Genomic DNA, 288,358 nt, shown 5'->3' with positions numbered 1-288,358 from the left:
TGACTATGCATCACATTATAGGACGGTTGAAAGAACACATGTATTACCGTGCTTTTTAATAACAATTTGGAGCTGCTTCAAGCTCTTAAACTTTAAACTTTCAAGATACACGCAGACTTGGCTTGAGCTGACCAGCGATCACCCCACACTATCGTACACACTAGGGACAATTTATAATTTTACCGATACCAATTAACTTACAAACCTGTACGTCTTTGGAATGTGGGAGGAAACTGGAGCATCCAGAGAAAACCCACGCAGTCACAGGGAGAACGTACAAACTCCGTACAGACAGCACCCGTAGTCAGATTGGAACCCGGGTGTCTGGTACTGTGAGGCAGCAACTCTACCGCTGTGCCACCGTGACGCCCCTTGGTTTGTTCAATGAGTATAATCATTTTCTTAGCCGCTGTCTAAGTTAAACTGCAAATTCTACAAGTGCATTGCCTTTTGGTTAAATCAGCGATCTAGTTTGTCTTGCTCCATTGAAGGGAGAGGGGAGTTATGGTGCACTGTTAACCGGTGCTGATTTTGACTAATGTGATTCTTTTATTATTTCACAATATTATTTTGTGAAAACCATTCTACAGAATAGTTTTTAAAAATCTTTTCTCGTGTTCACTATCTCCAGTCTTCTGAGTGGGTATCAAGCAATTAAGGCAAGACTCCCACACATTCAAACCTGGGTTTGTTACCTGGGCTTGAGTTACAGGAAGAGGTTGGATAGGCTTTTGTCTTAGGAGTGTAGGAGGCTGAGGGGCGACCTTATTGAGGTGTACAAGATCACGAGGGGCACGGAAAAAGTGAACGCTCACTGTCTTTATCCCAGGGTAGAGGATTCTAAAACTAGAGGGCACAGGGTTAAGGTGAGAGGGGCGAGATTTAAGAGGGACCTCAGAGGCAACTTCTTCACTCAGGGGGTAGTCCGTATCTGGAACAAGCTGCCAGAGGAAGCTGGAGAAGGTGATGCAATTACAACTTTTAAAAAAACATTTGGACAGATATATTGTTTAAGAAGGAACTGCAGATGCTGAAAAATCAAAGGGAGACAAAAAAGCTGGAGAAACTCAGCGGGTGAGGCAGCATCTATGGAGCGAATGAATAGGCGATGTTTTGGGTGGAGACTGAAGAAGGGTCGAGACCCGAAACGTCGCCTACTCCTTCGCTCCATAGATGCTGCCTCACCCACTGAGTTTCTCCAGCTTTTTTGTCTACGTTGGAGTAGCGAGGGCTTAGGGGTTGCCAACCTTTTTCGTCTTGTTTACCCCCGGCAACTTTAATAGCATATAACAATGTTATTTCACTTGTTTATGACCAACAAATGATGAACAGATACCGGTATATCAGAACCAAACACAGTCAGTCAACGAGAAAAATATGTACACATCCAGAATCAACATATTTACCCCCTGGGTAGGCGTAATTTACCCACTAGGGGTAAATTTACCCCAGGTTGGGAACCCTTGGTTTAGAGGGATATGGGCCAAATGCTGCAAATGGGACGCCAAATACACTAACCTGGTTAGCATGGACCAGTGGGGCCGAAGGGCTGTGCAGCTGTAAAGCTCTGACTCTAGACTGGTCTCTACATTTTATCATCTGAATGCACATGCTGCTCGGCTGAACATTGGTGCAGTAGACAATAGACAATAGGTGCAGGCCATTTGGCCCTTCGAGCCAGCACCGCCATTCAACGTGATCATGGCTGATCATCCCCAATCAGTACCCCGTCATTGCCTTCTCCCCATATCCCCTGACTCCGCTATCTTTAATAGCCCTATCTAGCTCTCTCTTGAAAGCATCCAGAGAACCTGCCTCCACCGCCCTCTGAGGCAGAGAATTCCACGGACTCACCACTCTCTGTGAGAAAAAGTGTTTCCTCGTCTCTGTTCTAAATGGCTTTCCCCTTTTTCTTAAACTGTGGCCCCTGGTTCTGGACTCCCCCCAACATCGGGAACATGTTTGTAAGATATGTGCAATTAATGTAAGATATACAAAAAAATAATGATGATAAAGGAAACAGGCCATTGTTAACTGTTTGTTGGGTGAAAACGAGAAGCTGGTGTGACGAGTGGGGGGGGGGGGGGGGGGGAGATAAGGTGAGAGGGAATGCCTGGGTTACTTGACGTTAGAGAAATCAATATTCATACCATTGCCCAAGTGAATTGTTTTGAACAGCCCTGAATTGATCCATTCTTGACTTGAATTTTGGTTAGAGCTAAAAATAAATTATTTTTGTTAATAATTTAGAGCTGAAATTTGGGAATGACAGCTGATGAAAGGGAACGACTTGTGTGATGATTTGCTGCAGCCTGGTGTACACACGTCATACTGGTGTACATGTCATGCTGGTGTACATGTCATGCTGGTGTACATGTCATGCTGGTGTACATGTCATGCTGGTGTACATGTCATGATGATCTTGTCAACAAAGTATCAGTCAATCGTCCTGCTCCCATCATTGCAGGATCTCTCGGCTGGGAGATTGCTCTTTGAAACAGAAACTCAACCAACATTTAAACTAAACTAAGCAAAAAAAAACGAAATATGTCACTAGAGACACCCTCAATATTGCGGTGGCTCAGCATTAGTGTCACGGCCTCACAGCGCCAGAGACCCAGGTTCAATCCTGACTACGGGTGCTGTCTGTTCGGAGTTTGTACGTTCTCCCCGTGACGTGCTCCGGTTTCCTTCCACAGACCAAAGACGTGCAGGTTTGTAGATTAATTGGCTTGGTAAAATTGTAAATTGTCCCTAATGTGGATATTATTAGTGTACGGGAATGGCTGGTCGGTGGGGACTCGGTGGGCTGAAGGACATGTTTCCATGTTGTATCTCTAAACTAAACTAAACTAAATTAATCACACTTTGATAAACTATCTGCAACCCATTACAGACTGTCACAGTTCCCGTACCTGACACAGCCTACCTTGACCGACTACGTCCTGAAGTGACTAGGCTAATCTCGAGGTTCCTGGCAAGATGAACGTTGATAGGTCTGCTTCTTGAGTTCTATCAGTCAGCTTCTCCTCCACCAAGCTGTGTTGAAGGTGATGTCATTTTACTGTGGCCGTTCCTGAGATACTCAGCGCTGCACCTGGAGACCAACAAAAACACAGCTCAGAAACTTGTGTGTTCAAGAAAGAACTGCAGATGCTGGAAAAATCAAAGATAGACAAAAATGCTGGAGGAACTCAGCGGGCGAGGCAGCGTCTATGGAGAGAAGGAATATGCGACGTTTCGGGTCTCGACCCGCTGAGTTCCTCCAGCATTTTTGTCCACCTCAGAAACTTGTTTGGAACCTTTTGCTGAATGACGTCTGGAGAAGCATTCACATGAGAAGGTCCACTCCTGGTCCAACCTTCTCTCACTGGTCACTCAACACATGAATCCAGACCCCTCGTGGTGGCCACCCTCGGGGCCAGAACACTGCTTCTGTCTGAAGCTGATCTCAAACTGGTAACAAGTAAAATATGAAAAGTCTGTTTAGCTGGTTGGCCAAAATATTATAGAAACATAGAAAATAGGTGCAGGAGTAGGCCATTCGGCCCTTCGAGCCGCAACGCCATTCGATATGATCATGGCTGATCATCCAACTCAGTATCCCATCCCTGCCTTCTCTCCATACCCCCTGATTCCTTTAGCCACAAGGGCCACATCTAACGCCCTCTTAAATATAGCCAATGAACTGGCCTCAACTACCTTCTGTGGCAGATAATTCCACAGATTCACCGTGTAAAAAATGATTTTCTCATCTCGGTCCTAAAAGACTTCCCTCTTATCCTTAAACTGTGACCCCTAGTTCTGGACTTCCCCAACATCGGGAATAATCTTCTTGCATCTAGCCTGTCCAACCCCTTAAGAATTTGTAAGTTTCTATAAGATCCCCCCTCAATCTTCTGAATTCCAGCGTGTACAAGCCGAGTCTATCCAGTCTTTCTTCATATGAAAGTCCTGCCATCCCAAAGTGCTGGAGTAATTCAGCGGGTCAGGCAGCATCTCTGGAGAACAGGGATAGGTGACGTTTCAGTGTGCTGGAGTAACTCAGCGGGTCAGGCAGCATCTGTGGATAACATGGATAGGTGATGTTTCATTTTGGGTTTGAAGAAGTATCACAACCCAAAACATCACCCACCCATGTCCTCCAGACCTCCAGAGATGCTGCCTGAGTTACTCTAGCACTCTGCTTTCTGTTCAAAGGAACATGGACAGGTACATGGATATAACATGTTTAGAGGGATATGGGCGAACCTAGGCAAATAGCTTAGATAGAAACATAGAAACATAGAAACTAGGTGCAGGAGTAGGCCATTTGGCTCTTCGAGCCTGCACTGCCATTCAATATGATCATGGCTGATCATCCAACTCAGTATCCCGTACCTGCCTTCTCTCCATACCCTCTGATCCCCTTAGCCACAAGGGCCACATCTAACTCCCTCTTAAATATAGCCAATGAACTGGCCTCGACTACCCTCTGCGGCAGAGAGTTCCAGAGATTCACCACTCTCTGTGTGAAAAAAGTTCTTCTCATCTCGGTTTTAAAGGATTTCCCCCTTATCCTTAAGCTGTGACCCCTTGTCCTGAACTTCCCCAACATCGGGAGCAATCTTCCTGCATCTAGCTTGTCCAACCCCTTAAGAATTTTGTAAGTTTCTATAAGATCCCCTCTCAATCTCCTAAATTCTAGAGAGTATAAACGAAGTCTATCCAGTCTTTCTTCATAAGACAGTCCTGACATCCCAGGAATCAGTCTGGTGAACCTTCTCTGCACTCCCTCTATGGCAATAATGTCCTTCCTCAGATTTGGAAACCAAAACTGTACGCAATACTCCAGGTGTGGTCTCACCAAGACCCTGTACAACTGCAGTAGAACCTCCCTGCTCCTATACTCAAATCATTTTGCTATGAAAGCTAACATACCATTCGCTTTCTTCACTGCCTGCTGCACCTGCATGCCTACTTTCAATGACTGGTGTACCATGACACCCAGGTCTCGATGCATCTCCCCTTTTCCTAGTCGGCCACCATTTAGATAATAGTCTGCTTTCCTGTTTTTGCCACCAAAATGGATAACCTCACATTTATCCACACTATACTGCATCTGCCAAACATTTGCCCACTCACCCAGCCTATCCAAGTCACCTTGCAGTCTCCTAGCATCCTCCTCACAGCTAACACTGCCCCCCAGCTTAGTGTCATCCGCAAACTTGGAGATATTGCCTTCAATTCCCTCATCCAGATCATTAATATATATTGTAAATAGCTGGGGTCCCACTGAGCCTTGCGGTACCCCACTAGTCACTGCCTGCCATTGTGAAAAGGACCCGTTTACTCCTACTCTTTGCTTCCTGTTTGCCAGCCAGTTCTCTATCCACATCAATACTGAACCCCCAATGCCGTGTGCTTTAAGTTTGTATACTAATCTCTTATGTGGGACCTTGTCGAAAGCCTTCTGGAAGTCCAGATACACCACATCCACTGGTTCTCCCCTATCCACGCTACGTTACATCCTCGAAATATTCTGTAAGATTCGTCAGACATGATTTACCTTTCGTAAATCCATGCTGACTTTGTCCAATGATTTCACCACTTTCCAAATGTGCTGCTATCCCATCTTTAATAACTGACTCTAGCAGTTTCCCCACTACCGATGTTAGACTAACTGGTCTGTAATTCCCCGTTTTCACTCTCTCTCCCTTCTTAAAAAGTGGGGTTACGTTTGCTACCCGCCAATCCTCAGGAACTACTCCAGAATCTAAAGAGTTTTGAAAGATTATTACTAATGCATCCACTATTTCTGGAGCTACTTCCTTAAGTACTCTGGGATGCAGCCTATCTGGCCCTGGGGATTTATCGGCCTTTAATCCATTCAATTTACCCAACACCACTTCCCGGCTAACCTGGATTTCACTCAATTCCTCCAACTCCTTTGACCCGCGGTCCCCTGCTATTTCCGGCAAATTATTTATGTCTTCCTTAGTGAAGACGGAACCAAAGTAGTTATTCAATTGGTCCGCCATATCCTTGTTCTCCATGATCAACTCACCTGTTTCTGACTGCAAGGGACCTACATTTGTTTTAACTAATCTCTTTCTTTTCACATATCTATAAAACCTTTTGCAGTCAGTTTTTATGTTCCCTGCCAGTTTTCTTTCATAATCTATTTTTCCTTTCCTAATTAAGCCCTTTGTCCTCCTCTGCTGGTCTCTGAATTTCTCCCAGTCCTCCGGTATGCTGCTTTTTCTGGCTAATTTGTATGCATCATCCTTCGCTTTGATACTATCCCTGATTTCCCTTGTTATCCACGGATGTACTAATTTCCCTGATTTATTCTTTTGCCAAACTGGGATGAACAATTTTTGTAGTTCATCCATGCAGTCTTTAAATGTCTTCCATTGCATATCCACCGCCAACCCTTTTAGAATTAATTGCCAGTCAATCTTGGCCAATTCACATCTCATACCCTCAAAGTTACCTTTCTTTAAGTTCAGAACCATTGTTTCTGAATTAACAATGTCACTCTCCATCCTAATGAAGAACTCAACCATATTATGGTCACTCTTGCCCAAGGGGGCACGTACAACAAGACTGCTAACTAACCCTTCCTCATTACTCAGTACCCAGTCTAAAATAGCCTGCTCTCTCGTTGGTTCCTCTACATGTTGATTTAGATAACTATCCCGCATACATTCCAAGAAATCCTCTTCCTCAGCACCCCTGCCAATTTGATTCACCCAATCTATATGTAGATTGAAGTCACCCATTATAACTGTTTTGCCTTTGTCGCACGCATTTCTAATTTCCTGTTTGATACCATCTCCAACTTCACTACTACTGTTAGGTGGCCTGAACACAACTCCCACCAGCGTTTTCTGCCCCTTAGTGTTTCGCAGCTCTACCCATACCGATTCCACATCCTCCAAACTAATGTCCTTCCTTTCCATTGCGTTAATCTCCTCTCTAATCAGCAACGCTACCCCACCTCCTTTTCCTTTCTCTCTATCCCTCCTGAATATTGAATATCCCTGGATGTTCAGCTCCCAGCCTTGGTCACCCTGGAGCCATGCCTCCGTGATCCCAACTATATCATAGTCATTAATAGCTATCTGCACGTTCAACTCATCCACCTTATTACGAATGTTCCTTGCATTGAGACACAAAGCCTTCAGGCTTGTTTTTACAACACTCTTACCCCTTATACAATTATGTTGAAAAGTGGCCCTTTTTGATTTTTGCCCTGGTTTTGTCTGCCTGCCACTTTTACTTTTCACCTTGCTACCTATTGCTTCTACCCTCATTTTACACCCCTCTGTCTCTACGCTCACACATTTAAGATACCCTTTCCCTTTAACTCCATCCTCCACTATCCCATTCGACACATGGGGCATCTTGGTGTGTATGGACAAGTAGGGCCGAAGACAGACACAAAAATCTGGAGTTAGTCAGAGCGTCAGGCAGCGTCTCTGGAGAAAGGAGTGTTGTTTTGGGTCAAGACCCTTCTTCAGAAGAGCCTGTCTCTGTGCTCAAGGACTCAAAAGGTGCATGGAATTTGCATCGCTTGAAATCAATTTGCATCATCTGTGTCACATCAGTTCTGATCATCAGTTTGTCTTTGTCCATAACATGCATCCATTCTTCTTGGCTGCTTGTAAATTTGAGCCACCTGTGATTATATAGAATGTACTGTCATGGGCAGCCTCTGCAGGTTCATGCATCTCTGAGTGTGCTAATGTGTTTAGACGATGGCAAATTGATTGTTTTCTCATTTATAGAACATTAATTCTGCATAGTAAATATGGGGAGTTCAGATGTGCAGAAAAGTCCCAGGAGACCACTTAACAACACTGCTATAATCACGGCCAATTTGCCATCAGCTGCTATTTGGCTACAAACCATTCTGTCTCTGCAATATAACCAGTTGCAATGAATTAAGAGCGTACAAATTTAGATTAAACTTATTTTAATTAATCAACACTGTAGATTCCACACTTAGTCAGGCCAAGTTTCAGAATCTTGTCTCTGCATCTGTTTAATTATATAGACATTTATATTTTACTGCTGAAGACTTCTTTTCTCTATCTTTATATATTCTTAGAGCACAAAGATATGTGTCATGGAGTTATAGAGCTATCTAGCACAGAATCAGGCCCTTCGTCCCACCTCGCCCATGCTGGTTGGTACTCTGGTCTCGTCCAGCATTTGGCCTTTGGCCCTCTAAAGTCTTCCTATCTATACATTTGTCCATACATTTGCCTTCTATTCCTCCCCATTCACCACTTCACACATACTTAAAGTAAGACTCCAGTCTGAAAAAGACTGGACCCTTTCCCACCCACCCCTCTCCAATCACCACTTCACACCCAATTACCCACACCTTCCATGCTGCACAACATCACTACTCCATCATCAACAATAAAAATAGAGGAGGTGGACAGAAGACAGAAAAGCCGGAAATCTCCAGGACCGGACAATATCCCCCTCTACTCTCAGGCTCTATGCCGAACAACTGGCACCAGTCTTCATAGACATTTTTAACTGGACCCTGTAAACCTCTACTGTCCCTGCCTGCTTCAAAGTCTCCACTATTGTCCCTGTACCCAAAAAGGCAAGGATTACTGGTCTTAATGACTACAGGCCTGTCGCACTGACCTCTGTAGTCATGAAGACCCTTGAAAAGCTCATGCTGGCCAAGCTGAAAAACATCACGAACCCCCTGCTGGAGCCTCTGCAGTTTGCATATCGGGCCAATAGATCTGTGGATGATGCAGTCAACCTAGGCCTGCATTTCATCCTCTAGCACAAAGACCGCCAGGGGACCTATGTGAGGATTTTGTTTGTTGATTTTAGCTCTGCATTCAACACCATTGTGCCAGAGCTACTACACTCTTTCTGAGTTGACTGTGCCTGAACCCCTCTGTCGGTGGATCACCAGCTTCCTGACAGACAGGAAACATAGAAACATAGAAATTAGGTGCAGGAGTAGGCCATTCGGCCCTTCGAGCCTGCACCGCCATTCAATATGATCATGGCTGATCATCCAACTCAGTATCCCGTACCTGCCTTCTCTCCATACCCCCTGATCCCCTTAGCCACAAGGGCCACATCTAACTCCCTCTTAAATATAGCCAATGAACTGGCCTCAACTACCCTCTGTGGCAGAGAGTTCCAGAGATTCACCACTCTCTGTGTGAGGAAGCAGCATGTGAGACTGGAAAAGCACATCTCGGACCCGCAAACGCTCAGCATAGGAGCACCGCAAGGCTGCGAACTCTCCCCTCTCCTCTACTCTCTCTACACCAACGATTGCACCTCCACAGACTCCTCTGTCAAGCTTCTCAAGTTTGTAGACAACACAACCCTGATTGGACTGATCCAGGATGGGGAGGAATCTGCCTACAGACAGGAAGTGTCTCAGCTGGCATCCTGGTGCCATCGCAACAACCTGGAGCTCAATGCTCTTAAGAGAGTGGAATTGATTGTGGACTTTTGGAGAGTTCCACCTCCCCTCACCCCACTCACCATCAGCAACACCACAGTCACATCTGTATTTTAAGTTCCTGAGAACCATCATCTCCAAGGACCTTAAATGGGGGGCTACCATCGACTCCACAGTCAAAAAGGCACGACAGAGGATGTACTTCCTGCGGCAGCTGAGGAAGCACAATCTGCTACAGGCAATGATGGTCCAATTCTATACGGCCATCGTAGAGTCTGTCCTCACCTTCTCCATCATGGTCTGGTTTGGCTCAGCCACCAAGCACGGCACCTGGAGGCTGCAGCGAATCGTCCATCAGCAGAGAAGATTATTGGCTGCAACCTTCCCTCCATTGATGAACTGTACACTGCAAGGGCCAGGAAATGAGCAGGCAAGATCATCTCTGACCCCTCTCACCCTGACCATAAACTCTTTGAATCACTTCCCTCTGGAAGGCTACTCTGGACTGTCAAAGCTGCCACAGCTAGACATAAAAACTGCTTTTTTCCACGAGTAGTAGCTCTACTCAATAACCAAAAATCTATAGCCTCCTTTTGCTCGGGAAATGTTTTATTATTAATGTATAATGTTTTATGTATGATTCTTTTTTTTTGCTTTTTTTTTCAGAAGGGAGATTCAGAAGGGAGGGAGGTTCAAATGGATTATCCCCTTATGTATCATTCTTAAATGTCACTGTGTGTCATGTTATCACTTGCGGATGGAGCACCAAGGCAAAATCCTTGTATGTGAATACTTGGCAAATAAACTTATTCATTCAATCATTCATATCTTTTCAGTCATAATTGCATCCGCTTCTACAGCTGGCAGCTGATTCCAGATACGGACTACCCTCTGAGTGAAAAGATTGCTCCTGAAGTCCCTCTCAAATCTCGCCCCTCTCACCTTAACCCTGTGCCCTCTAGTTTTAGAATCCTCTACCCTGGGATAAAGACAGTGAGCGTTCACTTTATCCATGCCCCTCATGATCTTGTACACCTCAACAAGGTCACCCCTCAGTCTCCTACACTCCAAAGTCCCAGCCGATCCTCCCTCTCCCTGTAACTCACGCCCACAAGCCCAGGTAACATCCCGGTGAATCTCTTCCAACTTCATGACCTTTCGTCTAGCTGGGCGACCAGGCCTCTGAACAACCTCTGGTTTTCATTGACAATATGATCATACACCTAAAGGTTTGGGATAATTACATTTTATCATACTGTTTATTTTAACAAGATGAAACAAAGGTATTAATGGTGAATGTTATTAATCTCTTAAATTATCGCACCATAGTGATTCACCAGGATTCTGTGCAGTTGCAGTCAGAGTTCTCCCAAGACCTCAGTTCAGGATAATGAAGGAGAGAAGGAGTAAAACAATGTCCTTGGACAGTCGACGAACTGGCAGTCCTTGTTTAAGGTCACTGCCAGGGGCAAAGGGAATTTCTGGCTGAATCATCTTCTGGTGGGCTGTCTGACAGAAATGCCAACTGAAGTCCCAACAGTGCAATCAAATGTCAGATTTTCCTGGGCTCGGACAATTTCAATGCTGATAGATGTTATCTACTGGTAGTTATGAGAACAGGAAAAGGGGAACCCAGTACGTTTACTGTCGTGGCTGCAGTGGGCAAAGGGCAGCAAGGAATGGGACGAGGCCATGCAAACTGTGCATGGTGCGCTGGAGTAACTCATGCATACATGGTGCGCTGGAGTAACTCATGCAAACTGTGCATCATGCAAACTGTGCATGGTGCGCTGGAGTAACTCATGCATACATGGTGCGCTGGAGAGACTCATGCATACTGTGCATGGTGCACTGGAGTAACTCAGCGGGACAGGCAACATCTCTGGAGAGTAAGAACCTGAAATGTCACCCATTCCTTCTCTCCAGAAATGCTGCTTGTCCCACTGCGCTACTCCAGCATTTTGTGTCTATCTTTGGTTTAAACATATTTAAATATGTTCCTTCCTACACATATTTGTTTTCTAGCTTGGACTTGGGATTTTGTTGAACCAAGTCATTGCTCTTTGGGAGGGAGGGAGGGAGGGAGCGAGGGAGAGGGAGAGAGGGAGGGAGAGGGAGAGAGAGAGAGAGAGAGGAGGAGAGAGAGGGGAGGGAGGGAGGGGGGAGGGAGAGAGGGAGGAGGGAGGGAGAGAGAGAGGGAGGTCAACAAAAGCATGGATACAGATCTAGATATGGTCTTGCCCATCACTCACTCACCAGCCTCAGCGCCACCATGCAGAGTGAGAGAACTTTACCTTGTACAATGCAGTATTAAACACCTGGAAATCCTGCCAGCAACATCTAGGGAGATCTACAGGCTCCTTCATTAGGTTGGATCAGTTAGCCTGACCACTTGAAAGGTTGAAGTTAATGGGCTGCTGAGAGCAAGGGAAAGAGTTTGATCATTGGCCCTTAATGAACCACTTGAACTGCTCTCTGAAGATGAACTCAGCAAATGGCAGATTGCCAAGGCGTGCTTAGCCATGAATCAATGTGGTGACTGCTAGCTGGGTAATGTTGTCTTTCCTTGAGGATGCTGGTGAAGATGTTGGTGAGGATGCTGGTGAGGATGTTGGTGAGGATGCTGGTGAGGGAGTTTCATGCAGAATTGCTGAGTGCCGGGGCAGCTTGAGTGAGAAGACATGTAAGTTGATGAACTCTTCCCTTTCTCTTGGTATTTTGTTCATCTATCAACCTCCTCCACTTTCAAAGGAACAGCGACCTACTCTCCCAGAAGCAATTTATTCCTCATTATGAGTTGGAGATGATTTTTTCACTGGAATGTGGGCAGTATTTTACTTCAGGCACAATTGCATCGTGCAAGTTTAACATTATTACCTCTTGCTTTTGTGGAGGTGTTCCGTTTAACAGAGGCAGTTGTGGGTGGATTACAGAAATGAGCTGAAGCAGCAGAACTAAAGCTGCTTGCTTTAATACGTGACAGTTAAAAGGGAAAATAACTGTGGGGGACATGAACAGTAAGGAGTAGAACAGAGAAGCAGGAGCAAGCTGTTTACCCTTCAAGCGCGTCCGTTCATTCACCTGCATGGAGGCTGAACTGTCATCCATCTCCCTGTATCTTTTCTGCCATATACCTTCAACATCAAAACTCTACCTCATTTGTTGAACTATCGACTGATCCAGCAACCACTGACGTCCACAGGAGTTCTGTATTCCTGTCGCCATCTGCAGGTAGATGTTATTGAAAGGGATCTACAGAGAGTGGTGGACACTGGCCGCTCCATCACGGGTACTCACCTCCCCACCACCACAGGGATCTACAGGAGGCGCTGCCTCAAAAAGGCAGCCAGCATCATCAGAGACCCACACCACTACCCTGGCCATGCTCTCATCTCGCTGCTACCGTCAGGAAGAAGGTTCAGGAGCCTGAAAACCATGACCTCCAGGTTCAAGAACAGCTTCTTCCCAACAACCATCAGGCTCTTGAACACCGCACAACACTAACCTCAGCAACTGTGATCTTCTACGTACTGTGTCCTTGGTTGCAATGCCAACTGGGGTTTTACACTATTATGATTAGCTATTATTATTATTAATTACATATTATCTGTGTGTTATGGCGTAGGGTTGCCAACTCTCACGCATTGAGCGTGAGACTCACGCATTTGACGAAATTCTCACGCTGATGACAGAAGTTCTCACGCTCAATTTAAAAAAAATATATATATATATATTAATACATAAATAAAGTCCCACTCCTCCACACTCACCAATGAGAATAGTTTTCTGTCGGCGGGTTTCCCGTAAAGAACGAGCAATTTAATTGGCTTAAGCCCATCGCACACTATTTAAAATGGCAATTTTAGACAAAAATGCTGGAGAAACTCAGCGGATGAGGCAGCATCTATGTCTGAGTTTGTCCCTTCTTCACACTCAAGCATTTCTCCAGCATTTTTGTCTACCGCTCTATAGATGCTGCCTCACCCGCATTCACATTCCCGTGCAGATTGTGTGATAGGTGAGACACGGCGGTGGTCACAGCACCGACCCCCTCCTGAGGCACCGCTTACACCTCCCACCCTCACCTCCAGTAGTTCTGTGTCCAGCAGCCGTTCTGTCCACACCCCATGGAGTTTTAACCCCGGCCCGGTGCCAGGAGCGGACCGGGTGAGTGGGGGCGTCGGTGCCGCCTCCAGAGCCGCAGGGATGAATCTCGGGCTAAGGCTCCGCTCAGATGCCCGACCCCCGGGTCACTGACCCTCACCTCCCCCGGACCCCAGCTCACTAACCCTCACCTCCCCCGGACCCCAGCTGGACCCAGCGTACCTGGGCCGGCCCGCATTCCCGGGGAGGGGGGAGAGAAGGAAATGCTCCCCGGGCTTCGCCAAGTCTCCGCTCACTCCGGATGTTGTCGCCACTTCACTGACACACACTCTCACACACACACTGGCACACACAAGGTTTAAAGGGACATGGGTCAAATGCAGATAAATGGGACTAGTTTAGATGCAGCATCGTGATCTGCATGGATCTTGGGATGAAGGGCCTGTTTCCATGCTGTAAGTATGACACATTGTAGAAAGGGTGCAATTGCTCTGGAGAAGATCCAAGGGCGATTTATGAAGATGTTGGCAAGGGCTGGAATTTTTTTTTTCACTTTGAAGAAGGATTTGATAACTGGGATCATATTCTCTGCAGCAGCAGAGGTGAAGAAAAGACTTAGTTGAGGTGAATAATATTATGAGAATGGGACCTGTTTCGCTGAACAAACAGTGTAGGAAGGAACTGCAGATGGCGGTTTAAACTGAAGATAGACACAAAAAGGTGGAATAACTCAGCAGGCAGCATCTCCGGAGAGAAAGAATAGGTGATGTTTCCGGTCAAGACCTTGAGACTGAAGAGGAAAACCAGCCATAAAACACAATGACTGGAGACGTGTGTTATCCAACTAAGGGCAGAAATCACAATCATTTGTTCATCTTTATTGACCTGACACCATAATCAATATATAACAGAAAAAATAATATAATGGGGTGGCATGGTGGCGCAGCGGTAGAGTTGCTGCCTTACAGCACCACAGACCCAGATTTGATCCTGACTACGTGTCTGTACAGTATTTGTACATTCTCCTTATAACCACATGGTTTTCTCTGGATATTCCGGTTTCTCCCACATCCGAAAGAAGTGCAGGTTTGTAGGTTAATTGGCTTCTGTAAATTGTCCCTGGTGTGTAGGCTATAACTGGTGTATGGAGGAATGTTGGTCAGTGTGGACTTGGTGGGCTGAAGGGCCTGTTTCCATATATATGTGTTACATATATATCTTAATTTAATTCAACCATATACGGTTGAATATGTGGCATTACTTTCGTCTTGTTTCTATAGTCAAAGGGTAAGGTTGATTGATGTATTTGTGCAGAACAGTGATGGAAGTCTGATTCCTCTTGCCTTGTTTCTATGTTTTTGTTTCTCTATATATATGCATAACAACATGAATTATAATCTGATTTCCATACATAAATATACTAAGGCCATTCATGTTGATCAGAGCCTGGCTCTACTGTGGAATGTAATTAGGAATGTAATTTAGCCTAACCTTATTCATACCTAATCCAATTTGAAGCATAAATGATGCATTCAAGTGTAAGTTAAAAGACTTGCTACAGAATGCACAAGATGGCACAATTTCAAGCTGAAAAATGCAAAAGCCCCCTACCTGGGGAGGGGGGACACCCGCCTCCCACACCCTCCCCCCCCTCAGTCGCTACGCTCCCTTGCAATTTCTCACTCTCAACTCTCACCCAATGTTGGCAGCCCTGGTCATGGTGTTTACGGGCCAGTAAAGTATGAACGCCACTGTTTCATTGTCGGTACATCAGACAATTAAACACTATTGACAATTTTTGAAAGATCTGGTTCTAATTTTTACACCACATTTTATCCAATGGAAATTGTTTATCAAGACAAGTCAAGAGAGTTTATTGTCATGTGTCCCAGATAAGACAATGAAATTCTTGCTTGCTGCAGCACAACACCGTATTGTAAGCATAAATACAGAACAGTTCAGTGTGTCTATACTGTATACCACAGACCATATATATACATGAAAATAAACAGATAAAGTGCAATAGGCTGTTATAGTTCAGAGTTTGTTTGAAGTTGTGTTTAATAGTCTGATGGCTTTGGGGAAGAAGCTGTTCCTGAACCTGGGTGTACCAGATTTCAGGCTGTTTTCTGAATTTCTGGATGTTGCAGATATCCACTCCTTCTGATTTTCTGAAACTTTTAACCCTTGGTCTGATAGATTCTGAGAATACAATGGTATTCACCTACCGGTAAACCCACCACCTCACTCACTCCTGGGCTGAGCTATCCATTCTAAGGTGCAGTGCTCACTCTTCTCTATGTACATCTATATATCTATATTACTAAAAGTCTGATCTTGACCACTTCCTGTTGTTCTGTATATTGATTTAAGAAAAAATGCTGCTACTTACGGCTGTGATTTTTGGCCATCTTACTCAGAGTCCCCTTCCGCGCAGGACAAGAGGATTTTCCCCATCGATGAAAAAAAAAGATTGTTTGAAAAATGTTGAGATTCTCTCTCCTGTCAATCACGACATGAAGGCCACGACCCTTCTGGTGGGAGGGGGAGGAACTATAAAACCCAGAAATGTGGGCGTGGCTCAGTCTCTGCAAGATGGAGAAGGGAGAGGTCACGACTTGCTGTTTTTAGTGGCCTTGCACCCTGCTTGAAATGGTATGAAACTACACTTGAATTTGGTGGCCTTGCACCTTGCTTGAAGTGGTAAGAAACTGCACTTGAATTTGGTGGCCTTGCATCCTGCTTGAAATGGAATTTCAAGGAATAGCCGTGAGTCAACTGCCAGCCCACCAGCCGTGAGTGAGTGAGCTGTCAGCACAACAGGATTGAGTGACTGAGCCGCCAGCCCAAGAATCCATTTGGCCCACAATGACCATACTAGTCCTCTGGAAACCAGTCCCTTCAGCCCACGACACCCATACTCGCGCTCCAGAAACCCCCACCCCCCCCCCCCCTCCCCCCCCGACTGGCCACCAATATTGGAATTGGTGAGAGGTGGAATATTGCGTTGGGGGACCAGCCCTCCTATGTGATGCTGGAACCCAACGGGTCCCACTCAGTTTAGTATACCATTAAAAGTCTCGTCTTGTATGTCTGTGAGATCAAGGAACTACGCCCAAAACGGTCCACAAAAGCGCAAAACCTTTAGCAGAATCTTACTCAACATTTTTCCGTGGTCGTTAGTATCAAGTTTCTTCATATTTGATGTTATATTTTACAAGAAATTTTACATTTTTAAACTTAAAAACAAGATTTGGGAATAAAGGGTGGGCCTATGCCAAACCGGTACATGGTAGCGCATACATTTTTGCATCACCTTACGCACTTTTGTCCCGTGGTCGTTCCTGTCAAGTTTCCTTCAGATTTGATGTTATATTTCACAAGTTATTGATATTTAAACATTCCAAAAAGAGATACAGAGACATAGAGAGAGAGAGAGAGAGAGAGAGAGAGAAAGAATATTGCCTTGGGGAATGGGTTGCGTTGGGGGACCAGGCCACTCATGTGACAGGGACCCAACGGTTCCCACTTGGTGTAATAACTTCTAAACCAATGTATCCTGCCCTGTAAATATAAAGACCAGAGTCTGAAGAAGGGTTCCGTCCCGAAACATCACCTATTCCTTTCTACAGAGATGCTGTGGAATCTGCTGAGCTACTCCAGCACTTTGTGTCTGTCTTCAATATAAAGAGCATTATCTGATTACCCTCGGCAGCCACACTTGGCAGCTAACCTTTGGCACCACACTTGCATGCTAACCCTTGGCACCACACTTGCGTGTTTTTCACAACCTCCACTGTTGCTATTGGAGACAACCTCCACTCGTCACCATTTAGGAAGCATTCTATTTCAGGTCAACATTGGATGCCCCAGTTTTTGCCAACATTGGAGTTATTTCGGTCACAGTTTTACCCATTTGATCCATCATGTAATATTCATCAAAGTTCTTGGAAATAGGATATGTACTTGAATGTTATTCTCGTGTCAGTGACTGACACGTCTATCCTTTATCTCGTGTCGTTTATTAAAGTCCCATCACCGTCCACATTGTTCATTCATCACCACGACAACTTTGAAGACTTGCAGATGATCTCGACACTCTGGCATCTGCTGCCTAACATGGCTTGCCAGGTCTAGGACTGGGCAACAGCTGGAGACCAGCGGAACTAATTGTCAATGTTCTTTTACATTGTCGTCTGTGGCCCCTGGTTCTGGACTCCCCTAACATTAGGAACATGTTTCCTGCCTCTAGTGTGTCCAATCCCTTAATCTATATATTACTAAAAGTCTGTTCTTGACCGGTTTTGGCCATCTGTGCTGCGATTTCCAAGAGAACGCCGCCACCTACGGCCATCATTTTTTGGCCACCTTGCTCAGAACCCCCCTCCCCCGCATGTATGCCGAGGATTTTTCCCGTTGATTAAAAATGACAGCGATATTAATGTTTTTACAAAATTCCCCATTCTCTCTGCTGCCCCCGCTGGCGGCAGGGGGGAGGGACTATAAAACCAGGAAGTGGTGTGCCACACAGTCTCTTCAAGATGGAGGAGGCAGAGGGTCACGTTTCTCTGAGCTGTGAATAACACTGAACACAGGTCTACTCAAATGTAAGTGCCCTTAGTGGTTCTAAAATGCTTGCAGAATGTGTCTATTGGTTCTAAAGCTTGCAAAAAGTGTCTATTGGTTCTAAAGCTTGCAAAAAATGTCTATTGGTTCTAAAGCTAGCAAAAAGTGTCTCTATTGGTTCTAAAGCTAGCAAAAAATGTGTCTTGGTTCTAAAGCTTGCAAAAAAAATGTCTATTGGTTCTAAAGCTTGCAAAAAAAATGTCTATTGGTTCTAAAGCTTGCAAAAAAGTGTCTATTGGTTCTAAAGCTTGCAAAACAAAGCTTGCAAAACAATGTCCAGGTGATGGATGGGAGGTGGGAGAGTGTTCCAGAGACGTGGGGAAGTGCACCTGAAGGCTCTGGCACCCATGGTGCTGAGTCTAAATGTGGGGATAGTTAAAATTGCAGATGAGGAGGAACGAAGTGACCGGGAAAGAGTGTATGGTAGCAGCAGGTCAGAGAGGTATTGGGGAGCAAGGTGGTGTAGGGCTTTGAAGGTCAGCAGTAAAATCTTGTAGTTAATCCAGTGGTGCACAGGGAGCCAGTGGAGCTGAGTGAGGATGGGTGTGATGTGGTCCGATGATCTGGTGCGGGTGATGATCCGGGCTGCAGAGTTTTGAATGCATTGGAGGCGATGAAGAAGTTTATTGGAGGTGCAAGTGAGGAGGGCGTTGCAGTAATCGATGCGGGATGTGATCAGAGTGTGGATGAGGACTTTTGTATTGTCTTTGGAGAGGGAGGGGCGGAGTCTGGAGATGTTGCGGAGATGAAAGTATGCAAAGCGTGTGATATTGCTGATGTGGGGGCCAAAGGAAAGTGTACTGTCCAGAATGACGCCGAGACTTTTGACATGGGGGGAGGTGGGTATGGGTGAGCTATCAACTGAAATGGTGAAGGTGTGGGTTTTGGAGAGTATGGACTTTGAGCCAATTAGCATGATTTCTGTTTTATTTCCATTGAGTTTTAGAAGGTTGAGTGACATCCAGTTGCTGATAGCTTGAAGACAGGTGGTGAGGGCAGTTGGGGGAAGGGAGGTGTTTGGTTTTGTGGAGAGGTAAAGTTGTGTATCATTGGCGTAGCAGTGAAAATTGATTCCAAAATGACGGAGAATATTGCCAAGAGGTTGAATATAGATGATAAAAAGCAGTAGCCCCAGCACTGATCCATGAGGAACACCATGGGTGACTGTGGCAGTTGTGGATGTAACTTTATTTCCCTGGATGAACTGTTTTCTGTCGTGTAGATAGGACCTGAACCAAAGTAGTGCATTGTTGTTGGCAGATAGACGTTCCAGAAGAATTGGGTGGGAGATGGTGTCAAAGGCTGCTGTGAGGTCGAGGAGGATCAGAATGGATAAGTGTCAGCTGCGAGAAGGAGATCATTTGTAATTTTTACCAAGGCTGTTTCAGTGCTGTGATTGTGGTGAAAACCGGAATGAAATGGTTCATAGAGGTTATTGTTTTGAAGGTGGACCTGAAGTTGTGTCGCTACTGTCCTTTCCAGAAGTTTAGTGATGAATGGGAGGTTGGAGATGGGGCGGTAGTTATTTGGATTGTTTGGATCAGAACCTGTTTTTTTTAGAATCGGGGTGACAGAAGCTGTTTTGAGAGATGTTGGTTCTAAAGCTTCCATAAAAATGTCTATTGGTTCTAAAGCTTGCAAATAAATGTCTATTGGTTCTAAAGCTTACAAAGAAATGTCTCTATTGGTTCTAAAGCTTGCAAAAAAATGTCTCTATTGGTTCTAAAGCTTGCAAAAAAATAACTATTGGTTCTAAAGCTTGCAAAAAAAATGTCTATTAGTTCTAAAGCTAGCAAAAAGTGTCTCTATTGGTTTGTCTTGAAGTTGAAAGGCACCATTACTGCAAATGGTGGCTTGGTTGCTTTGGCTTTAAGTTGAAAGTCACTATTACTGCAATGGTGGCTTGGTTGCTTTGGCTTGAAGTTGAAAGGCACTACTTACTGCAAATGGTGAATTGGATGTGGCTTGAAGTTGAAAGACACCGCTTACTGCAAATGGTGGCATGAAGTTGAAAGGCACTACTTACTGCGAATGGTGGATTGGTTGCTTTGGCTTGAAGTTGAAAGGCACTACTTACTGCAAATGGTGGCTTGGGAGCTTTGACTTGAAGTTGAAAGGCACTACTTACTGCAAATGATGGCTTGGGTGTGGCTTGATGTTGAAAGGCACTACATACAGCAAATGGTGGCTTGGGTGTGGCTTGAAGTTGAAAGGCACTACTTACTGCAGATGGTGGCTTGGGTGCAATGGCTTGAAGTTAAAATGCATTACTTACTGCAAATGGGGGCGTGGGTGCATTGGCTTGAAGTTGAAAGGCACTACTTACTACAAATGGTGGCGGGTGCTTTGGCTTTAAGTTGAAAGGCACTAACTGCAAATTGTAGCTTGGGTGCTTTGGCTTTAAGTTGAAAGGCACTGCAAATGGTGGCATGGAGTTGAACGGCACTACTTACTGCAAGTGGTGGCTTGGGAGCTTTGGTTTGAAGTTGAAAGCCACTACTTACTGCAAATGGTGGCTTGGGAGCTTTGGTTTGAAGTTGAAAGCCACTACTTACTGCAAATGGTGGTTTGGGAGCATTGGCTTGAAGTTGAAAGGCACTACTTACTGCAAATGGTGGCTTGGGAGCTTTGGCTTGGTTGAAAGGCACTACTTACTGCAAATGGTGGCATGAGGTTGACAGGCACTACTTACTGCAAATGGTGGCTTGGGTGCATTGGCTTGAAGTTGAAAGGCACTACATACTGCAAATGGTAGCTTGGGTGCATTGGCTTGAAGTTGAAAGGCACTATTTATTGCTAATGGTGGCTTGGTTGCTTTGACTTGAAGTTGAAAGGCATCTCTTACTGCTAATGGTGGCTTGGGTGTGGTTTGAAGTTGAAAGCCACTACTTACTGCAAATGGTGGCGTGGGTGCATTGGCTTGAACTTGAAAGGCACAACTTACTGCAAATGGTAGCATGAAGTTGAAAGGCACCACTTACTGCAAATGGTGGCTTGGGTGCTTTGGCTTGATGTTAAAAGGCACCATTGTAAATGCACTTACTTCCTGTTTGCACTGTATATTGATTTTAGATAAAACGCTACCACTTACGGCTGTGATTTTTGGCCATCTTACTCAGCCCCCCTCCGCTGAGCAGATGCAGAGAATTCTTCCCATCAATGAAAAATAAAAGTGTTATTAGTTTTTTTTTTAATGTTGAGAATCTCTCTCCTGTCAATCACTCCATGGAAGCCACACCTTTTCCAGTGGGGGGGGGGGGGGGAGGGGTTATAAAACCAGGAAATGTGGGTGTGGCTCAGTCTCTGCAAGATGGAGGAGGGAGAGGTCACGACTCGCTGTCTTTAGTGGCTTTGCACCCTACTTCAAATGGTATGAAACTGCACTTGAATTTGGTGGCCTTGCACCCTGCTAGAAGTGGTAAGAAACTACACTTGAATTTGGTGGCCTTATACCCTGCTTGAAATAGAATTTCAAGGATTAGCCGTGAGTCAACTACCAGCCCACCAGCCGTGAGTGAGTGAGTTGCCAGCACAACAGGCTTAATTGACTGAGACGCCAGCCCAATAATCCATTTGGCGCACAATTTGCATACTAGCCCTCTGCAAACCAATCCCTTCAGCACACAACACCCATACTAGCGCTCCAGAAAGCCCCCCCCCCCCAACTGGCCACCAATATTAGAATTGGTGGAGAGGTGGAATATTGCGTTGGATGACCAGCCCTCCTGTGTGATGCTGGGATCCAACGGGTCCCACTTAGTCTAGTAATCTTATATGTTTCACTAAGATCCTCCCTCATCCTTCTAAATTCTAGTGTATACAAGCCCAGTCGCTCCATTCTTTCAACATATGACAGTCCTGCCATCCCGGGAATTAACCTGGTGAACCAACACTGCACCCTCTCAATAGCAATAATGTCCTTCCTCAGAGTTGGAGACCAAAACTGCACACAATATTCTAGATGTGGTCTCACCAGGGCCCTGTACAACTGCAGAAGGACCTCTTTGCTCCTATACTCAACTCCTCTTGTTATGAAGGCCAACTTGCCATTAGCATTCCTCTGCTTGCTCCAACTTCCTCTCAAACACTTGAAGGTTTGTAGGTTAATTGGCCTCTAAACTGTGTAGGGAGTGGATGAGAAAATGGGATAGCATTGAACTGGTGTGAACGGATGATTGATGATCAACATGCTCAGTGGGCCAAAGGACCTGTTTTCATGCTGTATCTCTAACCTAACTAAAAGGTCTCAGATTGCCATTGGCAAATGAAAAATAAATGTGTTTACAACAGATGTCCAAGAATATAAAATGATGTAAAAAGACAAGCCAGAAATGGTGATGCTTTAAATTCCAATAAAGACTTTACTGTGGAAAAATTTTAAGAAAATATACATAATTTGACATAACTGTTATGTGTTTATATTGCAGAAAATCTTTATAAGAAACACTAAATTAAACCAGATCAAATCTGAAAATTCATTTCCGAAATACTGCGTACAGGCCAATAATGAGTTTGTTCAACAGCATCAGTCTGAAGAAGGGTCCCGACCCGAAACATCACCTGCCTATTCCCTAACCCGCTGAGTCAGTCTACACTGAAACTAATCATATTTGTCCCATGCAGGGGACAATTTAGACTAAAATCATGATAGTGAATTGAATTCACTTTTACTTCCCGCCAATTTTTAAATTACATTTCCCTGCATTCCTTAAGAGTACACATAACCAGTCGTCTCTCGATACATACGCAAGAAAATGTGCAGTGTATACGTACAGAGAATAATGTTGTTCTGTTTAACATGCAGCAGTAGACATAATTCTTACTGTTCATAAACAATGTTTTTTTGTAGAAATGAGGCCCCCATTTACAACCCAGCGTATGTACAAAATGTTTGATGGTATGGGGAGTCTAGTGTTGGTAACTGCAACAAAGTGGTCCAGGTATCTCACACATCACTAATTGTTGAGGAGCAACTTATCACCACAGCAGGAGAGCTGTCTACAGGGCCTGTCCCACTTGGCCGTCATTCGCCCACCATTTACGCGACCTGCTAGCGTGTGGGTAGCGCGTGGGTAACGCGGGACGGTGGCATGGGGTGGTGTGGAGGAGTGTGGACTTTGTCCTGCATGAAATCTTCGCGCGCCACCGGCCTGTCGCGTAACTGACGGCCAAAGTGGGACAGGCCCAAGACCCTGGTGCGACGCAACGTCTCACCTTCAACAGCAGCAGAAGCAGGCAAACGATCGCTGAACTCAGCCTGGGGCTCACAGCCGTTGAAGATCCGGATCCGCCCCCACTTCTACTCCCAGAGCGGGGCCAAGACGATTCGAGATAGACACAAAATGCTGGAGTAACTCAGCGAGACCGGCAGCATCTCTGGTGAGAAGCAATGGGTGACGTTTCTTCAGTCTGAAGAAGTGTCTTGACCCGAAACATCATCCATTCCAGTGTAGGCTATATGGGTGGAGCTGAGGAACAAGAAAGGGATGATCACCTTGTTTGGGGGGGTGCTACAGACCCCCGACTAGTCAACGGGAATTAGAAGAACAAACGTGCCGGGAGATTGCAGACAGCTACAGGTCAAATAAGGTTGTTGTAGTTCTCTCTGTGACCACGCAGATTTTCTCCCAGCACTCCGGTTTCCTCCAAAGACACTCCAAAGATGTACAAGTTTGTAGATTAATTGGCTTGGTAAAAATTGTATATTGTTTCTAGTGTGTTGGATAGAACTAGTGTACGGGGGCATCGCTGGTTGGCGCACTCGATGGGCCGAATGGCCTGTTTCCGCGCTGCATTTCTAAAGTCTAAAGTGAAGTCTAAAGTCTGACCATCAAGGAAACCTGTCCCTCATGGGCACTTGGGCCATGGCCCTGTGTACATTGTGATTCACGGGACCATCCTGATACATTAAACATTGCTGCAGTCTCTGCCTCCCACACTCCAGCCTTTGTTGCTGCTCTGGTCCTCTCCAAACCTTTTACCTCATGCTCTAAGCCCAGGACCTCCAATGTTAGATAGCTCTGCCTTTGGGTGTAGTTTCCCACTAGTTACCCTGCTTGTGCCTTTCATAATTTGGAAGAAGAGTTTCAGGTTCTCCCTCACCCTCTTTTGCTCCAAGACAAACAAGCCAGCCTCTCCGCACTCTCCTCGTGCCCCACACCGTCCCCAGACAGCCGTCTGGTCACTGCCCTCTGTAGAGCAAATACATCTATATCCCTGAGCCTATGGCATGTGTCTGCTTTACAATCAGAGCTCAGACACTGACAACAAATATTCCAAAATCAAGTGACGTGTTCAGTGATCATTGTGCTCGCGTTTCATCATTCAAACGTGCTGCTTGCCCCAAAAAGCCCAAAGCCCAGGATCACAGCTTTTCTTTAAATGTGCGCTTTAGTCTTGGTGTGAACAAAGCAGATGGAATTCGAACGACCACAGACATCAAATCTGTGGATTGTGTTGAATTTTTAAACGCACATTTTCACGAGATACCAACCAGAACAAGTCGTAGCTAGAGAATGCCTTGTGCAGATAGATGCCTGGCTAGTTGTAGCAGCACTGCTCACACTCTAGTGGAGTAGACACTAGGAACTGCTAATGCTGGAATCTTGCACACAACACAAAGTGCAGCAGCCTCCACAGAGGGAATAAGCATGCAAGGTTTCTGCTCGGGTCCCTCTGATGGTCGGGATCCTCTGATGGTCCGGACCCTCTGACTAGTCGGGGCCCTCTGACTAGTAGGGGCCCTCTGATGTCGGGACTCTCTGATGGTCAGGACCCTCTTTCTGGTGGTCAGGACTTTCTCTCTGATGGTCAGGACTTTCTCTCTGATGGTCAGGACCCTCTCTCTGATGGTCAGGACCCTCTCTCTGATGGTCAGGACTTTCTCTCTGATGGTCAGGACCCTCTGATGGTCAGGACCCTATGATGGTTGGGACCCTCTCTCTGATGGTCGGGACCCTCTGATCATCAGGACCCTCTCTCTGATGGTCAGGACCCTCTGATGGTCGGGACCCTCTCTCTGATGGTCAGGACTCTCTCTGTGATGGTCGAGACTCTCTGGCACTTTGTTCATTTTTGGATTAAATTACAGCATTGCTACTTTCAGTTTACAAATAAAACCTGAAAGCGGAAGTTCACAATAGTGAATTCAATTTTGTGTTGAACGCAGCAACAATAAAGCACATAACTCCAAGCTGATTCATCAGCGCGTTTCAGTCACAAGTCACCAAACCTGTTTGATGAACAGGCGATGGTTTCACTGGATAATTCTCAGATTATCAACGTGAGGATTATCAGTGCTGGATATTTCAACTCTTCCAGCAACCCAGAGCAATTACAAGCAGAGTAGACACAAAAAGCTGGAGTAACTCAACGGGGACAGGCAGCATCTCTGGAGAGAAGGAATGGGTGACGTTTTGGGTCGAGACCCTTCTTCAGACTGAGAGCAGAGGTTCTAACAGCAGGGTTTCAGAGCTGAACCTGCTGCTAATAAATATTCTCAACCCGAGTCAGTCGGCCATATACTCATCCAAATCTAATTTGTGTGAATTTGCCAATAAAGGTGTTGTCGGTCAGGTCTTATTGACCTCCACCTGCAGAGCGCTGACTTTACGTAAGCTCTTTGTGCAGTCGCTACTTTACAGTTTGACACTGTTGATCGACAGATGGTGCGTTAACTAGTTGTAAGTGCCTGGGAAAGAGCAGTTCTTTGTCTCCACTATAGAATGACACCATCAGCCCGAGGTGTGGATACTTCTGCCCACAGATCCTATAGCTATGGGATCTTTGCTTCTGCCAACTTCACTTCCTTTTCCAAATCGTGGTTCTGTGTCAAGAGTCAGGATTCAAGTTAAGAGTGTAGGAAGAAACTGCAGATGCTGGTTTACACCAAAGATAGACAAAATGCTGGAGTAACTCAGCGGGACAGGCAGAGACAGTCTCTGGAGAGAAGGAACGGGTGGCAGAAGAACCAGTGACCCATTCCGTCTCTCCAGCGACGCTGCCCGTCCCGCTGAGCTACTCCAGCATTTTGTGCCTGTCAAGTTAAGAGTTTAATTGTCGCACGTACTGGTAAAGGAGCTTCAGCTATACAGGCTGTCACTCACTGATAAACACTCTGTTTCTATGTCAATATGCAAGAGTCAAGAGCGTATTATTGTCAGATGTCCTGAAAGAAAACAATGAAATTCTTACGTGCAGCAGCACAAGTTTGTAAACATGCAGTGAAACAAGTCCTGTAGCATTTTATCCTCTAGTACAAAATCAACTGGAATCCTGCAGATATTTGTGCAACCACCCATCGTAGAATATACACAATAGATCAATATTTTGGTTAGATGTTTATGTGTTTTTTGGGAGCAGTGTCAAATGTGGCATCTTAGATTTGTGTTTTTAATTTTTGAGCTGAAGATCTAAATCTAAATTAAGAACATCATTTGATGGAGTGATATCATTAAGTGCAATTTCATGGTATAATCAGTCGTGTAATTCTGTGTCAGTGTCTTGTGTTTTACCAATGAGCAGTTAATTAAATCATGTGCAATTGTTTTATACGTCAATGGCAGCTCAGTTTAATCTAGTTTATTGTCACATGTACCGAGGTGCAGTGAAAAGCTTTTGTTACGTGCTATCCAGTCAGCGGAAAGGCAATACATGATTACCATCGAGCCATCCACAGTGTACAGATACATGATACTTGAATATATAAATGATCATTAACGTCTCTACAGAAACAATGATCACACTGCCACTAACTACACCCGGTCCTGGTGCTAGTCAAGGCAAACGATAGCACTGGTCTCCTGGAGGCTGCGTTGCTTTTCAAACCGACCGTGCCAGGATTTTGGACCTGGCAGCGGAGAGGCGGGGAGGATAGGCAGTGTTGTGATTGCTAGTCTGCTGCTGAAACATTTAACATGAGCACCTTGGTCAAACATAGACTAAACCGACTCATCACCCCACTGATGTCCGTGGTCTCAATGTACTGTCACTGTCACACATCAGGTTATTGATCTTCACCACAGGGTCTGAGGGTCTTCCACTGACTGCATGGCTGTTCCCCCTCCACCACCATGCTCCTTCACGGAGCTCAACACATTCCCTTCCTCAGAGTGGCCCGTCTGCAATGGGGGATACCATGGATGGAGACTGTGTGTGAGGGCCTGGGTGTGGGTGTGGGTGAGGGTGATGGGGGTGGGGGGGTGAGGGGATGGATGGGGGGTATGGGGTGAGTGGGGGGGGGGGGGGGGGGGGGGGGGGGTGAAGGAGGGAGAAAGCAAGGACTACCTGAATTGGAGAAGTCAATATTCATACCGCTGGGGTGTAACAGTAACAGTAACTAAGATCTGTGTCTACATCCAGGATTAGGATTAGAGGTCTATAAATATTATGAGGGTGGGGGGGGGGGGTTGGGGGAGGGGGGGGGTGAGGGGGGGGTGAAGGTGAGGGAGGTTGGGGGGGGGTGAGGAGAGAATGAGGGGGGGTAGAGCGAGGGGGGGTGAGGGTGGGATAAGGTGAGGTGTGATGATGGGAGGGGATGCTGAGGGTGATGGAAGGTGGGGGTGAGGGGAGGGTGAGGGGGGGTATGAGCGAGGGGGGTGGAGGGGTGGGTGGGCATTAAGCTCAGCCATGGCCGATGCAGTAGCTCCGGAGCACACGTGTATATGATGGGAGGCAGACGTCAGACTAGATGCTGGACAAGGTGGACATGACACGTCAGCTAATGCCCTGAGGCTTCCAAAGCAACAGGGAAAATCTCCAACAATTTGTTTCTCTCCGGCAGAGACAGTGTGACAGGTGTAGGATTGTCAGCTGATCCGTGGTTTTGGACACGTTGTCTCCTCAGGTGGGCAGGAATCAGGGAACGGACAAGTGCATGTGTTACAACTCAGTCTCTCACTGCAAGAACCCTCCACCCCAGCAGTGGTGTTTGATGTTTCAGTCTCATGAGGAAAGATAAGAGCTCACATGAACGAGGGTCATCCCTGAACAACAACAGGTAACAGCTGGACAAGGAGCAGCCTTTTAAACAGCCCCATGGAAGATGCAGACTCACATTCAGTCAAATATTCATACACAACAAGCCAGGAGACATGCAGCTTCTGTAACACAGAAATACATGACATGGGGAGGGATTGGTGTAGAATTACTTTAAAAAAAAATCAGAATTTCCTCCAATAGATTGATGGTGTCATGTACAATAAAATATTCACAATCTGACATGAGAACCTTTGGAAAGGATGTGTTAAACTGGAAAGAGTGCAAACAAGATTTCTGAGGATGTTTTGGAAGGCACTGCAGATGCTGGTTCACACCAAAAAAAGTAACTCAGCGGGTCAGGCATCATCTGTGGAGAACATGGATAGATGACATTTCTGTTCAGGTCTGACATGAAACATCACCTATCCATGTTCTCCAGAGATGCTGCCTGACCCGCTGAGTTACTCCAGCATTTTGTGTCTATGTCCAGTTCCTTGTGTCATCATTGATTTAAACACTGTTTGGGATAATCTTTGTTGCATTTGGAACACCTCTGTATTGTTCATCTGGGCATAGAATAAAACTCCCCACAACTAATGGAGAAGTAGCCCAGTGAAGGACATCCAATGTCCAGGCCTCTGTGCGGACAGCTCCAGAGACTCCTTGCTCAGTGTGTGAATGGACCACGTGTCAATGACCCACTGTGTGAGGTGACAGAGGTGGGGAGCAGGTGGTTGGCTGGTGTGAACCTCTGGAAGTTGTCTTTGATACAACACCCTGCCGCCTGCTCTCCGGGTGGCAATTCCAACGTGACGAAGACCCTGCAGTTACATGGGACATACATGGCACACTCATGGAACATGTGGTACACACATGGTGCATGCACGACACACATGGAGCATATATGGCACATAAATGGGGTATACATGGCGCACACACATGGTACGCGCATGACACACATGGTACATACATGGCACACGCATGGGGGCATACACGGCACACACATGGGACTAAACGAGGCCCTTGCCCGCATCACCTCATTATTCTAACCACGTGCCAATTCACAATCCTCAGCAAACGTCTCCTCCTTACTGAAGATTCATGTTTAAAGATAGAATCTCTTTCTTCAGCTTTTAGTTTCTGGCATTGAAAACAAATGTTAAGCAGAGTAAGAAGAAGAATATTATTAGATATGTTAAGGTTCAAAAAGGCAATAACTGACCTTATTTTGTCATCCCATGCCACTGGAAAGCACAAGAACAGAATGACAATTATCTTCACATTGAGCAACTCACTATTCACATTCCCCACCCACACTCCCACCCCACCGGGGACATACCTGCCCAGCTAACAATCCAAAGATACACACAACATGCTGGAGTAACTCAGCGGGACAGGCAGCATCTCTGGAGAGAAGGAACGGGTGACGTTTCAGGTGGAGACTCTTCATCAAGTTCTGTCAAAATCATTGTATCTTCATTGTGTCTGACACTTCACTCTAACAGAGGGAGTTAGATGTGGCCCTTGTGGCTAAGGGGATCAAGGGGTATGGAGAGAAGGCAGGTACGGGATACTGAGTTGGATGATCAGCCATGATCATATTGAATGGCGGTGCAGGCTCGAAGGGCCGAATGGCCTACTCCTGCACCTAATTTCTATGTTTCTATGTTGTGGCATTTTTATTAGGTGATTATTTTTATTAGGTGATTTCTTTCTGCATTTTACCCAAGGCCCTTCAGTCTCTAGGTCTGGCAATCTGACACTGTTAAAAATGAAAGCAAAATCACAAGGTGGAAACGAATGGAGTTAACTCTGCCGACCCCCCCCCCCCCCCTTACTGGACTGAAAGTTTGCCAGAGTGGAAAGGTGCTGTCGTCACATGTCTTGCAACTTACACAAGCAGACTTCAGTCAGAGAGGGGAGTTTATCGTAAATGTGATTTGAGAGCAGCCAAACTCTCAGTGTCATCTTATTATAGTTACATCACCCTGGATTTTCTCAGCCACTGAAAGACTCTATACATGGACACACAGATCTTGGATGCTCTTCTCCCAACAGACAACCCACCTGCTTGTTTCCACTGCCTCCTCTCTCTCTCTCTACATCCAGAATCAACTCCTTATGGCTACACAGATCCATCTGGTTGCTTATTTGGATGTATTCCCTTAAGTTTAGTTTGGTTAATAGACAATAGATAATAGACAATAGGTGCAAGAGTTGGCCATTCGGCCCTTCAAGCCAGCACAGCCATTCAATGTGATCATGGCTGATCATCCACAATCAGTACCCCGTTCCAGCCTTCTCCCCATATCCCTTGACCCCGCTATTTTTAAGAGCCCTATCTAGCTCTCTCTTGAAAGCATCCAGTTTAGTTTAGTTTGGTTTTGTTTAGTTTAGAGATACAGCGCAGAAGCAGGCCCTTCAGCCCAACGAGTCTGCGCCGACCAGCGATCCCCGCACATTAACACTATCCTACACACACTAGGGACATTTTTTTAAATTTACACCAAGTCAATTAACCTACAAACTTTCACGTCTTTGGAGTGTGGGAGGAAACCGAAGATCTCGGAAAAAGCCAACGCAATCACGGGGACAAACTCCGTACCTACAGCACCTGTAGTCGGGATGGAACCCGGGTCTCTGGTGTTGTGAGGCAGCAGCTCTACCCGCTGCACCACTGTTACAGTTTGAACTATTACCAGCAAACAAAAACTGAGTGTAAAGTGATTCCCATCAAACAGAAAATTACTTTAAATTATTTTCCGACAATGATGTAAACTCCAGAATATTCCTGATTTATTTCCCCTGGTAACACAGTGAGGGCCCAGGAAGATGGTGGGAACATCCTTGGTCTCCTACCCTGATCAAATGAAGGTTAAAACAAGTGTAGGAATGAACTGCAGATGCTGGTTTAAATCAAAGGTAGACATAAAAATACTGGAGTAACTCAGCGGGACAGGCAGCATCTCTGGAGAGAAGGAAGGTGGCGTTTCGCGTCGAGTCCCTTCCTCAGACTGATGTCAGGGGAGTGGGCAGGACAGAGATAGAATGTAGTCGGAGACAGTAAGACTGGTGGGAGAACTGGGAAGGGGGAGGGGATGGAGATTGAGGGAAAGCAAGGGCTATTTGAAGTTAGAGAAGTCAATGTTCATACCGCTGGGGTGTAAACTACCCAAGCGAAATATGAGGTGCTGTTCCTCCAACTTATGCTGGGGCCTCACTCTGACAATGTAGGAGGCCCAGGACAGAAAGGTCAGTGTGGGAATGGGAGGGGAAGTTAAAGTGCTGAGCAACCGGGAGATCAGGTAGGTTTAGGCGGACTGAGCGAAGGTGTTCAGCGATCGCTGAGCCTGCGCTTTGCCTCACCGATATATAGGACTCCACACCAGGAACAGTGGATACAGTAGACAATAGGTGAAGGAGTAGGCCATTCGGCCCTTCGAGCCAGCACCGCCATTCAATGTGATCATGGCTGATCATCCCCAATCAGTACTCCGTTCCTGCCTTCTGGCTATATCCCATGACTCCACTATCTTTAAGAATATCTAACTCTCTCTTGAAAGCATCCAGAGAATTGGCCTCCACTGTCTTCTGAGGCAGAGAATTCCACAAATTCACAAAGTTTTTCCTCATCTCCATTATAAATGGCTTACCCCTTATTCTTAAACAGTGGCCCCTGGTTCTGGACTCCCCCAACATCGGGAACGTGTTTCCTGCCTCTAGCGTGTCCAAATCCTTAACAATCTTATATGTTTCAATTAGATCCACTCTCATCCTTCTAAACTCCAGAGTGTACAAGCCCAGCTGCTCAATTCTCTCAGCATATGATAGTCCCGCCATCCCGGGAATTAACCTTGTAAACCTACGCTGCATTCCCTCAATAGCAAGAATTTAAAAGACATTTGGACAGGTACATGGATAGGAAAGGTTTAGGGTGATATGGGCCAATTGCGGGCAAATGGGATTGGCTAGCATTGATGAGTTGGGTTTCCGTGCTGTATGACTCGCCTGCAGAGCTGGCAAGAGATTAATGGGCCAAGCGGCCTCATTCTGTGCTGTGACATGCTCTGATTTTATATGTTGTGGCAGTGCATCAGAGTCCCTCCCCCGCAGCGAGCAGCATTTGACAAGGAGATCACTCCATCCAAGCCCATAGATTACCATCTGTATTTTTCCCACTATGTGCTCCACATGAAGCACACAATAATAATCCTGCCAGTGTTGGAGAGTGTACTTGTACTCCACTCAACACTGCACAAGCATCCTTCACTCTGCACTGTGTCGTCTGCCACTCCTGAACTTCATGTCAAGAGAGTTACACTTTGTGAAAACTTTTATCATCTACATTACTTTACAAATAAAACACAGGAGTTTAACACAGTTCTGAACTCCACGATAGTGCAATTCTGAAAAATACTCAAAAGAGTACTCAAAATATATTTCAACACTTGTTCATTTCGGAAAGCTACTAGTGAAAAGGAATAATGCTCTCTAAAAATACACAAGCTTGGCTGTACTATATTGTTCAGTGGAGGGTAGGATGTGTGTGGGTAGGGATAGCATGCCACTGAGAGTGGTCTGTGCAAGCTCCTGTAGCTCAGTGACAGGTAGCAGTGACACAGAGAGGCACCTCTCTTTACAGACAGTGGAAATCTCCGCTCCACCCCTCCACATCCATTCGGTTCAGTCTAGTTTATTGTCACATGTACCGAGGTACAGTGAAAAGCTTTTGTTGCGGGCTAACCAGTCAGCAGAAAGACAATACATGATTACAACCGAGCCATTTACAGTGTACAGATACATGATAAGGGAATAACGTTCAGTGCAAGGTAAAGCCAGCAAAGTCAGATCAAGGATAGTCCAAGGGTCACCAATGAGGCAGATAGTTTAGCACTGCGCTCTGGTTATGGTAGGATGATTCAGTTGCCTGATAACAGCTGGGAAGAAACTGTCCCTGAATCTGGAGGTGTGCATTTTCACACTTCTGTTTCTGCCCGATGGGAGGGGAGAGAAGAGGGAGTGGCCAGGGTGTGACTGGTCCTTGATTGTGCTGCTGGCCTTGCCGAGGCAGCGTGAGGTGTAGATGGAGTCAATGTAAGGGAGGTTGGTTTGTGTGATTGTCTAGGCGGCGTCCACAATTCCCCGCAATTTCTTTCGGTCCTGGATGGAGCTGTTCCCAAACCAAGGTGTGATGCATCCTGATAAAATGCTTTCCATGGTTGAAGCGCTGAATCTCAACATTCAACAGAATAGATAACTAAGATCAACGGAATTAGTGCAAATACCCTGAGCAGTATTGGAAAGTGTGTTATTCCACTTTGCTTCAAACATACTTTCATCTCTTGTATTTTAATAAGCCAAAACAGAGGTATAATTCCAGCTCCTTTGGCATCAATTGAAGGTAAGAGACGTGACAGGCTGGGGATTCTTTCCCACAGAATTCTGTAAAGGAAAAACCTTATCTTTGGTGAGATGAGGCTCTGTAGCAGGAGCATCAATTAAACCGTTCCTTCTCCCCATCAGTCGATGTAGGTCAAATATAAAATTATCACATCTAGGCTTCCTGGGAACAAGAAGAGACACAACATGCTGGAGTAACTCAACGGGACAGGCAGCAAGTGAAGAAATGCATTCTCTCCTTCTCTCCAGAGATGCTGCCTGTTCCGCTGAGTTACTCCAGCAATTTGTGGCTGTCTTTGGTTTAAACCAGCATCTGCAGTTCCTTCCTACACATCCTTGGAACAAGTGTGATTATTCACACTAATCATCTTCAATCAGGAATCCATCTTTCCATTAAGGATAGACAAAAATTGCTGGAGAAACTCAGCGGGACAGGCAGCATCTGTGGAGTGAAGGAATAGGTGAAGTTTTGGGTCAAGACTTGAGGATAAATATTCTCCACTCAAACTCTCCCTCTCTTCCTGGACAACAGGATCTCCAGTTTAAGTAGATGAAGATGATTTTGCTGAGTCCCTATCACAAAGAAGATCTAGAAATAAAATATGAGTAACACACATGAAAGAAAAATGTGTCAAGAAATGGAGAGGTGTTTCCATTAAGTCAGAAGTGTTTGGTGATCTTCACTATGATGCCAAGGATGAACGTGAATGCAACCTCTCAATATTAGCTGCAATATTCCCCAGTGGTTTCAACATACTGTTGCATCTGTGTGTTTGTCAGGAAGCTGAGCCTGACATTAAGTCCAGGTTCGTGGGTGTCCACGTACACCAGCTAAAGCAGGCAGAAAAACAGATGCAAGCATCTTGTGCTGGAAATCTAAAGTCAAAACAGAAACTGCGGAAAATGCTCAGCAGCATCTGTGGGAAGAGAATGGAGTTATTGTTCCAGGTTGAAGATTCATTCTCAGATCTGGGAAGGAGAAAAAGGAAAATAGAGAGAAATTCTGCTGATGCTGGAACCTTGAGCAAAAGGCAAAGCGCTGGAGAAAGTCAGCGGGCCAGGTAGCATCTGGGGAGAGAATGGACAGGCAACATTTGGCTGGGGACCTTCTTCAGACTGATGGATTGGGGTTGGGGGGGGGGGCTGACAATAGACAATGGGTGCAGGAGCAGGCCATTTGGCCCTTCGAGCCAGCACTGCCATTCAATGTGATCATGGCTGATCATCCACAATCAGTACCCCGTTCCTGCCTTCTCCCCATATCCACTGACTACGCTATTTTTAAGAGCCCTATCTAGCTCCCTCTTGAAACCATCCAGAGAACCCGCCTCCACCACCCTCTGAGGCAGAGAATCGCACAGACTCACCACTCTCTGTGAGAAAAAGTGTTTTCTTGTCTCTGTTCTAAATGGCTTACTCCTTATTCTGAAACTGTGGCCCCTGGTTCTGGACTCCCCCAACATCGCGAATAAGTTTCCTGCCTCTAGTGTGTCCAAGCCCTTAACGATCTTATATGTTTCAATGAGATCTCCTCTCATCCTTCTAAACTCCACAGTATACGAGCCCAGCTGCTCCATTCTCTCAATATTTAACAGAGAGGTGGAAGTGGGGCAAAGCCTGGCAAGTGATAGGTGGATACAGGTGAGGAGGGTGATAGGCAGATGGGTGGAGTAAGTGACAAAGGCTGGAGGTGAAAAGGAGACAAAAGTCAGGGAAGGAGGGGACAGAGGGGAGGGGAAGGCCAATGTGTGAGTTTGCAGATTGCTTCACAAACCAAGCAGGCAACACGGAGTTAATTTTGCAATCAAACGAGTGAAGTAATATCCCGAGACCAGGGGAATATTTTAAAAATTGAGATACAAGAAAATTGGGGATATTTTTAAACAAAAATGTAATCGTTATCAGAATGTGTCCAGAGCACGGTAACCATAGAAACCAGCTAAGAGATTGTCATTAGCGAGCCAATCTGTTATAACTTTGCATATTATAGTGAGATCTCACCGTTATGTAAAGTGTGACAGGAAATCAAACATTGTAAGGAAAATAAATCTATTTTCTTTTGAACTAAAAAACATCTCCACCTGAAACGTCATCTATCCATGATGTCCAGCGATGCTGCCTGACCCGCTGAGTTACTCCAGCACTCTGTGAAACAACACCTATCCACGTTCTCCACAGATGCTGCCTGATTCGCTGAGTTACTCCAGCACTCTGTCTTCTTTTGTAAACTAGCAACTGCAGTTCCTTGTTTCTATTATTATATTTCCATTGGGTCTGTTCGCAGACTCGCCTGCAAATGGTTCCCAGATGAGGAAAGGTTGACAGGTGTGGGACAATTGGGAGATGCAGGGAAGAGGTGAGGAGAGAGGCAGGCAGGGGCAGGGAGCAGGAGCAGGGGCATGGAGCAGTAGGGGCATGCAGCGAGGGCAGGGAAGGGAGGTGAGTGAAGGGAAGGGCAGGAGGAGATGGAGGCGTGAAGAGGTCAAGAAACAGCCTCGATGAAGGACCACATTCCCAGTGGGGAGAAGTGGGCAAGTAGGGGGTAGATGAAAGAAACTCCCTAAATCTGGAAGGACAGCATTACTGAGTGAGATGGGTGTGGAAGCGATTCACCAGGATGTTACCTGGGCTTATGGGATATCTTGAACGAGCTGCCAGAGGAAGCTGTACAAGCGGATACAGTTACAACTTGGAACAGATATCTGGTTAGGAAAGATTTAGAGGGCTTTGGGCCAAATGCAGGCAAATGGTACTTGCCCAGTATGCCAACTTGGTTAGCATGGACAAGGTGGGCTGAAGGGCATGTTCCTGTGCTATACAGCTCCATGATGCAATAACTTCAGAGGGGCAAATCTATTTTATTTACCTGATCTATGGTGTGGCAATGTGGCCCTCTGATGGTAGCCAGGCTGGGCGGCAGTGTGAACTGTGAGGAAGATGCTATGAGGATGCAACGAGACCTGGGTGCCATGGTACACCAGTCATTAAAAGTAGGCATGCAGGTCCAGCAGGCAGTGAAGAAGGCAAATGGTATGTTAGCATTCATGGCAAAAGGATTTGAGTATAGGTGCAGGGAGGTTCTACTGCAGTTATACAGGGTCTTGGTGAGACCACACCTGGAGTATTGCGTACAGTTTTGGTCTCCTAATCTGAGGAAAGACATTCTTGCCATAGAGGGAGTACAGAGAAGGTTCACCAGACTGATTCCTGGGATGTCAGGACTTTCATATGAAGAAAGACTGGATAGACTCGGTTTGTACTCGCTAGAATTTAGAAGGTTGAGGGGGGATCTTATAGAAACTTACAAAATTCTTAAGGGGTTGGACAGGCTAGATGCAGGAAGATTGTTCCCGATGTTGGGGAAGTCCAGAACAAGGGGTCACAGTTTAAGGATAAAGGGGAAATCTTTTAGGACCGAGATGAGGAAAACTTTTTTCACACAGAGAGTGGTGAATCTCTGGAATTCTCTGCCGCAGAAGGTAGTTGAGGCCAGTTCATTGGCTATATTTAAGAGGGAGTTAGATATGGCCCTTGTGGCTAAAGGGATCAGGGGGTATGGAGAGAAGGCAGGAACAGGATACCGAGTTGGATGATCAGCCATGATCATATTGAATGGCGGTGCAGGCTCGAAGGGCCGAATGACCTACTCCTGCACCTATTTTCTATGTTTCTATGTTTCTAGGATGCAGGGTGACTTGGACAGGTTGGGTGAGTGGGCAGATGCATAGCAGATGCAGTTTTATGTGGATAAATGTGAGGTTATCCACTTTGGTGACAAGAACAGGAAGGCAGGTTATATTCTGAATGGTGTCAAGTTAGGAAAAGGGGAAGTACAATGGGATCTGGGGCTCCTTGTTCATCAGTCACTTAAAGTAAGCTTGCAGGTACAGCAGGCAGTGAAGGAAGCTAATAGCATGTTGTCCTTTATAACAAGAGGAGTTGAGTATAGGAGCAGAGAGCTCTTTCTGCAGTTGTACAGGGTCCTGGTGAGACCACACCTGGATGTGTGCAGAGGAAGGACATTCTTGCTATTGAGGGAGTGCAGCGTGGGTTCACAAGGTTAATTCCCGGGATAGTGGGACTGTCATATGCTGAGAGAATGGAGCGACAGGGCTTGTATTCACTGGAATTTAGAAGGATGAGAGGATATCTTATTGAAACGTATAAGATTATTAAGGGATTGGACACGCTAGGGGCAGGAAACATGTTCCTGATGTTGGGGGAGTCCAGAACCAGGTGTCACAGTTTAAGAATAAGGGGTATGTTTAAGAAAGAGCTGCAGATGCTGGAAAAATCGAAGGTAGACAAAAAAGCTGGAGCAACTCAGCGAGTGAGTTTCTCAAGAACAAGGGGTAGGTCATTTAGAACGGAGAAAAACTTTTTCACCCAGAGAGTTGTGAATCTGTGGAATTCTCTGCCTCGGAAGGCAGTGGAGGCCAATTCGCTGGATGCTTTCAAGAGAGAGTTAGATAGATCTCTTAATGATAGCGGAGTCAAGGGATATGGGTAGAAGGCAGGAACAGGGGTACTGATTGTGGATAATCAGCCATGATCACAGTGAATGGCAGTACTGACTCGAAGGGCCGAATGGTCTACTCCTGCACCTATTGTCTATTGACTGAGAATGAGTGAGCCTGGTGGGCAGGCTGACTGAGAATGGGGAACGACTGCCCGCCTGCCAGGGACCCTCACGCTCACTGCATGAAGTAAATGAGTTACACATGGATATCTGTGTATGAAGCAGTGTCTAAATGAAATTGAGCAAGTCAGTGGCTGTTCGGGGAATCTCCAGCCAGTACACGTGGCCCCAGTACCACTGTTGAGATGTTTTCAAGAGAGAGTTAGATTTAGCTCTTAGGGCTAACGGAATCAAGGAATATGGAGACAAAGCAGGAACGGGGTACTGATTTTAGATGATCAGCCATGATTATATTGAATGGCGGTGCTGGCTCGAAGGGCTGAATGGCCTACTCCCGCACCTATTTTCTATGTTTCTATGAGAGAGAGGCTGCTTGTTTGATTACCGATGAATGGTTATCTGATGGGAATTCACGGCCCTTGGCATGAATTGTGAAGTTGCATCGTTGCCTGATATTGGTAGAAGGAATCAAACTTTACACACAATCACGATCTTTGCCAAAGACTGTTCAACATTCAACAGTTTATATTTTTATATAATCTGTACAGCAATGTTGGGAGGATAAATTCTCCTCTTGATGGTGTTAAACAATAAAGATAACTAGTTATAATTACACTGGAACCAAGATTTTACAGTAAGATGTGTAGTCCTGCCTTAATGAAGCAGAGATATAGCTGGCATGTCGCCAGGCCTGATGCAGCTACAAAATGATTCATAGCCATTTCCACTCGAGCTTGAGAACCACAGTTTACGACGGGGAAGGCCATTTGGCCCAACATGTTTGTGCTACAGCAACCCAAAGCAAAACCCACAATAACGAGCCGCCTGTACTCCTAGCACCAGAGTTGCCTGTACTCGTACACCAGAGATGCTGTATTGTGGCACCAGAGTTGCCTGTACTCCTGCACCAGAGTTGCCTGTACTGTGGCACCAGGGTTGCCTGTACTCCTGCACCAGAGTTGCCTGTACTCCTGCACCAGGGTTGCCTGTACTCGTGCACCAGGGTTGCCTGTACTGTGGCACCAGAGTTGCCTGTACTCGTGCACCAGAGTTGCTGTACTGTGGCACCAGAGTTGCCTGTACTCGTGCACCAGAGTTGCCTGTACTCGTGCGCCAGAGTTGCCTGTATTGTGGCACCAGGGTTGCCTGTACTCCTGCACCAGGGTTGCCTGTACTCCTGCACCAGGGTTGCATGTACTGCACCAGGGTTGCCTGTACTCCTGCACCAGGGTTGCCTGTACTCCTGCACCAGGGTTGCCTGTACTCCTGCACCAGGGTTGCCTTACTGTGGCACCAGGGTTGCCTGTACTCCTGCACCAGGGTTGCCTGTACTCCTGCACCAGGGTTGCCTGTACTCCTGCACCAGGGTTGCCTGTACTCGTGCACCAGAGTGGACAACAGTGCCAACGTTCCTGTTGCCTGCATTATTGCTCCTCATGTAGTGAAGCAATCAGATCTTTGTTGCTCACATCTCCGTGGGAACCACTGCCGCTGCCATGGCCCTTTGGCACTGAGTCGCTAACTACCTGACTCTGCAGCCTGTCACCCCACTTTAGCAACGACTCCTGTTGCTGCTGCTGTTTCCGTGATATTGCCCTCTTCTCAATCCACCTGGTCACTGCTTATATTGTTTGTTTCCCCTCTAGAATAGAATGCTATTTATTGTCATTTAAACCTAGGTTTGAACAAAATATGATTTCTACAGTTTTTTTTACATTACAAAACAATCCAAGACCCACACTTAACACAGTTTACATAAACATCCATCACAGTGAGTCTCCAACACCCCCTCACTGTGATGGAAGGCAAAGTCTTTATCTCTTCCCTTTGTTCCTTCTCCCGCGGTTCAGCAGTCCAACTGCAGTGTCGAGGCGAACTGGGGCTCCGATGTTAAAGCCCCCGGCGGGCGATGGTAAGTCCTGAGGCCGTTTAAGCCACGCCGGGCGATGTTAGGCCCCGGCTCCATGTCCTTTAAACCCGCGGTTCCAGCGGGAGAAGTCGCCGTTGCGGAGCTCGGAAAAGCAGTCTCCCACCAGGGACCTGCGAGCTCCCGATGTTCCTGTCCACCGGGTCTGCGGCCGGTGCCTCCGAACTCCAAAGTCGGGTCGCAGCCGCGCGCCACCACAGCTCTTCCCGCTCCGAAGTTGGCCAGCTCCGCGATCTCAGTTCCGCAGGCTCTGCAACTGGAGCCCCCAGGTTAGTCCCGGCCCGAGGTCGCCGCCGGCTCCATGATGTTAGGCCCAACGACATCTGAGACCCGACAGGGAATAGTCGGGTCCCCGCACAGGGAAGAGATTTAAAACGGTTTCCCCACAGCACCCCCACCAACCCCCACATATACACAGCTAAAAAATAATAATAAAAACTAACTCAAGACATACATTTAACAAGACAAAAATAAAAAAAGACAGACGACTGTAGTCGAGCCGCTGCCATTAGGCGCCGCCACTCCCACTCTACCCCCCAAGCACGTATATTTCCAATGAATAAAGAACATATTATGCCAAATGAGCTTCAAATATAATTCATAAACTAGTGCAGCACAAGAACAACCCACCATATCTGTGCCCGACACGATGCCTAGACCAACTATCCTCTGCCTGCACGTGATCCATATCCCTCCATTCCCTGCATATCCATGTGCCTATCCAAAAGCCTCTTAAACACCACTATGATATCTGCCTGCACCACCACCCCTGGCAGCATGTTCCAGGCACCACTGCCCCGCACATCTTCTTTAACCTTTGCCCCTCTCGTTTTAAAGTTATGCCCTCTCGTATTTGATCTTCCCATCCTGGGAAACAGCTTCTGACATTTGTAGTTCGATGTAAAACTTGCAGTTCACTCAAAATGTAAAGTGATTGTCTACAAACTGGCCTCTGATATTTAATCCCCAATCACTGCATCTTCACAAATGTGACTTTCCTCTGAAGTTGCTCAAACACAGTCACACCATGCATTGTCTTCATATCTTCACATCCAACCCAAAATACCTTAACTCAAATCTTAAACTGTAGTCCCGAAAAATTATTCATCACATTTTTGAAAATGTTAAAGAATCTTTGAAATAGGAATTGCAGTCAAGTCTAATTTAACCTCATATGATGACAGTCACTCTACAGTCCTGTTTTATATAAAAGTTGGAGCTCTTTACACAAAATGGTAGTGAGACTTTAATAATTAGAACGTAGACGAGGAAACACTTTTTCTCACAGAGTTGTGAGTCTGTGGAATTCTCTGCCTCAGAGGGCAGTGGAGGCAGGATCTCTGGATGCTTTCAAGAGAGAGCTAGATAGGGCTCTTAAAAATAGCGTAGTCAGGGGATATGGGGAGAAGGCAGGAACGGGGTACTGATTGTGGATGATCAGCCATGATCACAGTGAATGGCGGTGCTGGCTTGAAGGGCCAAATGGCCTACTCCTGCATCTATTGTCTATTGTTATAATTACATTCAGGATTTCAAACATTCCTGCTCTTCATTTTAAATAATAAATGTAAATCTCTACCATCCCCACATTTGTTAAATTTAGTGGATCTATTTCAAGAATGAAACTAACAATTCAAATCATGAATAAAGTGTAAAAGTTGAGAAGCATTAAAGTTATTAATGATTGAAAATTAACATAATTGTAAACTGAGAGTTGAGCTGTGCGTGCAGTGGATATCCAGCAAACAGAATCGATCATTCACACAGCAAACTATGACAAAAACAAGTCAGCTTGTTCCTCTGAGTCCACGCCCCGTGAATGAATGCACACATCATTCCAATAGTTGTAGAAGAGAGGAGCTTTCAACAAGGATGTTTAACCCCCAGGATAGACACAAAAAGCTGGAACAACTCAGCGAGACAGGCAGCATCATTGGAGAGAAGGAATGGGTGACATTTCGGGTCGAGACCCTTTACCAAGGAACTCAATACTGGAGGACACAGAGTGCTGGAGTAACTCAGCGGGTCAGGCAACATCTGTGGAGAACATGGATAGATGACGTTTCAGGTCGAGGAAAGGTCCTACACATGTTCTCCAGAGATGCTGCCGGACCTGTTGAGTTACTCGAGCACTGTGTGTCCTTTTGTAATATTAACTAGGCATCTGCAGTTCCTTGTTTTTACAAATTCAATACTGGTGGTGTTTGTAATATGTCATCACACATTCTCTGATCACACAACTTATTTACATAACTAGTCCGCAGTGACTAAATGTTGCTGCTCCAGAAGAATATGTGATGGAAACTCTCTGGGAATGTGAAGGGAGATTTTAAGAAATGCCACAGCCAGACATAAAAACAGCTTTTATCCACGAGCAGTAGCTCTACTCAACAGCCAAATGTCTGTCGCCTCCTTTTGCTCTGGTATTTTATTTCCTTCCTCACATGTTTAAATTATAATGTTTTATTTTTAATTGTCCACTGTATATCGTGTTGTTACTTGCGAGTAAAGCATCAAGGCAAATTCCTTGTATGCGTACATACTTGGCTCTTAACATTTATTCAATTCCATTCAATCTAATTCAATCTGCTTGGGCCAAGATGGGGCTTTTCAGAGACTGCAAGTTGGAACGTGGTGACTCTCTGCGTGCTGTTCCAGAAGAGGAGACAGGTATATTGTAGTCATGTACAGTGGGATTGGACTGGCCAGCACGCAGAACAAGCTCTCATTGTATCTGTACACGTGACAATAAACGGAACCAAGCTTCCGCCTGCTGTAACCGACTAACTGAACATGTTATGTTGGCATCTTGGTGAATATCACTTCATTGCTTTGAGGATTAATTCTGAAATGCAATATTTTAAAACTATTATCTCTGCAAAAGAGTTGTATATAATATTTTTCTCTCAATTTAAACGTGTAAAAGAGTCACCAACTATAATCGATGGGCAAGGGTATTGTCTCAGAGTACTGTGGGTGGTAATAATCATCTCTGAAGGAAACTCACCTCTTTTATCTTACGGAGTTTACAGGTGAAATGATGAGAAAACAGGAGACAAAGGCACAGTACAAACAGCTGCGGATTGTGGGCTGAATGGCCTGCTGTTGTACTTAATTGCGTGACGAAGATTGGAGCTTGCTTCAGTACATTGCTTTGAGCTGGGAACCTGTGCCAATGAGCAAGTCCTTTTTTCTGAACAATGCTTATGATGGCAGTTTCTGAATTTGTTTTTCTGATTTTAATCAGAGTTTATTTAACTTTGTTTTGTATATTTATTTTGCTCCTAACTGGCGCTTTTGTGAAAACAACATTCTAGTTCAGGCACTTCACCACTTACAGCCACTGCACACACACGTTTTGATCAGATGCTATTTGAGAAAACTGCCAACTATGTATTATTTTAACCTTTACAATAACTTTTAGATCTGCTCCAATACTTATTGTTTTGCAGTAACAGCAAAGGACAGGAAGAATTTCCTCCTTTTATTATCATGTCCTAAAATAAGCCCATCATAAAAAATTAAAAAAAAACCCCCATCATATTTTGTGTATGAAAGATTGTTCTAAACCAAGGGTTCCCAACCTGGGGTAAATGCCGCCTACCCAGGGGGTACATTTGTTGATTCTGGATTTGTACATATTTGTTCTCATTGACTGACTGTGTTTCATTCTGGTATACTGGTATCTGTTCATCATTAGTTGTTCATAATTGTGATGCGCTACTAACGTTGCCTGGGGATGAGAAAGGTTGGGAACCCCAGTTCTACACAATAAAGTATGGTCAGCAACTTGTCTCAAAATGGTTATTTGCCTCACTAACAGCATCCTCCGTGACAAAGCTGCCTCTCTGATCATAAAGTCATAAGGAATAGGAGTAAAATTAGGCCATTCGGCCCATCATGTCTACTCCACCATTCAATCGTGGCTGATCTATCTCTCCCTCCTATCCCCATTCTCCTGCCCTCTCCCCATAACCCCTGATGCCTGATATTAAATTAAAGTGAATCTCCAGAGAGGCAAGTTTACCATCAGGATACAGATTACTTCAAAAGATTCATCAACGTATAGTGAATGTAGAATATCCATGCCAGAATCTGCTCTCTCTTTTAATAAGTGTATTTGAACAGTTGACAAGATGTGGCATCTCCAATATTATACTAACTGCTGGATATCTTCACCCTTTAATCACAATGCATCTTCACAAAGATATCAATCCTCATTCATACAATGCCCACAAAACATCCTCAAAACTTTGTCACAATGGTCCTTAATTCCAACGTAATACGTGCACTTTTCTGCAGATGGTGGATGAAATCTTTCAAGAGATGACACAACAAACTGTTGACACCACTTGCCCCAAATTCTCTTTCATGATGACTTTACATGAGAAGAATCCTGAATAAACTGCTACCAGCTACTGAAAACATCCTTGCTTCACTCGATACATGTAAACTGTATCACCACCTATCAATCAGTGTCAACATTATTATTCTCCAGTCAAACTGTGCCCATTCAATACTTTCATTCAGCACTCTTTGAAGGTTGTTGACATTTCACAAACGTGCCGATAGAGAATACAGAAATCAATAGGCCTGATCTTACACCGATTAACCCACCCCCTGCGTTACTCAGAGGGCCTGATCTTACACCGATTAACCTACTCCCTGCGTTACTCCTGTGGCTGTGCTCACTTTCTGAAGCCCCACATGTTCACACCTTGATGTCACAGAGCAGGACTGGTTCTTTCTTTTAAAATCTTTTTATTGTTTTTTTTCTCTCCAAAAAAAAACAAAAATAAAACGTAAAAAACAGAGCAAAAAGAACAATGATAAACATAACAATGGTATTGATACATATGGATCAGGATTACATTAATAACACAGGTATACCCTAATAAGAGACCAGTGTCAAAATACATAATGAATATAGACCTCCCGGTCTCTATGTAAATATAGTTAAATTTTTAAAAGGAAACTTATAAATGTAAAAAAAAACTGTTTCTATTAGTGTGGGAAGGAACTGCAGATGCTGGTTTACACCGTAGACACAAAATGCTGGAGTAACAATCAGCATCTGTGGAGAGAAGGAATGGGTGGCGTTTTCGGGTCGAGACCCTTCTCCAATCTGAAGAAGGGTACCGACCTGAAACGTCACCTATCCATGTTCTCCACAGATGCTGCCTGACCCGCTGAGTTATTCCAGCACACAGTTCTTCAGCCTGAAGAAGGGTCTCGACCCGAAAAGTCACCCATTGCTTCTCTCCAGTGGTGCTGCTGGTCCCGCTGAGTTACTCCAGCATTTTGTGTCTTATCTCCAATCGTCTTGGCCCCGCTCTGGGAGTCGGAGTGGGGGCGGATCCGGATCCGCAATGGCAGTGAGCCCCAGGCGGAGCTCGGCGACCGTTTGCCTGCTTCTGCTGCTGTTGGAGGTGAGACGTTGCGCCGCGCCACGGTCTTGGGCCTGTCCCACTTTGGCCGTCATTTACGCGACAGGACAAGATTTAGTGCAGGACCAAATCTTGGCGCGCTGTGCGCAACTCCGCATTCCTCCGCGCCACTCAATGCGCCCGCCCCGCACAACCCACACGCTATCCATACGCTAGCAGGTCGCGTAAATGGCGTGTGAATGACGGCCAAGTGGGACAGGCCCTTTAGGTACATGTCACAAAAGGGACGATGCATCACTTCACACTGTATAATAAGAGCAACCATTAGAGTTAAACACAAGGTGCTGGAGGAACTCGGCAGGTCAGGCACCGTCCGTGGAGGGAATGGACAGGTGATGTTTCGGGTTGGGACAGTTGCCTGGTGATTGCAGCAATGTGAATAACACATACCTAATTAAGAAACAAATCTAGATGTTAACACGCCACTGATTTGCTTGGCTTAGCCTCAAGCAATCTTTCAACTGCTATAAATGTTAGGTTCCACCGCTGATTAAAATCACTTTATACGACATCAACAGACAGGGTCCAAAAATCAGCTCCATATTAAGTCACATATTAAACTTTTGGAGACAATATTCTGTCGTGATTTCCAAATCGCATGTAGCTGCCAGACAAGAGTCTCCTGTGCACACATTGCCGGGAGATTAGCTACGACAGGTCGGTAGGAAGGAAGGAAGGCAATGCTTGCCCGCACTGGGGAACTGCGGCACTACCTTTAGAACAAAGTTAACAAAGTGCGGTAAAAACTTGCTGTGATAGAATGTTTAAACTGTGCATGTATGTGGTCACAATGTGTGGTAAAGACTTACTGTGATGGAACATAGACTAGTAGAGAGAATGCCAAACTAAACGAGTGTGGCAGATGAATGTGGTGGAGCTGTGCACAGCACTGATCAGAGGGCAGCTGGAAGTCTATCCCCATTTATAAAACCAGGGACAAGTGGCCCAGTCCTGAAGAGAGTGTACCTGACAGCTGAGTTATGGACAAATCTCAGATAGGCACAAAATGCTGGAGTAACCCAGCGGGACAGGCAGCATCTCTGGAGAGAAGGAATGGGTGACGTTTCAGTCTGAAGAAGGGTCTTGACCCAAAACGTCACCCATTCCTTCTCTCCGGAGATGCTGCCTGCCTGTCCCGCTGAGTTACTCCAGCATTTTGTGTTTAAACCAGCATCTGCAGGTCCTTCCTACATAGATCAATGATGTACAATGGTGGATCAAGTATAATATATCCAATCTCGCAAAAAGATACAAATTAAAAGAGGAGGCTGGAAAGACTTGGTGGCATCTGTGGGAAGATAAAGTGAGCAGTAGTTTCAGGTGGAGAGCCCATCAGAAGTGGGAGAGAGGGGAAACATTTGCTTAAGTTGCAGAGATAAGGATAGAGAGATGAAAGGAAAGGCCAGGTTATTGTGGTGATAAACTGTCAATAAAGATGTCTGCTGATATATTCATGAGAGAATGCCCTCTCTGCTGCTGAAGAAGGGTTTCGGCCCGAAACGTTGCCTATCTCCTTCGCTCCATAGATGCTGCTGCACCCGCTGAGTTTCTCCAGCATTTTTGTGTACCTTCATGAGAATTTAGTTTAGTTTAGAAATACAGCGTGGAAACAGCCCCTTTGGCCAAACGAGTCTGTGCCGACCAGCGATCCCCGAACACTTACACTATCCTACACACACTAGGGACAATTTTACAATTATACCAAGCCAATTAACCTACAAACCTGTGCGTTTTTGGAGTGTGTGTGGGGGGGGGGGGACTGGAGCACCCGGAGAATACCCACGCAGTCACAGAGTGAATGTAACTCCGTACAGACAACACCCATACAGTCAGGATCAATCTCGGGACTCTGCTGCTGCGATGCCAAAGATTGTTTGGGGCAAAGATCATAGATCTTTGGTTTGGGGAGGCTGAGGTGATGAGGCAGGGAAGCGGAGGCACTAGAGGTGGTTCAGCAGCTGCAGCCACATGGCGAGATACGGAAGGAATGGCTGCTTGGTCTCAGGAAGCAGGGTGACAGAACAGGCATGAGGGGAAGGGATCTGAAGGTCAAGGTGATGCGGGCTGCCTTTGCTAGCCTAGCACTGATTCAGGCATTATTCACTTTGATCCAAGTCTTCCCACTTGAGTTTATTTGTGGTGGGCAGGGTGATGGGGGAATATGGTTGCAAGATCACATGGTCAGATGTAACCACAAACCACCAGCTTCAGGCTTCAATCAGTCGGTGATGCAATGGCACCCAGCAGTATGTGTGCTGCGGTATGTGTATCCCAAAATGGCATTCCAATTTAAAATCAGATTATCTGCATCTAATGTTGCCATTTTTCTCCAGATTTGTCTTCACGTAATGTGAGCAAGCATTGTGCTGCCCACACACAGTTGACCTATTATTCTACAAACTAAACCTCTCAGCATGTAGCTATGATGTAAAGGATGGTCGGACCTTAGCATCTGGCAATGCACTGTGGAAGAGATAGATAGATTCCAGATCAGTCCGGGTGTCAGAGGTTATGGAGAGAGAGAAGGCAGGAGAATGGGGTTAGGAGGGATATATTGATCCAGCCATAATTGAATCTACTTAAGAGTAGACTTAATGGGCCGAATGGCTTAATTCTATCCTATCACTTATAAAATGAAATGACATGGAAGGCATTCAGCTTTCACCGTGAGACATTGCCGTTCACAGCCGTTTCAGGATCTGGTGCAGAAGGCCTTTGGCACGCTTGCCTTTATTGGGAAGGGTATTTAGTACAAAACTCAGGACATCTTGATGCAGGGGTACAAGTGAGATCACTTGTGACACTTGGGGCACTGAAGATAGACCCAAAATGCTGCAGTAACTCAGCGAGACAGGCAACATCTCTGGATAGAAGGAATTTGTGACGTTTCGGGTTGAGGCCCTTCTTCAGACTGAGTAAGGGGAGAGAGAGACACAGTGATACGGAAGTGTAAGGTGCAAAAAGGAGATATCAAAGGTGACGAAGAACGAAGATGTTTAGCTAAGAGAGGGTGGCAACAAAGCAGACAGAGATAAAATGTAATCGGGGGATAGTCAGACTGGTGGGAGAACCAGGAAGGGGGAGGAATGGGGAGAGAGGGAAAGCAAGGGCTACTTGGAGTTAGAGAAGTCAATATTCATACCGCTGTAAGTTACCCAGGTGAAATATGAGGTGCTGTTCCTCCAATCTGCGCTGGGCCTTAACATTGTGGGCAGCTCTAATCGCCCAGCTATAAGATGATGTCATCAAGTTGGTAAGGGTACGGAAGTGGTTGACCAGGATACTACCTGGGCTTGCCTTACAGGGAGAGGTTGGATAGGTTGGGGTTTACTGAGCGTAGGAGGCTGAGGGGTGAACTTATTGAAGACATGTAAGATATTTCTAGTCACACAATTCCCAACTCCAAGCACATCAAGGCCATTTACCAAGCTCGGGTCTAGTTTCATTCTGAATTACAACCTCCCCCTTCTATCTCTGGACAAAAGGAATGTAAGGACTCTTTTATGACTTCCCACTAATAGCATTCCACACAGCAAATGGAAGATTACTATATGCAGACCCCAATCGTTTGGCTTGGATCAAAACAGAGTTACTTTCTCAGTTTTCGATAAACATAAGAAATCACCCTTATACAAAGGTCACACAACCATCACCTGTGCCTTATCTCTTATCTCAACATAAATACATTTAAACAGCGCAAACCAATCACAGACTATTATCTAGCCTTACTCTCTAAGACCCAATATAAACACCCATAAACCCTCTTTGTGACACACTTGAGCTGTGTCACAAAGAAAGAACAAATAGTGCCCATATCCTGGGAAGAGACCCCCATTAACAACCTATACTCTAAAACACCAAACTAAACCAAATACAACTTCTGAAAGTGTTATAGCTGCTTCAAAGCAAACAAAGCTATGCCTATTCAGATCAACATTTCCATGTTATGATAAGCCATCTGTTCTCCTGTGTGTGTTCTTTGTACTTTATTTCTTTGTGGGGACATGTATTTCTGAAAACCCCAAACCCTTCTCTTGCAACTCAACATAGGTTCCTCACAAGAAAGTTATTATCTGAGCAATTCTATTATATAATATTTCCTCATGGAGGGGGGGGGGGGGGGGGACGGACGTCTAAACCCCCAGACTTGCTGATCTCACACACAATGACCAATGCAAAGCCCCAGAATCAGACGCCTGGTCTGACAATCTCCCAGTCTTCACCATAACATATTTCACCCTCCTAATTTGAGGAAGGACATTCTTGCTATTGAGGGAGTACAGCGTAGGTTTACAAGGTTAATTCCCGGGATGGCGGGACTGTCATATGCTGAGAGAATGGAGCGGCTGGGCTTGTACACTCTGGAATTTAGAAGGATGAGAGGATATCTTGTTGAAACATATAAGATTATTAAGGGGTTGGACACGCTAGGGGCAGGAAACATGTTCCTCATGTTGGGGGAGTCCAGAACCAGTGGCCACAGTTTAAGAATTTAGAACAGAGACAAGGAAACACTTTTTCACACACAGAGTTGTGAATCGGTGGAATTCTCTGCCTCAGAAGACAGTGCAGGCCAATTCTCTGGATGCTTTCAAGCGGGAGTTATATAGGGCTCTAAAGATAGTGGAGACGGGAGTTATGGTGAGAAGGCAGGAACGTGGTACTGAATGGCGATGATCAGCCATGATCACATTGAATGGCGGTGCTGGCTCGAAGCGCCGAATGGCCTACTCCTGCACCTATTGTCTATAACTCATGAGATTGGATGCTGTAACAGCAATGAGTTCTGACAGGTGATGCCCTGTGCTGGCTGACCAGACTGGTGGACAGGTGTAGAGTAAATAGTCCAACAAAACACTCAGACCTGCTGAGAGCTAGTCTACAGATGCAAACATACCTTTTACAGTTTCATTTGAAATGAACAAGAAGACAGGAATGCCAGTTGTACAGCAGTAGTCAGTTGAACCTGTGTAACGAGCTTGCTGCACTCATCCGGGAGACTAACATGTCATTCGTGTGAACGATGCATCTCAGAAGGAAGGACAACATATGTCCATTTATCAGCTGGGATGAAGGGAGAGATAATGGAGATGAAAAGCTGGAGTAACTCAGAGGGACAGGCAGCATCTCTGGAGAGAAGGAATGGGTGGCGTTTAGGGTTGAGACCTTTCTTCAGACTGTGTCTCTGAACAAGGGTCTCGACCCGAAATGTCACCCATTCCTTCTCTCCAGGGATGATGCCTGACCCGCTGAGTTACTCCAGCATTTTGTGTCTATCTTCAGTGTAAACCAGCATCTGCAGTTATAGATAATAGACAATAGGTGCAGTAGTAGGCCATTCGGCCCTACAAGCCAGCACCGCCATTCAATGTGATCATGGCTGATCATCCCCAATCAGTACCCCGTTCCTGCCTTCTCCCCATATCCCCTGACTCCGCTATCTTTAAGAGCCCTGTCTAGCTCTCTCTTGAAAGTATCCAGAAAAATGACCTCCAACGCCCTCTGAGGCAGAGAATTCCACAGACTCACAACTGTGTGAAAAAGTGTCTCCTCGTCTCCGTTCTAAATGGCTTACCCCTTATTCTTAAACTTGTTCTGGACTCCCCCAACATCGGGAACATGTTTCCTGCCTCTAGCATGTCCAAAGCTTTAATAACCTTATATATTTCAATAAGAATCCCTCTCATCCTTCTAAATTCCAGAGTATACAAGCCCAGCCGCTCCATTCTCTCAGCATATGACAGTCCCGCCATCCCAGGAATTAACCTCGTTAACCACCCTTGTCCCCCATCCCCACACTCGACCCGTGTTGGTCCAAGTACCTCATCAATGTTCTCTCATATCTGAGTTGGATGATCAGCCATGATCATATTGAATGGCGGTGCAGGCTCGAAGGGCCGAATGGCCTACTCCTACACCTATTACCAAAGTGGACAACCTCACATTTATCCACATTATATTGCATCTGCCGTGCATCTGCCCACTCACCCAACCTGTCCAAGTCACCCTGCATTCTCATAGCATCCTCCTCACAGTTCACACTGCCACCCAGCTTAGTTCCTTCCTCCACAGAGATACAGGAGATGTCGGGCTACACATGGGTAAAGCTGATATGGAAGGCTACCATGGGTAAAGGTTGAGGTTCTGTGAGATCCAGCCCAAGGTGACATTTCTGAGAGCAGAAATGCAAAAGGAAATTGTTTTGCTGAAAATGTACAGGATTTCTCCTATAATTCTTCGTGCAAAAGAAATAATAAGCAGGGAGAAACCAGATTGAGCAGCAGTACCACAGCAGAGACGTACACACACTGTAATTTACAATCTTACTTGAGTGCCCAAACAGATATAAATAGCCTGAGCACAGAAGTGCAGCAGAGAAGCAGGTCGTGCGGCTGAGTGTGTCTGCATCCAGCACGCCGCCATCTGTTTGTTTTGGTGTCAATCCCTCATCCCCAGACTCGACCCGTGTTGGTCCAAGTGCCTCATCAATGTTCTCTCATACCTGCTGCCAACACGACCCCAAGCAGCTCACTGCCACTCGTCACTCTCTAGTGTTGTATACAATGCCCACTCACCAGCCACCAAAACTACAATTAGCACAAGGCTCTTTAAACCTACAGTCTTCCCCAGGTTATGGACACCCTGTACGTATGACCAAGCAGAGAGGGGGAGACAGAGGAGGGGGAGACAGAGAAGGGGTGGCAGAGAGGGGGAGACAGAGAGGTGGTAGCTTTCAGAAGGAAGGATAACACACAGAAGAATCTGTATGTTGTCCTTTATGTTTGAATAACAGCCTTCAAAACAATGGAGACAACTTCTGTCAGCAGGACAACAGCGCTAGTACAGGCATTCATTGAAGAGCAGCGGTGGGATTTATGTAAGCACCTGTTGGAAGTTTTCACCATTCATCAGAGTTAAACTCTTCTTGCATGTCAACAGATATTTGAGGTGCATCAGTTCAGTAACCTGCAACAGATTTCAGAGCCACTGAACGACAAAAAAGCTGCAGAGAGGTGATGAAAGGAGCAGAGAATTGAAACAGGGTTATGGTAGTAACCTCAATGTGAAGATGACAAAGAAATTGGATGCATCCCAACAACGCTGCTTGAGGAGGATCCTGAAGACTAGCTACAGAGACCACATCGCAAACGAGGACATCTACCGGGAAACTGCAACAAAGACTCTCAGCCAGAACATAGAGGGACGCAGGATGAAATCTGCAGGACATGTACTCAGAATGTCACCAGAACATGCCCCTCCGATAGCAATGACATGGCAACCTGACGGAAGAAGGAAAAGAGGCCGACCACAACTCACATGGAGGCGAACATTCCAGAAGGATTTGGAAGCCCGGGACGTTAACCTATCGAGGGTGGAAGACGTCGCACATGATCTAACAGAATGGCCAAAGCTTGCTGCCCAATTAACTCAACAGTGTGGGAGGAACTAAGTCGAAGTCTGTGATAGTAACACCGTTTATAATTGTCACCTGTACCGAGGTTTTGTTTGCATGCTACCAAAGGAAAGTCTATAGAAGAATAAAAGCACGCCGTCCACAGTGCGCAGATCAAGGATAAACCCTGCAACATTTAGAGCATGATATAACAATGAAGCCTGGTAAAAATAGAACAACGGTCTCAGTAAAAGAAGCTGGAAACAAGGAGCTGCTGATGCTGGTTTACAGAAAAAGACACAAAGTGCTGGAGTGACTCAGCGGGTGGGTCAGGCAGCATCTCTGGTCAAGAAGCTATGTGAATCAGTAGAGGATAGTGGAAAGTTCAGAGCAGTTTGCATCCTGTGCTTACAGCGGTCTGAATCAATGTAGTGGAACGTAATCTGTTCCAATGCTTGATCAAGGTTAGTTCACAGCAAGACTTCATTACTGCACATCAGTAAACCTATGTGCTGCCTGGTGCCCAACTTTTCAATGATCAAACAATCCAAGCGGCAAATTCTTGCTCCACTCAACTGTACTTCTTCAAGAGTCTTTGGAAGCCGCCGACTCCGGTAGGAGGGGGCCGACTCTGTGTCCACGCCGCTGAGGACGTCCCGCAGCCCCGACGTCGGACTTACAACACCCCGGCGAGCGGGCCTGAACACCGGGCCGCCCATAGCGGCAACTGCGGAGGGCTTGGGGAGGCCCTGACCACGGGGAACAGTGGAGGAAAAGACTGACTTTGGTGCCTTCCCACACAGTGGGAAACTTTGATTCTGCTGTGTGGGGATGTTTTATGTTAAATTCTATAGTGTGTTGTGTCCTTTGTTTTTATTGTATGGCTGTATGGGAATTTCATTTCACTGTGCCATCTGGCACATGTGACGAATAAATGTATCTTGTATGAGAATTTATTTGTCAAATGCATGGGAGATGAACTGGAGCGACGATATTCTTATGGGCTGCGGCTTTACAGGAAAAGTGCATGCAATAGCAGCAAGATACAGACAGTAAATAGCCATGGTCTTTTCCTCAGAGTGGGGGGGGGGGGGGGGTGTAAAGCTACAGCTTTAAATTGAGGGGGGAAGGTTTAAAAGGGACAGAGGGGCACTTTTTTACACAACATTACCCATCCAAGTCCTTCAGAGATGCTGATGATAAATTCAAACTGCTGGAGTAACTCAGCGGGACAGGTAGCATCTCTGGAGAGAAGGAATGGGTGACGTTTCCGGTCGAGACCCTTCTTTAGACTATGAAGAATGGTCTTGACGCGAAACATCACCCATTCCTTCTCTCCAGAGATGCTGCCTGTCCCGCTGAGTTACTCCAGCATTTTGTGTCTATCTTTGGTTTAAACCAGCATCTGGAGTTCCTTCTTACGCATAATCCCAGGTTTATCTGTTTTACATCAGATGTTGCATTAAAATGAATGTGATCTAGCCATGCACTATCACCACCGTGACATCACCCATTATCTGCCTCAGAGGGCGGTGGAGGCCGGTTCTCTGGATACTTTCAAGAGAGAGCTAGATAGGGCTCTTAAAGAAAGCGGAGTCAGGGGATATGGGGATGTCAGGAACGGGGTACTGATTGGGGATGATCAACCATGATCGCATTGAATGGCAGTGCTGGTTCGTAGGGCCGAATGGCCTACTCCTGCACCTATTGTGTATTGTCTATTGACCGCCCTGCTACTACAAACAGACTTTGAATCCATTGCCCCTCCACATACAAGTCCGGTCTCGGTTATCGCCGCAAGCCTCCCGCTCTATAATCTGTTCTGGTCTACAGGCTGGAGATAGCAAAAGCACGTGATTCCAATATTGTCTGACAATCAAACTGCTGCAAATCAATGCTTTATCTAATCGATCAGTAACAATCTTGCAAATAGCAGTTATTTACACAGACCAATAACAGACCATTTACACAGTCAAGGTGAGAGACTGCTAACACTGTGATCTCTGCACATTTAACACCTGGCAGCAGCTGGACTCTCATATAACTTGATAACAGACATTAGCACCAACGATGCATTAGCACCAACCCAACAAACCTCCTCACTTTGTAAAGGCAGCGTGAAGAAGGGTCTTGAGGGAGTCAGATTTAGCTCTTAGGGCTAATTAAATCAAGGGAAATGGGGAAAAACCGGAATGGGGTACTGATATTGAATGGCGTTGTTGGTTTGAAGGGCCGAATGGCCTACTCTTGCACCTATTTTCTATCTTCGGTTTAAACCAGCATCTGTAGTTCCTTCCTACACAGAGTAAAACCATAATGATATAATATTTTTAAAATCCTAAAAACACAACCAAATCTAAATAATTGTGGGCACAAGCGAGCACAGGCTTTAGGTGAGAGGGGCGAGATTTATGACAGACCTCAGGGGCAACTTCTTCACTCTGAGGGTAGTCCGTGTCTGGAACGAGTTGCCAGAGGAAGCTGTAAAATCAATCAATCAATCAATCAATCAACCTTTATTGTCATCTTGCAAGCAACAGTTGTTACAGTGCAAAATGAAAAGACGTTTCCCAGTGAATAGCGGAGCATCGCACATGAAATTTAAACACTTCACACATAATAACACTAAAAACAATCCAGTCCCTGATGGAACAGTATAAATAGTTAAAAGCAGGTAAAAAAAACACAATGTTAAAATTCAAATAAACCAATCATAAAAAAATGTCCGGGGCCGCTGATTCGAGTGGCCAGTGCCAGTATTAAAGTGTCCGTGCCAGCCGCAGAGTCAAGTCAAGTGACTGTGGGTGCAGAGTGACTGTTTAGCAGCCTCACAGCCTGTGGTAGGAAGCTGTTTAGCAGCCTCGTAGTCCGGGCTTTGATGCTACGATATCTCTTGCCTGATGGCAGGAGATCCAGGTGTGCGTGGAGGGGGTGCAGTTTGTCCTTGGCAATTCTCTGTGCTTTCTTCAGACAGCGGCTCTGGAACAGTTCTTGTACCGAGGGTAGGGAGACGCCAATGATCCTCTCTGCTCCCCTCACTACCCTCTGCAGAGCCTTCCTGTCCGAACAGTTGCAGGTGGAGTACCACGTATTTATGCAGTACGTGAGTACAGACTCCACCGTGCCCCTGTAGAAAGTCCTGAGGATGTTGGTGGGGAGTGAGGCCTGTTTTAGTTTCCTCAGGAAGTGCAGTCGCTGATGGGCCCGTTTGACGGTCCCAGTGGTGTTCCTGGACCAGGTGAGGCTGTCCGTTATTTGCACACCGAGGAACTTTATGCTCTCCACTCTCTCCACTGCAGTGCTACTAATGTTGAGCGGTGTATGCTTTGGCTGCGCCCTCCTGAAGTCGACAACCATCTCCTTAGTTTTGTCGACATTCAATTCTAGGTTGTTTTTGCCGCACCAGTCCACCAGTTGTTCTACTTCCTCCCTGTACATTGTTTCGTCATCTCCACTGATGAGTCCCACCACTGTAGTGTCGTCCGCGAATTTTATGATTTTATTTTCCCTGAATCTGGCAGCACAGTCATGTGTGAGCAGAGTGAACAACAGCGGGCTGAGCACACAGCCTTGAGGGGAGCCGGTGCTCAGCGTGATCGAGCCTGAAGTGTTCTTGCCCACACGGACTGACTGCGGTCTCTCTGTCAGAAAGTCCAAGATCCAGTGACACAGGGTGGTGTTGAGGCCCAGCAGGGTTAGGTAAAAGGGGATACAATTATGAATGTTATAAGACATTTAGACAGACATGTGGATAGAAAGTGTTGAGGGATATGGGCCAAATGGAGGCAAATGGGACTGGTCTAGAATGTCAACTTGGTCGGCATGGAGAAGGTGGGCCAAAGGGCCTGTTTCCGGGTTGTACACTTATAGAAAGGTCAACATGGCTCTCTCCCAGCAGCCAAAACCTCTTGTTCATTGTTACAGAGCTAGCCGTGCTTGTGTCACTCACAGTGTCTGGCATCTTGGTTCCAATGGGAACTCACTGGGGGAGCAGGGAAGGGCTGCTGCCAGCTTGGGCCCAGGCCAGAACTGGAACACAGGGCTTGCAGCAATAGTGCTGACATTGGAATGGACGAAGGCAAATCTGCACAGACTCAGGTGGTGCAGGAATCAAGAGTGTTTAATTGTCATATGTAATGGCAACGGATCAATAACATTCTTATAGCTTCACAGGCCCATTCACACAACACACTAATAAATACATAGAGAGGAAAGTACAAGTCTACACTCTCTGTGGCTTCCTTCGTTCCTGGGCGTCCTGTCGAATACCATGCTATGACAGAAGTGCCATTATTTATATAAAATATAAACCGTAACATCTGGCCTTCACAAGCTCCCATGAAACTCCTCAAAGAGACCATTCTGCCCATCATCCCTCTACCACACCTATTGCAACAGGTTGCCCACTCCTATATCTATTCGCCGTTGTGTCGGTAGAAGTGTGCCCAAAGTGACTGAAGTATTTGAACTATTGCGGTAAATACTCTTTAGAGGCACGTCTGTGGGATTATCAGCATCTCCTGAATTGGATTTAGTTCTCATTTATTTTCACAATCTCTTTTATCCTGCATTCTTGGCATCCTTTGATGTACTGATGTAGCTCACCCTATCTAAACTATGTGTTATCTTGTTTCACTTGCTTCCCTTTAAGCTGAAAGACTTATTTTCTTTGAGTTTCTGTGTTCTTGCTCTGAATTCAGTTTTTTATTCTTGTAATATGACGATGGGGTGGGATATTGCAACCTTCAGGTGGTCCGCCCTGTTTCAACCTGGCGTGCACAATCAAGTAAGATCAAATAGAACAAGTTGTCCCACAACTTTAGGCTGTGCACGCCATATGCAAGAAGAAGAAGTAATATGATGACCAAAATCAAAGAAAGATTTTTAGTGTGGCTGTCCAGTAAAGGTTCAGCTTCATTTCCGTGGACCAATGTCAAATATCTGCTAGAACTGAGGAATTTACAATTATTGTTAATCTTTAACGTGTTGGAAATACATTCATCGCCAAGGTGAGAAGGTGTGTCAGTAGAGCGGGGCTGTTGTCGCTCAGGCTGGAGTTTGAACAGCCCAGCTGGGTGAAGAGTGTCTACACAACTGTGGCTCTCGGAGCTGCGGAGAAAGCGGAGAGTGGAGGGGGAATGGTCGAAGTGAGAACCAGCCACTGAATACTGGAGTCTGAAGAAGGGTCTCGACCCGAAAGGTCACCCATTCCTTCAGATTCAGATTCAATTTTAATTGTCATTGTCAGTGTATAGTACAGAGACAACGAAATGCATTTAGCATCTCCTTGGAAGAGCGACATAGCAAATGATTTGAATAAATAATAATAAGTGTCCGGGGGGGGGGGGGGGGGGGGGGGGGGGGGGGTGGTGATTGAGTGACAGCCGCCGGGAAGAAGCTGTTCCTCGACCTGCTGGTTCGGCAACGGAGAGACCTGTAGCGCCTCCCGGATGGTAGGAGGGTAAACAGTCCATGGCTGGTGTGAGAGCAGTCCTTGGCGATGCTGAGCGCCCTCCGCAGACAGCGCTTGCTTTGGACAGACTCAATGGTGGGGAGCGAGGAATCGGTGATGCGTTGGGCAATTTTCACCACCCTCTGCAATGCCTTCCGGTCGGAGACAGAGCAGTTGCCATACCATACTGTGATGCAGTTGGTAAGGATGCTCTCGATGGTGCAGCGGTAGAAGTTCACCAGGATCTGAGGAGACAGATGGACCTTCTTCAGTATCCTCAGGAAGAAGAGACGCTGATGAGCCTTCTTGATCAGAGTAGAGGTATTGTGGGTCCAAGAGAGGTCATCGGAGATGTTGACTCCCAGGAACCTGAAGCTAGAAACACGTTCCACCTCCGTCCTGTTAATGTGGATGGGGGTGTGCGTGCCACCTCTGGACTTCCTGAAGTCTACAATGAGCTCCTTGGTCTTCTCGGAGTTAAGGGCCAGGTTGTTGTCGGCGCACCATGCTGCTAAGTGCTGGACCTCCTCCCTGTAGGCCAGCTCATCGTTGTTGCATCTCTCCAGAGATGCTGCCTGACCCACTAAGTTACTCCAGCACTTTGTGTCTATCTTTGGGGTAAACCAGCATCTGCAGTTCCTTCCTACACATTGCATACTGGAGCTGGTACTCTCACAGCTCACTCCCTCTCATCTGCCACTGGGACAACTCCACTGTTAGCCCAGTTGTTCTTTCATCAAGAGAAAAGCACTCATTGTTTCCATTGTCACTAAATATATAAATGTATAAATACATAGGCCACAAGGGAAGCCTAGCTCTGCTGGAACAAATCATCTTGTACGTGTGAGATTATCGTCAGGATGGGAACGAATCATCCTTGATCTCAATTATTTGGCTGTTAACCACCGAATCATTCAAAGCAAACCTCTTCTGTAAAAGTGTGATTATGTTGGAAAGGGTGCAGGAGAAATCCTCCAGGATGCTACCTGTGGGCTCGAGTTGTAAGGAGAGGCTGCACCTATTGGTGATCTTATTGAGGTGTACAAGATCATGAGGGGCACGGATAAAGTGAATGCTCACTCACTTTATCCCAGGGTAGTGGATTCTCCCATTCAAGTCCAGGGCAACTTTCACTCAGAGGGTAGTCCGTGTCTGGAATGATAAACACGTAGAAGCAGAGACAATTATAACTTTAAAAAAACATTTGGACAGATATATGGATAGGAAAGGTGAAGAGGGCTATGGGCCAAAGAGACCAGCCCAGAATGGCAGCTTAGTCAGCATGGACAAGGTGGGCCGAAGGGCCTGTTGCCATGCTGCACTGCTCTATGACTGTCTGGTTTGTGACTTGTGCATCGGCGATACGTGCAAGAATGTGAGTCATTAGTGGGGATTTGACTGAACTCAACAATTGACATCATTAACACTCACGGCTGGTGAAGCCACACTTCCTGCTTGTTCCTGTCCATTGTTATCTGCATCTTCCTCTCATTGGGCAACTTTGTCAAAGAACCATAGCTTGACAGGAAGTCACGGTACTTTACCAAGCCAAAAACTAAAAGTCGGTGTAATCATCTTAACAAGTGCAAAACTGTCAATAGATGTTTGTGTACTTCATTTCAGTAATGGAATTGGAATTTGCTTGTCTCTGGTTAGCTTGGTAAATGCAATACCACTCCACCTGCTGTTTCATGTTTGCCTGGAGCCATTGTTCACATTCTTTACCAGAGAAAAACAAGCTTTTAAACAGTCATCAGCCTGATTGATCGCAATGTTTTTTTGCCGTTATGGGTACTGAATTCCTTCTAGCTTCCATAATTACAGGCTTAAGGTGAGAGGAGAGAGATTTAAGAGGGACCTCAGGGGCAACCTTTTCACCCAGAACGTAGTTTGTATCTGGAATGAGCTGAAGAAGGGTCTCAAGCCGAAAAACATCGCCCATTCCTTTGCTCCAGAGATGCTGCCTGGCCTGCTGAGTTACTCCAGTACTTTGTGTTTATCTTCTGGAACGAGCTGCCAGAGGAAGCTATAGAAACAGAGACAATTCTGACTTTTAAATGACATTCAGATATATGGGTAGGAAGAGTTTCCAGCGATCTGGGCCAATGGAACTTTCAAAATGTGAAGTGGACACAGAATGCTGGAGTAACTCAGCGGGACAGGCAGCATCTCTGGAGAGGAATACGTGACGTTTCGGGTCGAGACCCTTCTTCAGACTGAGGTCAGGGGAGTGGGCGATACAGAGAAAAAATGTAGTCGGAGACAGTAAGACTGGTGGGAGAACTGGGAAGGGGGAGGGGTTTGAGAGAGAGGGGCTATTTGACGAGAAGTCAATGTTCATACAGCTGGGGTGTAAACTACCCAAGCGAAATATGAGGTGCTGGTGCTCCAATTTACGCTGGGCCTCACTCTGACAATGGAGGAGGCCCAGGACAGAAAGATCAGATTGGGAATGGGAGGGGGAGTTAAAGTGCTGAGCCACCGGGAGATCAGGTTGGTTAAGGCGGACTGAGCGAGGGTGTTCAGCGAAATGATCGCCTAGCCTGCACTTGGTCTCGCCGATATACAGGAGTTGACATCTGGAACTGCGGATACAGTCGATGAGGTTGGAGGAGGTGCAAGTGAACCTCTACCTCACCTGGAAAGACAGTCGGGGTCCTTGGACGGATTCAAGGGTGGAGGTAATTGACCAGGGAGTTTCGGAGGGAACTTTCTCTGTGGAAAGCAGAAAAAGATGGAGATGGGAAGATGTGGCCAGTGGTGGAATCCCGTTGGAGGTGCCGAAAATGTCGGAGGATTGTATGCTGTATGTGATGGCTGATGGGGTGGTAGGTGAGGACTAGGGGGACTCTGTCCTTGTTATGAATGGGGGGGAGGGGGAAGCAAGAGCGGAGCTGTGGGATATCGAGGAGACCTTATCTAGAGCCTATATCGTAAGATATATATCTTATCTATAATGGAAGAGGGGAACCGCCGTTTCCTAAAGAATGAGGACATCTCCAATAACCTGGTATGGTAAACCTCATCCTGGGCACAGATGCGGCGTAGACGGAGGAATTGGTAGTAGGGGATAGCGTCTTTACAGGAAGCAGGGTGGGAAGAAGTGTAATCATGATAGCTATGGGCGTCAATGGGTTTGTAATAGATGTCAGTCGATAATCTGTCTCCTGTGATGGAGACGGTGAGATCTAGAAACGGTAGGGAGATGTCGGAGATGGTCCAAGTGAATTTGAGTACAGGATGGAAATTAGTTATGAAGTTGATGAAGTCAGTGAGTTCTGCATGGGTGCAGGAGGTAGCACTGATACAGCCATCAATGTAGCGGAGGTAGAGTTTGGGGATAGGGCCATTGTATGCCTGGAACAGTGATTGTTCGATGTACCCTACAAAGAGGCAGGCATAGTTTGGGCCCATGTGCGTGCCCATAGCTACGCCTTGGATCTGGAGGAAGTTGGAGGAGTCGAAAGCGAAGTTGTTAATGGTAAGGACCAGCTCTGCTAGGCGGAGGAGAGTGTTAATAGACGGAAATTGATTGGTTCTGCGGTCGAGGAAGAAACTAACTTAATCTGAGATTATCCTCTGATTCTCTCTCCGACCCTTTCAAAATGTGAACTGTTTCTGTAGCCATGAACAGGTTACATCACACAGTAACGTACTGCCTTTGTCCAAGTGTTGTAGTCACCCTGACCTGGTCACAGTGCAAGAGGTAATGGTGCTCAATGCCGGCACCATCTTCCATTCACACTGCGTATGTCTTGAGACAACGCACATGGATGGAAGAAGGGTCTCGACCCAAAACACAAGGAAACCCTCAGAAGGAAGGACAACATATGTCCATTATCAGCTGGGAGGAGAGGAGAAACAATGCAGACAAAATGCTGGAGTAACTCAGTGGGACAGGCAGCGTCAGACTGGGTCTCTGAAGAAGGGTCTCGACCCAAAACGTCACTCATTCCTTCTCTCCATAGATGCTGCCTGTCCCGCTGAGTTATTCCAGCATTTTGTGTCTATCTTAAATGGACATAGAGGGGCATGTGTGAAAATGTGGTATATTGTTTGTTCCATTCACAGCTTACAGGAACATGTGGTGAATTGTCTCACTTCTTAACACATTCCTACATACCTTCAAACACACCATTTATAGGTGGAAGCCAAGTTGAAGAAATATCATCGCAGCCCGCTCTCTGATTAGCGACAGTGAAGATAGAAAAGTACAGCACAGGAACGGGGCCTTTGGCCCTCGAACATGATGCCAAGTTAAATGCATCTCCTCTGCCTGCACATTATCTCCATCTCACCATATCCTGCATATTCATGAGCTTGTCTAAAAGCCTCTTCAATGCCATTGGCATAATGGTTATTTCACCAACTAGTACATTTTGGCTCCAAGACAGAAATGTATTGATTAAATCAAACTAAATACAAATCCTCACTTCACGTAGAAGCACGAGACACTTCTTCGACCTGAAACATCACCCATTCCTTCTTTCCATTGATGCTGCCTGTCCCGCTGAGTTACTACGGCTTTTTGTGTCTATCTTCGGATTAAACCAGCATCTGCAGTTCCTTCCTACACGGTAAATATATAATGATCATTTGACTGTGATTAAAGAGTAAAACAGGAATTAAAATCAAACACGTTATCTGGGCTCCAAAAGCAAAATGTGGATGATATTGATAATGTGAAATAAAGCATATTTGTGATGACCTTCTGATTAAAGATCCTGCACTTAAAATATTTTGCCAGGTACAAGAAGAGCATCTTCCTGAAAACCTTAAGACTCTTGAACACTACAAACGCTAACTAATATATGAACTACTAACTTTCTCGGTTGCACTAAGGACTGTGGGCTTTTTGCACCTGTACATTGGCAGCTAGCCATCATTCTGAAGGAGGGTCCCAACCTGCGAGTTAAACAGTTGTTTTTAAATTATTGAATGATTTGATTACATTGTTATCCATGAGTACGATGTTTACAGGTCTGTTAAGCTGCTGCATGTAAGGTTTTTATTCTTCTGTTACCAGTACACATGCCAGTTCAACACATGGACACTCTTGAAGTGACAATGGAAGCAAAGAGCCCGAGTTATTTATTACCTACCATCATTTGTCAGTGTCACCATATACATTTGTATAAGCTGTCAGCTGTGCCTGTGATAGCTTAGTAGGTATGCAAATGCTTACACTTCAGCATAAGAATTATTTGGTTCAATGAAATTGCACAACAAATCAAATATACAAAGCAGAACAAGGAAGTGTAGATGCTGGTTTACAAAAGTCAGAGTGCTGGAGTAACTCACGGGGTCAGGCAGCATCTGTGGAGAACATGGATAGGTGATGTTTCACAGAGTGCTGGAGTAACTCAGCGGGTCAGGCAGCATCCGTGGAGAACATGGATAGGTGACGTTTCACAGAGTGCTGGAGTAACTCAGCGGGTCAGGCAGCATCTGTGGAGAACATGGATAGGAGACGTTTCACAGAGTGCTGGAGTAACTCAGCGGGTCAGGCAGCATCTGTGGAGAACATGGATAGGTAACGTTTCAGGTTGGGACCCTTCTTCAGTGATGACAAGCTGCTAATGTACAGATGTAAAGCAACTAGCCTGGTGAAAATGAGACGAGATGGTTTGTTGCTGTTGTGCTCAAGAGGGCAGCGATCTTCACTACTGCTTGTATTCATTATTGGACACACTCCCACAAATCTGCTATAAAATCAGTGGCACCAATGCCGAAGACCCTCTCCATCACCAACTTTGACAACAGGTTGTTGCAACCACTTCCACTGGATGGTATTTGGCTCCATGCCGTTTACGTTGTAGTTTATTGCCTGGTTCTATGGAACTATATCAATGCAAACCATTACTGCTTCTTCTCACAATCTGTTCACATGGAGCAGGGGTTTTCCACTCTATTAAGAGTGCTGCCTTCGAGGAAAGTCTCACAGCAGTGGCTTTCTTGGTAGTGGTGCTAATAACAATCAAGCATAGAGCTGTACGGCATGGAAACAGGTCCTTTGGCCCACATAGTCCATGCCAACCAAGTTGCAGGCCTAGATATAATTAGACAGTCTGAAGAAGGGTCTCGACCCAAAACGTCACCCTTTCCTTCTCTCCATAAATGCTGCCTGTCCCGCTGAGTTACTCCAGCATTTTGTGTCTATCTTCTAGATATAATTGCCTGCTTTTGGCCCATATCCTTTTAAATCCTTCCTGTCTTCATCAACGAGACAGTAGTGGAGAGTCACAAACTTCACATTTCTTGATCAACACATAACAACATATAATCCTCCGAAATTTCCGCCACCTCCAACAGGATCCCACCACTAGCCACATTTTCCCATCCCCACCCCTTTCCTCAGAGACCGTTCCCTCCGCAACTCCCTGGTCAACTCATCCCTTCCCACCCAAACCACCACCTCCCCAGGTACCTTTCCCCGCAATAGCAGAAGATGTCGCTATCGCTATACCTCCTCCCTCGACTCTGTCCAGGCACCCCGGCAGTCCTTTCAGGTTAGGCAGAGATTCACCTGCACCTCCTCCAACCTCATCTACTGTATCCGTTGTTCAAGATATGGACTCTTGTACATCGGTGAGACCAAACGCAGACTGGGCGATCATTTCGCGGAACACCTTTGCTCAGCCCGTGTGGACCTACCTGATCTCCCGGTTGATGGACACTTTAATTCTCCTTCCCATTCCCACACTGACCTTTCTGTCCTCGGTCTCCTCCATTATCAGAGTGAGGCTAAATGCAAATTGTAGGAACAGCGTCTAATATTTCGCTTGGGCAGCTCCTAGCCCAGTGGTATGAATATTGATTTCTCTCACTTCAGGTAGCCCCGGCATTCCCTCTCTCTCCATCCCTCCCCCAACCAATGGAATGTGGAAGAAGGAACTGTAGATGTTGGTTTAAAAAAGAGAGATTCCCAGAATGGAACCGAACGAACAGGATAACAAGCAAAGCTTAAAAGGCTAACATACATGAAACATAGACAAGTACTCAGGCAGGTTACTTGAGGAATGTACCAGTGTTTGTATTGTTGATACAGGGATTCAGAATCAGAATCAGAAACTGGAGTCAGCTTCACAGTCTGAAGAAGGGTCTCGACCTGAAGCGTCTCCTATTCCTTCGCTCCATAGATGCTGCCTCACCCGCTGAGATTCTCCAGCATTTTTGTCTACCTTCACATCATGTACTGTTCGTTAAAATAGCAGACTGCACTTCACACACACCACACCAAAACCATTCTCTGCTGCAGGTACAAAGGGTGAAGAATGTCAGGAATGCTGCCACACCTGTGCATATTAACACGATTCCAAGCAAGTCTTGGCTCCATTATCTTGATATTAAGTTCGTGGCATTTTTGGAATTGAATACTTGACAATAGCCATAAAGACTTCATTATGATTGATAATTCTTCATAAGCACAATACAAAAGCGTGATCTGCATATTAGCTGCAAAATGGAACTATTTAAAATATACTGGCCATGTCTTCTGGCCCAATACACCGCTTGTGGGATGTGGAAGGGAACTTGAGCTCGCTCCTAACACCAACGTCATAGCACAGCACAGAAACAGGCAGTTTGGCCCAACTCGTTGGGTTATAGAGACAGATAGTACACAGGCATGAGACAGGAAACAACTGGAGGAAGAGAGATGGCGGTCCAGGGGGCTTTGCCCAAATTCAAAACCCACAGAGAAATCTCATGGCTGCCTACCTCCTCTCACCCTCCCTTTCTCACCCTCCCTCTCTCCCCTACCTCACTCTCTCCATCGCTACCCTCCCTCTCTCCCCTACCTCACTCTCCCCCTCCATCGCTATCCTACCTCCACTCACCCTCCCTCTCGCCCCTACCTCACTCTCATCCCCTCCATCGCTATCCTACCTCCACTCACCCTCCCTCTTCTATCTTTGCACATGCAAAGACGGTCGGCTCACACCCACGTACATGATTTCCGCTAAAAGCCATTTACAACGGAGATTTATACAGATTTTAATAGAAGTATTCATTGATGATCCCACAACATAACACTGATGCAATTATAAAGAAGGCACATCAGCGCCTCTACTTCCTGAGAAGATTACGGAGATTTGGTATGTCAAAGAGGACTCTCTTGAACTTCTACAGGTGCACAGTTAGCATGCTGACTGGTTGCATCATTGTCTGGTTCAGCAACTTGAACGTTTAGGAGCGGAAAAGACTGCAAAAATTTGTGACCACTGCCCAGTCCACCACCGGCTCTGACCTCCCCACCATCGAAGGGATCTATCCTCAAAAAGGCATCCAAAATCATCAAAGACCCACACCATCCTGGTCACACTATCATTTCACCACTGCCATTGGGAATAAGGTACAGGAGCCTGAAAATTGTAACGTCCAGGTTCAGGAACAGCTTCTTCCCTACAGCCATCAGGCTATTAAACACGACAATAATAAGCTCTGAACTACAACAGACTATTATTATTGCCTTATATTTGTTTATTTATTGAGTATGTGTGCATGTGTATATATTAGCAATGTTACAACATTTTGCGATTAAAAAAATCAAGTCTGCAATTTATCCCATCAGATAAAGCATAAAAAGAAGTTTAATTTGACACCTGATTCACTTTCATATATTCAGTATTAAAAAAAGTTATGGCCATTTTCATACTCGGATATTAACATCTTGTAATTGCTTTTCCATTGACTGAACACAAAAGCTGTGATCGAGGACAGTCAAAAGCCCATAACTTTCTTAAAAATCAAGAGAACTGAATGAAAATTTCAGTTATTATAGATTGAAGCATTCTGGAACAACTATAAAACATCTTTCTTGGATGACCTGAAATTAAAGCATATCATTAGTTAATTACCTAATTGTAGTTAATTACAAAATTGACCATTGTGACGGAAATAGTAATAAACACACAGACTGCCTTGAAAATTAAAAAATTCTCAAGATCAGAACTTTAATATTATTGTATTACATGCTGAAAATCTGTAATAGATAAGTAAATAAATTACAATTTCTAGCAATAGACCAAGTCTTTATGGAGAAGATCATTGGCAAGAAGCATTTCACTACACCTATAGTGTATGTGACTAATAAAATAACCTTTAACCTTTAAGTTGCTAGCTGGTACATTGGCATATCATAATCAGTAGCATCATCATACTCCTCAGATTGTAACCAATAAGCAACTCTGTACACCTTGTTTTTCCTCAACTTTTCAACTTTGGCATTGTAAACTACAAGTTTTTGCTCTTCAAACCACGCATGACATGCCTTTCTGCCCACTACTTTCCCATTAACAATGTCCTGTAGATTCAATTTCTTAAGAAAAGGATTTTTTTTTAAATAGCCTGTATCCAAATAACAAACTAATCCCATTCACACAAGAATTCACAATATAACATAATTTTTAAATCTCACTGTCATGAATTTATATCCCAGATGGAAGGAATTTAATGTTTAATTCCCATAAATTAATCTAGAAACATCCACCCAAAATATAATCAAATTATTGTTTTTTGCACAATACATGTGACTCAAACTGTTGTGAATATTTAGTTTAAAAATAATGATCATGGAGAGAGAGAATAAGACAAAATATAGACAATTTAGACGGCTTATCTCCAAAAGAAATGGGCATTTTAATCATCTTGCTTCTGGAATGCGATCGATTGGAACGTTGCATTTGCGGTGAATTTGAACCCCATATCGGCAGGAAAAACACTGCCAGTTCGTATGGGGCCCAAATCACATTTTCGCTTATAGAGGATTGACTAAAGTCATCCCAAGAAGCAAGTTTATATGTAAAATAGACGACTTACACCGTGTTTTGTCCCATACTTGAGATCCGTCACATTGTAGGCGTTGATGGCATTAGAAGTCGCTTTTTATTTTAATACAATTATGAAATTGTCTCGCGATTAAAAAAAAAAAATCGGGAATGGAAGTCAGAACGATTTTTCTGCATCAGCTAGCAGCCCGAGGAAATCCGCCTCGGACAGGCGGTAGAAGGCTGGATTTTAATCCCTCCCCCTCCCCTCAAAAGCTCCAAAGTCGCACACATGGCCAGTGGCAGAACTGCTGCGGCGCTGAAGGTAATTTTTGTAACATCGCTAGGTATATACACATTGAACATTTTTTCTTCTCCCGTAATGTATCATGTTCACATATTCTGTTGTGCTGCAGCAAGTAAGAATTGCATTGTTCTATCTGGGACACATGACAATAAAACACTCATGACGCTTGAATTTGCAACTTCAGAGTTAATGACGCAGTCGGAACCTGCAGGTACAAGACCTAGACCATTCGACTAGAGTTTCTTGTCACGTGCACAAGTACAGTCAGGTACAGGTACAATGAAAACCTCGCTCGCAGCAGCAGCGTCAGAGGCAACGACTCAGACACTAAAACATCAATTAGATATTCATTTTATAAGACAGCGAAAAGAAAAAGACCATACAAATGGACACCAATTCCAGGGTCGTACAAGAGGCTGTCCATCGTGTTCTGTTGTTCGGATAAGCCCTCGGTCATTTCACAGCAGGAGTACGCAATTCTAAAAGTAAAACCTCTTCATTTGTTAAACAATGAACAAGCAATAATAATTTCAGTAATTAACATGGTCCAGTCTAGAATGCACAATGCCACCTGATCAACATTAGATAAATGCCAGAATAAAACTTCATGTCCATTCACCCACACTGTAATAATTGTGGAAAAGCAGGAAAAAAATACACGTCAGTTGTACAAGTTGTCCAAGCTTGAAATCGGAATAGTTGTGAAACGGGTTACCTGGCTCGATATTTGTTGCATTTCTGCCCAGGAACGATGGCTGAGGATTTGCGTGTGGTGCTTCCATTGGGCAGGGAGGCTTGATGTCATCTTCGATGCAGCAGGAAGGTAGTTCTCTATGGTTTAGCATTCAATACCCAGCCTGATCACGGATTGTTTTTCCGCTGACGGGTTAGCACACAACAAAAGCTTTTCACTGTACCACGGAACACGGGACAATAAACTAAACTGAATTGAAAATGAATTGAAAATGCATGCCACACGGAATCAACTTGTTATCAGAACCGTAACTTCCTATCAAATCCATACCTTCCTATCAAGGTCCATTTTGTTTGGAGACATTATTTTAGTTATGTTTTTTTAACCAAAAGCATGTACTCTCAGGGATGTGCCATTGGTGGGTTGAAATGTGTTGGCCACTAATTATGCACAAGACCCAATCTTGGCCCTGTTGACTCACGACAGATATACTAGTGTTTGCCTCTGTGGACGTCGGTATCATCAATGCTGAAGGAAGTCACCACACACTCACAGGGTGAGAACAATCACAATCTTTATTAACAGGCAATCTCTGAACTGCAAATACTGTTCCATTCCCCAAATCCTTCCACTGGGATATGTCAGCTTTCAAAACCATTCAAATTAGACCAAATCTATAAAATGTTAAATGGAAATGAAAGATAAATGACGGAAAAAGTTTATCAGTGGGGATTAATGTAGTGATCTCTCTGTTCTGAAGGAAGACACAATAATGTACACACAGATACCTCGATATTTCTGTCTTCATCTTCACAGGCTCGTTCAGGTGAATTAAGGTGTGTTCGGGCAAAATGATCATTTCAAATATGCTTCATACAAACATGTGAAAAAGGAGAAGTACACTACCCCTTTATACCTGAACCCCCTCCAGCCCATCATTTGACCCCCTCTACCCCATTATTTGACCCCCTCCATCCCATTATTTAACGTGATCATGTTACTGTAACATCAATTCTGTTCCGGTTTTCCTGCAGTAATCTTTCACCCGCCTGCTCTCCAAATATCTGTTTACCGCTGCCTTACTTACGTACATTGTCACCTCTGTGTTTGTTATCTTTGAGGAAGATGCTCTACCTTTGGGAGATGAAGATTTGCCTCCACTGCATCTTAAATGAGTGAAGACTCATTTGTAAATGGTGATACTTGGTCTTAGTTTAGCAAGAGCAAACATGTTTTCCACTTGCACCCTGTCAAGACATTTCAGGTTCTTATGTGTAAATCTTCCGGATCTTTCTTCTGAATTCATCTAACACAGTGTTAAAACCAGCAAACAGCAAGAACAAACAGTTCTCTACACAGGATATCCAATGATTTAACAAACAAACAAACAAACATATCTGATAAAAATTAATGTGAGACAGATGTTTCAAATACACAATATGAACAAGACAATGGAATGATGTGTGGGGCAAAGTTGTGAGATTGCCAAGGCCTTTCCCTGGAGCAAGGGCTCACCACAGTTTCTCAAAGAGAAGGGGGAAGGAAGAAAGCAACAGCAGACAACAACGTAAGTATCACAGTTAAAATGGAAAATGATGCTTGGGAATACTCAGCAGCATCCGCACAACCAGAGATAATGTTTTAGGTCGACAATCTTTCACTCATGAACCGTGCTTCTCTCTCCGTAGATGCTGCCTGACCTGCTGAATATCTCAACAAATGTTCACTTCCTATTTCAGTTTTCACTGTTGTCGTTTTTTTGCATAGATTGTCTGTACATGATTATACATTGATTTGTATATTGTTTTTTTGTGTACAAGTTGTGTACTCCAGGAAAGCAGTGATGAGTTTAATGAGAGATGACATTTTCCAGGATGTACTCCACTTTGACAATGCAGTTTTCCACACAATAAATGTATTATTTGTATCCGTCACTCACAGAATGACAGACCCAGAGACATAACAAAGAGGAGATAAAAATAGAAGTTTCAAAATGGAAACAAAACACTTCTTATAAAAGTAGTAAAGTTTTGCGGCACAGGGAATGTTGTGAAGGATCGGTACACGTGTCCCAACGTTGTGTGTTTACTCATCAGGGATTGGAGTATTACAGTTTCCATGGTAGATTTTCACTTTGCCATCACACTTGAAGTAGAGGTGAAAGATGTCGGAGTAGCCATGGTCCCGCCACCAGGTACACAGCTGTCTGTTATAGGAACAGTGCAGAACGTGAAAGAGCTCCATGTGCTCCATTCCAATCAACGTGAAGAAGTCCTGGTCGCCAAGGTGACCCTTGAAGTGATACTTGTCTGCAAGTTTCCTTACCTTCTCGGCATCCAGGAGCTGATTGTAAAGAGCAGACTGCCGCATGGCTTGGAGATTGAGCAGCAGCACTCCGCTGTTGAAACCCGGGAGGCCGTCTGGTGGGGGATCGCCAACTTTAGTGTGAGGGTTCTCTTGGCGGTACTGCCAAAAGGTGTGCCTGGATAAAAAAGCAAAACACATCCATTCAACCAACAGGATCTCTCATGTAAGTAACAGCTTGGAGAATAATCTTTGAGAGAAACATCCGTCCAGATTGTCCTGCAAGAGTACAGGCCTGTGATGTTTCATATAAACAGTGAGATCTGACTAGTGCTCATCATCATGGATGAACTCCATCATCAAGTTCGCTGACGACATCACTGTTGTGGGACGTATCACTGATGGGGATGAGTCAGAGTATAGAACAGAGATCCAGCAACTGTCCATATGGTGCCAGCACAATAACCTGGCCCTCAACACCAGCAAAACCAAGGAACTGATTGTGGACTTTGGAAGGAGTAGAATGGGGACCCACAGTCCCGTTTATATCAACAGATCGATGGTTGAAAGGGTCAAGAGCTTCAAATTCCTGGGCGTGCACATCTCTGAAGATCATTCCTGGTCCGAGAACAATGATGCAACTATTATGAAAGCACATCAGAGCCTCTACTTCCTGAGAAGATTACGGATTTGGTTTGTCAAGGAGGACTCTCTCTAACATCTACAGGTGCACAGTAGAGAGCATGCTGACCGGTTGCATCGTGGCTTGGTTCGGAAACTTGAGCGCCCAGGAGAGGAAAAGACTACAAAAAGTAGTAAACACTGCCCAGTCCATCATCGGCTCTGACCTCCCTTCCATCAAGGGGATCTATCGCAGTCGCTGCCCCAAAAAGGCTGGCAGCATCATCAAGGACCCACACCATCCTGGCCACACACTCATCTCCCTGCTACCTTCAGGTAGAAATACAGGAGCCTGAAGACTGCAACGACCAGGTTCAGGAATAGCTACTTCCCCGCAGCCATCAGGCTATTAAACTTGGTTCGGACAAAACTTTGAACATTAATAGCCCATAATCTGTTATTTGCACATTATCACTTTATTTATTCATGTGTGTATATATTTATATAATGGTATATGGACACACTGATCTGTTTTGCAGTCAATGCCTATTATGTTCTGTTGTGCTGAAGCAAAGCAAGAATTTCATTGTCCTATCAGGGACACATGACAATAAACTCACTTGCTTTTAGATCATTCATTTCATATTTTTCCCGCAAAGAACAGTCAGCACAGGAACAAGCCCTTTTGCCCACACTGTCTGTGCAGAACAGGGTGCCAGCATCAACTAATCTCCTCTGCAATAGATGATCCCTTTCCCTGTCCGAAAGCTCATTAGCACCACTGTTGTATCTGCCTCTGCCACCACTCCTGCAGTGCGTTCCAGGCAGCCACCATGCTCTGTGTAAATCACGTACCCCTCACATCACCTTTAAACTTTTCCCTTTCATCCCCCCCCCCCCCCCCCCACCCCTCTCCAATATCAAGGGATGTGGTTAGTGTGTGTGTGTGTGTTGGGGGGGTTAGTGTGTGTGTGTGTGTGGGGGGGGGGGGGGGGGTGTTAGTGTGTGTGTATATGTGTGTGGGGGGGGGGGGGTGTGTGTGTGGGGGGGGGGGTATTGTGTGTGTGTGGGGGGTGGGTAGTGTGTGTGTGTGTATATGGGTGTGGTTAGTGTGTGTGTGTGTGTGTGTGTGTGGGGGTGGGGGGGTTGGTTAGTGTGTGTGGGGGGAGGCGGTTAGTGTGTGTCTGTGGGGGGGGGGTAGTGTGCATGAGTGGGGGGGGGGGGTTAGGGTGTGGGGGGTGGGTAATGTGTGTGTATGGGGGATGGTTAGTGTGTGTGTGTCGCCGCAGGCCTCCCCCCCCCCACCGCAACCGTGCGTTGGGGGGACGGGACCCAACGGGTCTAAACTTTTCACTTTCATCATTTATGTTTTTCTATCAGGTCTCCACTCAATCTCTGATGTTCTAGAGAAGTTTGTCCAGCCCCATGTGGCTAACGCTCTGTAATACAGGCAGCACTCTATGAACTCTAAACTCGTCCTATCCAGACATATGTCCAAATGCCTTTAACAAGTCATTATTGTATCAGGTGTTCAACTTTCGATGTACCAGGCAGCATTTCACACTGCATCAAACAGGAGTTGAACACACAGAAAGAAGGCAATTCATTCTAAAAGAGGTCCATGTTATTGTATATTTTACTCAAAGGGGGCATGAGAAATAATGAATTAAGAAACAGCACCTGAATGTGACGCTCATCTGAAGGAACAAAATGCATTAACCTGTATCCAAATTAGGACCCACAAATAATTACAGTCTTAAGCTTCCTGCCATCCAACAGCAGGCTTTGCAGTGAAATCCTAAATAAACCTCTGACAATGCTTTCTAATTGGGGTCGGTAGGCAGTAGGAGGTTGATACTAAGCTGTGAAGAAATGAAGCTGCTTGAAATAACTGAATATAATTATGCAGTAGAGCCCTTGGTGTTTTCATGCACAGATTCATATGTTATATTGTTGACTGCAGGTATTCTACAATAGAACTCTTTTAGAACGCACATTCAAATTCTTTAGACTAGGATAAACACACATGACGCAATGTTCCTTGTTGGAATGTAAACCAACTGAACATTCCTGGAAGCTGCTGCTGCCACTGACATTTACTCAACAATGCATTATTATTCTTTAAATGAAACAACCTGTTTGTGACAAGACCTTTCTGGTAAACGCGTCTCCATCCCTGCACCATCCTGGGAGTTTACACACGCCTTTTATCACCTTCTCATTATCACAGTGTAACAAACCCTTTGAGGGTAGACAAAAATGCAGGAGAAACGCAGCAGGTCAGGCAGCATCTATGGAGCGAAGAAATAGGCGACGTTTCAGGTCGAGACCCTGCTTCAGACTGATGTCGGAGGGGGTGGGAAAAAGAAAGGAAGAGACGGAGACAGTAGGCTTTGTGGAAGAACTGGGAAGGGGAGGGGAAGGAGGGAGAAAGCATTTGGAGGTCAATGTTCATACCGCTGGGGTGTAAACTACCCAGCCTTTGAGGGTATCATTTTGATATTTTTTATAATGCATGGATTTAGTTATGATCGAGTTTACTGAACCATTTGTAAATTTTGTGGCAATACATGCTCAATGCCGGCAGCCTATCTGTCAGACGAACTACGCCCAGGAGATGGAGTTGGGAACTGAACACCAGTTCTAGGTGATTAATCTTATTGTCTGACCAAATAACTTTAGTAGTTTGCACGGGAAGATTGTCTCTTGGTTCCAAATGGAAGACTTCACGGGAACGTCAGAGGACAACCTGCTGCGCTTACAGTATGTGGGTTTACCACCATTGAGAAAGAGAAAGATAAAATACTGGGAGCAGGAGTAGGCCAGGAGAGAGCCCTCTTCACTCAATATGATCACAGCCGATCGCTGAATCCCCGTTTTCTGCCCAGGTCCCTTCCCCTCTCTCGCCATGATCTAACTTCTCGTTGATGACGATCTTGACTGCCTTCTGCAGTGTTGAATGCCACAGGTCACCACTCTGCATCAAGAAATTCTTCCTCAACTCAGTCCAAGCTCTCGCTGGGATGGTTAGGCTGCGACCTGCAGACGTCACCAAACTCAATGGTACAGTCCATGATGGTTCCTTACAGAACAGTACCAGTCATTTCCCTCCAATCTCAACCAGGTGAATCATTTATTTTCCAATCCACAAGCTTACATTATCTGAGGTGGACCAGACCAAATCTATTGCAGAATTGGACATAAACCTGGCCTGCAGATATTGCTCTGCACACAACCCTAATTACTCCAGTTACATTCCTCAACGACCTCCTGTCCTTCACAAACCCACCTGGTTCTCTTCAATCGCCTCAAAATTCCCTCTTCAAACCTCAACAATTTCCACACAATGTATGTGGAACTAACAGTAATATTATTTCCTTCTTTAATCCTTCAACCGTCTGAAGTAATGGGATTACACATTTTCAGTGTGCAGGGATGCAGGGATTCCTCTCAGTCAGCGTTGGAAAGTGAGGTCTCCACATCACTGACTTCTTCCCCCGCTTGTCTGAACCCACGCGGAAACACTTGTTTCTTGGACATTCCCCAACTATTGCCCCGTGACTGTGCCTTTGCGCAGTTTAGCTGGAAAGTTTTAGTCCTAGTTTGTTGTTTTCCCTGGAATGTCGGCTTGTGATCCTCTTCCTCTGCTGTGACGACTAACAAATAACATTTGGACGAGAGTGTCATTTCCTTTTTATTTAAGAATAATGCACGTGGAAGTAAACATGCCTTGAACTACCCCTCCTTTTACATAATTGTAACAACTGCATATCAGTGTCAGGTAGTTTTAGTATCAGCTTTAACACCATCATTTTATAAAAACTTTTTTCACTTTTTGTGGCTGTCCGTCACCTGGGTTTATACATTTCCTTCAGCTTTGTCACCTCTCACTTCATATTGATTTCTATCATGTCAAGTAACCATTACATTCCTTCTCTTCCCCACCCTAGCATTCTTTCTGGTTTTACTGTTTGTATCCACTTGTAATCACCTTCTCCACAGCAGACAATGGACCATTGTGGGCTCCATCTTTCCTTGATCGTCATTGCCGGCTTTGATTTATTATTTTTATATCTTTTATTCATTTGTTCTTTGTAGCATTTCATATCTCTAATTTCCCTATCCCCTGACTCGCAGTCTACAGAAGGGTCTTGACCTGAAATGTCACCCATTCCTTTTCTCCAGAGATGCGGCCTGACCTGCTGAGTTACTCCGGCATTTTGTGTCTCACTTCTTCCGTCATCAAACTACAATAAACAAGCAAGCGTCATCCGATTCAAATCCTTGTGTCAGTATAATTTGACAGGGCGTGCAGAGGAATTTAATTTGCCAACTCTTGGAGCTGCTTGAGCGCATGGTGTAACATCTTGAAGCAAAGACATACTTTTACATGTTTTTGATCAACTATGTTTTGGGGATGATTATTTTGAGTTTGTTTACCATCTTGTGCACTTGATGTTCTCTGAATCAAACTCACCAACTCACTCTCACATCAAGAGAGATCAGTATAGCAGCAGCACAGGCATTCCCATTGAGTGCAGAGTTTTCACTGTTTTAATGTTTCTGGCTATAGTCTACTCCAGGCACAGATGCTAATAAGGTCATAAGTGATAGGAGCAGAATTAGGCCATTTGGCCCATCATGTTTATGCTGCCATTCAATCATGGCTGATCTGTCTCTCCCTCCTAACCCCATTCGCCTGCCTTCTCCCTATAACCCTTGACACCCTTAATCAAGAATCTATCTTCTACTTATTTTTCTTTTTGCGTATGGCGTGCACAGCCTAAAGTTGTGGGACAACTTGTTCTATTTTGTTTTGACAGTTCTTTAGTAACTTGTCAGTTTCTTTGTTGAACTAAATTAAGGCGCATCTTATTTGATTGTGCATGCCAGGTTGATTGCATTCGTCGAAACAGGGTGGGCCACGTGAAGGTTGCAAACTCCCACCCCAAGATCTATCTATCTCTGCCTTGAAAATATAATGCAAGGCAATACATAATGGGGCCAAGTACATTCATACATGAGGAAGATCTGAATGTAAATCCCCAGGCTTGGAATGTAATGGTCCAAATGGGTAGGCTAATATCCAGCCACATCTGGAGTTCTCACATTAACAGTATGTGTACAGAAATAGTGGTGTCACAGGAAATAACAGCAGCGGCAAGTGTGACAATGTGACCAAAGGAATTCGCGACAATTATACAGATTTATTGTAACATTTTGTCATCCTAAAACCAACAGATTTGTTATACGCTTCAGTGTGGAGTCAGGGTGATCTGTGCTAGGAACAACAAGCTGACTGGCTCAAAGTGGAAAGCACACAGAAACGAGCATAAACAAGGTAGATACAAGGAACAGTACACGTGAAGTTCTTCAAAATATGACAGTACAGTGGAATCATTAGTAGAGAACAGCATCAGTCTTCCATACTGCCCAGCACAATGACCAGTAGTGTAAATCCACACCATACTGCCGTGCACAATGATCAGTAGAGCAAATCCACACTCATAGTATCCAGCACAATGATCAGTAGTGTAAATCCACACTCATACTGCCCATCACAATGACCAGTAGTGTAAATCCACACCATACTGCCGTGCACAATGACCAGTAGTGTAAATCCACACTCATACTGCCCTGCACAATGACCAGTAGTGTAAATCCACACTCATACTGCCCTGCACAATGACCAGTAGTGTAAATCCACACTCATACTGCCCTGCACAATGACCAGTAGTGTAAATCCACACTCATACTGCCCTGCACAATGATCAATAGTGTAAATCCACACTCATACTGCCCTGCACAATGACCAGTAGTGTAAATCCACACTCATACTGCCCTGCACAATGATCAGTAGTGTAAATCCACACTCATACTGCCCTGCACAATGATCAGTAGTGTAAATCCACACTCATATTGCCCTGCACAATGATTAGAAGCGATCAGAGCCACACTATTCGATAATCCTCTGCACAAAAACCAGTAGAGAGCAGAACTCCACTCTTCCATGCTGCTCAGCACGATACCTGTACATAATGGCCTGCACTCTCAGCAACACTAGAGACATTGGGCGTTCTGTTGAATAAGACTTTGGTTCCATGGCTACTCATAACAGGTGCTGCACAAATGACCATCGTATAACAAGAACAGACAGCCTGGTGACCAGTCTCGCAGAAGTCAGGAGTAGGAACTGAGAATACATCAGCCAAGCACACTCTTACAGGTAGCTGGCTCAATGTTAGACATGATCGGCAGTTTCACACAGCAACATTGCTGTCTCTTTACGCAGCATAGTATCAGGATCCAGGCCAGCATGACATGGCATTTTATGCCAAAGGGAATGGCAATATCATTGGAATTTTGGGGAAATTTGGCTAAATCCAGGGGTTAGAATTGAATCGATTATTAAAGATGTTATAGCAGCACATTTAGAAAATTTGGATTTATGAAGGGGAAATCATGCTTGACTAATCTTCTGGAATTTTTTGAGGATGTAACAAGTAGAATGGATAAGGGAGAGCCAGTGAATGTGGTGTATCTGGACTTTCAAAAAGCCTTTAACAAGGTCCTGCAAAATAAGAGCACATGGTATTAGGGTAGGGTACTGTCATGGATAGAGAACTGATTCGCAGTCAGGAAGCAAAGAGTAGGAATTAACGGGCCATTTTCAGAAAGGTAGGCAGTGACTAATGGGGTGCCCGGTGCTGGGACCCCAGTTATTTACAATATGTATTCACAATTTAGACGGGGGAATTAAATGTAACATCTCCAAGTTTGCGGATGACACAAAGCTGGGTGGAAGTGTGAGCTGCGAGGAGGATGTTATGAGGCTGCAGGGTGACTTGGATAGGTTGGGTGAGTGGGCAGATGCATGGCTGATGCAGTATAATGTTGATAAATGTGAGGTTATCCACTTTGGTGGCAAGAACAGGAAGGCAGATTATTATCTGAATGGTGTCAGATTAGGAGAAGGGGAGGTGCAACGAGACCTGGGTGTGCTTGTACATCAGTCACTGAAAGTAAGCATTGCAGGTACAGGAGGCAGTGAAGAAAGACCGCACCTGGAGTATAGTGTGTAGTTTTGGTCTCCTAATTTGAGGAAGGATATTCTTGCTATTGAGGGAGTGCAGGGTAGGTTCACCAGGTTAATTCCCGGCATGGCGGGACTGACATATGATGAAAGAATGGGTCAACTAGTCTTGTATTCACTGGAATTTAGGATGAGAGGGTTTCTTATAGAAACATAAAATTACTAAAGGATTGGCAGGCTAGATGCAGGAAAATTGTATCCGATATTGGGGGAGTCTGGAACCAGGGGTCACAGGGAATAAGGGGTAGGCCATTTAGGACTGAGATGAGGAAAAACGTCTTCACCCGGAGAGTTGTGAATCTGTGGAGTTCTTTGCCACAGAAGGAAGTAGAGGCCAATTCACTGGATGTTTTCAAGAGAGCTCTTAGAGCTAAAGCAATCATGGGATATTGGGGAAAAAGCAGGAACGGGGTACTGATTTTAGATGATCAGCCATGTCATATTGAATGGCTGTGCTGGCTGGAAGGAACGAATGGCCTACTCCTGCACCTATTTTTCTATGTTTGCCGTTAGTCTGAAGAGGGGTCCCGACCCAAAATGACATTTATCTATTTTCTTCCACAGATACTGAGTTCTTCCAGCACTTTTTGTTTTAATCTTGTTTTACGCTGACTGTAGCTAGCACGCTCTGGCAATGCAGCTCTGGTAGTGGATGATCCACATCTTTGAGTTTAATAACTTCACAACTGTCAGAGTGTGAAGAACATAAGGGGAATGGATAGAGTGAAGGCAAAATGTTTCTTCCCCCCGCGTAAGGAAGTCATGAGTTAAATCTTGAGTACTGTGTCGTTCCGTAGACCAACACTGTTTGACAATGTTAACAAGATGGAAGATGTGTGAGAACACATGTTTGAGAGAGTATCCCAGAGAGGGATGAAAATCCTGATGAATGGGTCAAAAGACCCTGAGAAAGTATTGATGCACAAACCAGACACAGACTGAGGCACTATGGATTCATTCATCAGTCTTCAGCTCCACAATAAAATGATGCGATTATTAGAAATAATAACTTTAACAGTACAACAATAACAGAGTAAATGGTGATGGTTTAACATAAATCAATGTTGGTTGGGCTGTGCTGAACAGTAAGATCGCTATGAATACTGGCTTTCCCAGTGTTAATTCTGCTGTCAACTGTAAACCTGGTGCATCTCTCCTCCCAAAATACTGCCTTCGATTTGAAAGGAAAAGCCACGTAAGGCAGAACCAAAGAGCAACAAAACATGCTGCAATAACATGCAGGTGAAACGTTACATTGAAAGAAAATGGTGTTGACCAAAAGGAACAAGCCCTACTCACTCCATTTAATTCCAAAACCATGCATGACGGTAGATTTCAAGAAAGCCAAACGATGCACCAAAATAAAACACAAATTAAATTGAGCAGCGCTGAATCAATGCCAGCCTGATCAATCGCCAGTGTGGTTTCAAAATAAATGTCAGCATGTGTTTGGCCTGCAGAATTGTTACCCTTATTATAGCCAGTGTTTGTTTACTGGAATATCTGCATCCCTATACTGGATATTTACTGCAGCCTTGGTTAAACATCCATTTTAATGAAACCAAGGTGAGTTTTAAAGTCAGAGGAACACAAACACTCGGGGCCTGAATCCCTTCTGGAGTGTTCAAATGTTCACTTCTTACCAGAGGCTATGGTAGTTAAACCAGCAACAATTCCAGCAGCTACACACTACACTTTGGACAGCACCAACACAATATTTGGAGCCATAAAGATGGCCCATTTGGAGCCCATTTAATCATGGATTCAGAAAGTCTTGCATCATGGAAACAAACCTGGCTGTCATGCAAATGATAATGTAGATGACAAACAACAGTGTGTACCCAGCACAGATCCCCGAGGCACTGCACTCGATTGTTACTCAAGCTTGTACATAATGACCCCAAACTCCCAGCAGAGACAAGAGTGTTGGAGCAGCAGCTGTGGTTTGTTTTTCACTGACCATTTGTCCCCAGAGTGAGTGGGACAGGATGGTTCAACATATGAGACTCTGGCAACTTCAATCCAGCCACTTGACAGACGTGCACATGTGGGTCTCTCTCTGGGTGATGTTCAGTCCATCAGTCAGCATTCAGATGCCCTGGCAGTTGACGTGATGCCATGGTCCCTAACCTCTCTCTGCCTCAACTACAACAGTGATGATTTCAGTAGTCATCGCACCCACCATGGGAATGAAAATGTGGACTCTGTGACACCCAACTTCAGGAGAACCCACCAGGAACAATGTTTATCCTTACAACATAGCAAACAACGGGAAAAAAAGCAAATGGAATATGCTCAAATGTAATTTCCATTTCATTTTCTGTTGTATTCACATCTGGTTCAGTTCTCAATGATTAATTTAAATGCAAGCTTAAAACCAGATAATTGGCTTGGGCACTGAATCACTTCAAAAACACATCCTTCCCACATAACCGCAGCAATTACACTCCACAAGATCATCACAAGTGTTTTATAATCATTTTGGAACATAATATAGTGCCTACATTAAAACAAGTTCCTTCTTCTACACTATCACACATTTCAACCCTTTAATTTTTTATTATTACATGCAGGTCCCTCAGCTTTTATTAAATTTCCTTCTTCATGTGCTAGAATCTTGAGCAAAACACAGAGTGCTAGAGGAACTCAGCGGGTCAGGCAGCAATTGTGGAGGGAATGGGAAGGTGACGTTTCAGGTCTGGACGTTTCTTCAGAGTTGTGCAATATTCTGTATACGTACTTATTGCATCCAAGCTGCAGAAGGACATTTAGGACAATCAACAACTTAACGTACCCCAAGATTCTTCAAGTCCTTTACAAATGCAGAAAGAACATTTGTGGGCTCAAAAAAACAAAACTGAAGAGAGATTAATGGCAGTAAATCTTCAATCTGGTCATTTTAAAGAAGCCAGCAGTAACAATATACCATGAGAACTATTTATATTCAGCAGGGTCTACATATAAACCCTACAAGTAAACGGTGACTGTGAATAATAGAGATTAGGTGTTGGAGGATTGGACGTGCTGACAACACTGAGTCACCAATGGTTGAACGCAGTAATTAATGCTTCAAAGTAGAGTGTTTAAGCCACTGTTTTCACTGTTCAGCACTGGTAAAGGGCAGTGAAGGTTCCACAGCTCACAGGTCCAGGCCAGCAGCCCTCACGCCTGACAGCATTATTAGCTGAAACTCCACGCAAAACAACTCAACATATGTGTGTCCCACCTCTCCCCACCCCCTGGGACAGCGTATCCCACTTCCCCTGGGACAGCGTGTCCCACTTCCCCCCACCCCCTGGGACAGTGAGTCCCATCTCTCCCCACTATCTGGGTCCCTCTCTGAAACCCTCTAAATCTCTTACCCCTTCCATCAATCGACATCCTCTAGTTTAATTCAACTCTGATCAGAGGAAATGTTTGCTGCACCAATCCTATCTTTCATTGGCCTCACTTAACCTGCTCCAGCCGGTGAAATCATACCCAGCCTCTCCTCCAACCCAGACACTGCGTCGCAGGCAACCCCCAGGTGAATCTACTCAGCACGTCTCTGGCCGGCATCACAGCGCTCCAATAAATAAACACAAAGGTTTGTTACTGTCATGCTGCGCAGAAATGGAGATCTGGACGTGTACAAGGAAGGGCCAGTGGAAAAATGATCATCACACTGACCACATCGTTCATTGTCTGACACACGCATGATGCAGCCTGGACTGGCTGTTGAAGCCGAGTGGAACGGAGCCTTCAATGTCCAGGCTGAAAAGTACAAGGGCACCGGGAGCAGCGGATAGGGTGAGAGGACAAAGGACATTTATTGTCACTTACACCAATTGGTGCAGTGAAATTTGAGTTACCATGCAGCACACAAATAAGATAAACACAACACTATAGAATTTAACTTAAAACATAAAACATCCCACACAGCGGAATCAACGTTTCCCACTGTGAGGGAAGGCAACAAAGTTCAGTCCTCTTCCTCTTGTTCACCCGTGGACGGGGCCTATTGAGGCTTCCGCAGTCGCCGCAACGGCGGCCCGATGTTTAAGGCCCTCTCGCCGGGATGGTGAAACTACGACGTCGGAATGGAAGAACACTCTCAGCGGCTTGGAGTTTCCGAATCGGCCGCTTGCTACCGGAGACCGAGGCTCCCGAAGTCTGCAGGCCGAGCTGGGCGGAGATTCAGCGCTGGCGACCCAGGCAAGGATCCCAGTCTCTGCGATGTTAAAGTCAGCGCCGCCCGCGGTTGGAAGCTCCGCAGACCACAGCTCCACGGTGTTAAAGTCGGCAGGTCCTCCGGAGCTCCACAGGGCGATCCCGGTAATGCATCGCCTGCTCCGCGATGGAGTTCAGTGCTGCGCCGCCGCTGAAGCCCTGGCCGGTCTCCGGCAGGAAAGGCTGCGCCAATCCAGATGGTAGGCCGCGAGGAGGGGGCGAAGATGCGGCTCGGAGAAAAGACGCATCCTCGACCAGGTAATGACTGAGAAAAACAGTTTCCCCCCTCCCCACATAAAAAAACTAAAGACATCCAAAAACAAACTTTTAGACAGACTAAAAATAACAAAAAGGATGAAAGGACAGACAGCTGCTGGCGAGGCTGCCACACTCGATGGCACCACCACTCGGAGGGGGGGGGGGCAAAGTGGGGGGATTGGGTCAGAGTGGGGGAGCCCAGAGTGGGGGGGCCCTTCACAAACCAGGCCCTAAGGGTACAATCCAGCCTGACCTGGAGAGATCTCTGACCACACAGTGTGTGAGACTGATACACATCTCTTATCCTGACATGGACAGTTTCCAAAGTGAGAACAATGTTCATGACTCACTGACAAATAGTTAGATGACGGATTTGGTGCAAATGTAGAAAACCTACATAACTGAGATACAGAAAATGAGTGCGTCATATTTTAAATCATTTTGTAACCACTCTTTGAATAACCTAACCGATATGAAGAAACACACAGATCTCTTCCATGGCCCAAAGCACAGCAAAGGAAACGTTTCTCTTGGTCAGTCTGAAGAAGGGCCTTGACCCAAAACGTCATTATGCCTTTTCTCCACAGATGCTGCCTGACACGCTAAATTACTCCATCACTCTGTGAAACGTCACCTATCCATGTTCTCCACAGATGCTGCCTGACCCGCTGAGTTACTCCAGCACTCTGTGTCTATCTCCTGGTAATACCTTTAGGACAGCTACCTTGTCCTCGGGTGCCCCTCATTTTAACCTTGTATTCTACACACACATTAATCATCAGCTATGCTCCGTTCAGTGTTGAAAACTCATGACCTACAATTGCATAATTCAACGTAACATCCCATGGAGCAGGTGTTGGGTCTCTAAGTCTGCTGCACTGGGTCTCGGGCACGTGTTGGGTCGCTAGTCTGCACTGGGTCGGAGCAGGTGTTGGGTCGCTGAGTCTGCACTGGTTCTGCAGCAGGTGTTGGGTCTCTAAGTCTGCACTGGGTCTCGGGCACGTGTTGGGTAGCTGCACTGGGTCTCACCTGTGTCCGGGAGGCCACATAGGGGACATTGACTCAATATGTTTGTTCATCCAGTTGCTGCCAGCCTCCTGTGGCAACCTCCACCAACGCCACATCACCAAAAAATCTTCAACTGTGTGTTTAAAGCCCGTGAAACTTGAAACCACCTCACTGACTCGTGGCAATCCCTGGCAATGTCCGCATGTTACACCCAGACCTCATCTGCCACTTCAGAACCCACAGAGCGGGCAAGGAGGCACGTTACTCTGGTTCCCACGAGACCGCTGATGAAGAAAAGGTCTCTTAACAAGATGCACAATTAGCAGATTACTTCTATAATCTTTTCAGGTATTTTCACTTATCCTTTGTTAACCAGCAATGGAAATATCACCATTAACCAAGCACCAAGATGAAGGGCACAGCGCCAGAAGAAACAGAAGAGAAAATAAAGAATAAACATATCTCAAAGTAATTAAAATAAATTTAACACCGTATTTTGAGCCATAAATTCAATTATTGATAAATGTTTGGAAGTGAGACGCCTGGTCATGAATGTCAAGCTTCCAAGGTTACCGTTTGCTATTACACTGTTTATCTGTTGCATCTTGTCTGCTCAACAGTCCCATTACCTGAAGAAGGGCCTTGACCCAAAACGTCACCCATTCCTTCTCTCGATAGATGCTGCCTGTTCCGCTGAGTTACTCCAGCATTTTGTGTCTACCTTCAGTTTTACCCAGCATCTGCAGTTGTTTCTCACACACTCCCGTTATAATGACTGATGGCATGTTTAATTTAACAGCTGCTCACATTAAATTCAGCACAGTAATCAAGTGGTACAAAGAGATTCCATTCTCAAAAAAACATCAATATATCACTAATTCAAATGGAACACTTTGTATTTACAAGGACTCAACAGACAGCCTTGTGGCAGGTAAGAATGTGTAAGAATTCCTCTGCTTACATTCCACGACTAATCACACTCCCCTTAATCAATCAAACATGGCGAATACTTGAATATAAGTGTATGGTGGTGAGCTTACTGACTGATTGAGTAAAGGCCATAACTTGAACGCACAAGAATGAAGAACAGAGTGGTAGACACTGCCCAGTCGGCCCATCACAGGTACCCACCTCCGCACCACCAGCCCGGTCGGCCCATTACAGTACCCACCTCCGCACCACCAGCCCGGTCGATCCATCACAGGTACTGACCTCCCCACCACCAGCCCGGTCGGCCCATTACAGTACCCACCTCCCTACCACCTGCCCGGTCGATCCATCATGGGTACCCACCTCCCCACCATCGAAAGGATGTACAGGAGGCGTTGCCTCAAAAAGGCAGCCAGCATCATCAGAGACCCTCGCCACCCTGGCCACGCACTCATCTCGAAGTTGAAGTGATGAATGGAAATGGGATTGGGGATGTGCAAAGATTGGGTGGGGGGCAGTCCGTCTCAGTCTAAGTCTACCCCACGACAGAAGGGGAAGGAGTTGTAGTTTGATAGCCACAGGGAAGAAGGATCTCCTGTGGCGTGCTGTGTTGCATCTTGGTGGAACCAGTCTGTTGCTGAAGGTGTTCCTCAGGTTGACCAGTGTGTCATGGAGGGGGTGAACTGTATTGTCCAGGATGCTCCAGTCTGAGGAGCATCCTCCCCTCTAAGACCAACCTCCCGTGAATCCAACTCTGTCCCCAGGTCGGAGCCAGCCGTCCTGATGAGTTTGTTTGATCGCAACACTAACCTCAGCAACTGTGATCTTCTGTGGACTGTGTCTTTAGTTGCAATATGGACTTTGGATTCTACTGTTACAGTCACTGAGTTTTACAATTGTAAATTAATTTTATTGTCGATTATTATATATTCTTACTGTGTTAAAGCATCAAGGTGCCTGTTGGTTAGGCTGCAGCAAGACAGAATGTCACTGTTCTGTTGCCAGCACATATGACAATTAAACACGTTTGAATTCCCTGTAATTCCTTTGATTACATTCCACGATTAATCGCACTCCACTGAAACTCAGCTCCGATCCATCACATATGGCATCGACATGAGACACATTCCCAGACACACACAATTCACAAAGTACTGCTTGTAGTTGAACAGACAATGTTGCCAGACAATGGCTAAGCCAGTTGTCATTAATTACACTTCAACACCACGTCCTGGCAATTACGCAAACCCAGTGTGAAGCCACACGTACACTTGTAGCCATGAAGTTGGACATGGTCTGCACAAGAGCCCAGTGCAGCAGTGTTCACTCCGTGGGTACAGAGTGGGTACATTGTGGGGAGTGTGGGTACAGTGTGAGCACAATGTGGGTAGTGTGGGAACCATGTGGGGAGTCTAGGTACAGTGTGGGCAGTGAGTGGGCAGTGTGGGGAGTGTGGGGAGTGTGTGGACAGTGTGGGGAGTGTGGGTACAGTGTGGGGAGTGTGGGTACAGTGTGGGTACAGTGGGGAGTGTGTGGACAGTGTGGGCAGAGTGTGGGAGGTGTGGGTACAGTGTGTGGAGTGTGGGTACAGTGGGGAGTGTGGGTACAGTGTGGGGAGTGTGGGGAGTGTGGGTACAGTGTGGGGAGTGTGGGTACAGTGTGGGTACAGTGGGGAGTGTGTGGACAGTGTGGGCAGAGTGTGGGAGGTGTGGGTACAGTGTGTGGAGTGTGGGTACAGTGTGGGCAGTGTGGGTACAGTATGGGGAGTGTGGGTAAAGTGTGGGGATTGTGTGGGAGGTGTGGGTACAGTGTGGGCAGTGTGGGTACAATGTGGGTACAGTGTGGACAGTGTGGGGAGTGTGGGCACAGTGTGTGGAGTGTGGGTACAGTGTGGGCAGTATGGGGAGTGTGGGTACAGTGTGGGGAGTGTGGGTACAGTGTGGGCAGTGAGAATATCAGGGTCCAGGCTAAACCAGGACCCAGGAACATGCAACCGGCAATTGTGTTGTCGGCAGCTGAGGTATTTTAATCCTGCAAAACCTGCCTGCATTTTCCATGCCTTGCTGAACAAACTAATTACAGGCCCAGCACCCGCTTTTATTTAGTGACTGATTCTCAGGCTGTGGGTGGCAATGGCAGGGTGCCACGTACTTCCCATCCTCCCCCCACCCGCACCCCCACCCCCACCCACCCTCCCCCACGCACACCCTGCCACCATCCCCACCAACCCCCCACCCACTCCTCATCCACCCCCACCCACCCCCACTCTCTCTCCGCCCACCCACACCCTCCCCACCCACCCACCCCCGCATTCTCCCCACACACCCCCCATCCTCCCCTTCTATGTCTACTATTTTCGGGCCAGTCAGTATCGTGCTAGTCAGTGGTATTGGGCTAGTCAGTATCGGGCCAGTCAGTGGTATCGGGCTAGTCAGTATTGGGCTAGTCAGTATATGGCTAGTCAGTATATGGCTAGTCAGTATCGGGCCAGTCAGTGTAGAGTCTTTGCCACTGTGTACAAGTACAGTTTGACACTTCTAAAGCACACATGCACCTCTCGAGCCTCGCAGACCACTCATTCAGATGATGATGAGAGACCGTCGTCACAATTCGTTCTCCCAGTCTACCGATGGTAGGTTTTCATTGCCATCTCAAATATAGCATAGTTGGCAGTGGCAGGAGATGCTGTCAAATAGTAATGAATGGGAACAACCCATGAGGAGGAGTTACTAGTACACACGTTGTACTCCAGTTTGGTTCAATATTCTCCAACATCTATCCATTCCTTGTTTGAAAATGCAGGTGAGTGATAAATGTGACATTACTGATAAACAGGCCCAGAGAACTAGGAAACATCTGTTTGCTTCCACTTCCATGCATTCAAAGTGGATAAAAATAAATGTTGCAAGTTTTTTTTTTAATCCTGGAGGATCTGTTCGATGTGCCACGGACATGATTGTACATCTGTGCAGCAAGAGCTGACGTCATTCCCAGCAGCATCGGAACACACTTGCTGAAACCACCGCTGGGACCTGCACAATGTTTGTGAACATTTTCCATTGTTGCCGATTGCTGATGGCAGCCTGCAGACAGGAAGCGTTATCTTATCATTAATGGCTGGGTCCGGAGGGGGTGACACTCAGTGCCTGTTGACACCATTTACTCATGGCATTGCCTCGTCAGTAACAAAAATCAGTGCCAATTAAAATAAACGGCTCATTGATTGACAAAAATAATTGGAAACTACGGCAGGAGCTCAAGAAAAGCGGTGACCTTGCACTTAACTGTCCAGTAAAGTCTCGTCAGTTATGAATGAGAAAGCTCCAAGCTAACACCATGAATCTGTGGAAGACTGCATGGAACATTTCCGAACAATAACAGCTAGAATGTAAAACATACTCACTTTCAACAATTACAGTAGCAGCTGAACTTTGCTTCGAAGAGTTTAAGAAGGAACTGCAGATGCTGGAAAATCGAGGATGACTAGGCATTAGTCTATCTGTTCCCTCCACAGATGCTGCCTGATCCACTCAGTTCCTCCAGTCTTTTTTCAAGGCTCCAGCATCTGCAATCTCTTGTACCTCCACAAACTCTAGGTGTTGGACAGCTTGTACTGATGTTGTATATTAAATTGCACAACAGTCCAGTCCTCATCTCAGTGCAGGCTGATGTCAAGCAACACTAACTTACTGACCCCATAATTCAACTCTGTCTATCAAGCCCATCCTGTACTGCGGTAGCCCTGTGGGATGAATGGAGAATTGTTTAACTTGCATCACTACAGGTGGTTGAGCAGCTGATGGTCACGGACTCGCATGGTTGGAGGCTAAGCTCCAAGTCATCATGGCCGCGTTCACTGAAGCACACAGAGAATGGGCCAGAGCTGTGTTGTCTGTCCACCTGCTCTACTTACATCAGACTCTGAGAACGATTCATGGAAAACTTGCACACTCCCCACATCACAGGAGCCTCTCAAAGATTTAAGGATGTTCTCAAAGCCTCCTTGTAAAAGTGGAAGGGATCCCCTGATCCCAGGCCAGACAGGGGGGAGGGGCTTCAGACCATCCTGGCACCTCAAGCCCATACACTGAAAGCACCCCGAGAGGAGCAGCACAGACTCCCCACCCCCCTGTGCAACCAGCAGTAGAGTTGCTGCCTCACAGCGCCAGAGACCCGGTTCGATCCTAAGGCTGCTTATCCATACAGAGCTTTTATTCTCTCCCCGTGACCTGCATGGATTTTCTCTGGATGCTCCGGTTTCCTCCCACACTCCCAAGATGTACAGGATTGTAGGTTAATTGGCTTGGTATAATTGTAAATTGTCCCAAGTGTGTGTAGGATAGTGTTAATGTGTGGGGATCGCTGGTTGGCGTGGACTTGGTGGGCCGAAGGGCCTTTTTCTGCGCTGTATCTCTAACATGAATTAAACTAAACCACCGTCTGACCCACCAACCACAGATAGACCTAACTGGGCAGACTGCACTCCCAACACCAGCCAGCCTCAACAAACTCCAATCATTGTTTTATTTAAAAAAAACCATGTGCTGTGGATAAAAGGCAGCCTGGATTGACTATATGCAAGCTTTTAATACGCTGTTGGTTTCCACCGCACAGATCTTGTAAGTGGCCTGATCACAATGTTGCCGTGGGTTAACAAACAAGCTGGCAGCTGTTAATGTAAAAAAACCTGTCTGGATGAAGAAATGAAAAGCATTATGAAATTGGAAAGAAGTTTGAATGATTTTGAATGGGATGTTTCAATAACTCTCTCTGCAGAGTGCTGTCATTCCACTCGGATGATCAGAGCACGTTTTGCACAACTAAAGATTTTAAATTTAAATACAGGGTAGGTCAGTGGCTCACTCCCTGTGCCTGCCTGGAAGATGTCGTGGGAAGGAGAAGGATCTTGGTCTTGCACCACTACTTCCTTTGACATCAACCTCCTGTTGTTATTTAATCTCTCCTGCCATCCACCCTCCCACACATCTTCCCTTTGTCCACCCAACCCCATCCACACCTTACTCTTTCAATGCCACTCAATTTAATTAAAAACACAGCCCTGATGAAAGGTTACCGATGGGAAACATTACCCATCTCCAGGTGCTGTCTGACCCGATACGCATGCCCGGTTTTTCCCCTTGGTTTCAGATGTCACACATGCATATTTCTTTGCTCTTATATTTCACATCTAACCCTGGCCCCAAGAAGTTCCAGGGTCTTGGCTGCCCTCATTACATGGGTCTGTCTGTTGGTCGTAGATGTGTTACTGGATGTGCCAGCAGCTAGCATTGGGTGAAGGGGAGGTGAGCAATAGACTTTGGAGCTTGGGACATCTGAAGATGGGTCTCAACTCAAAACATTACCTATTCCTTCTCCCCAGAGATGCTGTCTGATCCGCTGAGTTACTCCAGCTTTTTGTGGCTCTCTAGTGTTTGGGAGTCTCAACGCTGTCACTGGTAGGCCAAACAATAGACAATAGGTGCAGGAGTAGGCCATTCGGCCCTTCGGCCATTCGGCCAGCACCGCCATTCAATGTAATCATGGCTGATCATCCACAATCAGTGCCCCATTCCTGCCTTCTCCCCACATCCCCTGACTCCGCTATATTTAAGAGCCCTATCTAGCTCTCTCTTGAAAGCATCCAGAGAACCTGCCTCCACCGCCCTCTGAGGCAGAGAATTCCAAACTCACCACTCTCTGTGAGGATGGGATGTCCGTGCAGAAGTTGGCAGATGTAAAAATATTCAGTCATTCTCCAGAGACACCATTTTTTAAATGAAGTCAATCTAGGACAACAAAGTAAGAACAACGAGGAAGAAAATGGAGACGAGAGATTGCAGATGCTGGAATTCTGAGCATAAAACAAACAGCAGTATGAAAGAGGTCCTGGCCCAAAACATTGTCAGTCCATTTCCCACACTGATGCTGCCTGACCCATTGAGTTCCTCCAGCACTGTTTTTTGCTCAGTGGGCAAGAAAAAACAAGTGAACAATCCAAAGTTAAATGAGAGATGCGTGAGTTGACGAACACCTCTGTACTTGTATTTCTGGAAGCTGGGACTTGCCAACAGTGGCGTCAGTGAGCCAGCACGTCTCTGCAAACTACACACTCTGCAAGACAACAGCAGAGGTTGACCCAAATGCTACCTGCAATACAGGGCATTGGCTATAAAGAGTGATTAGACAATATTTTTCACTGGATCATCGGAGGTTGAGGGAGACCTGATGGGAGTTTATAAAATGATAAGAAGCAAAGATCTTAGCATCCGTCCATCGATGAGGAATGATGGTGCAGGTTTGATGTTTAGTTTATTGTCATGTGTACCGGGGTATTGCACTTTCAACAGGATGTTGGCCTGTTCGGACAGAGAATGTTTCACCTGAGATAGACACAATCTGTTTCAAGGGTGGAAACGTCAAAGCTTCTTAAACACCACTGTCACATCTGCCTCCACGACTAAGGATGAACAAAGGAGGTGGGCTGACTGAACCTTGGTGCCTTCCACCACACTGAAGAATGCTGTGGTGGATTTTTGTGTTAAATTTTATTGTGTATTGTGTGTTCTTTTTAAGTGTCGCTGCTGGCAAATTCATTTCACTGCACCCTCGGGTGCATGTGATGAATAAAATTGACTTTGACTCCTGGCAGCACATTCCACGCACTCACCACTGTTTAAATAACCTGCCGCGCACATCTCCTTTACGCTTTGCTCCTCTCACCTTACAGCTCTGCTGTCTTGGACATTTCCACCCAGGGAAAATGGTTCTGATTTTACTGTAAATTGGTTCAAAAGCAGCTGCTAAAATTTTAATATACAACACATATGTTGAACTATTTTGAAGAAAGAAGGAACTGCAGATGCTGGGTTTCACAAAGGACACAAAGTGCTGGACACAAAACGTGTCACAGTGGCGCAGCAGTAGAGTTGCTGCCTTACAGCGCCGGAGACCAGGGCTCGATCCCAACTACGGGTGCTGTCTGTATGGAGTTTGTACGTTCTCCCCGTGACCTGCGTGGGTTTTCTCCAAAATCTTTGGTTTCCTCCCACACTCCAAAGACGTACAGGTACGCAGGTTAATTGGCTTTGTAAATGTAAAAGTTGTCCCGTGTGGGTGTAGGATAGTGTTAATGTGCGGGAATCACTGGTCGGCGTGGACTGGGTGGGCTGAAAGGGCCTGTTTCTGTGCTGTATCTCTGTATCTCAAAACTCAGGGGGTGGATAGGTGATGTTTTGGGTCAGAACCCTTCTTCAGACTGCTGGTGGGGAGTGGGAGGGGGGGGGAAGAAACCTTGGGGAGATGAGAGGCTGAACAAAACAGGCCAGGTAATTGGTGGACACAAGCAAGGGGTTGATAGGCAGATGGTGGGAACAAAGGCCAGAGATTCCCACCCTGCCTATCAAAACCTCTCCAGAACCCTTCTGTCCACTCTGCTGGTGGGCTCTGGGAGGGGGGGGGAAGAAACCCCCCCCCACCCCCCCACCCCCCCAAAAACAGGCCCCCCCCCCACGCAACACAAGCAAGGGGTTGATAGGTCCTGATCTGAACAAAGGCCACATGTTCCCACCCTGCCTATCAAAACCTCTCCTCACCTGTGTCCACTCTGTCTGGCCTTGGCACTCTTCCAGCCCCCCCACCCCCCCCACCCCACCCCGTCTGTTCTCAAGAGTCAAGTGTCAATTTACCTCTTTGGACCAGTGAGGTTTAAACAAAATGCTGTTTCTGCAGCCATACATTACAAACAAATAGACCCCAATATCCTCACTATCTACGCTGCATTTGTCAATGCCCCTCACACGTGAGAATACTCAGGCAGGAATCCCACTCGTGCTGGCGAGCTTGGAGCCCTGCTCTGCTCTTTGATTCAGACGTATGCAGTTTTTACTGAACAAACACAGAGTTCTTCACCCAGTGAAAGGTAGTTAGCGATCGCAGAACCCTGGCAGCTGAACTTTTGAACTGCTTCTGTGTCTCTCGTTAAGAGTGATGGATGGACTTGTGCAAACTCCCAGACCTTGTACAACAGCTCTCATCATGCAGATTGTGACACTCGCCAACAAGTAGTTCTTGGACCAGTAAAGAAACCACAAGTTTGGGCCAGGGGTTAGAGAATTGGCAGCAACACAAAACCGCATGTCAGAGTCAGCATCTTCACTAACAGTGAAACATAATCCTTGTTTAAGCAACATCCTGCAGAAAGTGTGACGGTTTGTAAAAGCCCAACCAGTCACGTTTACATTGCTGCCACAGAACAATGGTTTTACATGTTTCAATTGTCTCCTCCACAGTACAAGTGCTGAGGCTCCACTTGCCAGGAAACAGCTGTGGGAGGCACAGCAAACAGTGGCGGAGGAGGCAGCTCAGTCTCTCAGCCCACTATCAACAATGGAGGCTGAATCAGCCATGAACAGTCCCGGCCAGACACGTGCTCTCCACAGATGCTGCCCAACCTGCTGAGTTACTCCAGCACCGCGTCTTTCTTTGGAAACCACCATCTGTAGATTTTTGTTTACCCACTGAAGGACAAGGCAGTTTTGGTGCAGTCAGAAAGAAATGAAAAAGAGCAGAATCTATGATATCAACAACAGTCTGGCAACAAAAGTAGTTATATATCTGTACGCAGCAACAGAAACAGTGACCAAAATAAAAGTATTAATATTCAATAAATATGCTGACATTTTGAAAATATAGTACTCCTATCATTGCACAATTCCACTGGAATTAAAATGTAATGCTATACCGAGCAATAATCCGAATGTGGTTGAAATGTGTGAATGGTGATGTAGCTGCTCCCTCTGTTGGACGTCTTGTGCACAACAGCTTGTGAACGTGCCCGGGTTTGTTCCACACCACTGCGCTGAACTACACAGGAAGCTCCATGGAACGTGCAGCGATGCATGAACAGACAGCAGTGAGGATGTGCGCTGTACTGGAAGAGAAGTGCAGGGCGGCAGAGACTTCCCCACTGAAGGGGAAACTTGTGGGACAAAGTCCGCTGATTGCTGACTCTTGACCAACATGGAAAAAGATGAACGGACCCGCTGAGTTACTCCAGCTTTATGTCTCCATCTAAACTAGTTGCTTCTGACACAGCATATCAATAGAAGACACCTCTCCTCATGCAGGTGACCAGAGTGCGGGTACATCGTGAATCCGAGTGTGAGATTCAGAGAAAACAAACTGTATTCAGGTGGGAGAGTTGGATATGTTTTTATGCCGCCTTGCTGCAAAAGCTGAATATTCAGAATGTCACCAAATACTATTGAATATCTACAGATGTATGGCAGACAGCACACTGCCTCTAAATGTTTCTATAGCTACGTAAAAAGGAAAAGATTAAAGAGCACTCTGTGAAGCGTCACCTATCCATGTTCCCCACAGATGCTGCCTGACCCGCTGAGTTACTCAGTGAAACGTCACCTATCCATGCTCTCCACAGATGCTGCCTGACCCGCTGAGTTACTCCAGCATGTTGTGTCAGCTCTTTATTTACACCAGGTCTTCCACAATTCATTAAATTCACAGTAGCCAACATCATGTGGAACACACTCCACTTTTCTCATTTTAAATACATGTGGATAGGATGAAACTGCTGCAAGCAAGCCTCCTGGACCTTTCTCTGCTCCCAAAAGGTTGACAAGTAGGAGTTTGTGTGATTTAATTGAGTTTCCAGAGGTGTGGTGGATGGACACATTGCCTGGTGACACTGGCCCCAGGAACTGCACGGTGCTAGTAGTACACTTGGATCTCATCACCCAAAGTGTGGCCTCACAACAGACGCAAGTGGTGAGCGGGAACTGCCATAGTGTCTCTGAATAAAAGCTTTTTCTATTGAAGTACAACCACGCAATATCATTCATGAGAGAGAAGAACAGGGGTTTGCTAACAACCTCCTTGAGATCCTTAAGCCAGTTTGTAACCACATCCGAGAGGTAACATTTGACAATCTATCAAAACAAATAACATTTACAGAATATGGTTTTACAAACACAGGAAGTTCTCAATGCACTACAGCAAGCCTTTACAGGAACAACATAGTGAGGGGGAAATGTTCTCTGTATAAATTACAGTATTATGCAGTGATGCTGAATGCTGAGAGATCTCAATGTTCCGCAAGTAATTAACAGGACTTGATTAGCATACATGGATGAAAATAAGTCTCAACTTTGTGTGTTTAACCAAAGTTAGGAGAAGCCATGCAGAGAAAGAGGATGCCATAAAATTATTGACTATTAAGGTGCCACTCGTGAAGTTAATTTAACACATCCTGCATTTAAATTGTTCTTCTCACTGACATCTCAAAGCAATTCACAGCCAAAGAAATATTTGTGGTCACTGTTGCATGTAGGACAGTCACTTCTGGCAGTATATACCTTTGGAAAGGAGACGAGGAGGAATTTCTTTAGTCAGAGGGTAGAGAATCTGTGGAATTCAATGCCACAGGAGGCTGTCGAAGCCAAGTCTATGGACATTTTTAAGGCAAAGATTGACAGATTATTGATTAGTACAGGTGTCAGGGGTTACGGGGAGAAGGCAGGGGAATGGGATTGAGAGGGAAGGATAGATCAGCCTCGATTGAATAGCGGAGTAGACTTGATGGGCCAAATGGCCTAATTCTGCACCTAGAACCTATGAACTATTTTTGCTGAGGTTTTTGTTTAAATAATTAATATTTAGAACCTATGGCTGTTTCACAATAATTGTTTAACTGATCCAATGGCATGAGAATGGTGGTAGATGATCTGATGCAACTGTTCTGGCAGTGATCATGGTAAAAGTGAAGAGATATTTGATATCAGTCTTGGTGACTCAGCAGGTTCTCTCTCATTTAATGACTCATTGCAGCAGCTATCAGTCTATCCCACACAACCCCCACTCTCCCCGCTGCTCCAGTGATACAAACTGTCTGTTTGTAGGAAAGAGCTGCAGATGCTGGTTTAAATCGGAGATAAGACACAAAATGCTGGAGCAACTCAGTGGGACAGGCAGCATCTCTGGAGAGAAGGAATGGGTGGCGTTTCAGGTCGAGGCGTCTGAAGCAGGGTCTCAAAACGAAACGGCACCCATTCCTTCTCTCCAGAGTTGCTGCCTGTCCCGCTGAGTTACTCCAGCATTTTGTGTCTACCCCCAATCCTAAATGTTATCTGCCCATTCCCTCCACAGATGCTGCCTGACCAGCTGAGTTCTTCCATCACTCTGTTTTTCTCAACATTCCAGATTCTTTGGCTGGTGTCCTGGTGCTGTCGCAACAACCTAGAGCTCAATGCTCTTAAGACAGTGGAATTGATTGTAGACTTTAGGAGAGCTCCCCCTCCCCTCACCCCACTCACCATCAACAACACCACAGTCACATCTGTGGAGTCTTTTAAGTTCCTGGGAACCAACATTTTCAAGGACCTTAAGTGGGGGGCTACCATCGACTCCACAGTCAAAAAGGCACAACAGAGGATGTACTTCCTACGGCAACTGAGGAAGCACAATCTGCCACAGGCAATGATGGTCCAATTCTACACGGCCATCGTAGAGTCTATTCTCATCTTCTCCATCATGGTCTGGTTTGGCTCAGCCACCAAGCACGACACCTGGAGGCTGCAGCGAATCATCCGATCAGCAGAGAAGGTTATTGGCTGCGACCTTCCCTCCATTGATGAACTGTACACTGCAAGGGCCAGGAAGCGAGCGGGCAAGATCATCTCTGACCCCTCTCACCCTGGCCACAAACTCTTTGAATCACTTCCCTCTGGAAGGCGACTCCGGATTGTCAGAGCTGCCACAGCCAGACATAAAAACAGTTTTTATCCACAAATAGTTGCTCTACTCAACAGCCAAAAATCTGTAGCCTCCTTTTGATCTGGTATTTTGTTGGTTAACATGCTTGATCAATGGCGTTTTATCATTAATGTTTTATTATTATTAATGTTTAGTATTTTCTGAGTCATTCGCAACTGTCACTGTATGTCATGTTGTTACTTGTGGGCGGAGCACCAAGGCAAATTCCTTGTATGTGAATACTTGGCCAATAAACTTACTTACTTACTTAGCGTCTACAAATTACACTGTAGATTTTGTCATTATTTTACCAGCTCAACATTGTAAAACCATCTTTTTCCAGGAGAGATGGCACTCTGCTTTTGGGAATTTGTCCCTGAAAGTGCAACTTTTTGTTGCTCTGGATTTATGACACCTTGGTTGTGTTAGCCATGTACTACTGGACATTTCTGACTCTTTATTTAAAGAATCAGTTAAAAAAAGAGTTTTCTTGTTAGAATCCTTTTCAACATAACTGCCATTCCCTTTCTAAAAGATGCTGCCCTTTGCTCTGCTTTTCTCCCTTTCTTTCTCCGTGCTCCATATTATGAAGTGAGAACGTGACAAGAATGCCCTCAGTGCACAGGGAGCCACAATTTGGACACATTGTCTGAAAGGGCCATAGAAACACATTCAACAATAATCAGTGGTCTGGAGTATTGAGAGGAGGAGAAAGCCTCCTACGCTACAAACACCATGGGTTAAGTTTCAGGAGTGACGGGGGCAATGTGAATGGGTCGGGTGCTGAGCATGGTCATGGGCACAACTAGGTGAAGGGGAGTGGATACTGTCAGCATTGTGTGTGGATAATCCAATCCACTTTACTTCTCAACACCATCCACGCAAACCTTCTGCTGCCCAGAGTGAAAAGGTCCACATCTCAGTCTATGATATACGACAATGTAAGAGATTAAATAATCTCTGGCAAGTTCTCAAATTATATTCTACCCTAAAACCCCATGCCATTGACATGATTTTTGTAACTAACTTCATGCAGTAGACAGAAACTTTCAATTTAATTTCATGAGCAAACTTTCAAGGGCAAATATCGTTCACCAATAATATTCACGGTTTTGCTGTACAAATGTGAAGCAAACAGCATTCACTGAAGACTTCACATGTTGGTGATGTTGATTGAATCACATTGGCCAATGCAGTAGAAACAGTCAATGTTAAGGCACTGCTGATAAGATTGCTGAATGCAAAGACATTCTTTGTATCTCAATTTCTCTCATCAGATGCACTGTATCACGGAGAACACACAAGTATTCAGCTTTAGTCCAACCATCTGTCAATTAATACCCTTCTCTCCTGTAACGTCCTCAAGGTCCATCCATCACTTACAGGGTTTGTCCCACCACCCCCTCTATAAGTGAGGTCGGCATTCCGAAAAGCACGAGGAATCATGGGATTTGTCAAAGGACACTCGCTAGAAAGAAAAAGCGAACGAAGCGCTGACTGTATAAACTGTGTACAAATTCTTATCTTTATTCATGATTTATGTTTGAACATAAATTTAATATGAGGAACAGGGGTGCCAGGTAGCGGGGTATAACAGCGAGAGACGGGGAAGATGCGAGTGGGAGACAGGGGAGAGCGAGCACACAGACCTGACCCTCATCCGCAGCCAGGATCGAACCTGGGTCCCCGGCGTCACAAGCGCTGCCGAACCGCCACTGGACCATCCCCGTCCCCCCGTCTCCCACTGGCATCTGTCCCCTCTCTCTCGCTGTTGCACCCCGCTCTCCCGCTACCTGGCTCCAGCTTAGCTCTGCCTGACCCGCCGGGCAGTGGCGGCCCTGGGCTTCCAGCCGGCCAAGAGACGGGACACCCGGGATGGGACGGGGATGGTCCAGCAGCAACTCAACAGCGCCCGCAGTGCCGGAGATCCGGGCCGGACCCCGACCACGGACAAAATGCAGGCGTGCACACAACGCAGCACCACAGCTGCCGAGAATGTTTATAGCGAGTGACCTATGACCCGGGCATGCGCAGTCGGAATACTGAACTCGCTTATTCCCACACGTCACCTGTCCGTGTCCTCCAGAGATGCTGCCTGAGCCGCTGAGTTACTCCAGCACATTGTGATCCATCACAGAGGTCATCCTTCCCCAGAGTCGCTTCTAAACTCCATTTGGAAAAGGTTATTTTATGAGAGAAATCAAATAAAGATGATGATTTTCAAATCTATCTGACATGGTTGAATTGTTTTGCTGCTTTCATTGAAACAAATTTTGAAGTCATGTTCTCCCATTTCTCTGGATCATATTCTCTGGGTAGCACGCAACAAAAGCTTTTCACTGTACCTCGGTACACATGACAATAAACTAAACTAAAACACAGTGACAGTTAGCGATCGCCTTCATGACATGGAAACCTGTAAATTAGTCTCACAACAGCTGGACCAGTTCAGTGAAATGGTAACAATCTGCAAAAGAAGGTTGACAACTTGAAAGGCACATTGAATTTTCCAGATGAAGCAGCAAGGGTGGAAAACATCCATTGTGTCTCTGGGAACTGGTCCAATAAACCCAAACCTATCTGCTGCCAGAACAACATGCCTAGAAGCTGCAGAGCAAATGCCATGCATGGAGCCCGTGGCCCTGTAACTCTCCAACTCCCATCTGGACACCGATACTCAAACATGAAACCACACTCAGCCTCATTATCAGGCCTGGGTTATAAATACCTCCTGTTCAGGAGACTTTCTATTATACATGAAGGTGCACTTATTGCAACTCGTCAGATTAACACGATGGCATTCAGGAAATGCTTCATTTCACCTTCCATTAGTCTATAACTTATAAACGCAGTGCAGACCCCTCAATCACCTCTTGTTTTGTTTGAAGTAAAGCTCTTCAAAAACCACTGCAGCAGATCAACTACACTGCTAACACTCATCACTCCAGCGCTGGGTTGCTGTGGTAACAGATCTGTTCTGAGCGTTTTGCCAGAATCACAGCACCTCCCTCATCTGCCCTGTGGGACAAGTTGTGAAATCCTTCAGCACAGATTATTTCATCGTTTTGTTTAAAAATTGTGAATTCAATTTGTTTCTATAGATTTTCTCCTTAAAAAGTCATCAAGCAGTGGCGATAGAAGAACCTTTAAAAAGGTGTCATTGATAAATGATATTTTTACACTTTTCATCGATTTTTATTTCATTGTAATTTTTCAGAATTTGTTTATTTCTATGCAGTTATGTAATGCAGAGGTACAGAGCAGATATGTTCATCAAATATTAGGGCAGTAAAAATATTACCAAAATAGCTACGGGGTGGAATATAAAACAGGCGCCATCTTTCCCTCTCGCAATAGAACATTTCTCAATTTAAGTTCAATTTATTCAACTCCAAGTCTACAGGGATTGAACAGAAAATGGAAATCGCACCAGATAGTCATATAGCAGGGCAACACGCCCTTTGGCCCAACTCGGCCATGCTGACCAAAACACTCCATCTAAGCTTGTCCCATTTGCCCGCATTTGGCCCATATCCCTCTAAATTTGTCATATTCCTGTACCTATACAAGTGTCTTTTAAATGTTATTTCATTTGCCTGAACTAACACTTCTGGCAGCTCGTTCCACACTGTATCACGGTACAGGCTCGAAGGGCCGAATGGCCTACTCCTGAACCTATTTTCTATGTTTCTGTTTCTATACCCAACAACCTGCATGAAAAGCTGCCAACGCAGGTTCCTATTAAAGCTTTCCCTTCTCAGCTTAAACCGAGAATATCTGGTTCTTGATTTTCCTACCCTGGGTACAAGACTGTGCACTAACCCTCATGTGCAATGCCCTGATGATTTGAGTCACGTCTGCCAGATCAGCCCTCCTGTGCTCCATCACCTTCACTTCAGCACTGGCCAGGCTTTAGCAGAGCCAGTGGTCATCTCCGTACCTGTAAACAGGCTGCATTTCCCTGGCGATACCCAGAACAGCTCCAGGCTGGAACTTGTCAAACTCTTCAAACAGCTCCCTGATGTTAGACATGTACTTCACATCCAGGTCCAACTGCACAATATGCGTCAACTCTACAAAACAAAAGGAGGAAAAAACGTCAGCTCAGGTCGAGGTCAGTGGGAATTGACAGGATGCATGATATCCTATGCTCGTTCAAAAGCTCTAAAACATCTCTGACACATAATTTAAATGTTGTTTTGTACATGGTCAGAGAAAGCGAACAAACATGGAAGAAAAATGGAGACTTCTGTGAGAATTACAGTAAGCTTCATTCTATCATGAAGGACCGAATGGCCTACTCCTGCACCTATTGTCTATCATGTTATGAAAGGTGTTGCTCATTTCCTTTTCATTTGTTTCTTGTGGCAATGAACCAGTAAATGTTTAGAGATGTTGAGTCTAAGAGGTACAGCTCAGAAACAGGCTGGCCATTCGGCCTTTCATGTTCTATCTTATGTTAGTCCCATTAACCCACATCAGGACTGCAGCCTTCCAATTCCTTGGACATTCAAGTAGTTGTCTGGGTGCATGATAATGCCTTGAGTATTTGTCTCCAGGGAGGACATTCCAGCCTGCAACCCACGGATCCTCCCCAAACCTCCATCCTCCCAGTTCCATGTCCTACACACTGGGGCAATTTACAGAAGCCAATTAACATAGAAACTTGCATATCTTTGGAATGAGGGGGGGGGGGGGGGGGGGGGGGAACCAGAGCACGTGGAGAAAAACCCGCCTATTCTTTGTAGGTGCAGACCTGCACTAGTCTCTCGCCCCCCCCCCCCCCCCCCCCCCCCCCCCCCCCCCCCCCCCCCCCCCCCCCCCCCCCCCACCCCCCCTAGTCCCCCCCCCCCCCCCCCCCCCCCCCCATTTCATAGAATCCCCCAACCACAATATGTTTCCTTCATGCTGGTGAAAAATATTCATTTAGGATATCACCCCATCCCTTCCATCTCTTTACAGGTTGTCTGTAATGGGCACTCACTCTTCCAGGGTATTCTTTTGCCATGAATATACTTATAGACCTCCACCAGATATACCATAATGCCACCTGTCAATGGTTTTGTATTATATCTCTTAGCTTTACTAAGTTCGTTATACTTTTTATTCTCTTGATGGATCGTCTCCATCAGTAGTTACCATTACAAGCATCCATTTTTCTCTTTATCCAAGCCTCAACATCCAGGGTTCCCCATTCCTATTACCTGTCACCATCCTTTTCCTCCAGAGATGCTGCCTGACCCACTGGGTTACTCCAGCAATTTGTGCCTATCATCTATATTGCTCCAGGTGATTGTATCTGTATATCTAAACAACTGCTCTGAGCCCTGTTGCTGCCAACTCAGCTATAAATCGCTTAATGTTTGAGTAAAAACAGTGCTAAACTGTTCATTTCCCGACGGGCCACATAATCCTGATTAACCAAAAACACTTTGGTTAATGCAACTCCATTATAATTAGATCCATTGTTCTCATTCACCTAACCGTAAAGTGATGACTAACTCTGACAGAGCCCGAACCACAATGACAGCAGAATGATTCAGGAGCCAGGCACACTCTGCCTTCTTCACCCCAACAACACACAAAGCCCCATTTTTGCCTCGAACTTCTTAATCTATTCACCCCTTTCAGAAATGGAGAGATTTTTCTCTATCTCTAAAGGGCCAGAGAGATGGACTACCTCTTCCATCTTTTTTTCCCTTTAAGGCAGCCCTTTAATATTTCACTGTAGCTCGGTACACATGACAATAAACTCAACTGATTTCTCTGGACTCTTGGTCAACTGGAATGCCTTGCCCCAACTGTGAAGCAGCTTCAAATACTTTTCCTTCATTAAGCTGCCATTTCAATGAAAGACAATATTTGTTCTATGGATTAGGCATTCCCTTGGTATAAAGTTCAATAAAAATCAGTACAATGTTTGCGTAACCGAGCTTTCAACTGCTCATTTCCCACAGAGAATACAAGTTCTCATTGAAACAGAATTCTTGGCAAATCCATTCTAACAATTGGGATTTAGTGCATTTTCCCCGCAGTACAAAATGATCGATCTCATTTTCAGATCAAAAACTATTTCATTATTGAAAATGAGTATTTTAGTTTTGTAAAGATAAACACAATCATTTGTATTAAATGATTAAATAGTTGCCAAGTACATTTCTGAACAGTTATAAGCTGTACAAACAGTGTTAGAGGTTAACTGTTCACTCATGGCTCTCATTGGCCATGTCCAGCTGCCCTTGGGAAGTTAGTCGGACAAAGTCAGCATGGATTTACGAAAGGTAAATCATGTCTGACGAATCTTATAGAATTTTTCGAGGATGTAACTAGTAGCGTGGATAGGGGAGAACCAGTGGATGTGGTGTATCTGACTTCCAGAAGGCTTTCGACAAGGTCCCACATAAGAGATTAGTATACAAACTTAAAGCACAAGGCATTGGGGGTTCAGTATTGATGTGGATAGAGAACTGGCTGGCAAACAGGAATTGGAGTGGCAAATGGAGTGAGGGGGTATTGAAGGCAAGCTATTTCCAATATTTGATCTGGATGAGGATTGACACTAAGAGCTGGGGGGCAGTGTTAGCTGTGAGGAGGATGCTAGGAGACTGCAAGGTGACTTGGATAGGCTGGGTGAGTGGGCAAATGTTTGGCAGATGCAGTATAATGTGGATAAATGTGAGGTTATCCATTTTGGTGGCAAAAACGGGAAAGCAGACTATTATCTAAATGGTGGTCGATTGGGAAAGGGGGAGATGCAGCGAGACCTGGGTGTCATGGTACACCATTCATTGAAGGTAGGCATGCAGGTGCAGCAGGCAGTAAAGAAAGCTTTAATTGCAAAAGGATTTGAGTATAGGAGCAGGGAGGTTCTACTGCAGTTGTACAGGGTCTTGGTGAGACCACACCTGGAGTATTGTGTACAGTTTTGGTCTCCAAATCTGAGGAAGGACATTATTGCCATAGAGGGAGTGCAGAGACGGTTCACCAGACTGATTCCTGGGATGTCAGGACTGTCTTATGAAGAAAGACTGGATAGACTTGGTTTATACTCTCTAGAATTTAGGAGATTGAGAGGGGATCTTATAGAAACTTACAAAATTCTTAAGGGGTTGGACAGGCTAGATGCAGGAAGATTGTTCCCGGTGTTAGGGAAGTCCAGGACAAGGGGTCACAGCTTAAGGATAAGGGGGAAATCCTTTAAAACCGAGATGAGAAGAACTTTTTTTTCACACAGAGAGTGGTGAATCTCTGGAACTCTCTGCCACAGAGGGTAGTTGAGGCCAGTTCATTGGCTATATTTAAGAGGGAGTTAGATGTGGCCCTTGTGGCTAAGGGGATCAGGGGGTATGGAGAGAAGGCAGGTACGGGATACTGAGTTGGATGATCAGCCATGATCATATTGAATGGCAGTGCAGGCTCGAAGGGCCAAATGGCCTACTCCTGCACCTAATTTCTATGTTTCTATGTTTCTAGTGTCACCTTCTCAAATCACTGTAGTTCTTCTGCTAAAGGACCTGCCACATTACTAATAGGTGGACAATTTTACAATGTAGACCCAGGAACAATGAAGGAATGACGATGTATTTCCAAGTCAGGAATGTGTACGACTGGGAGAGGAGTGTGGAGAGATGGAGCTGCCCCATCTTGTGTACAGTTAGAATAGCTGAGACAAGTATCTGCTGGGACCTGTGTATCAGACACACTGGTTGTGGAGCAAACCAACATGAAAATGGTGGACAGGCAGCTAATGGAAGGCTGCTTTCCCACATTCTCTCCTGAAAATGCTGTATGTGAAGGGGAGGGAACGCCTGAATGGGAAGACTTTGCTACACAGATTCACAAATGTTTGTTTTCTAATTCTTCTCAGTTGGTTTATTGTTGTCATGTGTACCAAGAGCTTTATTTTGTGTGCTATCCAGTCGGATCAGGTTATAGGGTGATTTCACGAAAGGTCACTGGATCATAGATCCTCACCCACGTGACCGCAAAATTTAACTGGGGTACAAACGTCACTTCCAGTACATGTTATTGATGCTAGAAACGCGTACTTTCACACCCGTTAAAAACCGCGAAAACGGTTAGTTTTTGAGCTGTAAATAACTGTGCCAGTCGGGGTGACCGTGAGGCACAGCTATCCTACTTTAGAGTTCAGAAGATAAAGAAAAATGAAGGTAAAGACTAGGGAAAATAACAGCAGAAGTTGTTGGCCGTGCAGATATAAAGATCGAAAATATCGGGAAATATCGCGTTTGCTCACTGCATTTCATCAGAACTAATGCATTATTGATGTTTTGATGAAATGCAGTGAGCAAACGCGATAATTCCCGATATTTTCGATCTTTATATCTGCACGGCCAACAACTTCCGCTGTTATTTTCCCTTCAGCGCTCTCTTGTCTTTACCTTCATTTTTCTTTATCTTCTGAACTCTAAAGTAGGATAGCTGTGCCTCATGGTCACCTCGACTGGCAGTTAAATTTTGCGGTCATGTGGGTGAGGATCTATGATCCAGTGACCTTTCGTGAAATCACCCTATACCATAGGCAAGTACAATCAAGCCATAGACTGGTATAATAAGTAGTGTACAGAGAAAAATACCCAGAGTGCAGAATATTATGTTACAGCATTATAGTTACAATTACAGAGAAAAAGTCCAAGGTGTCCAATGAAGTAGGTTGGAAGATCGGGCTTACATCCAGGCTTATAGGAGGACTGGTCAGTAGGAAGGAGATGTTACTGAACTGGGGGGCACATGCTTTCAAGCTTCTGTATCTTCAGGCTATTGGGAGTAGGGGGTAGAGGGAATGACCAGGGTTTGAGTGGTCCTTGGCTATGTTGGCTGCTTTCCCGAGGCAACATGAAGGTAGGTCAGTAATCTGAATATAAACTCTTTCTGTAAAACAAGTGAAGTGCAGCGAGGCCGTTCTCCCAGGGGAAGCCGTGACGGTGGATGTGTTTATCTCCACAGCTGTCATGTTATCATGTTTTAAACTGAACCGGTGAATGAAAGGAGAGCTGATGGCATTGAGAAAATTCAATGGTGCTGTATCATTAGACTGAAATACTAGCTTTAGATTAAATGGGATGGTATTTACAATTACAAGTATATTAAATAACTTGTACTCACTTTAAATCTTGTTTAGATATATTCTGGTTTGCAACAGGTTGGCTACATTCCCACATGGGGGAGGGGAGGGAGATTAGGAGCAGACCTGCACGGATGGACAAAAGATGAGGAGTCAAATATCACCTCCTCCACCTGCCAGTTTATTAAGAAATGAGAACCAGGCTGAAGACAGAACACTCGGATGGAAAGTTAAAAAAAGAGACAGAGGAAGGAAAATACCCAGACTGGCAGCAAATATGAAAATAATCCAGAAGTCTGTGGAACGTCAAGAGTTCACGTTCACGTTCTAGCAGCAGAATTAGGCCATGATTCAGCTCATCGAGTCCACTCCGCCATTCAATCATGGCTGCCTCCTAATCCCATTTTCCTGCTTTCTCTCCATAACCCTTGACACCCGTTCTAATCAAGAATTTGTCTACCTCTGCCTTAAAAATATCCACTGATTTGGCCTCCACAGCCCTCTGTGGCAATGAGTTCCACAGATTCACCACCCTCTGACTAAAGAAGTTCCTCCTCACATCCTTTCTAAAAGAACGCCCTTTAATTCTGAGGCAGTGACCTGGTCTTAGACTCTCCCTACAGTGGAAACATTCTTTCCACATCCACTCTCTCCAGGCCTTCCATTATTCTCTAAGTTTCAATGAGGTCCCCCCTCAACCAGTGCTGTCAAACACTCATCACATGTTAACCAACTCACTTCTGGGATCATCCTTGTAAACCTCCTCAAGACCCTCTCCAGAGCCAGCACGTCCTTCCTCAGATATGTTACTATGTTTTCTATCTTCTTCCTGTGGTTGTAGAAGGTGGGACAAGCAGAAGGCAATCTACTGAGAAAAGCATCGAAGAGCTGCCACACTAAATGGGCTCTAACACCAAGGAAAAGATGCAGCTCAAGTTAGCTGCAGCTGAGTCTAGAACACATACTGTAAACATTCAAGCAGTCACAGATAATCTGCGGGTTGAACACCCTTATTCAGGACTGGGAAGACAGAAAAGTAAAGAGTCTAAATTGCAGAAAGTTTGGGAGAGGAGTGGACCTCTCAAAGAGCCTAGCTCAGATTGGACAAGGCCATGGTTGCCACAGTGATATCCAGCCATCAGAGGTTCTGCTGGGTGTGTTAAATGAGGAGAATTGGAGAGAGATTCAATGGATATTTTTAATGCAGAGATAGATAGAATTCTAGATTTTAGTAAAATTCTGCAGGTGTTGAATTCTGAAACAAAACAAAGAATCCTTGGAGATAATCATCAGGTCACCTGTGCCGGCAGAGAAGGTGTTGATATTTCAGTCACACATCATTCTTCAGTCTAGCTTGTACATGGAGGACTGGTGATAGATGTATTACATAAAGCAGCACGATGCTCCATGCTTTGTGGGAAATAATTCATAGCTTTGGAATGTAATCTTAATAGAATTGCTAGAATTGTCGCCAGTCTACATCCAATGTGAGACTCCAGTCTGGTATAACAAACAGCTCTAATTAACATGGACATGGAAAAGACAAAAAAATAAACTTTGGCTTGGCACAAAATGAGAAAAGTACATTTTAAACATTGGCAAATAGTAGCTTCCTTTGGCAATAGTAGGCAAGGTAGCTATTAAGAGATCCAATGCAGACCTGTGACTTTCACACAGCGAGAACAAGCCAGGAAATCCTCCTCAGAATTATAGAGATACAGCATGGAAACAGGCCGTTCGGCCCAAGGTACCCACTCCGACCAACATGCCACATCTACATTAGTAGAGCCAGGATTTTGCCATAAAAGCCATGTGCCTTTTCATGCCTTTTTTGATTTCACCAGGATAATGCCTTTTTCATGATCAAGTGCCTAAATCAGCCTTTTTTTGCCATTTTGCCAAAAGGTCATGCTATTTTCTCTAAATGTACCGTGATTACAATGACATTTTCTATGTTAACATGTTAATATTAATGTTATTATTAACGTGTTAACATAGTATAACTTACAAGAAAACCTCCACCACCACTGGGCAAAACCAGGGGCGCCACCATCGGGCGTTCATTCGTTCGTGCCACTGCCCACTGGTTCAGTCTTCTCCAAGATCTATTTAAGAAAGAACTGCAGATGCTGGAAAAAATCGAAGGTAGACAAAAAATGCTGGAGAAACTCTGCGGGTGAGGCAGCATCTATGGAGAGAAGGAATAGGTGACGTTTCGGGCCAAGACCCTTCTTCAGACTGATGTGGGGGGGGGGGGGGGGGAAAAGAAAGGAAGATGCGGAGACAGTAGGACTAGAAGGAGAGCTGGGAGGGGGAGGAGGAAGAAGACAAGGGCTAAAATTAGAGGTCAATGTTGATACTGCTGGGGTGTAGACTACCCAAGCAAAATACACAAGCTTGGCTCCTCACTACATTTACTGCTGGCTCCAGTTGCAAATCTGAGTTTTCGAGTGATCTGTGCAAGCCATTCATTGATGCTGGAATTCCACTGTGGAAATTGGAAAACAAATCTCTCAGGGTTTTTTTTTGACAAATACACAGAGGAACCTATACCAAGCAAGTCATCATTACGGAAAAATTATGTTGACAGCAACTTTAACATTGTTATGCAGAAAATTAGAGATGAAGTTGCATGCAACAAAATATGTATCTCAATAAGGCGAGACAGCAATGCTGTGGGGAGTTATGTTGCCAATGTGGTCATCGGTACATTGGAGGCAGGTCAACCATCAAAGGAGTTGACATCTGAAGTATTGGAGAAGTCAAACAGCTCAACTATTGCTCAGCTGTTTACATCTTCACTTGCTGTACTTTGGCCAGAAGTTAGAAACCGTTGCTGGTACATGAACATGTAGCTTGTTTCGGGTATGCACCAGTGACCTCTGCTGAGGTAGAAAGACGTTTTTCACAACTGAAGCATATTCTGTCTGACAGACGGTATAGTTTAACACCAGATAATTTGGGAAAAAATGCAAGTAATTATGTGCAACCAGACACCTTTGGTCATTTAATGTAGTATACCTTTTTTGTAATTTTATTATGCCTTTTTGCCTGCCTATTTCAGAGTTTTTTCGTGCCTAAACTTCCTGGCTCTTTACATCAGTCTCACTTGTCTGCTTTTGGCTCATATTCCTCTAAACCTGTCCTATCCATGTACCTGTCCAAATGCGTCTTAAACATTGCGATAGTCCTCGGGAAGGTGTTGCTTGTACAACAAACAGCAGCTGAGAATCAAATTGGGTTTTTTAAAATTAGTTTTAGAGATACAACACGGAAACAGGCCCTTCGGCCCACCGAGTCCGCACCGATCCCCGCACATTAGCACTATCCCACACACACTCAGGACAATTTACATTTATACCAAGCCAATTAACCTACAAACCTGTACGTCTTTGGACTGTGGTAGGAAACCGAAGATCTCGGTGAAAACCCACGCAGTCACGGGAAGAACGTACAAACTACGTACAGACAGCACCCATAGTCAACGGTTCAAAGGTTCAAATTTATTTGTCACATGCATCATAAGGTGCAGTGAAATTAATTTATCATGCAGCCTTACAATTAAAAAAAGGACATAATACACAACATAATTCAACATAGACATCCACCACAGCATTGTTCACTGTGGTGGAAGGCAACACAGTTCAGTCAGGACAAAACCAGAGTCTCTGGCATTGCAAGCGCTGTAAGGCAGCAACTCTATCAATGCGCCACCATGCCAGTGGAGGCATGACTGCTCCGATTGGTCAGGTAGCGTTAACACGGCCTCTCACACTGCACGTTCTCACCATGCAAGCATTTTCCACCCCATCACTGTCAGCATCCACTGACACACAGCACATTACTGAGAGTTCTATCCACTCTGCCTGCACCACCAGCCCACATGCTCCAAGTGCCACTGGTCTCTGTAAGATTCTGCACAACTTCCTGGGAGCGGCAACATTTCATCAACGCCAATGCAGGAGGGTTGGCCCTTGCTTCAGTGGCATCTTACAGAAACACAGGGACACACAATGCACAGACTACTTGGTCTGGTTTGCAGAACCCTTCCATGAAACTTTAGATTATTTTCTCCATTGTAACACTCTTCAACTTCAAAGCTCATGTTACTGGTCTTGATTTACTCAGTTTGAGATAAGATTAGAATTATTCCTTACATACTGAAACATCACTCATCATCCAGAGAAACATTAAAAAAAACTTGTTGCTTTCAACTGGACAGATTTTTTGAATTAGCGGGGTTTTCTTCTATTTCCAACTCAGGAAACCGCACTGGTTCAAGAGTCGATATTTTACCGAATGCTCCAATCTCCTACAGATGCTCTGTACACATCGTGACTGGTTGCATCAAGACTTGAGTGTTCAATCGTCACATGTACCGGCAACGGGACAATGAAACTCTTACTTCAATAGCACAGATAAATATATCATAAACAATAACATAATAAATTACTAATCTGGAATACCCAGTAACCAGACCATAAAGAGTGCAAAAGCCAAGTCCGTACAGCAACAAAAAAGTCCAGAGGAGATCATAGTCAGAACATAGGTGCAGGAGTAGGCTATTCGGCCCTTCGAGCCAGCACCGCCATTCAATATGATCACAGCTGATCATCTAACATCAGTACCCCGTTCCTGCTTTTTCCCCATATCCCTCTCATCCTTCTAAAGTCCAGTGAATACAAGCCCAGTCAACCCATTCTTTCAGCATATGACAGTCCCGCCATCCCGGGAGTTGCAGAGATTGTGGTTACTGTTATTAGCCAAGACAGCATATATCGTCAAGGATCCCACCTCCCAACATGCCCTCTACCCACTCTTACCATTAGGCAGGAAGTACAGAAGTCCATCATGTCCATGAACCGACCTACACAACCCAAAGCCACAACACTACACTACACACCACTACACACACTTGCATGTTTTTGCAGGGTTTTTTTCATCTACTAATCTTTTTACACTAAATCTCCAAATTTACACTTGGGTTTTTTTTCAGTCTTTGACCTTTTAGTTGTGTGTAATTTATGGACAATGTATAATTTGTTTGTGTCTGTGCGCGTGTGTGTCTGTGCGCGCGTGTGTGTGTGCGCGTGTTTTGTGAGAGTGTGTGTGTGCGCATGTGTTTTGTGTGTGAGCGTGTTTTGTGTGTGTGTGAGCGTGTGTGTTTTGTGTGTGTGTGTGGTGTGCGTGTTTTGTGTGTGTGTGAGTGTGCGTTTTGTGTGTGTGTGTGTGGGCGCGTGTTTTGTGTGCGCGTTTTGCGTGTGTGTGTGTTTTGTGTGTGTGTGTGTGTGTGTTTTGTGTGTGTGTTTTGTGTGTGCACATGTGTGCGCGCGTGTTTTGTGTGTGTGAGTGTATGTGCGTGTTTTGAGTGCACGTGTTTTGTGTGTGTGTGAGTGTGTGTGTGTGTGCGCGTGTGTGTGTGTGTTCTGTGTGTGTGTGTGCGTGTGTTTTGTGTGCGCGTTGTGTGTGTGTATGTGTGGGCGTGTGTGCGATTGTGCATGTGTGCGCGCGTCTTTTGTGCTTAGTATATTGAAATAACTTAACTCTTGCGGGAAGAATTTGATTTGACTTGAATTTTAATACTGCTATCTTATTGTGTTTGTCACACAGGATTAGTGGGACATAGCTACCAGCCTTGGTGGGCATCTACCACACACGGTGCCTCAGGACGGCCGTCAGCATCCATAAAGACTCCTCACACCCTTGTAATGGACTGTTCGAACTACTTCCCTCCGGCAGACGTTACAAGGCCTTCTACGCCCGAACCTCCAGACTCAGAAACAGCTTCATTCCCAGAGCTATAGCGGTTCTGAACCGGCCCTGCTGAGTGCTCCCCATCCCCCCTGGACTGTCTCCCTCAGATGGTCACGTTGCACAGTTTATTTATTTTTTTATTTGACATCGGTTGGAAGCTGCATATCAAATCTCGTTGCACTGATGTGCAATGACAATTTAAAAAAAAGATATTATTAATAGAGGAATCGGTAGCATTTTCTAAATCTTCTAATTCCAATTGTTCCAAACTGTTTTTTTTATTTTAATAAGCTTGATATGAGATAATAGAACCTCTGATAAAGGCCTTAAAAGATTCCCATAATAAAGAGGCCAAAATACCAGGTGTGTCATTTGTCTCATAAAATAGTTCCATCTGTTGCTCCAAATATTCACAGCGACCTGGGTTGGTTAATATTTGAGGATTAAATCTCCAGAACGTTTTTTATAGCCCTTGCTATAGAACCCTTAGCTGAAAGTAGAGTACATCTGAGCATTCATGGCTATAATACTAAATATACTAATAATAAGATTTTGTTATATGCAGACGATGTACTTTTTTTTATATGTTACCAATTCCCAAGTCAGTATCCCAAATATACTAAACCTCATAGAACAATTCGGCTCCTTCAATTCAATTAAATTCAACTTTAATGTCATTGCACACATACAAGTATGGGTACAACAAAATGCAGTTTAGCGTCAGTCCATAGTATAGTGCAATATAGAAATAAAAATAAAAATACAGAATAATCAAACAATGTGGACAGAGAGACTGGAGAAGTCTATCGGCGGGACTCCGAGTTCAGCAATGTGATGGTATTATTATAGAAGCTGTTCCTCATCCTACTGGTACGAGACCTGAGGCTCCTGTACTGCCTCCCTGATGGGAGGAGGGCAAACAGTCCATGGTTGGGGTGGGAGGGGTCTTTAATGATCTTCCCGGCCCGTCTCAGACACCGTTTTCGGTGGAGGGCATCCATGGCAGGGAGCGGGGCACCGATGATGTACTGCGCGGTTTTCACCACCCGTTGTAGTGCATTCCTGTCCGCTACGGTGCAACTGCTGTACCATACCGTGAAGCAGGTGGTCAGGATGCTTTCGATGGTACAGCAGTAAAAGTTGGTCAGGATCTGGGGGGGGACAGGTGAGCTTTCTTGAGCCTCCTCAGGAAGTAAAGGCGCTGCTGCGCCTTTTTGATCAGCTTGGAGGTGTTGAGGGACCAGGACAGATCCTCCGAGATGTGTACCCCGAGGAATTTGTAGTTGGAGACGCGCTCCACCTCAGTCCCGTTTATATGGATGGGGGTATGTCTGCCCCCTCTGACCTTCCTGAAGTCAACAATAATTTCCTTCGTCTTCTTGGAGTTGAGGACGAGGTTATTGTTGGCACACCAGGTTGTCAGGTGCTGGACCTCATCCCTGTAGGCCGACTCGTCGTTGTCACTGATCAGTTCTACCACCGTGGTGTCGTCGGCAAACTTAATGATGGCGTATAGAATAAACTGGAACAAGGGTGTAGAATAAATACCCTTCTCAGGGTATAGAATAAACTGGAACAAATGTGAAATTATGCCGATAAAACCTCAAGACCCTTCATATCTCCTAAAATTTCCCTTTATAATTGCTACGGGAAAATTTTTAATAACTTGGAGTCTACGTGACTAGAAAATATCCCTCTTTATTTCAAGCAAATTTTCTACCATTAATCACTAAATTAAATGCCCTTATTCAATTTTGGAAAACACTTCCGATTTCCCTTTTAGGTAGAATGCCATAAAGATGATTTTCCTTCCACAACTCCTGTACAAAGTACCTGCCCCTCACCATACTTGTACATATAACACTAAACTCAACTTGACTTGCACGTTTACCTGGGAATGGGCACATCTATAAGTTTAAGTCTGTTGAAAGGCTGCTTCCGAAAAGATATTAACAAAGTAATTGGTTATGTTAGACCAAGGGACAGATCAAACATTTATTTCTATTTGAAATGGTAAAAGCTATTATATTTTACAGTTCCACAACGATGATGCCATAGAATCAGAGTGACCAAGTGAATGAAAGGTGTCCCCATGGCGCTGCCAGGCTGAGGTCAGACAACTATGCTCACAGTGAGGAGCAGTTCAGTGAGTGGAAGTAACGAGGCATGGAGTTACTGCAGGGCGGTGTGGGATATGTTACCTCTCCTTCAGTCTGAAGAAGGGTTTCGGCCCGAAACGTTACCTATTTCCTTCCCTCCATAGATGCTGCTGCACCCGCTGAGTTTCTCCAGCATTTTTGTGTACCTGCGGTGTGGGATAGGTGCCCATTGTACCAACATCACGATAACTGCGCACAACTCTGTGGAGTTCTGTGACAAATGCAAGTTTTAATTTTAAGACTATTAAGGACTATTTATTTGACCTGGCAGCTCTCAAAGTTTAGAGCTTTGAATGCAAACATGACACTTGAAGTTTATTCCACTTCAATTTCCTGCCACAAATTCTCATGGGCAAAAACTAGTTAAGCTGGGCTGTGCAGAAAGGAACTGCAGATGCTGGTTTAAACCGAAGATAGCCACAAAAAGCAGGACTAACTCAGCGGGACAGGCAGCATCTCAGGAGAAAAGGAATAGGTGACGTTTTGGGACTGAAGAAGGGTCTCAACCAGAAACATCACCTATTCTTTTTCTCCAGAGGCTGTCTGACCCGCTGAGTTACTCCAACTTGTTGTGTCCATCTTAAGTTAAGCTGTGCCACAACGCTGCTGAAAGAAATCCACTTGTGCCAATCACTTGTGTCGCTGATATTTCAATGTATCACCACAATGCACACTTCAACTGGTCGCTCACTTTCAACTTGTTAAATATCAATATTATGAACTTGTTAAATATCAAACAGCTGCATTTCTTTCCAATCAACTGGCTGTGATGGAAAACCATTTCAAATAATACTCAATGTTCAACCATTAATAATCAATATTCTGGTTCAATTATTGTAAATTATTGCCCATCAAGACGAAAGAATGCACCATAGGAAAAAACTGCAGATGTTGGTATAAATCAACAGCAGACACAAAATGCTGGAGTAACTCAGCGGGACAGGCGGCATCTCTGGAGAGAAGAAATGGGTGACGTTTCGGGTCGAGGCCCTTCTTCAGACTGATGTCAGGGGCATGGGCGGGACAGAGATCGAATGTACTCGGAGACAGTAAGACTGGTGGGAGAACTGGGAAGGGGGAGGGGATGGAGAGAGAGGGAAAGCAAGGGCTATTTGAAGTTAGAGAAGTCAATGTTCAAGCTTTTGTTGCGTGCTAACCAGTCAGCGGAAAGACAATACATGATTACAATCGAGCCATTTATAGTGCATGGATACATGATAAGGGAATAACGTTTAGTGCAAAGTAAAGTCAGTAAAGTCTGAGGGTCACCAATGATCAAGATAGTAGTTCAAGACCGCTCTCTGGTTATGGTACGACAATTCAGTTGCCTGATAACGGCTGGGAAGAAACTGTCCCTGAATTTGGAAGTGTGCGTTTTCACACTTCAGTACCTTTTGCCCGATGGGAGAGGGGAGAAGAGGGAGTGACTGGGTTGAGACTGGTCCTTGATTATGCTGCTGGCCCTGCCGAGGCAGCGCAAGGTATAAATGGAGTCAATGGAAGGGAGGTTGGTTTGTGTGATGGTTTGGGCTGCGTCCACTGTAATTTCATGCGGTCTTGGATTGGGCTGTCCTGAACAACAATTATTATTATTTAAACTTTTCTACTGTCTATAAACTTTTGTTCTCTCCTGGTAATTGGTTATGTGAATCTATCAAAGTGCTCTCGACCCTTTGAACTTCTACGGGTTGCCTTCCTGATCCAAGAGCTTCAAGCCTCCCACAGCCATTCCAGTTACATCGCAATGCAACTACATGTGGTCTATCTTGGCAACAAACCTCAAAAGACCTCAACACACCCTCCTGACTATGAAACTTATGGCCACCATTCCATCTCCTCAAAGCCTACACGCGTGCGATGGGTGTACTCACCAGAGGTCAGGAGCAGTTGAGGGCAGTGACTCAGCAACTCTCTGGAATAATTCAGCTGAAGCAACAACGACCAAACATTGCAGTGAAATCCCAGTGAATAAAAGTAACCCCTCTCAGACTTTCAGCTCATTTCCAAACGACATGCAAAGAAAGTTAAATTGACGGGTGGCGCTGTCAGCGATGGCAGCCTCGCCAACGGTCTGTCTGTCTGTTCGTCTTTATTATTATTTTTAATGTGATTTTAAAAGTTTGTGTTAATGTTCTCTGGTTTGTTTAATGTGTGTGGGGTGGGGGGCTTGTCGGGGGAAACTTTTGTTTCAATCTCTTACCTTGCCGGAGATGCGAGTGTTTTCCAGGTCGTATCTCCGGTTGCTCTGCGACATAACATCATGGAGCTGGCGGCCTTGCTCGAGGCTGACTTTAAGCCCCACCACAGGGCCATGGACTTACCATTGGAGCCTGCGATCCCTTGCCTGGGATCGACGCTCCAACCGCAGCCTGCGGATTCAACATCGAGGAGCTTGCAGTCTCGGTTAGAGACCGATGTCGGGAAGCTCCAAAGTCGCAAGAGGTTCGACCAGCCCCGACCCAGAATCCGATCGCCCGGCGTGGGGGAGCTGAGATCCCCCCTAAGGGAGCTTGAACGCCCCGACGTGGAGGGCCCGACCACCAGCTACTGGAGCCAAGATTGTCCCGTCAACGGAAGGCTCGAGTCCGCCGACCACGGGAGGACAAGGAAGGGAAGAGATTGAATTTTTTTCCCGCCTTCCATCACAGTGAGGAATATGGAGGAGTCACTGTGGTGGATGTTCATGTTAAAATGTATTTTGTGTGTCTTGTTGCTTTTTATTGGTAGGACTGTATGGCAAATCAAATCCCTCGTATGTTGCAAAACATACTTGGTTAATAAAGTATGATTATGATATGTTAATACCTGCCAAAGCCAAATTCACTTAGAAGATATTATGTGAATGATTTTACAGAACAAACATTCAGTGATTGCAGGATATTTCTAGCGCCACTGCTGAGACAACACACACAGGATTACCTGCTGGCATGATTCTGTGCATGGCCACGGACAGGAAGAAAATGGAGTCACTGTAGTAGGAGCCAGCGCCAGCACTGAAGAGCTGCTGCATCGGTTCAACCACAGGGAATAACTCGTGGGTCATGGTGTCCACGTCATGGAAGGTGAGCTGTCACACAGAGTGCACAGGGTTAGTTGTGTTTCTAGTTTAGTTTATTGTCACATGTTGTACAGTGAAAACGTTTTTGTTGTGTGCTAACCAGTCAGCGTAAACATATAACGTGCACAGGCAGAGAAACGTAACGAGACAAAAATCTTCGTGTCCCTGAGGATCTGGATCTATAAATTCCATTCCCCTCTTGCATCTTGACAACAATTGTGCAACATCAGCATGGAGCTGCCGCTCATTATGGGGACACGGCTCTGCTGTGATAGGGGAATGTACTGATATCTGCAATCTCGTTCAATGCAAGCAGGTTTTTATTTATAGACATTATAAATGTAATTCTGCTTTTATGCCGAGACAAATCACTACAAAGAGGTTAGGAGTGACCAAGGGCCAATCCTGTCCCCTGCACACACACACACACACACACACATGACCCTGTGAATGTTCCAGTTTCCACCCTGCTCCCCAAGATATACTGGACGTTGGCTTAGGTTAACTGGTTCCGACCTCAGTGTGGTCAGATGGTGGGAGAATCAGGCTTGTGAAGATGTGAGAGCAGAGGGGTAACAGGGAAACGTGGAGGAGCAGTTTTAACCACATTGAGAGCCCCCTCAACAGGACAGACTGCATGACCTCCAAACATGGACCTGGATCACGTGCAGGCAGAGAAGAGTAGGTTACCTTGGCAACATGGGTGGCATGGATATAGTGGGCCGAAGGGCCTGCTACTGTGCTGTTACAAAATACAAGATGTAAATAAATTGACCAACTTGATAAAGCCTCAAGTTTTAAAACCTGAACTAACAAAAACAGGACAAGTATCTCAAACTCTCAGCTGAAGCACCACAGACAATGTGGACAAAGATTTGTGGTGCATTCATTCATAGGTTTGAAGATCAAAAGCCAAGTGGTGTTAAAACATTCCAGAGAACTTTAGAGAGGGGAGATTTAGGAAGATATTTATTTAAAGGAAAAAGGAAGAGGTTAGGATAGGACACCGGAGCTGGGATCTGGAGCATCTGAAGGTTTGGCCATCAGGGAAGTGTTTACTTTCCAACCATATGGGAATACCAGAGCTCAGACATCGAGTATTTGAAGGTTTGACCATCAGAGAAGTGTTTACAATCCAACCACATTGGAATACCGGAGCTCGGACATCGAGCATCTGAAGGTTTGGCCATCAGGGAAGTGTATCGAATGCAGGGATGGTCCCATTTTCCTACATTTGGCTCAAATCCCTCAAAATCCTGTATCTGTCCAAATGCCTTTTAAGTCAGAACTGTATCCACTTCTATAGTTTCCTATGGCAGCTCATTGCAGATACGGACTACCTTCAGTGAAAAAGTTGCCCCTAAGGTCCCTTTTAAATCTCTCCCCTCTCACCTTAAGTCTGTGCTCTCTAGCGTTAAAATCCCTCTACCCTGGGAAAAAGACTGTGAGCATTCACTTTATCTCTGCCCCTCATGATCTTGTACACCTCAATAAGGTCCCCCATCAGCCTTCTACGCTCCAAAGATAAAGTCCCAACCTATCCACCCTCTCCCTGTAACTCACGCCCGCAAGCCCAGGTAACATCCCGGTGAATCTCTGCTGCTGCCGTTCACTTTAATCACATCCTTCCTGTAGCTGGGCGACCTGAGCATCTTTCTTATCGGCGAGATTAGAAGAAGTGGATTTTATTTTACTCCGAATTCTACACTGTGAGCCCTTCAATTAGTGAGGATGAAGACACAGTGGAGCTTTGTGTTAGCTCGGCAGCTGGAGAATAGTCCGTGCAGGCTCTGGGAATGGATCAGGGAATGACCCGTTCTATATTCTGATCCCATGTTTCATGCTCGGTTACAGCAACAAACTTCAGACAAAAGGCATGAGAAAGACTTTCCACTGCTGAAGATAAGGGCAGGGATTCACTGTAAAATAATCCTGTCTCCAAAACTGAGCCATTACAAATCAGCATCTTGCAATGCCAACTGTATTCAATAGATCAAAAACGTACTCCAGTCAATGACTCTATTCAGGAAATCTATTCACTGTCATTTCCAGTAGCATGTGGATACCCAAAATAAATGCAAAACTGAAATGAAGTCAACAGTTAATTCAAGTAGGGCAATCCCCTGCCAAATGTTGAGGTGTGCGGCAGGGGAGAGAAGGAGGACAACGCTTAAACTCATTTCAAACCTCCAGTTCCACTTCATCAATTCTCATCAAACTGGTCATAGGTTACTAAAGTTATGCAGCACAGCCACAGGCCCTTCAGCCCAACCTGTCCATGCTAACCAAGATGCCAATTTAAACTAGTCCAATTTGCCTGGATTTGAGCCATATCCTAAAACTTTTCTATTCATGTACTTATTTAAATATCTTTTAAACATTGTAATTGTACCTGCCTCTATAGCCTTTTCCCCTATTGCTCGTTCCATAAACCCATCACTTTATGTGGAAAACTTGCTTCTCACATCACTATTACACCTTTCCCCATCCACCTTAAATCCCAAGTCCTCTAATATGAGACTCCCCTACTCTGGATAAAAGGCTGTGACCATCCATCTAATCTACACCCCTCTTTAAAGACACCCCTCGGCCTCCTACACTCCAGGGAAAACAGTCCCAGCCTATCCAATCTCTCATGTAGGAAAGAACAGCAGATGCTGGTTTAAATCGAAGATAGACACAAAATGCTGGAGTAATTCAGGCAGCATCTCTGGAGAGAAGGAATGGGTGGTGTTTCAGGTCGAGACCAATATTCAGATTGAAGTCTGAAGAAGGGTGTCAACCCATTCCTTCTCTCCAGCCTCTCCCTATAATGCAAGCACTTCCGTTTAGCTAACATCCTGGTGAATCTTTCCAATGTGATGACATCATTATATTGTCAGAGGTTATGGGGAGAAGGCTGGAGAATGGGGTTAGGAGGGAGAGATAGATCAGCCCCAAATGAATGGTGGAGTAGACTTGATCGGCCGAATGGCCTAATTCTGCTCCTATCACTTATGATCATTCCTATTGCTGGGTGACCAGAAGCACACACGGTAATCCAAGTGCTGCCTTAGCAATAATTTGTGTATGACAGTTGGAGTAAATGTCCTAATACAGTGGCTGAACAACTGCCAAGGAGATGACACCACTCGCCGTTCAGCACCTCCTTCTCCATGCTCCCCCCTCCAAGCACCCCTGTAGCCCAGCTTGCTGCCGGCAGATCACGAGGCCCAGTGGCAGGCGAAACTCCGTCACTCTGACCACCTGTGGCAACCGCCACTGTCCAAAGCAAGTCTCACTCTTTATATTTCTTGTACTCAAGCATTTAAAACCAGGTCAATTGGATTTAAGTAAATCAAATCTATTAAAACAATTAGTTTAATTAAACTACACTAAACCACTATGAATTAAGAAGGGTCCTGACCTGAAACGTCACCTATCCATGTTCTCCACAGATGCTGCCTGACCCGCTGAGTTACTCCAGCACTCTGTGAAACATCACCTATCCATGTTCTCCACAGATGCTGCCTGACCCGCTGTTACTCCAGCACTTTGTGTGTTTCTTTTGTACAGCACCACCTGTGTGTATGGAGTTTGTACGTTCTCTCTGTGCCTGCAGGAGTTTTCTCTGGATGTTACGGCTTCCTCCCACATCCCAATGACATACAGGTTTGAAGGTTACTTGGCTTTTGTAAAATTGCCCCTAGTGTGCAGGATAGAACTTGTGTAAGATGACTGGGCGGTGCGGATTGGTGGGCTGAAGGGCCTGTGTCCAAGCTGTATCTCTAAAGTACACACCTGCAGGTCCTTGTGACCACAAATTAATTGTTTCACTTTTGTTCTGCTTTTGTCCCCAGCTCAATCAAAGCTGGGTGTGTCTCTGATTTGCACATTGCATGGTGTGGTGGGAGGGGAACCAGGGTCCCACAGAAGTCTGCAGGCATCAGAGTCGACGCTGCTCTGATGTATCTCCCTCTGTCCAACAGCGCCATCCAGTGTTCAAGCATAGCATCCAACGCGGTGAGAACGGGTGGAAGCCAGCAGTCAAAGGAATCAGATTAAAGTCCGACAAACACAAATTAAAGGGCCTGTCCCACTTGGGCAACATTTGCATGTCATTTCGCAACAGCCTAAAATTAGGTTGGCGCGTCGTGACGCATGGTGAGGCATGCAGTGACACGCTGTGCTTCCCTGCAGCCCCAGGTGTCTCATCATGTCGTGCGCCATGTCACACGCTGACGTATACTGTCCTGTGGGTGATGCCCGGTTAGGGTTAGGGTTGAGGTTAGGGACCACAGGTGGGGTGTAAAATATTCTTCCTTCAATGCATGGATTTTAAACATTAATATATTAAAATTAATACAATAAAATCAATTGTGCAAATGAAAAGATGTCCGAGTCGTTCAGTTTTATTTATAGATGTATTGGTCCGCTTCCAGATCCGTTCACCGTCTCTTTTCACAGGGATGGATTCAGTGAGTGTCGACAACTCCCCTCTCCCGTCCCCATTCCTCCTTCTCCACTCCACCCTACCCTTCTCCCCTCCTGTCTCCCCCCTGCTTCCCTTCCCCCCTCTTCCTCCCTTCTCCCCGCTCCACTCTACTCCCCCTTACCCACTACACCCCCCTCCCCACATCCCCTTCTCCCCCTCCCTCCCTTCTCCCATTCTCCACCTCACCCCCCCCTTTCCCTGACGCCCCCCAATTTGTGGACCCAGCCTGTGACCAGTGATCCCAGCCTGCGACCAGTGATCCCCTGCACACTATCCCACACACGCTACGGAAGATAAGACACAAAATACTGGAGTAACTTAGCGAGTCAGGCAACATCTCTGGAGAAAATAGGTTACGTTTCAGGTTGAGAGTTCCACCAGCATTTTGTGTCTGTCTTCGGTGTAAACCAGCATCTGCAGTTCCTTCCTCCTCTCACAGCACAGAAACAGGCCCCACAGCCTCGCTCCCACTTGCCAACCAAGATGTCCCGTTTAAGCTTGTCCCATTTCCCGCAATTGGTCCATATCCTTTCTTATCCCTGTACCTGTCCAAGCTACCTCCTCAGGCAGCTCATTCTATATATACCCACAACCTCCTAGTGAAAAAATTGCACCTCGTGTTTCTACTAAATCTTTCTCCCCTCGCCTCTCTCTGAAACCTCTCTCCCTCTCCCTCTCTGAAACCTCCCTCTCTCTCTGAAACCTCCCTCTCTCTCTGAAACCTCTCTCCCTCTGAAACCCACAAAGATCTGACTGGCGCTGACAATGGCTGCCACAGTGGACTGCTCCTTGTTGTTTTGTATGGTTGTTTGTTTGTATATTTTGTGAAAACCCCACACAGATCACTTTCATGAGAGATGTACTTATTAACATGACATCTGGTACCTCCAAACATCGTTCCAGATTTCTCTCACTCGCTGGATTGTTTGGACATACTCGTCGGCAGGGTTGTGGCTGCATTCAAGGTCTTGGTTACGTTGGACCTGTGTTCAAGGTCTTGTTTACATACCGCCAATAGATCAGTGGATGACGCAGTCAACCTATGCCTGCATTTCATCCGCCAGCAGCTAGACCACCAGGGGACCTATGCAAGGATTTTGTTTGTTGATTTTAGCTCTGCATTCAACACCATTGTGCCAGAGCTACTACACTCCAAACTCTCTCAGTTGACTATGCCTGAACCCCTCTGTCAGTGGATCACCAACTTCCTGACGGACAGGACGCAGCATGTGAGGCTGGGAAAGCACCTCAGACCCACTGACACTCAGCATTGGAGCACCGCAAGGCTGCGTACTCTCCCCTCTCCTCTACTCTACTCTCTCTACACCAACGACTGCACCTCCGCAGACTCCTCTGTCAAGCTTCTCAAGTTTGCGGACGACACAACACTGATTGACTAATCCAGGATGGGGAGGAATCAGCCGACAGGCAGGAAGTGATACAGCTGGTGTCCGGGTGCCATCACAACAACATGGAGCTTAATGCTCTTAAGACGGTGGAATTGATTGTAAACTTTAGGGGAGCTTTCCCTCCGCTCCCCTCACTCACCATCAACAACACCAGAGTCACAGACCAAAACTGAACACAATACTCCAGAAACAGAATAGAAGCAAATCATGTGTGGGAAGGAACTGTAGATAATGCAGTTTCAAGTTTCAAATAAAACATCCATAATCTTAGAACATTGTTATCACTGATATGAATTTTACTTTTTATTTAAGATTCAAGTAGTTTTTAAATTTTCAATTCTCCATCATTAGAGCGGGTTGAGGGGACATTATATGGGTATGATTTAGAGGTCATAGATTTGAGGTAAGAAGGGGTAAGTTTTATGATGTGCAAGGCAGGTTTTTTTTACTCAAAGGGTGGTGGGTGCCTGGAACACACTGGCTGTGGTGGTATTTGAGGCTGAGACGATAGTGGTGTTTAACAGGCTTTTACTTGGATACACGGGGAATACCGCCGTGAGGTGCAGTGGGGTGGAACAATGGGGACTTGGCGGGGGGGGGGGGGGAAGGGGTAAGGGGCAACTGGCGGGGGATTTGTAACTTTGTAAGTGCCCTTCATGGGTGACTATTGCATATTGTGGCAAGATTTGCAAGCAAAGTATTTCACTGTGACTTGTCACACATTTTCATTCATTCATAGATGGACATGAATTATGCGCTGGTGGAGGTTAGTGCAGGCATCATCTCTGGAGAACATGGATTGGTGCAGAAGGGTCTCAACCTGAAACAACACTCATCCATGCTCTCCACAGATGCTGCCTGACCCATGTACCTTCTGAAGAGTCCACCAGGGACTATACCGGAAAGATGGACAATTTTTATACGGGACAATTTTTACATTTATCAAGCCAAATAACCTACAAACCTGTAGGTCTTTGGAATGTGGGAGGAAACCGAAGGTCTCAGAGAAAACCCACGCATGTCACGGAGAGAAGGTAAAAACTCCGCACAGACAGTACCTGTAATCGGGTTCGATCCCAGGTCTCTAGTGCTGCATTTTGCCGTAAGGCAGCAACTCTACCGCGACCCGCTGTTACTCCAGCACTGTGTCCTTTTTGTGTAAACCAGCATCTGCAGTTCCTTGTGTCAAACATTAGTTTCCCTCCAACCTGGCATCAGGTTGAGCAGGGACCCTGTGGGCCGAAGGGCCTATTGCTGTGTCGGGTACCTGGCAGTGGAAGGCGGCGGCTCGCAGCTGCTCCCGGACCAGCGGCTCCCCCAGCCGCCTGCTGGCGGGGTCGGTGACCAAGTGAAGGTGGAGCTGCTCCCCGTCCCGCAGCTCTGCCCGCTCCACCATCGAGCGCACGGCCACGGCCAGCCTGGCCCGGAGAGCGGGGTTCGTGTCCGCCTTGGTCAGCATCATCAGGACGTGTAGCTGCTGGGCCCCGGGCCCCAGGCTGACCCCGACCCCGGGCTGCAGGGACCCGACCCCCGGCCTCAGACTGACCCCGACCCCCGGCTCCTGGGCCCCGGCTCCCTGCCGGACTGGGCCCCTGTCAGTGGGTCTGCCCCCGCCCGCCCGGCCCAGCTTGATGCGGCGGCTGTTGCTGGAGAAGCTGTGGCGCTCCGAGCCCAGGTAGTAGAAGGCGCAGACGGCCAGCGCGGCAGCGCACAGGAGCGCGGCCTGGGCCGAGCGCGGTGGCCACAGCGGCCTCGGCACACACGGCGCCATCGCCCGCCTGGGCAAAGGGGACGGGGCCTCGGGGACCAAAGATTATAGAGCTTTGTCGGGGACCGCGCCAACAGTCCCCGCCCCTCCCGACCCGCTTAGGGGCAGTGACCAAAGTGACCCCGCCCGGTCAATCACCGCCCGCGGCCCCGCCCACACACACACAGCGCCCCCTCCCGCCCACACACACACAGCGCCCCCTCCCGCCACACACACACACCGCAGCCCTCCCCCCACACACACACACACACACACAGCGCCCCCTCCCGCCCACACACATACACACAGCGCCCCCTCCCGCCCGGTCAATCACCGCCCGCGGCCCCGCCCACACACACCACAGCGCCCCCCTCCCGCCCGGTCACCGCAGCGCCCCCTCCCGCCCACACACACACACACACGCTCTGGCCCCGCCCACACACACACACAGCGCCCCCTCCCGCCCACACACACACACACAGCGCCCCCTCCCGCCCGGTCACCGCAGCGCCCCCTCCCGCCCACACACACACACACACACAGCGCCCCCTCCCGCCCCACACACACACACAGCGCCCCCTCCCGCCCACACACACACACAGCGCCCCCTCCCGCCCACACACACACACAGCGCCCCCCCCCCGCCTACACACACACGCCCCTCCCGCCTACTACACACACAGCGCCCCCTCCCGCCTACACACCGCAGCGCCCCCTCCCGCCTACACACACACAGCGCGCCCCCTCCCGCCCGGTCACCGTAGCGCCCCCTCCCGCCCACACACACACACAGCGCCCCTCCCCCGCCTACACACACACACACACAGCGCCCCCTCCCGCCCAGTCACCACCAAAGATCTTATAGCGAAGCTCTAAGATCTTTGGTCACCACAGCGCCCCTCCCGTCCGCCCACACACAGCGCCCCCTCCCGCCCACACACACACACAGTCCCGCCCACACACACACACAGCGCCCCCTCCCGCCCAGTCACCACAGCGCCCCCTCCCGCCCACACACACACACACAGCGCCCCCTCCCGCCCACACACAGCGCCCCCTCCCGCCCAGTCTTCCTCCCATCAGTCCCAGCAGGCCAGGCAGCATCTATGGAGATAGACACACAATGCTGGAGTAACAGCGGGCCGGGCAACATCAATGTAGAGATCCCTTCTTTCCAGAAACGTCACCCATCCCTTCTCTCCAGAGATGCCGCAGAGTTACTCCAGCATTTTGTATCTCTCTCCACCTATAACTTAAGATAAACACAAAAAGCTGGAGTAAGTCAGCGGGAGAGACACATCTCTGGAGAGAATGGGTGACGTTTCGGGTCAAGACCCTTCTTCAGACTCCTATACCTATAACTTCCACCAATAACTTGCCTGGCTTTGTCCTACTCCACCTCTTTCAGCTTTCTCCCCACAATTAGCCTGAAGAAGGGTCCCAACCCGAAACAATAGACAATAGGTGCAGGAGTAGGCCATTCGGCCCTTTGAGCCAGCACCGTCATTCAATGTGATCATGGCTGATCATCTCCAAGCAGTACCCCTTTCCTGCCTTCTCATATCCGCCGACTCCGCTATCTTTAAGAGCCCTATCTAGCACTCTTTTGAAAGTATCCAGAGAACCAGCCTCCACCGCCCTCTGCCTCAGAATTCCAGACTCTCAACTCTCTGTGTGAAAAAGCGTTTCCTCACCTCTGTTCTAAATGGAAACATCACCTATGCATCTTCTCCAGAGATGCTGCCTGATCCACTGAACACTTTTTGTCTTTTACTGTAGACAGAAAGCTTTGTAAAACCAGTCTTAAAAATCAGATTTATACTTCACAGCACATGTTTAATTTCTCTACCACTTCATTTGCCTCAATTCCCCTTTCAAATTATTACTGTTCCGCAACCAAAAAAAACAAAGTGATACCGCGCTAGACCAATTTCAAAACATGTGTTTAAGAAGGAACTGCTTCTAGATGCTGGAAAATCGAAGGAAGACAAAAATGCTGTAGAAACTCAGTGGGTGAGGCAGCATCTATGGAGCGAAGGAAATAGGCAATGTTTTGGGTCGAGACCCTTCCTCAGACTGATGTGAGGTTAGGGGGGGGGGGGGGGGGGGGGGGGAAGAAGAAAGGAAGAGGCGGAGACAGTGGGCTGAGAGAGAGCTGAGAAGGGAAGGAATAAGTAGGGACTACCTGATATTGGAGAAGTCAATGTTCATACTGCTGGGGTATAAACTACCCAAGCAAAATATGAGGTTCTGCTCCTCCAATTTACTGTGGTCCTCACTCTGGCCATGGAGGGGGCCCAAAACATGTGTAATCAGCATCAGTAATACAGTAGACTTCTGGCAGTTTTGAAAACCTAATGCATATTTAATTTTTGTTCATGGAATGTAAACTCATACAAGTTTCCAGGGAACTTTTATACAACAGTTCTATAATGTGAATAAAATATTCCATACAGAAAGGTTTATACAATATATGCAATTACATAAGGATGATAAATAGATCGAATACATTTTCAAACTTCTGGGGGTATATTTGTTTGTGGAGGCAAATGGATCCATCAAGTACGTACAGTACTGATTACTGGTCTAAAATTGCCGATGCTTCAGCCTCTCAAAGGACAAATCACATTTGAAACTGAAATATAAGACTATAACTGCTCAACTGCTTTGGAGCTTATGGTATACTTCATAAGTTGTCATTACATTCTCATTAACCTTTTACTGATATATTTAAACTCTTTTGTACAAATGTACTAACTCAAAACCCACAGCTAAAGCAAAACAGAAAAAGTATTTTATCAATCCCTGGGCACAGACATATATTGGTATATATTTACACAAGTTCAAGAGCAAAATACATTGGACATATAAGGTTTAAAAATGTAATGCAGCATAAATGCTGTTGACATTTGAAAAATCTGTAACTTTGATTTGTTTTTTGTTGCTTAAGGATATGGAATTAACCTGGTTGATCTTTGATGCAATGTTGATTTTTAAAGTTGCCACCATCTAATTTAAGTGTTGGTAAATAAAATCTGTTAAGAATATAGATTTATTTGAATTTGAATGCCCATGTACTGAAGATGTTCTGAACACTGGCAAAGAAGTCAGTAACACTTGCTTCATCTTGTGAGTGGTGGTACAGATCGTGTTTCAACTTAGACAACTGACTTGCTTGCCATTTGTATTTGAATAACACAAAATGTAAAATAGGATAGTGTGGTGATGATGATGATATAATGCTAAATGTATAAATTAATTCTAATCTCCTCATTTAATTTCCTACTTTAATTTATCTCACCAACTGGATTTCATGTTGGGATGTAAAATAATGTTGCAGGGTATGTAGAGGGTTGACCTGAAAGTCTCGATATATTGCACCAAGTGTGGGTTATAGGTAATGCAGTTCAAAGATATAAAAACCCAACATTTCGTAGGTGGAAAGAATATACAAAGTATAACAAGTATGATAAAATATTTGTTGAAATTGTAGATTAAAAGCATTTTCTATTTTGTAAGAGGAAACAAATGTAATATGTTCCCTGGGCACTGGTTCATTGTCTCACTGCACCACAGCTCCAGCGCTGCAGCACCACCACTGCAGCATCGCAACTCCATCACTGCAGCATCGCAGCTCCACCACTGCAGCACCCACGGCTCCACCGCTGCAACACCCACCACTGCAGCATCACAGCTCCACCATTGCAGCACCCACAGTGCTTTTAAAAGACATAGGGATGGAAGTGCTCTTGCTGCGGTCATGATTTTCTCACCACTCCGCTTCATGGATGGAGAATGATGGACGTATACTTTTGGAAATATTTTTGTCCGAACATTTTTTTCACATACAAGACTTCAATTCACTTGAACTTCCATTCCATTTGCACGTTTCCCAGTGGTGGAACATCACAAAAGATTATTAACTTTAACTCAAGTTTGACAAAATCAACAGCACATAGGTGGCATGTTTGCATAGACAGCAACATCCGAATAAAACTAGCTGTGTGGAAATATATAGGCCAAGGTTCCTTCATTTACAGCTCTTTAAAACGTTAACATTCATTTTTGGTGTGTATATATATATATATTGTATTGATAAATATGCTTCCATACGATTGCATCAAAAGAATGACTGCAGTTCTCTCAAGAAATGCAGTAAAAGGTTAATCAGCCTCTGATCTCCGCTGGAAACGGTTTAATCTTTCGGGGTTATGAGAGGCCATATGGGAAAAGTCTCTGAAAATATCCTGGTAGGTTGCATCACCTGCAATAGTAAAAGTTGAGTGTTATTGCAGAAATATAATGAGGCAATAGAGTTACCCATGTACTAACGAATGGTTACATATGTTACTATTATGTTTAATGCTGGAGGAGGCTGCTGAGCTCAGGATACCCGTGCTGGAGCTGTGTCATCATTCCTGCTCTCTGACCACAGACCCCGAGATTCTTGCTCGTCGCTTCTGCACCACATCCCCGTCCTTCCAGCTCCTTGCTCCTAGATTATAAACCTGCAGCGTGAAAGTCTCACCTCCTCTTAAAGCTGTTCCTCTGGTTAATAATCCCACCATCCACTGGAAACATCGTTCCCGTTTTACTGGTCACTCTGCTTATAATTTTGCCCCGTGAATTGACGTTTTTGTTTGATTCTGTGGTCAGAGAGCTGTACAGCACGGTGAGAGGATAGTCCAACACAAGCAAGAACTCATCTACACACGCTTTCCAAGACAGACTCCTTTAGCATGCAATATCCTCTGTGACGCACTGTAATATGTTAACTAAGCCCCCCCCCCCCTTGATATGATCAGATATTCTATGTCATAACATCTCACCTTGATGGCACTGATTTTAATTGAACTGAATTGAACGATGCAACACAGGCACAGGACCTCCGGCCCACCCAGGCCACACCAACCATTGTTCACATATTTCCATATTATCCCACTTTCTCATCCACTCCGTACCCACTGGGGCCAAGTAACCTACAAACTTGTATGTCTTTGGGATGTGGGAGGAAATTGGAGCACCCAGAGGAAACCCATAGGGTCACAGGGAGAACATGCAAACACCACACAGACAGCACCCGAGGTCAGGATCAAACCTGGGACTCTTGGGCTGTGAGGCAGCAGCTCTACCCGCTGCACCAACGTGACTTCATTTGGATTTGATCCTACTCTGCAAGACTTTGCCAGTGGCTTTCCAACAGTAGTTTCTCCCACATGGACATTTTCTTTCAGTCTCCCCTCACTCTCTCTCTCTCTCTCTATCTCTTTCTCACCACCAACTACCAGTGAGGCATGAAAAACATTGCTCCTTGCTTCAGCTGTTGACACATTTCCAAAGCTCCATGGCCGAGCCTCTTCTCAAATCAACGGTCTACCCACAACTCGTTGATTGGTTTTTACTGCCATAAATTATCCTGCTCTCTCCTTTATATGCCGTTTCCATCTTCCTTTTGTTTACAATATAGAACAGAACAGTACACACACACCCTTCTGCATCCAATGTCAGTGCAGAACATGATGCCATGAAAAACTAATCACCTCTGTCTGCATGTGATCCATACCCCTCCATTCCGTGTGCCCGTCTAAAAGCCTCTTCAATGTAGCACCATCCCTGGGCAGTAATTTCCCATTCTCCCTACTGCTCATTGCCCTCTCTGCTCTGAAACATGTTTAGTTAATTTGGTTTAAACGCTGCTGTAGACATTTCCTCTGTTAAACATTTTGGTCAGTTGTAGCAGCTACAATGGAGTCAGAGGTGGAAGAGGGGCGACGTTTTCAAATAGTACCCATATCTGCCCACCCCCCCCCCCACACAGCCACAGTTAGAATAAACAACTGCACACCATCCAGCTAACGTGCTCACAGAAGCTGCTGGGAACTCCCAGCAGGTCAGGCTGCTGTGCCAATAAAACAGAATTAATGTTTCAGTTCAGAGACCCTTCCTCAGAACTGAAGATGAAAGCAGCTCACACAGTCTATTCCCCATGGTCACCTCGGTTTTACCCCACAGACCCCCCCCCCCCCACAGCCCCCCTGCAGGTTTATGAGCCGCTTCTGCCTCCTTTACCGTTCTGATGAAGAATTAACTCCAACCTGAAGCACGGGCCACCTCCCTTCCCACAGATGCCGCCAGACCTGCTGAGCACTTCCAGTATTGTTCATGTCCATGAAGATGCTCACATGACACGCAATGGAAAAATTAAATACTAGTCAAGTACTAGCTGCCAAATCTCTGTTGATGCAGTGCATTTAATCAAATAGCAAACATTGACTTGCATTACAAAGTTCATCAGTATAGGTTTGGAATGGGTGCTGTGACCCAGCAGTTAGTAAGGCAGGCAACAACCAATGATTCGTCATTCTCTTAAAAACAAACATTACCAAGGGAAAATAGAGTCATGCATCTTGTGGTAACAAGAGTGGTGAAAGAAAAATGGGATGTCTTGATGCATTCCATCAACAATGATGTTTGAACAAAATTTGTCACCACTCACGTGAAAAGGGAACTTATAAACTGCAAAGTGTCAACAAATTTAGGTCAATATGAACATGAAAAGAAAGACAAACAAGAATTTATGGAAATGGCAAATGACTGAGTGAGAATATTGGGAGAACAAGGAATGTGCGTGCACACATGCCACCTTGAGAAAGTGCTACTGTACCTGCATGAATCTCACAGCAGCAACATCAAAGGAAGAGTGCAAGAATCAGGAGACATTATAATAGGACACCTTCACCTGCAACATTTCCAGATTATTATCTCAATATCTTCATTTTCATTTTGAGAAGATTATTTTCCCTCTTGCTTTACCTCTAAATACAGACCCATTCACGTGTCTGTGCAGAAAGCAGCAACCTAGCCTGAACAGTGCCCACTGGCAGGACCAATGTAGTGGCAGAGCATCAAAGCTTCACCTCACCACTTCATGTGTTCATGTTGGTACATTTCCCCAAATCTACAACCGTTAAATCTACAATGCAACAGTACTTAACACTTAATAATCCAGGGCAGACAATCCATTTCATCCATTTTCTCTTTCCTCCTTTCCTTTTGTGCACCAACATTTACTAATTTTTCCACATTTAAATATGTATTCAATGTTACATTAAAATACAGATTGCAGAGAACTGAGGGCCAACGTTTCTCATGGCATTCCACCTGCAACATGCTTAACATACTTAATCAGCAGTGTGCCTCGAACTAACTCTGGGGTGGAAGATTGCAACCTTCTCGTGGTCCACCCTGTTTCAACGAATGCAATCAACCTGGCGTGCACAATCAAATAAGGTAAAATAGAAACAAGTTGTCCTACAACTTTGGGCTGTGCACACCATATGCAAGAAGAAGAAGTAGAAACTAACACTATGGGCAAGAAGCAAATAGTATGGAACACTAACACGCTATGGGCAAGAAGCAAATAGAGAACAGTTCAGTAAAACTAAAATCCAATAAACTCCTCAGGATGTGAATGTATACTGCACCCAGGATCATCTTTTCAAGATCTTCAAGAGATCTGTCAACACTTCTTTGCTTGACCCCTCAATCATACAGTGTCCTTATGTTAGGAAACAGTCAAGGATGAAAAGAAGAACTGGCCAAAGTGTTTAAATAGGATCCCACAAATGAATGTTTCAGACAAACCCCAAGCTGATATTTCAGCCCTCATGCATATTGTATGAGATACAGCTCATTACATTGTCAACCAAGATTCATTTACCATTTTCAAACTGGTATCACATGTTCAACAAATCTCATGTTCCTAATGTACTAAACTAATTATAATGCTATGCCACAGATTTCAAAAACAATTCCTTTGGAATTTCAACACTGCACACGTGCAAATTGAACTAGGTTCAGAAAGATCAATCCTATGCGTAAAGGACTGAGGAGCAACTGCAGTGTACAGAAATGCAGGAGTGAAGGGTTTAAGTTAGGCCAATCGCTTCAGTGTTTGTTAATTCTCCCATACAAACATCTATCTATATATCTATCTAATTAAAAGTCTCATCTTGACCACTTCCTGTCTGCGCTGTATATTGATTTTAGAAAGATCGCTGCCATACATCACTATGATTTTTGGCCATCTTACTCACAGTCATCCTCCACTGAGCAGGCCCCCGAGAATTTTTCCCATCAATGAAAAATAAAAAAGTTATGAGTGTTTAAAAAACCTAGAGATCCTCTCGCCTGTCAATCACCACGATGAAGGTAACGCCCCTTCCAGGGGGGCAGGACTATAAAACCCCGGATGCCTGGACGTGACTCAGTCATTCTGCAAGAACACGAGGGAGAGGCCACGACTCTCATTCTAAGCTGTGAATCAGCTGAACTGTGAGTCTGCAAAGTACTGGCAATAAATGATTTGTTAGCCCTTAATGACAATGCCATGAGTTGTTTGGCCTGCTGCCATGCCTGTGCTTGAAACTGCAATGCTTTATTAGGTCCGACTGTGTTTGGAAGGAATAAATGCTTTATTAGGTACGACTGTGTTTGGTTCAAAAGCTCATTTTGTGACTTCCGCTTAGTGGACAGGTTGCGCTGATTGCGTAATTTCCAGTAAGTGCAGAGGTCACGCTGATTTCAGAAGTCCCAAAGTGGAGAGGCCACACTCAGCCGTATGAGTAGTCAAGAAAGTTTCCTGCCATATATATGGTGTGTGTGTGTGTGTGTTTGAGTGTGTGAGAGTGTGAGAGTGTGAGAGTGTGAGAGTGTGAGAGTGTGAGAGTGTGAGAGTGTGTGTGTGTGTGTGTGTGTGTGTGTGTGTGTGTGTGTGTGTGTGTGTGTGTGTGTGTGTGTGTGTGTGTGTGTGTTAGTGAGAGTGGTCTCAGTGACTGAGCTGCCAGCCCAAGAATCCATTCAGCCCACGATGTCCATATTAGCCCTCTGGAAACCAGTCCATTCGGCTCACAACACCATGCTAGCACTCCAGAAAGCCCCCCCCGCCTCCCCCACTGGCCAGCAATATTGGAATTGGTGGAGAGGTGGAATATTGCGTTGGGGGAACAGCCCTCCCATGTGAAGCTGGGACCCAATGGGTCCCACTTAGTCTAGTATATTACTAAAACTCTCATCTTGTTTGTTTGTGAGTCTGTCTGTCCGTGTGTCTCTCTGTGTGTTTACGTGCATTGTTATGATCTGAATTACGTCAAAACGGTACACGATAGCACTACAATTTTAGGCCCACCTTACTCACCATTGTCTGTGTGTGGTGTATCAAGCTTTGTTCAGATTGATGTTACATTTTACAAGTTATTCACGTTTTAACTACAAAATCCCACTTTGCATTATTTCTTCCATCTGCACTGGCAGTTAGCAGCTATGACGTTACTATGGATCTCATTTACATAAACCCCCACGCAGTGCAATGAGAGATTTATTACATTGTTGTAAAGATAGGGAGATAGGGGGAGAGGACCAGGGTTGGGAGGCGAGAGGGGTTATGGAGGGAGGGAGTGACTGAGGGTAGGGGAAAGAAGGGAAAGGCGAGGGAGGGAGTGGAGGAGGAGAGGGGATAGAACAAGGGGAGGGGGAAGGCGTGTTGGGCGATGAGGGTAAATGAGCCGCGCCTGTGCAGTTGGGGGCTATGGGTGAGTGGTGGAATATTGTGTTGGGGGAACGGGTGAGTGGTGGAATATTGCGTTGGGGGAACGGGGCCCAACGGGTCCCACTTAGTCTAGTAAACATTAAAATTGTAGTGTTATTGGCTTAATTTAATTTTTTTCCTACAAGTAACTTTCCCAATTGATGGAGATTAATTTATCTTAAATATTATATGTTAAAAAATTCAACAAATATGGGTGCCAACATGGATGAGTAAATTGGGTCCTGCTTTTAACCAGAGTTATGTCACCAGGTAGACACAAAATGCTGGAGTAACAGCAGGTAAGGCAACATCTCTGGAGAGGAGGAATGGGTGACGTTTCAGTCTGAAGAAGGGTCTCGACTCGAAACGTCACCCATTCCTTCTCTCCAGAGATGCTGCCTGTCCCCGTTGAGTTACTCCACATTTCGTGTTTACCTTCGATTTAAACCAGCTTCTGCAGTTCTTTCCACACGTTATGTCACCAGCACCCACTAAGTTGAGATAATTTTGGAGTTCTGCTTTTGCATGAATATACAGCTCTGCAAATCATTTATATACATTTAGATCAATATTTAACTCAAGCAGAAGCAAAGTCACAATTGTTAGCACATTATAAATCAAGAATTTAGATGTAATCCAATATTACCTACAAGTTTGAACATAAGCACACTTTCCTTCATTTGAACCTATGGCTTAAAGATGCAATTGACAAGAAGCAGATTTGATCATATGTCAAGATTTGTAAGAATAAAATTGTGCAGCTATCATGTGGCTACTTTATATTACACTTTGAAGATCACAGCTCCATATTAAGAAGTTAAAAGGTAGACACTGAAAGAAAATACTGATCATGTTATGCAGTTGAACAAGTCCACAAAGATAACAGGCTAAGTTAGAATAATCATTCAAGAAGTAAACAAGGCCAAAGTTTATATTTTGAGAATCAGTTTGAAAATCAAAACTGGATGGATAAGAGCAGTCTAGGTAGATTACGTGAACACACAAACTAAAGATTCCAGTAATTATTGGGTCTTCTGCAACAGGTTGAATGGATTCTCCACAGTCAGCTGGTGCCCGATTGAAATTAACAATAGCATTGTGCAGAATGTCTGAGATATGCCATTATTAAAAATGAAATTGCGCCGCATTTGGATAGCAGTAACAGGATGGGTCCGAGTCAGTATGGATTTACGAAGGGAAAATCATGCTTGACTAATCTTCTGGGATTTTTTGAGGATGTAACAAGTAAAATGAACAAGGGAGAGCCAGTGGATGTAGTGTACCTGGACTTTCAGAAAGCCTTTGATACAGGAGATTAGTGGGCAAAATTAGAGCACATGGTATTGGGGATAGAGTGCTGACATGGATGGAAAATTGTTTGGCAGACAGGAAACAAAGAGTAGGGATTAACAGGTCCCTTTCAGAATGGCAGGCAGTGAATAGTGGAGTACCGCAAGGCTTGGTGCTGGGACCGCAGCTATTTACAATATACATGAATGATTTAGATGAAGGTGTTAAAAGTAACATTAGCAAATTTGCAGATGACACAAAGCTGGGTGGCTGTATGAACTGTGAAGAGGATGCTATGAGGATGCAGGGTGCCTTGGACAGGTTGGGTGAGAGGGCAGATGCATGGCAGATGCAGTTTAATGTGGATAAATGTGAGGTTATCCACTTTGGTGGCAAGAACAGGAAGGCAGATTATTATATGAATGGTGTCAAGTTAGGAAAGGGGGAAGTACGATGAGACCTGGGTGTCCTTGTACATCAGTCACTGAAAGTAAGCATGCAGCTACAGCAGGCAGTGAAGAAAGCTAATGGCATGTCGGCCATCATAACGAGAGGAATTAAGTATAGGACTTCTGCAGTTGTGCAGGGCCCTGGTGAGACCACACCTGGAGTATTGTGTGCAGGTTTGGTCTCCCAATTTGAGGGAGGACATTATTGCTATTGAAGCAGAGCAGCGTAGGTTCATGAGGTTAATTCCTGGGATGGCAGGACTGTCATATGATGAAAGAATGGACGACTGGGCTTGCAGTCACTGGAATTTAGAAGGATGACAAGAACCAGCGTCCACAGTTTAAGAATAAGGGGTAGGCCATTTAGAACTGAGATGATGAAAAACCTTTTCACACAGAGTTGTGAATTTGTGGAATTCTCTGCCTCAGAAGGCAGTGGAGGCTAATTCACCAAATACATTCAAGAGAGAGTTAGATTTAGCTCTTAAGGCTAATGGAATCAAGGGATATGGAAAGGCAGGAACGGGGCACTGATTGTGGATGATCAGCCATGATCACATTGAATGGCGGTGCTGGCTGGAAGGGCCAAATGGACTCCTCCTGCACCTATTGTCTATGTATCGATGGAGCCCAATGCCATTCAGATCAGCACCGTTTTCAGACTTTAAATCTGGACTAAAACTATCCTATGGGAACTTTGAGCAAGAGGATTCAGGCTACAATTTATTTCCCCAAATATTGTTGGAAACACAAGGGTTTAAATTATGAACTCAGGAGATACATCAGGTATTTTAACTGCTAAACTTGCTTCAACATTGGAATGTTCATTCAAGTCGACCTTGACATTAGCAACTGCATTTCTTTTATCGCAATGCTACATTTAAAGTGCACGACAGTTCATACAAGGTATATACAAAAATATCTCATTGCAATCCCAGATTGAGAACACAAAAAGGCACACATATACATTCAAAAGTATACTTGCAAATATAGACCAATAATAAAGTAATGAAATGAAACGGATACATTTGCTAGCACCAATTTGGCTCTTATGATGTACAATTCAAACCGAACTACAAGGTTGGTGCAGGATGTGGTCTATATGGCTTTGGCTTTTAACATCATCATTTATCCTGCGGTTTCTTTTACTTTTGGTCTTTATAAATCACTGAGCAAGTATCATAATCAAGTTATGATTATCAGCCATACATTGAATATATGAAATCATAACTGCCAATGCAATGTTTTCTAACATTTCATCACATTTTTATATTTATGCAATAATCATAGAGTAATGAAGAGATCCAGCACAAGGGCAGGCCCTTCATCCCACATCACCCACCCAGCAACACGAACACTACACCACACATTATTATATTCCCTGCTCTTGAAGTATTAAAAACTTAAAATGTCACTCTTGTGCCTTATTCATTTCTAATTAAAAGTGTAAATATTAAAGAGACCACACCTGGAGTATTGTGTGCAGTTTTGGTCCCCTAATATGAGGAAGGACACTCTTGCTATTGAGGGAGTGCAGCATTGGTTTACAAGGTTAATTCCCAGGATGGTGTGACTATCCTATGCTGAGAGAATGGAGCAGCTGGGCTTGTACGCTCTGGAGTTTATAAGGATGAGAGGGTATCTCATTGAAACATATAAGATTGTTAAGGGTTTGGACATGCTAGAGGCAGGAAACATGTTCCCGATGTTGGGGGAGTCCAGAACCAGGGGCCACAGTTTAAGAATAAGGAGTAAGCCATTTAGAACGGAGACGAGGAAGCACTTTTTCTCACAGAGTGGTGAGTCTGTGGAATTCTCTGCCTCAGAGGGCAGTGGAGGCAGGTTCTCTGGATGCTTTCAAGGGAGAGCTAGATGGGGCTCTTAAAAATAGCGGAGTCAGGGGATATGGGGAGAAGGCAGGAACTGATTGGGGATGATCAGCCATGATCACATTGAATGGCGGTGCTGGCTCGAAGGGCCGAATGGCCTACTCCTGCACCTATTGTCTATTGACCAACAGAAATCCAAATTAAACTACCTGCACAAAGTGAAATGTGTTTATAAAAGCTTGACATTTGGAGAAAGAATATTTTCACACTGAATTAACAAAAAACTCCACACACTAAAACCATCAAGATACAACAGCAAGAATATTTGTATCTTATTGTCTTTCTCAGCAATATTAAAAGTAACAGGAAAAATTACCATATATTCCACTTGCATTGCATTTGAAAGAAATGTTAAAATTAAACATTTCTTATGTTAATTTTTTCTCTGTGCACTGGAATAATTTAGCTGTCTAAACTTTGCGGCCCAGTGCAGTTGTATGTTTGAGTGTGCGTGTTGTGGCAGTGTGACTGACCATGAACAGCCAACAGTGAGTTGTGACTTCTGCCCAACAGTGGAAGGGACTGTTGACCAGGATGAGGCGGGTCTTTGAAACTTAACGAATAGTGAAAGGCCTGCATAGAGTGGATGTGGAGAGGATGTTTCCACTAGTGGGAGAGTCTAGGACCAGAGGGCACAGCCTCAGAATTAGAGGGCCTTCCTTTAGGAAGGAGATGAGGAGGAATTTCTTTGGAGAGTAGTGAATCTGCGGAATTCTTTGCCACTGACGGCTGTGGAGGCAAAGTCATTGGGTATTTTTTTAAGGCAGAGATAGATAGATTCTTGATCAGTGCGGGTGTCAGGGATTATGGGGAGAAGGCAGGAGAATGGGGTTGAGAGGGAGAGATAGATCAGCCATGATTGAATGGCGGAGTAGACTCAATGGGCCGAATGGCCTAATTCTGCTCTGTTGACATGATGACCATTGCTGACTGAAGGCTGTGGAGCTGGTGAGCACGTGCTGCAGCACAGTCTCCCAGCAACAGGATCAACGCAGTCTTTTATACTGATGCAAATAAACATTGATAACCTTTTCCAATCAAGGAAGCAAGTTGTGCTAAAGTACAAAAAGTAAAAAATAAAATCACGAGGAACTGATGCAGCTAAGAATGGCCAAATGGACTAATGAGGACAAAAGGTTAATTTTAGGGGGTGTACTGTATTCTAGTCTATGGACTAAAAAAGAAAAGTCAGTCATAATTCCAGCCCCTGGTTTGTTCTCCAGTGATTTACTTTTGCAAAGTGCAAGGGGATGGATATCAATCAACAACAGGACCAGAACTGGCGACTAGACAACCCCGTTGTAGTATCATAGTCATATAGCATGGAAACAGGCCCTTCGGCCCAACGGTCATGCTAACCAAGATGTCCCACCTATGATGGTCCCATTTGCCCGCATGTGGTTCATTTCCCTCTAAACCTTTCCTATCCATGTATCTATCCAAGTGCCTTTAGAGTGTTGTGATTGGAGTTGATTGCCTTTGCATTGGTTTACGTCAGAAGGGGGGTGTGGGCAGGGTGAGGGGGCTGCCAGGCCTATTCCTCGGCAGCAGAGGTTTGTATCACTGAGTGGGGCTGTGAGAGCGAGACTAGTCAGATGTACCCCGGGAACCAGGCACACAACCCCTCTCCTGCAACCTCCTACTTTCACCGTTTCAAAACAAACTCATGACTCAAGGCAATTATAGGCTCTCATATTTTCAAAACTATTATTAAAAATTTAATGAGCAATGAAAATATCATCAGGAACTATTCCGGAAAATATCACTTTGCAAATACTGGTTGAAACTTGTGAGGTGCATGATTTAGATTAGCCAAATCATGTTGGCGTGCACATTCTTCCTGATTAAAAGATTCTCCATTTGAGATTGAGCTGGTCAAAGCATTGGTCCTTTGATCGCCAAATCACCTGTCAAATCACATGGCCACCAACCTTCCCCCCCCCGTCCAGACAACTGACGTCTATATAACCATTTAAAATCCACATCATACGAATCCACATCATACGATTCAAGAATCCTCCAGCTGCAAGCTAATAAATTCCTGTATGCACTTTTTATATTGCATCTCGGTGTGACTGTTACTGGAATAATGACCTGACTGCCCGATGCCCTCAGATTCTCGCATCTCATCATTCATCTTGGCCAGGCGCAACCTGTGAAAACAATACATCAACTTGCTCAGTAAACTAACAAAGTCATCAAAGATCAAAAACACCGACTATATGTTTTGTAACTACGTATCCTTCTGGGTATTATGACATAAAAGTGAAAAGCAGAGAAACAAGCCCTTCAGCCACCTTGTCCACGCCGACCAGGTTGGCATAGAAAATAGAGACATAGAAAATAGGTGCAGGAGTAGGCCATTTGGCCCTTCCAGCCAGCACAGCTATTCAATATGATCATGGCTGATCATCCAAAATCAGTACCCCGTTCCTGCTTTTTCCCCATATCCCTTGATTCCCTTAGCCCGAAGAGCTAAATCTAACTCTCTCTTGAAAACATCCAGTGCCTTCTGTGGCAGAGAATTCCACAGATTCACAACTCTCTGGGTGAAAATGTTTTTCCTCATCTCAGTCCTAAATGGCCTACCCTTTATTCTTATACTGTGACCCCTGGTTCTGGACTACCCCAACATCAGGAACATTTTTCCTGCATCTACCCTCTCCAATCCTCTAAGAATTTAATATGTTTCTATAAGATTCCCTCTCATCCTTCTAAATTCCTGCGAATACAAGCCCAGTCGACCCATTCTTTCATCATATGACAGTCCCGCCATCCCGGGAATTAACCTGGTGAACCTATGCTGCATCCCCTCAATAGCAATAATGTCCTTCCTCAAATTAGAAGACCAAAATTGCACACAATACTCCAGGTGCGGTATTACCAGGGCCCTGTACAACTGCAGTAGTACTTGCTCCTAAACTCAAATCTTCTCGCAATGAAGGCCAACATGCCATTAGCTTTCTTCACTGCCTGCTGTACCCGCATACTTACTTTCAGTGACTGATTTACTAGCACACCCAGATCTCATTGCACCTCCCCTTTTTCTAATCTGACACCATTCAGATAATAATCTGCCTTCCTGTTCTTGCCACCACCTCAGATTTATCCACATTATACTATGTCTGCCATGCTTCTGCCCACTCACCCAAGCTATCCAAGTCACCCTGCAGCCTCATAGCATCCTCCTCGCAGCTCACACTGCCACCAAGTTTGTGTCATCCGTAAACTTGGAGATGTTACATTTAATTCCCACGTCTAAATCATTAATATATATTATAAACAACTGGGGTCCCAGCACTGAGCCTTGCAGCACCCCACTAGTCACTACCTGCCATTCTGAAAAGGACCCGTTAATTCCTACTCTTTGCTTCCTGTCTGCCAACTGGTTCTCTATCCATGTCAATACCCTACCCTCAATACCATGTGCTCTAATTTTGCACACTGATCTTTTGTGTGGGACCTTGTTAAAGGCTTTTTGAAAGTTCAGATACACTACATCCACTGGCTCCCCCTTATCCATTCTACTTGTTACATCCTCAAAAAATTCCAGAAGATCAGTCAAGCATGATTTCCCCTTCATAAATCCATGCTGACTTTGACCGATCCCATCACTGCTTTCCAAATGCGCTGCTATAACATCTTTAATAATCGACTCCAGCATCTTCCCCACTACCGATGTAAGGCTAACTGGTCTATAATTCCCCGTTTTCTCTCTCCCTTCATTCTTAAAAAGTGGAGTTACCACATTGGCTACCCTCCAGTCCACAGGAACTGATCCGGAGGCAAGAGAATATTAGAAAATGATCACCAATGAATCCACGATTTCTAAGGCCACTTCCTTGAGTCCTCTGGGATGCAGACCATCAGGCCCTGGGGATTTATCTGCCTTCAGTCCCAACAGTTTACCTAACACCATTTCCTGACTAATGTGGATTCCCTTTAGTTCCTCCCTCCCACTAGATCTTCGGTCCCCTATTATTTCCGGGAGATTGTTTGTGTCTTCCTTAGTGAAGACAAAACCAAAGTACTCGATTAACTGTTCTGCCATTTCCTTGTTTCCCATTAAAAATTCACCCGTCTCTGACTGTAAGGAACCTATATTTGTCTTCACTAATCTTTTCCTATTTACATACCTATAGAAACTTTTTATATTCCCCGCAAGCTTTCTTTCATGCTCTTTCCACCCCTCTCTTAATTAACCCCTTTGTCCTCCTCTGTTGTTCTAAATGGTGAGTCCCATTTGCCTACATTTGTCCCATATCTCTCTAAATGTTTCCTGTCCATATTACTTTTAAAAATTATCATTATGTCTCCCATCATGAGGGCAGTTGATCATTACTGGCATAAGCTGACTGCTCAGCCACCCACTGGAGTTTGTGTGTGATATTTTGGCTGTTCACCATCGAAGGCTGTGAGGACGGGTGGGTGGGGGGGGGCGAGGCTGTGAGGACGGGGGGGGGGGGGGGGGGAATGGGCGAGGCTGTGAGGACGGGGGGAGGAAGTGGGTTTTGAGGACGGGGAGAGGGAGGGGGAGTGGGCGAGGCTGTGAGGGGTGGGCGAGGGTCACCACAGACTGTAGATTATCACTACTTTACATTGGAGATGAATTGATATTTGCTAACAAGATCGCAATGAATGGCAGAAAACACCAAAAATGCTTACTAACCAACTTCTAATCCTTTATACCAAACAAAAATGTGGCTAATAAAAGCAGGCGTGGGCATTGAAACGTACAGTGTGACGATGTCTGCATTGGCAGCTTCCACAGCGATGCTGAGTGGGTCTTTCTGGTCTCCGTCCCGTGCATCTTGATCAGCTCCTCGTTTCAGAAATAAACACACTTGTCTGAAGTAAGATAGAGAAAGGTCATGAATATTGCTGCAAAATCATCAAATAGAATTGCTGCACACTGGAGTCTTATACTCAATGTAACATAAGGGTGTCGTACATCATCACGTGACGCTACAATGCTAATCTCCCCCCCTTCAGCATGGGCGTTTGCAGGATTGAGTGTAGGACAGGTGATTTATCCAGGAGTGGGGCTCATCTACAGCCTCTAAATGATCAAGTCCACCCTTCACTGAACATGCCCTCTCTGTACCCTCCACTCCCTCACTCAACTACCACCAGTTCTAAAGTATACTTACATTCATTCTTTACTTGTCACCACTGTTAAGCTACTGCCATGGTCCCACAAGCTAAATTACCACGGTGGTCTTTCAAATGATTACCTTGCCACCATTTGTTAAAATTGCTTTTGGAATAAGTATGATGAAATGTACATTCTTGTTAATAAAAGGGGGACATGCTGGCAGCCGTAAGTGATAACATTCAGAACTTGGGCTGGGTTGGTCTGCAGTATCCAGGTATTAACAACATTCTCAGATTCACATTCAACTGAACAGAAGGTTGTTGAAGCTAAAAATCAGTCGGAATAAATTAACACTTTTTGGCAACAAAGAAGGGCCTGGCCAGTTCTGCTCTTCATCATTCACCAACCACGACTGTCCTGGGATGGTGCAGAGGATAGCAGTGGTGGGCGAGGCTGTGAGGGGTGGGCGAGGCTGTGAGGGGTGAGCGAGGCTGTGGGCGAGGCTAAGGAGAGGTGGGCGAGGCTCACCACAGACTGTGATTCCCCACAGACCAGGCCAGTCTATAACTGGCCCACAGGTTGCAGTGAAGATGGAAGAGTTTGTGGTGAGCTGTCACCATCTGACAAATAAATATTCTCTGACATGTAAACAACTTGTCAGCCGTGTGATGTGATGTGATATTCAGTGCAATCTCAGTGTGTGAACTACGGCAAGTTTCCAAGCCTGGTCCCATCCTGACGTTTAGTTTGTTGATCATTGATTCAACACCCATCTCCCCCTCAGCTGTCACCAGATTAACAGTTACACAATCTCAGGCACACGAGGCCAGACAAGAGAAACTCAAACACAAGGAGCCCACGTTGCTGAGAGTCATCTTTACAGCGAGGAATATGTCAATCCTATAACACACCATAGAAATCAGATTTCCTCCCCTGCCACTTTGTACACAACTGAAAAGATTAAACTATGTCAGTGATATGAAGTTGGTAAATTTGGAACTCTTCCTGCTCTTTTCAACAAGGTAATTGACAACAAAAAATGATTCTCATCTATCAGCACTTCACACCTGAACTCCCTCCAATGTTCTGCCCTGTACACCATTTTAGACTGTTGACAACTCTCCCAAACATATTGAAGCATACAACCATCCCGACATGTTTTGGAAAACCAATGCCAAGGTGCTTATTGGAAGCATATCCTGCCTGCTGCGGTACATCATACACGGAGCAACATTAAGCCGATCGTTCACACGCCACTGAAAGCAAGTACGTTTGTTACCCGGTGTGGCCCAAGATGGTCGCATGATGCAGTGGGCCTCTGCCGTGGCTGTCCCTGCGGTTTACATCCGCTCCATTCTGCAGCAGAAACTCACAGGCAACCAAAGAACCCTATGATGAAACAGAGTTTCAGAATTCACACATAGTAGAGGAAAACAAAGTAAAATGTTATTCATTGGGGGTGTCAGGGGTTATGGGGAGAAGGCAGGAGAATAGGGTTAGGAGGGAGAGATAGATCAACCATGATTGTGTGGTGTAGGCTTGATGGGCATAATTCTACTCTTATCACTTATGAATTAATAACAGTCCAGGAAGAAGCGGCTAAAAGGAACTAACCTAGATGTACACAAAGTACGGGAGGAACTCATCTGTTCAGGCTGGACAAGGGCCCCGAACTGATACGTCGTGTGTCCATTCCTGACACACTGGTTTGCTCCAGGACTTTGTGTTTCATTATATCCTGGTGGGTACACAAATGCCATTTCCCTTCACAATGGCACACAGATGATTGACTGTGATGTGTGCTGTACTGACATGAGCTTGAGTCATGTTTCCTGTCCATGTGTTTAACTACAGGGATCAGAGTACACTCATAACCAAGCACATTGTTCCTAAGCTGTGAGATAAACCAGCTGATGGTACACGCACAGTAATCCCATGGAACAAATCAGCAAAACATTTTAGTCACTCAGCTTTCCCATTTGCTTGCCTGTGCCAATCACACACATGCAGCAATGCTTCAACTATTGGAGGATTACTCTTAATTGGATTGAAATAAATATTAACATGACCTCACTGAAGCAAACATTTGTAAGTGAACTGCTTGAGTAAGCAGCTAAATGAAAGACAAGATGAGAGTGGTGGCCACACTTGCTGACCTGTGATCACACTCATCTCTAGCACGTGGACGCTCTGGTCAGCTGAGATTCCCACCCTGTGTACTAGTCCCTCAGTGGAGACCACATTGCTGACGGCACCTACCCCCAGCACAGCCTGAATGAGAGGAGTGGCCTTGTTGTCGTCAGGATGAGCCCAGTTCACATCAGCACCACAGGCCAATGCCTCTGCCATGTCAGGCAGGCTTCGACGGTGAGCAGCGGTGTATAGCTGTAATCCTATAGGCATCGCTTTCACTTCATGCGAAGCGCACAAATCCTTTCCCACTCCTTCTCCCAGAAACTGTTCCGAAGCTTTGAAGGGAACAACATAATTTTAGCATATTTTTCACTGACCGTAATCAAAGTTTCATAATTAAAGATTCTGAACCATGCAATTGATGAAATAGCGTTAAACGTACATATATCTGATCATATTAATAAAAAGGATTGGATACCAGGCAATCAACGCTCAGGTTCAAATCCCTCTCACCCTGGGCACAAACTCTTTTAATCACTTCCTTCTGGAAGGCGACTCCAGACTGTCAAAGCTGCCATAAAAACAACTTTTTTTCACGAGTAGGAGCTCTACTCAATAACCAAAAATCTGTAGCCTCCTTTTGCTCTGTTTTTTGTTTTTAATTTCACATGTTTAATCAATAATGTTTTATTATTAATGTTTAATGTTTTATGTGTCATTCTTCACTGTCACTGTGTGTCATGTTGTCACTTGCGAGCGGAGCACCAAGGCGTATTCCTTGTATGTGAATACTTGGCCAATAAACTTATCCATTCATTCATATTCATTCATTCATGAGTACAAATCACACACACCTAACACAAACGGGTAAAAAGACAGGAAGGTTTCATCTACAGGAGAGGCTATTAAATAACTGTTGCTTTTTGCAGTTGACCAATCTTACTAACCTTTCGCTGGTACATTGTTATTGGAGGTCACAGGCATCACCACATCTTTGTTCCCATCAGAGTTATTCAGAACTCCATTGTCTGAATTTTTTACCCCTTAAAAAAACAGACAAGTTAAGCAAGATGGATTTGTTGGATTTGAGTTGATGCACAAACACTTCTATGAACAGAATGAACACAAAACTGTGCACAATGACACAGAAATATTTTGCTTCTACCAGAGTCATATTTACGCTTACAACACATTTGTTATTGCAAAAGTTTGTTTATTCAGCCTATAAAAATTATTTTAAACAAATTGTTACTCATTTGCCAGAAAGTCCAAATGTACCAAAAGAGAATAGACCAGAAACTAATGTTCGTGCACGTTACTACATTCTGAATGCTTCCAAATTAACCAAGTTAACGTAACAATCTGATTTTTGCAAAGATATGCCTTGGGAATCTATAAATTATTTGACTTTTGTTGTTGCAATACATGAATTGTGTGGAACTCAAATGCACATAAAGTGCCCTGTCTATTGAGGGTTGATGAAAAGCAAATCATACACAAGAGCACCATGAATGACATCCAAATATTCTAAATGTTTAAGAAGGAACTGCAGATGCTGGAAAAAAAGGTAGACAAAAATGCTAGAGAAACTCAGTGGGTGAGGCAGCATCTATGGAGCGAAGGAATAGGTGACGTTTCAGGTCAGAAGGGTCTCGACCCGAAACGTCACCTCATAGATGCTGCCTCACCCGCTGAGTTTCTCCAGCATTTTTGCCTCCCTTCCAAATATTCTAACATTTCACTGTCATAACTAAATTAATATGTTCACACTGCGATTATTTCTGCAATATCCAAAGTGATTAAACAGTGACTATAAGCTGAAGAGAAAGAATGAAATCAATATGGGAAATGCTAATTGAACAAACAATGTTTAAAATTCATGCATCAACTCAATCAACCATGGTGGAATAAGCGGGTGATTATTTTGTAGGCCAGGCACTAAGAAGCTACATAGTGCGGTACAGTACTTACTACTGTTAGATTTTGAAGTGGTGTCAAAGTAGGAGAATAGCGAGTCTAGCTCATCTGGGCAGAAGAGAGACTCCCGTCGTGGCTCAGTGTTACTAACAGCGGCTGGTTACATGCATGTTAGCAAAGCAAAGCAGCCAGGGAAACAGAGGGAAACAGAGGAAATAGCTTTTGAGAAATTCAAAGAAAAATACAACATTGAAAGAGAGATTGTTAGTAATAGTCTGAAGAGCATTACTGAGTTTGGTAGACTTAATATAGTTATGCGTTCCTTACTGCAGTTGTACACGTCTGTTGTGGTCCAGTGGTATGAATGAATAACAAAGAGTAGAATGCTGGCCTGAGGCTGGTGGCTGGAACAGCCGCAAAACCTTCAACCTGTGTCATTGGGGCAGCTCAAACCATGGGTAGACTCACAGTAAGGCCCAGCAGTACCCGTGCCTCTGGTTGGCGGGCAGTAAGTGGCGGCACTACCCATGTCTCCGGATGGCGGGCAGTAAGAGCCAGCAGTACCAGTGTCCCTGGTTGGCGGGCAGTAGGTGCCCCTGGTTGGTGGGCAGTAGGTGCTGGCAGTACCCGTGCCTCTGGTTGACGGGTGGCCGGATCGGTTACCAAGATGGCCACTGTCCAACTCATTGTTGGAGCCAGTATTGAGTCAGCTGCTACAAGGTGCAGTGTCATGCTGATTATAGCAGCAGACAGACCTGAGCTGGGAAGTAACCTGCAGCTGGGAGGAACCTCTATCAGAGCCTGGCTCCTTCACGATTCCATGACTGGCGGTTGGCAGTGCGAAGGGGGGAGAAGGGAAGACTGGCACAGATTCCAGCATCTGGCATTTATGGTGGCACAGTGGCAGGGCAGTAAAGCCGACGCCCTACAGCCCCTGAGACACAGGTTCAATACCGACGGGTATTGACCCAAAGATCTGCAGGTTTGTCGGGTAAATGCCCCCAGTGTGTAGGATAAAAAGGTGGAGTTCACATGCTGGGTGGCAGAGATTCCTTTGAAGAGCAACCAGGGTCAGAGAGGAGGAAGTTTTATATGGATTGGACAGGTTTGGAGGGATATCGACCAAATGCGGGCAGGTGGGACTAGTGTAGCTGGGACATGTTGGCCGGTGTGGGCAAGTTGGGCTGAAGGGCCTGTTTCCGTGCTGTATCACTCTATGGCTCTAAGTCCTGCATTGCACATGTTGTCAGATCTGGAGAATCTAGTCATGTTGGGGTCCTGCCACTGACCACAAACTCCAGGCCAAACATTTGCACTTTCCTTTTATATAAAATAATTCATATTTTTTCAGGTCACTGGTACTCCACACATTACACGACAGATAAGCTACCTGAAGTGTTCCCTGGAACAGAAAGAAGGTTGGAGGATTTTTCACAGGTATCCTCCTGTTGACTGGTCCGCACTGACACATTCTGTCTTCTTTTTGATGAAGTTAAAGTATGAGCTTTCTGAATAAACTTCTTTTCAACATACTTAGCTTTGATCCAACTTTCCTTCTCAGGCCTAGTGATAATTGTGCAGAAATAAATTAAAATCACAAAGTGTGAATTATTTGAACAGAAACTTGTGTCACGTGCCTTGTGAAACACCCAACGCACGACAGGCATATGTTGCTTATTTGCTCCCATCTGTTTGAGTTTTGACAGGTTTTGCATTTGAGAATTAGCACATATTTTACATTAAAGAAATATAATCTACATCTAAACCTGCCTGTAATCGATTTAACATTTTTAACCTGAGTGGCAATTATGGTAAATATTTTACATTAATACATATGTACATATATCCTTGAACTCTACCTCCTCTACATTGACGACTGCAACATTGTTACTTCCTGCACCCATGCAGAACTCACTGACTTCATCAACTTCATAACTAATTTCCATCCTGCATTCAAATTCACTTGGACCATCTCCGACATCTCCCAACCTTTTCTAGATCTCACAGGAGACAGATTATTGACTGACATCTATTACAAACCCACTGACTCCCATAGTTATCTAGACTACTAACTTCAAAAAGCCCTTGCTTTCCCTGTCTCTCAATCCCCTCCCCCTTCCCGGTTCTCCCACCAGTCTTACTGTCTCCGACTACATTCTATCTCTGTCCCGCCCACTCCCTTGACATCAGTCTAACATCGACCCGAAACGTCAACCCGAAACGTCACCCATTCATTCTCTCCAGAGATGCTGCCTGTCCCGCAGAGTTACTCCAGCTTTTTGAGTCTACTTATACATTAGAAAGCATACATTTACCTTTAGCATTTATTTACTGCCTTTCAAGATCTCAGACTGTTTTGCATTCAAAGAAATAAATCTTATACAATTAATAACACTACTTACAACTAGGTAAAATAGAATGATTAACCTCTTGAACCACTTTAGAGGACCAAGACAATGGAACAATATGCCAACCTTTGCAAATTGTTATCAGACCTTTAATATCTACTATCAGAACAAGCAGAGAGAATTATTGTTTAAAGCGTGTTGAGCCAAAATGATATGTGAATGCTTGTGACATCTTGTGTAACAGTGACCAGTTTTACCACATTTATTCATTACCTCGGGTCTCCTGGATTTGGTTTCTTGAAGTATATCTCATCCACCTGTGCCTCATAGATTCTGTTGATAACGTTATTTCCTAATGCACACATAAGCTGGAGAACAAAACGAGAACATTTCAGCTTGACGTTCACTCTCAGCAAATACAGAATAATACCAGTGACATGCCAAAAGTACAATTGTGAAGATGAAATCTTTTACTGCAGATTCAAATCTTCCAAGGTACCAATGGAAGGTATATCTCCCAAGATACATTTCTATACTGCAACGTCCATGACTGAAAGTACTGGCATTTTACCATTATCATCAGATTTCATCACACCAACTCCAGCTACCTTAAGGTTTGTGGGTGACAGAAAATATTTTGTATTTTGCAAGGGTTAAAAACACCAGGGAATCTGATGAAGCTGTGTTGTTGTATGTCCTCCTTGGCTGACACAGGTTCCAGCAAATGTATTTTTGCTCTTTGAGAACTGCCACAACGACCGTTCCAGTCTTGTACTTGGCTGTGAGTGTGTTTATGTACAGGAAGATTTTACTGAATTGTACACAAGGAACTGCACTGTATCAAGGTATATATGACAATAAAGTCCCATTGGACCAATGTATCTTTATGATGTTTCATATTAAATCTGTATATTTTATGCACAAGCTGATCACATATTTGAGTTGTAATAAAATATCATATAACAATCTCTCTTGTTACCAACAGCTGGATACTCACTTTTAAGAGCTCAGGTTCCCACGAATCCAGAGTCAGGGAACGCACCTTGGAAAAATGGACACCCAGACTTCTAGATGTAGAGAACAAATGAAGTTAGGCAACAAAAACAACGCCTGCCGTACTGGACAGATAGCGCAACACACATTCTAGTTGTGGCCAAGCTAATTCTCCCATCTTGTGGAGCTTTCCCATTGCAACAGGCTTTTCATCACTGGACATCTGGACATGGCACACTTCACTGGACACCTGGACATGGCACTTTTCGCTGGCAGTGAAGAAAGCAAATGGCATGTTGCCTTTATAACAAGAGGAATTGAATATAGGAGCAAAGAGGTCCTTCTGCAGTTATACAGAGCCCTAGTGAGACCACACCTGGAGTATTGTGTGCAGTTTTGGTCCCCTAATTTGAGGAAGGACATTCTTGCTATTGAGGGAGTACAGTGTAGGTTTACAAGGTTAATTCCCGGGATGACGGGACTGTCATATGCTGAGAGAATTGAGCAGCCGGGCTTGTACACTCTGGAGTTTAGAAGGATAAGAGGGGATCTCATTGAAACATATAAGATTGTTAAGGGTTTGGACACGCTAGAGGCAGGAAACATGTTCTCGATGTTGGGAGAGTCCAGAACCAAGGGCTACAATTTAAGAATGAGTAAGCCATTTAGAACGGAGACGAGGAAACACTTTTTCACACCGAGAGTAATGAGTCTGTGGAATTATCTGCCTCAGAAGGCGGTGGAGGCGGGTTCTCTGGCTGCTTTCAAGAGAGAACTAGATAGGGCTCTTAAAAATAGCGGAGTCAGGGGATATGGGGAGAAGGCAGGAACGGGGTACTGATTGGGGATGATCAGCCATGATCACATTGAATGGCGGTGCTGGCTCGCGCACCTGGACCACGCACATTTCACTGGACATCTGGAACACGCAGAATGCTTTAATGTCCAGGAATATGAATCGGCAATGGGGAAGCTAGGGTGGGTCCCTTGGGCCTGCTTTGCTACCCAATGTGAGCGTGTTTCTTCCACGTGATCTATATCAATTTCTATTCCTTTAACTGTCCAAAGACCTATCTTTTGCTGCCCAACATTCTGACAGTGAAGAGAAAATAGAGCAGGATCATGTCCAGGGGTTGGGATTCATCCTTCCATTAAACCGATATCTGGCCAAATTAGACATGTCATGTATGGAGGAGTTAATATTTGTAGCAAGAATGTTAAACTTCCACATGACACACACAAAGGTATTCTCTTAAAACATTAACTGAGTACCCCTCTGCTCCTCCCTCCCACCTGACCATGCTCCTGAGCTGTAAATACATGTCTAACTAGAGTGAAAGGAGCAACCGAATAGAATGATGTTCCCGCAGATCATTTCCAATCAAGCATCCCTCAACCCTGATATGATAATACCTGTGAATGCCTGAACATTCGATGCACAGGGTGATTCCCAGATTGATGCTAGCCCAGCGAGGGTCCGACTGGCCACAGTCGCAGCAATTGCTGTTGCCAGCAATACACTCGACGCGCTGAAGTGCACTTTCGCCTTTCACTGGGCGCTCCTTCAATTCACTCCCCGAGTCCAGACTGCTGGTTGATGGGGACGACCTTCTGTCCAACTTCTGAAGCAGCAAATAAAGTTATTGCTTTTCCTTTATTAATTAAACTCTACTTCATCCCATTACAAACTTTAAGCTACACATTGTTCTTTATAGAGTTACAGTTATACAGCACGGAAACAGGCCCTTCGGCTCATCTCATTCCAACTCGGCCCCACCTTATTCCCGGTGAATATGGTAAAAACAACAAGCACAAAATATTTGCACTTTGAGCCACAGATATTGCTTGGTTCTTGCGTGGAATATCCACCTCACAGCTTGCACAGCGCTGCTGTTCTTCCACCATCTCCCTGTCGACTCTCTCTAGAGACTGGTCATTAGAGCACTCACCTCCTTTCAATGTCACATCACCACAACCTTATAATGAGACAGAACCATTTGGAATGCAATGGAATACTTCATTGTCACGTGTGACTAGGCACAGTGACATTCTTTGCTGCATACACAATGTATACAAATAGCGGCCACCTACGGCAATAACAAAGTTACAAAGCTCCTCTTGACCCCCCCCCCCCCCCCCCCCCCCCCCCCCCCACCCCACGGCGGTCCCCCTACGCTGGGTCCTCCATTGTTCTTGTGAGTGTAAGCACAGTCCGCCACAGGCAATACAAGTCTGGGATCCTTCCTGCCACAGGCGATGTCCACTGGGTCAATGAAACTTGAGACCGGAGTCAATAGGTGATTATCAGATATCAAGGGGAAAGGATGAAGGGGTGAATGCTACCCAGGAACAGGCCACAGGTTGACAAAACGACCACACGAAGAGTGAAAGTAGGACTCAACACACCATTCACTCTATGTCGTTGTCACTTGCGGTCGGATCACCAAGGCAAATTCCTTGTATGTGAATACTTGGCCAATAAACCTATTCATTCATTCTAACCACACAGCACTGATTGAAAGGGGATTAATGGATTTGAAGAGGAATAAAGAACAAGATGATGAAAATGGCTGAAACGGCCTCATTGGTTTCCTCATTATTGTCACAATCTGGGAATATAATAAACAAAACTCGTGTCCAGGCAGGCCTGATTCCCCCACAGTTACGTTGAGATTGTTATATTATACATGCTTACATTGGTCCCTCCAAGCTATAGCCCTCCTATCAGACTGAAACATTAGTAGGGTCATTATTATATTTCTTTCATTGCTCTAGGAACATTAGACAATGCTTCAAGGCTGTATTTTATATTTGCCCATTCCCAGAAGCTGTGAGCATTGAAAAGCTTTATCCTTGAAGTGTGCATCTCACAAGATGTAATTGTTACAGTAACTTGCGTACATCCGCATGGCTTTCCTCTCCCTTCTCCTTGTATGCTGTCGCTATACTGGCTTGAACAGCTTTGATCCAAACTTGCCGGATTTTTTCAGAATCTGCTTGCAACATACAGCTCCTACAGGTGTAAGCATTCAGACATAAAGTCAATGAAACTAGAGAGAAGATGGAGTTATAATCCATGTAGCAAAAAAGACTGAAAACACAGTCCAAGTATAGGGTGATTTCACCAAATGTCAAATGAGCGTAGATCCCCCCTCACGTGACCGAAAATTTTGACTGGAGGACATATGCCACTTCGGTACATGTTAGTGAATGGGGAAACACGCACTTTCACACCCGTTAAAAACATGGAAAACGGCCGATTTTTTAGCTGAAATTTTCTGTGCTAGTCGGGGTGACCGTGAAGCACAGCGACCTAAATTTTCAGGCAAAAAAAAAATAGAAAGTAAGGTAATTACAAGAGGGAACTGAAGGTGGAAAAACAGCGGAAGTGAACAGCAGACATTTGCCGTGGAGATTTAAAGATCCAAAATATCGGGAATTATCGCGTTTGCTCGCTGATTTCATCAAAAGTAAGTTAATAATGCCTTACTTTTGATGAAATTCAGCGAGCAAACGCGATAATTCCCGATATTTTGGATCTTTAAATCTCCACGGCAAATGTCTGCTGTTCACTTCCGCTGTTTTTCCACCTTCAGTTCCCTCTTGTAATTACCTTACTTTCTATCTTTTTTTTTGCCTGAAAATTTAGGTCGCTGTGCTTCACGGTCACCCCGACTAGCACAGAAAATTTCAGCTAAAAAATCGGCCGTTTTCCATGTTTTTAACGGGTGTGAAAGTGCGTGTTTCCCCATTCACTAACATGTACCGAAGTGACATATGTCCTCCAGTTAAAATTTTCGGTCACGTGAGGGGGGATCTACGCTCATTTGACATTTGGTGAAATCACCCTATAAATGTTACAGGAAACAGATCACAAAGTCAGTCAATCTGAACATCTTTTATGCTGAGTTTAGAAACAACTGAAGGTTGTATGAATCACAAAATTAAAATTATACTTCATCAATTTTACAAGTACATAAAGAAAATGCCAGTAACTTTATAACCATTCTGCCTCACCGCGAGTCTGCATCTTTGAATCCATCACCACCAGGAATGTCACACAGGTGACGACAACTAAAAGTGGGATTAGAATCATAGAGTGGTAAAGAAGGCATACTGCGTGCTTGCCGTCATAGGTCAGGCCATAGGGTTTAAGCGACAGGAAGTTATGAAGCAGCTTGATTAGACTCTTGTACGGCCACACCCAGTATTGTGTTGGAAGGAACTGCAGATGCAGGTTTACACCAAAGATAAAACGCAAAATGCTGGAGTAACTCAGCGGTACAGGCAGCATCTCTGGAGAGAAGGAATGGGTGACGTTTCGGGTCGAGAGTCAGAGGAGAGACTCACCCCCAAGAAAGGTCTCGACCCGAAACGTCACCCATTCCTTCTATTCCTTCTCTCCAGAGATGCTGCCTGACCCGCTGAGTTACTCCAGCACTCTGTGAAACGTCACCTATCCATGTTCTCCACAGATGCTGCCTGACCCGCTGAGTTTACTCCAGAATTTTGTGTCTATTCTAGGAGTTTTTGGTGTAGTTCAGGTCACCTCATTACCAGAAAGATGTTGAGGCTTTGGGTAGCGTGCAGAGGAGGTTTATCAGAACGATGCCTGGATTAGGGGGGATTAGCTACAAGGAGAGGTTGGACAGACTTGGATGGTTTTCTCTGGAATGCTAGAGGTTGCGGGGAGACCTGATCGACGTATATACAATTATAAGATGCATCGATAGGGTAGAGACAGAACCTTCCCCCCCCCCCCCCCCCCCCCCCCCCCAAGGTGAAATAATCTAATACTGGAGGGCCGAGGTTTAACGTGAGAGAAGATGTGCGGGGCAACTTTTTCTTTTCCACTCAGAGTGGTGAGTACCTGGAACGTGCTGCTGTGATCGGTGGTGGAGGCTGATACAGTAGTGATGTTTGAGAGGCACATGGATATGCAGAGAATGGAGGAATACAGGTTATGTGCAGGTAGATAACGGATGGTCTGCGCATCATGTTGGGCACAGACACCGTGGCAAGAATGGCCTGTTCTTGTGCTGGACTGTTCCATGTTCTTGTCACAATTGGTCCTGGCTATAAATAAAAGTGATGGTAATGCTGCAAGGCCATCTGCAACCTGCAAACACCAACCATCTCGACGCTACTCTATGATCCTACCAAAGAATGCTTTACTGACACCAACAATTAACTAGCAAGTTATATCTGCATGCTAAAGTCCATCCAAAATCACTAAAGAAAAAGCAATATGTTTGGCCACTTACTTTGTAGGTGAGACGACTTCAAAGCAGAAACGTCTCTCAATATCCTCACATGGCTTGACTGTACAAAGTCGTAAATCATCAACTACTACAGTCAGGTTATCCTTAAAGGAATGTGTGGGGAAAGAAACACTGGTTAGACTAAAGTACACAATGATTATGGTTATCACAAAGCTGCTGGTGAGCACGACAGGGACAAATCCAGCACGGTGCTCGGATGTGGGAAGAACAGTAAAACACAGGAGGTGTTTAAGATCCAATGAGTTGTGTTAGACAAAGACTCTGTGGCCAAATACTGGCGGAGTTGTCGTTGACAATGTAATTGGATCTTTATTAACATTTTGAGTGGGTACGCAACATGTCAACAGTTTATCATGTTTCTGAACATTGATATTTTTTACTCAGCAATTAACAGCCAAAATCAATTCATACTTAAAACACGGTCTAATTCTGCTTACCTTGAACTTCTTTTGGTAAACAAGCTGGTTGTTCTGAATTGAAAACCAGCGCCTGTAATGAGAAAAACATCATTTGCAAATAGGAAGTAAATGGGCATCAACAATATTTCCATTGAACAGCAACAACATTTTGACAGATAATCAACTCTCTTCCACTCCTTCTCTTAGCTGCAGTTTCTTCAGCTCTTATTAGCTCACTTCTGAAGGTCTTGACTTCACCTCACCAGTGGTGTGTGACGTATGCACTACTGATGGAAGGTCCTCGTATAGACTGTGGTCTCAGCTCATGGCCCTGCAGATTGCTGGGTGATGTTCAGAAGCAAAGACCTGGCCAACCTTCTTACCCATATTCCCACCCACATGTGTCTCATCACAAAGGCTTGTGGGAACAATGTCAGACCCACATAGCTCAGTGATGACCAGGTTTCAAAGCCACATTTCTACTAAAACCCTCCCTCCTTCTCTCCTCCTCTTGTTCACCTTCTCCCACTCCATCCCACACACAGATCTCCAGTCCAGCCAACATGCTGATGACAGCACATAACAATATCCCAACCTGAAACGTCACCTATCCATGTTCTTCACAGATGCTGCCTGACCCGCTGAGTTACTCCAGCACTTTGTCTTTTTTATATGCATCACCTCCTTAGAATGATTGAGTTCTACACTTCCAGCAAGAAGCTTCAGACTAGATGTGAAATCCCAGAAATCAACAATCATTATGTGATTATGACCAATATTATTGCTCATCTCCAATTGCCTACTGCTTAATAACTCCATAAATGCATCTGCAATATCATCATGTGGCCTATTGCACCACTTGACCGAGAAATCTCCCAAACTGTGAGAATGAGTTGACAAGACTGCTGTTGCGAGTTGAGTATTGACTGCACTGTAATCATTCATTGTTCCACACAGCCAGCCTATACATTGTTAAACACCCCATTCCCACTCTGCAATAGAACATATGCAACAGATAGTTGTTCTTTGTACTCTCAAGAACATCAAAAGTTTACACTTGGAAAATAGATTTGACAATGATGCTTGGTTTTCACAACAGATATTAAGGACATAATTTAAACAAACGAGTATTTTTTTTCTAAATAAACCAAACTCATTAGTTGTACACTTTTTTGAATTTTAAATATAAACATTTTCTTTAATATTAAAGTCGATTTACCACACATAACGTGAGGTGCAGCAGGGTGGTTAGATGGATGGTTAGTTTTGTTAATATTGTGAAAGGCAGAACAAGCAGAGAATGCTGCCTCTGGTTTGCAGCTAACACTGTGTCCATGCTGTGGAAAGGACAGCAACATGACCAGTTTAGAAGCCATGGATTAAACCAGGTTTACCCGAAGTTCTTTGGACACTTGCAGACAGGTGAGAGCTAATATTCAGACACAGGGTTGGGGAGCAGATAAGATGTCCGGCTGACAGGTTGCTACCTGATGTGGGGGGTCTTTTTCCTGTCACATGACAAAATGGGGTGGGATCAAGACATAGAAAGAAAACAGAAAAAAAAATGAAATAGTAAAATGAAATGCAATGATCTAAAAACACAGGAAGATTAAATGTGTACTAAAGGTAAAGCAGTAAAAGCTAGTACAGCATTTTTGCACAAAGCCGCAACAGAACAGAAATATACTCATTTACTGTTTGATACTTTGGTTAAAAATGTTGCTGCAAAATTACAGATATATTCTTTTGATTTCAGTATTGAATGTTATTGAACATTAATCACTAGCCCTGGAAAAATGACAGAAATCCATTCAGTTAAAAATATAATGAGACTTAAAATCTATCCATTTCAAAACGACCATGCATCCTCTGAAAACGTACTAGAGGTCAGTAGCGCGACCAGATAACTGTCCACTGAACACCTGGACCCTCAGAATCCTTCAATGTACCCGAATATGAATCAACAATGGGGAAGGTGGGTCCCTTTGCTACCCAATGAGAGCGTGTGTCTTCCACATGATCTCTTATATTCTATTCCCTTATTTGTCAAAAGGCCTTTCTTTTGCTGCCCAAAATGATGATAGAGAAGAGAAGATCTAACAATATCTTGTTGCTCAACTGTGATGCTAACGAGGCCAAATCATTGGAAAGAGGTTACTTGCCATACGGAGTTAAAACTTCCATCAATATAAGAACGTTTAGAATATATTTGGAGAGGTACATGGATAGGACTGATTTAGAGGAATGCGAGACAAACATGGGCAGTGTAGATAGGACATCTTGGTCGGCATGGACAGGTTTGGCCAAAGGGCCTGACTCCATGACTTCCTTGCTTCATCCCAGGCTCTCCACAATGACCACGGTAGTTTGGACTCAACTTCACCATTCTGAACAACTGGGATATTTCCCCAGTTGAAGTTAGGAAAGTTGAATTCCTGGAAAGAGTTTAGCCATATTAATTGATGGGCAGTTTTTGACTTATGTGCTCCAATTGTCCTAGCCTGCAAGCATCAACACCATCTGTACACATTGCAGTCCAGTTCTCTCAAGGATCTCATGGCTTATGGACTGCTGGCACAAAGTTACAGCAAGCACAAGTTGTTCAATTTCCACCTCTGCTCTCCCAGTATTCCCATACAGGTTATGGGGGATGTAACCCTACAGATGATGCACTCAGGATTAGTTGTCTGTTTATCCACACACAAGGTTCTCCCCCAACTGATCCGCAATTCCGTGTCCCTCACCATCTTCCAGTCCCGCGTCAAGACCCATCTCTTCACCTCTGCCTATCCTTAGCCCCACATCCCCCTCCCTTTTCATCTGTGCACTAATTGCCCAGCCAGTCGGGCGCACCGCTCTCAGCCCCTCCGATTGTGGAGGGGGGTCCGCCATCTCCGCCATTAGGGGCGCAGACGGAGGCAGAGAAGGGGGATACGACATGAATTTCCCCCGTATTCTGTCTTTACTTTGTGTACTAGTCATGTCTCTACTATTTATTTCATTCCCCTTACATGTTTTTCCTCTACCTGCTAAATTTTTGTACGGTGTCCTTGAGACTCTTGAAAGGCGCCCATAAATAAAATGTATTATTATTTTTAATAATTAAGGTTCACTTTCCCAGGCATAACGGAGGCTTTAAGTAAGATGTCTGCACTTCATCCTAGGGCCATAAAGACTGGCCCCTTGATGGGTTAATAACTGGACTAAAATACCTTTTTTAACAAGGAAAGGTTTAACAAAGAAAGGTCGCAGATCACCCGATTAAAATATAAATTCTGAGGTGTCTTAATGGGGGCGATGTAGAGAGGATGTTACCTCTTAAGGGTTAAACATTAAGCGTTCTCATTTAAGATGAATGAAATTGATTTTTTTTCAGGCAGGGGATTGAGTGTTTGGAATCTTCACAATATAAGGCCAGCAGTCAATGAATATTTAAAAAATGGACATAAGAAAGGATAAGAGGGGTGAAGAGTTACTACAGATAGGAGATGCAGAGCTGGGGTTACAATCAGATCAGCCATACTCTTGTTAGAAGCTCCAGCACCACAAAGTAGCTTACTCCAGCCCCTAATTCAGTGTGTTTGCAATCAATCAATCAATTTTTATTCGTCACTTGCACATAAAGTGCAAGTGAAATGAATTTTCCAGCAGCGGTACAATAAAAAACCCCCACAAAATACACAATAAAAATTTACACAAATGTCCACCACAGCATACGTCATTGTGGTGATGGCACAAAATGTGGCCAGTCCTCCTCCATTTTTCCCCGTGGTTGGGACCTCAACCCTCCGCAGTCGCCGCTGCGGGCGTCCAGATGTACAGTCAAGGTAATTCCAAGTAAGTCCTGAATCGGTGCCTCCCCACCGGAGACAGTGGCTTCAAGATGGTGTAAGCCGCAGGCCGGCGGTCGAAGATTTAAAGTCGCCGCCGCACCTCAGCCAGAAGCACCGCAGACTGCAGGGCCGGTGGTCAGAGCTCCTCTCCAGGGATCCCTGGCGAGGGACCCCACTCCTGATGGCAAGTCCCCGCCATGCCCGCGATAGTTTGGCCGCGGGCCGACGGTCGGAGCTTCTTCTCCTCTGGGGTCCCCAACGAGGAATCCCAGACCGCGGACGCTGCGCCAGCTGGAGCTCCGCAGACTGCGGCTTCAGGCTGCCGCGGGCCAGCGAATGGAGAACTCCCCTCCAGCGACCCCCAGCAGGGGCTCGCCCGCTCCGCAACGAAAGTCCGCGCTGCTGAAGCCCCAGGCGCTTCTCCAGGAAAGGCCACACCAATCCTTGCTGTTAGGCCACGGGGGAGGCGACATGGCAAAAGTCGCCTCTCCGTGGAGGAGGCGGCCGAAGCGTTCGCCCTTAACCCCCAACACAAAACACACAAAGAAACATTAAAAACATACATTAAAACACACTAAAAAAAAAAAAGTTGAAAAAAACTAACACAATGCTGGCAGGGCTGCTGGCTTGCAGCGCCCCCACCGACTAGTAGTCAATAGACAATAGACAATAAACAATAGACAATATGTGCAGGAGTAGACCATTTGGCCCTTTGAGCCAGCACCGCCATTCAATGTGACCATGGCTGATCATCCCCAATCAGTACCCCGGCCCTGCCTGTCTAGACTATATAGATGTGATGTGTTGAGCCGAGTAAGCAGAAATTATTCACGGCATCTGGGGCTTGATTACAGGGGGTGCCGTCCTGTATGGTATGCAGCTGTTCATTTTTCACCCTTTTTTTTAATTTTTAGTGAGTTTTAGTGTTTTGTTTTTGGAGTTCTAGTCTTTTTTATGTGGGGGGTGGAGGGGGGGAAACTACTTTTCAGGGCCTCTACCTGGTCGGAGAGGCAGCTTTTCTCCGGGCTGCACTTTCGACCCGTCCTCGCGGCCTAGCAGCGGGCCTGGAGCGGCGTTTCCTGAGGGGACCGTCCAGTACCTCGGCTTCGGCGGCACAGCGCTGGAGCGCTATTGCGGAGGGGGCGATGCCTTGCCCGGGTCGCCACGCTGGAGCTCCGGTGAGCTGAAGACCGCCGATGAAACGTCGCGGAGCTGCGGGACTATGGAGCGGCCAGCTGCGGCGCTGAACTTTTCATCGGGAGCCTGGGATCTCTCGCCGAGATCGCCAGTGGTGGAGCTCCATCCGGCGAGGCCTTGTTGGCTTCGGAAGCCGCGGTCTCCGGTAAAGGAAGCGGCCATTCCAGGGTTCCCATGCCGCTGAGTCAGAATAATTGCTGGCCATTTCTTTCAAATTCAAAAGTTGATGTTATTTCAAACATTTGTATTATTCAAGGTTACAAGCACAATGGAGGAATATGGGCTTTGACCTAGACTGAATGCTTCCAAGATTATCGTACAGACAACACACCCCGGTGATAATACCTTTAAGGCAAGATTGCACACTTCAAGGCCTGTGATTGTTGCATTCAGTTCTGGTCACCCATTTACAGGAAGGACATGGAGGCTTTGGAAAAGGTGCAGAGGAGGTTTACCAGCTCTGACGAAGGGTCTCGTCCCAAAACGTCATCTATTCCTTCTCTCCAGAGATGCTGCCTGTCCCGCAGAGTTACTTCAGCATTTTCTGTCTTTTATCAAAATAATACCTGGAGAATGGGGGTGTTAGCTACAGGAAGAGGTTGGACAAACTTGTATTGTTTTCGCTGGAATGCCAGAGGTAGCAGTTATGATCTGATACACGTATAGAAAATTATGAGAGATATAGATAGGGTTGACGATCACAACCTTGTCCCAGGAGGTACAAAAATCAAATACTAGAAGGCATCGCCTTAAAGTGAGAGGGACAAAGTTTAAAGGAGTCGTGCGGGGCAAGTGTTTTTTATACAAAGGGTGGCAAGTGCCTGGAACTCACTGCCAGGGTGGTGGTTGAAGCAGATACGTTAGTGGCATTTAAATGACTTTTGGATATGCAGGGAATAAGGTTATATGGTCATAAGAGATAGGAGTAGAATTAGGCCATTCGGCCCATCAAGTCTACTCCACCATTCAATCATGGCTGATCTATCTCTCCTTCAAAACCCCATTCACCTGCCTTCACCCCGCAACCTCAGACACCTGTACTAATCAAAAATCTATCCATCTATCTCTGCCTTAAAAATATCCACTGACTTGGCCTTCTGTGGAAAAGAATGCCACAGATTCATCACCCTCTGACAAAAGAAATGTCTCATCTCCTTCCTAAAAGAACATCCTTTAATTCTAAGGGTATGACCTCTAGTCCTAGACTTCCACCGATTCACAACTCTCTGGGTAAAAATCTCCACAGATTCACAACTCTCTGGGTGAAAAGTCATATGTCAAAGTCAAAAAGTCAAAAGTTCCCAAGTCATATGGCACTATGGCACAATTTCTTCCCAAACTGAAGTGGCTCTGCGTTATAGTTTCATTTCAACTATATTGTTTAATGAAAACCGATTACAAGACATTTAGTAGAAACCTTACTGTGGATCAGCTGAGGAACAAATGCTCGCAATCTCCAGATATCATGATTTAAGCTCTTCTTTGGGAATCCAAATACTACGTTCAAGCAAGAGAGGCAACATTAATTGGCCAATGCATGCAGATCCTGAAGAATGCAGCTTGTCAGCAGAAACATAGAACATAGATGCAGGAGTAGGCCATTCGGTCCTTCGAGCCAGCCTTTACTGAAAGTATGAATGCTCAGAAAGAGGTTACTCTATTTTTATGCAATAAGCTCTGTTTGCGAGTCATGTTGCCTGGCACTAACGTTGTGAACAGTTTCAACTTGGTTAACTAAATACACAACTTTGGTCACTGATGGCCCTTCGTATTCATTAATACTGTTGTGCATAATTTTACTTTAATTGGAAACGTTTAATGCAAATTAAAGCATCATTATGGCCAGCCAAATCTCTGACGTAAAATAGTTTGGTATTGTCATTATTTCATGCAAGATAAACGTCTGTTAACAACCTATTGCATTCTGTTTTGAAGTATAAACATAGTGGAGTGATGTCGATGATTATAATTGCACTGAATACACCGTCTAAGGTATAAACAGTATCCACGATATTACATTAATCACCTCCCTTTTCTGCACAGTGATTATTAACAACTAAAGTATTTTATTCCAGAAACAAGAATGATCTTACCGGTTCCATGTTTTGAAGGCATTACTGGCACGTTTATATAAATATCCTTCCATGACAATGCCATTGGCAGCATCCGTATTAAATTCCATCTTGGGATCATCGCTGGAGAAATCCTGAAGTGTTTGATGTTAAATAAAGCATAAAAACATCAATCACTGATAGGCGATAAAAAGAAAAGAAAAATAAGTTGTAGAAGGTAATGGAATGTTAGTCATCTTATGAAACGACACAAGCAGAGAACATACACAAAGTACAACATTACTCAAGACAATAATCTCTGCACAACATCAGCTTTTCAAGTTCCAAAATTGAATGTTATTTTCATTAAATTGCAGCAGCATTGGTCTAATTATAACTGGGTTTTTTTAAATAGCAGTTATAAACAAATTAAGTATTAGGTACACATTAGATAATTGCCTTTGCTTTACGTATTTTTTAATGTTTGCCGTTGGTGAAATCTGAAGCTAAAAAGAGAATGCTTGAAATGTCAGTATCAGGCAGCATCTGTGACCTACTGTTCATCTTCTAGCTCCACTGGCAAAGAGAAAAGAGCTATGTAAAGTCACAATGTTTGGGCAATTAATCCACAAGGCTACAACATTCTCAGATGAAAGATGTGATGTCCTCAGGCCTATGTTGGGCCTTGTTGAGAGGAGATGGTCACAGTACATAGGGTCACAGCCTGATGGATCGGAGTGGGAGTGGGAGCGAGAGCGGGGTGACGAATGAGTGGAAGATAATTGGAGGTTAGGGTCCACACTGTATCGAGATGCTCCACAGAGTCGCCACCCAGTCTGTATTTGGTTTCTCTAAAGCCCTCATCATGAACACCAAAAGCAACACAACAAATTGGAAACAGTGAATCACTGCTTCACTTGGAAGGATTGTTTGGGTCCATGGACCACAGTTATTTACAATATACATCAATGATTTAGATGAAGGGATTCAAAGTAACATTAGCAAATTTGCACATGACACAAAGTTGCGTAGCAGTGTGAACTGTGAGTAGGATGCTATGAAAATGCAGGGTGACTTGGATAGGTTGGGGAAGTGGGCAGATACATGGCTGATGCAGTTTAATGTGGATAAATGTGAGTTTATCCACTTTGGTAGCAAAAACAGGAAGGCAGATTACTATCTAAATTGTGTCAATTTGGGAAAAGGGGAAGTCCAACGGGATCTGGGGGTCCTTGTTCATCTGTCACTGAAAGTAAGCATGCAGGTACAGCAGGCAGCGAAGAAAGTGAATGGCATGTTGGCCTTTATACCAAGAGGAGTTGAGTATAGGAGCAAAGAGATACTTCTGCAGTTGGTTAGAGCCCTAGTGAGCCACACCTGCAGTTTTGATCCCCTAATTTGAGGAAGGACATTCTTGCTATTGAGGGAGTGCAGCGTAGGTTTACAAGGTTAATTCCCGGGATGGCGGGACTATCATATGTTGAGAGAATGGAGCGACTGAGCTTGTATACAAGAGGAAGTTGTCTGGTCGTGTGCAATACTCCACCAACACACAACTTCCCCTCCTGCCCTCGTTCCCTTCTGAAATGATTCTTCCTACAAGCTCAATTCTTAAGAAATACATGAAGTATTCAGTATCAATTATATAATTCCTTTGAGAAGCTGAATTTCTCAATTACATTTGTGCTTCATTGCATCAGGAAACAAAACAAGCAGAGACACTCGCAAAATACTGTGCTCAAGAACTGAAAAGTAATAATTGATTAATAATATTAAGAGTTGGCCTAGGGTGAGCAGACATGAAAGATAAAATGCAGGCAAAACAACGTGGTAATGTGTATGCGACACACAAAGTGCTGGAGGAACTCAGCAGCTCAGGCAGCGTCTGTGACGGGAATGGACAGCTCAATTTTCATTTTGCTCAAGATTCCAGCATCTGCAGTTTCATTGGTTACAGGTACTATAGGAATTCATATTTCCAGGTATCTCAGACATCATAATTGAACATTGAACATGTTTATTGTTAGTGTATGTTTGGGTGAAAGAGATTGCTAAATCCCCAAGAGTGGACAACAGTTCTGACAGATATCAGATTGGGAATCTTGAAGACACTCTTGGTAGGGAGAGCAGGGGGAGTTTAGCAAGGCTGGGTGACACAGAGCTGGGCTTTGTGTGCAAGGAACAAACTGAATACTTAGAACAAGTTGATGATCACGAAGGCTGTCTGGTTGGCTGAATACAAGAATGTGACACAAGTTGGTGTCTATTACAGCAACAGGGGAGGTAATTCAAGAAGTAAAGCTCGAATAGCAGTGGATACGGCCGAGAGGGAAAAGGAAATAGAGCACTGGCCACATACAAAAGGACAGCTGTCCACCCACTCGTAGATACATCGCCAATAGGTTCAGGAGTAGGCCACTCGGCCCTTCCAGCCAGCACCCCCATTCAATATAATCATGGCTGATTATCTCAAATCAGTACCCCGTTCCTGCTTTCTCCCCATATCCCCTGATTCCGTTAGCCTTAAGAGCTATAACTAACTCTCTCTTGAATACACTCCCAGAAGGCAATTAAAAATTGACAGGTGTCAACCTTTCTAGAGGACTACTGTCTAAATCAGGAGAGACCTGCTTCATGCAGGTGAACACGAAGAAATAAGGGAGATACATTTTGAAAGAGGATGTGTACAATAACATCTGCAAGGATGTTGAGAGGTTAAAAGATGAGGCATTGTGACATAGTTGTACACGATGTCCTTTATAACCGTAAAGGGCCTGTCTCACTTACGTGTCCTTGGCACGCAAATTATGCGACCTCGTGGTCACGTTGAGGCGCACGGGCATCGAATGGCCGCGCGGGGCCGGTCCCACTGAGAAGCGCGGAGGGGTATGTAGTTGTGCGCGACATCGCGCGGGGCTCCGAAATTTTTGTAGCGAACAAAATCTTTGTGCGCCAACAGCCTGTCGCGTAACTGACAACCAAAGTAGGTCACCTCCAACAGCAGCAGAAGCAGGCAAACGATTGCTGAACTCAGCCTGGGGCTCACGGCCGTTGCGGTCCGGATCCGCCACCACTCCTACTCTGAGAGCGGGGCCAAGAAAATTGAAGCTAGACACATAATGCAGAAGTAACTCAGCGGGACCGGCAGCATCTCTGGAGAGAAGGAATGGGTGACGTTTTGGGTCAAGACCCTTCTTTCAGACTGAAGAAGTCTCGACAAGAAACGTCACCCATTGCTTCTCTCCAGAGATGCTGCCGGTCCCGCTGAGTTACCCCAGCATTTTGTGTCCATCTTCAAAGGACGTCACGCGCTCCAGACGGCTGTGCGGGCGCATGAAATCGCGCGCGTCCTTCGCGGGACAGTCGCGCCTCAACGTGACCGGGAGGTCGCGTAATTAGCGTGCCAAGGACACGTAAGTGGGACGGGGGCTTAAGACAGTTGACATATGAAAGGAGTGAACACAAGGGTCATTCACAAGAAGCAATGGGGGATCAATGCCAAAGCAGAAGTGAAACCCGATCACCAAGATTGGCAAAGGAGGCAGAGCCTTAGATCAGTCCAGTGTAATTAGCACCAACCATTCACTACATAGTCTTTAGAATTGGAATTTAATAATGCAGGGGGAATAATTTACCATAAATATTGTATTATTTACCTATTACTGTTTTATTAACCTGATCTCGCATGAACATCAAATTACTCACAGAATTGGGAGAAGGCAGTCAAAACTAAAGCTATAACAGGTAACTGTCTACCTACAGCAGGATCAGAAACATTCATATTTAATCCTGACCATGGTTTCATTACGGTTCAGCAACATCCTATGGTATTCCAAGAACATAATGCATTGCATCAATCATTAAACACTTGGGGCAGTTTGGTGTAGCATTGGCCTGACTCTGTTGCTCAAAGCTTTCTATTTTAAACAATGGGTTTGTTCCTGCAGAAAGTCAGCAGAGGATTTTGGGCAAGGTTGGGATAATCATTTGCATCCCTTGAACTAACAGGTGACTTATTACTGGGAAAAAAAGAATTGGAAAAAGTGAAGCACTAAATTAGATCTACAACTGTTTTTACGATTTATAAGTGTAAGCTGTACTTTGATAGAAGGAATTGATATAAAAATGAGGTGTCATTCTCTACAGTTCCTATTGAATTTCTGGACAAGCCTTTACAGATAAAGTACAGAAACAAAGAACTGCAGATGCTGGTTTATACCAAGGATAGACACAAAGTACTGGAGTAACTCAGCGGGTCAGGCAGCATCTGTGGAGAACATGGATAGGTGACATTTCACAGAGTGCTGGAGTAACTCAGCGGGACAGACAGCATCTCTGGTGAAAAAAGATGGGTGAGGTTTTGGGCCGGGACCCTTCACGCAGATTAGAGTAGTTAACTCTCTCTTCCCATGGATACTGCTTGGCCAACTGAGCACTTCCAATATTTTCTGTTTGCATTTTAAAGGATATGGGCATCTGGTAAAAAGGCCAAGTGAAGACAAAAAAATTAAAGCGAAGAAGTACAACGTAGAAAAGATGAGCGGGGAGCAAGAGGATTGGGTAATGTTTAAAGAACAAATGAAGATAACCAAAAAGACATTACGGGGAGAAAAGATGAGGTATGAAGGTAAGCTAGCCAAGAATATAAAGCAGGATAGTAAAAGCTTCTTTAGATATGTGAAGAGAAAAAAAATAGTTAAGACCAAAGTTGGACCCTTGAAGACTGAAAAAGGTGAATTTATTATGGGGAACAAGGAAATGGCAGACAAGTTCAACAGGTACTTTGGATCTGTCTTCACTAAGGAGGACACAAACAATCTTCCTGCTATAGTAGTGGCCAGAGGATCTGGGGTGAAGGAAATCCACATTAGGCAGGAAATGGTGTTGGATAGACTGATGGGATTGAAGGCTGATACATCCCCAGGGCCTGATGGTCTGCATCCCAGGGTACTAAGGAAGTGGCTCTAGAAATCGTGGATGCATTGGTGATCATTTTCCAATTCTCCAGACTCAGGATCAGTTCCTGTGGATTGGAGGGTAGCTAATGTTATCCCACTTTTTAAGAAAGGCGGAGAGAGAAAACGGGGAATTATTGACCAGTTAGCCTGACATCGGTGGTGGGGAAGATGCTGGAGTCAATTCTAAAAGATGAGATAGCCGCACATTTGGATAGCAGTAACAGGATCGGTCCGAGTCAGCATGGATTTACGAAGGGGAAATTATGCTTGACTAATCTTCTGGAATTTTTTGAAGATGTAACTAGGAAAATGGACAAGGGAGAGCACCAGTGGATGTAGTGTACCTGGACTTTCAGAAAGCATTTGATAAGGTCCCACATAGGAGATTCGTGGGCAAAATTAGGGCACATGGTATTGGGGGTAGAGTGCTGACATGGATAGAGAAGTGGTTGGCAGACAGGAAACAAAGAGTAGGGATAAACGGGTTCCTTTTAGAATGGCAGGCAGTGACGAGTGGGGTACCGCAAGGCTCGGTGCTAGGACCGCAGCTATTTACAATATATATCAATGATTTGGATGAAGGGATTCAAAGTAACATTAGCAAATTTGCAGATGACACAAAGCTGGGTGGCAGTGTGAACTGTGAGGAAGATGCTATGAGAATGCAGGGTGACTTGGCCAGGTTGGGGGAGTGGGCAGATGCATGGCAGATGAAGTTTAATGCGGATAAATGTGAGGTTATCCACTTTGGTAGCAAAAACAGGAAGGCAGATTGCTATCTAAATGGCGTCGTTGGGAAAAAGGGAAGTACAACAGGATTCTGGCGTCCTTGTACATCAGTCTATGAAAGTAAGCATGCAGGTACAGCAGGCAGTGAAGAAAGCAAATGGCATGTTGGCCTTTCTAACAAGAGGAATCGAATATAGGAGCAAAGAGGTCCTTCTGCAGTTGTACAGAGCCCTAGTGAGACTACACCTGGAGTATTGTGTGCAGTTTTGGTCCCCTAATTTGAGGAAGGACATTCTTGCTATTGAGGGAGTGCAGTGTAGGTTTACAAGGTTAATTCCCGAGATGGCGGGACTGTCATATGCTGAGAGAATGGAGCAGCAGGTCTTGTACACTCTGGCGTTTAGAAGGATGAGAGGGCTCTCATTGAAACATATAAGATTGTTAAGGGCTTGGACACACTAGAGGCAGGAAACATATTCCCGATGTTGGGGGAGTCCAGAACCAGGACTAAGGATAAGGAGTAAGCCATTTAGAAAGGAGACGAGGAAACACTTTTTCTCACAGAGAGTGGTGAACCTGTGGAATTCTCTGCCTCAGAGGGCGGTGGAGGCAGGTTCTCTGGTGCTTTCAAGAAAGAGCTCGATAGGGCTCTTAAAAATAGCGGAGTTAGGGGATATGGGGAGAAGGCAGGAACGGGGTACTGATTGGGGATGATCAGCCATGATCACATTGAATGGCGGTGCTGACTCGAAGGACCAAATGGCCTACTCCTGCACCTATTGTCTATTGTCCAAGACTATAAACCCCAAGCTGTAAATGCATGTGAACAAGCAAGTGTTGTAAATCCTTTTACGAGCAGAAAGCGATGAGAATGAGGGATCTCTCTGCTCCAACGTTCAATGCAACCTCTCAAAATGCAGCTTGTCGAGGATTCAGCAGCTTCCACCGAGTTCCTCGAACAGTTTGCTATTTTCTCTAGAGTCCAGTATCTGCAGTTTTTTGTCTTGGTTATTTAAGAACTCACTGCCTTTTAATGTCAAACTGAAGGCGATTCAATAACATGCAGCATTAGCGCAGTCAGATCATCTATTCCATTCGGCTAAAATAAAACTATGTCATGACATTTGGTACTCATACACAACAGCTAGTTACAACAAAACATAATCCATAGATTGCATTCATCTTTAAGAATATAATTTATAAATTATGTTATGCTGCATTTATCAGTCACATTTAAAACCAAAACAAAATAGCCCACTGAAGGAACAGCATTCCTGTTACTGAAAACATTCACTTCAAATACCATTTACATCAACATATTTCACAGAAAACAACTTACCATATATAACACGTAATGAAATCTGAAGAGTCTCATTGTAACCGATCTTAGAAACAATAATAAACTATAATCCTGGCAAACACAGCAATTTTTCTTTCAAGATGGTGAAAAATTTCATAGCAACCAGTCTGGGCTCCAGATACTTAGCAACTGCCTTGCATTAACTGCTTTATATTTAAACTCTACCTTTGAAGCTCCGACAATATTTTCCCCTTAATTCTCTGCACCAACAATAAGTAATTATTTATAAACCTGGATGTATCCGCCCATGATGCACAACCCATTACATTAGCAAGGACCTAGATCATGTTCTGAGTAACTCCTCCCTCACCAAGTGGTCAGCTGATGGCTGCCTGATAATAATATAACAGTCAATAAACAGTCAGTGGTTCATGTGCTGTTTTATGCATATCCATTTAACTGTGTTTTTAGAATATCTCTAATGCAACTTCGAATATTTAGGTTGATTCAGTGATATTTAATTCATTCACCAAACATCAAAGCTTTCAGATAAATTTTGGGGTGCCCAACACCACGATGCAGGACAGAACGTCACAGGAGATATTCTTCCCTGTGGCTAACTCATAGTACAACTCCTCCCCCTTCAGTCATGGGGTTGACTGAGACGGATCCCCCCCCCCCACATCCACAATCCTTTCCACCCGTCACTTTAATTTCATGTTTCATATATTTTGTGTTTTTATGACCATTGGCAGATCAATTTCCCTCCTGGGAGAAATAAAGTTCTATCGTATCTTATTGTAAACTTGGGCACAGCTTCTTCTCCTCTGTTATCAGGCCTCTTCTCAGCTTCTTCTCCTCTGCTAAAGGTCATTCCATAAGCTAGGGTACTGTCCGATTCACCTTTACACCATTGTGGGTATTGGACTTTGTCTCTGGAACTGATGCGCTACAATGCTGAGAACTATATTCTGCACTCCGTACTTTCCCCTGCTCTATCTATTGTAGTCGAGTTTGACGATTGTATTTATGTGTGGTACATCTGAGGACACAGAGTGCTGGAGCAACTCAGCAGGTCTGGCAGCAGCTGTGGAGAACGTGGATAGGTGACGTTTCACAGAGTGCTGGAGTAACTCAGTGGGTCAGGCAGCATCTGTGGAGAACATGGATAGGTGACGTTTCAGAGCGCTTGTGTAACTCAGCATCTGTGGAGAACATGGATAGGTGACGTTTCACAGAGTGCTGGAGTAACTCAGTGGGTCAGGCAGCATCTGTGGAGAACATGGATAGGTGACGTTTCCGGTCGGGACACTTCTTCAGATATCTTATCTGACTGGATAGCATGCAGAACAAAGCTTTTCACTGTACCTAGTACACATGAGAATAAAAAACCTAAACTGATGCAATCAGGAATCACTTCACAATATATAATAAACAAAATCATTTTCAGGGGATAACTGCAACAATAACAATTTAGATCCAGCAGTACACAAGTTTACATCCAACATCTGTATATTTTTTCATCATTCTTTCCCAAGTTCTAGTAAACATATTACAAAAAACCCCAGCATTTTAGTAATTATGATATTTTTTGCTGAATGCTCTGAAACACACCCTTATAATTTAAACCCATGGCCTCAGAGATCACTTACATTCTGATTTGCCAATGGAAAAACAAACTTCCTTTAGTAGAAGATCACATTTTTTAAATGTTCTGTGCGAAGTATACAATTAACTGCAATTAAATGTGAGTGACATATCCCATTTCAAAAGGTGTTGGTTTACTTCACAAGCAGCAATTTACAATATGTGCAGTGAGTGGGAGAAAGGTCAGGATAAGGATCAGTGCTCTTCACAGCATCATTAGTGCCGGTGAGTACAAGGCACAGTAGCTGCTGCTCATCTATTCAAACCCAGCACCTCCAACACTTCAACAAACCCTGCTCCTTATGCACAAAGTTCAACAGTAAAACAATTGCAAGAACCACTGATTCAACATTCATGCAGCAAAAAGAAAATATACATAAAATGCTGGAGTAACTCAGCGGAACAGGCAGCATCTCTGGACAGAAGGAATGGGTGACGTTTCAGGTCAAGACCCTTCTTCAGACTCCTCGACCTGAAACGCCACCCATTCCTTCTCTCCAGAAATGCTGCCTGCGCTGAGTTACTCCAGCATTTTATGTCTCTCTTCGGTTTGAAACCAGTATCTGCCCTTCCTTCATACAACATCCTACAGCAAAAAGAAAAATTAACTATCACAAAGTTTAGATTTCAACAAACACAAATCTATGCTCAAACAGATTTTCGGACCAGCACGCAGTCCTGTTGCACCACAGGAATTCTCACGATTTAAGGAAAATTCTGATCCGTGTGTATAATATATCGGACACTTTTAAAAGGATCCAACTTGCATCAATTGCTGGTCATAACTATAAATGAGTGCTATAAAAGCAAATCATTTTAAAATGCTTTCACAAAATCAGGAGCACTTAGTTCAGGTTTGGTGGTCAGAAAAGGAGATAAAGTTATGATTGGACTAGGATATTTGAAAGAATAGAACAGAAGAGAGTAGAAAACTAATGGAACAAACGTTGATGGCACATCCATGTTGGACTATTTCAGCTGTGGCTGGATGAGGTAACCCATTGTATGGAAAATGACTCAAGCCTGAGCTAAAGGGAGAGATTGGGCAGGCCAGGACTTCATTCTGTGGAGCGCAGGAGACTGAGGGATAATTTCATAGTGGTGTATAAAATCACAAGGAGAATAGATAATATGAATACACACTGTATTTCACCAAGAACTGGGGAATCAAGAACCAGAGTTGGTTTAAGGTAAAAGGGGAAAGATTTAAAAGGAGCCTGAGTGGGCAACTTCTTCACAGAGAGGGTGGTGGGTGAATGGAACGAGGTGCCAGAAAAGGTAGTTCAGGCAGGTACAATAACAACATTTAAAAGACCTTTGAACAGGTACATAGATAGGAACGGCCGAGAGGGATATGGGTCAAACACGGGCAGATGGGGCATCTGGGTCAGCATGGACAAGTTGGGCTGATGGGTATGTTTCCAGCCTGTATGAATCTATATTTATGGACCCCTGGCACCATTCATATTGTGCGTGCCCGGCGTAGAGGTACACAGACAGGTGCAGTGACTTACCTGAAGGGCAGCCTTTGATATGCATTTAAGAAAAAGGAAGGAAAGTTCATTATAGCTGCTTGTTCAATGCTCCAAAGCTATGGAAAGACCAAGTTAACACATGAAGTGGATATGGATATGCCATTTATTGTCACTATACATGTACAGTGAAACTGAAAGCTGCTCGTACTCAGTGCATACATACAATTTTACACAAAAAACAAGAAACAGAAAAACAAAAAGGTGGGGAGATGGGGGGGGGGTGAATAGGTGCACAAATTCTACGGCGCAACATACATATATACATATATACAGATGGAAGTCCGTGTTGGGTGGTGTAGTCAGTGCATGTGTGGATTTGAATTCATGGTAGATATAATTCTCGGGAAGCAGCTATTCCTGAGTCTGTTTGTCCTGGATTTGATGCACCTATAGCGCCTTCCAGAGGGCAGCAGGTCGAACAGTCCAAACGCAGGATGGGAGCTGTCTTTGGTGATCTTCTTTGCCCTGCTAAGGCAGCGGGAGGTGTAGATGTCCATCAGGGAGGGGAGTGTGAAGAAGGTGGAGCATAGAAAAGTAAATAGATTCAGAAAGTATTATGTTTCTAAACAAATGTGTAGAATTTACTTAAAATTTAATGATGGAAAGAGACCTCAGCCCCGATGAAATGAAATGAATCATTTTAATATTTATGTTTAGCAATGAGCTTTCTTTTTTTTTAAATATTTTTATTTTATTAGAAGTACAATCATATGGCACCAAAGTGCCTAATATATATTTTCATAATACATTTTATGTACAGCTTCTTATTTTTTTTGTTATAATAAAGAAAGATGAGAATAAGAAAAAGAAATTAGATAGTAAAGGATAGAAAGGCGTGAGATATATAGTGTGTGAAGAAAAAGAAAAAAGGATGAATGAGTGAAGAAAGTTGAGAAAAAGAAAATAGAAAAAAGAGAATAAGACAAAAAAAAAAAATTTTTAAAAAAGGTAAGGAGATCATTGTTTATAATCTCGACCAACCCTCGTCGAGTCCTGAAACAGTTAGTTTTTACAATTGTGTTGCACCATATGTTTCCAAAAAGACAACAAATGGAGACCAACTCGTTATGAATTGGTCTGATTTATTCATTAGGAGGAATCGCATTTCCTCAAGATGTGCGTGTCCAACATACTTGCAATCCACATTTTAAGTTGGTATTGATGTATTTTTCCAAAATATAAGTATTAATTTTTTTGCTATTATTAAACCATAGTTAAAAAATAAATTTTGAGAAGTGTTCAATTTATTCCCATCTTCCATTACTCCAAATATAATCATTTCAGTATTAGGTTCCATTCTTATCTTGAATAATTTTGTAAATATTTCGAAAATATCACTCCAAAATCTATAAAGTTTTATGCAGGAAACTAAGGAGTGCGTTATAGTTGCGTTTTGGGATAGCCATTTATCACAAATGGGGGAAATATTTGGATAAAATTTGTTCAATCTTGTTTTTGTATAATATAATCTATGTCAAATTTTAAATTGAATTATATTGTCTTACATTAATCGAACATTTGTGAATTTGTGAACATTTCATCAAGTATTTTTCCCATGTAACCTTCGTAATTTTTATCATTAGTTCCCGTTCCCACTCTTCTCTAAGTACCTCTGTCGATGGTAGGTCTATATTTAGAATACTATTATATAGATATGATATTGTGAGTCAGCTTCAATATTCATTTCTTCTTCCAATAATTCAGGAGTTGTTTTTTGATATCCTTGTATATATTTTTTCATGAAATCGCAAATCTGAAGATATTTAAAATATTGGTTGTTTTTTCAGTTTAAATTTTAATTGTAATTGTTGGAATGATAGTAGGTTTCCCATTTCGTACAATGAGCTTTCAATCATGCATTTTGGGTTTCTGCTTAATTTCAGAAAAGCATGTATCAATCATTTTATATTTGAAAATATGTACAATTAACTGCAATTAAAGGTTGGTGACATATCCCATTTCAACCAGTGTTGGTTCACATAAAAAGCAGGCATTCATACGACAGCCGTATGAATGACAATTAAGAGGCACTTTCGAGGCCTGTGCTGCCATTATTGCAAAATTAGTTCAATGCAGTTGCCACAGGCTGAGGATGTATAATCAAAATGAATAAATCGAAGGATTATGGTTAACAACTATGGTTGTTCACTACTGCCCTTGTACCTTTTGTTGAATAGTGGAGTGTTTATGTTCCATGTCTCTCTTCTCTTTAGCTGCATCCACGGCTAATTTATCCAGCTGTTGAAACACAACACAACAACATAAAGAAACTGCAGAGAGACACAAAAAGCTGGAGTAACTGCGGGTCAGACAGCATCTCTGGAGAAAAGGAATAGGTGACGTTTTGGGTCGAGACTCTTCTTCAGACTGCAGCTCTGCTATTCAATATCGTATCTGATCAGCCCCAGGCCTCATTTTCTCTTCCCAGCCCTCAATTCGCTGAGCTATCAAACATTCATTTATTCTTCATTAAATACCCTGTGATCCAGTGAACCAACTGTGATAGCAAATTTCAAGATTCTCCACCTTCTGCAAGAAATCCCTATGCACCTGTTTTAAATGGCCAAGCCCAGATCTTGTAACTACTCCTGGTTCAGGGTCTCCAAACAGTGGGTACATCTCAACATCTACTGCATCTGTTCCCCAAGGATCCTGCACGTTTCAATAAGATCACTCCAAATTCTTCCAAGCTCCAAAGAATACAGATTGAGAACAAGACATTGACTTTTTAGTTAAATCCCTAAATTGTGAAACTTAAATTAATCATAAATAATAAAGAAAACTTACAAAATAATGAAACCATAACCAAACAATTGGCAGATTTCTGGAGCAACACTAAATTAATTCTAACAGCCCATGTCCTGCGGTGCTGGCTTGAAGGGCTGAATGGCCTACTCCTGCACCTATTGTCTATTGTCCTGATGTCTCAGATTATTTCCACAGTGAACAAAATTGACAAGATTCCAGCAAGTCAATCTGTTCACCACTGAGAATAGATTCAGCATCGTCCGATCTCATACACCTAGTTTACATTTGGTTCTTTATAATTCTGAAGAAACATCGCACCTTGCTGGATTCATTCTGACTGCTTGTTCTGTGGTCCAGTTGATACTTACAGCAGCAGGCATTAGGTATTGATCATAAATCTGTCTAAAAATGAGAAAGATGACGTGGTTCTAAATAAATTGTGAATGTGATGCACAGAATGCACACATTAGTGAATGTTGCAATGCACAATCATTGTTGCCTGCATTAGCAACTATCAATGCCTGTCAGGGTGGACGAGTGGCACAGATACTGATGCTGAGTGCAACTGCATTAATTATGCAGAAATGTAAACATGATTAAATACAAGATTTTCATCTAATAAAGTACCAAAAAATGGCTGGACGTTGCGCATGATTATTTAACCTATAAGAAAATACATTTCTAGAAGGCATATCAATTTAATAGACTAAATGTAAAACATCTTTTCAGTTTAAAATGTTATTCTAAATTCTTGCATAATGATATTAGTCCTATTTCTGTCCAGCTAAAATTAACTCTGCACACGAGTGTGGGGGTGAATCACACTTGGCCCAACAGTTCTCATGTCCCTGCTTCACTTTAATCTCAGTACACATAGAGGTCACAGCAAATGTAGGAAATATAAACCTCAAGAGAGAATAACAAGAATATCCAATATACCTGCAGCAGTTAGCGGAGCAGCACTGGGAGAAACCGCTGCTTTTGTCGTCTGCATACCCTGTTATTGAAGAAATTAGTGCATCTCACAAGGGCAGGATGTCATTATGCTCGAAAGGTTGCAGAGAGCATTCACCAGGATGTTACTGGGACTGGAGGACGAGTTATAAAAGACTGGACAGGCTGGAAACCTATTCCCCAGACCATCGGATGGAGGGGGGGGCCTTATAGAGTTATATCAAATCATGAGGGGTGTAAGTAAGCTGGATGCTCTGTCATTTTCCCACGAGTCTAAAACTAGCGGGGAAAGGTTTACGGTAAAAGGGGAAACATTTAAAAGGAACCCGAGAGGCAATCATTATTTTTCTACAAGGAATGTGGGGTACACAGAATGGGTATCCCCCCCCCCCCCCCCCAGACATCACCTCGGCCTCCATCTACTCACCTGCCTTCATCCGACCCCAACCGCCACCCTTGCCATGTGTTCACCACCCACCTCCCCCAGACATCACCTCGGCCTCCACCCATTCACCTGCCCTCCCCTGATCCCAACCCCCACCCTTGCTGTGTGTTCACCATCCCCTCTGACCTCCCCCTTTCTGATACAGAACTGTCTGTCCTCAGCAGAGGCCTCACCTTTGTTCCCCTCCGCCCTCACCTCGACGGGTTCCGGGTCGGCCACGATGAAGAGCTCTTCTTCCGTCGCCTCCGCCTCTGGGCCTTTTGCTATGGGAAGGAGTCCTCACCACCCAGTAATGAACCCTTCTCCTCCGCTCACTCTACATTAACCCCGACTTGATAATCAAACCCGCTGACAAGGGAGGTGCCGTGGTAGTCTGGCGCGCTGGCCTCTACCGGGTTGAGGCCAGCCAACAACTCTCAGACGACACCTCCTCCTATTTATAAAAGCTGAAGGAAGTGTCTTGACCCGAAACGTCACCCATTTTTTTTCTCCAGAGAAGCTGCTTGTCCCGCTGAGTTACTCCAGCATTTTGTATATAAAGAACACGTTGCCTTAGGAAGCTGTAGAGCCGCATACAATTATAAAGTTGAAAAGACATTCAGTCAAGTAGATAGACAATAAATCTTTAGAGAGACATGGGATGGACACAGATTGTTGAGCAGGGGCCTATTTCTGTGCTGCACAAGTCTGACAGATGGAAAAGTACAAATGTAGAAAGTCAATGTTTCTAATGTTGCCACAATAATGCATTGGCAAAATAACTGTAAATATAGATGAAGAGAGAAAGTGTAAAATCAAATAACTGAATACCATATATATTATCAGCAATGCACTTTGACTGTCATTTTGACCGCATTGAAACATACAGAATAGTGAAAGGGTTGGATAGAGTGGATGTGGAGAGGATGGTTCCACTAGTGGGAGAGTCTACGGCTCGAGGTCATAGCCTCAGAATTAAAGGACGTTCCTTTAGGAAGGAGATGAGGAGAAATTTCTTTAGTCAGAGGGTGGTAAATCTGTGGAATTCTTTGCCACAGAAGGCTGCGGAGGCCAAGTCAGTGAATATTCTTACGGTAGAGATAGATAGATTCTTGATTAATACGGGTGTCAGAGGTTATGGCAGAAGGCAGGAGAATGGGGTTGTGAGGGAGATAGATCAGCCATGATTGAGTAGACTTGAGTGGCCAAATGCCTTAATTCTACACCTAACACTTATGACCTTTCATTTAATGCAGTGAGAAGGACTTCATTCCCTCAGGTATTGACAATGGAAGTGAACATTGTCCAATCAGCAGAACTCCCCATGTCCACCAACAAGCACAAGCATCTGCCTCTGAACGAGGCCTCACACAACCATTGCACTGCTCTCCCTTAGTACCCATCAGCTTCTAATTCACCAGACTTCCAATGATGCCACACTGGGTCAAATGTTGCCATGGCATCAGGTACACTCACTCTCACCTCTGGATCTCAGCACTTGTCCAAATCAGCTGCACATACCAATCCCCACACTAGATGGAGGCAGGCAGTGGAAACAGGACAGCTTTAATGACAGGGTTTAGTACGTTTTATTCAGTGTCAGCAACAGTAACACGAATGAGTGGGAATTTACATAAAATCCCAATTTTCTTAGAATGCTTAAAATTGGTCATTGCCTTTAAAAATCTCACCTGTGCTCCCAAGTCCTTCATGTAAGGCTCCAGTTCCATGAAGAGGTCATATCCTTGGTGAAAGAATGCAAGATGGGCATACATGAACGACAACATCTGGAAGTGGAATAGAGACAAAGACATATAATCAACACATAACAATTTGTAAAGAACTTGCGCAGAGTATTATACAGGGACAATAATTGTTTAAATATTCATTTTAAGTTATTGCATTGTGCATACAGACATTTTTCTAGATCAGTAGACCAAGAAATATAAGGAACAGGCTACAGTAGATAGCAAAGATCCTATAGCAGAGCAAGATAGGCTACTCCTGCTAAATGCAATGGACTGACGTGTAGTACGCTATGGAGGGGATCATGGGCATTTTTCCACGCCCATTTTAGCAACCTGAGCCTACCTAACCCGACCCGACTCGCACTGTAATCAATGTTGCGGGGCAACAGTTTGTGTGGGTTAGATTCATAAATCTGTCAGTTCAAACTTCTTGTCAAGAATAAAATTTGATTCTGGTAATTGTCTTTTTTAATGTTTTTTAAATCATTTCTTTTTAAATGGCTCACAAGCAATGTTTGAGTTGATTTTGTAGTAACCGGAACCGACCCGACTCGCAGGGTGATTGACAGGGGGGGACTTTTTGTGCGTGATTATAGGGTTAGATTCATAATTCTGTTAGTTCATAATTCTGTTGATTCTTGTTAAAGAATAAAATGTTTATAAACACACATACATGAAAATTATATAAATGTATATAACACACACAATTATATTTCTTCTAATCCAATAATGAACTTTATTTCAGACTAGACAAGGGACATTAAATAAGAAACATTGTAAATAAGAAACATTGTAAACCTCCCTGTAACTTCACACACACTAGGCCTTATCTCCCCCGGCACTCTCTTGCCTGCCCCCTTATTACAATGTCCCCCCCCCCCCCCCCCCCCCCCTATGCCCTTCTCCTCGCTGCCCCTGGCCCCGCACTCTCTCTCCCCGCTGCCCCGGGCCGCGCACTCCTTCTCCCCGCTGCCCCGCACTCCTTCTCCTCGCTGCCCCGGGCTCACACACTCCTTCTCCCCGCTGCTCCGGACCTCTCTCCCCGCTGCCCTGGGCCCCGCACTCTCTCTCCCCGCTGCCCCGGGCCACACACTCCTTCTCCCCACTGCCCCGGGCCCCGCACTCCTTCTCCCCGCTGCCCCGGGCCCCGCACTCCTTCTTCTCCCGCTGCCCCGGGCCCTGCACTATCTCTCCCCGCTGCCCCGGGCCCCACACTCCTTCTCCCCGCTGCCCCGGGCCCCGCACTCCTCTCTCCCCGCTGCCCCGGGCCCCACACTCCCTCTCCCCGCTGCCCCGGGCCCCACACTCCTTCTCCCCGCTGCCCCGCACTCCTCCTCACTGCCCCGCACTCCTCTCCTCGTTGCCCCGCACTCTTTCTCCTCGCTGCCCCGGGCCGCGCACTCCTTCTCCTCGCTGCGGATCCAATCTTTGGCCGGAAGCAAGAAGGCGGGAGCAAGAAAGCGGAGCAAGATGGCGGAACAAGATGGCGGAGGCAGGTTGCTAAAATGAGGCATAAAATCGTCCATGAATCCGCCCATGAACGTACCTCACTTTTGCGTGAGAGTAACCCATCTTGCTCTGCTATAGGATCTTTGGTAGATAGGACAGAGAACAGTACAACACAAGAATAAGCCCTTCGGCCACTAGGTCTGTTCTGAACATGATGCCAAGTCCATCTCTTAACCATCTGCACGCAATCCATATCTCATAGATTCCAACAGCACAGGAAAAGACAAGACAGTGGATAAGAAATGGCCAGCATTTAAAGAGAACCACGTAGCTCTGAGTGGGGGAAATGATCAAGCTGTGGTCAAAAAGGGAAGGTAGTATTGGATAACGAGAAAAGGTTTATACATGTTGCCGAAGAGAAGAAAATCCTCAGAATTTACAAATGAGAACCAAGAACTTGATACAGAAAGGGAAGGTGGAATGTGAGAATAATCTTACAACAAACACAAACAGATTGTCAAAATTTCTTTGCTCTGTAAATTAAAATGGATTCACCAAAGTTATTGTAAATCTCTCGAACACTGGGACCAGGGAAATGACCCTAGGGAATAAGAAAATGGAACAAAAAAAAAGCGTTTGTACTTCAGGCTTCAAGGAAGACAACACAACAACAAGACAAAAATAGCAAAGGTAGTCCTGAAAGAATGAAGAGCTGAGAGAAATTAGTATTTGTTAAAAGAAAGTGTTGGGGAAATGAGGAGGACTGAAAGCCAGTAAATCTGGACACATTTACATGTCTATGTTTGATCCTCCCAAATTTGACAGAATTTAAAACTGTTCTTTCAGATCTGACGGTAGAAAATGTAACCCGACAAGTTGGGAAAGAAGGAAGGAAAAAGGGAAATGAGATTAGTTAAACTGACATTAATAGCTGGAATCTAGTATTAAATAATCGTAAGATGTTTCGAAAATAGTAACAGGGGCCAAAGAGACATCCCTTTTAACAATCGTGTGTCTGCGATAGTAAGAAGTGGAATACTGTAGATAAGATGAACAAGTGAATGCAATGTATTTGTAACTTTACAAGCAGGTCACATAACATGTTCCATAATGTGGCACGTCATAAAATGACGCCAAACAATATTAATATGTTGCAGTGGATTGAGGGTTGGTTTAGGATGAGGAACCTGTTGGATTAAACAGGCCACGTTTGTGTAGAGTGGCAGATCCATATGGAGATCTGCGGTGACTGGTACTGAGAATCCAACTGTTCCCACTCTGTATCAATCAGTTGGATCTGGGGACCATATCCCCATACACAAAGCTGGCCAGTCAAAGAGGGTGATGGGCATGCAGAGATAAGAGAAGCCTTAAAGGGATAGAGACATTTTCATCTCTAGCCTGTCACTTACTCCATCCATCTCTTCCCCAGGTCTCTCACTCCCTATCCATCAGTCTGAAGGGTCCCGACCCAAGATGTCATCTGGCCATTCCTTCCACAGATGCTGCCTGACCTGCTGAGTTCCTCCAGCACTTTGTGTGTTGATGTAACATGATCATGGCTTAGTAAATGTCATAACTGCTCAGACAAATTGTTCTGAACATGGTTTTATGACAGCAACAATGCCTTGCATATTAAATATTCATTGCTTTAACCACAACATATAATGAAACATTGTAAACAGACTTTACATGTTTGCTAAACCACAAGTAAGAGGAAAACTGCTTACCGATTTTAAAATCTCCGATCGCCTCTTTGACTGAAGGACATTAATCTAAAATTGAATCATCAAAATGAACAAAAAGTTTACACATTACCAGAGGAAATAGGCGATAGGTGTCAGCATACAGCATTTCATGAACAAATAGTGTAAAGTTGCTTGAAATGGTTTCCGTAGACATCTATTACCAAAATACAAATACAAAACGAAGCATTCTTGCCCATCTGGAGTGTACACTGACCCAAAGTAATTCACAGCTAATTTTACACACATTGAAAACCATCGCAGGTTTCCTTACATTTGTTATATGATCCATCCCTTGAAAGAATTTCAGATTTGTTTTTGCCTGGCACTGTTTCAAGTAAACGTCAACTTTAAATTAATGCATAATTGGCCTTTTATGAAATAATTTTCTGTCCCACAGCTAATTCATATCCTGCAAGATATGGTCATGATAGTTTTACTCCGAGGCATTGAACATACGTATGATGGTGATGTAAATGCAACTTGGATTGCCTGCTTATGTCTTCTCACTTGTTCAGCTTCCCAGCTATGGCCACCAAATGCGCCTTGTAGTACTAACAATTCAACAGTTCAAACCGAGGAAAGTGAAGCTGCACAAACACACTTCAGTCCGGTGCTCACACATTTGGTTTTTCTGACATAAACAAACACGTATTGAGTCGACAGCTTTAGCTTTGGGCTTCTCACTTTCACAGGGCTGAAGTATAATGGAGTGTGCGGCTGGATAATGCAGGTAAACCCCTGAACGAGCAGCAGAACCTGGCAAATGGAAGCTGTTTAACCCGCACAAGCTCAGCTAACCTTATTGTGTAAACCTAAAAGGTGTGGGCAGCAAAAGGAAATTATATTCTGCTGAAAACAGAATATTCTGCTGAAAACAGAACTGGTACTTTTGTCTTACCACTGCTTTTTCTGTGAACAAAGAGGGTCAGTCCACTTATCAGTCCCTGCTGTTGGTGCCTCTGGCGGATTGTCGTCTTATAGACTGCTTAAGTTGTTGAAGGGCCTGACTGTCTAATTTGACTGATGTATTTTCTTTAATAAACTTGAGATCTTTTTATAATATTAAAAATATGTAAATCTAGTATATAACTTTCCAAACGTACGGCACGAACCATCATAAAGAAAGCACTGCATCTTAACGAGAAGTTCCTCTTCATCAACAAACACACCAATTACAACTCCAAATTCAACGGCCATTCTTCCATGCACACCAGAACATTACATGAAAAAACTGAAAATATCTACTTCTAATCAATATTCTCAACCAAGCCAACTTTAGATCCAGTTTGCCTCAGATCCATTCAAGATGCTTTAACCTTCTGAATCAACCAACCATGTAGGATCTTGGAAAAGTCTCAAAGTCCATGTAAACCATGTCCACTGTTCAGCTTTCAATTTTCTGAGTTATCTCCTTAAAAAAACTCAGAACCTTGAGACGTGATCATCCCTGACTAAATTCCTCAGAGTTCTCCAAGGATTTCCCTACTGCTGATGTGCGGCTTACCGGCCTGGTGGGTTTTTTTTTGTTGCTTTTTTCAACAAGAGGCCAACATTAGCGGTACATCTATGACTCACAAACCAGGAAGAATTGGTAGAGAACAACAAAATATTAAAAGTCAAATAGTAGTTTGAGGAATTGCACAATTCATCCCAATCTCAGACCATTGGGTTGAGTAATCAGGGTGCTTACATTGCCCCCAGCCTGAGAAAGGTCCTGACCCAAATCAATTTTAATCAATCCTTCCTTTGTTCCTTCAGTTGTTGCTACCACAACCCAAACAGGTGTCTGTACCATCATGACCAAGACCCCCTGCAACCACGCGGGTCTGTACCATCATGACCAAGACACCGAGCAACCACAGCGGGAGCTGTTGGCAACAGTCCTCATTCACCACCATGTTCCTCCTTATCTCTAACTTGCTTCTGACTACTTCTGTCATGCCTGAACACAAACACTGTCCAGCTGCTATCATTTCCTGTTTCCTCCCCCATTCGTGTGGTCAATTAGTTCCTCTCCTGTTTTTAAACTGCACTGACATTACTTATTTATAACACGACAAGCCATTTCCGCAGATTGGTAGCAGGCATTATATGATCGAAAGCTTGCTCTTGCTTTCAGCCCGAGATATAACTGTATGAAAGGAGTGGGAGACACAGGATAGGTGAACGGGAGGACCACTCGAAATGACAAAGCCACTTGAGGGAGCAGGAGGAGGCAGAGAGAGAGAGGTTGCTGGGTCAGTTGGAGCTCCGGGCCATGAGCACGACAGTCAAATAGATGCAGAGGTACTAGTCCCAATGTGCAGGGGGTAGTGAAAACTGGGGTGCAACTTTGCCGACAGCTTATGTTTTCCGTGAATAAGAAAGCAGATTAATTCATTGTGTGGGGTCAAGGAAAGAGCATTCACGTCGCGGCCCTGTTTCCACCAATCTTTCCACCACAACACACAAGAAGCGACAAGACAGACACCATTGTATGCAGATGCCGAGAAGTGTGTTCAGCTCTGGCTGAACAACTTCTAATCTTGTGTGTGGACTCGATACGAAAAATTCATTGTGTGTCAAAACAAAAATTGAATGCAGGCTCTGGTCCAGATTCCCATTTGCACCAAATGTGTGGCCTACTTCAGCAGACTGCAACCCTGTTACAGCCACACTCAGTTACTGTTACTGTTCAGTGACAACTTCAGAATATCTGGGGATAAACCCAAGACTGTGCTTTCCACAAGCTGTGACATGGGAAGTATATTTCACAGTGTTCAACATTGTTCTTGTTCTAGTATATTTCACAGACTAGAACAAGAACAATGTTGATCATTTACAATTATTCACCTTTATGACAATGAACACTTTGGGATACTATTCGTCTTAAACACCCACCGATAATGCTGCAGAAGATACTGGGACCATGTGCTCACACGGTTTCCACTGATCTGCCAATTGGAGAAACACCAAACATGTGTTTTTAATTTGACTGTAGTGAACTGTAGACTTCCTTTTTCATTAAAAACCCCGACTAATGCATCCAAGTCTCTCCTATTGTCATGCATTTCGTTGTCTCTGTATCTATTTCCTCATTTCGTGTATCTTCCCTACAAGAGGAGGCCATTCAGCACGGTAAGCCTATGTCAGATGTGAAAGCATCCCCATCAATCTGTTTCCCTGCAACATATTCACTCTCGCTTGTTCATCAAACCTTCTCCCACTCTCCGACCTCCAAGCTGCACGGTGGCGATTTACAGCAGCCAGCTTATCCACCAACCAGCACGTTTGGGATGTGGGAGGAAAAACAAGTATGTTCACGGACAGCCTGCAAACTCCACACAGACAGCATCTTCGACAATGAACCACTGTCAGACTTATCACCTACAAGTTATATTGGAAGTTGATGTTTGCAGAGTTCTTTCAATAAACATTTTAAGCAAATGTTGTCCTTGTTCTACTTAAAGGGACTTAAAGTAACGTGTATTTAATGCTTTAAAACATGTGTTTTTTTAAAAGACCATCACAAAACATGAATTATCTTGCCCACCTACTTGACCTCTGACCACAGGTTACCGTTCTGCTCCCAACAATACCTATTGGGTTGTTTGATACCTACCTGTTCTTTACGTACTGTCAAAATATCATTGGGTTTTCTTTCATTTTACTTGCCAATATTTGTTTTTGTAATCTCTAGGCTTCCCTAATTTTCTATTTATTTTCCTTCCTTCAGTTTCTATCCTCTGCCAGGCTTTCAGCTGTATTAAACTTGCCATATCCCACCCTCTGTGATCGGTGGAGTCTGGGGCTGTATATTTGGCAGCCCTCCCCGTTCTCTCGGTGGGAATGTTTACCACATATATCCAGCCTATACTTTTTAAATACCTCCTGTTGTTCCAAGATTAATTTATTTTGAAATAATACTTTTCACTGGGAGCACAATGTGAAATATTATTCAAAAAGCTTTCTTTCCTTCTAAACCCCATAATCGTCTATCTTCTATGTTATTGTTTTTGATAAGTCTGATCGCATGTGGTTCTGTGCTATTCCTTACCTTTCTTCTCCATCCTCTACCGAGTCCAGTGTAAACCACTCCTACCTCACTCCAAGAGTAAACCATGTACAGCTCCAGCTTTGTTGAGTTGCAACCATTCTGGCTTGTACACATCTCCTCTCATCCATCACCAGTCCCAATGCCCATGGAATCTCAAGGTCTCCCTCCACAGTCTCAATGTGACTGCATATAAGTTTAAATTGACAACAGCCAGGCACAATATTTTTCACGTTTGGTTTAAAGAATATAAACCAAACACAAAAAAAATTGTCATGTATTTTCCATACTATTTTCTTTGTTGCAATCTTATTAAAACGAGAAAATAATTAGGGCTGAACAGTTAGAACAGTACAGCACAGGAACAGGCCCCTGGCCCAGTTCTACCATCAGTTATTTCAGTGAGTTACATTGGGACTGAAGCCGTACCTGCAGCACATAGTCCAGCGCGATGTGCCGGAAGCATTTCCGTGTGGCTGTCAGAATGTTGGTCGCCTCCTCCACCTCATGCTGCTTATTTCTTTGAATCTGAGCATTTTTCACCAGTGCATTCTCCTTCTCTTCACTGACCTTGTCAAACTGTTTCTTCGCTTCTTTAAATTTTCTGAGATCACTGGAAATAATCGGAAAGAGCGTGCATTTATATAGCATCTTCAATAGCTTCAGGTCATCTAGATGCTTCAAAACCAACGAGGTACTGAGAGCTGTTATCTCCATCTTTACGTGGGAAATGAATCAGCAAAGTTGTATTAAAAGTAGTCAACTATGTAGTCATCTGATGCAGTGATTATAAAATCTTCTGCATTGCAACTGGAATATATTCAAACTATGAATAATTAAAATTAGAATTGCATCCTTTCAGATGTAGTTTCTTCATAAATTCCTACTGTGATTAACAGCGACTTCACATGTATTGGGGACGCACGCAAATGCAAATGCAAAAAGTGCATTGAGATAATTCTTCACCAACCACTTGAAAGTTGAAAAGGAATTACTTCTGGAAAGAAAATCACCAGAATGGAGAGATAAAAGTTTACCGACAGGGCAGGAAAACAAGGAATAAAGAATAAACAATGAAACAAGGCAGCAGAGGGGAAACATCTTTTAATACAATCCAAGCGCTGGTGGATTCTCAGCAGTTCACCATACTAGTACATCAAAGAAGACACACTATACAACATACCACTATACAACATACAAGAACTACGATTTTTCACCCTTTTTGTTTTGTTTAGAAGCTTGAAAATACAAGAACTTCTACCACGAAAGAAATGAATTTTATGATAGAACTTAAATATCTCTTTGGAACAATGCAATATTTTGAAAGGATGATGGGGAAATATGATTGTGAAACCCATAAATTAGAAACACTAAATGAGCTCTAGTTCTGGCTCATTTATCTTTCAAGAGACGAATAGAGAATTATAGAATACGTAAACAGGCCCTTCGGCCCAACTGGTCCATGCCGACCAAGGTGCCCCATCTGAGCCAATCTGATTTGCCCACATTTGGCCCATATCCCTCTTAACCTTTCCTATCCATGTACATGTCCAAATGTCTTTTAAATGCTGTTACAGTACCTGCTTCAACTACCTCCATCACTCTTCATCTCCTATTTTCCACTAAAAGTCTGTGAACCAGTTCCACAGTTCACAACTATTTATTCCCCTTGGGCTCATACCTGTCTCTAGCCAACAATTGGCCTATCAGGGAACCTCTCTGAATAAGGTCATCTGTGACCACCCTGACTTGTACACTGATGAGACCACACCTGGAGTATTGCGTACAGTTTTGGTCTCCTAATCTGAGAAAAGACATTCTTGCCATAGAGGCAGTACAGAGAAGGTTCACCAGACTGATTCCTGGGATGTCAGGACTTTCATATGAAGAAAGACTGGATAGACTCGGTTTGTACGCGCTAGAATTTAGAAGATTGAGGGTGGATCTTATAGAAACTTACAAAATTCTTAAGGGGTTGGACAGGCCAGATGCAGGAAGATTGTTCTCGATGTTGGGGAAGTCCAGAACAAGGGGTCACAGTTTAAGGATAAGGGGGAAATCTTTTAGGACCAAGATGAGGAAAACATTTTTCACACACAGAGAGTGGTGAATCTCTGGAATTCTCTGCCACAGAAGGTAGTTGAGGTCAGTTCATTGGCTATATTTAAGAGGGAGTTAGATGTGGCCCTTGTGGCTAAAGGAATCAGGGGGTATGGAGAGAAGGCAGGTACAGGATACTGAGTTGGATGATCAGCCATGATCATATTGAATGGCGGCGCAGGCTCGAAGGGCCAAATGGCCTACTCCTGCACCTATTTTCTATGTTTCTATGTCTATGTTTCTATGTCCTCGTTTTTTCCTTGTTTCCAGTCGTCCCCCCAACCCCATTACACTTAGTCTGAAGAAGGATCCCAACCCAAAACATCACTATCCATTTTCTCCAGGGATGCTGCATGACCCACTGAGTTACTCCAGCACTCTGTGTCTAACTGGGGAATACTCAGAATTACTCTCATGGATGAGAACACAATTGACAAGATGATCCTACAGTCCACAAATTATAAACTTCATTAGATCATCTGAAAGTTACTGAGAGAAGTAATTCTAATTTCCTTCCCAAGTTTCTTCTCATGGCATAGTGACTCATTAGCAATGGTTTGAGTTGTTTACACAAGGTCTCTGACATTGACTGAGAGGATGAAATATGTTTCTCCACCATCACATTGATCCCACATACGATCCTCAGACAACTTCATGACATTTCTCTTCATTTTTTCCCCCAAATGTGTCTGACTGTAGAAACCTGTTGAAAATGAAGCCAGCGAGATGAAGGGTTTACCCACAGGAAGCAGAGCTATCACCAATTACATTAATGATTACTAACAAGAGGAAAAGAAGGGGCTCGACCCGAAACGTCGCCTATTTTCTTTGCTCCATAGATGCTGCCTCACCCGCTGAGTTTCTCCAGCATTTTTGTCTACTAACAAGAGGAAGCTGTGTCCAACTGATTTATTTAAACCTGTTAAACCTGTTCCACCAGAAGTGGTGAGAAGGTAAACCGCACCATGTTCAATGAACATGACGTTTAATATTTGTGCAATGAAATGCAGTTTTATGAAATAATCGGATATCATAAAAGTGGAGATTGATTAGTAAGGATGTCAAGGGTTACGGGGAGAAGGCAGGAGAATGCGGTTGTGGATAATAGATCAGCCATGATCGAATGGCACAGCAGGCTCAATGGGCTGAATGGACTAATTCTGCTCCTCTATCTTATGACAATGATTGAACAGCTTTGAAATTAATTTGCATTTCATGCACCGTGTGCGCAAGAAAAGGAATGTAACCAAAGAATCAACGTGTACACATTCCCAAGTCAGCGATTATGGGAGGGAAAGTCCACTGAATTTCTGCACTCCATGCTGATACATCATGTTGAACGTAACACACAGCTGTGAAGAGATGTTTGGATCGTCTGTTTCTCATTTACTCTGCTGTGTATTTAACCATTTGACTTTGCTGAATGATGATAGGAATGTAATAATAAAAAAAGGTGCCTACTCTTTCACAAATGACTGAAGTTGCAACTTGATGGATCTTTGGACTTGGTCAAACAGAATCTGAAAGAGAAAAAAAACATTTTTACGATAATTAAATGGTCACTCTAGCTTAACTATTTCAATGGAAGCACACTTCTCGTACATTTGTATCAAGGTTTGCAATTTCTCTTCCAACAACTGTTGCAAATATAAGACTGGCGTGAAGAGGAACTACAAGTTCCACTCTCATACACCACCTGCATTTACCCCGTGTTCTCTACTTCCACACTTACAATTCATTGTTCCATCTCCAAGTCTGGCAACCTTTGTTAAAATGGAAAATCCATCATTTCGTTTGAACTTCTTTTGAGGTTCAAATGACAATAAAATTGTATTGTATTATTGTATTGTATTGATTGTATTAATTTCTAAGGTGTACAATTCAAGAATCATCGGCTGGATATTCATTTATCACCTATGTCATTCACTTCTCTGTGGATTGTCACCTTCTCGTAGTGAAGAAGCTTGTGTGGACCTGAGATCCTGAGTGCGATGCCGTCTGGAGCTATGCTCCTGGTTGGGCCACCCATGGCGGTGAGGTCGAGGGGGAGGACTCTGACAAAGAGCGATCCAACCAAGACCTCAACAGTGGAACAGGCCGAGGATGATGGCTGACCTTAGTGGAGCGTCACAACGGCTGGGAAGGCGGATGAAGGCTGCAGCAGAAATGGGTCTCCGGTCGTTTTGGACTCCATGCCACTGGATCCTGAACCAGATCTGTCAAGGACCGTGGGGTGGCTGTGCACCGGTCTCCCCACGTTAAACAAAGTTACGCACAGGTGTCCTCCATGTGGGGAATAGCACCCTGGAGACACCCATGGTCACACATGACAGAAGGAGGCCAAAGAATTCACTTCTGTCCATAATTATGACAACTATTTTGTTGTATTGCAATAATATTTGGTAATAAATTAATATAAAACAAGTTATCACTCACTTCATTTTAATTTATGAATTGTTAGGATATTTTTGTCGACAACATGGTTTAGTTTGTCCAACAATGTAATAACACCATGTTATTTTTCAAATTCTACAGGCTTCTAATGGATGTTGCTGACTAGCTTTTGTCCTGAGATGTAGACGGGAGGGGCACAGAGAGGCAAGGACAGAATCACAAATGCACCAAGAGAAGAAGAGAACAGACCAAGGGGCAAAATATATTGATATTTGACTTTTACTAGTGCAGAAAGCAGCACTAATGCAGGAACTAATATAAAAGACCCTCAATGTAAAAGGAGCTAAAATGAAGAAATTGGATTTGATCTTCTTTGGCACTGAAGTGATCTTATAAATGTAATTATGCAACAGCAGTCAAACAGGACAAAGAAAACACATTTGACAGCACTGTCAAACATGGAAACAGGTCATTAGCCCCAGTTATTATTTTATAAATCACAATTAAATGCTGAAATCAGTTCTCATTCAGTGCAGAAAGAATCAGATGTAGAAATAAAAGAAAAATGCACATAAGAATCTCCAAACAGAATCGTAAATATTGGCCAGTGATAGGACTCAGTAAATGGAGATGCTGCTAAATAAGGCCACATATTCCAAGAAAGTCTTTGTACATTCGTCAACTCCAGGAAAGATGAGATGGGAATGCGAGGCACGGTGGTAGAACATGGTGCACACAGTCAGAGAGTGATACAGCGTGGAAACAGGCCCTTTGGCCCAACTTGCCCACACTGGCCAACATGTCCCAGCTACACTAATCCCTGCCTGCTTTTGTCCCATATCCCTCCAAACCAGCCCCATCCACATCCTTAAATTTTCATAAAACATTTAATGAACTAAAGTAAGTGGAACAACTGCAATACTCCATAAACATTGCCATTGTACCAGCATTCCCCAAGGAGTAGAGTCCAAACCTCTCCCTGGAGCTCAGGCCCTCGAGACCCGGCAACATCCTCGTAAATCTTCTCTGCACCAGTTCCAGCTTAACAACATCTTTCCTATAACAGGATGACCAAAACTGAACACAATATTCCAAATGGGTTCTTTCAACCGGTCCTGCTATTCATTACAAAGATGCTGAACCTCCATCGCGATCCAAACCCAACCCTCGCCTTACCCCCTGATGTGGCATAGCAGTGCTGCCAGCAGGGTAGAGATCTCAGAGCTCCAATGACCCTGGTTCAATACCTAGTCAATGTCCTGTCATTTTGTGGGCTTCCCCTTCTACTTCTCATATCCCAAGGACTCACGAGCTGCCAGGTTAACTGACTGAGATAAATATCCCCAGGTTTTGGCCGGTGGGAGAACTGAGACGACTTTCCCAACCTACATCTGTCTTAGAAACTTAGAACCATAGGAAAATAGGTGCAGGATTAGGCCATTCGACCCTTTGAGCCAGCACTGCCATTTAATATAATCATGGCTGATCATCTAAAATCAGTACCCCGTTCCTGCTTTCTCCCCATATCCCTTGATTCCTTTAGCCCCAAGAGCTAAATCTAACTAATTCTTGAAAACATCCAATGAATTGGCCTCCACTGCCTACTGTGGCAGAGAATTCCACAGATTCACAACTCTCTGGATGAAAACTTTTTTCTTCTTCTCAGTCCTAAATGGCCTACCCCTTATTCTTAAACTGTGACCCCTGGATCTGCACTTCCACAACATGAGGAACATTTTTCCTGCATCTATTCTGTCCAAACCTTTAAGAATTTTAGATGCTTCTATAAGATCCCCTCTCATCCTTCTAAATTCCAGTGAATACAAGCCCAGTTGACCCATTCTTTCATCATATGTCAGTCCCGCCGTGCCAGGAATTAACCTGGTGAACCTACGCTGCACTCCCTCAATAGCAATAATGTATTTCCCCAAATTAGACCAAAATTGCACACAATATTCCAGGTGTGGTCTCACCAGGGCCCTGCACGTCTGCAGTAGGACCCCCCTGGCTCCTAAACTCAAATCCTCTTGCAATGAAGGCTAACATGCCATTGGCTTTCTTCACTGTCTGCTGTACCTGCATGCTTACTTTCATTGACTGATGTACAAGCACACCCAGGTGTACACCCAGGTCTCGTTGCACCTCCTTTTCTAATCTGAAACCATTCAGATAATAATCTGCCTTCTTGTTCTTGCCACCAAAGTGGATAACTTCACATTTATCCACATTATACTGCACCTGCCTTGCATCCGCCCACTCACCCAACCTGTCCAAGTCACCCTGCAGCCTCATAGCATCCTCCTCGTAACTCACACTGCCACCCAGCTTTGTGTCATCTGCAAACTTGGGAGATCCCTCGTCTCAATCGTTAATATATATTGTAAATAACTGGGGTCCCGAGTCTCGTGGCAACCCACTAGTCACTGTCGTAAGGCTCGGTGCTGGGACCCCAGAGCTTTTCACCTCTACCCTCCCTACTGTCATGAAATCCAATCAATCTTCCCAAAGGAAGCAGTGATCCATTGCAATTGCAAATTAATATTGGGTTTTCAGTGTTCACACTGTGAGCTTGCAAAACACAAACTGTTGCAGGAGCCTAGTCCATTAAACAGCAGCTGCGGAGGCCAAGGAACGGTTGGCATTTCAGATGGAGGCAGTGCACCAGGACATGGACCTCCTCAACCTCGGGGAGATCAAACGTAGGCTGAGCGATCACTTTGTGGACCATCTGCATTCAGTTCACCGACTGCCTGCCCATCCCACACGACCCTGTCTGTGCCCCTCTGCACTGTCACATCGAGCCCAACGCGAGCTTATGGAACAACATCCCCTTCTGTCCACACACCCTGCAGCCTCTGACGTCAATACTACATTGTCCAAGTTTCAGTAACTCACCCTTCTTTTGCATCACAATTGGCCAGCCCTGGCCATCATTGTTTTCTTCCCATTGATGTTTTGTGTCCTGTTGGACATGTCCCACAGACTAGCTACTTGCAACAAATACCACAGGTCTAAAGTACCATCTAAGTCAAATTGCCACATTATGTCCTCTGGTCTCAACGCATCTGACATAAACCTTTTGTCCTACTAATCTGTTTTCTTTGTTGCCCAGTTCTAATAATGGGAATGAAAAGAATAAATCTTTTCATTCCAAAGATGCCACCTGAACTGTCGAGCATTGTTTGTAATCCTGTTTATAATTTGACACAGGCTTTTTTATGCATGTAGAATAACTAAAATACATAGCTTGCATTCCTGACAATCCCCACACACGACCCTCTGCTCCCTACAATCCCCACACACGACCCTCTGCTCCCTACAATCCCCACACACAACCCTCTGCTCCGTACAATCCCCACGGACGACCCTCTGCTTCCACAATCTGCTTCCACAATGCATGACTCTCTGCTCCCACACATGCTCCCTGACCCACTCATTTCCTCCAGTAGTTTCTGGCTCCAGGTTCCAGCATCTGCAATCTCCACCCAACATTCATCATTGGACTAAAGAACAGAATTAATTCCCACAATAAATCAAGCGTGTCTATTTCAGACTGTGCTCTGCAGTGCACTGCAGCTGTCATGTGAATCCCTTTGAACTCTTTCATAACATTTTTGAGCCAAACACCACGTCATAAATTTAAAATATAAATAATCAGGCTTGTTGTTGAATCAACTGTGGTTAAGATCTGTAGATAAATGTTCTTTAGCAACATTGAGAAAGAAAGATCCTCTTCTTCTTAATAATCTACTGTGGAAAGAAACATTAGTGGACTATCTTCACTCTAAGCTGCTGCTTCACAATAGCAGCATCTGCTACTAAACCGGCATCTTCATGCATGCTTTACATTAGCAGATGAGGCATGAATGGAAAACCGATTCACGGGATCCTGGGAATCACCTGACATGCCATGGGTTTGTGGGGAGAGAGCTGAGCACCATAGGCTGGCTATCCATAAATATAGAGATGGCAACCACCACTTTCCCAGCAACGTCAAGGCTAAAGCAATCCTAAACCACTCGTACCCAGCTGGTTAATGCATTAATGCAAGTGAAAGCTTTGATTGGCAAGCATTCAAGGATTAGAAGAGTAACAAAAGTAAGTACTTTTGTACTACGATGGTGGTTGACGTTAACTCTAAGGACCATGAGCAGCTAGCTCTTGAAGGTTCATCGCTCACAGCCATGCAGCAGTAGAGCAGCATGCAAGGTTGCGGACAATGCAATGAGATGAATGAATGAATGCCGCAGAGCAATGCAGGGATGGAGCGTTTCAGCCTGCAGCTTCAGTTGCTGGGCATTCTGCAGGGGAACCCGAGGTTCAGGAAACGACCGTTCACGATAGTCCTGATGTTGTACATCTTGCTTACTAAGTGTAAGACCTCACTAAGTCTACAAAATAACTGACTGACACAAGATGCAATGTTTGGGCATGCACAGCTGAACACAATCCACTGAATGAAATATTGTCCCAAATTTGAGTTAAGGCATCACTGGGAAGCTGAATGAGAACTTGTCCCCAGGTCTCATGTACACACATTGATAGGTTACAACAGAGCAAGCAATTGGCGATGAGCTACGTCTCCAATTCATGAAAGCACCTTAACCAGCACATGGTGGGTGTACATGCTGTGGTGCTACACTCACATTGACAGCGCTGCTCACAGTATGACATATGGAAGAGACAGGATGTTTTTGGGGCCAAGGAAGATTCAATATGACACGCCTAGTGATAAAAGTTCAGAACCAGGTGATGTGTTTTTGTCTCCATGCTGCACTGTTCGAGTCAAATTGCCATTCCGTTTTCTCAATACTTTTGTGCATACATACTTAAACATTACTAGAATAGCCAAGATGAAAGTTTGATCCAGATTAAAAAATCATCAAATTAAGAAAGAATTAAAATCACATTACACATAAGAATGCTTTATGTGGTATTTGTTAATTTCTAGTTAATGCTCTTTAAAGATATAATAATAATTGGCTTTTTTCCCATTTTATTTTCATTAATTTTAATTGGAAAATTGCTATGTATTTATATGTAATCAGTTTGTGTAACCGAGACGGCCGTATCTCTGGAACACTGACATGTAATTTTCATAACGTGGTCTCAAACAACTAGTGGTTTAGGGCAAACGAGAGACAAAGGGAGTTGATGGTATCGTCCAGCCTTTGAAAGTAACTCATGAACTTGGTTATTATTGTAGTACATGATGACTTTGGATGCAAATTTTACCCCCATGCCCCACATCTAAACAGTAACATAATTAAGAGTTCATTTCAACAGACTGTTAATGAAAGACCTTTTAACGGGCCATCCTCAACCCCTCCACACTATATCGCCTCCAATCACAAGTGATCTTTATAAACAAGTGCAAGTATTTGGGCAAAAATCGGGAGTTCTGGATAATTGGGGATCACAGAGACAAGCAGAGAAGATGTAGTCCACTTTCAGAATGGTCACCAGAGCCATTAAGAATAACCTACTTTCCAATTCTCACTTGCTCATGTTGATACGTTTGATAATTTCTGCCCCAGTCATTCATTACAGTACACTCCAAGTCCACTACTCTTTGGGGACTATCTCTCTCCATCCTAATCCTTCCACCAAATACCCAAAACATACATCTTCTCGTTACTGATCTCTGCAGAGGACATGGGTCCTTTCACGACATCCTTTCAAACTGCGGGTGTGAAAATTAACTTGTCATGTCAATCTTTTCCCATTTCTGGCAAAATCCAGAAATCATCTGCAAACCGCCTCTGCAGCTGTCACGCTCTCAGTTTTCTTCGCTTCGATTAATTAAACAGCAGTGGAACAACACTCAAAGTAAATATGGCAGCACAGTGATGCAGCGGTAGAGTTGCTGCCTTACAGCGCTTGCAATGCCGGAGACCCGGGTTCGAACCCGACAACAGGTGCTGTTTACATGCAGTTTGTACCTTCTCCCAGTGACCGCGTGGGTGTTCTCCATGAGATCTTCGGTTTCCTCCCACACTCCAAAGACTTACAGGTTAGTAGGTCAATTGGCTTGGTGTAAATGTAAATTGTCCCTAGTATGTGCAGGTTAGTGTTAGTGTGCAGGGATCGCTGGTCGGCGCGGGCTCGGTGGGCCACAGGGCCTGTTTCTGTGCTGTATCTCTAAACTAAAAACTAAACAAAAGCTTTAAACTTTGTGTCTATCTTCGGTTTAGAATTTTAACTGTAATTTCTTAAAGGCAGGAAACAAAAATACTTTGGAACATTCCAGGAAGACTTCAAGAACATTGCATCCACTTAACTGTTTCATAACATTTTTTACCTATCGGGTTAAGTCATTGCAACAATTCACAAAATTAATATTCCCATTCATGACTCTGGGATAATTTCCCTGACCTCAATAACAGTGATAAAATGTGGCAACGGGTCGAAGTGGAGGAGACAAAACACAAATGTAATTTATAGACATCAGTAGCTGGCACCATAAGAAACATTTATGGAAAGTATGTAAGAAAGAATTGCAGATGCTGGCTTAAATGGAAGGTAGGCACAAAAAGCTGGAGTAACTCAGCGGGTGAGGCACCATATCTGGAGAGAAGGAATGGGTGACGTTTCGGGTAGAGACCATTCTTCAGACTGATGTCAGGGGAGGGGGCTGGACAAAGATAGAATGTTGTAGGAGACAGTAAGGCTAGTGGGAGAACTGGGAAGGGGATGGAGAGAAAGCAAAGGCTACCTGAAGTTTATGAAAAGTACATGGATGGGATAGTTTAGAGGGATACGAGCCAAACGCAGGAAGGTGGGAATAGCCTGGATAGGGCATGTTGGCCCATGGATAGGTCGGGCTGAAGGGCCTGTGTTCACGTTGTATGATTCTATGAGTAGCAGGAGTTATGAAACAATCAATTATAGACATTGCTGATATTAAATTTATGACCACTGTTATTTTAATGTCTGCAAAGAAAAATAAAATTACAATGTACTTATGTTGTGTGATTCAGAATGTCTGCTAATGGCAAATGTTCTTGTTTACTCAATACATTCTTTGTTTCTACCGAGAGGCGGGGAGACTGAATAGAGCTCAGCGTGATTCCTCAACGACACAGAGCAGTCAAACTGATCAAATAAATATCCAAACAGGAAGCAAAGAGTGCGGGTACATGGCAGGCAGTGCTGCAAGATCAATCGCACATTGAAGCAATTCTCCAAGTTTGCGGACACTAAGCTGGGGGGCAGTGTATGTGAAGGAACAAGGTGCAGATGCTGCTTTTGGCAGAAACCATTTTGGTGGCAAAAACGATATTACTAAACAAAAAGATGCAGCGAGCCTGGGTGTCAGGTACACCAGTCAGCGGGGCAGCAGGTGCAGCAGCAGTAAAGCAGGAGCAGGGAGGTCTGGAGAGACTGATTCCTGGGATGTCAGGACTGTCTTATGAAGGACTGGATAGTTGGTTTAGGAGATTGAGAGGGGATCTTATAGACAGGCTAGATGCAGGAAGATTGTTCCCGATGTTGGGGAAGTCCAGGACAAGGGGTCACAGCTTAAGGATAAGGGGGAAATCCGAAAGGGTCTCGACCTGAAACGTCACCCATTCCTTCTCTCCAGAGATGCTGCCTGTCCAATGCATTGTCCAATGACAGCTAATTGGATGCAGGACCAATCCATGGCCGTGATGTGGAACGTAGGAGTAGGTTCCAACTAGAAGGCTTTAACCAAAACCTAGTGTTCTGTTGGCATCATCTCATTTGACTGGGCATTAAAATATATCATGCAGCCTCAAGGGCCGAATGATGAAGTGATGTCAGAGACTTTGCTGATTTAAACCCAAGATAGGCAAGTGGATTAATGACCATCTCTGGAGAACCTCGACTAAACCCCCATCGCTCAAGATGCTTGTTGCACCCATAAATATTGGATCAGGACCATCTATGCTCATTTAGGAGTAGGTTCCAAAGAAGGCTCAAAATATTGTTTTTGGCAATCTCATTTGTGAAAAATAAGTGCACAAGTGACATTTCTTTAAAAAAAGCCAACTACCCATAAATGCACAGAATCGAAAATTCTAAACTAAGTGACAAGTTGACTTCTGTTTTCGATTCTATCATTCTGTTTTCATCATATTGTGAGTAGCAAAATTTATGACTTACTGTGTGAAAATTAACCATCTCCTGAAGGCTATCCGAAAACCTCATTAGACTGTTCTGAGGAAAGTAAATATAAAGAAGAAATAAAGATGTCAATTTGGAACATGACACAAGTAATCAACATTCTCAAATCTAAAATGTATATATCTACTTTTAATAATATTTTTAAGGCAGAGATAGATAGATTCTTGATTAGTACGGTGTCAGGGGCAATGGGGAGAAGGCAAGAGAATGAGGAAGGGTTAGGACCGGGCTGCCTCGCCAACAGTCCGTCTGTCCCTTTCTTCTTTGTTGTTCTTTTAGTATGTGTTAAATGTATATTTTTAGCGTCCTTTAGCTTGTTTTATGTGGGGGGTGGGGGTGGGGTTTGGAGGAAACTTTTTCTAATCTCTTATCTCGATGGAGATGCGATTTTTTTTTTCCGTATCGTGTCTCCGTCCGCACTGCGGCCTAACATCGAGGAGTTGGCGGCCTTTGCTGGAGACCGACTTTGAGAGCTCCACCGCGGGAGCCCGAGGGACTTTAACATTACGGAGCTTGCGATCCCTCTGCCAGGGATCGACCTCTGAGCTCCGCCGCGGGAGCCTGCGGACTTTTAGCATCGCGGAGCTCTGCTCAGAGAGCGACTTCGGGAACTCCAGGCCGCAGGAGCTTCGACCACCCCGACGCGGGACCCTCAATCACACCGACGCGGGGGCTTCACCTGCCCCGACGCGAGATCCTCAATCGCTCCGATGCAGGGGCTTCAACCGCACCAACGCGGGGGCTTCAACCGCCGGTTGCGGGAGCTTCGATTGCCCTGACGGATGGGAGAGAAATGAGGGAAGAAGATTGGACTTGTTTTGCCTTCCATCACAGTGAGGAATATGCAATCCACTGTGGTGGAAGTTTATGTTAACTTTGATGTAGTTGTGTGCCGTGTTGCTTTTTTATGGTATGGCTGTGACAATAAACCTCTGAGGAGGGAGAGATAGATCAGCCATTATTGAATGACAGAGTAGACTTGATGGGCCGAATGGCCTAATTCTGCTCCTATTACTTATGACCTTACTTGATAAAACATGCAGGAGTACTCAAACAAGGAAAAGAATGGGTGGCAAATCAAAGGCCTCAACTGGACAAATTGCTGCATTAAAGGAAAGCTTAAGGAAGGAACTTTGTATTTAAAAATCCATCTACTGGTTGTTGTTCATTAGGATGAAAACAACAGCAGCACACAATGCCTGTTATATTGTCTTCATAGAAATGTCATTACTCATGTTCCCGATGTTGGGGGAGTCCAGAACCAGGGTCCACAGCTTAAGAATAAGGGGTAAGCCATTTAGAATGGAGATGAGCAAACACTTTTTCACAGAGTGGTGAGACTGTGGAATTCTCTGCCTCAGAGGGCGGTGGAGGCTGGCTCTCTGGATACTTTCAAGAGAGAGCCAGATAGGGCAAGATAGCTGAGTCAGGGGATATGGGGAGAAGGCAGGAACGGGGTACTGATTGGGGATGATCAGCCACGATCACATTGAATGGCGGTGCTGGCTCGAAGGGCCGAATGGCCTACTCCTGCACCTATTGTCTATTGTCATGAGTCAAGCTCTGATAATAATCCAAGCAAGTTTCTAAATTTACATTGTAAATGTAAACTAATAAACTGATCAATAAATGGCAAATGTACAAGCCATGTGGCTTGAAGTTTGGTTGCAAGCTAGACACTGTACACAGAGTGATGCACATTGACTTTCACTGGTGTTGTGCCGTGACTCTCAAGCACTGCACACTGGCCAAACACAATAAGATGCTGAAAAGTCAGCGGTTAGTGGTCATGTTTCAATAAAACAGCTACTGTTGGAAGAGATACAGATTTGTCACTGCGATGTCCTCACCTCAATGACTTCGTCCTTGGTGGAGTGTTGGGCCAACTCACGAATTCCATTGACAAACTGTTTGTTGGCATTACAGAAGTTCTTTCCAGCATCGATCATCCCAATGCACAACTTGACAACCTAAAGGAGGTAAATGTGTGCTCAATCTTTACAAACTCCCGAACCAATATCCAAATAATGTTGTGGAAGAGACATTCAAATATCAATAGGCTTCATTTGTGAAATTAACAATGGCACAGAAAATTTGAAAATCCTAATGCACTGCAGACACAGAGGATGCAGTGAACAACACGGGACACAATGACATCAATTCAAATCAACAGTGCTGTTATTATGGTGGAGCATTTAGATAGTGATAGAATTAACATGGTGTGGGACATGGGAGAACAGCAGTGGAGAGCACATGCTCTAAACCTCCTGCACTCTCCCACCACACCTCAATCACCCCACCAGCACCGTGTGGGAGAGGGACAAAGGTTGAGAGAGGATTGGTTTGAACATGTGGAGTGGGACAGATGGAAGCAACAAACTATTAAAGTTAAGATGGACACAAAAAGCTGGAGTAACTCAGCGGGACAGGCAGCATCTCTGGAGAGAAGGAATGGGTGACGTTTCGGGTCGAGACTCTTCTTCAGAAACGTCACCGTTTCCTTCTCTCTAGAGATGCTGCCTGTTCCGCTGAGTTACTCCAGCTTTTGTGTCTATCTTTGTTTTAAAACAGCATCTGCAGTTCCTTCTTATACAAACTATTAAAGTTTCCGGACTTTTGTTGGATATGGTGACTGATGGTTTTTGAACAAAGGTAACTGGGTTGATATGAGATCAGCTATCATCGAACTAGTTGATCCTCTTCTACAATAGTCTTCAATGCCATTTCTTCCAAATCATTTCAAATGTTTAAAGACTTAAAGTATTAATACGTACAATGTCGAAAATTGTGTTTCAATTTGTAACAGTTTCAGTAATCATTACTTTGGAGCAAAACTCGACGTCAGGGAATCCTTGCAAAATCAATTTCAGGAAGACAAATACTGAAAGCAGAAAGGACTGAAGCAAAGCTAGACGTTGCTGATGTCTAACGAAAGATCCAAGCTTAGAGGATGGCAGTATCATGGACTGTGAAGACTGCAAGAGTTCAAAGCAGTAAACCGTTCTATCATTCAAAAATCTTCCACCCCAACTCCCAAATTACCACCTGATCCTCTCACTCTGTGTGCAAACGTCTGGAATATACATGGTGTCTGAAATTCCACAATCCTCTGGGGCCCAGAGTTCCACAAGTTATTATCCATCTGTGAAGAAATTTCTCCTTTCAGTCCTCAGGAGCTTCGCCTTCCAGACCCTCCAGTCAAAGGGCACAGAATGTCCTCATCATGTAAATTCCTTTCCAATGAGATCCTCTCTCATTCAGCTAAACTCCAGGAAACATTGGCCAATAATACTCCATCTCCCCACCTACACGAATATCCGAGTCGATCTACACTGCACAGCTTGCAAGTGTGCTTGTGCTCAGGGCCAGAGACCACATTACACAATGTAATCCAGAACTAGAACCATGTAGCACTGCATAAGACTGCTACTACTATGACAGTCGCCTAAATAATCACCTAGTGGGACAGGCCCTTTACAGCATCACAAACTTTTTAATTGCATAAAATTCTCTGGCCAGAATCCATCTGGATTAGGATCATTAGAGCAAAAATGCATCGGCAAGGTTTTCTGAATTTGTATGCCTGTTAACATTCACAGACTATTTCTATTGCTGTTGAACCTTTTCCTGAATGCAACTTTCCACAATCACGTCCCAGAACTTGACCATTTAAATTATTGATCAGGCACCACGGTGGAAAATGACCCATCAGAAATAAATGAAGTAAAATATAATGGCACTCACCTTTTCAAGTTTTAACTCCAATTCAGCAAAATCTCCTTCAACTTCCTCTATTGCAGCTCTATTGAGGAAACAATATAATTAATCTGATGTAATATTTCCAATGCTGCTCTCTTCTTAACAAGTTGAATTACGAGAAGCAAGGAATTACAGATGCTGCTTTACAAAAAAAAAAGACAAAGTGCTGGAGTAACTCAGATGGCCAGGCAGCATCACTGGAAAACATAGGTGATGTTTCGGGTTGGTCTGCTTCTTCAGACTCAGAAGGTTCTGACCCAAAATGTCACCTATGTTCTCCAGAGATGCTGCCTGACCCGCTGAGTTACTCCAGCACCGTGTGAAACATCACCTATCCATGTTCTCCACAGATGCTGCCAGACCCGCTGAGTTACTCCAGTACTGTTTTCTTTTTCTTTTCATCTTTTCAACAACCCCTCAAACCTCTGATAAGCAATACATTAATATAAACCTTCTATAAACACAAGTTCAATCACACAAATAATATTAATACAAGATCATGCACCTAATTAAGTACATTTCCATGGAGAGTGACAAAGGGTACAAAGACAAACATGCTCAGTTAATGCCACATGGTTGAACACCCATGAATATAAAAGGAACATAAAGTAAGTGTTTGGCACGGACTAGAAGGGCCGAGATGGCCTGTTTTCGTGCTGTAATTGTTATATGGTTATATGTTATATGGTTATAAGATAAAGATGTGATTAGGAAGGGAAGACAAAAATTAATGCAGAGTTTAAATAAACATTTGGTAGAGGAATATGTACCACAAGCACCCCATTCCCTCATCTTCATCATGGATATCCAGTCACTCTACACCTCCATCCCCCACCAGGAGAGTCTTAAAGCCCTCTGTTTCTACCTGCCAATCCCTGTCTACCGATACTCTCCTCTGCCTTGCGGAGGGCATGCGCATGGGCCCCAGCTTTGCCTGCATCTTTGTAGTGTACGTCGAACAATCCTTGTTCGAGGCGTGCCGTGGCCCTATCCCCTACCTCCGCTACATTGACTGCATTGGTGCTACCTCCTGCATCCACCCACAACTCACTGACTTCATCCATTTCACCACTAACTTCCATCCGGCACTCAAATTCACCTGGACCATTTCCGACATCTCCCTATCGTTTCTAGACCTCACTATCTCCATCGCAGGTAACAGACTACTAACCAACATCCACTACAAATGCACTGACTATCATGGTTATCTGGACTACACTTCTTCCCACCCTGCTTCCTGTAAGGACTCCATCCCCTACTGCTAATTCTTCCGTCTACGCCGCATCTGCACCCAGGATGAGGTGCTCCAAACCAGGGCATCGGAGACGTCTTCATTCTTTAGGGAACGGGGGTTTCCCCTTGACGATAGATTAGGCTCTCACCAGGGTCTCTTCTATATCCCGTAGCTCCGCTCCCACTCCCCATCCCTCCACTCGCAACATGGACAGAGTCCCCCTTGTCCTCACCTTCCACCCTACCAGCCATCACATACATCAAATAATCCTCCGCCATTTTCGGCACCTCCAATGGGATCCCAACACTAGCCACATTTTCCCATCTCCTCCCCTTTCGGCTTTCCGCAGCGACCGCTCCCTCCGTAACTCCCTGGTCAATTCTTCCCTTCCCACCCAAACCACCCCCTCCACTGGTACTTTCCCTTGCAACCGCAGGAAATGCTACACTTGTCGCTTTACCTCCCCCCTGGACTCCATTCAAGGATCTAAGCAGCCTTTCCAGATGAGGCAGAGGTTCACCTGCACCTCCTCCAACCTCATCTATTGCATCTGCTGCTCTAGGTGTCAACTGTTCTACATCGGTGAGACCAAGAGCAGGCTTGGCGATTGCTTCGCCCAACACCTCCGCACAGTCCGCATTAACCAACATGATCTCCCAGTGGCTCAGCACTTCAACTCCCCCTCCCATTCCGAATCCGGCCTTTCTGTCCTGGGCCTCCTCCATGTCCAGAATGAGTCCCACCGCAAATTGGAGGAGCAGCACCTCATATTTCGCTTGGGCAGTTTACACCCCAGCGGTATGAACATTGACCTCCAATTTCAGGTAGTCCTTGCTTTCTCCCTCCTTCCCCTCCCCTTCCCAGCTCTCTCACAGCCCACTGTCTCCACCTCTTCCTTTCTTCTTCCCGCCCCCCCTCCGCATCAGCCTGAAGAAGGATCACGAAACGTTGCCTATCCCTTCGCTCCATAGATGCTGCCTCACCCGCTAAGTTTCTCCAGCATTTTTGTCTACCTTCGATTTTTCGAGCATCTGCAGTTCCTTCTTAAACAACCAAATGGTAGTAGCTTGGATGAGGCATCTTGGTCAGCATGAACAAGCTGGGCCGAAGGGACTGTTCTATGCAGAACGACTATAGAACGCTAAGCCTCTACCATGGTGAATGCACAGCAAGATAAAAAAGATACTTAACACATAGATGGGGGATTTTGAATCAATTTATTAATTTAGTTCAGTGCTGCAATGTATTTAATGCAGTTTGTGCTGTGGGCTCATTCAGTAGTTCTGCTGCCATTGTAAACATTGCACCCATAACGAAAAGATGTCGTGCCTCTCCCTTAAATCCATTTCCCCCGTCCAAATCCACAGACCTTTGCTCAATCTCACTTACATTACACTGATTACAAAATTTGCCACGAACCAGCATGATCAAGCAGTTTATTGAAAGGTTATTTATTTTTGTATTATTTACAACTGAAGCTTTGTAAAATTAAGAAATATTCAAAAGTGAGTTAATCTAAAAAATATTGTGAATTAGCAAAGAGATTGACCCATGGGAGTAATCAGCCTCAATACCAAACAAGTACTTGTCAGTATATACAACATTATTTTACAATTGGGCTGAGATTAACCAGTCAACTCCTTGTAAAGTAAAAATCATTCAAAAATGTACCTCATTGGTCGGTGTCCTTGCAGCCAACACAACATTCTGTAACCTCCTTTAAAGGCCTGCTAAATGATGATTACAAATTTAAACTCCCATTCATAATTAAGTCACACTGTTAGCATGGACAATTTATAGCTGGGATGGGTTTAGAGGATTATGTTAAAGCTACCGCAGAAGTTTGCTATTCAAGTGTATTCTGCAATTAAAATTTCACAATATTTTGCAATCTGACAGTTATGTAAATTATGCCAAAAATCAGTTCACTCCAACCCTGACTCAATGTTTAATTATGATTCTGTGGTTAATTATGACTACAGAATCACAACATTCAAAGGTTATTATGAGGAAAACCATCATTAATTTCATCACACAGTGACACATGATCGCAATTCCCTGTACCAACAAGATGCAGAAACGTGACACCTAACTTGTTGATCTAGAAAGAGGTGGAGGGTGGAAAGCAAATGCAATTGATGCTGAGTGTACATAATCTGCAGGGCCAAAAGGAAAGAACAAGAGACTGGGATATGATCAGATTACTGCAATTACTGCTTGTGTGACTTGTTTTCCTCTTTAAACCCATCTCTAACTAATCCCATGTCATCTGCTGCTCTAACTCCCATTAAGTTTCTTGGTGTCTTATTGCCAAGAGCCTTCATTCATATTAAAAGGCACTGGTGAGGTACAAGGGGAATATGTTTCCACACATTTCCCTGTCCCGTGACGATTGCTGCTTTGGGAACCACTGTTCAATAATCATGGCATTGCTGAACTCTATCCAGCCCAACATCAGATGAAATATGCGGTTCCTCAGACACTGAACAAGTTCAGATTGGAGTCCGGTTTCCAGAGTAAAATCTAATCTCCTTCCAGACAGGGTTGCCAGTTTAACATTTTAATTTAACCCCAAACAATACTAGAAAAAGGCCAAACAAATGTGAATACATTTTTCATACTGGCATCACATGAAAAGCTCCAGTTGCATCCAGGTCATTACTATCCTCCCCACTGGAATGAGTGGAACACACGGCATAAACATTGTCCGATGTGAAGTTTTTCAGCATTTCTGGACATGCAGTGACATCTTTGCAACATTTGCTTGAGAGTAATAGTTCTGCCCTGATTCTCACAATAGCATCAAGAAGATGCGGCTGCATTCTGTTTCTTGCCTTCGTTTTAACGGAGGATACAAGAGAATATATCTTCTCAACTACAGCGTTGCTGACAGGGGTTATTAGGCAAGGAAGGACAAAGGTGGCGAGCTCTTTAAATGCCTGATGCTGAAATGTCTGTAGGGAGTCCATCATCAGAGAAGCCACAAACATCGAAACACCTGGTGTTTCTTGCTGAAACCCAGTTTCCATGGCACCAAGGTGACACAAAAAGCAGAAGTTGTTCTGGAGCTTCTCGTGAAATTCAGACTCGAAGGCACCCAACTAGGTCACCTGGGCCTCTTACACCTGGTGTATTATCATATTATCACCTCAGCAAAGCTGCTTGACCACCCCACACAGACACTGTCAGCTCTTTTTAAAGCACCATCAGCTATTTCCCCAAAGCACTGGGCACGCAAGTTACCTCCACTGTGGGCAGCACGTGGCCTGACACTACTGGCCTAGTCCTAGTGCTCCCACCATCGTAGTTGGCGGCAGAAATATTGACATTCTCTTAAAGAAAAATGTTTTAGAAAAAGGATGGTATGTAATCTTCAGGCAGATAATTTTAGTATGTAAAAAAGCCAGGAAGAGGCCAAATGAATTTACTGACACCAACCAAATCTTAAAAAAGTCCAGATTTCTGGAATTTGGTCTCAAAAAGGCCAATCGGGCCACCCTGCGTTCCAGACCAATGATGGAAGTGTGGAAAGGTCAAGAAAAGGTGAACCCTCAGCCACACAATGTCCAGCCACAATACAGTTTAGTGTCAGCCCCAGTTCAATGGGGAGAGATTAGGTGACAGGAGTTCTGTTGGTTGTTGTCAGAGGGCGATGATTCATTCCATCTTTGAAGTTCACCAACAGATTACACAAGTACATGGCAACGTTATTTGCTATATACAAGCCAAAGTGTAAATACCATCCAGGACTCGCTCCTAATATCTTTCTTTCTATTCCTGTCGTATTCTTCTCATGCACTGTAATTTGTTCACATTGTAAAGTTAGGTAACTTTATTAGGGGACAGAGGATCGAATGGGAGGGAGGAACTGAAGGGAATCCACATTAGTCAGAAAATGGTGTTAGGTAAACTGTTGGGACTGAAGGCAGATAAATCCCTAGAGCCTGATGGTCTACATCCCAGAGTACTCAAGGAGGTGGCCCGAGAAATCATGTATGCATTGGTGATCATTTGCCAATGTTCTCTCGACTCGGGATCAGTTCCTGTGGACTGGAGGGTAGCCAATGTTCCTCTCTATCCACTTTTAAAGGAGGGAGAGAGAAAACAGGGAATTATAGGCCAGTTAGCCGTACATCGGTAGTGGGCAAGATGCTGGAGTCGATTATTAAAGATGTTATAGCAGAGCATTTAGAAAGCAGTTATGGGATCGGTCAAAGTCAGCATGGATTTATGATGGGGAAATAATGCTTGACTAATCTTCCGGAATTTTTTGAGGATGTAACAAGTAGAATAGATAAGGGAGAGCCAGTGGATGTAGTGTACCTGGACTTTCAAAAAGCCTTTGACAAGGTCCCGCACAAGGAGTATTGTGTGCAATTTTGGTCTCCTAATTTAAGGAGGGACATTATTGCTATTGAGGGAGGCCAGTGTAGGTTCACCAGGTTAATTCCCGGGATGGCGGGACTGACATATGATGAAAGAATGGATCGACTGGGCTTGTATTCGCTGGAATTTAGAAGGATGAGAGAATCTTATAGAAACATATAAAATTCTTAGAGGATTGGACAGGCTAGATGCAGGAAAAATGTTCCCAATGTTGTGGGAGCCCATAACCAGGGGTCACAGTTTAAGAATAAGCGGTAGGTCAATGAAATGAGGAAAGACCTCTTCACCCAGAGAGTTGTGAATCTGTGGAATTCTCTACCACAGAAGACAGTGGAGGCCAATTCACTGGATGTTTTCAAGAGAGTTAGATTTAGCTCTTAGGGCTAAAGGAATCAAAGGATATGGGGAGAAAGCAGGAACGGGGTACTGATTTTAGATGATCAGCCATGATCACATTGAATGGCGGTGCTGGCTCGAAGGGCCTCCTCCTGCACCTATTTTTCTATGTTTCTATTATCGAGGGAACTGCAGCTGAAGTGGACATTATACTACAGATCGGTTTTATTTCTAAACTCAATAAGAAAGATGATGAGGCACGGGTACACAATCTCATGGGACTGAGATAACTCTTCAACAATCACACCGTGCGCGATATAATCCCAACCACTCAAGGGCTTTCCCCAAGCATTTTGGGACTCCCAACACCCCGTCTATCAGAGTTTTGACTGATCTTTGGAATCTAACAAATGGGCCGATGCTGGAGCCGAAGTATCAAAGTCTCGAGTGGAAAGATCCTGTCGCAACCTAAGATCTGCAGTAATGAAGGCACGGATTTTTCATTCACTTGATTAAGATAAACTACTGAGGGATATGACAGGCTAATTGGAGTCATCCGGCATTTTATAATGGATCTCATCATGGTCCAATTTTCCTTATTGCTTCCACAATTAGAACTGTTTGGCTACACATAATTTTACTTCTGAAGTATCATTCATTTGATTCTTAAATTAAAATCACATTTTTAATATCAAATGAAGGGAGCATAATTAGCTAAATTCATTTTATCAGAAAGATAACAGAAAGCTGAAGAATGTACTGACCCACACTTCTACCTCAAGGTGGTTTTGAAGGAATTTATCTTTTACTCACATCGTTTATCATGGAATGATGATCACAGAGGAAACCCCACCAAAATTGGCTCAACAGTTCTACACCTTTGCTGACTGGATGACAAAAGACTATATGGTCCACTGGACTACTTGGCACTGGAGCAGATATTTCCACTATTTAGCTTGCATTTAGATGCTTTACATACAAGATCTATTTGGAGTTCCATGTATCAATGACAAATAACTTTTTTTAAATAGACATTTCATTATTTTATTGGTAGTATACTTTAAAGTTTGGTTGCAGCACAGCCACTCAAGAATGAGACAAGAATGAATCTATTTATCTGTAAATGAAACTTGTCTGCAATCTACCATGGCAAAATCCATATAAAGCTGAGAATGATCAAGCAAGTCTCTGCTAATACACAAAAATGCTGGAGAAACTCAGCGGGTGCAGCAGCATCTATGGAGCGAAGGAAATGGGCGACGTTTCGGGCCGAAACCCTTCTTCAGACTGATGGGGGTTGGGGGGGAGAAGGAAGGAAAAAGGGAGGAGGAGGAGCCCGAGGGCGGGGGGGATGGGAGGAGACAGCTCGAGGGTTAAGGAAAGGGAGGAGACAGCAAGGGCTAGCAAAACTGAGAGAATTCAATGTTCATGCCATCCGGACGCAAGCAACCCAGGCGGAATATGAGGTGCTGTTCCTCCAATTTCCGGTGTTGCTCACTCTGGCAATGGAGGAGACCCAGGACAGAGAGGTCGGATTGGGAATGGGAGGGGGAGTTGGTGCTGAGCCACCGGGAGTTCAGGTAGGTTCTTGCGGACCGAGCGGAGGTGTTCGGCGAAACGATCGCCCAACTTCCGCTTAGTCTCCCCGATGTAAATCAGCTGACATCTAGAGCAGCGGATGCAGTAGATGAGGTTGGAGGAGATACAGGTGAACCTTTGTCGCACCTGGAACGACTGCTTGGGTCCTTGAATGGAGTCGAGGGGGGAGGTGAAGGGACAGGTGTTGCATTTCTTAATGGGAGGAGTCAAACGTAAAGTTGTTGAGGGTGAGGACCAACTCCGCTAGGCGGAGGAGGGTGTCAGTGTCTGGGTATAGGTTGCTCCTTTGGTCGAGGAAGAACCGGAGGGCTTTGAGGCCATCCTGGTGGGGGATGGAGGTGTAGAGTGACTGGACATCCATGATGAAGATGAGGGGGTGAGGGCCGAAGTCTCTGCTGGTTACCAGTATTCACATTACTGAAGGGACACTCACAAAACATGTACTATTTTGGATCGTGCAAAACTCTTTGAGATTATTGATGTTTCATATTTCTTCCGCAATTGTAACAGGAAAATAATCATAGCAAAAACCACACCACCAAGGATGTTTGCACAATAGGATGACTAAGACAAGTACTAATTGATGGTGACATCAGGCAGTGGTTAATAACTTCACAATATCCTCAAAAACAAAGAACACATTTATCAGAACTGGAATAAAATAGCAGTATTGATGGTCTTATAAAAAGGGCCACATACAGCAGAAAGTCACGCACATGACTTATCAACATTAAATATATTTCTATTTTTAAAACATGCTTTTATTTAGTAAAAAAGTTCTGAGCCTTTATTAAATATGTCGCTTTGGCCTTTCTTTATGAAAAGTGGTCTGATCTTCAACTTGAGCTTTTGTTTGGTTATTCACCATCATTTTTTCCACTTGGTTACACATGTTTTTTTCCAAAAACATCAATTTTAGATGTCTGTTCAATTAATTATGCTTACATGGTGAATTCATCATGCAAGCATTAGGTGCAAACTACATGCCATATCCTTAGTGCAGAGAACTGCACAAGCCCCAGGACAACCATTTGTTTATTGTGACTTCTCTTCCAAAATGACCAAACTATAAATTAACCCTTTTGGAATGAAACAAGTTTGGGGAAAGCAAAAATAAATTTCAACCACAGTATGAGCATCATGAACTACGTTACAAATAGTGTATTTGAAATTCAGCGGTTACAATTAGCTCTATCACTGGGATGTGAAACATTGTTCCTTAAACATGCACACACAGTCTAAGTTAGTGTTTATAGGAGTTTATGTCTACTTTTCAACCAACTCCAGGAATTTTGCTACCAGTGTATTTCATGAGCTAATAGTGTAAACAACCTTCCTGTTGCAGAACCATGGGTGAATGTCAATACATGAAAATATCAGGTCATAATCTGCACATTGAGACAAAAGACTGCAGACACTATATTCTGGAGCAAAAAAACTGCTGAAGGAACTGAGCGGGTCACGCAAATCTGCGGCGGCAAAGGGACAGCCAATGATTCAGGAGGGGACCTTGCTTCAGTTCCTGCAGCAGTTTAGTTATTGCTCACTATCTGCAGAAGTTCTCAGAGTTTGGTTCTCTTACATTTGGTTATTCATGATGTCACTGGTCCATTTGATCATCAGGTTTCTGACCTTTTAATAAAATCTCTGATATCTTTCCTCCAACCAATGCAGAGAGTAAGAGAGGGCATTTGTGGGTCATTGATGGTGAAGAATGATCATGACATTTTGAAGGTTGTATCGTTCAAAAGCAAATAATTGTGCCAGCTCCATGTGCCAGCTCACCACATAAATGAAAATATTAAAATGTAGAAACCCAACAGAATAGCAACAATGTCGCGACTACATCCTAACTTCGTAAAACCAGACACACACACACACACTCACATCATGCAAACTGGCTGTTGATCACATGCAAGCTAAGACCAGCAAAGAGATGAACATTGACATCAGTTTGAAAATTGGCTATTTACTGCTTGAAATTTTCAATTGAGGTGCACAATGCAACACTGGTTGAAGACACTAGTTCTGCCCAACACTGCAAAGTATTGTACTGTAACATTTAAAAACCATTCTAAGCTGTCAACATTGGTGACAGGTAACTCTGGATGAGCTGGTCCAATTAGACATGGAATAACTCCACAGGAACTACGGGGAAGAATACTTTCATTTTCAAAATGTGAAAATATCTTTCCTGTGGAGGAATATTCGTACAAGGGAGAATAAAAATATCTGGCAATGAATTATTTGTTAAGCACTCGTCTTTCAGTCAATAGACAATAGATGCAGCAGTAGGCCATTAGACCCTTCAAGCCAGAATCGCCATTAAATGTGATCATGGCTGATCATCCACAATCAGTACTCTCTCTTGAAAGCATCTAGAGAACTGGCCTCCACCGCCCTCTGAGGCAGAGAATTCCACAGTCTCACAACTCTCTGTGAGAACAGTCCACATCTTTACATTAATTGAATGCACTGTCAATGGACACAATTTTATTTAAAAAAAACACAAAATGCTGGAGTAACTCAGCGGGTCAGGCAACATCTCTGAAGGACATGGAACTTTTGCAAACCAAGAGTCCCGGCCCAAAACACCACCTATCCAGATGCTGCCTGACCCGCTGAGTTACTCCAGCACTTGCAGCATCTGCAGTTCCTTGTGTCATCACACTTATAAATTCAGACCCATCATCTCAATCTGGCCCAATGTAGCAAGGGATGATTCAACTGGGGTATCCTGGCTAATACAAGTTTATCATATGACACCGGGTAATAATCTAATCTGAAGAGGGCTGACAAATACATTTTCCATCAGATCGAGGACCAAAACTTATGGATTTGCTTATGGAGCATTGAAAATATAAATTAATAACAGGTTCACAGTAACCATAACCTACATTCTCAAAATGCAAAAGTAACCACTTTATTGTGACTAACATCGATGCTTGAAACATTCCAACCCAGTTCGTACATGGCTTCTAATCCACTACTGATCAAACGGAATTTCTTTCGTCTCATGATTGACCAGCTAAACACAGTTCATGCAGCCCACTACAATCGATCTGCTCTTGAAAAACACTTCCAACTTCCTCCACTTTGTACATTAGTACATGGCTTGCAAACTTTGTAACTAATCCGTTACTACAAGTGATCAAAGCTACGGAATTTCTTTGTGAATCTATGATTGACCAGCTAAAAACAGATGTTCAAATCAGACCAAATTACTACAATCCGGCAATCTATGCTCGACTTTCTGGTCGCCCTTCTTCAGACTGATCATAATGAGGGGAAACTGTTCTCAAAATTTCAATGCAAGCAAAATCTAAGCAAAATATGAGGTGCTGTTCCTCTAATTTGCGCTGGGCCTCACTCTGACAATGGAGGAGGTTGTTAGGTGGTTCCACAGAGATGAGTGAATCACTGAGCTATTTTTGATTTCCATTGGAAATGGAGCTGTGGTTTGCAGCTTCATGCCAATTCGGCCAAATACCAAGATTTCACAATTTTGTTTTCTTTCAACTTTCTTCATCAAATGGGCACTTCATAAAACTTGCAAAACACGAAGAAATTACCACTGGATTTCCACGTGCAACTTTAACATTGCAGTCTTGTGTGATGGTCAACAATATGGGCTGACACAGAAACCACAGATGTTACTTGGAATTACCCAAATGAGATTATTAATTGAAAGTGAAGTGGACATTAACTAAAAGCTTGGTAGATTTAGGATTTTGCATCAACTGTGGCAGCAGGCAAGGGTAGTCAAGCTGCCAGTGTTCTGCGGGCTGCAAGACTTGCTCTTACTTCTGGTGGAATTCCAACTTCACTTTTGTGATTTCTACGCCGCTCTCTGAACCCTTGCAATTGCTCACCATCACTGCGGACCACAGTCATCATGACAATTGCTCATAAAAATGGGGGGGTGCCCTTCCACAGGCATTGCAAAGACTGGCCCAAAGTCCAAATTAATCTGGTGTGCAAAGCAAACTTGCATTGAAAAACAATATCTAAACTATGCTTAACTTAAGCAGGAAATATGAATTACAATGCAAAATCTAATTTCCCTTGAAAACTGTTAGACATACACAAAGCAATATTTGGTTTTAGTACATCATTTTTGCTAATCAACTTTCAACTCTGACATTAGTTACAAAAAGCTGGAGTAACTCAGCGGGACAGGCAGCATCTCTGGAGAGAAGGAATGAGTGACGTAAGAAGTTCAACTCTGACATTTCTCATCAGTTGAATCCCAATGTGGATCCAAGCCCGTGTAAATATGGTAGTATTCAAAAAGGCCACGAATGGAAACAAGTTCCAACAATAAGGAAGTATGCATTGTTGAAAATAGTGACGTTCTTACGGCAGCTCTTCAAACAATATAAACTTGTTTTGATGAAAGTTGAAGTAGACAAAAGCACTCCTAAAATGAAAGCTATGCCTAATGCAGAGCAAATGATTGATTCACACTGGGAAAACCGCAACAGTGCCTGGCAGACGTCAGTGACTCCAAATGCCTTTTGCCTTCCTGAACAGTGGAAAGTCAGCTAACATTCCAATATTTGAGAATGATCCAAGGGCTCTCCAGAAAGCTGTGCATTAATCAGCTGTGATAGAGTAGGACTGACATTGCAGCCATGCAAACATAACTCCCATGTCTTCAGCATGAAATAACAAACTCCAACCTCTAAATTCTTGATTGAACTTTCAAAACATCTTGTCCTTGCCTTCATAATCTCTTCATTTTCTCGTTATTTACATGCAATGTTATGGGCATTCAACTTTAAGCAGCAAAGTCATTCATGCAAACAAGAGAATGTAGATTTATTTCCGTAACCAGGTTCAATCCCAACCTATGTCTGTGTGAAGTTTGCTGGTTCTCATGCAACCATGCAGTTTTCCAAGGACGTGCAGGTGGGTAGGTTGAGTAGCAACAATAAATTGCCCAAGTATAAAATCAGGGAGGAGTGGATAAGAATATGGAGGAAATAAAATGGGATTAGTGTGGGATTAGTGGTTGCTGGTTTGCATTCCATGCCATCTCTCTGACTGATTTACAACTATGATCACGTGCATTCAGACGGGATAACATAATTGGTGTGAATGTGGGCACAGACTGTGGCCTGCTCCTGTGCCGCACCGCTCCGTGTTCTGTGCTTTTTATGATGCTCTAGTTCCACATTCTCCAGACAGAGGAAAGTGAGCAATCCTTCACCTCCCTCTCTCACTAAACACCAATCCCAAGAGTCATCTCATTCCTCACCATCTCTCCCCATCACACCCTCCCTCGGTTCGCTCCACTCCTCACCTCCTCTTAACCTGCAACATGCTCCTTTTCTGACATTTCCTGGTGCTTTTCTCAAATCATTCACTACCACTCGCTCCACTGGCCTTTTCTACTGAGTGCCTCCAGAAGTTTGTGTTTGTAATTCAGCTTTTACATTTGCCTCAGATTGGTGCTTACAAAACAAACCTTGCCCTTCCCTTCCAAACACTGATTGGTGCAGTAATCTTCTGCACACACACACAAATCAGGCTATTATTCTTTATATATCTTTAAGAAAATGACACATTTTAAAAACAGTAATTACAAAAAACATAAAACATTATAACATGATTAATATAATCATTCTAGAAACTCTTACATTTATTCCTCACCAGTATTATTTAACGACAAAAATAGACCAAGAGCAAATTCTGCGGTTGTTTACCACACTTGTAGTTGAATCACAAGGTGAGCATGCAAGGTGAGGAAGTGGTTTGGAAGGCAAAGGGAAGGTGGTGTTTAATGAAAGGAGCACCTGGTTAGGAAAGTTTTGTTAAAACTGTGCAAGATGTGAATATACTAGAGGTGCTGTTTCTGGTTCAGCTAATAATTCTGTTACTTAAATCCATATGTTGGTCAGGGGGGGGGGGGGGGGGGGGAAACAAGAGCAAAAAAAAAATGTTATAATTCATAGCAGGGTATTTGCAAAGTGGTGAAGTAATATGGAGGCAGAAGAGGCTGCAGATGCTGGAATGTAAAGTAAGGGAACATTTGCTGGAAGGACTCAGGAGGTCACACAGCAATGTCTAAACCAGTTATGCTCGCGATGTCCTCATATCTTCAGTCGTGGGCTTGAGGAAGTGAACGTGGTGCCATATCAGGGAAAGAGTGAAGAATTTGTGGGGGGGGGGGAAGGTATCAAAAGCAGGCAACAGCTGTAATCGTACCATGCTACATGGATAACCAAACATTCAGGAGATGAAGTTTGTGCAAAGAACATATGTGGAGGGCTTAAATCTCTTAGGAATCTGATCACAAAACATTAGAACTAAGCGTAGAGCTATCCACTGAAGACTGCCAACACCAACAGATGTAAAATCATCCACAGATGTTTGACAATCTTTATTCCAATCTACTATATGGGCAGGTACATAGGAAAGGCTGAGTGGGCTAAGGGTCAAACTCAGGAAGATGGGATCATTGTAGACAGGGTATCTTGAAGGGCATGAGCAAGTTGGGCCTGTTTCCACACTGCATGACTATGTTCAGATACTGTCATTAAAACTTCCCATTCAATTCTGGAAATATCAATCCCAAAGAGCAAGTTTAATGCTGCTTAATTGAATTGAATTGAATCCTTTATTTGTCATTCAGACCTTTCAGTGAGTTCACCAAGCACCTCCTCAATGTGATGGAGGCAAAAGTCTTAGGGTTGCTGTCTCTTCCCTCCTCTTCTCCCTCTGCGCTGAGGCGATACCCCACCGGGCGATGGTAAGTCAGTCCCGCGGTTCAAGCTCCGCGGCCCGGGGGTGGTCGAAGCTGCCGCCCTCCAGTCCAGCGGACGCAGTTGTTGCCACGGGAGCTCCAGAGAACAGGCATCAACCTGTGACCCGCGAGCTCCCGACGATGTCATCTACTGGCCCGCGGCCGAGCCCCGGATTCAGGTCGCCGCCGCCTCAGCCACCAGAGCACCGTCCCCACCCCACACCGGGCCGCCCTCACGGGAGCATCTCAGCCCTGCACCGGGCCGCCCCCACGGGAGCGCCTTCCAGCCAGGAGCCAAGCCGTCCTCGCCGGAGCACCTTCCAGCCGGGAGCCCGGCCGCCCACACGGGAGCGCCTTACAGCCCCGCACCGGGTCGCCCACATGGGAGCGCCTTCCAGCCGGGAGCCGGGCCGCCTACACGGGAGCGCTTTCCAGCCGGGAGCCGGGCCGCCCTCATAGGAGTGTCTCAGCCCCGTGCCGTCCACCCTCATCGGAGTGCCGAGTCGTGCCGCTGCCCGAACGCCACCTCAGCTCGAAGACGGCCAGCCTCGCGTTGGTAAGTCCTGGCTGGCTCTACCTCCGGATCCTCAAGGTCGGTCGCAGGTTGGAGGCCGCCAGCTCCGCCATTAGGCCTCAGCTCAGACGGGGGGAAGAGAAGGGGGATCCGAAAAGAAAGTCGTATTCCCCCGAAGGGAGAGACAGAAAGCCCCGTTCCCCCCCCCCCCCCCCCCCATCTAACACAACCTAATAACCAAAATTTAACTGAACAAGACAAAAAAAACAACACAAAAAAGTAAAAACAGACAGACTGCAGGCGAGCCGCAGCCGTTTCACAGCGCCGCCACTTCTGGAGCTTTAAATTATCAAAGCCACCAAAATGTATTTACTGATTTTGTTCATGGCACTCAGGCTATAACAGATGAATTAACATTCCAGTCTTCATTATATGAGATGGCAAATTCCCTATTCAACACATTCTAGAAATAACCACTAACTTTTTTGGTGGTGAGAAATATGCACATGGGGAACGCACCATTAATATGACATTTTAACCAAATCCAGGAAATAAAAAAGTCCCCTTTTATTGAAATATAAACTGCGCTTGCTGCAACTGCTCAAAAGTACCGGGCCAGAGAAACCAACGCTGAGGGCAACTACTAGAGTACAGGGCCACATAAACCAGCGCTGAGGGCAACTACTAGAGTACAGGGCCACATAAACCAGCACTGAGGGCAAATCATTGCAACCAGGTTATGTTTTCTCCCTGCAATAAACAATAAAAGCATACAATATTTTGGGCAAAGAGAATTGGAAATCACCGTTACAATGAGGTCCGATTGTTTCTCCAGCAACTCTGGAGCAAACATAGCAAATAGTGATTTTGTTTCCAAAGCAAAGGGGATTTTATCACTTTTATCGAGTGTAGAAATGGAATTATTGAGGTAATAATGTCATTTCTTCCTCTTCTCTCAAAAGGTTCATGTTTAGACCAGTAAATGTTGGACTTCCTGTTGGAGGAATTGTGGAAAAATAGATTTTGCTTTCCCCTCGACTCAAGAATATCTGTACACTGCGGACAGCTTGATTGTAATCACGTATAGCCTTTCCGTTAATTGGATAGCACGCAGAAAAATGTTTTTCACTGTCCCTCAGTACACATGACAATCAACTAAACTAGACTAAAATATCGAGAGAAGCTAAGCCTGCACCAGAAAAATCCGTTGTCCATGGAATTAAAAGAATTCCTGACTTTGGGAAGCTGCACGGCATGGAATGGCTACACTCCCGAGAAGCAACAACATCAACCTAAATGTTGAAACATACTGAAACATCCCCGTTGAATACATGTTTCACTTCAGTTTAGCAACTATGTTGTTACAGTAACACTCAGAAAACCCAAATATTCTTATTCTTTAAAACAAGATCAAAGTGTGGTGCCTGCTTGTTCTTGCTCTAAATGGTATTAAGTGTTGAGGGGGGAGGGATTAAATTAAAAAATATATCTATTGTAAATTTTGGAGTGATTTTCTGCCATGAGAAAAAGGAAACAAAACAAACTCTGATGCTTAAAAGTAATTTGCAAAATGACAAAAGCATAAAATGATTGTCACTGAACGTGAGTTTGCCTATACATTTGCGGTCTTGTGTGGCAACAGCCAAAGTCCAGTGCTTCTGATTTGTGTTTTGGCAACCCTTACAGGGCATTAACTAACAAATGTTGCAATCCCCATGTATGCTTCGCAGGAGAGGGAAGTCACTTTAATAAAGATATTGCAACTGCCCAACTAGCAATTAACAATTTTATTTTTCTTACAACCACTTTAAATTTCAATGAAATAACACATCAATAAATGTATCACTATATCAGAATTGCTTGTTAAATAGCCAATCGCACATTGTTTTAATAAACGGTAGAATCTCAAATATGCAATTATAACTTCTCCCAAACCACGACTAAATAAAATAATTCAAGTTTACAAAATAATTAACTTTGAGAACATTACAAATGGACCTGCTGCTTTTATTGTATAGTAACCTTTGGTAAGTAAACGCATGCATTTCCAACCATATAAATAACAAGTATCACAACAACATGGAGATAAGCGGTACACGTCATGGCAAGGGCCACAGGTGTTCATGCGCAAAATGCTTGGGACATCGGCAACCACTGACAACAGGCAAAAAACCAAGACATGGCATTCCCAGCAAAATGCTGCATTCCCATCAATCAATGTTGATGCAAAGCAACTACAGGTATCCTGAAAATCTTCTAAATACTACCATGTCTTTGCAGATGAAACAAATTACATGTTATAAAATTACCATTTCTAACAATTTTCATTGTGAAAATTGTGAAAAATGTTAAGTTCCTCGGTCATTTCACAACTCTGCTAATGTTTAAGACTGTCACAGAGAAACTTGTTGCAAGTAAGAATTTCATTGTTCTGTTGGCAGTACATATGACAAGTAAACACTTTTGACAGGGAAATAATAGAAAAAGCTCAACTTCTTGCTTGTTAAATAGCCAATCGCACATTGTTTTAATAAACGGTAGAATCTCAAATATGCAATTATAACTTCTCCCAAACCATGACTAAATAAATTCTTACTTGTAACAAGTTTCTCTGTGTACAGGGTCTTGGTGAGACCACACCTGGAGTATTGCGTACAGTTTTGGTCTCCAAATCTGAGGAAGGACATTATTGCCATAGAGGGAGTGCAGAGACGGTTCACCAGACTGATTCCTGGGATGTCAGGACTGTCTTATGAAGAAAGACTGGATAGACTTGGTTTATACTCTCTAGAATTTAGGAGATTGAGAGGGGATCTTATAGAAACTTACAAAATTCTTAAGGGGTTGGACAGGCTAGATGCAGGAAGATTGTTCCCGATGTTAGGGAAGTCCAGGACAAGGGGTCACAGCTTAAGGATAAGGGGGAAATCCTTTAAAACCGAGATGAGAAGAACTCTTTTCACACAGAGAGTGGTGAATCTCTGGAACTCTCTGCCACAGAGGGTAGTTGAGGCCAGTTCATTGGCTATATTTAAGAGGGAGTTAGATGTGGCCCTTGTGGCTAAGGGGATCAGGGGGTATGGAGAGAAGGCAGGTACGGGATACTGAGTTGGATGATCAGCCATGATCATATTGAATGGCGGTGCAGGCTCGAAGGGCCGAATGGCCTACTCCTGCACCTGTTTCTATGTTTCAACGTATTTTGTAGTGATCTCTGGAGAGGGTTTTTTTTTTTAATTGCTAGATTTCACTAGAACATAAAAAATATAAAAATGACCCACTGTACATCACAAAGTTGCCACAACTTATAAAAAACACATGGCTATTGAAAGAACAGGACAAATGAGCAAGTCATTATAGATGAAGCATATGCCTGGCCTCTCCCTGGTTACAGGGTGACATTGTAATGATAACTGATCCACTGCCTCAAGTGATTTATAGTCAGCAGGTAGAAACGGAGTTATTACAGAGAGCAGATGAAGTGCTGCCTTTAAAATAAATCTAATGTTACGTTCCTCTACTACAACTTATTTGATGATGCAGAGCTAATTAAATATTATTGCCAGTAATTAAGACCAAAAGTCTCACTCCCCTGAACTTAGACTCTGCTGTTGTTTGATTCCCTTGGTGAGGTCAAATAATTTTACTTCTATCCGATTATCAAAGAACATTCTGGAGAAAGTGGCTCCTCTCTCACCTTCTTGAGAGGTGCGAGGGGATTCGCACCACATGCCTTGATCCAACAAGGCTCAAGAATCCTGAGGGAAACAGCCCAAGTAATCAGTAGTCCAATGAACAACTTCAATAGCCACTCGCTCACCAGTAAATGGTAGCTGCAGTGTGCACCCTGTACAAGATATACAGCTTACTACCTGGAAGAACAAGAGAAGTAAGCACCTGTGAACTATACCACCCTGAAGCTTGTTCAAAGCCACACATCATTGATTCTGGTGAAAAAACTCTCAAACTGGTCAGCCAACAGGACAACGGAAAGTAGAATTCTCAAACCGGATGCAATAGGTCAAGGAAGCAAATCGCGCTCCCAGAGATTAAATGAATGCTACATTTTCTATGAAGCGAATAAAATAAAATCCTCAACTTAATTTGACCCAACTCCCTAACTAAGATTTTGCCTGAAAATAAAGCTACTCCATTTACTCATACATTAAATCTATTTATAATTAACCAAATCTCAAAAATATAATTTGTATTTAACTTTATTGCAACACGCTCATAAATTGAAAATCAGACCGCTTGATTTAAAATATAACAGTGTGCTAACAAATGTATTAAAGTTTATTGGCCTGTGTAGGAGATAGTAAAGAAGGATGTTAGTTGAAATATTTGATTGAATAATAATTCAACCAGTTGGTTTATGTCGGGTCAGGTTAGGTCGGGGGGAGTTCCCCCCGCCACGGGTACCACGTAATCCCGTGCTACTTGCTCCGTGGTCGGGTAGTCGGCTGCCAGGTGAGGAGGGGGCTGTGGACCCCCAGTAGGACCAAAAACAAGACCTGTCAAAGGGCAGATGAGCTCCTAGCGAGCCAATGGCCATCCACACTTCAGTGAAAGTTGCGATCACTGTCGTATTCAATAATGTTGATGATGTTTATGAGGCTATATTTCCCATTTTAAAACTTTGTAATTTAAGACATCAAAATGTTCCGGAGCAGACAGCTCAGAAATAACAATGCTCTTTTACTTTCAGAAACAAAGTTTATGTCTAACCAAAGCTGCACAATTCCAAGTGTGCTTCGCTGTGAAGCAGAAACTTGACCAGAGGTTGGCTCCAGATTTTCATCTAATTTTAAAACCCAAAGTTGGATAGTGCAAATATAGCTAAATTAATTTTGCTGCAGCAGCTGCCCAAAGTAGCAATGTATCAAATAAGATTGTTGAAGCAAATATTGAGGTTGAGAAAGCAAGAGCAGGAAGCAGGGCCCACTGGGGCAGAGCAGGGAGCAAGGAAGGTCTCTCCCTGTTAGACTGAACTGCAAGGAGTTTGACAGGTACATGGCATGGATACTCACCTGATATTGTGGTATTATATCTACAGTGGGACATTGTTGAGGCACTATGGGACCAGTCACCATTATCGTATTTGTTTGCAAAAAAAATAAATAGGACTGGTCCTTAAGTGTTAATTTAATGCGGATGGGGAGTGTGAAGAAGTTTTTAAATGGCATCCAACAGGAGCTCTCTACAATACGATACAATAGAACTTTATTCATCCCCATAGGGAAATTGGTCTGCCAACAGTCACAACACACAAGGTACACGAAAACTTGAAATTAAAATTAAATTAAAAGTGAAAACAAAAAGAAAAAGACAAGCAACTGGTGGCTGGCTGCTGTGCGCATAGCCTTAACCAGAATGAACGAACGAATAAACGCGGGCTTATCCCGTAGGCAGAGGATTCTAAACTAGAGTGCCCCCGCTCCCCCACACCGAGTTCCCCTTTGTTCTCCCACCGTCCTTCACGGCGGTCTCCGCACGCCGGTTCCCCATTGTTCTTCACGACGGTCCCCCACGCCCGGTCCCCATTGTTCTTAACGTTGATTGCTGAGGTTGTTTTCAAGCAGAGAGAGGAGCTTTGGAAAAGCGAGATTGAAAGTGTTTAGGGCTAACATGTGTGAAGGTTACACAAAAAAGCTGGAGAAACTCAGCGGGTGCAGCAGCATCTATGGAGCGAAGGAAATAGGCAACGTTTCGGGCCGAAACCCTTCTTCAGACTGAGACTGTGTGAAGGTCTGGACTGGCAAGGTTAGGAAACCATTTTTCATAAAAATGCATACGTGTATGATCATTGTATTTAAAAGATGAAGAACCACAGAAAATAGAAGTCAGCCTCCCCCTCACTTTCACAGCTAACCAGCACTGATTTAATTCAGAATCAAACATCACAGGTAGACAGGCCACGTGCAGTACTAAACAGACACATATCACTGTCCTGACCTTTACACTGAACAAGAGTCTGGTCAAGAAAAAGGAGGCATGCACCAGGTATAAACAGCTAAGAACCAGCCAGTGAGTCCATTGAGAAGCATAAGGGGTGTCGGAATACGTTTACTGAGGAAGTTGGGATGGCAAAAAGGGAATTCTATAAATATGTTAAAAGTAAAAGGGTAAATTGGGAGAAAGTGCTGCACCTGGATCCACAGGAAATGGACACGGTCTTAAATGAATACTTCTTATCTACATGTACCATGGAGAAGGACAAGGGAGACAGTAATTCATGGGAGGGAACAGTGAAATCCTGGCGCACTTCAACATTACAAAGGAGGTGGTGTTGGAGGTCTTGAAATGCATAAAGGTGACTAAATCTCCAGGGCCTGTCCAGCAGGGTAATGGGAAGCAAAGGTTGAGGTTGCTGAGGCACCTCCAGAGCTGTTTACATCTTTGTTAGCCACGATGAACAGGCAGCCAGAGAACTACAAGCTCATGACGGGGAAGCTATTGGAAGAGACTCTGAGAGACAGGATTTATTTTCATTTAGAAAGACGAGAAATGATTAGGAATAGTCAACATGGCTTTGTACATTGGAAATCATATTTCATGAATTTCAGTGTTTCATGAAGATATGACCACGAGGGTTGATAAGGGAACAGTAAAAATGTTTAAGAGGCACCTGGACAGGTGAATGAGCTTAGGATAGAGAAATACAAAATTAATAAAGCCAAGTGGGATTAGTATAGATGTTATGATGGTCAGCGTAGACACAGTGAGGCATAGGACCTGTTTCACTGATGTACAACTCTGCCAAAGAAATTAACTACTTATGCAACATAAGAATTTATGGGATTTGGCTCTGCAGAACATGGGGTGTCAAATTTACATAAAATAAATCTCATTTGTCAATTAAAATTACACAATATGCGAATGAAGGAATAGTAGATTAAACAAAAGGACAGAGTTGTTATGGTTAAAACTTTTGGCTTGTATGGAATGTAAACACTAGTATTCTAGTCGAAATGCATCTTCACAAATCAAAACATTTTTCTGAGGTTTTATGTAATTGATAGTTTGTGAACGAGTAAGAACCACCGAAAATACAAGTCTGCCTCCACCTCACTTTCACTCATCAAGTTCACTGCCAACCAGCACTGAGTTCAATCAGTCAAACATGACCAACAGGCCATACACAGGTCTGAACAGACACAAGTCACTGTCCTTCACACCGACCTTCACACTGAACGAGGTTAAGAGAGACCTTGATTTACAGGATTTAATAAAGCTAACATTCATAAAACATTCAAAATAAACAAAAAATGCTGGAGAAACTCAGGGGGTGAGGCAGCATCTATAGAGAAAAGGAGTAGGCGACGTTTCGGGTCGAGACCCATTAACATTCGGGTCGAGTCCCATACACATGTTTAGACTGACTAGAAATCGGAACATTATTTCCACAAAGATGTAAAATCTTATGTTGATACCAAAGGAACTATTCGATTCTACAGTATTTTAATGCATGATTTCAGCCGCTTGAAATTGGTGACAATAATGGATCCAACGGACAAACTGGTCCAGTTCCGGGATAAAAGTTAGATTGTCAAATAACTGTAGACCGATGAGATGCTGGCGTCTGCTCCTCAGACACCAGGGCTAAAGGTGCCCACTGGAGAAAGCAAAGGCTGGGCGCAGAGCATAGACTGGGGACAGGGACTAGAGTGGACAGGCATAGGCGGGACACAAGGCATAGACTGGACACGGGGCATAGACTGGACGCGGGGCATAGACTAGACTGGACGCGGGGCATAGACTGGACGCGGGGCATAGACTGGACGCGGGGCATAGACGACGCGGGGCATAGACTGGACACAGAGACTAGACTGGACACAGAGACTAGACTGGACGCGGGGCATAGACTGGACGCGGGGCATAGACTGGACACAGAGACTAGACTGGACACAGAGACTAGACTGGACACAGAGACTAGACTGGACACAGAGACTAGACTGGACACAGAGACTAGACTGGACACAGAGACTAGACTGGACACAGAGACTAGACTGGACACTGGGACTAGACTGGACGCGGGCATAGACTGGACACATGCCGTAGACCCTGGGCAGGGCAAGGACCGACCGGCGACAGGGGCCCGGGTAGAGGCGGGGCGGCCGGGCAGAGCGAAGGGCGAGCCGGGCCGCCTAGATCCCGTCACCCGCCACCAAGACCGAAGCGGCGGCCGTTATATACACCCATTGACCTGAAGCCCGGGCGGCGGTGGGTGAGGGCGGGAGGAGCCGGGGCCTGGGCTCCGGGGACGGTGGCCAACCGCCCGCCCAAGGCTCCGGGGCGCGGACACGGCCTACCTGAAGCGCGGCGAGTCCTTCAGACACTCCTCGAAATCCACCATCAGCTTCATGGCGGGCGGGCGGGGGGATCAGGGCCTGGGTGTGTGAGCGGGTCCGAGTTTGCGGGGCGTGTGTGTGTGCGCGGGTCCGATGCCCCGTCCCTTCCAGCGCAACCAACCCTGCCCTCCCGCCGTGTGATGGACAGCCCGCCCGGCCAATCAGCGCCGCCCCGCCTCCTCTCCAGCCAATCCCGTGGTGGGGGCGGGCTCTGGGCGGCAGCAGGTTTGGGTGCACGGTGCCTGGGGACAGGGCGGAGCCAAGTGCACACCCAGTGGCTCCAACACTGTTGGTACCAGTGTATGTAGCTCCAGCACTGTCAGTACAAGTGTCTGTAGCTCCAACACTGTCAGTACCAGTGTATGTAGCTCCAGCACTGTCAGTACCAGTGTCTGAGGCTCCAGCACTGTCAGTACCAGTGTCTGTGGCTCCAGTATCGGTGTCCAACTCCAGTGTCCACTGACTCAAGTGCCAGTTTTCACTATCTCCAGTGTCCCGTGTCACCACTGCCATGTCTCAAGCTCCAGTTCCTCCAGTACCCACTGTCTCCAGTGCCTTCTTCAGCTCGTACCAGTGTCCACTATCTCCATTGTCTCCAACTCCAGTGGCTAGTGTCTCCAGTCCAGGTGTAATTTGTATAGGAACCCTCGCTTCACCATGAACGGCAGTATCACGTTGCATCCCCGTTTTTGCAACAAAACTGACGCTGAAACATGGTTATTGGCAAGGAATAGGCATCGGTGCAAATTATTTTATAGGAGTGACAGCCAACTAACAACCAAAATTAAGTTGAAAGTGACTGAGATCGCCATCTGCTGTGTGTACTTGTATCAAACATCTTGACGTAGGAAAGTTTGATCTCAAAGCATTTTTTTTGTAAACTGCCGCAAAAACAGTCAAAACTGGAACTGCTCTGTCGACCGGGCAGGTCTGTGAGGAGAGAATTACAGAGCTGGCGTTTCACGTCAATACCTTTGAACTGCACAACAACCGATGTTTGATTTTGCATGATTAGAAAACTGCACAAACTGAAAAAGTTGATCTTGAAATGGTAAAAATGATCCAATCGGTAATAAGTGAAAAAAGCAGCAGGTCACATCGACAAATAAAGATACAAGGAATAGCGGATGCTGGTTCACAAAGAAAGGCAAAGTCACGGCAACATCCTCGTAAATCTCTTCTGAACTCTTTCAAGCTTGACAATATTTTTCTTATAACGTGGTGCCCAGAACTGAACATAATATTCTAAAGTAGACAAAAATGCTGGAGAAACTCAGCGGGTGAGGCAGCATCTATGGAGGGAAGGAAAAAGGCAATGTTTCGGGCCGATACCATTCTTCAGTCTGAAATTCAGACTGAAGGTTCAGTCAGTTCTTCAGTCTGAAGAAGGGTTTCGGCTCTCACCAACGTCTTATACAAGTGCAACATGACCTCCCAACTTCTATACTCTGACTGATGAAGGCCAATGTGCCATAAGCCTTTTTGACCACCTTATCCACCTGCAACTCAACCTTCAAGGAACCATGCACCTGCACTCCTAGATCCTACAACACTCCCCAGAAGCCGACCATTCACTGTGTAGGTCCTGCCCTTGTTTGACGTCCCAAAATGGAACACCTCGCACTTCCCTGTATTAAATTCCATCAACCTTTCCTCTGCCCACCTGACCAATTAATCCAGATCCTGCTGTATTCGTTCACAACCACCCTCACTATCTGCAAAACCACTCACTTTTGTATCATCAGCAAACTTGCTAATCTCATTATTAGTACTCATTATTAGTGGGGGGGGGAAAATACCTGACATATCTTTAGAAACCTAAACAATGCTGAAATGCAGAATCAAGTAACTGTAGATACTGGTTTACAAAAAAAATACTCAAAGTACTGGAGTAACTCTGGACCAGGCAGCATCTCTATAGAACATGGATAGGCGGACACAAAAAGCTTGAGTAACTCAGCGGGGCAGGCAGCATCTCTGGAGAGAAGGAATGGGTGACGTTTCGGGTCGAGACCCTTCTTCAGTCATGGAGAGGTGCCTTGTTAGGCTGCTACCTTTTTTTCTGTCCAGGAATGGTTACAAGACAATAAACCGCAGTCTGGAAAGATCAGTACAGCTCATGCATGTTGGAAAATGGGATGCAAGTATGGGGACATACACCCTGTAGAACCACATGAGCAAACTTTCCACTTGCTCATGAGTGTATGTTTGCCAGTACGGTGTGGAAAGAGATTCAATGTTTCTTGTCTAGTTTCACCCTGAGCAGCAGTGTCAGAGGAGTGATCCGTGGATTGTTACCAGGGACACATACCCAAACAAATATTGCTGCTGCTGCTGCTGGGAGATCACCTCGGGTCAGCAGAAACTTGGTGGTCTTCCAGTGCAAGGAAATGTCCACAAGTGAATGCTGCCAATTGGCACATTCCAAGCAGCAGGAATCTGTGCTGAGGGGCATTTGAGAGCTCAGTTCAGCCACTGCAGGCATTGTAGGGGAGGACCAGTCTAGTGTCCAGCCACCACTGGTTCTTGTAACAACCTCTCAAACACTTCATGGGTGCACCATGGCAGAAACATGGGTGATATTGATGCATTGGAAGAGAACTTATTGAATTGATGATACAATGAATGTAGAGAAAGATGCATTGATTATATTTGCTGTACATATTAAGTATATTCTTGAACCCGAAGTGCCAGAGGTTTATTTCTGGTTCTTTCTGCTTTTCCCGTCTTCTCGGTGTGCAGATTAAAGACAAAATAATTCTTAAAACAACCCGGGGCAAACTCACTTTGCTCTTTAGTAGTACCATGAGCACATTATCTGTAGTAGCAAAAAATAAGGAGAGCCTAATATAAAATAGTCGTTTGACTGGTACTTAAAACATGAGCATATTCTACGAATCCATGGTGCTATAATCCCATTGGACAGTAGTCATGTGTTCTACTTGCCTCTCCACAATGTGAAACCAGCCGTCTGAAAGGCTGCTGATTTGTAAATAAATATGAACTCTGCATATAAATTTCCGCTGGCTAAATGTATTCATCAGGACATTGCGACACGTCATGGATTTCATGTGGTCAAGTGGTGGTTGCAGATTGGTATTGCGATGCTTGGATTTTTTTCCAAACATGCTTGACTTGCAGAATTCTATAAAGTTGCAGTCTGACTGTCAATCCAATAGAATGCTTACATCTATCCCACCCCACTGCAGATACCACAGAATGGTTTCTTAGTCTTTGGACATAATTCTACTCTGCTTCTTGTAACTGTAATCCACACATTGATAATCAATGTGTAAAGAATCTTCCAGAAGTTTAAAATCTTTAGCAATGAAAGTTGCACAAGGGGATAAAGTAATATGTTTAAGAAGGAATTGCAGATGCTGAAAAATCAAAGGTAGACAAAAATGCTGGAGAAACTCAGCGAGTGAGGCAGCATCTATGGAGCGAAGGAAAGAGGCAACGTTTCGGGCCGAAACCTGTCTTCAATAAAAGTAATATTCCCTTTTTCATTCCCTTGGCCAAATTATAACATTTACATCAGCAATGCACGTTTATATTGCTTGGGCAATAGACAAAAATAGACAAAAATAAAAAAACAGCAGTTGTACACGAATGGGCCTGTCCCACTTAGTCGATTTTTCACCAGCCCGCTATGCAGGCAGGGTACAGCGCTGTCTGAGTGAAATTCACACGGTGCAAAGCCAATGTGATACACACACACACCACGATGAACAGGAAGGTTGTCGCTGTAATTAAGACGGTGAAAGCACAGTGTATGGAAAGGGTCACGCAAGTCCTTTAAAAGAGGGGGGGGGGGGAGAAGGGGGGAGAAGGGGTGGAGAAAGGATTGGAGACAACTTTTCAGAAGCCAAAGATACACGGCTGTGAAGCTCGGCGGACATTAACATTACCAGTCAGTTATCCTTGGTTCTGAAAACTGCTTACGTTTTTTTTTCCCCAATGAGCCAATGAAATTCATCTGTCAGCACCGGCTACAACTTTAGAGAACCTACCAGAACCTTTGACCTCCTGGCAACCAACTACAACTGCACCTACGGCACGAGAATTCTCGCTACTATCTATGGCGGCTTCATTCTGGTGGCCGGTAATTTTTCAACATGTTGAAAAATTTGCGGCGACCATAATGAGGCCGCGACTAGTTCCCAGAATGCGGTAACTCCTCTCGACTATGAAGGCAGCCACCCGCGAACATGTGGCGACCGCATAGTCTCCTGCAGTCGTTTAAGTAGGTCAGGCTCCTCAAGCCAGAGAGGTTGGATATTTCAAGTTGGTGCACATGGATTTTCAGAAAGCTTTTGATAACATTAATCGTTAGTATTCAAAATTATAACACATTGTATTAGGTAATGCATTGACAAGGATTGAACATTGATTGAAAGAAAGAAACAGTAGGAATGAATGTGTGTTTATTGGGGAGGCAGGCAATGTTTGATCTGCAGCTAGTCTGAATATAAATACACCTGTACTATGACAGAGACAAAGTGCTGGAGTAACTCAGCCGGTCAGGCAGCATCTCTGAACAACATGGATAGGTGACGTTTCAGAGTGCTGGAGTAACTCAGCGGGTCATGCAGCATCTCGGGACAACATGGATAGGTGTTGTTTCTTCAGACTACGCCTACGCCCATTCTAGCCTGAAAATGCCTAATCCTGTTTGATGTCGGAAGTTAAATAGGCTCAGGCCCGGTTACTACTTAGATGGGAGACCACCTGAGAGACCACCAGGCGCCGTAGTCTAGCAGTCCGAAGAAGAATCTGAACCCGAATCAACACCCATCCATGTTCTCCAGAGATAAGTTACTCCACCACTTTGTGTCTATTTTTGTTATAAACCAGCATCTGTTCTTTATTTCCACATACACATTCTATGGTTTGGATAAGAGAATCACTAAATATTTTAGTTTGCAATGACACAAAATTGGATGGGATTATGAATTGTACAGAAAATGTGAAGAATTTTAAAAGTGATTTTAGATAGAGTAAACAGGCAAAAATAATTGTAGAATAGCAGAAAGGCTTTAAGACAAAAATGCAGATTATAAACATAAGCAAATGTTTACATTTACTGTTGGGGTAAAGGTTGGGGGGGAGGGGAACATGTATTTGCTGTGGTTTCTTCCCTGAACCTCTAGTTTGCCGGTTTATAAGATTTGATACCAGAACAACTTTTGAAAGTGTTAAACTTTGCCATGGTTGAAATCCATGGCGAGGGAACGACTATTAGTTTGACTTCCCCCTTGTCTGTAATGGCTCATCCACTGTTCTGTCATCTTTCTGCTCATCCAATAATATGTGTAAATGAGCAGAAATGGCCAAATATGGGGAAGAATGAAGTCATTATCTTCTGTTCTCATCACAATCTCGGTTCAGTACCATATCCATCGCTCTCCCTTGCATGTCAGAAAATGAGGCAAATTGTTTCACCATTCACCGAACCGCATCCCCCAGATCAGCACATCTGTTGGTAAAACTCTCATCCACGTCCTAAATACTTTTAGACTTGACACAAGACTAGTTTATTTTATTCTACTCACCAAAAGCTTGAGGTATCCAAATTTTTGCCATTCATATCTTAACTTTCATCATCGCATTCATTAATCATCCTTCTGAGTTGAGTTATACATGCTCTGTTGGAATAAGTAAGCAATCTTTAAATCCTTACCCTTGCTATATAATTTTGAGGGTCTTACCCCCTCCCTCCCCCTCGCCAACCATTGGCCGTATAATCCTCTAAAATACCCCCATCCACCAAATCTGCTTCCCAAACATTATCCAAATGAAATTGACACATAGATTTCCCCCACTTGCCAAGCTTTGGAACTCTCTCCCTAAGCTGCTGACTCGTGTTCCACTTAAATGTTTGACCAAACGTTTGGCCTTCTCCCCCCATTATGTTCCAATACAACATAGTGTCAACTTTGGTTTGGTAGTAATCCTGAACCAAGCTAGGATATTTTTTCTGCATTACTAAATTGTTAAGTAGTAAAAAGAAAGATAATTTAACAAATTAGCAGCGATTTGTAGTAAAACATTATTTATAGAAACATAGAAATTAGGTGCAGGAGTAGGCCATTCGGCCCTTCGAGCCTGCACCGCCATTCAATATGATCATGGCTGATCATCCAACTCAGTATCCCGTACCTGCCTTCTCTCCATACCCTCTGATCCCCTCAGCCACAAGGGCCACATCTAACTCCCTCTTAAATATAGCCAATGAACTGGCCTTGACTACCCTCTGTGGCAGAGAGTTCCAGAGATTCACCACTCTCTGTGTGAAAAAAGTTCTTCTCATCTCGGTTTTAAAGGATTTCCCCCTTATCCTTAAGCTGTGACCCGTTGTCCTGGACTTCCCCAACATCGGGAGCAATCTTCCTGCATCTAGCCTGTCCAACCCCTTAAGAATTTTGTTAGATTTTATAAGATCCCCTCTCAATCTCCTAAATTCTAGAGAGTATAAACCAAGTCTATCCAGTCTTTCTTCATAAGACAGTCCTGACATCCCAGGAATCAGTCTGGTGAACCGTCTCTGCACTCCCTCTATGGCAATAATGTCCTTCCTCAGATTTGGAGACCAAAACTGTACGCAATACTCCAGGTGTGGTCTCACCAAGACCCTGTACAACTGCAGTAGAACCTCCCTGCTCCTATACTCAAATCCTTTTGCTATGAAAGCTAACATACCATTCGCTTTCTTCACTGCCTGCTGCACCTGCATGCCTACTTTCAATGACTGGTGTACCATGACACCCAGGTCTCGCTGCATCTCCCCTTTTCCTAGTCGGCCACCATTTAGATAATAGTCTGCTTTTCCGTTTTTGCCACCAAAATGGATAACCTCACATTTATCCACATTATACTGCATCTGCCAAACATTTGCCCACTCACCCAGCCTATCCAAGTCACCTTGCAGTTTCCTAGCATCCTCCTCACAGCTAACACTGCCCCCCATCTTAGTGTCATCCACAAACTTGGAGATATTGCCTTCAATTTCCTCATCCAGATCATTAATATATATTGTAAATAGCTGGGGTCCCAGCACTGAGCCTTGCGGTACCCCACTAGTCACTGCCTGCCATTGTGAAAAGGACCCGTTTACTCCTACTCTTTGCTACCTGTTTGCCAGCCAGTTCTCTATCCACATCAATACTGAACCCCCAATGCCGTGTGCTTTAAGTTTGTATACTAATCTCTTATGTGGGACCTTGTCGAAAGCCTTCTGGAAGTCCAGATACACCACATCCACTGGTTCTCCCCTATCCACGCTACTAGTTACATCCTCAAAAAATTCTATAAGATTCGTCAGACATGATTTACCTTTCGTAAATCCATGCTGACTTTGTCCAATGATTTCACCACTTTCCAAATGTGCTGCTATCCCATCTTTAATAACTGACTCTAGCAGTTTCCCCACTACCGATGTTAGACTAACTGGTCTGTAATTCCCCGTTTTCTCTCTCTCTCCCTTCTTAAAAAGTGGGGTTACGTTTGCTACCCGCCAATCCTCAGGAACTACTCCAGAATCTAAATAGTTTTGAAAGATTATTACTAATGCATCCACTATTTCTGGAGCTACTTCCTTAAGTACTCTGGGATGCAGCCTATCTGGCCCTGGGGATTTATCGGCCTTTAATCCATTCAATTTACCCACCACTTCCCGGCTAACCTGGATTTCACTCAATTCCTCCAACTCCTTTGACCCGCGGTCCCCTGCTATTTCCGGCAAATTATTTATGTCTTCCTTAGTGAAGACGGAACCAAAGTAGTTATTCAAATGGTCCGCCATATCCTTGTTCCCCATGATCAACTCACCTGTTTCTGACTGCAAGGGACCTACATTTGTTTTAACTAATCTCTTTCTTTTCACATATCTATAAAAACTTTTGCAGTCAGTTTTTATGTTCCCTGCCAGTTTTCTTTCATAATTTATTTTTCCTTTCCTAATTAAGCCCTTTGTCCTCCTCTGCTGGTCTCTGAATTTCTCCCAGTCCTCCGGTATGCTGCTTTTTCTGGCTAATTTGTACGCATCATCCTTCGCTTTGATACTATCCCTGATTTCCCTTGTTATCCACGGATGTACTACCTTCCCTGATTTATTCTTTTGCCAAACTGGGATGAACAATTTTTGTAGTTCATCCATGCAGTCTTTAAATGTCTTCCATTGCATATCCACCGTCAACCCTTTTAGAATTAATTGCCAGTCAATCTTGGCCAATTCACGTCGCGAGTTGGATGAACCATTTAAAACATAACCAGATAGTTGAACTGATTTTGATTGAGTAACAACGAACATACTTTATGTCAATAAATGGCCATTTCAGATAGATTTAAATTAAATTTGGCTGGGTGATTATTTTAAATTGTATTGATCTACATGTCCAATTCTAGTATTCTTCAGCTTATTCAGTCGCTATGTTGTCTTGGAATGTGTGCAATTCACATTACAGAATTTAATGTTTTATTTACAGAAACAAACTTCATGTGTAAATTATCTGCGCTCTGAATCACATGACTACCTGAACTTAGGGCAGCGGGAAAGAGCCTGCCCAGAGTTGTCAATGTCATCGTGCAAGGTTGAGCCCTGCCACTACTATCTGGTGTTGCAGCTGCAAAGGCCAGGTGAAATCAGTTTCCCCGTCAGAACCCAATTAAAATCAATTCTGTACAATCTTATATATTAAAATCTTATATTTTACACAGTTCTATTAATTTATGAAACCTAAGATTACATTAAAAATGTATGCACAAATAAAATTATTTCTGGTCTTAATGACAAATTCTACCAAACCTTTTACATTGAAAGCACCAAAAGGTCATTAATTTAAAAATGAACAAAGTAATTTAGTACCGACTCTTCCTTGGTTTTTCTAATATTTGACAATTCTGTGCACATTTTTGATCAGATTGCAAATTCCTATATAATCAAAATTAGATAATGTTTGTATTCACATAATTTAGTGACCACTTACCTCCAAAGATTTAACATTAAAAACTTAATGAAGTTCTACATAAAATCCGTCTTCTGCAGTCATATCCCAAAGTATTTTACTACAATCACATCAAAAATATTCACATTTTTATCATTGTGTACCATAAAATGAAGACAATAAAATCATCAGTCCATCTACACAAATTGACTGTGCACTTTTTATTTTGTGTCACCATTCAAATAACAGGAACAGTGTTCATATATTTAAGTTAGCACGACAAAGGCCATGAAAATAAATGTTGTCATGCTGAAATAAAGGAAAGTAAACAAAAATGATACTTGTGAGGAATGCACAACCACTTCTTTGCTGAACATTATATTTACTAATAGGTGTGCATAAATGTTGAAAGAAAAATCAATTCAGTTATACACTCCATCTATGACTGAACTATGAAGTATGAAATTAAAACATTTACCATCTTCTTTCAATTATAGCAATGACTTGCTTCTCAATCTGATTGCAATGGAATTTTTAACCATGTGCCACTCAAATCGACCAGCTAATACAATTGGGCTTCTTAAATCCAAATTTATGGAGACATGTACCCCTTCACTGAGAACAATACCATCATTTAGAAAATAAACATTTAGATATTACCTCCCATTCCCTGATGCAAAAAATGTATACCACAAGAAAAGATCATACAACATCGCTGGGACTGTTTTTTACTGACTGGCCCACAATGAAGTACAGATGTGTTCTTGTAAATGCTGGCACGATTACAAATACTTTACACTTCCTTCAAACTGGGGCCACGGTACTTTGTTAACATGCACTACAAATTGTTGACTCACTCCATCAGCAGCATTAAAACTCTACAATAAATATAACCTCCCAGTCAAGACTTTCACTTTGAATACTTAGAAAATGACAAGCTTCACTGACAAATCAAACAGAGATTGTGAACCAGACGTGGTGAGTGATGTTATAAGAGACAGCAAAAGAAAATTAAAGCATGCCAACGTGTCAACAGGAGGTGAAAGGCATCTGCACAATAGCACACAAGTATGGAAGCATCTCCAGCTGATCAACGTCGGCAGCTGGAAGTTGTTGATTTACGCAGGAAGCAATAAATTCACTGGTGCTGCAATTTCCAGAAAGTTTCTTCAGCGATCTAGTTCCAGCGCAAGAAAGAATACACAGCAGACAGGAACCTCCTGCCCACCTCTCAAAGAGATTTTATTTACATTACTGTAGAAATACACAGATTGTAAAATTCTGACTGCACAGGTGAAACCTCACTTCTCTGAATTTAAGATCAATTGTCCATGAAACACCAGAGCCTTTCAACGTTAAAACCTATTGGTGGTTAATGCTGCTAGCTGATATATGTTTGTGCCAGATTTCAAGAATGACTTTGTTCTATGAACTTGGATCTTCAGAAAGCTCTTCATCAGTATCTGGTGGGAAAGAAGACATAAATTAGTTTGGAAAATGACTCATTGTGAATAATAGAACAGACCATGCTTCTATATTGACAAGTTCAACACTTCTTGCAATAAGATTACCCATAAACTAAACATGATGACTTTATTTTGGAAATGTTTTGTCTGATTGATTAATCACCTTATTTATACATTCAAATTTTTTTTTGGCTACGAAGGCCAAAGAGCAGTAGTATGGAGATGAAGCCCATCAGCAAATTGAAATAATTCAAGGGAGACTGCAGATGGTGTTAGAGACAAGCTGGACCAAGACTCAGTTCAACACACTTGGAACAAGAAATTACTAACATTGATATTGATAATCATGTAATACACACAACAATGCAGCAGATATTGAGACAAGGTGAATGATTCCCAAACCTTTAGTAGATGAGGTAGAAAGGCAAAAAGGGTTTCAACAATGGCAGGAAAATGAAATACCAAATACCAAATGCAAAGGTTTCTTATCAAAAAGAAGTGAACTTAGTAAATAATTTAGTCTCGGGCCAGAGGACAAAACAAAGAAACAGTTGATCCCAAGCAGTCAAATCTCAGAGAAAAGCATCAGTCCATGTAGTTTCCTAAGGAAATAGAGCAAAATGGTTGGTTGATATTAAATGGCAGGAATTCTACAGGATCCACAACTTGATGTTAGAAGTGTCATAATTAGGCATTATAATTCAAATAATCAATTTATCTGAATCTGTTACTAGAGCCACACAATGTAATTTACCAACTTCCAGATGGAATCCCTGAACAACCGGAATATTAGCTGATCCTTCACTGTATATTTTGTGAATGAGAAAAAAAAAGTTTAACTGCCAACTACACAAAGCAGCCCTTGAATGCTTTAGCAAATGAGCAGGTTTCTTTGCAAAGTGACAATGCAGCACTTCAACTACACGTTCATTCCACAGGATCAGAACAAACTTTTGGTCTGTGAAATTAATGTTTTATGTGTCATTCCTAACTGTCACTGCATATCATGGTGTCACTTGCGGGCGGAGCACCAAGGCAAATTCCTAGTATGTGAATACTTGGCCAATAAACTTATTCATTCATTTCTCCAAATACAGGGTGGTTTATTAGCCAGGTCACTCCAGTCCCAATACTTGCACAGAAAATGTAAACACAGTATTTTACTGATTACCATCTTCAAAGTCCTCCAAATCTCGAGATTCTTTCAAGCCATCATCCTCCTCCTCAGCATTTTCAAGTTCCTTGGCTATTAACTGTCTTGCTAATTTGATATTCATGCCTTCATTGTAATGCATTTTCCTCTTCATTTCAAACTGTTTCTTGTTTTCTTAAAAAAAACACAATATTTAAGTAAGCTTTTTATCCAGCAAGTAAACAGAACATTGTTACTATTTCACTCCAGATGTTGCCTGACCCAGAGTTCCCCAGCACAGTTTTTTGCTCCTGACACTTTCAGCAGTTCTTGACCAGATGCCACTTAACCTGCTTCCAGCGTTTTTGTTTTTATTCCGGAAAACCACCGCACGATTGGCAGCCCCGCCAACAGTCTGTTTTTTCGTATTTAAGTTTTTTTTTAGTGTGTGTTAAACGTTTGTGTAAATGTTCTCCGGCTTGTTTTATGTGGGGGGAGGGGGAAACTTTTTTTCAGTATCTTACCTTGCCGGAGATGTGATTAATGTTCGGGTGGCATCTCCGGTCGCTCTGCGGTCTATAATCGATGGAGCTGGAGGCCTCCTCGGACTGACCTGAACCCCACCACGGGGCGTGGACTGAAAATCGGAGCCGAACCCTTGCCTGGGATCGCTCCAATGGCGGACTGCGGACTTACCACCAAGAGCTGGAGTCTTGGGAGAGGCCAAGTCGGGAGCTCCAACGTCGCGGAAGGTTCGACCAGCCTCGACACGGGGTCCGATCGCCGGCGCGGGGGAGCTGACACCCCCCCGATGCAAGAGCTGATCGCCCCGATGTGGAGGGTCCAAACCCCCGCCGGCTATGGGAGTCAAGATCGTCCCATCAACGGAGGGCTCGAAGCCCCCCCACCGCGGAAGAGCATAGAAGGGAAAGATTTGAACTTTTTTTCGCTTTCCATCACAATGAGGAATGTGGAGGAGTCATTGTGGTGGATGTTTATGTTAAAATCTATTTTGTGTGTTCTGTTGCCTTTTATTTGTATGACCAACTTGGTTGGCAGTCAGCAGAAAGATAATACATGATTACAATCAACCCATTTACAGCGTATAGATACATGATAAAGAAATAACGGTTAGTGCAAGGTAAAGCCAGCAAAGCCCGATCAAGAATAGTCCGGGGGTCAACGGAGGTAGATATAGAGATTCAGCACTGCTCTGGTGCGGTAGGATAATTCAGTTGCTCGAAAACAGCTAATAATGAATCGTTTTTTAATGATCACTGTTCTCTAGAGCATTCTTTACAAATTAATTTCGTACTTCATACTTTATACCCAACATTGCAGAACAAAAAAAAATTAAAATCGCAGTACCTTTTTCCCAGTCGAGTCCATAACATTTGATTCCAAGGAATTGAATGGTTTGTATGAACTTGTCTCCAAAAGTATTTTATTGTCTTAACCTTGACATAAACCCCATTATTTCTCAATGAATAATGTGTCAAATGCTATTGTTAAGGATCCTATTCTCTACTCCCATCATCCCATTTTCCTATTGTCATTCCTTATGGCTAGCAAACCTGCATCATAAGGTCATAAGAAATAGGAGGAGAATTAGGCCGTTCAGCCCATCAAGTCTACTCCACCATTCAATCATGGTTGATCGATCTCCCCTCCTAACCCATTCTCCTGCCTTTTCCCCATAACCTCTGACACCCGTACTAATCAGGAATCTATCTACCTTGGCCTCCAGACTTCTGTGGCAAAGAATTCCACAGATTCACCACCCTCTGACTAAAGACATTTCTCCTGCCTAAAGAACGTCCTTCAATTCTGAGGCTATGACCTCTACTTCTAGACTCTCCCATTAATGGAAACATTCTCTCCATATCCTCTCTATCCTTTCACTATTCTGAATGTTTTAATGAGGTCCCCCCCCCTCATTCTTCTAAACTGCAGTAAATACAGGCCCGGTGCCGACAAACGCTCATCATAGGTTTACCTACTCATTCCTACTCATCGTGAACTGGTATTGTAAAGTTTCACAACTAACTACACTCAGGTTAAATAAAAGCTCCAAATAGTGTAAATATGATTGGTTTACCTTGTTCCTCTGGTGATAATTCTTCCTCATCTTCACTGCTTTCTTCCTTTGGCTCAAAGATCTTGGGATTAATCCCCTCAGCTGCTGTCAGCCTGAAAGGATGACAAATTATTTCCAAACTTTATGTAATTTCATGGATATTTAATGTTTCATGAGTAGCAAAATACAGACTGGGGTTTTTGCAAACTTCCAAGACATTTTGCAAATATATCTTTGCTCTCTATACGAGAGAACATTTCTTGTCCATTTTTTGTTGTTACGGTATCATTGTTTCCATCAGTAGCCCTCCAACTCCAGGCTCATTCAGCATCCTTCAATATGTGGGAAGGAACTGCAGATGCTGGTTTACACCAAAGATAGACACAAAATGTTGGAGTAACGGGACAGGCAGCATCTCTGGAGAGAAGGAATGCGTAAATGTTTTGGGTCGAGACCCTTCTTCAGACTGAGTCAGTATGAAGAAGGATTTCGAACAAAAATGTCACCTATTCCATCTCTCCAGAGATGCTGCCTGTCCCACTGTGTTACTCCACATTTTGTGTCTATCTTCAGCATTCTTCAATGTTAGGTTAGATATCAAAGTCTTTTGACTCGGTAGACCACCAGGCTCTTTGGAGCATACTGTCAAGGCACGACAAGTACATCAGAATATTGAGGCTTCTACAGTCAGCAACTGCGGCTCTGAGTCTGAGCCCTTCACTGTGGAAACGGGGGTCAAACATCGCACCCACCCTGTTTGTCGTCTTCATTGCTGCCATACTTCACCTCATTGGTGAAGAGCTGCCACAGGGGATACCTATCCTCTACAGAACTGACGGTGGGCTCTTCAATAGGTTGAAGGCCAAGAGCAAAGTCAGTAACAAGCTTCAGTACGCGGACGACTGCGCCATTGCTGCACGCCCTGCAGAAGACCACCAGGGCACCCTGAATGCCTTTGCCAAGGCATACAGAGCCATGGGCCTAGCCTTAAACATTAAGAAGACCCAGGTCCTACATCAACCTCCATCCAACCAGCTGTCTACCCAGCCTACTATAAAAGTGGACGACACCACTCTTGGTGACCACTTCCCCAACCTTGGTAGCATTCTTTCCTCAAAAGCTGACATCGACTCAGAGGTCAATCATTGCCCGAGTTGTGCCAGCGGCGCCTACGGCAGTCTCAGGAAAAGAGTTTTTGAAAACCGAGACCTAAAGGCCAAAACAAAACTGCTGGTCTGCAGAGCCGTTGTCCTCTCCACCCTGTTGTATGGAGCCGAGTCATGGATCACCTACAGCAAGCACCTGAGAGCCCTGGAACAATACCATCAAAGATCCTTATGAAAGATTCTGAGGATCAGCAGGGAGCACAAACGCACCAACATCAGCGTTTTGGAGGAAGCCAACATGACCAGCATCATCACCACAATAATGCAGCACCAACATCGATGGACTGGCCATGTCATCCGCATGTCCAACACACGTCTCCCTAAGATCCTGTACTCTCAACTGAAGGAAGGTCGGCGAGCCCTCGGCGGGCCAAAGAAACACTTCAAGGATAACATCAAGAACAGTTTGAAGAAATTCCACATCACATCAACCAACTGGGAGCACATTGCACTGGACAGGCGCTCCTGGAGAAAATCCGTGCAGGAAGCAGCTGCTCGTCATGAAACGGAGCTACGCCATGTCGCAGAGACAAACAACAGCACCGTAAGGAGAGAGAGAAGGGGGTTCGACGACTACCAACCACCGCCAGTCTCCACTGCCTACATTGCACCAAGGTGTGTGGATCACGGATCGGCCTCAACAGACATCTGCAGACCCACAAGTAGACGACCCTATGGGGAGGAGAGGACAGTCATACTCGTTTCCAGTGACCGCCGATGATGAGATATCAACGCTGGATTGCAGCACCATTTGTACAGTAATCACAAAGTTACGTTAAAGTCAACGCCATTTGTCAGGTGTAACAACAGGACAGGCAGCACCTCCGGAGAGAAGGAAGGAAGGACGTTTCGGCTCAACACCCTTGATGCAACATTGCAGGTTATTAAAAAATATATATATATCAGTATGTCATAAATAGCAGGGCTAAGTTATAACCAGTGAGGGCGCCGTCGAGTATGGCTGCCCTGCCTGCAGCTGTTCGTCCTTTCTCCTTTTTTATTTTTAGTGTGTTAAAAGTTTTTTGTCTTGGAGGTCTTCTAGTCTTTTTTTATGTGGGGGGGAGGAGGAGGAGGAGGGGGGGGGGGGGGGGGGGGGGGGGAACTGTTTTTTTCTCAGTCCCTACCTGGTCGGAGATGCGTCTTTCCTCCAAGCCGCATCTTCGCCCCTTCCTCGCGGCCTACCATCAGGACTGGAGCGGCGTTTCCTGCCGGGACCAGCCAGAACTTCAGCTTCGGCGGCGGCGCAGCGCTGAAGCACCATCGCGGAACGGCGATGCCTTACCCGGTCGCCGTGTGGTAAGCTCCGGAGTGCTGAGACCACCGACTCCAACATCGCGGAGCTGTGGTCACGGAGCGTCCAGCTGCGGGCGGCGCTGACTTTAAACACCGCGGAGCCTGGGATCTTTCGCCGAGATCGCCAGTGTTGGAGCTCCGACCAGCACGGCCTGTGGACTTCGGGAGCCGCGATCTCTGGCAGCAAGAGGCGGTTCCAGACACTTCAGGCCGTTTAGAGTGTTCTTCCGACGCCGGAGCTCCAACATCCGGTGAGAGGGCCTGAAACATCGGGCTGCCGTCGCAGTGACTGCGGAGGCCTTAAAAAGGCCCCGACCACGGATGAACAAAATGAAGAGGACTGGACTTTGCTGCCTTCCCTCACAGTGGGAACCATTGTGGGGGGATGTTGTTTATGTTTAATGTCAAATTCTTTAATGTTCTGTGTTATTTTTATTGGTGTGCTGCAATGGCAACGCAAATTTCACTACACCAACTGGTGTATGTCACAATAAATGTCCTTTGTCCTTTGTTTGTGTTTTGACAACAACATAAAGAGCAAAAGCCAAATAATTCAAGTGTTTTTTTCTTCTACAACCGATATATCAAACAACAAGTTTTAAAGAATAAAAAGGAATCCACATTGGTTTGTATAATCAACTCAAGACTTGGATTAAATTGGTGGATTCAATCTTTCCCAGTAATGGACATTATTGGCAAAAGTAATGTTCAAATTACTGTTGAAAAGTGCAAAATGACTTTCTGAACTGTTCCAGGATAAAAGTCCAGCCACAATGCTGGTGGATAGTTCCAAGATGTTATCACAGCAACAGTGTATTTTCAAGTCAGAATGGTGTGCACCTGGAGGAAGAAGCTGCAGGTAGCTGGTCGGTCGTGCCTTTACCCTCGGTTACAGGGTCACTGGCTTGGGAGGTGCTGTTGCAGAACTTGTTTGGCCAGCTGCGAGTGTCTTTATTGCTGCAATCACAATGCACCAAATATGGTGGGGGTGAATGTTCATGGTGGCAAGGACCGGGAACCAAACAGGCTGTATTGTTAAACTTGCAATTATCCACAAACACAGACAGTTTTTAAATTTGCAGACGACACTACCACTGTCTCATCATTATCAAATAATGATGAGACAGAGAAGGAGATTGAGAACCTCGTGTCCTGGTGTCAAGACAACAGAAGAGTCTCGATCCAAAACGTCACCCATTTCTTCTCTCCAGAGATGCTGCCTGTCCCGCTTGAGTTACTCCAGCATTTTGTGCCTACTTTTCTTTCAACGTCAGCAAAACAAAGATAGTGATCGACTTCAGGAAGTGAAGCAGTACACATACCCCAGTTTGCATTGACAACGTAGAGATGGTCGAAAACGTCAAATTCCTAGAAGACAATATCACCAACAACCTCTCCTGGACCACCCATATTGAAGCAATGACCAAGCAGGCACATCAACACCTCTACTTCCTTAGATTAGCAAGTTTGGCATGTCCCCTATAATTCTTACCAACTTCTACAGAGGCACCACAGAAAGCATTTCATCAGGATGTACCACAGCTTGGTTTGGGAACAGCTCCATCCAGGACCACATGAAATTGCAGCGAATTGTGGACGCAGCCCAGGCCATCACACAAACTAACCTCCCTTCCATTGAATCATTTATACCTTGGTAAGGCAAACAGCATAAATAAGAACGAGTCGCACCCTGGCTACTCCCTCTTCTGCTCTCTCCCATCTCCAAAAGGTACAGGTGTGAAAATCAGGCAAAAGGTATAAAAGTGTGAAAATACACACCACCAGATTCAGGGACAATTTCTTCCCAACTGTTATCAGGCAATGGAATCATCCTACCACAACCAGACAGCAGTGCTGAACCACTATCTACCTCTTTGATGACCCTTGGACTATCCTTGATCGGACTTTGCTGGCTTTACCTTGCACTAAACATTATTCCCTTCTCTTGTATGTGTAACCTGTAAATGGATCGATTGTAATCATGTATTGTCGTTCTGCTGATTGGTTAGCATGCAACAAAAGCCTTTCACTGTACCTCGGTACACGTGGCAATAAATTAAACTGAGTTATCTGCTACACTCCTGATCTGCCTGGCGATGGTGGAAGGCACTGAGGAGTCAGGAGAGATGCCGCCCACCAAACACACAGCCTCTGTCCTGATCTAGTAGCCACAATGCATCGATTGGTTAGTGCAATGTAGCTTATGGTCAGACACCCATACCCCAGCCCCAAAACTGGGTGTTGGGAACACTGTTGAATGTCCAAGAGAAGTGGCCCATCATTAACCTGTAGACTCATTGGTGGTTAAATACCTTGAATTCTAATCACTCTGTTACTACAGATCTACAGCTAACAGATGACATTTTCAAATAACCAAATCTTCCAATGGAACCAAACAAGTTGAGTAAGATACGACTTGTCAACTGCACAAGAATCAGGGCTCGAAATTAGCGGTTGCCCAGTTGCCTACAGTCCCGCCGGGCAACCTAAAAGCCGTGCCATTTTGCCCGGCTTGGCAAGCACCCGGGACACCTATCGTTTAATTCTGAGCGGGCCCCCTCTCTATCTCTCTCTCTCTGTCACTCTCCGTCTCCGCCCTCCACCCGTATCCATGTCCGGGCCGCCGAGTATCCGCTATCCGCTCTCTCCTCATCCGCCGGCACAGCAGGCCGCCTTACACATGCGCACTGCTACGGCCTGCACATCTTCCTCCTCCACGTGCGCACAACCACGGCCAGCACCAAAGATCCTATAGCGAGGATCTTTGGCCAGCACATCATCGGCCCTGCTTGTGCGCATGTGCCGCCCTGCACATGCGCACTGCCACTGGTCGCTGTCGGCCACTTTCTCCCTCCATTTGCATTGTGGGCAATCTGACCGCTAAAAACCAACGCAGAATCACACGCTGGAGCTGAAGTAACTCTTGCTTCTTCGTTTCCTGGTCCTCCGAAAATATTTGAAATGGAATTTAAACAGGAGTGGACCAACCACCACCAAACTCTGAAAAATAACAGCCTATTGCATTTTATCTGTTTATTTATTGTGTATATTTATATATGGCCTATGGTATATAGACACACTGACCTTTTATCTCCTGTTCTGTATTATGTTTACATATTCTGTTGTGCTGCAACAAGCAAGAATTTCATCGTCCTATCTGGGACACATGACAATAAAACTCTCTTGTCTCTTGACTTGGACTTAAGCAAAAAAGGGTTCTTGGGGGAAAAAAAAGAGCTACCTTAAATTTAATTGCGTCTGGTTGGGTACCTATAGTAGGGTGAAGACTATTACATGCATTAATTGTGTGGGGGAACTCCATGCACGGCCTGCATCTCTGGATAGAAGAAATTGGGTGACGTTTCGGGTAAAGACCCTTCTTTAGATTTCCTCTGGTTTTAGCGATTTTAGTTTAATTTAAAGATACAGCGTGGAAACAGGCTCTTCGGCCCCCCAAGTCCAGCTGACCACCGATCACTCGTACACTAGTTCTATCCCACACATTAGCGACGTAAGTCAAGAGTGTTTTATTCTCTCATGTCCCAGTCAGAACAATGAAATCTTTACTTGCAGCAGCACAACAGAATATGTAAACATAGTACTCTGTAAACACTGTTATAAATGAGAAAACAAAACAGTGTATTATATATGAATATATAACTATACACACACACACACACAATTTCCCTCCTGGGATTAATAAAGTTCTATCGTATAGTATCGTGTGTGTAGGAAGGAACTGCAGATGCTGGTTTAAACTGAAGATAGACACAAAAAGCTGGAGTAACTCAACAGGTCAGACAGAATCTCTGGACAAAAGGAAAATATTCCGTTTTGGGTTGGGTCTGAAAAAGGTTCCTGCACACCTTTGGAATGTGGAAGGAAATAAGAGCACCTGGAGAAAACCCATGTGATCAAAGGGAAAAGGAGCAAACTCCATACAGACAGCACCCATATTCAGGATCAATTCCGGGTCTCTGGCAATTTTAGGCAGCAACTTTATGGCCAATGTACTGCCCCATAGTCTTGAACTGAATTAAAACATACAGTAGTTGTAAAGGGGGACTTTGCGTCGCTTAGATTTAAGTGAAAATGGATAGTTTCGTTTTTTTTAGTAACCAAAGTTATCAACGTATAATTATTTTGTGTGTTGGAAAATAAAATATAGTGGCTCAGCTGGTGGACTTGCTGCCTCACACGCCAGAGATCTGTGTTCGATCATGTCCTCGGGCACTATCTGTGTTGAATTTGTACGTTCTCCCTGCAAGCATGTAGGTTTCCTCCCACCTCCCAAAGACGCATTGGCTTTGTAGGTTAACTTGTCTCTGTAAAATTGCCCCTAATGTGTAGGGAGCGAGTGAGGAAAGTGCGATAACAGAACTTGTGTGAATGGGTTGACAAAAATGCTGGAAAAACTCAGCGGGTGAGGCAGCATCTATGGAGCGATGGAAATAGGCGACGTTTCGGGTCGAGACCCTTCTTCAGACAGATGTGAGGGTGCAGGGGGTGGGAAGAAGAAAGGAAGATGCGGAGACAGTGGGCTGAGGGAGAGATGGGAAGCGGAGGAGAAAGCAGGGACTACCTGAAATTGGAGGTCAATTTTCATACCGCTGGGGTGTAAACTGCCCAAGCAAAATATGAGGTGCTGTTCCTCCAATTTACTGTGGGCCTCACTCTGGCCATGGAGGAGACCCAGGACAGATAGGTCGGATTCAGAATGGGAGGGGGAGTTGAAATGCTGAGCCACCGGGAGATCAAGTTGGTTATTGTGAACCGAGCAGAGTTGTTGGACAAAGCGATCGCCACGCCCACGCTTGGTCTCACCGATGTAGAGCAGCTGACACCACGAGCAGCGGATGCAATAGATGAGGTTGGAGGAGGTGCAGGTGAACCTCTGCCGCTCCTGGAAAGACGGCTTGGGTCCTTGAATGGAGTCAAGGGGGGAGGTAAAGCGACAAGTGTAACATTTCCTGTGGTTGCAAGGGAAAGAGCCAGGAGAGGGTGTGGTTTGGATGAGAAGGGACAAATTGACCAGGGAGTTACGGAGGGAGCGGTCTCTGCGGAAAGCCGACAGGGGAAGAGATGGGAAGATGTGGCCAGTGGTGGGATCCCGTTGGTAGACAAAGCTGGAGAAAATCAGCGGGTGAGTCAGCATCTATGGAGCGAAGGAATAGGCGACGTTTCGGACCAAGACCCTTCTTCAGACTGATGTCGGGAGGGGAGTCGGGAAAAAGAAAGGAAGAGGCGGAGACAGTAGGCTGTGGGAGAGCTGGGAATGGGAGGGGAAGGAGGGAGAAAGCAAGGACTACCTGAAACTGGAGAAGCCAATGTTCATACCGCTGTGATGTAAACTACCCAAGCGAAATATGAGGTGCTGTTCCTCCAATTTGCTGTGGGACTCACTCTGGCCATGGAGGACGCCCAGGACAGAAAGGTCGGATTCGGAACGGGAGGGGGAGTTGAAGTGCTGAGCCACCGGGAGATCAGGTTGGTTATTGCGAACTGTGTGTAGGTGTTGTGCGAAGCGATCGCCAAGCCTGCACTTGTTCTCACCGAGGTTGATCATATGCTGAATAATCAAACCAGCATTTTGTTTGGAAGTGGAAAGAAATAATAGAAATGGCATTCATTGCAATGTGTAAAAAGAGATGAGATACTGTATTGTAATTTTGCTGCCTGTCATTGTGGTATATATCGGTGAATATGTTTAGTTTGTGACTTTATCTGAAGCAGAAATAATATGTGAATGCTTCATTGACCATAATTCTGACTGGTAACTACGCACTTCGTCCGAGCATTTATTGCATGTGCCATGCAAGCCGTCTTAAATGACCACCTAAACTGTCATTTGGCAACCTAAAAAGCTGCCTAGGTTGCCCAGCTGGCAACAGGGAAAAAAATGTAAGCGAGAGCCCTGACAAGCAATGTAACACCTGGATTTACAATGTACCTGTCCATTGGAATCTTGTCAGGAGAATGCTGAAAGTGCTCACCTGCTCAAACAGCATCAGTGAGTGGAGAAGCAGACAATGTTTTTAGATGCAAGGGTTTTTCCCTGAAGGCTGCAAGACCAGATGGAATGTGTGTGATCGGACCAGCCCGATCTGCTCCCATTCTCTGGATCTGACAGAAGGTCCTTGACATGGAATCATACAGCCTGGCCCTTTGGCCCACCCCATGTTATTACTCTTGTACCACTTCCACTGATGCTGCTTGACCTCATCACCACTTCCACTTCCCACTTTGTTTTATTTTTTATTTTTCAGCAACTGCAAGTATTTTGCTCCAACCAGTTAAATTTGATCTTGTTCTGTCCAAATATATTCCTGCTACATAGCAAATGTTTACACAATTAATCTCAACCCATAATTTTATTTAAAGGTCAGAGTGATAGGTAGATGAAGTACATAAAGCCACAACATTATAGAACATAGAACAGTACTGCACAGGACCAGGCCCTTCAGCCCACAATGTTTGTGCTGAACATTACGCTCGGCGCGGGGAGCTGACAACCCCCCGATGCGGGAGCTGAATGCCTGGACACGGAGGGCCCGAACGCCACCGGCTACGGTACTCAAGACCATCCCGTCAATGGGGGACTCGAGTGCCCCGACCAAGGAAGAACAACAAGGGAAAGACTTGGAACTTTATTTTCGCCTTCCATCACAGTGAGGAATGTGTAGGAGTTACTGTGATGGATGTTTATGTTAAAATGTTTTTTTTGAGTTGCTTTTTTTTTTAAATTGTATGACGGACTGGCCAGTGAATTTCACTAACACCAATTGGTGTATGTGACAATAAATGAACTTATGAACTTAATACCAACTCATATCTGTCTGCACATAATGCATATCCCTCCATTCCCTGCATATCCATGTGCCTATCCAATAATCTCTTCAACGCCATTGGCGCATCTGCCACCACCACAACCAGCCCTGGCAATATGCTCCAGACACCCAGCACTCTCATCCTTCTATGAAACAAATGAACATATATAACTGGAAACTCACATTTCAGCAGAAATGTACTCACTTTTTTGCTAGTATTTCTGCAGTAATGTTGATGTTTGTTTCTGAGTCACTCATTGCAGTTTCGTCATCATCATCATCACCTATTATCCTGGGCAAAGGAAACATTAAAAATTAATGGAGAGATTTTATTTCCTCTATTAACTTTACCTAAATATTAGACTAACAATGTCTGTGCAAAGCAATTGGGTTTGAAGCAATGTTTAGAGCACTTAGCACAATTGCAGATTATTATTAATACAATTGTTCAATATAGATACGAGAACAAATGAAACACTTACAAATATTTAGTACAAAGAAAATATGGCTAGAAAAGCCTTAAGCCAAAGATAAAATCTAATTATCCATATTTCAGCTATTTTATATTCTACATTACCCACAGGTGGTTTGGGAAGAACTGCAAGAAATTAGACTTTTTCTCTGTAACCATAACACTACAATAATATAACACTATACAGTAAACCCTCGCTATGACGGATCACACTAGGGGTGGGAGGGGAGAAATAGTGTCCGTTATTACATTTTGTCCGCTATAACCGAATAAGGGATTCATATGTACATTACGAGTGGAAACACAGCCAATAGACATACACTACACAATAAACAATAAAGAACACACAATACCTTGGGACTGTACTGTGGCGCTATGGTAAAGTTGCTACCTCACAGTGCCAGAGACCAAAGTTCAATCCTTACCTCGGGTGCTCCTCCCACCCTCTGAAGCTTTCCTATCCTCCAGGTGGCTCAGGTCTCCGCCCACCTTGCAGAGACATGCAGGTTTGTGCTTTGGTCAGTTCCTATGGGTTGTGTGGCTTCAGTAGATCGCTGATGGAGCCACCACCTTACAGCACCAGGGCCCTGGTTCAATCCTGGCTCTTGGAGCTCTGGTTCTATGTTACACACTGTAGTGCATGGAGTGTAGCCATGTGTCGAGGTACCTGGGGGATGAGGGGTGTGCCCAGGGTTGGGCCCGGGTCTCTGGCGCTGTGGAGCAGCCACTCTACTGTGGTTCGGACGCCAGTTGGGTTGCAGGCCTGCAGGTCCGGGGAAACCCACGCTGTTACAATGTCTGTGTCTTTACAATGTGGGAGGAAAGATAGAACCACTGCTGTTATTGCATCCTACACAATGTGAATTGTCCCTAGTGTAGGACAGAACTAGTGTACGGGTGATCAAAGGTCACCGCAGACGCGGCATTTCCACGCTGTATCTCTAAACAAAATTAAGCTAAAATGGTTAAAAAACACCATTCACTCCACCCACCTAGTGGTCATTCCTTGAAACAACAAACACAGTCAACTACAGATTATAACCATAATATGTTTAGAAAACATAGATAAAAAGGTTTATGAAAGGTCGGTTAAAACGAGTGTTTACTGTATTCTCCACTACTAGTCATACTTGTGCATAGCTTGATTGTACTCATATGTACTATGACTTGACTAAATAGCACACAAAGAGAAGTGTTTCACTGTATCTCAGTGTATGTGACAATAGTAAACCAATGGCAGTACCAATGACACAGCAAGCTCCCAGGACCCTACTGTCCTATTGAACAGATAACCAGTTTATTACTGGCCACAACAGAGGGCAACATATTCACAGACCAATATCAATTCTATTGACAAACACGGATGCAATGTACCTCACACGATGCTCCCATTAGACGACTTGACCACCAAACATTCAAGCAATCGCCTCTTTTAAAACACCAAATAACCACATATTTTGTTTGCATCAAAGTATAGAAAAAAGATCAAAAGCATCATAACTTCCCCAGTTTCAATAATTCCCATTATGTGAATATTAAAAGCTGTTTACATACTGTTTACAATCTGGACATCTCAAACTGAGTTTCTTCCATGCAACTGTAGAGACCATATTATTGTACGGGAGTGAGGCATAGACTCTCACTCCAGTACTGTCCAAGTCTCTCGATGGTACCTACACCCGAATGCTCAGTAAAGTTCAAAATGTCAGTTGGAGGGACCGCATCACCAAAGCCCAGCTTTATGGGGAGATTCCACCTCTGCCTGAGAAGATCATGTGGAGAGGATGAGGCTTGCTGGTCACTGCCACCGCCACCCAGAAATGCCAGCAAACAAGGTGTGCTGTGGAAACCCACCCATGGAAGACGTGGCCCGAGACGGCCAATCAAGACAATGCTGAAAACGTTGATGGAAGACACATGTGTAGACACAAAAGAGGAGCTTGCCAGCTGCATGGAGGATAGAGATGTGTGATGCAACCGTCATCGTGCGCATCGGAAACCAGCACCACAGCGTCACTAATAATAATAATAATAATAATATCTTTTATTGTCATTGCACGTCAGTGCAACAAGATTTAGTATGCAGCTCCAACCGATGAAAAAGAAAAGTAAAACAAATAAAAAAGCTGTGTGTCGTGACCATCCGAGGGAGACAGTCCGGGGGGGGTGGGGGGCACTCAGCAGGGCCGGTTCAGAGCTGCTATAGCTGAATAAAGCTGTTTCTGAGTCTGGAGGTACGGGCGTAGAAGGCCTTGTAAAGTCTGCCGGAGGGAAGTAGTTCAAACAGTCCGTTACAGGGGTGTGATGAGTCTTTATGGATGCTGACGGCCTTCCTGAGGCACCGTGTGTGGTAGATGCCCTCCAAGGCTGGTAGCTCTGTGATCCTCTGCGCTCTGTGGACGACGCGCTGAAGAGCTCTGTCTCCACCTCCGTGCAGCTGAGATACCACACAGAGATGCCATGTGTTAATATGCTCTCTGTGGTGCAGCGGTAGAACGTTGTCAGCAGCTGTTGGGGCAGACCAGTCTTTTTTAATGTCCTCAGGAAGAACAGTTGTTGCTGTGCCTTCTTGACCAGCGCAGCGGTGTTGGTGGACCATGTGAGGTCCTCTGAAATGTGAGTGCCCAGAAACTTAAGGCTGGACACACTCTCCACACTTTCCCCGTAAATGGAGATTGGAGTATTCTCCATTATGGGACCTCCTGAAGTCAATAATCAGCTCCTTGGTCTTGGAGGTATTTAGTGACATGGTGTTTAGTGCTTAGTAATGTTTTCATCAAGATAATAATAATAATAATAATAATAATAATAATAATAATAACATGCTGTTCCCAGTTTAGAAATGCTTGTTTATGTACAGCCCTTGCATGTGAAAGTGTTTGGGCGACTGGCAGGATGAATTTGCCGGCTGCCACGGGTCTGCTGGCTTGAATTTTGGAGGAACACATTCTAGTTAGCCTGCTGACGTCCATTTTGTGAATCGTATCTGGAGACATGCTGCCCGAGGCAGCAGCAGTGTCCTTTTTAAAATGGCCAAAAGTATTTAAAACCTTGACTGCAGTAAAACCATTTAAAATAATATCATTATTGGGTCGAGATAGGCAGAAGCTAAATTTGTTAATATCAGGGTTATTATTGAGAATGGCAAAATACTTCTCCAAGTTATCTATTCCCATAGGACAACCCACCTGTGTAGGTATTTTCTGCTGGAAGGAGTTCTGGTCATAGCTGAATTTCGGACGTGAGCTGTTCGGGTTACGAACAGTTCTCAGGAACGGATCCCTGCTGTAACCTGGAGCAGCTGTATTTTGTTTCTTTTGAAGATGCAATGGTGTTTACAGAACAAGCAGCATGCTGCTCAAGGACGAATTCAACCATTCGAAGTGTAAATGGATATAGTAGACTGAAGCTAGTGATAGTTCTCCTTTGTTTTAATTACGAGGCTCATCCAATGGCTTCTTATTGGGAAAGCACATCAATCTCCCTGCCAAGGGGCTGATCTCAACCCACCACTAGTTAGGGAGAGAGTGCATCTAACACAGGACCACCAGGGAAACAAATCTGCTTCTGAATGTAAAGTGAACCCTGACTGGGTAAAAGCCAACTGAGAAGCAGTTTGGACTGTCAGTCAGCAGAAAAGTATCTGTTAATATACATCATCCTTGTATTTTAAATTTAGTTTCTCCCTGCTCCAGGAAAGTTTAAGAGTGTTTATTACCTCTAGTTGGCACACTACAGACATGTAACCTTTCAAAGTACAGGATGTAAAAGTGGTAAATATAAGCAGCAATGTTTGCTAAACTGTTGAATCATTGGTAAGCATTGAGACATGCTGCAACTATGAGCAAAAATGGAAAACGTCATTTCTTCATTTACCTGTTGTACGGTGTACTGGGCTCATCAATTTTCATTAGACCATAGTCCTTTCCTTCCGGGTGATAAGTAGCAAGAATGTTCATTTCATCCCATTTCTGGGACTTTTTACTGCAAAGGATGAAGTTAATGTTACATACCACAAACCATAGGAAGTTGGCCACTGACAGCAGCTAGCTTCCATTTGATATCTAAATTGGGAGGACTGACTAACTGAAATACATATACAATAAATAAACTACACAAGAGGGAAGTGGAGTACATCTTGTAGACTCATCAGCTTAACACCAGTGAACTGAAGAATGCAAGAAATAAAGGTTACTTGGCCCCTAGTGACAGCTCTGCCCTTCACTAAGATGTCCTTTCATCCTCAGTGTCACTTCTTAGCATGAACTGATATCCCTTGGTATTCAAAGGGGAGGTAGTTAAGGCCAGGGGCAATTAAATGTCAGTGCTAGGGTAGTACAAATATTTGGGGATGTTAAAGCCAAAAGAGATTGTATCATAATATCAAGGGGGTAGGATATTGACATGGATACAGAACTGGTTGGCAGACAGGAAGCAAAGAGTGAGGGTTAACAGGTCTTTTTCAGAATGGCAGGCAGTGACTAGTGGGGTGTCACAGGGCACAGAGCTGGAACCCAGTTATTTACAATATATAATCACAATTTAGATGAAGGAATTAAATGTGACATCTCCAAGTTTGCGGATGACACAATGCTGAGTGGCAGTGTGATCTGCGATGAGGATGCTATGAGGCTGCAGGGTGAGTTGGATATGTTCGATGAGTGGGCAGATGCAGTATAATGTGGCTAAATGAGAGGTTATCCACTTTGGTGGCAAGAACAGGTGGCAGATTATTATCTGAATGGTGTCAGATTAGGAAAAGGGGAGGTGCAAAGAGACCTGGGTGTGCTTGTACATCAGTCACTGAAAGTAAGCATGCAGGTACAGCAGACAGTGAAGAAAGCTAATGGCATGTTGGCCTTCATTGTGAGAGAATTTGAGTTTAGGAGCAAGGAAATCCTACTGCAGTTGTACTGGGTCCTGGTGAGACCACACCTGGAGTATTGTGTGGAATTTTGGTCTCCTAATTTGAGGACGGACATGATTGCTGTGGAGGGAGTGCAGCTTAGGTTTACCAGGTTCATTCCCGGGTTGGTGGGATGGACATATGATGAAAGAATGGGTTGACTGGGCTTGTATTCACTGGAATTTAGAAGGATGAGAGGGAATCTTATAGAAACATATAAAATTCTAAAAGGATTGGACAGGCTAGATGCAGGAAAAATGTTCCCGATGTTGTGGGAGTCCAGAACCAGGGGTCACAGTTTAAGAATAAGAGGTAGGCCATTTCAGGACTGAGATGAGGACAAACTTCTTCACCCAGAGAGTAGGAAATCTGTGGAATTCTCTGCCAGAGAAGGCAGTGGAGGTCAATTCACTGGATGTTTTCAAGAGAGAGTTAGATTTAGCTCTAGGGCTAAAGCAATCAAGGAATATAGGGAAAAAGCAGGAACGGGATACTGATTTTAGATGATTAGCCACGATCATATTGAATGATGGTGCTGGCTCGAAGGGCCGAATGGCCGACTCCTGCACCTATTTTTCTATGTTTCTATAATAAAGTGACAGATTTGCAGAGATTTAAAATAAAGAGATTATTTTAAATTAGGATGTCAATATTTCTAATTTCTATTAGTAAAGGTGTCAAGGGTTATGGGGAGAAGGCAGGAGAATGGGATTGTGAGGGATGGATAGATCAGCCATCATTGAATGGTGGAGTGCACTTAATGGATCGAATAACCTAATTCTGCTCCTAGTATTTATAAATATGAGGATTTGATTTGAGCCAAAACTGGGACAGAAGAAACTGGAGCAGTGTTATGTTTAAAGAGGGCAACATGGAAAACAAAAGCAAGGATGAAGGTTTCTGAGGCAGAGGCAGATATTATACCACTGTTTCGCAATATTGATGTGATCTAATTATCTCAGTGGTCGCAAAACTTCACCCGTTTTGGTCCAGCCCTGCTGGCTGCTGCTACTCCCACCTGATAAAAGACGAAGAAGCCATGTGCTAAACCCACAACAACAATCAAGGCAACAAACTACAGATACAGGCATCTTGAGCAAAACACAACATACTGGACAAACTCAACAGGTCTGATGAAAGGTCCCGACCAGAAACAACAACTGTACCATCCCCTCCAGATACAGCAACAAGGAACAAGGTGCATGTTTACAAAAAAAGTGCTGGGGTAACAGCATGTCAGGCAGCATCTCCGGAGAACATGGATAGGTAATGTTTCACCTCCACAGATGATGCCTGACTGGCCGAATCCCTCCAGCACTTTTACTAAAAATAAAAAGAGTTTTTGGGAACCGAGTGTCCTCATTGAAAGTCCAGGAGTCAGGGAATACATGGATCACAAATCCATGATCACATTGACTGGCTGAGATTGGGAGAATATGAGGGAGTGGCAAATGCTGTAATCATAACTATCTCCAGAGGAGCTGTTGGATGGTGTTTATCACAGAGGAGGCTTCCTACAGTCAGCTGTGGGCAGATCTTTGAAATGTCCCCTTCAACCACCTTCCGCAGGGTCCCATCACCACTCCTAATACCCCATGATCCTCACCCTCCACTCCCCAGAGTATTGAGGTCATGTCATAAGTGAAGGAGTAGAATTAGGTCATTCGGCCCATTAAGTCCCATTCAATCATGGGTCCCTCATAACCTTTTTGTAGTCGTCAGGGCAGTGCTCTGCATAACTCCAACTTGGACAATTTTTACATTTTTATCAAGCCAATTAACCTACAAACCTGTATGTCTTTGGAGTGTGGGAAGAAACCGAAGATCTCGGAGAAAACAGACGCAGATCACGGGGAGAACGTACAAACTCCATACAGACAGCACCAGTAGTGGGGATCGAACCCGTGTCTCTGGCGCTGCATTTTTGCTGTAAGGCAGCAACTCTACCGCTGTGCCACCGTAACCACATTCTCCTGTCTTCTCCCCATAACCTCGGACAATTGTACTAATCAAAAATCTATCTATCTCTGCCTTAAAAATAGCCACTGAATAACGGAGCCCCATCCCTCCCCCAATCCCCTCCCTCCCCAGCGTCCTGTCCCTGTCCCTACCACCCCAGGGTCACATCCCCGTCACCCCTGGGTCCCGTCCCTCCCCCGGACCCTGTCCCTACCACCCCAGGGTGCTGCTGCAGGAGCTACACCTTGTCCCAGGTACAGTGGACATGATTGCTGTGTAAGAAGCCCACAGAACCACAGCGCGCAGGACGACGTCCACCTGTCCTGATTTCCACCATCAACCCCAGGCAGTCCGGGGACCCACAGCCCGGGGCCGATCGGGACCCACAACCCGGGGCCGGTCGGGACCCACAGCCCAGGGCCGGGGATCCGCTCGGTAACCCGGCCCCGGTGGTGAGGCCGCCTGTGCCAGAGCCCCGGGGGCCCTCACTCACCCCGCTTACCCGGTCAGTCCCAGTCCCGGGCCCTCACTCACTTGTACTCCTCGTCCTCGTCTTCCTCGGCCGCCAGCTCCAGTACCGAGTCGTGCCGGCCCTGCGCCGTCCGGCTGCTCTTCAGGATCCCTTTCAGGGGAGCGGACATGGCGGTCGCTGCGTCTCGATCACTCGCTCGGGCTCCGGGTCTCCGCTGTCCGGCCGCGCACTTCTCCCGCCCTCCCTCCGCCCGGCGCCGCCCGTCACCGCGCTCGCCCCTCCCTCCGCCCGGCGCCGCCCGTCACCGCGCTCGCCCCTCCCTCCCTCCGCCCGGCGCCGTCCGTCACCGCGCTCGCCCCTCCCTCCCTCCGCCCGGCGCCGCCCGTCACCGCGCTCCTGCCGCCCTGTGTCCACCGGCGCCGCCCGGCACGTCACCTTACGTCACGCCGCCTCGTGGGAGCGCGCACGCACCCCCGCGGGAGCGCGCACGGCGCTTCATTGTGAGGCACCGGAAGTGCGGCGCGGCCAATGGGGGGTGGAGGGGCGGGACTTCTGGGTGAGTGACAGCTGGCCGTTGCTAGGGTGTGCAGGTGAGGAACTGCAGGTGCGGGTTTACACTGAGGATAATGACACTGAGGATAGTGCTGGAGTAACTGAGCGGGATGGGCAGCACCCGTGGAGAGTGAGCGCAATGGGTGACGCTGCGGGTCGACACCCTTCTTCAGAGTATGAGTCAAGGGAGAGGGAGAGGGAGGCGAGGAAGGGCAAGGTGTGGAAAGGAGACATCAAAGGGAAGGGTGCGAGGTTAAAGGACAAAGTAGAATAGATCATTGTTAGCTGGGAGAAGTTGACAACGAAGCTTACAGAGATAAAATGTAATGAGGCCAGTCAGAGTGTCGGAGAACGGGGAAGGGGATGGAGAGAGAGAGGGAAAGCAAGGGCCTTCTGAAGTTAGACAAGTCAATGTTCATACCGCTGGGATGTAAACTGCCCAAGTAAAATATGAGGTGCTGGCTCCAATTTGCGCTGGGCCTCACTCTGACAATGGAGGAGGCCCAGGACAGAAAGATCAGTGGGAATGGGAGGGGGGTTAAAGAGTTTAGCAACCTACAGATCGTAATAAGCAAGTGTAGGGTGGGCTCAGCCTTCACCATGGAGCAGGTGTAGGGTGGGAAGGGAGTGATCACTCTGTCAGTCTCACCCTCACCTTCTACAATGCCTGCATTTGGGGGTTTAGCTACAGAGACACGTTGTATAAGATTACGAGCACCTGAGGACAGCCTCAGAGTATCTTTAGAGTGGGGATGAGGAGGAATTTCTTTAGTCAGAGGGTGGGTGAATCTGTGAAGTTCATTGCCTCAGGCAGCTGTGGAGGCCAAGTCTTTGGGTGTTTTTAAAGCAGAGCTTGACAGATGTTTGATTAACAAAGGTTATGGGGAGTAGGCAGGAGAATGGGATCAAGAAGGAAAAATAGATCAGTCATGGTTCAATGATGGAGTAGACTTGATGGGCTGAAAGACCCAATTCTGCTCCTGTCATTGGCATGTTATTCAAGGTGACATCTGTCTCCAGAACAGCCTTGTCTGTAACACTGACAGCCTATCAAAGGTGAACAAGTCTAAAGGTCAATGCAGGTTTAACCTCTGAGCTTCAAAACATGAAACAAAACAATAATTTTTTAATAAAAATTTTAGTTGAATTATGAATACATCAAAATACATGCCTTTTAATTGCCTTTATGAATAAATGAACTATCATTCCCAGAATCATCCTGAAAATAAGCACCTTACATTCATAAGTACCTTCAGCAATGAGCAAGATCCAAACAAAGTCGATGCCATAGACACACGTGGAACAGAGGCAACTACTAAGTATTGTAATGTATTTATACATATTCATGTATATGTTAATGAGTTGGTGTTCAATATAAGCAGGAAATATTTGGGTAATAAATCTCTCTCGTGATCCAGGCAACCTGCATGTAAGTTGTTATTCATTCTTTCGTCCGTAATATAACAAGGATAATTTAAATATTTATATGCATAGGATGCTGACAAAAAATGTCAATTCCTTTTAAGGCAATTTGTTGTATTGAGCAAACATGAACACAGTTGTTGGATATTTTGTCTTTAAAATTGACTTCTATTTGAACCATTGAGTCTACTGCAAACCTATCCTTCTGAAATTAAAGTGAGTGTACAAGTGTTAAAAACACTAACTGTTGCCCAGATAACTTGTGTGTCAGTAGATTAACTTCATCCAAATGGGTCATCAATGTATTTTAGGGTGTCAAAGGTTTATGGGGAGAAGGCAGGAGAATGGGGTTGAGAGGGAAAGATAGCGCAGTAGACTTGATGGGCCGAATAGCCTAATTCTGCTCCTATAACATGTACTTTAGGAAAATATGTCAATCACCTCTGTGCAGGTTGCTTGTGACTTCCAGTCTGATTTGACATCGGACTGGAAGTCACTACAAATGCTGGTTTACACCAAAGATAGACACAGAATGCTGGAGTAACTCAGCGCGTCTGGCAGCACATCTGGAGAGAAGTCTGCTGACTGGTTAGCATGCAAGAAAAAGCTTTTCACTGTACCTCGGTACGCGTGACAATAAACTAAACTGAACTGAAGAAATGAGTGACGTTTCGGAGCGAGACCCTTCTTTGGACGAATTGTCATCTCCCTTGGCCTGATCCTTCCACAAAGCTATCAAAGACAACAAAGATCCCCAGGCCAAACATACAGAGGCAGGGAATGAATATCCATGAGGGAGGAGGATCTAGCAGTCTTACACAAGTGAGAAACAGACCCCATAGGAGAAGTACAGACACAAAAGGTACAGAGGTGGTGCGTGAGCGATGAGAGGGTTGTGTGAATGCCTGGGAGTAAACCTAGGACCCAGACAGCGACAAAACAAAACTGCAGTAGTTGGGTTCAGGAGGTACGACCCAGAGTTTTATTTTAATAAAGTATCATGTATATTGTTCTGTGATTGGTCAGTGCAATAACTCATGGTAGAGTTGCTGCCTCACAGCACCAAAGACACGGGTTTCGATCCTGACCCCCGGGTGCTATTTGTGTGAAGTTTGCAAATTCTCCCTGTGTTCCATGTGGGGTTTCTCCGGGTGCTCTGGTTTCTTCCCACATTCCAAAGGCATGTGGACTGGTAAGTAATTGGCATCTGTAAATTGCCTCTAGAGTGTAGGGAGTGGATGTGAAAGTGAGATCACATACAGTGAGTGTGAATGGGTGGTTGGTGTGGGCTCAGTGGGCCAAAGGGCGTGTTTCCATACAGCATCTCTACTGATCTGTCCCTGACCTGAACCAGCTTACCCAGTCAACATTCAAAATCCAGTTTACATTCTATTCTTCAAGTATTTCTGCTAAAAAACTGCACAAATGCAAGAATAAAATCCCAAAAGGTAATGACATTTAAACTCGAAGCCAAAGAAAATATTAATATTTTCATTTTTTGTAAAGTGCATTAGATTTTACATTATACAAATACAAGATTCTGAAGACATCACATATGATAGTATTTGTTTTGTTAACTAAATAGTCAACTAGATAAAAGAGAAGTTGATTGGAACTGGTAAGGATGACCCCTGCATTTAATTATTCATGTGTATTGCATTATAAGTTTGCATTAAAGATTAATCAATAGTTGAATAAACAGGGTATCAATATCAGGATAGTGAGGAGGTTAGTGGGCTGGAGTGAGAAAGCAGCGTTGGTATTGCAGTCTGCGTATGGCTCAATGCAAGCGGCATACGCTATCACGTGGGCAATGTAGTTCTCTTCGTGTGTTTTGTGGAACAGATAAGCCATGGGACCTTTCGCATAGATCGCCACATCCTCCCCACCATGAGTCTCCGATTCCAACGGAACGGCAGCTTGTTGCATGTATTCCTTGCCTTCTGCAAGAAAGAGAATATTTCACTGTACCAGATAGAGTCCACATGCACTATACACAAAATGCCGGAGTAACTCAGCGGGACAGGCAGCATCAATGACAGGTACCAATGACTAGTACATCCACCTATTTAATCCCATCTGATTTTTACATTGTGATTAGACATTAGTACTGATGTAAACAAAACACAAAGTACTGGAGGAACCCAGAAGGTCAGAGCATCTGTGGAAGGAATAGACAATATTTTGGGTCAGGACCCTTCTTCAGACGAAATAAGGGAAAGAAAGCTGGTAAAGGGATGGGACAAAGCCAGGCAAGTGATAGATGGCTAGAGGTGAGGGTGGTTGGATTGCTTTGTTTCAACATAAGGCTATCAAAGTTTGATTGAAATGCAGGAATATTCCCTGTAATCTTACAAAAAAACCTTGGAGAAACATTTGCTATTGGAGCTGCCTGTTTCAGTTGGGACTGACTGCAGCCATTCAGTAAGTGTCACACGCTTGCTGTCTCCAACGTCATGGCACTCCAGCAGGCTGGGATCTGGTGGCAGATGGTGTCCAGCTGGGATGGCATTGCCAGTGGAACCCTGGGCATCACCACTCGGATACTGTCCATGGTAACCCCAGACACCCATTTCAGTGCGAGCTCCTGGCTTGTGCTGAGAAGGTTACGTGATTTATTTTCCAATCCTTTAACATGCTTTAGTCATTGTTTCCAAAACAAAGTTTTTCTTCATTTATTTAGTCATACAGTGTGGAAACGGGCCCTTCAGCCCAACTTGCCCACACCGCCAACATATCCCAGCTACACTAGTCATAGAGTGATATAGTGTGGAAACAGGCCCTTAGGCCCAACTTGCCCACACCGCCCAACATATCCATGTACATTAGTCCTATCTGCCTGCCCTTCATCCATATCCCTGTCCTATCCATGTACCTGTCTAACTGTTTCTTAAATGTTGGGATAGTCCCAGCCTCAACTACTTCCTCTGGCAGCTTGTTCTTTGTGTGAAAAAGTTACACCTCAGATTCCTATTAAATCATTTCCCCTTCACCTTGATCCTGTGTCCTCTGATCCTTGATTCCCCTACTCTGGGCAAGAGACTCTGTGCATCTACCCAATCTATGACTCTCATGATCTTATGCACCTCTATAAGATCACCCCTCATCCTCCTGCACTCCAAGGAATAGAGACTCAACCTCACCCTATAGCTTGGACCCTCTAGTGCTTGCAACGTCCTCATAAATCTACTTTGAACCCTTTCAAGCTTGACAATATCTTTCCAATAACATGGTGCCCAGAACTGAACACACTACTCTAAATGCGGTCTCACCAACGTCTTATACAACTGCAACATGACCTTCAATTTTTATTATTTGTAAAAGTCTATGAATGGCCCAGACATTTATTTACAAGCCATCAAAGATCTTACTGGTTTTGACAGATACAGAACTCTGGCCCAGAGCTAACTTGCCAGCTAACTAAGCTGCCAAAGCCATTCGACAGGGAAGACCCCACACTCAAACAGCTGCGTCCATTGAAGTCTGGTAATATCTAGCCCAGGTGGGCAGGGACAGGCAGGGACTATGGTTACTGACTGCACGGTGACCCAGAGCCATCCCAGTAAACACAAAGCTTCCTTACCAAAGGCAGTGGATGTTATGTTTGGTCGAGTGCCGTTTGTAATTACATAACCAGGCCCATTTCCGTACAAGATGCTTGTATATGGTTTATTATCCGAAGCGTCGGCTGGTGCCAATCCTGCATATGAAAATGTTATTGTTAACGAGTCAAAAGCTACCAAATCAATAATCAGTATTCAGTCATTTATACTGGTCATCCACAAAAGGGAATAGAATTTCTCTTTTGTATACAGACTGAGAATTTTACCTTAATTTCAATAAACTATATGTTGGTTCAACATCGTATTAAAAATATAATAATTACTGCACAATTAACACATTTGAACTTTTAAGCTCAGCTTGATTCATATATAATTTATATTTTGTTTAACTATCCAATAAAAGCATCACTTTGCCGAATGAAAAGCTAGGACTTAAATCTTCCTCAGCATCTCAATTGGAGCTGAAATCCAACATCAATATGTTTCACACAGGTTTTTAAACAATGCTCTAATGACAAGGTTACTGACATTATTTGAAGGATATATTCAATCCGGGACCTTTTAAACTAATTTGTTTCTTAACTTTCATAGACCAATTTTATTTTGTTCAGTTTTCTCCACACCAGCATGTCTCTGAAGATAGCGGTGTTAACAATTGTAATCTATGAGCAATATCTAAACACATGTTGAAACAACTCAAGGAATACTGGTATAAAAATCACATGCAATCTAAATCATTGTACACTTTGTGTATCAATTGGAAACTATTGTAAGATACATTATGTTTAAATTTCCAACATAAAATCTAAGCTTCTAAATCGTGGTCTAGTTTGATTCTAACAACTTCAGATCGTGTCATAAGAAGTTACACATCAATAAGAATAAATAAACCTGAATTGTCAGTCACCTTTCAAGGGGATCTAACCAACAAAAATGCAATCATTAACTTTTTATTTAAGTCATTTATTTTTCAGCAAAGGAAACTTTTTTTTGTATAGTTTATTGTCAAGTGTACCGAAGTACGGTGAAAAGCTTTTGTTGCGTGCTAACCAGTCAGCGGAAAGACAATTCACGATTACAATTGAGCCATTCACAGTATACAGATACATGATAGGGGAATAACGTTTAGTGCAAGGATAAGCCAGTAAACTCTGATCAAAGATAGTCGGAGGGTCACCAATGAGGTAGATAGTAGGCCGATGCAGCGTGAGGTATAAATGGAGTCAATGGAAGGGAGGTTGGTTTGTGTGATGGTCTGACCTGCGTACATAATATGCTGCAATTTCTTGCGGTCTTGGATGGAGCTGTTCCAAAACCAAGCTGTGATGCATCCTGATAAAATGCTTTCTATGGCGCATCTGTAGCATAATGTTACTCACCAAATATTGAATTGCCACGATAGGTTTTCCCCCCAAAGCTAAAGACATGTGAATGATCTGCAGTGACAATGGTGAGGGTATCCTGATCACTGGTCAGTTTACTGGCTCTTTCAATAGCTTCATCAAATTTCACTGCTTCGTGTAGAGCATACGCTGCTATTCCATCATGATGGCCATGGTCAATTCTTCCACTTAAACAGAAACTCAATCTTTAGTTTAATACTTGGACATTCAAACATAGTTTCTGAACATAAAAACAACACCTGCTCAGATGACTCTTTGGCTAATCTTCACAAATGTGATGCAGCATTGGATTTGCAGCAGAGAAGTAGTGCATTCAGTCCAATAGAACAGTGCAGTTTTTGGTTATTGATTAGAGCTACAACTCGTGGAAAAAAGCTGTTTTTATGTCTGGCCGTGGCAGCTTTGACAGTTCGGAGTCGCCTTCCAGAGGGAAGTGATTCAAAGAGTTTGTGGCCAGGGTGAGAGGGGTCAGAGATGATCTTACCCGCTCACTTCCTGGCCCTTGCAGTGTACAGTTCGTCAATGGAGGGGAGGTTGCAGCCAATAACCTTCTCAGCTGATCGGATGATTCACTGCAACCTCCGGGTATCGTGCTTGGTGGCTGAGCCAAACCAGACCATGATGGTGAAGGTGAGGACAGACTCTACGATGGCCGTATACAGTTGGACCATCATTGCCTGTGGCAGATTGTGTACAATACAGCACAGGAACGGGCTGAAGGATTGTGTTTGTACAAACACCCACAATGTTTGTGCTGAGTTTGATGCCCTCATCAGCCTATACATGATCCATATCCCTCTATTTGTGGAGAAACTCAGCGGGTGAGACAGCATCTACGGAGCGAAGGAAATAGGCAACATTTCGGCCCGAAACCCTTCTTCAAAGTTTCGGCCCGAAACGTTGCCTATTTCCTTCGCTCCATAGATGCTGCCTCGCCCGCTGAGTTTCTCCACAAAATACTGCAAACATTGTTGTTTTTTTATTTGTGTCCTCATCAAGAAGTGTTATTCTCTTTGCAACATTCGAATACAGACTTACAATAGTTTAAAAAGAAACTGCAGATGCTGGAAAATCGAAGGTAGACAAAAATGCTGGAGAAACTCAGCAGGTGAGGCACCATCTATGGAGCGAAGGAAATAGGCAACGTTTTGGGCCGAAAAGTTGCCTATTTCCTTCGATCCATAGATACTGCCTCACCCGTTGAGTTTCTCCAGCATTTTTGTCTACTCACAATAGTTTAGTTTAGTTTAGAGATACAGCATGGAAACAGGCCCTTCGGCCCACTGAGTCTGCACCAGCCAGCGATCCCCACACATTAACACCATCCTACACACACTAGGGACAATTTACATTTGCACCAAGCCAATTAACCTACAACCCGTACGTATTTGGAGTGTGGGAGGAAACCGGAACACCCGGAGAAAATCCCATGCAGGTCACTGGGAGAACGTACTCCGTACAGACAGCACCCGTAGTCAGGATGGAACCCCGCTCTCTGGCGATGAGACAGCAACTCTACTGCCGCGCCACCGTGCTACCCTCAATAGTGATAGGATAGTGTTCTAAATTCCAATGAAAACTGCTTGGAAATGGAAGAGTAGAATTGTGTTGTGTCTCGTATCACTCTTGCTAATCCACTCCTATCCGTTAACCGAAATGTAAAGAATAGTATTCATTCTTCAAAAATTAGTTTTGTGATGTGTAAGAAAGTGACACGAGAATACAGATTCAAGCCTGTAAACCACGGAGATTTTATCAAATAAAACAAAGCTTTGAAATACTTATCTTCAACAAAAAGGAAAAATCCTTTAGGATTCCTACTGAGAATTTTAATGGCTTTTTCAGTCATTTCCATAATAGATGGATCCATTGTCTTATTCCGATTTAAATCAAATTTCATATCTTTGGGTTCAAACAAACCTAAAAGCAAAGTGTTACATCAATTACTCATTTTTTAATCATCTTGAATATTTAGTACAATTGAGCCCATTTAGTTTAGTTTAGTTTGGAGATATAGTGTTGAAACAGGCCCTTCAGCCCATCGAGTCCACGCCAACTGAGGATCACCTGTACGCTAGCTCTGTCCTACACACCAGGGACAATTTGCAGAAGCCAATTAATCTGCAAGCTTGCACATCTTCGTAATGTGGGAGGAAACCGGCGCACCCTGAGAAAGCCCATGTGGTTTACAGAGAGGACGTACAAACTCCATACAGACAGCACCCGTAGTCAGGATTGAACCCATGTCTCTGGTGCTGTCAGGCAGCAACTCTACCGCTGCGTCACTGTGCCACCCCGAACTTAAACCCTGACTTCACAGAATCGGCACTTTTTGTAACAGTAGTGACTTTTTTTCCACACTCACCTTGTCAAACCTGACATTGAAATTGATACCTCAATGTGGGCTAAAACAATTCTCAAAGTAATGTTTTCATCTTCGCACATTCCAAAAAGATGAAGATTTAGCTCCAGGTGACAGCATCCAGAGTCCCCTGTACTTCTAGTTCACCATGTCAAGCCAACACCAAGATCATACTGTCTTTCGGACAGGACGCTGGACAAAGCTCTATCTATTTCATTGAGTGGATGATTTTATAAGATGAGCAGCAACCTTGGGAAATCCTCAGGAGTGTTTAATTGTCATATGTATCAGAAACTCAACAATGGAACTCTTACTTGCTACAAATGCAATATAACACAGATAAATTATATTAAAATACAATCAATTAGTAACTGTGATACTAGGTAAGCATTATAGTTCTAAATCTGGTTTCCATCCTATCACCGGGTGGCGCTGTTAGCGATGGCAGCCTCACCAACGGTCTGTCTGTCTTTTCGTCTTATTTGTTATTTTTAGTGTGTTTTAAAAAGTTTGAGTTAATATTCTCTGGTTTGTTTAATGTGTGTGTGGGGGGTGGGGGAGGTGGGGGAGGGTGTCAGGGGAAACATTTTTCAATCCCTTACCTTGCCGGAGATGCGATTGTTTTCCGGATCGTATCTCCGGTTGCTCTGCGGCCTAACATCATGGAGTTGGCGGCCTTGCTCGGGACTGACTTTGAGCTCCACTGCGGGGCCGTGGACTTACCATCGGAGCCTGCGATCCCTTGCCTGGCATCAATGCTCCAACCGTGGCCTGCAGATTTCAACCTCGAGGAGCTCGCAGTCTCGGTGATGTCAGAAAGCTCCAAGTTGCAGGAAGTTTGACCAGGGAACCCCGACCAGGGGACTGATCGTCGGGCGTGGGGAAACTGAGATCCCCCCCCCCCCCGATGTGGGAGCTTGATCGCCCCGATGCGGAAGGCCCAACCGCCGATTTTGTGTGCCAAGATCGTCCCGTCAACGGAAGGCTCGAGGCCCCCGGGAGAACAAAGAAGGGAACTTTTTTTTGCCTTCCATCACAGTGAGGAATGTGGAGGAGTCACTGTGGTGGATGTTTATGTTTAAAAGTATTTTGTGTGTTTTGTTGCTTTTTATTGGTATGACTGTATGGCAAATCAAATTCCTCGTATGTTGCAAAACATACTTGGCTAATAAAGTATGATTATGACTACACAGGAGTTTGCTGTCACAGTTTGGTTGCCAGCATCCCTAAAGATTCATAAAGTTTGTTGGTAAGAACCTTGAAGTGTTGGAAAAGGGATGTGAAAGACATGAAATAATTGCAATTTTTTTTTCTTCCTTTGATATGACTTCATCATAACTGTCACGGTTCTCTAAATATATTTTAATTACTTCCAAGTTAAGATCAAGAAGGAACATATTATTGAAACATATACGATTATTAAGGGTTTGGACACGCTAGAGGCAGGAATCATGTTCTTGATGTTGGGCGAATCCAGAACCAGGGGCCACAGTTTAAGAATAAAGGGTAAGCCATTTAGAGCAGAGATGAGGAAACACTTTTTCACCCAGAGAGTTGTGAAACTGTGGAATTCTCTTATTCAGAGGGCAGTGGAGGCTGGTTCTCTGGATACTTTCAAGAAAGAGCTAGATAGGGCTCTAAAAGATAGCGGAGTCAGGGGATATGGGGAGAAGGCAGGAACGGGGTACTGATTGTGGACAGTCAGCTATAATCACATTGAATGGAGATGCTGGCTCGAAGGGCCTAATGGCCTACTCCTGCACCTATTGTCTATTGAATCAACTCCACAATAAGAATCCAAGTAGCTCACCGATAGCCTTTAAATTGAAGTTTAGTTTAGAGATACAGCATGGAAACAGTTCCTTCGGCCCACTGAATCCATGCCGACCAGCGATCCCCGCACACTTGGTTCTTGTTCTTGGTTTCTTGGTCCTCCAAAATATTCCAAATGGAATTTAAACTGGAGGTGGTTAAACTGGCACCATCCTAAACACACTCGGGACAATTTACATTTATACCAAGCCAATTAAGCTACAAAACTGTACGTCTTTGGAGTGTGGGAGGAAACCGGAGCACTAGGAGAAAACCCGCCAGGTCACGGGAAGAACGTACAGACAGCGTACAGACAGCACCCGTAGTCAGGATCGAACCCGGGTCTCTGGCGCTGTAAGGCAGCAACTCTACTGCTGCGCCACCGTGACGCTTGTAAAGGCGGAGGGATATTTTTCGGGACTCACCCATCAAATATCTGGTTTTCCGCTCATCAACAGCATCAAAGTCACTTTTGTTCCAAACATACTTTGCATTCTGGAAGACAGCAGCATGCAGTGTTTTAGAATTAGCATGTGATCATTGTTTTAAGCAAGAAAAGTAATGAAAAATATCACAATATCACAAAAATATCACAATATCACAAAGTACCTTTCTGGCACTGAGCCACTCTTTAATCAAATTGCGCTTATCATTCCGTTCACCATTCTGAGATTTATTGTCTGGATATTCAGGGTCAGGGGTCCCTTTAGGAGTCATGTAGATCCTTCCTCCTCCAAGTATGACCTGGAAAAATAAATCCAGGAAACTAAATTGTATCCATTATAATTCCTCAGTAAATGTTTTTTTTCCTGTTATTCTGCAAGTTACAGGTTTTTCCCACAATTACAGGTTTAATATAGCTGTGATAGTTTAGTTTAGTTTATTGTCACATGTACAGTGAAAAGCTTTTGTTGCGTGCTAACCAGTCAGCGAAAAGACAAGACATGATTACAATCGAGCCATTCACAGTGTACAGACATGATAGGAGCCTAACGTTTAGTGCAAGGTAAAAAATGTTGCCGTCGGAGTGTGGGATGATTGTAGCGTGTGATTGCACACTAATAGTCGCCTGGGTTGGGCGCTGTCCTGGATACCTCCAAGTAACTTGTGTCTTTGGGTCATCTGTTCACTTCTCGGTAAGAAGGCCACAGGTGGAAGTCACTGAAATGATAATTTGTGTGAGTGCTTGGTCAGAGTGAAACTGAGGCCACATTTGCCTCGATTGTGAAACATATGTACAAAATATCCAGTGGTCATTATGCTACAAGAAGGATGTGAATAAAGTCAACAAGATGCTGGGAATGGAAGGCTTGAGTTATAAGGAGAGACTGGATAGGTTGAATCCTAATACCCTGGAGCAGAGAAGGCGGAGAGGTTTATTAAATCATGAGGGGCATAGACTGCATCGACAGTCATATTTCGAGGAATCTAAAATGTGAGGACATGGGTTTTAGGTGAGAGGCACTCTTTCACACTGAAGATAACAGATACTCAGACAGCTGGGGTTGAAGGTCACTGTCACTGGGCCAATTTTCTGGATCCTCATCCCCCATATTCCACCATTTATCTGCACACCCAGGATAACATACAGTGGAGAAATAGCCTGCCAAACACCAAGTCTTTGGGATGTAGGAGGGAAGCAGAGAATCAAGGGGAAACAAGGGGAGCCCAACACCGACAGAACCAATGGTCAGGATTCAACCCGGGCAGCTGGCACTGCAAGGCTGCTTCTCAATCAGTCATGTCAGAAGCATTTGAACACGTACGTGGATAGGAAAGGCTGAGAGGGATATAACCCTGGCGCATGCAAATGGGATGAGCATAGATGGGGCATCTTAGGTTTAGGTTTATCATTGTCTCAGTACTGAGCTATAGTGAAAACCTTTGTTTTACCTGCTATTGAAACAGATCAAATATACCACACATTCAGCAGTGCTGAACTTACCTCAATCTACCTCATTGGTGACCCTCGGACTATCTTTGATTGGTCTTTGCTGGCATTACCTTGCACTAAACGTTATTCCCTTATCATGTATCTGTACACTGTACACTGAAGGTAGTTGAAGCCAGTTCATTGGCTAAAGGGATCAGGGGGTATGGAGAGAAGGCAGGTACAGGATACTGAGTTGGATGATCAGCCATGATCGTATTGAATGGCGGTGCAGGCTCGAAGGGCCGAATGGGCTACTCCTGCACCTATTTTCTATGTTTCTATGTAAATGGCTCGATTGTAATCATGTATTGTCTTTCCGCTGTGACTGGACAGCACGCAACAAAAGCTTTTCAATGTACCCCGGTACACATGACAATAAACTAGACTGAAAAATAAATACTGTCAAGTCAAGCTCAAGTTCAAGTTCAGTGGATAGAGCGAAGGAGAAGATTCAAAGTGCAGAATATAGTTCTCATCATTGATCCCGAGGAGGCTGTCTGTGCTGCATCACTCTGTGGACATGAGAATGATTAATGGCAGAAGAATAGAAAATGTTAAAAAGGTGCAACAGACCAAGCAGCAACCATGGAGAGAGAAACAGTTAACATTTCCGATTAGTAATGTTTTCTCTACAGATACTGCCTGGCCTGTTGAATATTTCCTGCAGTCTCTGTTGCCATTTTGATCTCTGGCAGATGCAACATTTTCTGAGGTTAAACTGGAAAGGATGAAGCTGCAGGAGGTTGTGATGGGCAACAGTGGACAGAGGCAAGTCTGTAGTCTGACGGTTCACCCGTGGTTTTACAGGCTGCAGGGTTGCCGTTTCTCTGGGTCTGGGCGCTGTACACCATTAACATGGCTGTAGGCGACAGAGTGTGGCTGGCTCTCCTGTTGTTCCATTGGACAAGGTTGTGCCTCTTCTTGGTTGGGCAGTCACAGTGGCGCAGCGGTAGATTTGCCGCCTTACAGCGAATGCAGTGCCGGAGGCCCGGGTTCCATCCCGACCACGGGTGCTGTCTGTACGGAGTTTGTACGTTCTCCCCGTGACCTGCGTGGGTTTTCTCCGAGATCTTCTGTTTCTTCCCACATTCCAAGGACGTGCAGGTTTGTAGGTTAATCGGCTTGATAAAAATATTAAAATAGTTTGACTAACCGTTGAAAGCAAAGTAAACTTACGTCAATGTCAGTGTTGGTGATGAGCTGCACCGCAATGTCCTTGCAGTGACCAACGGCATCAGGTGGGAGATCGGCATCGCTGTACCAGCCTCTGTTCGCAACATGAGCGTAGGTTGCCGCCGGCGAGGCATGCTGTACCCGCGTGGTGGTCACCACCCCCACCGACTTCCCTGGGAAACAACATGCCAAGACTTGTCATCATGAATGAGCGGCAGTGGAGAGAGAACCGTGATGGTTCTTCCCACAAACCGGATCGAGGGACCACAAGTTGAGGAGAGCCACTGATACGATAGATACGAATGGTCCCATTGGGAAATAATAATCAACCGGGAGATCTTGCTGGGCCGACGCCCGACTGTTTCCCAGAATCACCCTCCCCCCACCTCACCCCGACCTTCCAGCAAACCTCTCCCAGCCAGGTGTGGAGCCAGATGTGCAGCCAGGTGTTGAGCGCCTTTGCTTGAACATTGCCCCCCTGAGTCCATCTGTTAGGATCCGTATAGGGGGTGGAGCTGGTTAGTGGGTGGGGTAGTTAGAGATGGGGGTGGGTCGTATTGAGGGGTGGGATGTATTGAGGGGGCGAATGGGGGGGGGGGGGGGTTAAGTGGAGGGTGAGTGGTGGATGGAAGAGTAATTTCTGGGTAGATTTCAACAGACATTTAGACATACTTTAAAGCTATTACATTTGAGGAAATATTTTAAAAATATTACATATTATAGACACTATAAACCATCAATAATGTGATGTTAATGGAGGGCATTTGGAGGGAGTATTGTGTGCTTGAATGTGTTCCTGTTGTGTTCTCTCCTGGGGCAATGACTGCAGCACTCACACTGCCCAGATGGAAATGTCAACATCAACTTTATGTTTCAGGTATGTTGGTATAATTTCTCCTCTAACGTTTTGTTTTCTGTAGCAACATAAAGAGCACACACCTGCGTCCTTTGCCCGTTTCAGCACCGACATGACTTCATTGCCGTCGGTGGAGTTGCAGTCATACCGTTTGGTCGCTGCACTGACTCCAATGGTTCCATAGTTTGCTTTGACTCCACACAGGTAAGCGGTGGCTGTTCCAGCACTGTCGGGGACCTGGTGATCCACATTGTACGTCTGCAACGCAACGCACACGTTTAGAGCATTGGAGATCGCTACTCGGCGGGAGGCATTGATGAGGATTTGCACTTGCACACGGAAGCTTTATTACACAGGCTGGGAGGTGGTGTGTGTTCCTCATGCTGGGGCTTTGCTGATGCCCCACTGTGTACTGCTGATATAGGGTTTGCTCACGGCATGGGAACAACACAACCTCTTTCTCACGTCAGTGAGGGCTGGGATCTGTTGCAGATTGCATTAGAAAATTATTGGCATTAAATAATCCGTCACAACCACTGCCCTGAAATTAGCCAGACTGTCAACTGAAAACTGGAAGCACACATTAATAAAAACACCTATGAAACCAAGCGGCGACCGTCAACCCATTTCCTGTTTCCACATGCCTAGTTTAGAGATACAGCAGGGAAACAGGCCCTTCAGCCCACCGAGTCCATGCCGACCATTGTTCACAATAGTTCTATGTTATCCCACCTTCTCATCCACTCCCTACACACATGGGGCAATTTACAGAGGTCCAATTAATCTACAAACCCGCACGTCTTTTGGGTGTGGGAGGAAACCGGGGCACCCGGAGGAAACCCATGTGGTCACGGGAAAAATGTGGAAACTCCACACAGACGGCACCTAAGGTTAGGATCGAACCTGTGTCTCTGACACTGTGAGCAGCAGCTCGACCCGCTGCTGCATCACTGTCGCACTGATGTACCTCACCGTGTGGTGCATTGCTTATTTCTGAAACTTAGACCAATCAATCATTGTTACCAGCATTCCAAAGCAAGTTCCTCAAACAGATTTGTTGAACCTATTGTAAAACTATTTATTATGTAAAGTTGAGATGCATATGTTTAGCGCAGACATTAACTGTCTCATGAAACACAGATTTGGCAACAGGTGCAGTTCAGAACGTGACTGATCCAACCTTGCTCCCCGTGCCACATTCCTGCCCATTTCTCACCGACCATGACCCCCCTCTCCACCCCACCCTCTGAGCACAGAGTTGAATATAATCAATAATTCAGCCCCTGTGGCTCTCTGTGGTAGAGATCTGCATAAAGAGTGGTCTGAAGAAGAGTCCCGACCTGAAACGTCACCTGTCCATGTTCTCCACAGATGCTGCCTGACCCGCTGAGGTACTCCAGCATTCTGTGAAACGTCAGTCACCTATCCATGTTCTCCACAGATGCTGCCTGACCCGCTGAGTTACTCCAGCAGTTTGTGTCTTTTTTCTTCATTGCATAAACATTTCCCCTTACATCTATTTTAAACAGATGGCCACCTAATATAATCTAACATTTCATAAGTAGGAACATTTATTCTTAACCTTGGAAAGACCGAGATGTGGGAAGGATTCCATGGTTAGGACAGTTTCTTCTCCAAGATGTCCTTGTAGCTGGCCTTTGAGTATCCGAGCAGCAGTCACTGTGGGGATTCCCATTCCTAACAGAAAGATATGGCCAAATGTTAATTGATTGATTAACAAATAAAAAGCTGATGGCAGCACTTCATAAGAACTTTTGACCAAGACAAATCATCACTGATAGTCACTTGATTTCATGTGCATTGATTTCATGTACTCTATCAGACTACGTCACAAACTACAGTGCAAAGGTGTTTATTACAACACCCACAAGAAATTGCCTTTATCTTCAATTAATTTATAGATTATAGACCAAATGGTTTCTATGAATGTGATTAACATCCAGGGCGTCACTGTCAGGGCGTTGCTGCCTTTCAGCGCCGGAGACCAGGGTTTGATCCCGACTATGGGTGCTGTCTGTACATAGTTTGTACGTTCTCCCCGTGACCGCATGGGTTTTCTTCGAGATCTTCAGCTTCCTTGCACACTCCAAAGACGTGCAGGTTTGTCGGTTATTGGGTTGGTGTAAATGTTAAAATTGTCCCAAGTGTAGGATGTTGTTAGTGTGCGGGGATCGCAGGTCAGTGCCACTCGATGGGCCTGTTCCCGCACTATCTCTACACTAAACCAAACAACTCATTTCAGTCACATCTAACTGATTCAAGTTTGGCAGCAGTGCACAGTGGAACATCTTCATTCTACAGGATAAAGACAGACTAGTTACCTGGAACTTTCCACAATAAAACAGCTCTAAGTTTCATCATTAATGTATTGAAATGCTGCAACCCTTCTGTGAAATGCTTTTGCAGAGCCTGTCGTATTGAGCAGCTGGTCCAGATGAAGCATGGATAAAATGAGGGGATTTATCCGAGCAGCAGCAGGCTATGATAGATAGATAGGTTCTTGATCATTACGGGTGTCAGAGGTTAGGGGGAGAAGGCAGGAGAATGGGGTTAGAAGGGAGAGATAGATCAGCCATGATTGAATGGCGTAGTAGACTTGATGGGCCGAATGGCCTATTTCTACTCCTCTCACATGACCTTATGACCTTTGCAGTCACCATTCCCAAATAATTAATGTAGCTCAGTTGATGGGGAATGTAAATGACCTGATACTGACCCCCCACCTTTACTGACCTTCTCCACTCTGCTCCTGTAGTTACAATATGATAAAATAAAACTTTATTCATCCCCGTAGGTCTGGCAACAGCCACAACACACAATATCCCTCAGTGGATGAATAACGTTTTATTGAATCATAAATGTCAAAGTGGTTCCACCCTAACATGACTCTAGTTAATAGAAATGTAAAATTGTGGTAAAATCGTTGATGTACAGGATATCAACTGATCGACAGTCTTTGTGGAAGTCCAGTATTGGAAGCCCATTTGGACAATAGACAATAGGTGCAGGAGTAGGCCATTTGGCCCTTCGAGCCAGCACCGCCATTCATAGAAACATAGAAAATAGGTGCAGGAGTAGGCCATTCGGCCCTTCAAGCCTGCACCGCCATTCAATATGATCATGGCTGATCATCCAACTCAGTATCCCGTACCTGCCTTCTCTCCATACCCCCTGATCCCCTTAGCCACAAGGGCCACATCTAACTCCCTCTAAAATATAGCCAATGAACTGGCCTCAACTACCTTCTGTGGCAGAGAATTCCAGAGATTCACCACTTTTTGTGTGAAAAATTCAATGTGATCATGGCTGATCATCCACAATCAGTACCCCGTTCCTGCCTTCTCCCCATATCCCTTGACTCCGCTATCTTTAAGAGCCCTATCTAACTCTCTCTTGAAAGTATCCAGAGAACCGGCCTCCATCGCCCTTTGAAGCAGAGAATTCCACAGACTCACAAAAACTTTATCCCCTAAAAGTTAGCATGCAACAAAAGCTTTTCACTGTACCTCGGTCCACGTGACAATAAACTAGACTGAACTGAACAACCCACCATTGCAACCCAGCTTCAATTTCTTTGAATAGAAGCCACAAGATGAAGATAATTTTGGTTGGTGTTCTCGAGCTCAAACACCCAACAGGGGAAAAAAGTTACGGGGGGGGGGGGGGGGGGGGGGGGGGGGGGGAAAGGGGGGGGGGGGGGGGTGGGGGGGGGGGGAGGGGGGGGGGGGGGTGGGTGGGGGGGGGGGGGGGGGGGGGGGGGGGGGGGGGGGGGGGGGGGGGGGGGGGGGGGGGGGGGGGGGGGGGGGGGGGGGAGGATGAAATAGGGCAAGTTAACCAGAAAGAGGATAGCAAGAGTTTTTTCAGCTATAAGAGGCAAAGAGGGGGGATGTTGGACTGCTGGAGAATGATGCAGGAGAAGTGATAATGGGGAATAAAGAAATGACAAAGGAGTTGAATAACTTTTTTGCATCAGTCTTCACAGTGGAAGACACCAACAACGTGCCTGAAATTCACGAGAGTCAGGGGGTGGAAGTTAGTGGAGTGGCTATTACTAGGGAGAAGGTGCTTGGGAAGCTGAAAGGGCTGAAGGTGGATAGGTCACCTGGGCCAGATGGACTGCACCCTAGGGTTCTGAAAGAGGAGTTTTTCATCAATATGTGAAGCTGGAAAAGTTAGGAACCAATGTGGTCGTTACACTCTTCGGATTTAGTGATGAAGTTCCAAGTAACAATTGGCACAAATTATTGAATCTCCAACTCTCCTCAAAGGATATTGACTCCTGTTTCCCTGAGTGGACAGTGTGTACACTCCTTGTCCATGTTCACCGGTGACTCAACAGCCCCCAGCACCATCAATGTGGCGCCACTGAAACTGAACGACAATGAGATGAAGGCACAAAGTCCTGGCTTCCTTGCAGGCTGTCACTGATATTCCTGACATCACCATTTCAATATTTCTATACGTTTCATATTAATTTTATTGAAATTAAAATTAATACAAATAATTAATATTTTTAAATATCACCTTCAAGCATCTTTAAATAATGAAAAATATTGAAAGAAACATAATTAATTAAACCAAATGTGAATCACCTCCTTTCAATGGTGACCCCACAATGGGCAGGTGCACCATAACGTCAGTGGACAGAGACTGGATAAGAGTCTGGGAATGGATTACATCTACACCCCACTGCCTCTGGAAAGTAGCCAACATTGTTACGGACACACAATCTGCTCAGCCCCTCTTTTCCCTTCCCGCATTGGGCAGATAATACAAAGCTTGAAAGCTCATACACCAGATTCAGGAACCGATTCCTCCCCACTCTTATCAGACGTTTCCTCTCATATACTGGAGTAAATTCCCTATATTCCAATCTACCTCATTGCCGTCCTTGCAGCTTTTTTTTTACTGCACTTTCTCTGCTGTTGTAACACTAGCTTTTGCACTCTGCTTATTTTCTCTCTTGCACTACCTGACGTAGTTATGTAAGGTATGATCTGCCTGGATAACACACGAAACTGTATGTCCGTACTCGTGACAATAATGAACTGATACCCAGACCAATACCAGACTATAGAGGGTTAGAGGGCGAAGGATGTTTCAGTGAACATTCAGGGTCTATTTTAATGGGGTCTGTCATTAAAATTGAATCATTCAATATTAGTTGGCAGATTATCCTAACAAGATGAACTCCGACTTCCACCTGCTGTCACTGTCTCCCATTCTAGTGTTCTGTATTAATTTACTCTGCATTGTTGTGCAGTGATCACTGCGTCACCTGCTCTGCTTCATTCTCTCGGCAGCTTCGTGGTCTATTCTTTAATTCGGTTCCAATATTTTTTATGAACTCAATTCTGCCAATCTGCCACACGCTATCTGGTGACTATTGGAAAATGTATATCCTTGCAGCCAAGATTACTCATAGATGCAACATGCTGGAGTAACTCAGCTGGACAGGCAGCATCTCTGGAGAGGACGAGGTCTTTCCCTTAAATGTCACCCATTCCTTCTATCCAGAGATGCTGCCTGTCCCACTGAGTTACTCCAGCATTTTGTGCCCATCTTCGGTGTAAACAAGCATCTGTTGTTCCTTCCGACATATTATTCATCGTGTGTTGGTTTAGTTATCACAGTGTGGGTGAGAGGTTGTGGGGAGTGATGAGGGGAAGCATCAGGAATATCTGTGGATACATGTGGTCCTTGCACAATAGGACTTGCTTAGCCAAACTCACCATCTCCCAGAAACAGGATAACATTCTTAGCTCGGTGAGTCAGTGGCTTCAGTTCCAACGCTGCCTTCAATGTCCGTTTGGCATTGTCATTCCAGAACGCTGGCGAATTTTCTGCTGCTGTAGTATTAAACAAAATTTTCAAATTTCCCTTTTAACATAATGAAACAATAGAAATAGTGCACTGCTTGTCAATGACCTCATTTTCCACGCTCCCCTATACTTGCTGGATTTTCAAGCTTGTTTGGTGAAACAAAGGCAGGTATTGTTATTGTTTCAGCTCCATTTACCAAGTTGTCAGTGATCGCCATGCACTATAGCTGTTACTCAGCAATTATTGCCCCTTCAGACTTCCCCTGACACTGTGAGAGTGAGCAGTCCTCCACCCCACAGCCGTGCACTGGTGAAGAAGCAGTGATGTTGTGAGCAGGGAGATCTATGATGCAGACCACCAACTAGGGGGATTGGAAACACAAGAGACACTTATTATGGCCGTTCCAGGTACAGAAATTCTCCCGCACAAATTCACAGATCACTACCAAAGATATTGAGAAACTGAATAAAGATCACTCACAGAATTTACATGAAAAAAGTAAATAAGAGCATGTTGTAGGAAGCAACTGCAGGTGCTGGATTAAACCGAAGATAGACACAAAATGCTGGAGTAACTCGGTGGGTTAGGCAGCATCTCTGGAGAGAAGGAATGGGTGCCGTTTTGGGTCGAGACCTTTCTTCAGACTCTGAAGGTCTCGACCAAAAATGGCCATTATCTGATGAGTTGAGAGTGGAATTGAATGCTGGGTAAGATCACCTTGGACAACCCTGCTCTGACATCATGACATTGGGCAGCGGCTGAAATGCTGTTGGCCAATGACCCCGACAACCCCATGGGGCTAGAGGTCAAATGGTGCAGCCGCCTTGACAAGGCTCTGCGGTGGTGACCGACAGTTGCCTCACCCCCCTCCCTCTCATCCTCTCTCTCCCCTCCCTCTCACCACCTCTCTCTCCTCCTCTCACCCCACTCTAGCCTCCTCTCACCCCCTCTCTACTCCCTCATCCTCTGTCGCCCCCCTCACCACCCTATCTCCCTCCTCTCACCCCCCTCTCTCCTCCTCTCACCCCCCTCTCTCCTCCCTCACCCCCGTCTCTTCTCCCACTCACCCTCACTCTCTCCCCCCTCACCCCTCTCACCCCTCTCTCTCGCCTCTCCTCCCCCTCCCCATCATCCCCTCTCTCCCCCTCACCCCCTCTCTCCCCCAAACCCCCTCTCCCTTCTCTTTCCCTCCCTCTTCCCTTTTCTCCCCCCCACCTCACCCCCCTCTCCCCTCTCTTTCCTCCCTCTTCCCTTTTCTCCCCCTCTCTCCCCCCTCTTTCCCTCCCTCACCCCCTCTTCCCTCCTCTATCCGCCTCTCCGTGAGGCAGCGCTGGCAGCGACAGCCCACCAGTGTTGGTAGAAGACAAACGGGAGGGTGATGGGTTTGGGAGAAAGTGCCTCTTGATGACGCTGCTGATGATGCGTTCATGACTGGGGGATTAGTTTGATTGGATATGTCCAGCATTTGTGGGCAAGAAATCATCTTCCCGTGATGTGGGATAGATGCTGGAAGAGGAAGGGTGGGCCTGGAGACACGGAACTGTAGTGTTGAAGTTGCTGTGCTGCATTGTTGCAGCTGTGGTAGTGACGGAGATTGCACTGCAGAGGGCGCAGTGACATGCAGTATGCTCAACACTATTTAGTTTACTTTAGAGATACAGGCGGATACAGGCCCTTCACCAGGGCTGCCAACATTGGGTGAGAGTTGGGAGTGAGAAATTTGCGAGAGACCAAGCCCGAGGGAGCATCGCGAGGAGGGGGGGGGGGGGGGGTGTGGGGAGGCAGGGGGGGGGGGGGGGAGGGGGGGGGGGAGGGGGGGGGGGGGGGGGGGGGAGGAGGGGGGGGGGGGGGGTGGCAGGAGGGAGGGGGGGGGAGTAGAAGGAGGGTGCCCCCCCCTCCCATTGGTACGGAACATTTGCATTTTTCAGCTTGAAATTGTGCAACATGGTGCATACTGTAGCGAGCCTTATAACTTACACTTGAATGCAATATATATGCTTTAAATTGGATTGGAGCATTTTTGAAAGGGGGGAGGCTGTGCGATCACTGATCACTGGCCTTGGGGGTACCCGGTGAGGGAGTGGAGCAACCGAGTGGGGAGAGGGTGTGGAAGAAGGGTAGGAACTTTTTGAAATTTTATGTATTAAAATCATGTTTTAGTGCACTGTAGAAGTATGATTTCAATGTTTTTTTGTATGAAGTATTTTTAAGAGGTAACTTTTTAAGGGGTAACTTTATCCACACAAAGGGTGATGGGTGTATGGAACAAGCTGCCAGAGGAGGTAGTTGAGGCAGGGACCGTCCCAACCTTTAAGAAAAAGTTAGACTGATACATGGATAGGACAGGTTTGGAGGTATGGACCAAAAGCAGGTAGCGTAGCTGGGACATGTTGGCGGGTGTGGGCAAGTTGCGCCGAAGGGCCTGTTTTCACACTGTATCACTCTATGACAACATTATACCTCCACCATGCATGAATGATTCAAAATCAAGTGATCGGGTTTTATTGCCATATACTCAAGCATAGACACATAGAAAATAGGTGCAGGAATAGGCCATCGGCCCTTCGAGCCAGCACTGCCATTCAATATGATCATGGCTATTCATCTAATCAGTACCTCTTTCCTGTTTTTTCCCCATATCCCTTGATGTTGTTAGCCCCAAGAACTAAATGTAACTCTCTCTTGAAAACATCCAGTGAATTGGCCTGCAATGCCTTCTGTGGCAGAGAATTCTACAGATTCACAACTCTCTACGTGAAGAAAGTTTGTCCTCATCTCAGTCCTAACTGGCCCCTCCTTTATTCTTAAACTGTGACCGCTGGTTCTGAACTTCCTTAACATCGGGAACATTTTTCCTGCAGTTACATTAAGTGAAAATCTAGCAGGCAAGCAGGATGCTTTCTCCAACCACCCCCATTTGAAGTCCACTATCTTCCACTGTTTCTACCCAGTGCTTGGTACTTACTTCCAGCAGCCGCTGGTTGTCCTCCGGGATGCACCGAGCCGCAGCCTGATCCATGCCGATCACTTGGACAAATTCGACACAAAGACTCTCTCTCTCTCCCCCCCCCCCCCCTCTCTTCCGCTCTCTCTCCTCTCACCCCCCCTCTCTCTCTCTCTCTTTCTTTCTCTCTCCTCTCTCTCTCTCTCTCCTCTCTCTCTGTCTCTCTCTCCTCTCTCACCTCCTCTCTCTCCTCTGTCTCTCCCTCTCACTCTCTCTCTCTCTCTCTCTCTCTCCTCTCTCTCCTCCCTCTCTCTCCCCCTCTCTATCTCCCCCTCTCTCTCTCTCCTCTCTCTCTCTCCCACCTTACTCTTCCCCCTCTCTCTCTCTCCTCTCTCTCTCTCCCCCTCTCCCTCTCTCTCCCCTAACTCTCTCCCCCATCTCTCTCTCCCCCTTTCTTCTCTCTCTCCCCCTCACACTCCCTCTCTCTCCCTCCTCTCCCCTCTCTCCTTCCCTCTCCACACACTCTCCCCTCTCTCCCCCCCCTCGCTCCCTCCTCCCCTCCTCAACCTCTTTCTCCCTCCTACCTCACTCTTCTCCTTGCCCTCTCTCCCCTCTCTTTCTCCTCTGTATCTATCTCTTTTTCCTTTGCTCCCCCCCCTCTCTCTCTTTCCCCCTTCTCTCATTTCCCCCCTCTCTTTTAGAAACATAGACTCTTAGAAATTAGGTGCAGGAGTAGGCCATTCGGCCCTCGAGCCCTCCGCCATTCAATTTGATCCTGGCTGATCATCCAACTCATATCCCGTACCTGCCTTCTCTCCATACCCCCTGATCCCCTTAGCCACAAGGGCCACATCTAACTCCTTCTTAATATAGCCAATGAACTGGCCTCGTTACCACCCTCTCTCTTTTTACCTTCTCTCTCCCATCTCTCCTACCCTCTCCACCCCCTCTCTCTCCCCTCTTTCTTCGCGGCAGCGGCGCGAAGCTTCCGACGCCTCCGAAGCCCGGGACATGATCACAGCATTTCTCACCATTGAGCGTGAGAAATTTCTGATGAGCGTGAGGGCGTGAGAGTTTGCTTGAGGGCGTGAGTCTCACGCTCAAAGCGTGAGAGTTGGCAGCCCTGCCTTCACCCACTGAGTGCACTGAGACCAGCGATCACACTAACACTATCCTACACACACCAGGGACAATTTACATTTATACTAAGCCAATTAACCTACAAATCTGCAGGCCTTTGGAGTGTGGGAGGAAACCGGAGCTCCCGGAGAAAACCCACACAGTTCACGGGGAGAAGGTACAAACTCCGTACAGACAGCACCCGTAGTCGGGATGGAACACGGGTCACTGGCGCTGTGAGGCAGCAACTCTACCGCCACCGTGCCGCCCAGTGAAAGTGCTCAAACAGCATCAACAATCTTTACCAACTATCGCCCTGGAGTCACTAAGAACCCTCTTACTCACACCACCACCTATTTGTTTTACTTCCTGTTAAATTAACGGCATCTCCGGCTCATTAAAACAGGAGCCGAGAGAAGTTACGATTATTGATTTATGCTGAATCTTTCTCATGCACTGTGAGCATGTGAAACACAGCAGATTAGTACAATACTGTTTAAGAAAGAACTGCAGATGCTGAAAAAATCAAAGTTAGACAAAAATGCTGGAGAAACTCAGCGGCTGAGGCAGCATCTATGGAGCGAAGGAATAGGTAACGTTTCTGGTCGAGACCCTTCTTCAGACTGATGTGGGGGGCGGGAAGAAGAAAGGAAGAGGCGGAGACAATGAGCTGTGGGAGAGCTGGGAAGGGGAGGGGAAAGAGGGAGAAAGCAGGGACTACCTGAAATTGGAGATGACAATGATCATACCACTGGGGTGTAAACGACACTAGTATAATGTAACGATACCAACCACTGCTCGGTAATCTTCAGATTTTCAGTGAGAATCGATGAGAAAGGTTCCGGTAAGACTCCAGGTTGTGCTGGATTAGTGGCATATGGTCCAGTCTGGGGAGGGGTGTATGGATCTGGTGTGTGAGTGGGTTCTTCCAATGGAACGACATGAAAGCACACGTGCGTTAAATTATTGTGTCCATCAGAGGCTGTCCATTCCACATCACCCACGAAGAGTTCAGATCATGTTGCTCACTGGTGCTGGCTCGAAGGGCCGAATGGCCTACTCCTGCACCTATTGTCTATTGAAACACATTCCTAAATCTAAAAATAAAAATTATCTTTTCTTAAAAGATTTCAACTTTGAGTCAAATGAGATACTCCTATTTATTCCCATTTACTAATTTGTTCTTGTTAGGTTTTACTAAAGTATATAAAAAACCCAATCCTTCTCTCCAGAGATGCTGCCTGACCCACTGAGTTGCTCCAGCATTTTGCATCTATCTTCTGTATAAACTATCAATTAGTTTCAAGGGCCCAGAATTTCAGCGTCTCAACTACATCCCCATCAAATGCTTACAAATAATCTGTGTAATCCGGTAAAATGGTTATTTCTTGATCAATCTGTCCTAATTTAATATATTCCCAGTATGAAGTTCTACCATCACAGCCAAAAGCAGCAGAAACTTTTCCAACCCATTACCATCTGTGGGTGCTGGCTGGTCAGCAGTGGTCTTCCTGCAGATTGTAATGGCAGAGAATGCCACTCCCACAACTCACACAGGGCTAAATCCATGCGGGTTCTTCATTCAAAGTGAACCAAACAATAGCTCATGCATTCCCTTATAAAAAAGGAACACAATTTCACTCCCAGCAGAGTGGTGCGAATGAGAAATACTGGACCCATGATCCAGAGAAGAATGGATGGCCCTTGGCAAAGACCCAACATCCACCCAATGTTTACCTGGAGCAAGTTGCTGTTCCTTTAGTATTGGGTGTCAGAGACAACAAATCTGATGCTTGGATCTGTGCATTCACAACCCTCATAAACCAACATCAACACCAAAGGATATTAGACAAAAAATGCTGGAGTATCTCAGTGGGACAGGCAGCATCTCTGGAGAGAAGGAATGGGTGACATCAAAACATCACCCATTCCTTCTCTCCAGGGTTGCTGCCTGTCCCGCTGAGTTACTCCAGCATTCTGTGTCTATCTTTGGTTTAAGCCGGCATCTGCAGTTCCTTCCTACACCAAAGGATATTATATCATTCTCATAGCATGGTGAAGGGAATCAAGATGCTGGCTTCAGTGTTCAATCACACTGCACTATTTATTTCAGTTCTACAACATTGATAACGTGACTTTCACGGTACAATCCTGTACAGGAACAGGCCCTTCTGCCCACCATGTCGGTGCTGACCCTATCTCTCAGTTCCTTACCTATTGAAATGCCTGTCTACATGCTTCTTAAACACCACTATCATAACTGCTTTCAGCACCAGCCTTGGCAGCACGTTCCAGGCACCCGCCACACCCACACAAAGCTTGCCCCGCGCATCCCCTTTAAACTCTTCACCTTAAAGCTGCACCCTCTAGTCTGACCTGTCTCTAGTCTATTTCTGCCCTGGGAAACAGACTGAATATCGACCCTACCTATAATTTTATATACTTCTGTTAGGTCTTCCCTCATCCTCTGGCGTTCCAGAGAAAACAATTCAAATTGGTCCAAGCTCTTTATCTGCTAGAGTGAGATGTGGTGATCCATTCCCCGTCACTATAGGTTTGATCACACGTGTCCGTACAACGTGCGTGTGGATATAACGTCAATGCCAGATGCTGATCGAATGGCCTCCCACCATGAGAAAGACTGACATTGTCCAGGGGGTCACTCTTGTGAGTCATTCCAGGAAAACTATGCTTGCCCTGTGCAAAGCCAGACCCCAACAAGTCCCAAACGTACCTGATATATTTTAGTCCCAATAATATACACCCCGTCCCCAGCCACTACTCACCAATCTCACCTCTTGTCCTCAAAGCAGCCTCATAGAAACATAGAAAATAGGTGAAGGAGGAGGCCTTTCGGTCCTTCGAGCCTGCACCGCCATTCAATACGATCATGGCTCATGCTATGTTCCCTGATCCTGAATGCCAACCTTACCAACTAATCCCAGGGGCCAGGGAATGCTTGAACAGTTGGATCACTCTCCACCTCATGGAAGTGGCCTGAGTCCTGGTTCCTCAGCCTCCTGCAATGATGTAGCGAGAACTACCCACTGCTGATGATGCATTGGGCCACAGCGGAGATGGTTGGTGATGAGCACTAACATCAATGGTGGGTAAATAACTGGAGGGATTTTGCGGCACAGGATCAATATACATTTGGAAAGGCAAGGGGGGGATAGTCAGTGTGGGTCTGCATGTGCAAAACGTGTCTGACAATGTGATTGAGTTGTTTGAAGAGATAACCATGAAGGTTGATGAGGCCACACGTATTGGCAGGCATTTGACAAGGCAATGTGTGGCAGGCTGTCGAGAATGTTGGATCACATTGGATCTAGAGTGGGCTAGTCAACTGAGTACAAAGTACGTTAGAGCTAAGAGACAGAGGGTGATGTCAAATATTGTTTTTCAGACATGAGGCATCTAACAAGTGGTGTGCCACAGGGATTGGTGTTGTATGTCATTTATGGAGCAGCTGGGCTTGTACACTCCAGAGTTTAGAAGGATGAGAAGGGTTCTCATTTAAACATATAAGATTGTTAAGGGTTTGGACATGCTAGAGGCAGGAAATATGTTCCCGATGTAGGGGGAGTCCAGAACCAGGGGCCACAGTTTAAGAATAAGGAGTAAGCCATTTAGAATGGAGACGAGGAAACACTTTTTCTCACAGGGAGTGGTGAGTCTGTGGAATTCTCTGCCTCAGATGGCGGTGGAGGCGGGTTCTCTGGATGCTTTCAAGAGAGAGCTAGATAGGGCTCTTAAAAATAGCGGAGTCAGGGGATATGGGGAGAAGGCAGGAACAGGGTACTGATTGGGGATGATCAGCCATGATCACATTGAATGGTGGTGCTGGCTCGAAGGGCCGAATGGCCTACTCCTGCACCTATTGTCTATTGTCTATTATATTAACCATTTGGATACAAATGTACGTGCCATGGTTAGTGAGTTTGCAGATGACACTAAATTTGTTGTTGTAGTGGACAGTGAAGAAGGTTATCCAAGATTACAACAGATCTTGATCAACTGGAGCCAATGATATGTTGCTGTTTAATTCAGATAAATGTGATGTATGGCATTGTGGTAAGATAGGCCAGGGCAGGACTTACACAGTGAATGGCCCTGAGCAGTGTTGTAGAACGGGGATCTAGGGGTGAAGATACAGAATTTACTAAAAATATTAACATAGGAAGATGGGTGGAGAAGCAGGCATTTGGTAAAGCATGCCTTCATCAGAGGTCGTATCGAGTATAGAAATTGGGATACCATGTTAAAGCAGTAGGCGTTGGCCAGGACACGTTTTGAGTGTACAGATCTGGTCACACTGCGAAAGAAAGGATGTCATCAGACAGGAAAGGGTGGGAGGATGTTGCCTAGACTGGAGGGTTTGAATTGTAGGAAGAGGCTGCGTGTTTATTCCTTGCAGTTCATTTGAGTTGAGTTTATTGTCACGTGTACCGAGGTACAGTGAAAAGCTTTTGTTGCGTGCTAACCAGTCAGCAGTTAGAGGCTGTGGAATGACCTTAAAGAGGTTCATAAAAGAGGTTCACGAGGCATTGAAAAGGTTACTAGCCAAAATACTTTTCCCCAGAGTAGGGAGATCTAAAATAAGAAGGTATAAATTTACGGGGAAAAGGAGAATGATTTAAAAAGGAACTGAGAGTGGTGTGAGAAATGAACTACCAGAGGAAGTGGTAGAAGCAAGTACAATCATGACATTAGGACAGGTATATCGATAGGAATGATTGAAGAAATATAGATCAGGCTGAAGGGCCTGTTTCCTGTAGTACCTGTATAGCTCTATGGGTCTATGAATCTCATTGCACTGAACATTATAACTTCTAGGCCAGTGTTGGAAAATTATGATTCTAAACACAAAAGATCATTTGGGTCTGATACACTGACAAGACTTCTAATATTACATGAAATTTGTAATTTAATTAAAAATGAATGTGGAACTCAAAGATGGAAAATGAAGTGAGTTGGGATCTGGCTGGTGTCTGACATCGGACTAGGAAAGCTCAGTTTACATGTGTGACTAATGCTGGTGGCTCTGAGGACAATGTGGAGAATTACCACACCACTGCTCACCAAACAGTTCTTGTAGAATTAACTATATCACTTTAACTGAAGCACAAGACATTCTCCACGATCTAGCATTGAAATGTTCTGTGTTCTACATAGACCATGCAAGTTGGAGAGAGTTAAGTCAAAATACATTTGACATTCAATTGATGTTGAGCCGATTTTGGATTTAGAACCTAGCTTTAGCGTCATGTACACAATGGAAACTATTTATCATCGTTCACAACTTATAGTAGAATTAGGCCATTCGGCCCATCGAGCCTACTACGCCATTCAATCATGGCTGATCTATCTCTCCCTCCTAACCCCATTCTCCTGCCTTCTCCCCATAACCCTTGACACCCATTCTAATGAAGAATTTGTCTAACTCAGCCTTAAAAATAGCCACTGGCTTGGTCTCCACAGCCCTCTGTGGCAATGAGTTCCACAGATGAACTACCCTCTGACTAAAAAAATTCCTCCCCACCCCCTTTCTAAAAGATCGCCCCTTAATTCTGAATGGTTGGCATTTGCTTGCAGCACAGACTGGCACTCAGACCAGTTTCAGATCCTCTCTCACACACCCATGAGGAACAGCAGTTTGACTGGCCTGAGAGTTTCATATAAACATTGAACTTTGAAAATGCTAATATATTCATGCAAGTCAATGTTGGACCTTGCAGAGCTGAGATGAATACAGCCTCCTTACTGTTGCCTGGTGTGATTGCAATTTTACAACAGGCAGAATCGAACAAGTTAAAACATAATGAAACTGTACAGATTTATCATAAATGGAATGAATCGCGTGAAGCAAGAAACACAGAAAACTGCTTGAAGATGACTTTGTTTTACCTGGGATAATAGGATTGGCGACGCTCGCTGTAACAGATAATAGTGCAATGCTGACGAGAAGGCTGAGATACCTCATCTTGCTGCAACAATATACTCTCTCCTTTTCAAGCATGTATTTATGTACTTGCCCGTTTTCAAAATGCTTGACTTTGGACTTAACTTTGTACCAAGGAAAAGATTCTGGAGAGGGCCGGCTTAGGAGGTGATGGGTCCAATTGGGAACAATTTTGGTGAGTCCCAGGGACCCAGCCAAGGTCTGTAGAATCATATAAATACAAATAAAGTCTATTATAGACTTTATATCTCTATGGTAGAAGAAAGTAATCAAAATGTGTGTTTAAAACGTACCTGCTAGTTAATGGACCAAACAGGTCTAAGCTACATTTGAATATAACATTGCAT

At 44.7% G+C, this 288,358-nt stretch overlaps 4 protein-coding genes across 7 annotated transcripts; all 4 read right to left on the bottom strand.

The window, feature by feature from the left end:
- Positions 1–69,727: 69,727 nt before the first annotated feature.
- On the bottom strand, positions 69,728–125,164 carry xxylt1 (xyloside xylosyltransferase 1). Its single transcript, XM_055646212.1, has 4 exons — positions 124,569–125,164; positions 117,280–117,427; positions 101,303–101,435; positions 69,728–71,652 (listed from the first exon to the last, which is right to left on the bottom strand). Exons 1-4 carry the CDS (start codon positions 125,070–125,072, stop codon positions 71,256–71,258), a joined length of 1,182 nt encoding a protein of 393 aa, XP_055502187.1. The 5' UTR covers positions 125,073–125,164; the 3' UTR covers positions 69,728–71,255.
- Positions 125,165–127,389: 2,225 nt separating this feature from the next.
- On the bottom strand, positions 127,390–226,485 carry LOC129703610 (arf-GAP with coiled-coil, ANK repeat and PH domain-containing protein 2-like). 4 transcript variants are annotated; one of them, XR_008724593.1, is made up of 24 exons: positions 226,313–226,485; positions 203,169–203,226; positions 201,275–201,394; positions 199,404–199,457; positions 190,344–190,402; positions 187,212–187,395; positions 182,732–182,776; positions 179,496–179,591; positions 175,842–175,916; positions 163,552–163,664; positions 157,916–157,936; positions 156,468–156,519; positions 156,013–156,113; positions 153,650–153,761; positions 152,162–152,370; positions 150,753–150,822; positions 150,029–150,123; positions 148,798–148,970; positions 146,438–146,533; positions 145,617–145,825; positions 144,637–144,746; positions 143,000–143,110; positions 131,713–140,415; positions 127,390–129,312 (listed from the first exon to the last, which is right to left on the bottom strand). XR_008724593.1 is itself a non-coding variant. In XM_055646210.1 (24 exons), the coding sequence occupies exons 1-24, from the start codon at positions 226,363–226,365 to the stop codon at positions 129,212–129,214; spliced, it is 2,376 nt and encodes a 791-aa protein (XP_055502185.1). In that variant the 5' UTR covers positions 226,366–226,484; the 3' UTR covers positions 127,390–129,211. The 4 variants fall into 4 exon arrangements, 2 of the variants coding, with proteins under 2 accessions (XP_055502185.1, XP_055502186.1); XM_055646210.1 differs by having other exon boundaries at positions 140,357–140,415; positions 226,313–226,484; XR_008724594.1 differs by lacking the exon at positions 157,916–157,936 and having other exon boundaries at positions 226,313–226,484.
- Positions 226,486–235,483: 8,998 nt separating this feature from the next.
- On the bottom strand, positions 235,484–257,324 carry LOC129703608 (protein phosphatase inhibitor 2-like). Its single transcript, XM_055646208.1, has 7 exons — positions 257,129–257,324; positions 253,606–253,713; positions 249,463–249,549; positions 243,271–243,387; positions 239,993–240,084; positions 237,934–238,089; positions 235,484–236,759 (listed from the first exon to the last, which is right to left on the bottom strand). Exons 1-7 carry the CDS (start codon positions 257,233–257,235, stop codon positions 236,722–236,724), a joined length of 705 nt encoding a protein of 234 aa, XP_055502183.1. The 5' UTR covers positions 257,236–257,324; the 3' UTR covers positions 235,484–236,721.
- Positions 257,325–258,577: 1,253 nt separating this feature from the next.
- LOC129703609 (intestinal-type alkaline phosphatase 1-like) lies at positions 258,578–288,047 on the bottom strand. Its single transcript, XM_055646209.1, has 11 exons — positions 287,957–288,047; positions 277,896–278,012; positions 273,725–273,840; positions 272,226–272,400; positions 271,290–271,459; positions 268,790–268,924; positions 268,606–268,675; positions 265,788–265,926; positions 263,983–264,173; positions 262,624–262,740; positions 258,578–260,983 (listed from the first exon to the last, which is right to left on the bottom strand). Exons 1-11 carry the CDS (start codon positions 288,030–288,032, stop codon positions 260,724–260,726), a joined length of 1,566 nt encoding a protein of 521 aa, XP_055502184.1. The 5' UTR covers positions 288,033–288,047; the 3' UTR covers positions 258,578–260,723.
- Positions 288,048–288,358: the final 311 nt, after the last annotated feature.

Source organism: Leucoraja erinacea, chromosome 14 (assembly GCF_028641065.1).
Source record: "Leucoraja erinacea ecotype New England chromosome 14, Leri_hhj_1, whole genome shotgun sequence".
Classification (NCBI taxonomy): Eukaryota; Metazoa; Chordata; class Chondrichthyes; order Rajiformes; family Rajidae; genus Leucoraja; species Leucoraja erinaceus.
Note: the sequence above shows the minus strand (reverse complement) of the source record. Positions and strands in the feature narration are given on the sequence as shown.

Bases quoted from the DNA above. Each gene is read 5' to 3' on its own strand.
- LOC129703608 (XM_055646208.1), bottom strand. From the start codon at position 257,235: ATGTCCGCTCCCCTGAAAGGGATCCTGAAGAGCAGCCGGACGGCGCAG. The intron at 249,550-253,605 runs GTAAATGAAGAA...TCCTTTGCCCAG, and splicing joins CCCAGTACACCGTACAACAG to GATAATAGGTGATGATGATG. The intron at 240,085-243,270 runs GTGCACACCATT...TCATCCTTTCAG, and splicing joins CCTGCAGCTTCTTCCTCCAG to GCTGACAGCAGCTGAGGGGA.
- LOC129703609 (XM_055646209.1), bottom strand. From the start codon at position 288,032: ATGAGGTATCTCAGCCTTCTCGTCAGCATTGCACTATTATCTGTTACA. The intron at 271,460-272,225 runs GTGTGTGCTCTT...GTTGTTTCCCAG, and splicing joins GAAACGGGCAAAGGACGCAG to GGAAGTCGGTGGGGGTGGTG. The intron at 264,174-265,787 runs GTATTTCAAAGC...TTTCTGTTTAAG, and splicing joins TTCCTTTTTGTTGAAGATAA to TGGAAGAATTGACCATGGCC.
- LOC129703610 (XM_055646210.1), bottom strand. From the start codon at position 226,365: ATGAAGCTGATGGTGGATTTCGAGGAGTGTCTGAAGGACTCGCCGCGC. The intron at 199,458-201,274 runs GTGAGGACATCG...TACTTTCCTCAG, and splicing joins CCAAGGACGAAGTCATTGAG to AACAGTCTAATGAGGTTTTC. The intron at 156,114-156,467 runs GTAAGCAGAATT...CATTCCTTTAAG, and splicing joins TTTACCAAAAGAAGTTCAAG to GATAACCTGACTGTAGTAGT.
- xxylt1 (XM_055646212.1), bottom strand. From the start codon at position 125,072: ATGGCGCCGTGTGTGCCGAGGCCGCTGTGGCCACCGCGCTCGGCCCAG. The intron at 117,428-124,568 runs GTACCCGACACA...TCTGTGTGACAG, and splicing joins CCGCCGCCTTCCACTGCCAG to CTCACCTTCCATGACGTGGA. The intron at 101,436-117,279 runs GTAATCCTGTGT...TTTGTTTTGTAG, and splicing joins GCACAGAATCATGCCAGCAG to AGTTGACGCATATTGTGCAG.